Source organism: Canis lupus, chromosome 5 (genome assembly GCF_048164855.1).
Source record: "Canis lupus baileyi chromosome 5, mCanLup2.hap1, whole genome shotgun sequence".
In the NCBI taxonomy this organism is placed as follows: domain Eukaryota; kingdom Metazoa; phylum Chordata; class Mammalia; order Carnivora; family Canidae; genus Canis; species Canis lupus.
The window spans coordinates 15,355,083-15,643,440 of NC_132842.1; the positions used below are offsets into that span (position 1 = coordinate 15,355,083).

At 40.9% G+C, this 288,358-nt stretch overlaps 3 long non-coding RNA genes across 6 annotated transcripts; 1 reads left to right on the top strand and 2 right to left on the bottom strand.

Annotated features, from left to right (window-relative positions):
* The first annotated feature begins 28,966 nt into the window (after positions 1-28,966).
* Positions 28,967-46,501, top strand: LOC140633256 (uncharacterized). Of its 2 annotated transcripts, none has more exons than XR_012030894.1 (4): positions 28,967-29,100; positions 38,247-38,387; positions 44,697-44,751; positions 46,249-46,501. It is a non-coding gene; the product is annotated as an uncharacterized lncRNA (long non-coding RNA). The 2 variants fall into 2 exon arrangements; XR_012030893.1 differs by lacking the exon at positions 28,967-29,100 and adding an exon at positions 30,879-31,065.
* A 3,690-nt stretch (positions 46,502-50,191) lies between these two features.
* LOC140633257 (uncharacterized) lies at positions 50,192-109,987 on the bottom strand. Of its 3 annotated transcripts, none has more exons than XR_012030898.1 (7): positions 109,851-109,987; positions 59,319-59,817; positions 56,426-56,604; positions 55,748-55,835; positions 55,573-55,662; positions 51,298-51,379; positions 50,192-50,460 (listed from the first exon to the last, which is right to left on the bottom strand). It is a non-coding gene; the product is annotated as an uncharacterized lncRNA (long non-coding RNA). The 3 variants fall into 3 exon arrangements; XR_012030895.1 differs by having other exon boundaries at positions 55,748-55,891; XR_012030897.1 differs by having other exon boundaries at positions 51,298-54,127; positions 55,748-55,891.
* A 37,779-nt stretch (positions 109,988-147,766) lies between these two features.
* LOC140632886 (uncharacterized) lies at positions 147,767-158,417 on the bottom strand. The gene is made up of 2 exons (XR_012030542.1): positions 157,779-158,417; positions 147,767-149,219 (listed from the first exon to the last, which is right to left on the bottom strand). It is a non-coding gene; the product is annotated as an uncharacterized lncRNA (long non-coding RNA).
* Positions 158,418-288,358: the final 129,941 nt, after the last annotated feature.

Below are 288,358 nucleotides of genomic sequence, written 5' to 3' on the forward strand. Positions count from 1 at the left end.
GACGGATACACACAGAAGTCAAGTAAGAAGTCTGGACTTAGATAACATTGTAATTCAAGGAACAGTGCTGGGCAGTGGGAGACGGTGCCAGAGATCATTCTCCCCACTTCCCAGTGCACTAGAACCACAGCCCACCATTTGGGCCCCACAGAAAGAGTCCATAACAGGACGGCACCTTGTGTTTACCCAAGAAGAGTGCTATGGATTGCTTATAAAGCTTCCCTGAATATCATAAAAGGCAGGCAGACAATATCTTTCCCATTCCAGAAATTTTTCCAAGAATTCTACTGATGGAACAGCGGCTGGGGCTGTGGTGGCACGCCTGCTCCATCTCTGCCTTCATGCCTCCTGGTCACCGTATGGAGTTTCACACTCAACAAAGAAGACAACTTCACTATCAAAGAGTACTTTATGGAGCATCTGGGTAGCTCAGTGGTTGAGCATCTGCCTTTGGCTCAGGTTGTGATCCTGGGGTCCTAAGATTGAGTCCCACATCAGGCTCCTTGTGGGGAGCTTGCTTCTCCTTCTGCCTGTGTCTCTGCCTCTCACTCTGTGTTTCTCATGAATAAATAAATAAAATCTTTTTTTTTTAAATACCTTATGCTACCCGAATTGTTTACTTCTTTGGCCTTTTTGAAGCACTCCCTTGTATATAACAAGTATACAGTAAATATTTCCAAATGAGTGAATGAAAAAAATTGTTTTAATGTAGTTTTGAATGAATGAATAAATGCTGTCCTAGTTAAGAGAAAAGGTGAAATTTCAGAGACTTCTTCTGGCCTAGCTTCATGGTTCCCTGTGATCCCTCAGGCTGACTGACTGTGACTAAGTCTATGGAAAGCAGCCTCCAAGATGGCCTAATAATCTCTGTCCTCTGTGATCACAGCCATGTGAGATCCCTTCCCCTGGAGTATGGCTGGACCCAGAAATTTGCCTCTCATGAATAAAGCATGACAAAGGTAACAGGATGTCACCTTTGAGATCAGAGTGTAAATAGACAGTGGCTTTTGTCTTGCAAGCCTGCCTTACTCTCTCATTTGCCCAGCTGTCACACAGGCCCTATGAAGAAACCCACATGGCATGGAACTGAAAGTGGCCCCACCAGTCAACAGGTAGCAAAGAAGTAAGGCCCTCAATCTAATAGCCTGGAAGGAATTGAATCATGCCAGCAACCACATGAGTAAGTTTAGACATAGATTCTCTCTCAGGTGAACCTTCAGATAAAATGGCACCCCAGCAGACACTGTAGCCTTTTGAGTTACTTGGAGACAAAGTTACCAAACAAGTCATATCTGGATTCTATAGACATGTATTCATAGAAATTGCAACCTGATAAATGTTGTTGTTTTTAGCCTCTAAGTTGGGTGCAATTTGTTATGCAGCAATAGATAACTATCAAAAAAATCCATTATAAAGGTTATAAAATAATTTTATAATTGTTAAAACCAAAGCACAAAAGACTAAATGTATTTTGCATGGCCACCCAGGGAAGCAGTAACAAAATAGGAAATGGAGTTTAGACACCAGTTAAATGTAAGACTAACTTTCTCCTAGACAAAAGATAACATTTTATGTGGAATAATGGCAGTAGAATCCATGAGTTTGGTAGTTATGTGTGTCCCCTTTTACTTTGCTTTGGTTGCCTTTCTTTAATCTCTTTATGGGGAGATTAAAGGCCCATCAGTGCTGGGCCTTATCCCAGGGAATATTATTCCTTTAACAAGATAACTTTTCTTTTTCGAAAGAGATTCCAGGCATTCAGTGTGCATCCTAACAAAATGTTGAAGTATAGGGGAAAAGAGACTTTCAAATAAGCACATAATTATCAAGCAATCTTCTTTTTATCTATCATGCTGAGAGCTGTCATAAATTTTTCATTCTTGAGAATCTTGTTCCAAAATTGATGATGTCTTGAGAGGCACCTCTTAATTATACTTTCTTCTTATTTAATTAAGTGGAAGGAAAAACTATTATCAATGGAATCTCTTCAAGTGAAGTGGTTAGCCAGGATCCCCAGCATTCTTCCCACAGAGAAATAATACTATTCTGATGTATCACTCCTGTGACTGAGTACAGCACCTGGTTATAAGAATGCTTCACTTCAATCAGGCCAATTTTTAAAAAGTCATTGAAGAAACCCAACATGCACTTAAAATGAAAGAGGCATCTCATATGGTAAAATTCTAAAGTTTGAGTCTTTATGGATCAAGTGTTCTTTTCTGAAAATTTGTTAAGTATACCATGAAAAAAAAGCGCACTGAATTCTTGATGTAGTGGTGTCCTCATATTTGCTGACCGTTGCTGGCAAGTTGACCTTAGACAATCAAAACATAGTGGTTCTAGAGGGTTCCCCTTTCTCCACATCCTCTCCAACATTTGTTATTTACCGTCGTATTCATTTTCACCATTCTCAGTGGTGTGAGGTGGTATCTCATTGGGGTTTTGATTTGTATTGTTAGTGGGAATGTGAACTGATACAGCCACTCTGAAAAACTGTAGAGGTTCCTCAAAGAGTTAAAAATAGAGCTATCCTATGGCCCAGCAATTGCACTACTGGGGATTTATCCCAAAGATACAGATGCAGTGAAAAGCCAAGACACCTGCACCCCAACGTTTATAGCAGCAATGTCCACAATAGCCAAACTGTGGAAAGAGCCTCAGTGTCCATTGAAAGATGAATGGATAAAGAAGCTGTGGTCTATGTATACAATGGAATATTACTCAGCCATTAGAAATGACAAATACCCACCATTTGCTTCAATGTGGATGGAACTGGAGGGTATTAAGCTGAGTGAAGTAAGTCAATCAGAGAAGGACAATTGTTATATGATTTCACTCATACAGGGAATATAAAAAATAATGAAAGGGATTATAGGGGAAAGGAGAGAAAATTAGTGGGAAAAATCAGAGAGGTGACGAAACATAAGAGACTCCAAACTCTGGGAAATGAACAAGGGGTAGTGGAAGGGGAGGTGGTGGTGGGTTGGGGTGACTGGGTGATGGGCACTGAGGGGGGCACTTGGCAGGATGAGCACTGGGTGTTATGCTATATGTTGGCAAATTAAACTCCAATAAAAATATACATATAAAAAAATAGTGGTTCTACAATACCCATGATAATGACAAGATTTAATGTATGGAGTAGCCCATAAGTAAGTCTAGCACTGGAAGAAAAATAACCTCATCTTTTGAGAGAAAATGCCAAATCTAAGACAACACTGTCACTCATCTATTGCCTGAGGGCAATGTGGTATTTACAGTACCTCCATAGGCTAAGTGTTTTGGGTTGGAACAATGACAACCACCATTTCAACAATGGCACAGATACCATGATCCCATGTATTCATTATAACAACCTTGGCATGTAACTGTTACTTTCCCCATCATGCAGGTGGGGAACTGGAAATGAGAAGGTATGTAACTTGTCTAACACCATAATAACTAGTGGAGATTGAGGCAGGATTCAAATCCAAATCACTTTTATTTCAGAGTATGGGTGCTTCCAACTATACTATATAGACTTTAAACCCTTGACTTCAGAGAAGAGGAAGCTGCAGGCCCTTGAGTCCAGAGCTTTGACCCATGCTGGGATATACAGCTACCCTTAGGAAAAAGTAGACTCACAACTGCTGTGTCACTCCATGTGTAGAGGAGAATGGATTTCTGGGGGTAATCACTACAAAAGTAAATGCAGAGGAAAGGTCCTGAAACAATGGCTTCCAGAATGATCAAGAGTTATTCTTGGTAGTCTTTTTCCCAGAGTATTCTTAAGAGAGAAGCCCATTCCACTTTTCAATCTTCCCAGTAAGAACTCACATGAAGGCTTAGCATAACATAATATACCCTTATATTTATGAAAGGCCTTAGAATCACCCATTATCTGTTTATCATTATTAATAAGATGCTGAATATCTTAATATTTTCTGTCCTATTGGAGAATAATGTTTCTTCCCCCTATTAGAGGTATTCAATGTGATGTATCATAAAAAATATTATAAAATCTGTTATTTTATGTGTCTTTTTCTCAGTAAATAAAATATTCTGACTTGCAACCCCAGGAAATTATTAAGATAGACTTTTAGGGAAAATACTATAGTTCCCTTGACATTTAGAATCAAAGAAGAAAAAAAAAAACAATTAAAGTGTGTTTAACTAGTTTCCATTTTCTATAGCAACTCTAGCTCCACTCAATCAGGCCTCCCCAAGAGTTGTAGTACTGTTGAGTAGAAAGTCAATTTATCTACAGGTATTCTTTTAATGTTTATTAAAAATCACATTATGGACATTATCTCCTGTCAGACTGTCCCACTTACGGTGAATTTCTTAAATTTCCTGTCAGTCCCTCTGTAGCTTCTATTTTCCCCTCATTAATCCTTCAAAACCCCTGGGAGGTAGGATTGTACATATAATTTCATCCCTATTTTAAAATACTGTTTAGAGTTTTGCTTTGAAATTGCTTTTAGGGCTGAATGTTTGGCTTTCTTAAGTGAACCTGTAATAAACACTGTTGAATTCTCTCCAAATTACCTCGAAGAATTACCTACTTATCTGGAAGAACCATCAGTGTAATTTTAAGGGATTTTGTTTTTATTCAGCGGCTCTAACTCTTTGAACTTCCCTACCTCGATTTTTCAATCTTTCCACAGGAAGGGCTCTGCAGAGAATGGAGCACTTTGCAGCACTTTTCCTCATAAATGCCAAAGAGAGTGTTTTTGTTTCTACTTTGGTACTTGTGACTCTAGCTCCAAGGGAAGCAAGATTTCCAAGATTAGGACAGTTTAGTCTGGAAAGGAGACTAGTTAATGGAGGTGTGATTAAAAGGTACTTAGGGTTTTGAGAATCTTGTGAAAATGATATGATCCATTTTTGACCTCTTGCAACACTCAACAAAGAAATGCTCCATGTATCAGAGTATCGGTAGTCTTAGGTCCAGTCATAAATAGTATGGCTTTTAGAGAGAGGTATCATTGTCATCCCTAGTTTGCAGGGAAGAAAAATGAGATGCTTAAAACTAGAGAAGCTGCTTACTTGGAGTCACAGAGTTAGAAATAGTGGCATAGGAGTTGTGCACATGATTGGATTCCAGACCCCGACCTATTAATTAGAGTGTTATGTTTCTATGATATGATCATTACTCTTGCAAATTAGCTCTAATCACCACCATTATAGAAACATTGCAACACAAGCACTTAGTAATCCTTTCTGCTGATCCAGTTGTTCACATGGTTAAGCAGAGTCAAGGTGCTGCTCAGGACAGAGATTAATGGTGTACTCAGATGGTGAATGCCATTTTTCTGGAGCTAGGTTAGTGCAGTGAAGTAAGAGCACCAGCAAACAAGGTTCAGATTTGCTTCTTCTTAGCTGCATGACCCTGGGGATATTTTACAGTCTCTCCAAACCTCGATTTTATTATATGTTAAATAAAGATAATGATCTTTATTTAACTGTCTCAGAGGAGTCAATGAAGGATTAAGCAAAGACAACAATGATCCCTAAATATTAGCTATTATCACTGTTTTCTTGAAGAGAGCATAAGGGAGCATGGTGATGCTGTTAAGTGGGTAGTGGAGACATTGTATTCACTCTTGTGAATAAGGAACTGGTGAGGAGAGAACACTGATTTTCATAGGGTCCTCTGTGTAGTGGATCTGCAAACAGTAGTGACAATAGTCCTCATGCCACCTTTACAAGTTTTGTCTTAGACTGCTGGAAAGTAGTTTGGACAAAAAATGATACATAGAAACTTCAAGTAATGAGTGCAAAATTGAAGTCAGGTGATCAGACTGGAGTCACCAGCATAGGGTTCAAGTTGACATCAAGGCAAATATAGCAAAGTAGGGATGAGGTCAAGAATAAAGATTAAATTATATCTAACTAAATCTGTGCAAGGAAAGCTCATTTAAATGTCCTAATTCAAGATTCAGAGCACCAGTGGCCAAAGCCAGAAAAAACGGAAATCTTATAGTGTGAATCAGCTCACAGTCCCTGCATGAACTTGGGCACCCTTGGCATCCCTGGGCCTATGTTTCTTTAGCTACACAATGAGGATCAGATAGTATTCATTTTATAAGTTTCAGTAAATTTTATGCATAATGCCTTGTTTATAGAAGGCACTCAAAAAATACAAGATACATTATCAAGATAAGGAAGCTGCTAATGGTGAAACATAAGAGTTGCCTTGTTCACCACTGTATACCAATGCTTGACACAATATAGGAACTCATGATTATGTTTTGAATAAAAGAGGTCAAAGGATCTGATGAAAGTGAACACCGAGGACAGCCGTAAGGGGAAGAGGCATCACAAGGGGGAACCTATAAAACCATGGCAGGTTTCATGTCGAAGAGAAAACAGGTCAGCCAGTCAGCACCAGACCCCAACCACAGTTCACATTTATATGCCATTTGCAAGTGCTAAGACTCAGCCCTTTGGACAATACCAGAGTTTCTTTTCTCTAATGCACTGTCTCTCAGAAACTCCAAGACCTTAGATCCAGGAGCCACAGAGTGACCATTAAAGTCAAGAGTAGTGGATGCTGCACCTTTGTGCTTCTCCCCAGAAACTGGCAGCTGGTTTGGGTTTTTAAGAATTTGATTGCCTGCCTGAAGAATTGTCTATTCTGAATAAAATGACATTTGCCATAGCAAATGTAGTCATGATTGATCTCAGGTAGTAAGTTGAATAATGAATATAGCATGAGCAAAACCATTGCAAAGTGTCACAAATGTGTTTGTATTTCTTCAATAAGAAAATAAGCTTTCCAGTGTGTTTTCTCCTTTTAAGAAAAAATTTTGAACTGTTTTTAAAATCAGGCAGGAGTTAAAGATGCAAATTATGTTTTCTATCCTTTTGTTGTTTTTATTTTTAGGAAATAAATCATGGGATTTTAAAAAAATAATGTTTATTTGGAGATAATTGTAGATTCACGTGGTTGTAAGAAATAATAGAGAGACCCAGAGTGAATAAAGGGAAAGGAGAGAAAATGAGTGAAAATATCAGTGAGGGTGACAAGAGACACCTAACTCTGGGAAATGAACAAGGGGTAGTGGAAGGGGAGGTGGGTGGGGAGTTGGGGTGACTGGGTGATGGGCACTGAAGGGGGCACTTGACAGGATGAACACTGGGTGTTATGCTGTATGTTGGCAGATTGAACTCCAATAAAAAATTTTTTTTTTAAAGAGAGACCCAGAGTGTACTTTTTCCAGTTGCTGTTAATAGTAATATCTTGTAAATTGATGGTGCAATGTAGCAACCAGGATATTAACACTGAGGCAGTGAGGATATAGAACATTCCCAATACCACGTGGCAGGATGGTGGATCTCTCATCTTGTCTTTTATAGTCATGCCCACTTCTTTTTTACCTCCCCTCCTCTTCCACCCCTGGCAACCACCAATTTGTTTTCTGTTTTTACAATTTTGTCTTTCAAGAATGTCACAAAAAGTGGAATCATACTGAATACAGTCTTTTTGGATTAACTTTTTTCTTCACTTGGCATAATTCTTTGGGAATTCATCCAGATTATATGTATTCAGAGTTCATGTTTTTTTTTTTTCTTTTTTTTTTTTACTACTGAATAGTACTCCATGGTATGGATGTATAACAGTTAATTTAGCCATCCACCTACTAAAAAATGTCCGTGTTGTTTCCAGCCAGGGCCATTATGAGTAAAACTGCTATAAACCTGTATGTACAGGCTTTTGCGCACACGTAAGTCTTCACTTCTCTGGACTGTTATGTGAGTGAGAAATAAATTATTTTCTAAGCCATTAACTTATTGGGTTTATTTATTATAGCATGTCTGTATATTTCGCCTACTTAGCCTATGTAACACAAATGTCTCTTCTGTGTTGGCCACTGTAGTGGTGACAAGAATAGCTATAAGTTTTGATTTTTTTTTAAGATATATTTATTTATTTGAGGGGGTGGGAGAGGGTACAGGGAAAGAGAGAGAGAGAATCTCCAGCACACTCCCTGCTGAGCCCCACCACAAGGCTGGATATCCTGACCTTGAGACCACAACCTAAGCCAAAATCAAGAGTTAGCTTAACCAGCTGAGCCTCGCAGGCACCTCCGCCCGCCCCCCCCCCCCCCCCCCCGCCTCTTTTAAGATAATATCTCTTAGTTCTTAAGTGCTTACTCAAATGCAGATACTATATGTGACTACATTATAAAAGATAGCAGTGGTAGTTAACATTTGCTGAGTACTGACAATGTGCTAGACACTATCTCAAATGCTCCATATATTTATTCATATAACCTACAGAATCACCCTGTAAGGCAATTACTATTTTTTCCCACATTTAACAGGTGAGAACAGTGAGGCAAAGAGATTTAATGCCTAAGGACATCACTAGGAAGGACTAAAATTAGGATTGAAACTATAATAGACTGGTACCAAGGCCTTCGATCTTAATCACTGTACTGAATTACTTTTTTTACTTTGCAGAATCTACAAATCACTATCAGATAGGTTCTAGAGATTCCAAGGAAACCCATAATAACCAGCCTCCCTATGACCCACCAGGGATTGTATGCATTATTTTATACTATAATATATAGATTAAATAGTCTAAAATATCATTTTTATCATTGATATCACTAAATTGGAGAAGGTTGCTTAGTGTGATAACCAATGGGCCTATTCATTGACCTCCAGATTTAGGCAGAATTATCCTCCCAATAAAGAAATGTTGAACTGGTTTAGGTTCCCACCACCTACTGAGTCTTGCCTCAGTAAGACCAAGAACTGAAGGAACAGATGGGAATCCATGTTTTCTGTGGAGAAGTTTGCTCCTGAGAGGCGGAATCAAGCTATATATGCCATACTTTTGAGTTATATATTATTCCTCCAATATATATATATATTTCTCTAGTCCTACTTTTCTGTTTTCCTTGGATGAATAGTATTCTATTATAGCTACTCTACTTTTTTTTTTTTTTTAGCTTCTCTATTGACTTTTAAACTATATCTCTTTGTTTGCTCTAGAAATTTTGATATGCATGTTTAGGTTAACTGTCTATTTTTACATAATATTATATACTTCACAAACAATATGAGAACTTCACAAAAATATAATTCAATGTAGGCTCTTGTTATTTTATATTTTTATATATACTATAAATACAAAATTAATTACACACACACACACACATACACAAACATACACAGTCTTTAATATTTACCCATGTGTCCACCCTCTCTGGTGGTCTCCATTCTCTTCAGAAATTCTAAGGTTTCATTTGGTATCATTTTCCCTCAGCCTGAAAAAGTTCATTAACTTTTCTTGTACTACAGGTCTGCTAAGATGAATTCTCTCAGTTTTTTTGGTGTGAAATTGTCTTTATTTGGTCTTCCTTTCTTTGAATGATATTTTCTCTGGATATAGAATTCTAGGTAAATTATTCTATGTGCTCTTGCTTTTTTTTCCTCTGGCCAATTATCAGACTTGCTCTTTATCTTTGTGTTTTAGCAGTTTGACTACAATATTTATCCTGCACTGAACTCACTGAGCTTCTGAATGTATAGGGTATTTCTTCAATCTTTCAAACTTTTCTGCTGGATCTCTTCAAATATCTCTTCTCTTCTGTCCTCTCTTTTCTCTCGTCATGGATTCCAATTACATGTATATAAGATTGCTTGATACTGCCCCACAGATCTCAGAGACATTGAGATCTATCTCTGACTCTTTCCATCACTTCCTCTCCTTATCCCATGGGAAAATCATTCTGTCTTTCACCATTAAGCATAATGTTAGCTAGAGGCTTTTTTATAGATGCCCTTTGTCAGGCTGAGAAAATTCATTTCTATTGCCAGATAGCTAAGAATTTTTATTAGAATGAGTTTTAGATTTTTTGAAGTATTTTTTCTGTATTTATGGAGATGATCCAATGGTTTTTCTTTTACAGTTTGTTAATAAGGGAATGACATTGATTAATTGTTGAAAATTAAAGTGATTTTGAATTATAGGGATAAAGCCTACTGGGCCATTGTGGCAGACGATATAACATGGTCTCTAGAATCTCTACCTTCTGGTATTCATACTCTTATATCATCTCCTCCCCTTGGCTGTAGACATGAACTATGACTTGCAGCAAAGGTGATAGGATGTATATGATGATGTGTATATGATCATGAGATTACACTACATAAAATTGTAACACTCACCTTATAGAAATCTCTCACTCTCTTGCAGGTTTGAAGAAGTCAGCGGCCATGTTGCTCCACCACATGGCAAGAAAATGCAGCTCACCACTAGGAGCTGCCAACAGCCAAAAGGAAACAGAATTCTCCAGTATTCCAGTCACAAAGAACTAAATTCTGTTAACAAATGCAAGAGTTTGGAAGCATATACCTGCCCAGATGAGAACCTAGTCTTGGCCAACAGCTTGATTACAGAGAGGCCAGCTCAACCATTCCCAGGCTCCTGACCCACAGAAATTGAAAGATGATATACAAATGTGTTGTCTTCTAAGCTGCTAAGTTTGTGGTAATGTTGTTATGTTGTATAAGATAGCTGATACAGATATTGGTGATGGAAGCAGAGCATTAATATAACAACTGCCTGAAAATGTGGGAGTGTCTTTGGAACTGGTCAGTGGACAGAGGCTAGTGGAATTTGGAAGAGCAGTAGAAATAGTAAAGAAAGCTCAAATTGTTTGGGACGCACTGTGAATAGAAATCTGGAAATTAAGTGTGTGCCAGTGGGAACTCGAAAGGAAGTAAGAAACGTGGGAAACTAAAGGAAGGAGGATCCTAGTTAGCTAGTGACCGAGAGCTTAGCACAGCTGTCTTCAACAATTATGTGGAAAGTGGAACTTGTAAGTGATGAACTTAATTATCTAAGGATACTTCCCGGCAAAGTGTTGAAGATGCTGCTTGGTTTCTTTTTGCTACTTTGAAGAAAGTGTGTGAAGAGAGTTAGAACTTGAGGGAAAAACTGTTGAACTAAAAGGGACCAAGACTGGATGATTTTGAAAATTCTCAGCCTTTCCAACTGGTAAGCATGCTAATATTGAGAGACAGCTTCCAAGCACTCTCAGGAAAGTGCATGCCAGAGAAAAAGCTGAGGGTGTGACTGTATGATCTTGTGCTAGAATTTCAGAAAGATCAAAAGGTCATAGTATTCAGCCAAACAAAGAACCTTTTCAAAAGATTAGGGGTGTGCCTCACAGATCTTAATCAAACCACAGCTCATCTAGGAAATGTAAGGGCATTGCCCCTTAGCCATCTAGATCAACAGAAGCCCAAGGTATAATCATGCTTTTCCAAAAAGATCTGTAGGTGCAACTTTTGTCTAATGAAGTAAACCTCAGGAAAATCCATGGGAGGCCCATAAAGTCTTTGAGGATATTATTTCAGGAGGAACACCGTTAACTTGGCCTGAAAATACAGACAGCAAAATGAAAGAAGATTGTTTTATCCCCAAAATTCTACTGATAAGAAGCAGGTTGATAAAACTACTCAGCTGCATGGGGCATCTGTGTGGCTCAGTCAGACGAGCATCTGACTCTTGGATTTGGCTCAGGTCATGATCCCCCAGTCAGGAGATCATCCCCCCATGCTGAACATGGAGCCTATTGGAGATTCTTTCTTCCCTCTCTCTGCCCTCCCCCACTCTCTTCCCCACCACATTCTCAAAATCATGCACACATGTGTGCGGGTGTGTGCTCTCTCTCTAAAACAAAACAAAACTATTCAGCTGCAAACATATTTAAAATTTTCTGCACCCAATTCCAAAAGAGGGTCATGGTTTCCTCACTCAAACAAGCAAATCTCTGACACCAGCTCAGTATCCTACAATTCAACTCAATTCTAATACTATCTACCTGGATATAGTGTTAGGTGCCACAGGTTAAGGGATCAGCCCCACAAGGCTGCCCTGCTCCCCAACCCATTCAGATGCCTAACCCGTTATAGTTGGGTATTCCAATGACCCCCTCCTTGGGTTTGATTAATTTGCCAGAATGGTTCACAAGACTCAGAAAAACATTTACTTACTAGATCTCCAGTCTATTATAGACAGATATAACTCAGGAACAGCTAGATGGGAGATGCATAAGGCATTGCATGGGGAAAGAGTATGGAGCTTCCATGTTTCTCTAAGCATGCCACTCTTCCCAAATTTCCCCATATTCACCAACCCAGAAGCTGTCTAAACTCTTTCAATTTTTATGAAGACTCCATTTCATAGGTATGATTGATTAAATCATTGGTCTTTGGGTTTTTTTAACTCAGTCTCTAACCCATCTCCCCTCTCAATAGCTTGGGGGGAGGGACAGAGGTAGGACTAAAAATTCCAAAATTCTAATCACATGATTGGCTCTGCTGACAATCTGACTTTCATGCTTTGGTTACATAAGCACTTTCCAAAAGTCATCTTGTTAACATAACAAAATAAACCTTTATTGCCATCATCACTTCAGAAATTTCTAGAGTTTTATGAGTTTGAAAATGGGGATGGGGACACCTGGGTGGCTCAGTGGTTGAGCATCTGCCTTTGGTTCAGGTCATGATTCCAGGATTGAGTCCCACATCCAGCAGAGAGCCTGCTTCTCTCTCTGCCTGTGTCTCTGCCTCTCTCTCTGCATCTCTCATGAATAAATAAATAAAATATTTTTTATAAAAGAAAATGGAGATGAATAAGTAGGGATGAAGACCAAATATATATTTCTTAAAATAAATCACAATATCACAGTGTGCAACCTTTCATTTAAAAAAGGAAAAATAACTCAGAAGAACTAAGATCCTAGGAAACTGATTCTAGAGCCATGGAGAATTATTCCCAAGCATTGAAATCTAATCAAAGAACTCAGCATTTTCCCAGCTAAATTTCAGAATTACTGTGGACCAATGACTCCTTCTCCCCTTTCATTTTCTCCTTTTTTTGAACAAGAATGTTAACAGCTGTCCTGTGCCTCTCCCACAATTGTCTGTTGGGTGTGTTGGAGGAAGATAATTTGTAGCTTTAATTTTACAGGTTGAGAGAGGAAGTATGCCCAAGGGCCTCACCTACACCTACATTATCATTCAGATAATGCAACTAATAGGCTTGGAACATTTGCTATAAAAAGATTAGACTCCTGGGGAGGGGTGAATGTATTTTACATATGGGAGGGGCATGAATCATTAAAGGCCAGAGAGCAGACAGTGGCAGACAAACTTTCATGATCCCCACCACATATATTCATACTTCTGCATAATTCTCTCCCCTTGAATGTGAGTGGGACCTGTGACTATTTCCTAACCAACAAAATATGGTAGAGGTGGTGGGATGTATGTGATTCTGTGTGTATGATTACATTACATAAGATCATATCACCTGTCTATGTATGTAGTCTCTCACTCTCTTGCTTGGTTTGAGGAGGGAATGGCCTTTTGAGGAAACCTCTGATGGCCAGGAACTTTGAGTGGCTTCTCAGAACTAAGGGCAGCCTCTGGTCACAACCTATCAAGAAATAGAAGCCTCCAGTCTTACAACCACAAAGAACTGAATTCTGCCAACAAATGTCTGAGTTTGTGAACAGATACTTCCTCATTCAAGCCTCCAGATGAGAACTTTGCTGTAAGGGTCTGAATGGTGGCCCCAAAGATATGTTCACTTCTTAATCCCTGGAACCTGTTGAATGCTATCTGATTTGGGAAAAAGGTATTTGCAGATGTAATTAAATTAAGAATCCTGAGGTGAGGAGATTGTCCTGAATTATCCAAGTTGGACCTAAATATCCTCAAAAATGTCTTCTTATTTTAGTGGTTGCACTAGTTTTAGTATAAATCTCTAACTTACCATATTCTACCTTCAAGTAATATTATACCATTTCATGTGTTCTCCCTCTTATAACAGCACATTTCCTTTCCTTCCCTCCTGGCCTTTTTCCACTTGTCATGCATTTTACTTTTATATGTTAAAACTTCCTCTTGTTATTTACATTTGAACAATAAATTACTTTTAAAGGGATCTAAATCAAACAATATTTCCCATTATTTACTATTGACAGTCTTCTTTGTGTAGAACATATTTCCCTCTGGTATTTAGCCTAATGGACTCCCTTCAATATTTCTTGTATAATTCTTAGTGTTTGTAAGTCTGAAAAAAAAAAAAAGATTTATTTACCATCACTTTCAAATTATTTTTTCACTGGGTATAGAATCCTAGGTTGACAGTTTTGTTTTCTTTTGCTTTTTTTTCTTCTATAAATTAAAGATGTTGCTGCACTTTCTTCTCACTTGTGTTCTTCATTCTTCTAATAAGAAATCTGTTGTTACCTTTGTTCTCCATATGTAACTTGTCTTTTTTTTTTTCTGGCTGCTTTTCAGATTTTTGCTTTATCACTGGTTTAGTGCAATTTGATTATGATATCTTTAAGCTTTTTGTGTTTGGCGTTTGTTGAGTTTCTTAAATGTGTGTGTTTATAGTTTTCATTCAATTTGAACTTTTTATTTTGCTATTATTTTTTCAAAATGTTTTTCTTCCCCTCACTATTTCTTCCTTTTCAGGGACTGCAACTACATGTATATCAGTTGACCCACAGTTTTTCTATCATTCACTGATGCACTCTTCATTTTTGTATTCTTTTATCTCTTTGTGTTTCATTTTGAATTGTTTCTATTGGCATATCCTCAAACCTACTAATCTTTTCTTCTGATTTGTCTAATTTGTTATAAATGCCACCAGTGTATTTTCACATAAGATGTAGTTTTCATTTCTAAAAGTTTGATTTCAGTCTTTTATCTTCTGTGCCTTGATTTTTTTGAACTATGGAATACAGGTATAATAATTGCTTTAATGACCTTTTCTGTTCATTTTAACACTTACCCTCCTTCTGGGTCAGTTTTGATGGATTGATTTATCTTTTTATTATGTATCATATTTTTCCTGAGTTTTTTACATTCTTGGTAATTTTTTTATTGGCTGAATTGTGAATTTTCCCTTTCAAATTTTGGACATTTTTTTTGGTCCTGTAAATAATCCTGATCTGTATTTTGAGGTGCAGTTATATTACTTGGAAATGGTTTGAACTTTTCAGGTCTTATTTCTTTTTTTTTTCTTTTTTAAAAAGAGGTTTTATATATTTTTCATAAAAGACACATAGAAGAGCCTAATGCAGGACTCAATCCCAGGACCCCAGGAACATGCCCTGAGCTGAATGCAGATGCTCAACCACTGAGCCACCCACGTGTCCCTCAGGTCTTATTTATAAGATATTTTTATGTAGGAGCAGAACAGTGCATAATCTATGACTAATCATGTCCCACTACTGAGATAAGACTCTACCAAGTATACTATGCAATGTACTTTATAAGATTTTCCTTCTTTAGGTTGTAGGAACAAGAATAATTTTCAGTCCTATGTGGGCATTAGCTTCTTTTCTCTCTAATATTTTCAGGTGATTTCCCCACCCCCCACCCCCCACCCCACCCCCGGGCTCAGAGGAACTTACAGACATGCACTGACCAGTACACTGTTGAATACTCATGGAGGACCCTCTGTAGCCATCCAGAGATCTTTCCTTAGGTAGTTGGTCCCTCTCTGGACTCTATTCTACCAGCTGTAGTCAATTTGGTCCTCTTGAATGTTCAGCTCTGTCTCCTAAACTCAGAGTCTTTTGGGTTCTACCTGGGTTGTCCTTCCCAGTGTCACAGCCTGAAAACATTTATAAGGCAAAACCTGGGATACATAGGACTCACCTCTTATTTTCTGTGTTTGAGGAATCACTGTTTTCTGATACTGAATGTCCAGTGTCCTGAAAAACCTTTGTTTTATGTATTTTTTCTGGTTATTCTGTTTCACACAGAAAAGTAAATCTAGTCACTCTTATTCCATCTTGATTATAAGTAAAATCTCACTAGCATTTCTTCGCTCCTTTTTTTTAAGTTTTTTTTTTTTTTAATCTTAGAAAGAGGGAGAAAGAGCATGAACGGGGGAAGAGAAGAGGCAAAGGAGAGAGAATTCTCAAGCAGACTCCATGCTGAGCACAGAGCTTAATGTGGGGCTTGATCCCAACACCCTGAGATCATGACCTGATGTGAGAAACCAAGAGTCAGATGTTTAACTGACTGATTCACCCAGAAGTCCCCTTCTGCTTCTTTTTCATTGTTTCCATCCCTTTACTGGAATTCTCATCTTTTTCTCCATGTTATTTCCTTTTGCAATTCTTTAGTATACTTATCACTGTTACTTTATTTATTTTTAAAGATTTTATTTATTTATTCATGATAGACACAGGGAGAGAGGCAGACATAAGCATAGGGAGAAGCAGGCTCCCTGCAGGGAGCCCGATGCAGGACTGGATCCCAGGACCTCAGGATTATGCCCTGAGCCAAAGGCAGATGTTCAACCACTGACCCACCCAGTTCTCCCTATCACTGTTATTCTAAAATTCCTACCTGTATCATCTCTAGGTGTGTTTCTATTGGCTATTCCCTCTTGATCAGAGGTCATTTTTTTCACCTTCAAATGTCTCATAATTTTTATTGAATGGTGAATACTTTATATAACAACACTAACGAAGGAAGTAAATGATATTTCTAAGAAGTGCCGTATCTTTTCTGTAAGGCTTCAAGCTTGGAGAGCTGAGTCCATGTGATATATAGTCAGTTTAAGTCTGAACTTTGTGTCAGGTTTAGTTTGATTCAGTTCCCCACTGGCTTCAAATGTTTTGAGAGAGGCCAATTTTTCCCTTTGACAGATCTTATAATCTGAGCACCTGAGAGAGTCTAGAGATTTATGGGTTACCCAAAGGTACCAGTGTTCCAAACCATAGAAGATCTTTCTTTGCCTTTAGCCTGGCTCCCAGGGTCACTGGTAAGCTCTCTTACCCTCAAGTTTCTTCTGAAATGTGAAACCCTGTAGTGACTGTTCCCTCCTCATTTGGTCATGGAAAGCCCACAGTGCTCAGATGCTCTCTTGGCAATCCTGCCCTGCCCTCCACCTTTAGGAAGCTGCTGCTTCCTACTTGGGTGAGATCCCTTATACCTCATGGGAGAATCTCTCATTCTCTGCTCTCAGGTTTCAACACATTGCCCATTAACTTGGTAAAAACCTATATTAAAAAATTGAAAGGTGGGTGCAGATTTACTCTGTGACTGGGCCTGTTTGAAATTCTAATTTTTCACATTATTTCAAGCCCTGTCATTACAACTTCTTTTAAGTTTGGTGGGTTTTTCTCTACCATCTATAGCATCTTTCTCTTCTTCCCATTGATTCACCTTGGTTTGATTATCAGGGTAAGAATGGCAACCTCTTTTTACTTTCTACATCATAATCAGAAACAGAGGTACCCTGGGCACCTGGGTGGCTCACTTAGGTGGACAACTCTTGATTCTCACTCAGGTCATGATCTCAGGGCTATAAGATTGAGCCCCTCTTTGGGTTCTGTGCTGGGTGTAGAGTCTGCTTAAGATTTTCTGTCTCTCTCTTTCTCTGTCCCTCCCTCCCACTCCCTCTCCATCTCAAAAAAAAAAAAAAAAGAAAAAGAAAAAAGAAAAAAACTAAAAAAGAAGCAGAGATATCCTAAAGTTTTCTCTTATTACCTCACTTTATAGATAATGAAACATGCCGTTTCTCACAATTTAGTTTTCTTATCATAAATGAAATTCCATTTTTCCATTGAGTTTGCCTGATTTCCATGAGGGTTCCAGAGGGCTAGGACAGAGAATCAGGTATTTTGAGATTTGGAAGGAAATGTAGGGACCATCCTGCCTAATTCTTTGGTTAATGCTACTTACTTAGGAACTCTCCCACCAAAGTAGTTTTATATGGGTGTTTTTTAGTGTCTATGTGTTTAAGTGTGAGTCTCTGAATGCAGTTGACCCAGTAATTCAAACTGTACAGTGGCTTATTTCTTGTTTCTGAATTTTGAACATTAAACCAAATCAACATTCAGAAAACTTTCCATGTGCTCAACCAGCTTTGTCTGGTCTGGCTTATACTTTGGACTAGAACTTGGATTGTGCCTTTTTTTTTTTCCAGAATAGATGGATCCATATGAATACAGTATTTATGGTCTTATTTGGTTAGTAAGTTGCTTAATTGGGGCTTGGTTTTTTGTTTTGTTTTGTTTTGTTTTTTGTTTTTTTTTGGTTTTGTTTTGTTTTGCTTTGTTTGCTTGTTTGTTTTATTTTGTTTTTGAACACATACCCATTAGTTTTTGTTTTGTTTTGTTTTTAAGTTGGTGGTCTGTTGTGGAAATAAAATTTTAGAAAAGCCCAGCTCATGGTAACAGACAAACACTCTTTAATAATGACTTTTTGTATATTTAAAAACAGGGCCTATAAATCCTGAATGATTTGTCATTTTATTGGCCAAGTGGAAATGTACTGTGGTTAATGTAGTTATACAAAATTATGCTAGTTGTTTCCTCACAGTGGCAGTAAGTACTAATAGAAAACATGTGATTTTACTCATTTATAAGGGCACAAATTAGCACATCCTGTGACCACTATGTAATTTGTTCCATGATAAGAGAATATTAGTGTCTCTAATGTATCATTGCAAAGTGAAAGCCCCTTCTTTGATCTTCGCAGATCGGTATCCTGTTGACCATTTTGAGCTTAAATATATATATTTATAAAACTATTTACCAAAAGTTGGGATTACCTGGCAGCAATAATAAGTTACTACCATATATTAAGTACCTATCATAGTATCAGGCAGTGCATGAGGTCTTTCACATAAGTTATCTCACTTAAACCTCATTATATTCTTGATTGATAGCTTCCAAATTATTACTCCAGTTCAACCATTGAGGAAGCTGAAACATTTCAAGGACATAAAGCTAGTGATTGAGGATCCAAAGCCAGGTTCTGTCTAATCCCAGACTATTTTCTCTGAGACCATACTCCCTTTCATTCTATGGACAGACTTTTCTCATTCATCTTCTCTTCTCCTCTGCATACGTGCCTCCTTAGTCAAGCAAGATCTGCCTCCCATTCGGATCAATCAGAATCCAGCTCAGCCCCTTCTGTGGGCAGATCAGTACCATTTCTCATTCTCTTCTTTCAGTTTCCTACCCTTCCCTTTATTATTTCAGCCACCTACTGAGATATATATACCTGCCCCATGCCTGGTGTATTCTAGCAAATGCAGGCCTGACAGAGAAGGGGACAAGTTGAGGTCCCAGTCTGTGATGGGACAGGAAAGCTCTACCATTAGAGTCACTGCCTAAGTAGACAAAGGATGTCAGGAGAAGAAATCAGAACACTGATCACCTCTGAGATGCAGGAGTGACTGGGAAAATCATGTCTGGGACGGTGTAACTGTTATAAGTCTTTTTGGGTGCTGCTCACATGGGTAAATACATTAGACAAAACTATATAAATCTACACCTAAGGTGTAGCTATTTTAAGTATAAAATTACACCTCAATAAAAAATTTTAGAATACTATTCCTTTTTTTTAAAGAAGGCTAGTGCCATGGCACCAATGGCCACTTTTAAATGGCATGGCTTTGCCTTTGAGGGCCTGCTCCAGTCCTCACCTATGTGTCTAATTATGCTCTAAGTATGCCCCAAACTAGCTAATTGGCCCTTGGTCCCCATTAGAAAGTTTGACAAGTTGGGTAGTGATGGGCATCAGACTCTGCCACTCCAAATTGTGCCACATGAAATAAGGGTTATTTGGAGCTGAAGGCAAATAATAAGCACCCACAAAGAAAAGAAAACTGCTCTCCCACTGTCTGCCTAAAAGCAAAGCATGAATGTTCCCTACAAAGGTGTCCCTCATTCCTGTACCAGGAAGGGAAGAACAGCTTTGCTCACTAGAGTTGGAGGTGGCCCTGAGATGAGCATATAGACAAAACCTTCCTAACCGACCCTTAACTTCCATTAGTTTACCCCATTTGTTTACCTTCCCACAATTTACTGCCCCTAGAAGCCCAACCTCTGCTTTCCTTTGTCTTATCACCTCCCCGCAATTTATTGCCTTTTGTTATAATGGTATATAAGCCTTCCAAGTTTAACCACTTCTTTGGGACTTCATATCTTTTCTCTGAAGTCCTCTGTGCATGTACGCTTATTTATTTATTTATTTATTTATTTATTTATTTATTTATTTATTTATTTATTTTATTTATGATAGTCACACACACACACACACACACACACACAGAGGCAGAGACATAGGCAGAGGGAGAAGCAGGCTCCATGCACCGGGAGCCCAACGTGGGATTCGATCCCGGGTCTCCAGGATTGCGCCCTGGGCCAAAGGCAGGTGCCAAACAGCTGCGCCACCCAGGGATCCCCCTCACATACACTTTAAAATAAAATGTGTATGTCTTTTCTCTTCTTAATTTGTCTTGTCATTCAATGTGCAGCATCCAGCTAAGGAACCTAAGAGGCAGAAAAAAAGTTTTCCTTCCTCTAAAGCAGCTAAGCGTTGAGGACACCTGGTGAAGAAGGATCCATGTGCCCTAGCACTTGAGATTCTAGAAAGGAGAGGGAGACAGAATACAGAGACATGCATATGGCAGCAAAGCAAGTCACCCTCTGCAAAAAGTGCTCTGGTCCCTTTTGTTATCCAAGAGAAGGCAGACCATCCCTGTTTGTACTCTTCCAGAAACTCTCATGGCCAAGGGCTGGGGCTGTGGATTGGCAGACCTCCCCACATCTGGTCATTGGACACTGTCAGGAGGAAGTTAACCCCCCAACTGCTCTTGCTTCCTTCCCTCCTCGTGAAATGCTGGTTCTCAAATCTCAAAGGCCCTTGGCCTTTGGAAGAATTAGTGAGCAGCTTCCTGAGCCTCCAGACACAGCAACCTCTAGCAAGAGTGGCTCTGGGCAAGCCAGGACCTTGGCTTCTGAAGAACGGATTGCCATTATGGTGCCACAACAGGCCCAACCCTGCCATGGAGCAGTAGAAATGCCAGAACCACCCTGTCCTCTGTTTTCCTCCCCTTTTTCTTACCTTTGCCATCTTCCAACTGGCACGCCTTTGATCTCAGCACAGAAAACCCAGGCCCATTATAAACCTGTTTACACTCTAATGACAAGAATACAGACACAAGTAATTAGAGATGAACACTAAATGGCCTAGCCCAGCTCCCCAGCAGAACCAGGAAGGGCGGTCAGGATGAGTCAACCAGCTCAAGCACCCGAAGGTTGCTTCAGGCAATCTAGGATGTGGCTTTATTGTTCCCAAGATCCTTCCTTTGTAGCAAAGTACCTCAATAGGGGGCACTTCCAACAAAACTGTAAAGCCCTCTACCTTCCTCTGTCTCCCCTTTAAACAATAATTTCTAATAGCTCCACAAAGCTCTTGCCCCATTTCATGTACCTGATGACCTCCAAACTTTCTTCTCCCTCCTCTGATTTCAGGAATAAACTGCTATCAGCTATGTACAGCTCAGTGAGAATTTTTTTAAAATTTGTTTTAGAGTCCTGTGCATGACAACCACTCTGAGTATATAGAAGTGAATTAAAACAATCACTCCCAGGATCAGCCTTGAGGAGGAAGGCAGGCAGCACATACCAAATTCATTTCAAACTTTCTTGCTGGGCAATAGCTGCACAACTCCTGTTCTGGAAAGTGCAAAGCCTCAATTTCACCTACATGCTAGGCCAGGAGTAATTGGTTTCTATCTGCAGGCACGCCATTGAACAAATGTGCTCTAACAGGAAGGCTGCACCCATGTTTGAGTGCTTTTTGCACAATAACCTGTTATTTTGCGACTAGTTTAATATTCTTCTAGAAGTCCCAAAAGCAAGGAGTTTTTTTTTCTTTCTTTCTTTTTAAATGACAGAATCCAACACTGTTACCAATGATCCCAATCTGAGTCTCTTTCAGTAACCAGGAAAGAGATTAAGTAGCCTATAGCAACTTTGCAGCTCTTTGCTCTGAAGCATGAACCAATGCCAGGGTCAAGCACACAGGCAGCATCTTTCATTACTGAGAGGCAAGCCTCCAGTCAAACCATCAGAGTGGAGCCTTCTGGTCTCCAGAAAGTCATTATGTACTTAGGATTATCATTAATTTTCTCTCCCTGAAGTGCTTCTGATGAATGTGAGGGCTGTGGGCTAAAGCCGTCTATGCACTCACTGATAAAAGGTTCTGTGTTCAATTTTCTAAAAGTGCCCTTAGAGAATCCCCAATTTCCTGCGTCTTCCCAAGAAGAAACTAAATTTGCCTTGCCTTCAGAAGGGGAGAACTGAGTCCTCTTGGTGTTAAGGCTTCCTGGAGGTCTGGCAAGAGAGGCTACTGGGATATTTGGGAGGCTTGGGACCTTTGTAGGCCAGTCCCTTTTGGGGAACAGCAGTGTATTATTTATTACAAACTTAAGAACCATATAAGCCAAGTGACTTCTGTTCTTCCATTCCATTTTCTCTTAGCACAGCCTTGACCTACCTCCTGTGAATCTTATACAAGATCCCACAAGTCCTGTTGAACCCACTTTTAGCTTTCCATGCTGGAGTCCACCCTGCCCAGGGTGTCCCTGACTCAGCCTATCCTTTTGGTCACATCCTCAGGTGTCACATTTGATGGAAGACATTAGCTCCCTTAGACACCTTGAAGATGCATCTGATGCATTACAGCAAGAACACGCCCAGTCAGCTGGGCTACTTTTGGTTAGACAAGGAAAGGAAGGCCACAGAGGCTCCCAGTAGAACTGACTTTGCGCGTACAATGTGTTCACACATAAAGCCCTGTGGTATCATCTTTTACTAAGCCAGAGAGTTTGGGGGGCATTCATTGTTAAGCATTAAATTGTTAGTTATTGTCATTGACTAGAATAAGCTGTAGATGTGCCCGGGGGTGTTGAAACAATGCCTTCTGTGTGGGGCCCCTGTGAAGGAGCACTCCAGGGCTTCATGCACAATGACTTCCTGTCTCCAGGGCCTGGTGTGTCGTGTTCCTCCACCTCTGTTGGGCTACTTTTGTGGGTGTCCTGGGTCTTTGTTGTGGTCTTTCCACCATTGCTATTAACATTTACCAAAAAGGCACACACTTCCTCCTCGTAGAGCGAATAAAGGCTACCCCACGTAGGCCAGCATTATACTACATCAGCCCTGCAGCTGCAGAGTACTATGAATAACCTACCTATTCAAGCAGTGGAACTCTGCCTAAGGACAGTGAAATCCTGAATTTCCATATGTTTTGATTTAGTTCAAATGTAGCCATCATATAACATACCCAGCAAAGTCTTGGTTTTGGTTTTGTCTCATCATCTGAATGTATAATTGCAACTTGAGCACCAGACTGTACCATCTAGGTCTCAACCCAATAGTCTGAATGTAAGGGATCAAAGTCAGCTCCATAGAGAAACTTGGCTCTCAGGCCTCAGGGGATTTTCAGCAGCATTCCCAGGTACTTCCCTGAGTAAGAAGTTGCCCTAAGTGGTTCAAATGAGCAGTCCTCGTCTTGGACAGTCAGGCATTTCTACAAGGAAGCTAGGAGTCAAAGAGTTATAAATTCTGTGCCAGGTGACAGGAAGCACAGATACTTTTCAGACACTGAGAAGCTCCTGGATCTTGATAAGCTGTTCTTTCAGTTTGAGATTTCCATTATTAGAGGTTTTGAACAGCCCACTGGAGAGTTTTTGGGTGTTTTTAGAAGAGGGACATAGGAATCACCTGGTGAGACTCTACCTACCCCCTAGTTTCACTCTGAGCGTCTCTTCCTTGACTTTTCCCATAGAGTGTGATAGAGCAGGATTTGTTTTGAAGATTTTTGCTGTGTACAGAACACTGCCCTAGGACAGCTTGAAAGTATCTGGACACTCTCAAAGGCCTCATCCCACTCTAGCATTCTGAGATTTGGGGATCTAATAGCTATATTGGTGTGTGAACCTCCCCTTAGCTTAAATTCTTACCGAGGGACATGTGAACACATCCTGTGGCCATGGCTAGGTGCAGGCAGAGGGTACAGGGATACACAGGCCAGGTTTGGGCCTTAAGAAATGAAGGACTAAACCAGCCATGTTTGGGGGCCAATAATGGCAAAGCTTAAAGAAGACTATGGTTAAGGAAGTGAGAAATGTAATTAGACCCCATTGTCTTGCAGAGAAGAAAAAAGATGGAGGCTTCTGAAAATATAGATACAGAGTCCTTTCAGATCCCTGTCCCCCACCCCTGCACCCCTGCATCCCCTGCATATCCAGCTAAGGTAACTGTGAAGATATTCCATTAGGTTTGGGCTACTTTGCAGGAAATGTGTTGTTGTAGCATGTTGGCCAACGACTTTTTTTCTGGATTCTCTGACAAGTTCAGATAATCTCTCACTAATTCTTTTTCCTAACTGCCCCCACTTCCACCCCATTAAACTCCTATCCCCTTACTAACTTGGACAAAACAGCTAGTTCACAATTTTAGTGCCTAAGGAAGTACTTGACATTGTAGCAACATTTACAATACAGAAAACCATGTGTTATTTAGAAGATTAGTCAGTTTAAGGAAGGTCTTTGTCACATACAACATCAAACAACTGATTCATTGGCTTGAAATATTTTTTTCGATTCCTGCTTTTGAAGCTAGGTAGATATAGCCTATGTGTGGGAATAGCTATCAAAAATGTCATGTCATTGAGGCATTGTGTATTCAGTTGTGGGTATCACATACACAAATTTCAGACACAACAGGAAATCTGATGTGCCCTCTCAGAGAGGAATTGGCAGAATTAAGCCTTTCATCTGTGTTGTGATGTGATTTGCATATTATTTCTATACTACTGTGTATTAGCTATAAATGCTTCATGAGAGCAAAACCATCTCTCATTGTTGTAACTGTACTCAAATTCAAGACTCAGGGCCAGAAACATGTGACATTAAACTTGCTTTAAGATAGAGACATCCTAGTGTCCAGGGGAAAGATCTATGAGTCAGAACACATGGATTTTAATCCCAGATACTGCTGTGTAGCAGAGAGAATTTCTCAGCTTCTCTTGGTTGAAAGCCTTGCTCAGGCTTAGAAGCATGAACATTGAATCAAAGAAACCTGAGTTTGTGTCACTAATAAGCTGAGTGATCCTGGGCAAGTTACTTAACCACTCCAAGGTTCAGTTTTATCACCTATGAAGTGGGCATAATAATTATACCTATCTCATGAGGGTGGGGTAAAGATTAAAGAGCATACAGAAAATGTCCGGTAAGTGGTCATTATTATTTTGGGGCCTTAAGTTCCTTCATCATGATGATTTTATATGAGACTGCTTCCAAGAGTCTTTTCAATTTTTGCTATGATCCTTAGGCATGTGAAATTTGGGTTCCTCCCTCCAGAGTTGAAGATATGACATAGAATTGGTCCCAGGAGCTCTGCCATGGATAGTACTTTTCTGTTTCTTCTTGCTGGGGTGACCATGGTGAGGTGGGAATGAACCTGCTTTCAGGAACTCAGAATAGGCTGGCCCGAGGTGCTGGCAGAGACAAGGCTCCACTGGTGAGTCCTCAGTAAGACATTGAAGGTGCCAAACTGGAGGCATGTGCTATAGATTATAGACTGGGCAGGAAAGATTCAGCCCAAAATGCTGACTAGGTTAGCAGGAAGGACATTGGGTCAAGGAGGGACAAGAAGTCAAGACTGAAGTCAGGTACTCCATCAAGAGTCCCCAGTTAGGGAGAAGCTCGTGTAGGGTCGTGCATGGAGGGGGACCTGAATGACAGCATAAAATGTTGACAGTTCAGTCTGACAAGAGCCATTACTGGAGCCCTGCTACCCAAAGTATGTGGCCTATGGACCAGCAGTATCTGCATTACCTCAGACATGGTTGGAAATTGAGAATCTCAGACCCCTACCTCTGATCTACTGAACTAGAATATGCATTTTAACAGGTGTCTGAGCTGGAGGGGTAGATGAATGAATGCTGCTCAGCCTATCACTTTAATCAATTCCTTTGAGATAGAGATACCCATATTAAGATTCTTTTTAAAGGGCTAAGTAATAAACATTTTCTAAGGAATAGAGAAAACTTCAGCCAAGAAACTTAAACAGGGAAACTTGTTTTTAGTTTTTATTTTTTCAAAAATCAAACTTGAAAAGGTGTCTTATAAATATGTCTTTCTTATGTGGTACAATTAACCACCAGCAACTAGTGGTTATTGCAGAATATAGCCAATATCAAGTTGTCCGTAATCTCGTGTACAACTAAAAGGCTAGAGATGCCCCCATAGAGAAAATCCAAGTGGAATTTATCAAATGATCCCATGACTGAGTCTCTGCTTTCTTAGTATGAAGGGGTTTTCTGTAAGACATCAAGTCAGATTTTCCTCACAAGAGGCTAACAATCTTTGATGCCAGGACACATTGATGGCGCCCATCAAGACTTTGTCCCAGGCAAAACTGTGAGATATGCAAGTTTTACCATCTGTGTCTTGCCATCTCTCTCACTTTACTCTCTTGTTTTATGGTTAAGGAAACTAAGGTTGGGTAATTTACCCGATGTGACAACACTTGTGGTTTCCAGAATGCGAATTTGAATGGGGATCTCCATTTCTGCAAAGCCTTGGATTTTGCCTCTCTGTTGTACGGCACTTACATCGTTGGCCCATTTGGGGTTAGATGAGGTGGCTGTCCTCAAAAAGCTTAAAGTTCTTGATTTAATCCTTCCAATTTTAATAGAATGGACATTTGTTTCAGCCCAATTCAGCAAGATCCTGTAACCCACATGCAGAGACATGAAATAACCAACCACAAAGCCCTAAAAAAAGCCTTATTCTGCTTAACTCAGAAACAGAGTGTTCCTTTGAGGTAGAGATGCTCATATTAAGACAGAAAACCAGTCAACTGGGACATATTTTCCAAGTAAAGGGAAAGCACTCGGACAAGAATTTTAAAAACATCAACATCTAAAAAGGCCTCCCATTCAAACAGGTCAGGAAGATTTCATTTTCTTTCATTTTGCTAGTATGGCACTAATAGGAAGCACATCCTCCAGAAGATTCTGGGTTGTATCAATTTATGAAACATCAGACAGGGGCACAGTGTCTCAAGATAAATGAAACTTTTGAAAGTTTCTCCTCAAGAGCAAGACCATAATCCCTGACCAGTACCACGACTCAGGAGCTTGTGATAAATGCAGAATCATAGGTCCCACTTCAGGACTATCAAATCAGAATCTGCATTGTAACAAGATCCACAAATCACATGTATACACTTTCAAGTTTGACTGGCTGACCCAAGTGATATTTGGAGTCATTCTCCTGGCACCTGATAAACAGTATTCTTTATGCTTTACTACCTGAATGGGGGCTATGCCCACTAAAAGGGTGAGCTTAAATGGGGGTCTGGAGGGGGGGTAGTCTCAGAAAATTCAGGCTACTGTATTTGACATGTCACATATGATGCCAATTTTCAAAGACCCTATACAAAATGCTCTTACAAACAAAAGCTGTGTTGAAAGTTGAATCTTTAATGGACATGGAGATGGCCCAGATCTTGCAGGAGGTCAAAGTCCTTGTGAGCATCAGCTTTCTTTGTACAGAAATAAGAGGAGGCAACCAGTGGAATATCCCAGCTGCTAGAGCTCCCAGGCAGGGCAGCTTGGCAAAGAGCAGCAAGACAGCATGGCGGATGGAGGGCAGGACTGAGGGTACCATATATCCCAACCAGCAGGTAGACTGTAGGAAAGAATGAGCGCATTCTATACATTGACAGGACTGCCTTCTCTGCTTAGATGGATCGGGATTTATGGCCACCAGGAATTTGACATAATTAGGGCCAAGCCTCTGAATGGAAATGTCTTGACAATTGGATTCTGTCTGCAGGCTGGAGTTGGGGGTGGGATGGCCAAGGAGGGGTAGATTCCATCTATTAAACCCACTCAATCTGGTCTGAATTCTGTTGAGAACCCTTGCTGTGGTCCCTTTTGTTGTTTTTCTCCCATTCCCCTGGACTTAAAGACTTGGAAATGCCTAGACTTTCCCAGCCCACTTGGCCCAGAATCCTGAGTCCAGTTCCCTTCTGCTCCATGACCTATGGTTGTACAGAGAGACTGGAAAGCTGTAGGCCTCTTGTTCAAACTGCCCAGGATCACCCCCTTCCCCCGTTTCCACTGCTTGTTAAGCTGGAAAGGGACTCGCCCTTTCTGTGCCTGAATTTTCCCACCCGTGAATGGAGCTTATCATAGCATGCCCTTGAGAGGTGGCTCTGAAGGGCTGTCCTCAGGATTAAGGAGCTAATACATGTTAATATGCTGTCTGGCACACCATGCTCTGGCACATAGTGTGGGTAGCGATCATTTTAGGACATCCGATCTGGAAACTAAACCCAAGTGCTTTCACCCCTCACTTCCCAGGGAAAAGGAAGTGTTAAAGGATAAACTGAGGCTTATAAAATTTTTTTAAAGAGTTTATTTAGGCAAAAATCAATTGGAATTGGGCAACACCAAGCCAGAAGTGGCTAGGAGTATTCCCCCAACTGGAGCTCAGGGAGAGACTTCCCTAGAGAAAAGACAAAAATGAGGTTAGGAAATTATTGATTAACTATCACTTAAAGCCTAGTTGGCTGCTTGTGATTGGTTGTCTGTTGGTTTCAGTTCCCTGACCTTGAGGCATTTATAGGTTTAGATTTTGGTTTGCTTTTAAAGGGTGCCAGAGCATTAGAGTCACCTCTAATGGGCTCCTTGTTTAATTAATTTAACAGAAGAGTCAGACTCTCATCAGCTGTTAGTAAATTGAGGTCACTCTCCTCTCTGCCTGGGTCTCAAGAGTTTTAGAAGGCCCAGGAAGAGAAGGAGCCACTCTTGATGAGTACAGACCGGGATTTTGAAGGGTACCCAGCATAGCTCTGAGCATATACCGATACATCTTGACCACCCTCCCCTGAGCCAGAAGTCTGGGGACTGCACTACTACCTTATTTATAAACAATCAGAAAGTTCTCTTGGGAACAGGAGATAGGTTTGTTTAGGTGGCTCCTGCTTGGCTGGGAAGGCCTCTGCTGGATATAGCTGCTCAGCTTAGTTCTCTGCAGCTTGGCTAAGTGGAGTTCAGCTTGAGGTCAAGCTCTGTTGAAGTTGGCAACGTGACATAATGCGGCCACTGGGCTCGTGATAACCCCAGGGCTTCCCTTGGAATTTGCTGCTGTCCTACTCTCCCAACTGACATTGCAACTTCAGAAGGTTATCTTGGGGCTGCACGAGACCAGCACCGTCCATTCAATGAAGATAAAGCAAGCAGGTACTTTAGTGCTGGGGAGCTGCTTTAGCTGATGCGGAATATAGTTAGCCCCTCGACAGCAGAAGCTCAGGGGTATGCGATTATGCTGTCCAAATTTACACAGACCCTGCAGGCTGGTATTTTGTCTATTTGGGGGTTGCTGGTTTTTTTGGGTTTTTTTGTTTGTTTGTTTGGTTTGGTTTGGTTTGGTTTGGTTTTTTTTGGTGATACTACTATTGGTATGTATGTTGCAAAGGGAGAAAACCAAAGAAACGGAATCGGCCATCCCAGCCAGTACTTCACAGAATGACATACAATGTTTGCAAGGACTAGCAGAAGCACCATCACTCAGAATCCGAACAAACACAAAACCCTGCATTTATTTTCCAAATGGATTCTGACAACAAAGTAGCAGTAACCTTCTTTTACAATAGGAACAAAAATCAGCAGATACTATTCTTCTATCCTTAGAAAATTAAGAAAGAGCTGGCTTATACTTGTGGCAAAGTAGCAAATTAGCAACTGAGGTCTCATTGGAGTCCTGCGTGCTTAGTAATTCGGTGTGAATAGAAAACTCCTCAGACAGGTCAATATGAATATTTCAATAAAGGTTTGAAATAGATGAGGAAATGCCAATAATCAAAAAGTTCCTGGAGAGACAGCGCAGCGGTAAGGAAAACAAAGTGAAAAAGTCTTGCAGAAGAATGAAGGAGGAGACCTAATAGAAAAATATATAGGAACAAATTTATTATACCTTATGCTGGGGAGTGTGTTTGTGGGTAAATGCCATTGTCAAAACCAAGCTGGGAATACCATAAGTGTCTTCGAATGATAAACTTTGATTAATCTTGTATCAGATATCTAAATTTGGTATAATGGTATTTATTTGGGCCACTTCATAGAGATCCTGGTTGAAACTGACAAAGATCAAATAGGAAGTCAATGAAATCCAATATGTTGACAAACTGCTCTTGCTGGCACCACATAAAAATAAGCAGAATCCAGATATAAGGTTGTCTTTAATGTAGATGGATTCTAGATAAATTCTTAAAGGAAAATCTTGGGAAATGAAGAGAAATCAGAGTTTACTGAGGATGAGCCAAGCCTGACCACTATCCATGTCCACTTTGGACAAGCTTATTAGACAGGGAGTTGGGGGGGGGGGCAGGCACAGTAGACTCGAGCTTTCCCAAACATGTGACAATATATTTCATATTGTTTTGTGGACAAGATCGAGACTTATGAACTGAAAGCCAAAATAAGGAGATGTATTAGTAGCTAATGGAGAACAGAGAGCTAGTGGAGAACAGAAGATAAAACTACTGCTTTGTGGATGAAGATCAAAGTCCTCCATATGCCTGCATAACCTTGCATCTTCATTTTCCCCTCCCCCGCCCTTTGCCTTCTGTAACTTTCTCCAACACATCACACTCCCCTTATCTTTATGCTTTTGCGCATGACGTTCCCTGTCTCTGATGCTGCTCCCGTTACCTAGGCATCTTTAGAATTCAGCTCAAAGTCTATGTCCTCCAGAAAGAATTCCTAGAATTTCAAGATACAGCAGGCTCCCACTGAACACACTCAAGGTCACCTGTACTTTGTGGCACCTATCACTGTTTGCAATTATACACTTGTGTGCACACTTGCAATTATACACTTGTGTGTGTTCAGTTTATTTGCTCATCATTGTGTTCCCAGTGTGGAAATGCCTGACATAGAGATGTCACTCAGTAAATACAGGGAAAGTCAAGACTATTTGGACACATTATTTGTCCATTCCTGGAAGGATTCTAAATTCTCTCCTGAGATCAAGTCAGAGCATCCCAAGAGTGCTCTAGACTATACTCTTGGCTTTTACCATAAGAAACTTTGCAGGGAGAATGCTTCTGCCTTTGCATATGGAGGGAGCTTCACTACTGTGAGAATCATCTCTCCAGGGAAGGAGGAGGAGCTTCTTTTATTGCTGAGTTTGAGACAGTGAATTGGGTATGTGCAGCCCAGTCCTCTCTGTGCTCTTTCTCTTGGAAGTGACTATCTACAGAAAGCAGACACTCCACGCTGCTCCTGTGGATGTCTCATAGGGGCCAGTCTGCATGTGCTAGGTTGAGGGCTGACCAGCACTGCCTATGACTGGCTAGATAAACCTCTTGGGTTTTGGGATTTATTACTAGGGACTCAGCTTATTTGTGGATAAAAGTCACATTTTCCCAATATTGTATTTATCACTAACAAAAGTAATATCTGCTTTGTCTCTGCTCTCTGCTTTGCTCTTGATGCTAGGATTTATTTGGCACTCAGGATTTTTTCAGGCTATTTCTGAAACTCATGAACTGGAAAGACGGTTCACCTTTTTGGGGGGTGGGCAGGGAGAGCATGAGTGGGAGAAGGGGAGAGAGGGAGAGAGAAAAATCCTAAGCAGGCTCCTTGCTCAGTGCAGAGCTTAACACAGGACTCAAACTCACAACCCAGAGATCACAACCTGAGTTGAAACCAAGAGTCCAAGACTCAACTGACTGAGGTACCCAGGGGCCCCAAGAAGATTCAGCTTTAAAAATACTTTTCTTAATAATGTCTGTTTGGGAAGACACTATTATTACTATTTTGCACTTACCTCATCTTTATGACTTCAGATAGATTAAGTTTGAGGCAGTCATTTGGGATATGATGGCACAAAGTGTTATGTTACTAACTTGGCCTTTGTCTTTTGTTAAAAAAGATTTATTTATTTATTTTTGAAAGAGAGAGAGAGAGAGGTCAGGGGAGGGCAGAGGGAAAAGAGAAAGAGAATCTCAAGCGGACTCCCTGCTAAGCATGCAGCCCGACACTAGGCTTGATCTTAGGCTTGATCTCACAAATCTGGGATCATGACCTGAGCCAAAACCAAAAGTTGGAGGCTTAACCAACTGAACCGTCCAGGCACCCATAGATTTTGTTTTTTTTTTTTTTAGGTGTCAAAATATTCTAAAGCAATGACTCTCTCAAATGATCAGAATCTAAAATTTAGAATCGATTTGATATGAAAGGAGCAAAAAGATAAGAAAATAGACCCATCGAAGGGGCTTACTCAGAACAAAACTCGTGAGTTCTGGAGGTATGAACAGAGTCAGTTCAAGCCCGACATTTTCTCAGATTTGGAACTGGCAATATATCTGAGATGCTAAGTGCTTTGGTGCCAGACACTGAGCAGGGGACCAAACAGACTGGAACCCTGCCCTTATATTCAAGTGGTGGGATAGAATGTGGGAAGGGAAGGCAGACAGACAAAATACAAATAAACCAGTAAACATACAGTATATCAGCCTATAAGCTCCAGGAGAGAAAAGTAAACTTAAAGAGGAGATTGGGCATAGCAGGTAAGGGGTAGGGGGCACCATTTATGCAGGTTAGTTTGGCAGGATGGCATTTAACCAGGGCACTGAAGGAAGAGAATGAGAATGAGCCATGTGCTATCCTTGAAGGAACATTCTAGATAGAGGGAACAGCAAATGTAAAAAGGCTCCGAGGTGGGCTTGGTGTTTCCAAGGACCAGCAGGGAGTGACAGGAGATGTGCTGAGATAGGGAGTGAGGGGACCAGACCATGCAACAACCTAGAGTTCACTGAACCAACACTGAAAGGAAGGGGACTACTCTTTTAAATTAAATAGAAAGTAGGGCAGCCCGGGTGGCTGAGCAGTTTAGTGTCTGCCTTTGGCCCAGGGTGTGATCCTGGAGACCCGGGATCGAGTCCCACGTCGGGCTCCCTGCATGGAGCCTGCTTCTCCCTCTGCTTGTGTCTCTGCCTCTCTCTCTGTCTCTCATGAATAAATAAATAAAATTTAAAAAGAGAGAGAGAGAGAGATTTCCTCTCCCTCACCCACCCTTCCCTCTCTCTAAAAATTAATTAATTAATCAATTAATTAATGAAATAGAAAGCCATAGGAGCAGATGGGTCATGATCTGATCTCTTAAAGTGATCATCCAGTTGTAGTGTTGTGAATGGTGTTGGGGGGTGGGGGTGAGGGTGCAGAGAATCACCCTCACTCAGGAGCCACCTGCAACAAGCATGTCACAGTGGCCAGGCCAGAGCCGTCACTGCAGTGAAAGTCCTGAAGGAAGAGCAAGCAGAGGAGTCCAGCACTGTGTATATGGCCCCCCGGGGGGCTGGAGTCACCATTCAGTGATGGGCACAGGGGCAGGAGAAACAGAAATGGTGGCTGGGGATCAGGATTGAGTGCCATGCGTGTAAATCAGTCTGGAGCTCAACCAATTTAACGGGCATCTACAGCATGCACGATGGCCTGAAATCCTGAGCTTATGAAGGTGAATGTATAAAGTAATGCATGCTTATCTGTGCCAGAATGTCTTTCAATAGTAAAAACCTAAAGCTTGAATCTAAACTTTTGAGGCCACCACCCCTGTGAGCACCCTGGCAGCAAGGACATTATTTTCCACCATGACCCACACGATTCCTCCTCAAAGGATATGCTCTATAAACATCGCTGGGACTAAACTGGCCGACAAAGAATTTATGTTTAAGCCCTGATTCACAGTAGATCCAATCAACCAAAACCCTACAATTTTCTTTTTTGTAAACTTACTTAAAATTAATCTCTCACCCAGTTCAGCTCCCTTTTCCCAGCTCATTTTTCCAGATTTCTAAAACTGTATTGTAACATGGATAACAAGCTTTCACTCAGAGAGAAGGACACTTTCATGAGATTGAGAAAAACCGCAGGGCAGCGAAGTAATACACTCATTTTCTTTTCTCCCAGCAGATTTTGTTTCTAGAGTGTTTTCTGTATTTTAGACACAACCAACACAGTAAGAGACTAAAAATATAAATTAAAAAAACGGATCTCTACCCTCAGGAAGCTTGGGAACCTAGTACACCTCGTTACACCAATGTAACTAAATCACAGCGCACTCGGTGAGGCTTCCTGGCTGGTTCCCCTTCCCTGTGTCTGAGATCACCCTCATGGTCTCTGAAAGGGTGAGCCTCACACAGTAAGGAGGGAGTCCCCAGGAAGAAAGCAAAAATGAGTTGTTTTTAGGAGGAAAACAACCACCTGTTCAAAAATAGGACAGACCTTGTTTGCAAGATCTTTTCCTGTGTCTGGCTAGAGAGAGCTAGCTTTTCGATTACATGAAATTTCAGACACCAGGGGCTCTGGGGAGAATTCTCTCGTTCCTGAAGCTGCTTTTGGCCAGAAGCCTTTTGAGTCAAGCTTTGGTTGTCCATCTCCAGTTCTTGCGCTGTCTGTGCCCAGGACGTGTCCTCGGAAGGGCAGGGGGCAGATGAAGGGAGGGTCCATGGTCAGGGTCTTAACCAGGCCGTCGTTTGTAAATCATTTGCTGTTTCTCTCTAAAGGATCAGATCCTTCTTAAGAGGATGCAACCGATGGTATTCGAATGTCAAAAACTATTTACAAGCTTAACTAAATCTTCCTGTTGGTAACAGTCCTGTGGCCAGCAGCTGAGTGTGTTGCCAATGGCATCAGGCTAGCTCAAGGCAGTTATATGTCCTTCCCACGGAGGCTTCAGTGACAAGGAAGCCATCAGCAGGACAACGGGGTGCCCAGACGTTGTGCCCTCTACACACTTCACACCACAGCATCTCCTTGCTGCCTACAGGCAGGAAATAGCACTCATCCTACAGCCTGAAGAAACGGGATTCCTGAAGGAAGATAGCCTCCCTGGAGGATCTCTGGCAACTGTACCTGGAAGCATCATGAAATGGCCTCTTTTATTTTACTGCCTTGGGGACCAGACACGTTTGTGTCTTTTCAATAGTGCCTGATCTCAGGAATAGAAATTACAGCCAAGCACTTGTGGGATAAAAATGCTTTATAGCAAGCCTTGAAGATGACTCTTGCCAGGTTAGGGGGCTGAGGAGAGCCTTGGGTTAGGATCCCAGTGAGCAAGATCTTAGCTTGTGTTCCTCCAGACTTTCTGCCTGACTTTGGATAAAGTCACTTACAATTTTGGGTCAGACTAGATAGCCTCCTGGGCCCTTCAGGATTAAGTGCCTGTTATTCGAGCCAAGGGGTGCACAGAGGGCTGTCAGGTCCAGGTAGACTGCCTGGGGCCAGAGTCTAGCCACACCAGGAGAATCAGGGTTTGCTATCCAGTCATATAGCATCCTTTTGCTTGGTTTTGGTTACTTAGAAGCCTTAAAAAAAAATAAAAAAAAAAGTAGCATGTGCCCAGTGGGAAATTTGGAAAATAAGGGAGAATTTAAGGATGCAGATAAGCACCTGAAAATCCATGATCTCAAAACAACTACCAATGCTATATGGGTCCATACCCTTCCAATCTTTATGCTATACTTATGCTTTGTTCCTGAGATTATGTGACCTATGTTCTGTGTGACCTGCTTTCTTAGCTCAATCCTGCATTCCCTAAATAAAGAAGCACTGAAGATCAGCCAAGCACCTGCCCCGTGCCAGGCTCTGGGAAACACCATAAACAGGTTGAGTGCTGCTTTAGGGAGCTCATGGTCCAGCTTTTCCATATCATTAAGAAATTTCCATAGTCACAATTTCTAACATCTACATTGTATTCTTAAAACAATCTGTTGTTGCCGTCATTTTATTTTGTGTTGCACAAGTGGAGATGATCCAGTTCATGGGGAGAGCGCAAGAGGAAGGGGGTAGGAAATGGGGTCCAGTAAAAGGGTAGAAAACAAGACAATGAGATGGAAGACAGAAGGAAAACCATTAACGGGGAAACAAAGTGTAGAAGCAAAGAGGGTGAGTGGGGTTAAGAACAGCCGCTCTGAGCCCAGGAAATCACTGGGTGATTTTGCATGTGGAGTGAAAACCACAAGCTCTAGAGGCCAACAGGTGACTTAACACTTCTGTGCCCCCATTTCCTGGTATAGAAAACAGGGCTAATGGCCCTCACCTCCTAGAGTGGTAGTGAGGATCACATGAGCTACATAGAACATTGAGTACCTAGGTACTCCATACATGATATGATAGCCTTTATTAATCACCCTGCTTCAATAATGCAGAATAGATTGTATCAAGGGGAAAAAGGGAAGGGAGGAACCAGATGAATGAATGAGAAGTCTGATATACTGATTTTGTAAGTACAGTTATCCTCTCTGACCTACACAGCTACATGTGTGTGTCAGAAAAAGATGTGCCTGGAAAGGGGTAACTGCAAAGAGTTTAATAAAAAGGATGTTATCTGGGGTTCCTGAGTGGCTCAGTTGGTTAAACATCTCCCTTGGGCTCAGGTCATGATGACAGGGTTCTGGGATCAAGCCCCAGGTTGGGCTCCCTGATCAGTAGGAAGCCTGCTTCTCCCTCTGCCTCTCCCCTACTCGTGCTCTCTCACTTTCTCTCAAATAAATAAATAACATCCTTTATTTTTTTTTTTAAAGCCATGGGCAGAGAAACCAACCAGGGACAATGAAGTGCCTCTGAGGCAAGTAGCCCCGGGAAGTCAGTGCCACCTCTAAGCCTAAAAAGCAAGGATAAAAAGAGGTCTTAGAACTTAACAAAAAGCTCTAGGATCAGGAGATGTGGCTTTCGGTGGAGGATTGTAGCCACCAGCTGCTCAGCTGATATGCTGTGGCGGGGGGGAGGGGTGCCATTGGCTGAAATCATAGCAAATCAAAGGGCAGCGGATGCCCCATTGGTGCCCTCTGCAAGGGGTGGGTTTCCAGGGCATTGAGAAGAGCAGGGAAATGCAGAAGATGATCTGGAAGGGAAATGGAGAAAAAGCAGCACATCACTAGTTTCTAGCACATAAAACGGCAGTTATCCCTTGTCATTTATGAGTTTACCCATCAAATACCATTTGACAATGTGTCGCCTGTACTTCTGGAGACCATGTGTCCCTGGGTCCTGCTGCCGCAGCGTGACCACACACCTGCATCCCCCCATCCCTGGGCACACACACACAGGTTGCCAAGTTCGGGGACCCAGGACTGCCAGGTTGAGAGTTGTCAGGCCCCAGGAAAACCACACGTCCTTAAAACCCGTGGCACTTAATGTTCAACTCGAATGATAAAATATGTATTTATCAGCATTCCTCTCCTTATCATTCGAGGGGCTGTATTCTTGTCAGACACTTCTCTTGGGTCTATAGTGAGAAAGATGTTTTGTGGTTAACACCACTGGGGAAAGGCAGATGAGACCAAGAGAAAGATGTCGTATATTTAGCATTTATTAGTATTTAATTAACAGTGATACAAACTAGCACCTGATAACTTTCTCTTCTTCCCATATGCCCCCTGTTTGAGAAGGCTGCAGTGGTCTGGGTGGAGAGAGCACGGGCAGGCAGAGAAACAGCCAAATGAAATTCCCCTTAGGACACAGAAAGCAGCCATTCCTCTCCTTCCTGTGCTATGTGACATTCCTGCCAGAACTTTCCTGACAGCGGAGAGAAATCATGGCTATACATCGCAATACAAACACAGCCAAGAAGTGGAATTCCTGTTGGCATGAGTTGGTTTAATATCATAAGAACATGATGTTGTGTCTGAAAATTACATGGTTTATGTATTTAAATGTTCTTTACTATAGACTAAGTGTTCTTATTGAAAAAAAAAATTAGTATATATTTAGGCCCTTTAAAAGAAACCCAAACATCTGGCAGGTTACCTTTGAATTAATAAGTCTGTTGTCTATTTAGAAAGGGTTGAGTGGAGCCGTGTGTTTCAGGAACTTGTTTTAATGTGTTTTTCTGGTTTCTGTTTTTATTTCATTTATATATTTATTCCCAACATCAGTAGCCCCTATGGTTGGTTGGGGAGGCCTTGCTTCTTAATTTCCAGTTTGAAAAGAAGTAAAAGGTGACAGACTTGGTGGAAAGTACAAAATGTGGAAGATAAGGCACATTGATTTCTCTTCTCCCACAAGGACGGCAGATACAGTCCGGGGTTCAGTGGTTTGGGTGTTGTGTTCAGAGATAAGGCCCTGGGGCCAAGTGCCCTGCACCAATGCAGGAATGAGTGGAATTTAACTACTTTATTTATTACTGAGATTTCACATAACTTTGCTCCAGGTTTATTAAATTTCCAAAATGTTCTTTAAGTCATCCTGATTATGAACTGTTTTTATCTGAGGCTTTTCTGATTGGTTAACCAATTCCACAAATTCCTATGTGACCTTTCCTAATTTTTTCCCAGGCTCTGTTTTAAAGAATGATTTCACTGACTACATTCTTTTTTTCAAAGGAAGTGTTGGGCTTCTGCATTAGATTCTACTCACAATCCATAAAATCATTTAGAAAGCTATTATTTGCCATACAACGACAAGAAGTTGAGAGTCCCTCCTCCCCCTCAAAATGTGTCACTGGTCTGAGAACATGATTCGAGGTGGGTAAACTGGTTTAATTTAAATACTTTTGCAGATTCTTCTCTTCTTTCCCAGGCCATTACCCATAATTGAAATGCAAATGTTTATTTTTAAAGCTTTAGAGCAATTTGGTTGGCTTTCCTTGACTGTGTTTTTTAGCCGTTTGGAATTTGTAATATCAGATATTAGAGTACTAATACCATTACCAGAAAGGCAGACTGGACAACATTCTAAACCTCTCGAGGAGCCAGCTAGAATAAGCATCTCTTGGTGAGGGTACATAAATAAGCCCTTTGCCTGGTTTTTCATGCCCAGAACAATAGGCATCAAGGCAAGGGATCCATAGGAGGGATGAGTCTGGGCCAAAGAACTTTGCTGCCACTTGGGAATATTTAGGGAGAAAGAAATGAGACTCAGGTGGTGTTTTCTTCATGACAGGAACAAGTTTGGCAGAGAATCAAATCAGAAGGTAGATTTTCATCAAGAAGTCAAATTCCAAATGGCCTCTCCACTTTTGTCAATTTGGTGTTTTTACACACAAGGACAGAGGGAATAGGTGGAGACAAATCTCCTAAGTTGGTAACGATTTGTGACGAACCTGTGGATTTTCACCCAAAATAACCCATACATTCCAATGTAATTAGAATTTGGTTTAGTTTGGTTTGGTTTGGTTTAGAGAATAACTTCTAGTCTTCCTTCTCTCAGAAAACATCTTAGGCAGTTTTCAATAAAATGTGCATTGACAAATAAGGTTGTTAAAATAGAAAATCAGAAGGTATATATACAAGGGGAGATTTAAAATAGTTACTGTAACTTAACATTAAATTTAATTCTGAGCTTCTTGGAAGTTTAGGGAAAGAGGAAACACAATGGGTTACATTGTTTTCAGCATCTGATGAAAGGGAGCATTTCACTGCTTCAGAAGATACTTGCTTTTCCTGTTACTAAATTTTAAGATGGTTGTATCCAATGGGCCCTTATATGTTTCAGAGAAAATACAAAGAAAGAAAGAAAGAAAGAAAGAAAGAGAGAGAGAGAAAAAGAAGGAAGAAGAAGAAGAAGAAGAAGAAGAAGAAGAAGAAGAAGAAGAAGAAAAAAGAAAAAGAGAAAGAAAGAAAGAAAGAAAGAAAGAAAGAAAGAAAGAAAGAAAGAGAAAGAAAGAAAGAAAAAAAGAAAGAAAGAAAGAAAGAAAGAAAGAAAGAAAGAAAAAAGAGGCTTTTTACATCCCCAGACAAAATCTGGGAGCACAACACTAAAATACATCCAAGAAAGTAAAACCAGCCATTGATGGGGTGGAATTGATGAGATCAGTGAATTTTTAAAATCATCTCAAGGCACCAGGTAGCATATATTCTAGAATTAGGTGTCCTACATTATAAAACATTCTTGGGGCACCTGGGTGGGCTCAGCGATTGAGCATCTATCTGCCTTCGGTTCAGGTCATGATCCGGGGTTTCCGGGATCGAGTCCCTGATCAGAATCCCGGCAGGGAGCCTGCTTCTCCCTCTGCCTATGTCTTTGCCTCTCTCTGTGTGTCTCTCATGAATAAATAAATTAAACCTTTAAAAAAATAGATAAAACACTCTTAACATCACTTTTTAAATGTACGAGTAGTGGTTTTCCTTTGCTTTGTATAAAAAATGATGCGAAAATAATGGCATTCACTTTTTAAATTGGTATATTTTGGAAATTCCGAGGGTTCTAAGAATTCTAAAATGAAGGTAGATGAAAGTAGTTAGGATAGCATATCCTACAACATGAATTTCCCAAATGGGTTTAATTGAATATGGAAATAAGTTTTCTCCTGCAATATTGTAGTTTGTCACTGGAACTATTTTTTTGTTTGTTTGGTTCCCTTTGCTCTTAAAATGTAGCAAAATAATGAAAATCATTATCCAGGATTTGTTGACATAGAAAAGGGAAGTGCTAAATTTATGAGTGGTCAGTGGAGTTTGGTGACCTCAGCAGTGCTCCCTGTCGCAGGAGAACCATCATTTCTACTTAGCAAAGATATAGGATATCTGGGGATCGAGACGGTTTCCAGTGGGCTCACGCTAAGCCCTTGGGGGAAAAAGTGACTGAGTCCTCCAAATTTAACTTAATTGGCATTGTGGGAAAACTTCCTTTCCACATATCAGCCCACGCTGTGTACTTCGTGTAAACCGAGGATTGTTACTGAGAGAGCTAAAGACGGGGCGTGGTTTTGCACCACAGTTTCCATGATCCACCATCTTGTGTAACAAAGTCGCTCAGCAATGTTATAGCAGGACTGAGCTATAAGGAAAACACAAATTCATAAAAACAGGGTTGTGTTGGCTTTTAATTGCATGAGGATTTAAATGATTCCACTGTATTCCTCCGTGGGTGTTCTGTCTTCATTCAGAGCAGCCTTACTTTTAATGTTTCTTTGTTTAAATTCCAAGAACAGTCCTTCTTGTAGTTCTTTAGGTAATCTCTTTTTGCATTATGACTTCCTGACATTCACAACACTTTGCAAATGCTTGAAAGCTTTATTAAAGCATTTATTATTTCAAGTATTTATTAAAGAAATTTAAAAAACTAACAAACCAAAACTAATTGCTGTAGACTTTGTTACCTTTTCTTTTCTTTCACCTCATCCTATGGCCATTGATAATTCTTCCATGATCTCCCTTAGCTTGGTGTGTTTTAATGCGTTTTCATGTTTTCCCTCACTATTTGCTAGTTTACTTGCCAAACTATGAGACTAAGGACTGAAGGTTTCTCCACTACCCAACATTATGGCTCCTTATTTGTTAGCACTCACTTACTCACTGTACGCGTATTTACTAAATATCTTACTCTACACATATTTGATAAGTATCTGTTACATGTGGAGCATATTTATGTGCTAAATGAATTTTAGATTTCCAAAATATTCATTTGAACCCAAGCTAAATCCAAATGCATACTAATTACATGAACTCCAACAGCAAACCCTTGCTCCCGTGGCTTCATCATGCCACCCATGCCTTAGCTCCAATTCTCAAAGGCAGCAGGAGACAGAGATAGGATCACAAGCCAGAGAGAAATTGACTTGTATTTAATTTTGGTGTAGTAAGGAGAGGGGGGGAAAAAACCCTTGTTTTTATAAAACATAACAGTAGAATTATTGGGAAGAGAAATGTCATCATGCATGAAAATATTTTATGGCCCTTCTGGATGGGAAAGGAGGCCCCATCAGGTGAGGGGATATGACTGCAGATATCCAGGGCAAGAGATGGCGGACGTGATTACTGTGCATAAAGCCAATTGATGTAATATTCATTTCTAGCAACAGTCAATAGGGGAGTGGGATGAAAGCTATAGTCAGAGACTGAGAGGTTGGAGGACCAGGGCAGGAGCCTGCATTCATGGTGCAAGCAAATGACCAGTGAGAAATTCCTAGGGACTGAAATGGCATTAAGTACTTTTAAAAACAGTGTTTCCTAGTTGTCACTTAAAAGACATTTCTCTACCAAGTGGGATATGATCTCCCCACTACCTTCAAACCTCAGGACAGCCCAGATACCTTCAAAACAGCCTTGTAGTAACAGGAGTTGTATGGCACCAGTAGAAAGGGGTCTGGGATTCACATTAAGGGTGGGGGTAGGGTGAAAGTTGTGACTGGTAACTGGAGACAAGATCTGACTGAGAATCTGGTAGAAATGGGAAATTGGAACAAGGGAGAGACCTAAGTCTTCAAGAGTCTGCAGATGTTGGAGTCCTCTAACTCATAGGATGTGAGATAGGCCAGAGTGATCTGAATTTAAGTTTTAAAAAACAAATGACCTGAAAGTTTGCAGGATTTGAAGGTAACAAGGATGTTGATACTTAGAAACCACTTTGGGTCTCTGAGGCTTGGCTTCCTCATTTGTAAAATGGGCATAAGGCATTAAGGTAATTGAGAGGATTAAATGAACCATTCTAGGCAAACTGCTTTCCATGGTTGCTTTGGACATGGTAGCCTAGCAGTAAATACTCCTTTACTCCTCCCTGAAGATATATGCTAAGATCTTCACATGTAGGCACAAGAAAGGCCAAATGATAATTTATATCTATAGTAGTTGGCTAATATTAATATCTATTGACAAGTGTGGATAATTCCTGGAAACAAAAACAGTTCAATGTGTAGTTCAACACAATTGCATCAGTGATTCAGCTAACATTAATGTATTTGGACAATTTTTTTAAAAAAATATTTATTTATTTATTTATGATAGACATAGAGAGAGAGAGAGAGGCAGAGACACCAGAGGAGGGAGAAGCAGGCTCCATGCCAGGAGCCTGACGTGGGACTCAATCCCGGGACTCCAGGATCGTGCCCTGGGCCAAAGGCAGGCGCCAAACTGCTGAGCCACCCAGGGATCCCCCTATTTGGACAATTTTGAAGTTAACTGTGGTGGCTTAAAAAGTGACCCCAAAATTTTTGGTACTCCTTCCATTAAGAGGTAGGGTCACCTTTTCCCTTTGAATCAGAGTGGGTTCTATAGCTGCTTTCACCCACAAAATATGGTAGGATCTTGTAGAAACAGACTTTGGACTCTCCCGCATCTGGTGCTGGCCTTAAGGCCAGTAGCTTTCACTTCCTATCTCTGGGAACACTTACTCTTGAAACTCTGAGCTGCCATTTATGGAGGCCAACTAGCCTGAGACCATCATATCATGAGGAAACACAAACTTGCCATTTAGAGAGACTGTGTGTGTGTGTGTGTGTGTGTGTGTGTGTGTGAGAGAGAGAGAGAGAGAGAGAGAGAAAGAGAGAAAGAGAGAGATGCTTATTCAGTGCTTAGCCTTTCCACTCTCCAGCAATTCAGGGCTTCCCAACTGAGGGCCCAGACATCATGGAGCAGAACCAATTCAGGCAGAGTGCAGTAAACATGGCTTGGTTTTGCTCCATGATGTCTGGGGCCTCAGTTGGGAAGTCCTGAATAGCTGGAGAGTGGAAAGGCTAAGCACTGAACACTGTGCTCTGTCTCAATTTCTGACCCACAGAATTAGGATTATAAAAATAATAAATTGTTATTCTTAAGCCACTGTACTTTGGGGTGATTTGTTATGAAGCAGTGGATAGCCAGAACATTAATGTTTGAAATTTAATTCCCAATATTACTTTTAGGTAGATTCAAAAATAGGTGGTTCCTAATCTAACTTTAATAGGTATTTTAATTTTTTGTTTGTTTGCTTATTTTTGTTTTCTTATTCAGCCATCATATTTCAATGTTTTAAAATTCCCATAAAGGAAGTTGATTTCAAGGATATTAGGCAGCAAGTCCAGGTAAGAGAACATGAGTGAACTATAGAAGCAGATCCACTTAAATCCCAGCCCACCCACTTACTAATTATGTAAATCTGGACATTTGAAAATATGTTTAAAATAGCTAATATAGACCAGGTACTGAACAAATGCCAGTGGCTCTCCCCTTTCATCCCCTTATTCCTTTCTCTTTACATGTCAATGCCATTTTAAAAACAAGAAGAGAGGATTGGTGTGGATTTTGGAGTCAGAGAGACATGAAATTCGAATCTATGCATTATACATGGTCTTAGAAAAATTATTTCAAATCTGAGTCTCAATTTTTTTCAATAGGATTACTGAGAAGATTAAATGAAGTAATTTATGTCAAAGAGCCAGAATAAATGCTCAACAAGAAGTTACTACTGTCATCATTATGATTCATGTCAAACACAAATATTTATAAGATAATATTATGAGATTAATCTTATGTTTAATCATACTTTGGGGGAGCAGCAAAGGACATTTCAATCACTTCATATCTCTTCTGTCATGAGTTTCTCTTCCTCCCCAAATAAAAAGGAAATTAATGTATGCTCCAGTAGATTCAGCTAAATGGAAACCACCATTTCTTAGGAAGCAACGTTCTACAAAGTCTATAATATAAACATGGCTACAGGGTTTATCTCTTGTATGAGTCAACTGTTTAAAAAAAAAAAAAAAGCATTCCCATTTTCATGAGCTCTTTTATTCTTATTTTTATCAGTTGTAACCACACTGTCCATTCTTATCTAAGCACCTTAGCTCAATCCTGCAAAAACATGTTCCTTTTTAAAATCAGGGTAGTCAAAGGACCTTTACACATATCTATAGAGAGCTATATTTCCTCTCCATCAGAATAAAGGAAATTGAACCGAGATGGCCTAATACAGACTATATGGGATTCTGGAATCTTTGGGGTGACAGAGCACCCACTCACTATCAGCACTTTTGAATAGACCAATTGTTGATCTGTTTTGGAAAAGCTTTAGAAACCTTGTCATTGGCACAAATAAAACATTGAACAGAAAAATTTTCCTCCTTCTGCATTTTTCAGACCTGCAATAGTACCACACAGAGGCATAGTTAAATCCCTTTGGGAAGAATGTAGGGTCAGTATGAAGTATCTTTTGCTCCACTTATTTCAAGGACTGGTTGGGTCCTTGCTGCCTTCCTGACTTACCATTCTATATGTATCCTTCTCAATGCCATGTACTTGGTGGATGAAGACAAGCTTCCCCAGGGAAATTGTAGGATTTTTTTTTTTTTTTTTTTGGACCTTCCTTCAGATCTTTTGCTAGAACTCTCAAATTCTACAAAACTCTGCGCACACAAAATCACAGCCTTGGAAAATGGAGTATGTATAAGGTATGACACATAGTTGATCTGTTCTTAGTAAATATTGGTTTTCTTCCCTACCTACTAGGAGATCTCCCTCTACATCTTTGACTTCAAAACCTCATGCTGAATCTGAGTTGTGTTTGGGGATCTGTTACCCTCTGAGATAACAGCAAGACCAAACTGTCTCAGTATCTACCAGTTAGAATAGAAAGTGCTTCTTACAAAGTAGCAGGAACCTGGGAATTGATATTTGGTTCTGCTTACTTCTTTTTTACTCCCTTCCCTAAGGTGACTTTCTAGAAACTCCACACTACCTTACTGCTTACTGATGGAAACCCAGTTTGCCAGCTCAGAGGAAGGATGCTCCACCCCAAAAGTAGTATGGCATAGGGTAACACCTCTTTCTCCTGGCTTCTTTGGAAATTGAGCAAGACCAGCAAGAAAGAAGTAACCAAACATAAGACAGAAGTAGTTAGACTTCACAACAACCCGTACTGAATTTTGGGAATCTAATTTATAGGAGTCTTTGACTGGATAAAGACAAAAAAGCTCAGTCTGAGTTTCTATCAAATGCTTTTTGAAAACAACAATGGGACAGGTTTAAAAATACATGAGTCAGAAGCATCCGGATTACATTTCCAGGGATTTATCCAGGGATTTAAAAATTTGGAGGAAAAGAGTCTTGGCAACCAGCATTCAGGGTTTCATGAAAAGCTTTCAAACCAATTATACCTACCTTGCCCTGAGATAGCTCGTTAAATAGGCTTGCCAGCCCCAGGTGATAGGGTCCTAATGGCTTATAGTCATGATTTGCTGTTTGGGATTTCATCCCTACTGCTGGTCAGCCTGAGAAGATGAGAAGCGAATTGTGTTGGAGCCGTATCTTTGCCCTTTCTCTGAGAGGCAGTGCAGGGTTTCATTAGACTTGAGTGTAGGACCACCAGTTCCCTGAAGGCATATTTTGTTGATCTTGCTGTTTAAAGACAAAATTATCTTGGAACAAAACTTTTCCTATTTTTAGGCACATGGTTGATTGTGAAACTGGACTGACTCTTCAGGGCTTATTTCATAAACACACCCGAGACTGTCTCAAGAGACAGACGGATTGATGCTCTTGCCATGGGCGGTTCATGATGAGCTCAAATGGATCTTGAAAAAAACCTGACATCCCAGGGGGTTGGAATTTGTAGGGGAAGAGAAGTGTGTAGAACTAACCAGGGAACCTAGGGTTTTCTGAGTGTCATTGTTCTTTTCTTTTGGCTCTCCAGGAAGCCTACAGGCTGGGGTAGGTACAGACCCTGAGCACTTTCTGGGTTCCAGATGAAGAAGCTTATAGACAAGGCTCTGGCTTCTCCCCGCACTGGCTCCAGGTCCTCCCTGCATTTCTGCCTCCAGAAGGCCCTGCAGAAGTCTGAGCTCCCTGAGCTGCCACCTGGTCCCAAGGCTGAAAGGAGAAGGCCGAAAAGATGATCCTTTGAAATAAAAGAGAGTGGGAAAGACAAAATTGGCCTCTCCAGATCACTAATTCATGTCTCTCTTAAAATGTTCTTTAATCTTCAGCTTCATTTATTCCATCCTGGCCCAGGGGTTTGTTTCCATAATTTGGGAGAAGCAGCAAAGAGCTTGTCTGTCATCCAAGCATGGGCTGAGCTGTGATGGCCCTGGGAGGGAGCCCCAGCTCGGCTCCTGCGCTGTAGGGGCCCTGGCTCGGAGCCCAAGCCAACCATGGCCACCTTGTCTCTTTGCCAAGCCCTGTGAGTTCAGACCTTGCTGCAATTTACAGGCAGAGCTCCTGCCTGCTGTCCACATCCTAAAGCTCAAACTTGACTTCCCCCACAATTCCATATAGTAGGAGAAAAAGGTTACAATCACAAGAAGTCTCCAAAGGGGAAAATTCAGTCCTTACCCTGATATCCCAACATAATGGGCATCAGAAGAGGGGCAAATGTCTACCAATCCTGAAATCTTGTCTTTAGCAATCACCCTATGTGTCAGGTACAGGCTGTCCAGTGACCAGGACTGCGTTGAGATAACACAGCAATGTATGGAAGAAAATTTTAGCCTGCTACTGGTTCTCTGCTCTGCTTACACAGCCAGTTGCCTTTGGAGATGAAACATCTAAGCTTTAAGGCAAATCTGCAAGTTCAAGCATGATTAAAACCGAGTAAAACCTGGAAATGACAACTTTAATTATGAGGATGATGCATCAATTTTACCTTCAACAGTACTCAAATACGATTACAACAAATGAGCTTGCAGTACTTCCCTTCAAAGCTATTTCCACAAGTTCACAAACAAACCATCTTGTAACCTCATCCGAAGAAAGAAGAGGCCTTCCTGCAGGTAGCTGAGTTCTGGTCATGCTCCATCCAACACCACACAGCCACTTGGGGTGCCAGAACCTGTCTTTTCTGGTGCTGAACATTGATAAAACCAGGGAGATGGTGTCTTCTAAAATCTACTAAGCACTTTCAAAAAGATAATGGTGCCTGGTGCCCCTGGCCTGGAATGGTACTGCTTAATAAATCGTCACAGGCAGGGAAGGAGAAAGAAAATAACACTTTTCTCCCTCCTGAGCACCTGGTGCAATCCTTCTTGTCTTACCCGGGGGATAAAAGGGGATAGTGCATGGACAGTTCGAAGGGGGTGGTAGTGATTCAAGCTACATTTCTTTTTTAGGATAAGGAGTAGACAAGTGAGAGTTGACTAAAGCAGGCAATAGTAAAAGGGTTGTCAGCTTCTTTGTTTTCCTTCTACTCCACTTTTGCTAATGATTATAAATAAGCAGAGCAATCTCTCGTAGACGTGTCACTATCGTATGTAACTGGTTCTCAAATTATTACTGAAGGAACATCCATGGTTTTCCCTTTTGAAAACATTTTGAACGATAGCCGAGTTAGAGAAATACTGAACTGTTGAATATGATGAGCCTGATTTTACCGCTAAGAACATCCCACCTTGGATTGAAGCAGGTCTTCCTTTTACCCCCTAGTGGTCCACTGGGGAACTCTCCCTTGAAGTGGGAGGATAATTTAGTCAAATAGCCCCTAGTGGCCGGAAGGAGTTACTGCAATTTGCTAAAATGCATCCATTATTGGCCTGAAAACTCAGTAATAGACTCTCAGTACATATTTAGTAAGGGTAATGAGCCTTTTACACCACCACCACCACCACCACAACAACAATAACAAATGTACCTGGAATTAGTACATTGCATTGATTTAGCAGTATCACTAGGAGGAACCCTTGGTTTTTAATAGCAGTTAGAAAGCCATTCCTTACTGAACTTGAGTAACTTCACGTTTAAAAAAACAGAAATTAAGTTTGAAGAGACAGTTATCAAAATAACAAATTTGCATTCTTGCTTAATCTAGAAAGATTTTAGGGCCATTTTAGAAATGTAAGTTATAGAAAGATATATGAAGGTGTAGAAAAACAGGAGGATATAAATTAAAGAATTAAAGCTCTGAATGAGGTTAATCTCTCTCTCTCTCTCTCTCTCTCTCTCTCTCTCTCTTTCTCTCATTTGAGGATGAAATGGTAAGGCAAACTGGTGTCTTGTCATTTCCATTTTCTCCCACTAACCACTCTCTTCCAAATTTTCATGTATCAGCACACAGCACGTCAGATGTGAGGCCAATAGTCTAGTGTGTTTAGGCATAAACCTTGGAGGCTGTAACAGTCTGAAGCGGGTTCTCTCTGACTGGGGGTCTGTCCTCAGAACCGTACCTTCCACCCATCTCTACCAGGAGAGGCAGAGTCATTTGGATCTCAAAGCATTTGGGAAGAGTTAGCTTTCTCTTATTAACTTGCTGTGAATAAGTAATAGTTTTTGAAACAAGCATGTTTTTTAGAAGGTGGTCAAACTAATGAACTTTGCTGCTCCTATTTCACTGAACAGAATGACAGACTGGCTAAAACAACAAACAAACAAGCAAAAATGGTACTAATATGCCAAGCTAGGTCACATGGTGTATATAAAAAACTTTGGTCCAGTATCTAAAAACATTATCTCTCTGTTAGAATTCAAACCCGGTGTCTCTCTGAGTCCATCTGAAAGGCAGACAAAATCAATTAGCAACCCTTTCACCCTCTGGCAAAAGAAGGAATTTCTACAAGAATGCCTTCCAGAAGCTCTCGATTGTTTGGCTATTGGCTGTTTGGCTGATGTGAAGGCAGAGACACAACTTTTGGGCTTCCCCAGGGGACAGGAACTGGCTCCATCCTGTCTCTCCTCTACCTTTGTCGGCTCAGCTCTCAACCCCCAAGGGGAGGACCACGGCATGTCCCAATTTGGGGTCAGCTGTCAGGAGACAGATCTGTTTAATATTTAGCTTTGAAGGGAATTGGCTGAATCAAAGATGAAAGGGATCAGCTCCAAGTGATGGAGAAAAACAAAAACAAGTCTCAATTGTTTCAATATTTCCCTAGAAAAATAAGAAGATAATGTCAATGCAGGTGAGGGGGAGGGAGAAAGAAAGGGATGGGAGGGAAGGAGAGAGAGAGACAGAGAAAGAGAGTGGCTAGGGAGGGAGGAAGGAAGGAATGAAGGAAGAAAGGCAGCAGGGAAAGGAGGAAGAAAAAGAGAGAGAGAGAAGCAGAGAGAGACAGGAAAAGAGAGGTCTCTGAACGTTCCAAATCCTCAGCACGCTATCGGCCAGCCCGGTCTAGATGCAGACATACCAGCCAGAGATACAAGTAACACTCCACTCTCAATGACAGTTGTCCGACAGAGCTTCTCAACTCTAATATGCATACCAACCACCTGGAACTCTTGTTAAAAAGGCAGATTTTGATTCAGTGGGTCTGGGATGGCACCCGCAATTCTGCATTTCTAGCGTGACCCAAGGTGCTCCTGAAGCCCTGTCCCCAGGAAACATCGTACTAAAGTACAATGAAATTGTGAATTTTGGCTTCTGACTCTTCAGAATGAACTGCATTCCTCAACTTACACCCCTTTCTTTCTTACGCTACACATCCCATAGTTCCCTGGGCCAGAAGGCCACCTCTACCAACTCCGGAAGCTTCTTGATCATGAAGCCAGGCTAGGTTTCTTCCCACTCTACATATTCTTTGGGCACACAATGTAGGTTCCTGGATCACCTAGCCTAATGTCTTCATTCAGTTTACCAATTAAAAGTTAAATGACATAAGTAACACTTTACTACATTCTTGATGTAAATACAACTTCTTTATTTTGTATTTGCTATATTTTGTCTTGTTTTATAATTATGCACAATCTGACTTCTTTGCCCCAGAAGAATGCCAGATTTCAGGGGATAGGACCTCCGGCTGTGCATGTCTGCAGCCCATGTGAGGTCCAGCTCAGAGCCATGTACATGGTGGCTCCTGGCTAGAGAGCCACTGATAGGACTTGACTGGAGTACCGTGACATGCCAGGGTGCTTCAAGCCTCCTCTAGCTCTCCGCCCACACTTTGACACAGATGAGGTATGATTAAGATAAACATTGAGAGAAGACCTGAAAGGAACACAAAGGAAAGAACTTTTCACACAGGGGTGGCTATGGTAAGTAGTCTTGAAAATGGCCCCAGTGATCCCAGCCCTCTGGTATGCATACCTTGTGTGGTTGGATAAACACAGCCCACACTGTTCCAGGGTTGTTCAGTGACACAAATACAATACTGTAGTGAGGGTGGCATGTCACATCCAAGATTAAGTTATAAAAATACTTCTGTTTCCTTCTAACTTTCTTGCTGTCTCACTCCTGAGCTGCTTGCTCTAGGAGAGCAAGCTGCCATATTGTGAGTAGCCCTATGGAGAGGTCCACTCGCTGAAAAATCAGAGCTTCTGGCTAACAACCAATGAGGCCTCAAGGCCTCCTGCCACCAACCATGTGCATGATCTTGGAAGAAGATCCTCCCAGGTCATGCTCTCAGATGACACTGTAACCCTAGCCAATGGTTTAACGGAGACCTCTTACTAGACCTTGGGCCAGCTAAGCCTATCTTTAATTCATTGACCACCCTCACCTCCCCCCCAGAAACATAGGATAATAAGTATTTGTTGTTTTAAGCTGCTAAGTTTGGGGGGCAATTTTCTATGCAGCAATAGGGAACGAGTACAATATCTTGCAGGTATTTTGAGATAGTGGGAAAAAGAGAGGACTCATGTTTACAAAGCAGTCTGTACCTATCACAGAGACATCTGCTAGGTGGTGGAAGTTTATATGACTGTGATGGGAGGAGGGTCACCTGCCCTCCTTGATCCTTCTAATTTTACCTGCTGTCTCCTTGAACAATGGCCCGTCTCCTGGCACCTCATCCCTATGACATTTTAGTGCCCAGGGAGATCTTACCATATTCGATGTGCAGTGCCAGATTTTCTGATTCTCAGCTCTGCAATTCCACGGGTCATTTGCCTGGTAAACAACCATGCAGCTAGAATAATAGGAAGAAGTACCATTTGTATGTCTGATTATTTATTTTCCACATGTTTATTTGGAAATTACTGAGTCTTTGGAGAGAACTGAGGTAATTGGCTAGGGCCATTCACTAAGGGAAAGAGAGATTTGAAAGAGAACCAGGTAACTTGCCTCTGAAATCTGACTTGGAAATGATAAAAATAAGTGATTTATGGTAAGAGCAAATATTATTCTTATGTCTTAGTTATGTATTGAAATTAGCTGAGAATACCAGGAAAATTAAAAATGAAATTCATTTTTTCATTCCAAAAAATGTTATCACTTGGGTACTTACTAATTTATTTATTTATTTTTTTAAAAAATATTTATTTATTTATGATAGACATAGAGAGAGAGAGAGGCAGAGACACAGGAGGAGGGAGAAGCAGGCTCCATGCTGGGAGCCTGACGTGGGACTCTATCCTGGGACTCCAGGATCACTCCCTGGGCCAAAGGCAGGTGCCAAACCACTGAGCCACCCAGGGATCCCCGGGTACTTACTAATTTAAATTGCCCCAGCTGGGATATGTGAAATTTGGGGCAATTTTCCTACATGTCTAAAGGAATTCTGGACTGCCTATTTCCTCCATGTTCATTCCATTCACTCTTACCTCTTTCCTCAAACCAACACTTACACAGCATCTATAGTAAGTCAGGTGATTTTCTGAATGCTTTACCTTTAATAATATTTAATGCTCATTAAAATTCTATGAGATTGATACAATCATTATTCCCCATTGTACACACACAGAAACTGCAGCTCAAAGAGGCTAATTAACTCATCTCCTTTTCAGTGATCTATTGCTAGGTAATAAACCTCCTTGATTTAGTGGCTTGCAACAATAACAATTGCTGATTTTTTTCACCAATCTACCATTTTTCAAGGATGGGCAGGAAGGACTTATCCTTGCTCTACATGCTATCGAGTAGGACAGCTCAGCTGGGGGGCTGAGGGATCCACTTTCAAGATGACTCACATGGCTGGCAAGTCACTGGGGAGATCGGCCAGGTCTGTGAGCCTAGGTGTTAGCCTTTCCATGGGTTACTCAGGGCTCTTCTGTGTCAGCCTGTCCATGGGTTACTTGGGCTTCCTCATAATATGATAGCTGGATTCCCAGAGTGAGTGACTCCAGAGGGCCGGGTAAAAACACACAAGATTGACATGAGTTTGTCTCAGAAGTCACAAAGCATTACTTTGGCTAGATTCAGTTGGCTGAATTCAAGAGGAGGAGAAACAGCCTCCATCTCTTGATGGGGAAGTGTCAGTGTTTTAATGATTCTGGCACAGCATGTGAGATGGGAGATATGGTTGTGGCCATCTTTGGAAAATACTGTCTGCCACACACTGCAAATTGGGATAGAGTGTGTCCAAACCCAAGCCGTCCAGCTTCAGAGGCCATGCTCCTGAACACACTGTCAGCCTGGCTTCCTTCTTCTCCTTTGAGCTCTCTCCCATGGAAAAAAGAGCAGATATTCACTATTTCTCTTGTCCATAGCAGAAGGCTTTTCTATATTTTGAACTCTGAGATAGCAGTTAGTGGCTTTTTCTCATTCACTTTTTTTTTTAGAAGATTTTATTTATTTATTCATGAGAGGGAGACAGAGAGGCAGAGACACAGGCAGAGGGAGAAGCAGGCTCCATGCAGGGAGCCTGACATGGGACTCAATCCCAGGTCTCCAGGATCACACCCTGGGCTGAAGGTGGCGCTAAACTGCTGAGCCACCCGGGCTGCCCTCTTATCACTTCTAAAAGTCAATCAAGTGCAATTTTTCAAAGTGCTTTTGAAAATATAAACTGAGTGTGGGCTTCTCAGTAGCATTCAACACCGTTACCCGAGGAGCCTGTGGAAAAGGTAGGTTGCTGATTCCTCTGCAAAGATTCTAATTCATTAGATTTGACCATAGGGCCCTGGAAATCTTCATTTTCATCAGTGCCCTGAGATATTAGGATGCAGATGCTAAGTATCACACATTGACAAATGACTTAGGCATTTTCATTCTTTTTGGTAGCCAGTATCTTGAAACTTCCTTCCTGTGCTTGGGAATTCCCGATGCTATGAGTCAGTGCCTCCCAGACGTGCTCCTTCAGTCTTCTGTGCAGGCAGAAACATGCTTTTCAGCCTCTTTGGCAGCTAGGGCACAGGGGATGTGAGCTAGACTCAACCAACCAGATGCTATCACTTAAGACTATATCAGAAAGAAATGCTGTCCAGAACCCAGACAGCTTCAGGTTTAGAGGCAGCATTTCTACTGTAGAGGCCAGAACCTAATAACAAAGGGACAACTTACAGGGTCCATACCTTGGACTTCTTTTAGTTTTATGCATTTAAAAATTTTTTTTGTTTTATTATGGTAAGAACACTTAATGTAAAACCTACCCTCTTAATATTTTAAGTGTGCAATACACTATCATTATCCAGAGGTACAATGTCCTCCAGACATCTAGAACTTATCATCTTGCTTACCTGAAACTCAATGCCCTTTCATGAGAGAGCCATTGCATTTTTCACTCAGTGGTTCAAGTGTAGAACACTGTTCCTGGGTTCATTGCCTCCAAGACTGTTGCTCTGGCCCTTTCAGAGAATCCGTGCACTGTTCAATATTTTACAATAAATTCTGTGTCCACTTAAACTTACTGGAGACAGTTTCTATTGTTTGCAACTGGAGAAGCCTGACATGGTATCAAGCATGTCATGCCTTGAGGTCTTTCTCAGTATCGTTATTCCTAACAGAGAGCAAATACATTTAATTGATATAATGCTCTGCTTTGGACTTGATTTATGCCAATTGCTCTATATTGGTGTATATATAGGTATGTTTAGCTGCAGAGATGTTATACTCATGCTGATTTGGGGGGGGGGGGCTATAAATTTCTAACATAGAGCTCTAATCTCTTCGGCTGGTTTGGAAAATCCCTGACCATTCCACCATATATAAGTAGGTCATTTATTACAAAACAAACATCACTGTTTTAATCAGGCCTCAGTATAACATAAGGATTTGGGAAACCCAATTAAGTAGTTGATTAACAACAAACATTACTAGATGTAACAAACTCCACAATAATAAAAATACTTGAAACACCACTGCAGAGTTCATTGTAATGAGATTTGACTTTTAACACAATGTGAGCCAGTCCTTTCATAGAGGCAAAGAAAGGAAGGAACAGAGAGATGCAGCAAGCTAAAGCAAAAGGAAGCCTATTTGTTTACAAGTAACCAGATTAATCACAGTCGTTTGAGGGAAGGCTCCCTTGGAGTCTGTCTGTATTTAGGCATAAGCTCATGTTAGAGTATATGAATCATAGAGACCCTTCACAGACTCAGAACAATGAATTGATGTTTCAAGTGTTGCTAATTTGGGGATACAGGAGCAAGAATTGTTTTCTAATGGTGTATTACATGTACAAGCTAAGGTAAGGTAATTTATTAAATAGTAAAATATAGATAGGTTGAAAACAGGAATAAAAATAAGCTTTTGCTTCTTACGGTGGCTATCTTTTCACTTATTGCTCTGAAGTCTTGTTTTTTTATATTTTTTTCTATGTATTGGTGTACCCATATTTTTTACATAGACATGCTGTGTTCAGGTAAAATAACATAAACACCTAGGGCATTAACACAGGTTATTATTTTAAAACTCCAGTAATCCACAGGGACAGCATAACAAAATAAACCAGAGCCAGCGCAAATTGCAAAGATGGTGTGCTGGTTATTAAAATATTGTCTGTCAAGTTTAAACCCATCCTTTTATAATTGCCTTTGTGATGCTGGGGCAGGATTTCTCCTTTGCCGGCAGGTTCTACGTGAGGGTCTGCCAGTTGGGGGCAGTAGAGAGAGGCTGTAAGGTGAGATGAGAGAGAAGAGCCTGGTTCGTTTCTGTCTGTGTCTTTCCCTGGACAGAAGATTTTTCTGCAGCAGCCACTGATTGCAGTTGGCAGCTTTTCCAACACCCCGAGAACTAGCCTGACTGTGTCCCCTCAGTAACACCTGACTATCCAATCCTCAAAGGCTCAGTTCCAGCCCTGGGGACTCTCCTCAAAGTTCCTGAGACACCAGCACCAGCAGCTCCCCTACTCAGAGGTCTAAATTTTGTCTTCACAGACAAATGAAGGATAAGACAGAAGCTTCATGGGGCTGGAAGAACAAAAAATAGGTGTCTGAGGCTCACCATGTGTGGGATGCTCTGGCAAACCATTAAGTCTTCTTCCAAGATTCTATGCTTTAGTAATTTCATCCTTTTTTCATTGATCCTCCAGCTCTAGGGGAGATAGCAGCAACAACGCAGTTAATACTTCAGAGCTCCTTTTCTGCCTTTAGAATTCCCCTGGCCAACAATTACTCACACTAAATTTTCTCTTCTGAAAAGCTGGAATGGTTGCTACTGTCTGAGTGGATCTTGATGACACAGATGGGCTTCAGGCTTCCTCCATCCTCAGATAAAAGAATGATGAAATCAGTCACTAGCTGAAATATCAGGAAACATTTTCCTAAAAAACATACTAGGATTAGAATAAAGCAAACATGTTTGATATTTTTCGTCAGTTTAAACTCCCACAAGTTTAAAGAACTCGGTTCTTAATGTATCATACTTTTCTCTTTGGAAAGTTCTAAGCCAAGAAATAATAAAATCTTGGACTTTGAAGGAGCACTAAAGATCACCTAACTGAATTTCCTGATGTAAAAGAGAAATAGAATCCAGAAAGCTAAGGTTATTTGCCAAAATTCATACTGTTTATTAGCAGTAAAGACATGGCTTGTGTAGACATCTTTCAGCCATACCATTTCCAGAACCCCTGAATAGTGTCTCAGTGGAAGGTGTGGCAAATAATAGTATTCTTGGGTCAATTTGAACAAATTCTCTGCTGAAGACAATCAGAAAACCTGAAAAACTATTTTTTTTAAAAAAGTATTCTTGAAGGTATCAAAAAGTTAACCAAAATAAGATTTAATCAAACCAAATGAAGGATAAGACAGAAGCTTCATGGGGCTGGAAGAACAAAAAATAGGTGTCTGAGGCTCACCATGTGTGGGATGCTCTGGCAAACCATTAAGTCTTGGAGACCCAGAAGGAAGAAATACTGAAAAACAGTAAGTCCTCAAGTGGATTGTAGCACAGATTCAAATAATCTGGGTGGTACAGAAAATCCTAGTCCTTGAAATTGAATTAAGGTGATCCAAGAGCACTAGTGTACCCAGATACCTGGAAAAAGAATAAACTTTGCTGGAAGAAAAGATCTCATATAATTTTTATGTTTTTTCAAATACAATATCAAGTACAAAAATTAAAGATATCAAGGCACAAAAAACAGATGACAAAACATAAATGAAAACTGCAAGAAACAGTGGAAAGCAGACATGAATGCAGAGGAACTCCAGATGGTACAATTACCAGAAATATTCTTTAAGGTAACTTTCTTTCTATGTTCAAGAGGGGGGAAAAGGGCTGAAACCTCAAAAACTTTAGAAAAAAATTGGAAATTATTAAAATGATAAAAAGATTTGAAAAAGAAGCAAATAGAAATTCTAGAACTGAAAAATATAAAGCCAAAATTATGAGCTCACCAAATGGGTATAGAGCAGTTTAGACATAGCTGAAGAGGATATCAGTGAAGTGGAAGGTAAACCAGAAGAAAATATTATAGAATGAAGAACAGAGAGTCAAATGGATAGAAAATATAGAAGTGAAGATTAGAAAAAAAAAAAAAAAAGTCCCAAATAGAAGATTCAAGATTCAGTAAGCAATGGAAAACAATGAGCATAATAGATATGTGGGCAAACCTAAAATACAATTGGCTGTGCAAAACAATACTATTAAGTTTGGTACTCTCTAAAATATGCATAGAAACTCCCACTTCCTTCCTCTCTAAGAGGAAGAGAAGAAGAAGGAGGAGGAGGAGGAGGAGGAGGAGGAGGGGAAACTGAAGAAGGACAGTGAGGGGGAAGAAAGGGGGAGGAGAGGAAGAAGGCAGAGGGAGGAGGAAGTATGGTTCAATCAGACATTCCATGAGGTGCTGTCTTCCATAGCGAGAGCTTATGCCTTTCCTTTTTTATCTTGCAGTCCCTCTTCAGAAGAATTTGAGATTGGATTTTGTAAAATTTGGGAAATACACAGAAAGGCAAGGAGTAGAGATGCAGATCTTCCCATATTCCTTGAGAATAATAGACTCATTTTTATGAAGTGCTTACTATGTCCCAGGAACTGCTGTGCTTCACAAATATTAGCTCATTTAGCTCTCATAACACTGTGATGAAGTAGGACCTGTTTTTGTGGTCTATACCATAAATGGAGAAGGCAAATAAAGAGTTAGGAAATCACCAAAGGGACTGTGCTAGAGTAGGGGGGTGAGGGGCTAGAATTTGAGGCACCTTATACTGGTTCTTCTCACAAATCCCTTTCCAGCCACACACCTGTGGCCCCTGCCCCCAGTCCTCTGCTACACACACACACACACACAGTTTCTCACCTCAGGCTGGAGAGTTCTATCATGTCTCCTAAAAAACAATTCTTGTGTGGGTTTTTAGCTGCCATGTATTCTGATCACATGACTTTTTACATCAGAAAATTCTGTGTGGATCGCTAACATAGGGTAGTGGGGTGTTGCCTGCATTCATTTGGTTGATGGTTGTCAGGGAAAAGGCAGAGAAATGAATTCTAAGGCCTCTGAGAGAAGCCATGGTGCTCAGAGTGTCATTCCTCTTATGTTAGGTATGTGGGACCTCAGCAACAGAATGGAGTCGTTGTGTTCAACGACTTTCTGTGTTCTCTCAGAAAGAGATCAAGTTCCATATGTTTTTGTAGTAGAGGATGAAGTGTGCTCATTTTTACTAAGTACATAGGTTACTCCCTGGAGTTAATTCTGGGGGCCCCTCCTTAGAGACAAGACCTGGGTTGGTCATGTGTTCTTTCCTCTGTTTTGCATGCAAATGTCTAGAGAACAAGATGCATGACTTGGTATAATATTAGGAGCTGTTTATTCACACATTTGATAAGTTTATATCTGAATTGAATTGAGCATTATTGAAAATTGGATGAAAGGAGGAAGGAATAGTATATAAAAGGTGACCATTTGGTGGAAGCCCCTTTCTTGTTTCCATCATTTAATTTGGTTGCTTGATATGTATGTGGTTTTGCTTGAAGTTATACAGTTGCTCCATTTTGCTCCTCACCACTCAGAAACTTCCTGATGCCTCCCTGAGGAAGGTTCTGTTTTACTTGGAGAGGGACTCATGCTGTCCAGGGTGTAGCTGGCCCCTGTCTCTCAGTGTTCTTGCGAAATCTAAGGCCTCAAAGAGATAGGTGAAGCTTTTAGAGTGAGGGCTGCTGATGAAAAATTTTTATTTGTTGGAAATTTTAAGGTGCATTTTATTATGAATGAACATCTAGAAAGCCCTTTCTCCAGAGAGCTGCATGGTTGTTCCTCTGTATTACGTCTTTATCAAATGCCACCTTCTCTGTGAGGCCTGCCCCAACTATCATATTTAATAAAATTGTAAGCCTTCTTCTGCTTCTAGAATTCTCTACATCTCACTATGTTTCTGTTTTCTTCACCAACCTATTACTGCATGTCATAGGAAGTATCATAACTGACTTTTTTTTTTTTTTTATTCTTCCCTCCTGCCTCCATGAGGGAAAAACTTTTGTCTTGTTCACTGTTGCATCCTCATGATACAGAACAGTGCCTGGAGCTTAGTAGACATTCAATAACTATTTTTTGAATGAATTATTGTATACTGTTCAGAACTGACCCAATATTATTCTAGTGATACCCACATATACATATACATTTTGAAGTACAAGAGTTTTTATACCTTAGCATAATCTGCTTTCTACATAGTTGTTTTTGGTCCTCTGACAACACTGAAATACTAAGGGTTATATTTGTAGCTACTGAGCATCATCTAGGGTCATCTTACCTTCTTGAAGCAAGTTGACCCCTCATGGCCATGAGCGCTAAGTGAAATGTATTCACTGTCCCTTGATCTTTCATCCAACAACCTGTTTTTGCCTCCTTGACACGTGAAGTCCTTGACTTCTTACCTTCTTCACCACGACAACATTTTAGAGAGAGGCAGAGAAGCTAGGTGTGGTGGTGGTGGTAGGCGGGGAGGGGGGCATAGCCAGCTCTCAGTGCAGAACATGTGACCAGAGTTGAACCTGAAAGCAGCTCAGGAAGCAGGAACGACTGGGATGATGCCAGAAACTCTGTGTGAGACTGGACTTCAGTCCAAATGCCCTCCAGACTAGTCTGACCACAATTTGAGCAGAGGCTTTGAGGATCCACTTCTGTATTCACAGATCAGTCTTGTTTATAAGGCTGTTCACAGTTGAACAAAAGTCGTTCTGCCCCTAGAGAGGAGCGCTGGGCATGAACAACCAAGTTTGGCAGTGGGTGCCTCCCAGAGCGATAAATGTCTGAAACACAAACAAATGACAGCAATAAAACATGCAGCTCTCTTTTGGGAAAGAGCCAAGAGAGCCAAAGAACAATTTTAGACCTGGTCAGTTATCTGCAGGGCTCAATTTTGACCCGAAAGAGGCATCAGTCCTTCAGCTGTTACCCTACCTTTCTCTGCAAAACGTCACCTCGTGAGCACAGAAATGGACCCTCCAGTTTCAAACAAAGCTCCTGAGGAGACATCATCCCAATCCCCTCTACATATTTTCCCACTGATCCTAGAAACCGCACATCAAGTCCAATTGTGGCAAATATATTTACTCCCACTGCTGTGGGTTCCCTGCATATCTGGGGGGCTCATTGTCAAAACATCCTCACAGGCCATCAGCACAGGGCTATCTGGAGACTCAGGGGCATGCACTTGGTCTGGAGTTCATGGTTCAGGAGGCAGAACTGATTCACTGCCATAAGAAAGTGGCTCAAATCCAACAGGGATGCAATAAGTATGGATATTTTCAGCCCTTCTTCATGCTTGAGCAAATGCTCTGGTTGCCCGTTATCTTCCTCTTTGTTCGCCCTCATTGTCCTGACAACCCCACAATAGAAACTACATGCCCTTCAGATCTGATCAGGGTTTAATAAGCCCACCCTCCTCTGCTGGACCCTAGGAAAGTATATACACTGAGACTGAGAACCTGCCTGTGAAGCTCTGTGATAGAAGGGAGTTAAAAAAAAAAAAAAAAAAAAAGCCATTTTGCTTATTATCTGCTTTTGCTCCTGTTTCTCCAGCCACCCTCAGGGCAATCTCAGCCCAAATCTGGCTTTAGAGATACTTGAACCAGGCTCCATTTCCTCCTGGTGACACATTCCTGAGGGCCCTGCCCTCTTGGCCTACAAATCCTGGAGGGGCTGTGGCATCTCTCATCTAGGCCAGATGATTTCAGGGGCCAAAGATTTACTCCGAATCAGATCTTCATGGGTGTTCCTTCCCTCTTTCTCCCTCTTTCCTTTATGGCTGTCTTTTTCCAGGCACACACAGAGAGAGAGAAAAAAAATAGTTTAAGAATATTGTAAAATATCATAGTCAACATTTGTTTCTCCATGCCCCCACATTCTTTTCCACTGTCTCTGTCCTTCCTTCTATGGGCTTGTTCCTACATGGGTCTGCATTTGCCCCAAGCACAGTGAATAGTCTGTGCTCTTGGAAGTGTCCATTCTTCATGACATAACCCTGACCCCACAGCTCTTGAATATCAGTCCGCTCTCCTCACCTATAGAGCCCTTTGAACTTCTCCTTGGTCTAGATCACATCCTTCCTCATAACTTTGTGATTCTGGACACGTGCCTTATCTCCTTTTCTAAATTATAAATTCCTTGATGGTAGGAATAGGATTTTCTTTATCTATGAGTCTCCCAAGTACCTAGTAAAATGCCTTGCTCAGTAAATGGCTTTACTGAACAACTGAATAAGGATCTGTACTGAGAAAGGATCTGCTCTCTTCTTTCTTCCTCCTTTATTTACTCTTTCTGTTGTTCCTAGCACCTCTCCCACAGGGAGGAACAGGACATGAGATATGTGGAAGTTAAATATAAATGTATCAGCACCTCTGGGTAAATATTACTGGTCCTGGATATTGTGCCTGGTAGGTTCATCAATCTGATGTCAGTGCTGACCTTGCTGAGAGTAGCACATGGAGGCCTATGGGGCATCAGAGCTGGTTCGAATCCTGGCTCTCTGACTTGCTACCTACATGGCCTACATGGTAAAGGCTCCTCTCTAACCTCAGTTTTTCCATCTGTAAAATGGGTATACCAACATTTACCTGTGGACATGAAGATCAGCCTGAGAAATGTAAAGCACATAGCATGGTTCGTGGCACTAAGTATGCTCTACAAAATTTAAATATATTTTTAATTTACTTATTTTGCTATCTCCTTCCCCATGACCATGGGCAATTTTAGTGCTACCAAATGCCAGGAAAAAAAAAAAAAAGAACAGAGATAGAGTTACAAAAAACTTGCTTGCCTCCATTTGGCCACTGACATCCAGATTCTGTTAATAGAAAGAAGATGTTGACTTATCCAAAAATTAGGCTTAACATTGCATTTCATAATTTCCAGATAGAATTTCATGATGGGGTCTTTTCAGCCACTAACAAGTGTTCAAAAATATTAAGTATTTTGAGGAGCTTCAAAGAAGAAATGGTTTTGAGGAGTTGATAGCATATTGCCAAAATGCCTTCTCACTTCCTGAGAAATTACGATCCAGTTCACAGACTTGCATTCAATGTCTCCTTTCCTTCAGCTGGTTTCATTATCACAGATCAGGGCTGGGCTCAGGGCTCTATTTCCCTTGGGTAGACTTCCTGTAGATATTCAGACCACTGGGTTTACATCATGCAAGGGAAATAAAGGCCAGACTCCTCCCCATCTCCCACCAGACAGCAAGAAGCGCCATGACACAGCAAGGGAGAATAATAAAGAAAGAGAAAAGAATAGAAGACAGGGACAAAGGGGTAATAAATGTGACTTCTTTGTTCAAACATCTATTAAATACCAGTTACTATGTGGTAGAACCTTTTCTGGGGAGCACCCAGGGAGATTTAAACAAACAAACAAACAAACAAACAAACAAACAAAAACATGAAGAGAGTTTGGTACCAAAGAAAGCCAAGGAAAGAAATCTTCCAAGCAGAAAGGACTGTTAATGATGTTGAATGCCAATGAGAAGACATGTCAGATGCAACCTGAAGTGGCCATTGGATTTGACAGTAAGACAGGCATTGCTCTCTCTGGAGAGAAGAGTTTCAGGAATCGAGACAAAACTGTTAGGACAAGGAACAGGTAGAAGATGAGGACATGGAGACACTCAGTTCAGACAACTCTAAGAATCTTGACTGAGGAGAAAATCAGGGGGAAAAAAGCCATTACTGCAAGGAAACACAGGGTCAGAGATGGGCTTGTGTGTTGCTCTTCAGGTGGGAGACATCTGAACATATATAAATGTGGATGAGAAAGCACCATGTGAATGGGAAATATTGCAAATCTAGGAAGAGGAAGGATGGGCTGAGGTTCCTACAAGTGGGGAGGGGTGGGATCTTGAGTAACTAGAGTAGGGATGGCCATGGTCAAGAGGAAGAAATTAACATCTTACGGAAACTTGAAAGAAGGAACAAGGACAGGCAGAGTGCAGGGAACTTATAGGTCAGAGACAGGGGGTGGGTTAGAGTTTGATGGAGCTCCTACCCAATGGCTTTTGTTGTCATCATGGTGAGGATCAAGTTCATTAGTTCAGAGGGTTGGGAGAGGTGGTAAATAGAGACTTAGGAAGAGAGGAAAGTTTTCCTGAGAGGAGAATGGCAGGGAGCTAGCTGGAGAAACAGAGGAAGGCTGCAAGACCAAACTGATGTCGGAGACCAAGAAAATACAGTTATGGGACTATCTCCAGCAGCATCCTCCAGTGCAGGGGCAGGATTCATCCAACAGTGGAGGCATGGGATTTGAGAAGGTGAATGGATCAATTCAGGGTTGGCATTTTATTGAGTGAATCTGACCCAAGTACAAGAGCAATAATGGACATTTTACAAAAGAATAGCAGGCCCAGAATAGCAAAGAGAGCAAGAAGAGGAAAGCCAAGGGAAGACAAAGTTTTTGCAATAGCTTGCCTCATTGTTCCATGATAATCTGACCCCCACTTTGCCTCCCAGAGGTAAAAAGTTTTCTGGAAAATCTGACCAGCAATCGAGACAGCTGCTTAGATTTCCTACCCACCTCTTCCAACCATCCCAGCAAACTGCCCACCAGGTCCATGGCACTGAGAGTAGAAGACTCTGTGCCAACTACTGGTCCAGATTCACAAACCCAGTGAGGTAAAGCTTGCATACTCTTTGGGCCTCTTCAGTACCATGTTCGAACCATAAGTCAAACAATCTCACTCTTGGGTTCAATTCACCATGACACCAAAAAACCCAGAGTGACCTGTTGCTAAGACATTTTTCTGTCAAAAACAGCTTTTCAACTTAAGGTATTCAACCTCACGGAAGCTTCATTTTTTTTTTCTTTTGCAAAATTTTTGAAGATAAGTTCTTGAGTTAGAAGAGAATGGCCATTCCAACTTTTAAGAAGACATACTGGGGACACCTGGGTGGCTCAGTGGTTGATTGTCTGCCTTTGGCTCAGGTCGAGGTCCTGGGGTTCTGGGATCCAGTCCCACATCGGGCTCCCCACAGAAAGCCTGCTTCTCCTTCTGCCTATGACTCTGCATCTGTCTGTGTCTCTCATGAATAAATAAATAAAATATTTAAAAAGAAAAGAAGAAGAAGAATACTCTTTGGATTGAGGAAAACCAGGGAGAATTAGCACAAGCTGAAAGAAAAACATGAATAAGAAAGATAAAGGCCATAGGAGGCAGGAAGAGTTATTTGGGGCCAAGCAGGTAGCACATAGAGATTGTCCCGACTTTGATAATTTAGTGTTTGTGTGGCGTGTGGATGAGGCCCCACAGGCCGGGGACAGCACTCCAGCTCTGCTGTTTGATCTTTGTCAGTAATGAGATGCCAGCAGCCCCTACTTCAAAGCCTTCCCTGATACAGATAATCTCCCGAAAGGCCCCAGAATCTCAAGTGATCTCTCAGACTAAAGTATGGAGGGCACACAGACAACGGAATAGATGATAGAAGAGGTACGGCTTGTTTGATATTTCCTCTTTGATTTCTTTTAAATGCCCCTGTTTTCAGTTTCCAAAGGGACTGTCTGTAGCTTCCACACCATTAACACCCAAGATTAGCATTGTCAGATTATGGGGAGGATCCGAGGGCACCCATAAATTTTATCTTTCTTTTTTTAAAATTTTATCCTGTCTGTGAAAATTCTGGCAGTCTAGATTCAGTGACAAATGTGGTGCAGAGTAACAGTATCCAGCCTGCTGTGGGGACAGGGTTTTCCTGACAAATCCATCTCCGCTCAGAGATTATACCCGGATTCTTTTGAGGTTTAATCTCTTCTCTGAAACAGTTGTGCACTCCAGGAGGGGGAGAGAGGTGGGAGGAAAGGCCACAGGCTATGAGAAACATGTTATAAAACAGCATGAGCATTAGTTTCTTGTATCCAATTATGCTTTGAGTTGAAAGCATATAATTTTCAAGGCATGTTGTACCAGGAAACGTATCTGGAGTATTTTATGTTGGACGACCTCACATTCTGAAAGCTAAACAGCAGGGCAAGGTCACTCCTTATGACCTGATCTTTTGTTATCCTCAGACGTGAAAAAAAAGAGTCGCATTTCAGTGCTCTAAGAAAACACCTGAGATTCAAAGGTTTAGAGGCAATCAGCTTAAATTAGCCTGCTTAAAGAAAGGAATAAATACTTGATACCCTGTTAAAATATGTAGAATTTACTGTAAAGGATTCTTCAAAAATAGAATACCAAGAAAGCTACACGCCCATGTGCTACATTGCAGTCTCTTCTGAGGATGGAATATGTCTCTATCGGGACAGGGACCACAGCCATATTCCCAGACAGCACGGAGCCTGGTCATTATGCTTGTTGACCAGTTGTCTGTTGAGACCATAATGGCAGGTGATTGAAATGCCCCCAGGCAACAAAGATGCACACTACCCAAGAGATCAGTCTTTGCTCTATCCAAAAGGTGGAAACTGTATTCAGAGCCCACAGTGTCCAGTGTTCACAACGTTTTAGTGACTTGACTGATAAGACCTCACTAGTATGGCAGACATTGCTGACACTCACCCACATCTTCCTCCTGGGCCCACAGCTGGACTACCCTTCCCAATCTCTTTGCATATAGGCAGGCCCCACGGCTTGTTCTCATCAATGGAAAGTGAACAAAAGGGATGAGGGACCCTTCTTGACTGAGGCAGCTTAAAAGCAAGTGCATCTTCTCCACTGTCTTCCCTTCCATATTGGAATACCACGGAGCTGAGGCCCTGTTGCAGGCGAAGCCATATGAGAAGCATGAATGACCGTATGGAGAAGAACCCCACTGAGGTGCACTGGACCGTGTTCTGAGCAAAAAATACAGCATTTACCACATTAGATTAGACCTTTGAGATGTGGGGAATTTGTTATAGCAGTCGGTTTACCCTGACTAATACAGATGGGAAGAGTCAGAGCTGTCATTTGAAGCCAGTTCTCTTTAAATCTGAATCTGAGTTTGCTGGAGTGGTGTGTTAAAAATACAAATGTAGAAACTCAATCAACCGGAACTCCTCCAGCAACCTCCCCCATGCTCTCTGAGCTGGGAGCCTCTTGTCCTTACCCCTGTTGCTTCCATGTATGTATTTTCTCTAGCAATTGTCACATAATAAGTCTAGAATAGATATTTTATCCATCTGTCAATCCAAAGCAGCATTGTACATCTAGCAATCCGTAGTTGCTCATTTAATATTCATTTATCCAAACAAAACAAAAAAGAATCTTTTTATTCCTTGCATTTTCAGACTCATGAGGTGACACAAAGTCAACCAAAATCAGACTGAACAAAAAACAAGACAAAAGAAAAAATAAAAAAGAAAGAAAACAAAACACTTTGTATTCAATTCCATGGTATGGAAAGTGTCAGTAAAATGCATTCATCTATAAGTGTACTGCCGTGAAGTGCAGTTAATTATTTCTGGAGGCTCAGAATATTACCAAACCCAGCTCTGTCCCAGCTATAGACTCTGGAGTTACCTGGCAGTGATGTGGAAAGTACAGGTGGGTACCCGGGCCTCACCTGAGTTAGAACCTCTCAAGAGGTACCTTAAATAAGCACCAACGTGATACAGAAGCCTGGTGCAGGCTATTGCTGTACAAGTAGAAGGAGGAAGAAATGTGTTCCATTTGCCCTGTCTCAATAGCAGAATTTGAGGACCTCGTCACAGAACCAAGAGGAGCAGTGAGCAGTGTGTCTTCTCCCCAGCAGCTGCCCATGGGAAAAGACCCAGCTTGTCAACTCAGGCCTCTGGGAGTCCCGTCTCCTTCTCTGGCATCTAGAACTAAACACTGGTCCACAACGTGCTTCCCTCCCATCCTGCGAGATGTCTTACTCACTCAGGCTTTGTTTACAGAGCTCTGGGACTGTTGGTAAAGTGACATCGTGTGTGGGCACACTCCCGACAGCAGTGTGAGTTGTGTGATAGGCACACTGTGGCTTGAATGGCCTCTCATATGCGTCACAGAGCATCACAGTTGTTCTTTCTGCTGAACACAATATAAGGCAGCACAGGCTTTTAGCAGAGCTCTGCTGCTGAGAATGTATGGCTTTGGTTTTAAATAAAGAATAAGAAAAGCTTGAGATCGATGTGCTTATTTAACAGCAATATCAGAAATGAAAAATAGGGCTTTTTTTCTATTTTCTTTGTCTGTGTTTTCCCTTGTCCCCACACTTCTCCCATAGACAAAGAGAGTTGATAGTCACTGTGCTCTGAGTATTGACAACAGATCTGCTTCTGGGTGTGATCCAGGGCATCACTAGGTTTCACGCACGACTAATGAGTTGAGGGACAGCCACATGATGGTGGTTCCCTGGAACTACTCTCCCCTGGTATCTGTCCAGTAGATGTGTTGGAGCTGGGCTCTCTCAGGGCTTTTTCATTCTTCAGACTCTGTGATTTTGTGAGAGGTGAGACATGTTTCCAAGCAGATTCTGTTTACCTGGTAGATAATCTACCTTCCCTGGATCCTGGACCTTCACACAAGGACAACACACACACAAAGGGGCAGTATCTAGAAGAAGGAACATATTTTAACCATTGATGCCAGTGTTTGGTACTCATGGGTGAAAGGAGCATGGTTAATTAAAATCTCTAGATGATTTAGTCACATACTCTTCTGCATTTCTATTTCATCTTTACTTTCACTACTCATGGGATTGTTCTAAGGATGAAATGAATTAATATATGTAAAGCAGTCTGAACAGTGCCTGGGACATGGTAAATACTAAATAAGTGTTTGCTATTAATGTTATTACTGGCTGTACACTGAATAGAGTAAAAATTGTGGAAGAGTTAATAGCTGCTTACATTTAATTTTGAAACACTTATGGTTATGTTTGTGAAGAGGTACTTCATGGGCAAACTTGCAAAGGTAGTAAAGATATTCTAGGATCTTCCCATTTCCCTTCATCTTCTGCTTTTTTGCCTCTTTATCCCTATCTGCAGTGTGCCTCTCCCTCCTCCTGAGGTCTCTTGGATGACTCTCCACTGCAGTGGCATCCATCCGGGAGACCTGTGATCCAAAATATCTCCTAATTCCAAGTAAACAGCAACAACATCTCCTCACTGAAGATGACTTCAGCTAGTTCTACAATCAATGCATAAACGCGCAAAGTTTTGCCTGCCTTATAGATTTAACATGTTGACCCTTCAGGGTGGGGCTGGGGTTGCAATGTTTTGCAACTTGCATAGTGAAAGAGGTATTCAATTTGATATCAAATCTCACTATTTTTTAATTCAAAAAATATTCACTGACTGCCTAGTATGTGTTTGCACTGTTCGGCACTAAGCGTAATGTAAAATCAGCCTTCCTGGAATTTGCATTCCGCAAGTGAGGCTGACAATACATACATACATACATACATACATACATATAATTTCAGTTAGTCATTTAGGGTTTTACATGCTGCTCTTGACCCAATCCTATTCTCTTTCCTGCAGCTTCTCAGACTGAAGGAGTTGGTCCTGAGTTGCTGTGGATAATTCAGTTGAGAATAGGCTGTGTGTTCAAAAAAATGGCTGGCCAGAGGGAGAAAAAGTGAGATGTTTTCTGCATCATAAACAGGTTGTCTAATTCTGATAGCCTTTGACCTTGCTCCTTCCTGCCGCTGGTCCTGTGGGAAGCTCCAAGCATACCAGATTCCTCACTTGCCAGTCGTACTGCAGCCTATAAAATATTTATACTGACTTTTCAAATATATACATTATTTACTTTAGATTCTATAAAATATTTACACGTCATGCTAGATATATGAAATATTTATCTTGCACCATGTTTTTCTTGCTAAAAGTCAGGAAGACTATTTGGATTGTTCTCAAAATCATGAGGAAGGATGGTGTTGAGAGAGTCAAGGGTGGGCACATTAGGGGACAGAAGCAATATCTCTCTACAGTCCAGGGAAGGTGCTCTTCAGGGAGAAGCAGGGTACTAAAGATGTGTCCAGGAGGAAAGTGCATACGTGGTGTCCTCCATAGGTTTCCTTACTGTTACGGACTGAGTTGTGTCCCCCACCAAAATTCATGTGTTGAAGCATTCACCCCCATACCTCCAAAGTGACTGTATTTGAAGATAGGGCCTTTAAAGAGGCAATTAAGTTAAAATGAGGCCATTAGGGTGGGCCCTCATCCAATCTAACTGGTGTCCTTATGAGAAGAAGAGATTAGGGCACACCGAAAAATACCAGGGGCGCCTGCATGCAGAGCAAAGACCATAGGAGGACACAGCAGGAAGGTGAGCATCTGCAAGCCAAGGAGAGAGGCCTTAGAAGAAGCCATACTTGCCAACACCTTGATCTTGGAGTTCTGACTTCTGGAATTGTGAGAAAATAAATCTCTGTTGTTTAAACCAACCATGTATTTGTTTGTTATGGCAGTGCTAGCAAACTGATAACAGCTCTTGGTTCAAAATAGGTGCCGGATCAAGGCATCTCTGAGTTCAAACTGATAGAAACTCTTGCTCACTTCTGCAGTTGGAATCACTTCCTCAGCTGAAAATCAACTGGATTCATTCAATCAAGTAGCAAGACAAGGAGCTCAGGAGCACCTCAAATAGTGCATTCATAGTCTACAAAATGTATTAGAAAATTTTGGGTATTCTTCCCAGGTGTCCAGCCAAATCAGTATGCTGTTCCTTCTAGGGAGGGCCCACCCACATCTATTGTCCACCTTGCACAACATGTGAAGTTCAACCATGGTGGCTATGAAGTCTACTTGTTTTGAATTACATCTAACACTGGGATGTGAACCCTGCACAGAACTACTGGTCCATCTGATCCTGCACCTTCTCTTCTGCTTCCTGGGGACCCTCATCTAAGCCTAAGCCTCTGTTCATTGCACTCGTACATTTAAATACTTCCCAAGTGGAACATGGACAGTTGCTCTCCAGATTGCTCTCAGTTGTCTTTCCCTCTGTGCATTGTGTCCCCTCCTCAAGCACAAGGACTTCTCCAAGCCTATTGACTTCTCAGGCTCCAGGAACAGGATCTCAGCTTCATAACTATTTCTCTACAGATGGAATGATGATAGCCAATGGTGGACACTGTTCAGTCAGTGCACAAATATGCTACTTTTTCAGAATCAGTTATACACCAGGCTTTAGAACCTTCTCCAATTATGTCTAGATGAGCATGAGGCCCTTACCTGGTGGGTACTATTGCTTTAATTGCCTTCTGTTGCATCTGAGGTTATGAGGGGAAATGCTGATGGAAGCCCATGTCAGTGAACACAGGTCAGTATCTCTATGGTTTTAATAACTTAAGTAGTAGTCATAGCCAGCTTTTTCTGTAAAGATATGTGCCCAAAGTCTTGGCATAAGCAAAGAGAGCTGTGTCAGCTTCCCTGCCCTCTGAGTTTGCTTTCTGTGTCAAGCCCACTCATAGGTCCAACCTATATTACTTGACTTTCCACCATGTGCCTGGCACTGTGCTTCTGGGAATGTGGCAGAGACCCACAGAGGTTTCCCTGACACAACAGGATAGGTACTGGGCAGGCCTACCCCAAAGTCAAGGGTAGAGCTCCTTTACTTTTCTCTCTTTTTTCTTTCTTTCTTTTTCTTTCTTTTTTCTTTTTTTCTTCTTTCTTTCTTTCTTTCTTTCTTTCTTTCTTTCTTTCTTTCTTTCTTCTTTCTTTCTTTCTTTCTTTCTTTCTTTCTTTCTTTCTTTCTTTCTTTCTTTCTTCTTTTTTTCCTGTCTTTTCCATTAGCAGTCTGTAAGTTCCTCTGTGGAAGATAAAGGCTCTGCTAGTTGTCTCACTATCTGGTAAAAACAACTCTCCTAGAAATCAAATAATCTGCCTGTTGTATTAATGACCAAATCTTTCTCATTTTCTCCACATTTAAAAGATTGGGATGGAAACTTGGGAAATTAGCAACTTTTTCCCAGAGAATTCAAGCCATCCTACACAGACAACCCATTCTTGGTGGCACTGCTAAATTGTGCTTGTCCAACCCAGGTCAGCTACAGTGTGAGACATGGAGAGGCCTGTGTGCCCTCCAGTGTCTCCTCACTGTGATGCTTAACCAGCTTTCCTTTCGTGAGCTCACAGGCCAAAGTAGAAGGATGTATCTGGGTGCAGCCAGCCTTGCCAGCCACCTTGAGCCCTGCTGGTGCTCAGATCCAGTAAAGGCCTTCATCAGTGCGTTGATTGGAAAGCAGAACTTGATTCCTCCCCTGGCTCTGGACTCCCGCCAAGACCTTCTGATCTGCTGAAGAATGGCTCCATTAATGGGTTACAGAGGCTGTCTGCCTTCAGCATGGGGGTGGGTGGGGATGGTGTCTGAGTCTTTCAGATTGGGGCTGGGATTGGAGAGAGGGAAGAACAAAAAAAAAAAAAAAAAAAAAAAAAGCAGATGCTGTCAAAATAGTTTATTGCCTTGATTCATTAGGTTCAGCAGCTGCCCCAAAGAAAACAGATTCCTAGAGAACTACTAGCCAGACAGCATTGCTCTTTCAAGGGAGCCTGATGGAGAGCAAAGATAAGGCTTTGCTTTTAAGGTATCATGCTTACCTTAACTGGATTCTTTTTAAAGACAGGCCTGTGTGTGTGTGTGTGTGTGTGTGTGTGTGTGTGTGTGTGAAAGAGAGAGAGAGAAGGAGAGAGAGAAGTGGGAAGGAGACAAGGATGTGACAATACCAGGAACACTGATGTACAATGCTTGGCTGGTGTATGCTCCTCTTTTCCCAAAGTAACACCACCAAGAACTCAGCTAGGGGTTGTGATTAAACAGAGCTTTTCTGTGTCAGTCTCATCCATGCTCAGCAATTTAATTCCAGAGATAAGGGTCAGGAGCACACAACACAAAGCTTCTGGAAACTGCCCAGACTTCACCCCTCCCCAGCTGCTCCCAGCCCAGCCTGGGGTTATTGGGGTATAGCATTCTGATTACAGGGTGAAAAGGGTTTAAATGTCCACTTAGGGGATGGGATGCCAACTAAATCAGCTGCTCTTAGAAACATTCAAGTGTTTTAACTGTTTAAAACCTTGTTATTTATTTATTTATTTTACTGAACTGAATAAAGAATGCACAAAACATAATGTATTGTTTGAAGACTAACTATAAAGCAATTCCTTTGTAAACACAGCCAGGTCAAGACAGAGAAACTGGCCAGCTTCTGAGAAGGTCTCCTGCCCCATCCTTATCTTACAACTCCTTCCACACCCCGAGGGACATTCTGCCCCAGTGTGATCTTATAGCTCCCCCATACCTTGAGGGCACCTTCTGACCATGTGGTGGCATTCTGAAGTAGTACATATTATGGTGGGGTGGTATTTCAAATGATTTTTGCTGGTGTGAGGGTCAACATTTTATATTTGAATTATATATTCATATAAATGTATATGAGGGGGGAATTTGCACCTCAAAACAGTGATTTTACAGATAATGGGCTAAAGAAGATTTTTTTAACACAGGATAATTTAAAGGAAAATATGAAGCTAACAAATCCATGGAGTATACAAATGTGGCAAAAATCACATTGGTAGCCCACAATGGCCGCCATTCAGAAGCACCACTTTAAGGTACTTGGGCAAGAGCTGTCAAGGCTAGAAGAGACTTGAAAGTCATGTAAAGCACTGCTCCCCCCAAATTTCCTGATCAGATATGCTTATTGTCTGCAGGTTGTACCCCAGCCCCCTGAACTCAAACCTCTAGAAGCAAGGACAGAGGTCTGAACAACCTGCAAGAATTTCAGGTGACTCGTGGCCAATAGAGATGAGGAGATTTAGGTTGAACCCAGTTCCCACATCCTCGGAGCAGATCCTAAAGCTTATTTACTAGGAGACAGCACCAAGTCTCTGAGCCTGGTATCTGGCCCAGGACCAACCAGGGTCTCCTGCCTCCCAACCCAGAGTCTTTCCTTTATGCCAGGTCAGGGGTGCCCCTGCCCCACTCCCTAGAAGGTTAGGGCAGGAAGAGTTGGGGAAGGTATTTGCCTCTGAGCCTGACCGAAGCAGGGACTGCAAGAAGGATGAATCAGGGATGGTGTGAAGGCCAGAGAGCACAGATCTAGAACAGAGAACAGACAAGTTTCTATTGGACCATGGCACTGGGGAGATTTGTGGGGCTTTCCAAGGGCTTCCAGCTTCCCCTCTCTCTGTCTAGCTGGAGGGACTTCTAAAGCAAGAGAATCAGGACTCAGAGAGATAAGCTTCTGCTTTTACAATAAGACAAGGTAGCAGATGCAATTAATCTATCAACAAATTTTCATTAAATTCCTACTATGTTCAGCTCAGAGTGCTAGGGATAGAAGGGTGAAAAGCAAAGAGCATGGTCCCTTTCTCAAAGGGCTCACTGTCTATCTGGGCCCAAAATGATAAATATGACACACAACAATCACCTTCCAACTTGGGTGCCTTATTCCCATGCTGTGATTGTAAAGCAAGATAAGTGCAGACCATGGTGTCTGGGAAAAATTTCAAGGGGGGGTGGGTCTGAGTAAGATTTCAATAAGAGAGGATGGCTATCATCTTTATAAGTGATTGAGAGCTCACTATAGCAGACTAGGTTTCTGTCCTTGCCCTTCTTCCCAGACAGCATTGTCTGGAAGGTTTCTGTCCTTGCCCTCCTTCCCTACAACACACGCACATGCGCGCGCGCGCGCACACACACACACACACACACGCAGAAAGTTAAGTAAATATCAAGACATGTCCTGGCAGGTAGAAGAAGGGATAAAAAGGCTGCTAGAAAAAGAAGAAGTGATAAAAATGCAATGGGGATTTGAAGACTGAAGGAGGTGTGTGTGTGTGTGTGTGTGTGTGTGTGTGTGTGTGTGTGTGTCTTCTTTAAAAGACACCAGCCATTTCTAGGTTACTTCATTGATAAAGCCACCATCATTTTGGAGCAGATCTACTCAGTCTGGGGAAGAAGAATCCAAGTGTGATGGATGTAAGGAAGGAAAGGAAGGAAGGTCTCCATTCCCCTGGAAGATGGTGGTAATTGGAACCATAGTATGGCTTAAAAGAGGCTAGGAGAAGGGTAGTAATTTCAACAAAAGCAGTTTCAATAGACTAATTAGGACAAAGACAGTCTTTCAAGAACTTTGGTTCAGAAATAAAAAAGAAAGATAAGGGAAACAGAATTAAGAAAGCTTTCTTCTTATTTGTTTAACTTGGGTTAAGATTGGACCATGTTACAAATGGCCAACAGGTTCATGAAAAAATGCTCAACATCACTTGACATCAGGGAAGTAAAAGTCAGTCAAAACCACAATGAGATACCACCTCACACCAGTCTGAATGGCTAAAATTAACAACTCAGGCAACAATAGATGTTGGTGAGGATGCAGAGAGAGGAGAACCCTCTTACACTGTTGGTGGAAATGCAAACTGGTTCAGCCACTCTGGAAAAAGTATGAAGGTTCCTCAAAAAGTTAAAATAGAGCTACTCTACAGCCCAGGAATTACACCATTAGGTATTTATCTAAAGGATATAAACATAGCAATTCAAAGGGCACATGCACTCCAATGTTCATAGCAGCAATGTCCACAATAGCCAAACTATAGAAAGACCCCAGATATCCATTGACAATTGAATGGATAAAAAGAGTGTTTATATATAAATGTTTATATATATTGTTTATATATATGTATGTATATGTGCATGTATATGTATATATACATATATAAACTGTTTATATGTGTTGAAATATTACTCAGCCATCAAAAAGAATGAAATCTTGCCGTTTGCAATGATGTGGATGAACTAGAGGGTATTATGCTAAATTAAATAAGTCAGTCAGAGAAAGACAAATACATGATTTCATATATTTGTGGAATTTAAGAAACAAAATAGATGAACATAGGGGAAGGGAAGGAAAAATAAAATAAGATGAAACCATAAGAGACTCAACTACAGGAAACAAACTGAGGGTTGCTGAAGGGGAGGTGGGTGAAGATGGGGTAACTAACTGGGTGATGGGCATTAAGGAGGGCACTTGATATAATGAGCACTGAGTGCTCTATGCAACTGATGAATCACTAAACTCTACCTCTGAAACTAATAATACACTTTATGTTTATTAATTGATTAAAAAAAGATTAGACCATGTTATATACTCAGAGGCAATAGAAAACACATAATTGAAAGGAAATATTTGCTAGAGCAAAGCCTTGAAAAATGGAAGGGGATAAGATACAGAGCATAGACTGGTACATTAGGCATGAGAAAAAAGGGGGTAGAAAGTATTGCTGAGAAACCACCACCATCATGATCAGAACAACACACTTTATTTCACACTTATTATTTTTGGTCATTCTACTAAGCCTTCTCTTTCTCTCTTTTTTAAAGATTCCATTTATTTATTCAAGAGAGACACAGAGGGAGAGGTAGAGACATAGACAGGGGGAGAAGCAGGCTTCCTGCAGGGAGCCCAATGCAGGACTTGAGGCTGGGAACCCAGGATCATGGCCTGAGCCAAAGGCAGATGCTCAACCATGGAGCCACCCAGGTGCCCTCTACTAAATTCTTGCATTTATTATGGATTTTCTTTAATCCTCAACAAATATATGAAATAGGTAATATTATTGTCCCCATCTTCAGATGAAAAAACAATAACTCAGACAGGTTAAACAACTTATTTCAAGTTATATAGCTGTAAGTAGTGTTATCTAGATTCAAATTGATATTGTCCAACTGCAGAGCCTCCACTAAGTAATGGGCAATGGATGTGCTGGATTAAAAAACAAAATGAATTTCTGTAGCAGGTATGGTGCCAGAGATTGGATATTTTGATAGGATCAAAGAAGAAAGAGGTGTGATGGTCAGAAAATGAGGAGACCAGAAGAAGAGGGGGTTGATCAGATGGCTAAAGGAAGACTGGAGTTTGAGGTGTCAATGACAGTCCCAGGTGATAAGAAGGTCCAGTGTGGCTATGAGTGTGTTGGCTGAATTAGAAGGAAGATAGCACAGGCCAAAGATCTGTGATCTGACTTGATCTTTGTTAGGTATTCCCAACATACCCAGATCTGCTGGGTAAATTACCAAGGTGTGAAGGGTACAAGAGATGACAATGCATGTGAGGAGTTAAAGAGTTTGATGAATATGAGCAAATGACTAAGAAGTCCAAAAATGAGAGCTGCAGGGGATTATGAAGAGTGGTGTGGATGGATGACAAGAGCATCAAAGGAATGGTGATTTCTACCATTGTGTAAATCCAAATGGGTGAATGAGTGATGGTTTGAGGGCAGATCTTGTGGGCAAAAATGAATTTACTAGCCTCTGGGTTATCAGAAGAATGACATCCTTTCTGCAAGTGGTTTGCTGGGCAAGTAGGTCCTTAGAAAAGAGCCAACCAAGTTTTCGGAAATACCAGAAGAGTGGTATAACAGTTTAAAATGCTTGTTTAATAGAAGAAAAGAGACACTGCTCCACCCACCGGTGCTCTCTGAGACCACTGTGTTAGATAGTCATGTAGTGATCAAAAAGAAACATATAGTTCCTGCTCCCATGGATTTGTAGTCTAAGAAATGCATTCATGAAGCTAAAAAATGACCAAAGCAGCTATTTAATTGGAGTCATGACAAGCAAAGAAAAACTCTAATGTGCAGTGTGGTTATATACCTAAACCATGAGAACCTGACCTGGCCTGACAAGTCCTAAAATGCTGCCCTGTGGCACTGATAATTAGGCTTAAAGAAGCAGGATAAATTACCCCCAGGGCGGAGGGTGGTGGTGGTGAAGAGCATTCCAGACACAACAGGTATCTGGGAAGAGGCTAAGGATACTAGTTCATCTAACATGGAACATCGATTTACAAAGAAGAGAGATCAGGGGGATGAGGTGGAGGGTGGTCGGGGCATAGGAGAGGAAGAACAGAATAGTATGAATATAAAAATACAAAGGAATGATAGCAGTGAAGGAGCTAATGCTCTGCTTGAGCAAGCATGAGAGAAATGTGAAGCTCAAAGGACATGGCTGGCTCTGTTCCAAGCAAGACCCTGGGATCATGTGGCTTCAATGGCTGTGTAGGCTGAACTTCTTGGTGGTTCTAGAAGCCAGCAGAGGCTGAGACCCTGAGTGGAGTCAGTGTTCTGGTCACACTTCACCATATCATTCTTGGCTCTGCCTATTCCTGCTACTGCAGACCAACTCCCAACTCTTGTTGCTGAGTTGGGGTTTGTACCTGCACTGTGTCTGAACAAATCCAGAGCAATTAATCAAATTATTGAGAGAAGTTTACCCACTTAGTGCAACATAATATAACATAATCATCATGTTTATGTGGTAGGCAGGCTCTAAGGTGACTCCAAATGATTCCTGGTATTCACACCCTTGATAATCCCATCTCATTGAGTAATTTCTAACCATTAAAATACAGCATCTTTGATGGGCTCTAACTTTTGTGAAGAGATTACAAAAGACTGTGATTTCCCCCTTCCTAGAAGACTCTCTTGCTGTCTTTGGTAAAGCAAGTTGACCTATTGGAGAGGCTCACGTGGCAAAGACCTGAAGATAGCCTCCAGCCAACAACCAGAAAGGACTGGGGGCTTCAGTTCTCTCAACTCTCTGGGAACTAAACCCTACAAAAGCCAGGTATGTGAACTTGGAAGCAGACCTTTTCTTAGTCAAGACTGCATAGGAGACCCCAGCTCTGACTGACACCTTGATTGCAGTCTTGTGAGAGACCCAGAGACAGAAGAAGACCCCATTAAGCCACGCCTGGATGGCTGACCCACAGAAACAGTGACATCATAAATGTGCATTACTTCTAGCCACTAAGGCTTGGGGTTATTTTTGTTCTACAGCAATTGATTACTAATACAGTCAAGTATTTAAAATGCATTCATTATTCATTCATCTGCAGGGCATTATATGGAAATTACTATATGTAAACTTCTAGTTTAACAATGTAAATGATTTGCACCCTGAAGGATTTGGACCCATAGTGTGTAACAGAAAGCATTATATTTGGCTGCCAGCATCCCCTCACTTTCCTAACAACACTGATTTTGTTGGGGATCCAGTGCTGCTTCTCACTCCCTCCTCCCATACCAGCGTGCTTCAGTGTCTAGCAATGGAGTCTCTCATGACTACATTTTGAGAGTAACAGAAGGAAAAAGAGAATCATGAGAGACCATTTATTATAGATAGTGGTGACCTCCCAACCAGACTGTTTGGGTCATGAGTTTGTTCTACTGCCTACTTCTTGTCCCTCTGGGGCTCCTTTGGTTTCTTCATGCTCCCAGTCCTGGCCCCCAGTGCCTGCTAGATTGTTTAGTCAGAAAAAAACCTGGATAATTCATCAAACAGTTTGGTAGTGGGTTCAACAGGACTCAACCAAAGGACCATCTTCCTGAATCAAAAAATTGCTGCCACAACCTCTCAGAAGAAACCACTGCTGGTACAGCCTGCTGAAAATTGAAAAACGCAATCAACCAAAGGCTTCTTTGGTCTGAAAAATCTCATACAACCACTTTGAGTAAACCTTCCACTGAGTCAATTGGTGGTTTGAGTTGCTGTAGACCCAGCTCCCACCACATCTGCAAGTATTCCAGAAGATTTCCTCTAACACCAGCAACAAGTAGACCTCAAAATGGGAAAATATAGTTTATAGTTCAACCTGTGACATGACAGGTGGCTGGTCTCCTTTAGGGATGACATTACACTGAGACAGCAACTCTTTTAGTTTTCCCTGGGATCCATGCCCCTTATTCTGATATTTGAGTGAAAAGATGTTTGCTTCTCCTGCCTGAAGTCAAACTTTTCATTACTTTTCTGCTGTTTGGACTCCTCTTCTTACTAGTACAAAGAACACTGACTGCTTTCAAGTTATGATTGACAGTCTGTATTGCTAGATGGGGAGTAAGGAAATTGATCTCCATAAAGTCAGACCTGTATTATTGATTACCTGTAAAGATTATTTTCAAAATAATTTCATCAGTCCATTTAGATTGGGATAATAAAGTTTTTGCCAATAAAAATGGCACTGGAAAATAGGCTTGCTGTAGAGGACCCAGCCAGAATCTCATATCCATACCCCAAAACAAACTCAGAAGGCAGAGAAACCCACTCCTAGATGGACATGTTTCATAAACAGACATAGGCAATTTGAATCAAATTTTCCTTGTGGAATTTAAATATCCATGGACTGGGTTTATGAGCACTGAATAGAGTGTTTGAAAGAAAGATGATTCTAGAATTGCATGGAATAATTTGGAAGCCAATTTCTTGTTTCAAAAAAAAAAAAAGAAAGAAAGAAAGAAGCCTCAGGGACCATACTTTGGTTCCCCAAAATAGTCTGAATAGAAGAGTCTTGTACTTATCAATCTGAAATCTGGGAAGTTAGTGATCATGAAGGGGACTGATCATGGATTTCAAGTGAGAGAAGTCAATATGCTGGCGTTTTCCACCAGCAGTGTTTAGCTACATAGAGATAGGCCTAAAACAGGAGAAGAGCTGCATTTAATTATGGTTGTGGTTTAGCCCAGGGAGGGGAGAAAAGGAAGAACCAGCAAAAAATTTTATGTTCTCTCAAAGAGAGTGATTGATGATGGAATTTAAACTGGGTGAAAGAGGATGTGAAGGAAGAGAAGAGAAGAGTGATAAGGACAAATCAAATGATTGATCCCATCTATCTCTATAGTTCCTATTAGAGCTGAAAAGTGATTGGAGAGTGGGATGTTTGCAACTGAGATGATGGAGGGGTTGTAGAGATGGGTAGGACATGGTTGGGAGATAAGAACAGTTGGAAGAAGAGGTAGAACAGGGGCAAAATGGAGAATGGGGTCATTAGAGAAGATGAAGACATGGAACTTCAGAGAGGTTCAGAGGGTTGGAAGAAATCAACCATGGTAAATATTCAAACACATAATCAAAAACTTGTAAATAAAGCAAATGAGGGCAAAGTGTCTCTTCAGTATCATCCTAGAGCATGTTTTACTAGCCTATCTGTGGATCATTTCATTATCTAGGAGAATGTATCTGTGTGTGACTTCCCTATTTATTATTTGATTAGAACCCATTCACTGTAAAGTTACCATTAACTTGTAGATCTCTGTGCAGAAAAGGATTAACCCCAAAGATCGTGTTTTTTATGGCCCTATAGGACATTAACCAGTTTTGTATCTAACCTCATAATCCTATTCTATGTTTTTCCAGAATACAAATGGATATATCCTCAAACTGCCCTTGGAATCGGTTTTATCATCTTATTGATTTCATTAATAAGTTAACATTTTTTAACATGGGTTCACTCAGCATTTTTGTGAGAGTTGTGTTTTTAACTCTTTGAAAAATTGTAATTGGAGGAATATGAAAATTGACAATTTTAATGGGAGTGGTGATGGAAGCAGTAACCCGTGTTTGGAGAAAGGGTCTTTAAAGAGATAATCTAGTTAAAATGAGGTCATTAGGATGGATCCCAATCCAATATGATTGGAGTTCTTATAGGAAGAGGACATTTAGATGCAGAAACATATACATACACACAGGGAGGACCATGTGAAGACACAGGGAGAAGATGGTCATCTACAAGCCAAGGAGAGAGGCCTCAGAAGAAACCAACCCAACCTTAATCTGAGACTTGTAACCTCCAGACCTGTGAGGAAATAAATTTTTGTTGTTTAAGCTGCCTGCCTGTGGCACTTGGTTATGGCCACCCTGGCATACTAACCGCTCCTTTTTTCCTTCCTTGGTTAGGATGATCACTGTGAGGATTTGATGAGAGTATTTCTTTCCACCATGTAACTATTTCATTGAATGAGCTGAATCTACTAGGTACAGAAAAAATGGGGGAGGGAGGAAACATTCTTTTCCATATTTCTCCATTAAAGTCATCATGAGGGCCAGTTCTTCAATGTCCCTAGATGAAACCTCAAGCAGATCTCATAGCTTTTCCAGGCCCTTTCAGTCTCACAAGCAATCTCATTTCAGCAATTAAAACATTAGACTTGTATAATCATCAAAACTCCAAACTTCATTTCAAGGTAAAGTGCTTCCCCTTGTAAAGCCTGCAGTGAAGGAGATAGGGGTGGTTGGCTTTCTTGTAGTCTCTTCCATTCCTTCTCCATCTCTCAGCCCGTGTCTGATCCTTTCTGCAGCTGGATCAATATATGTCTAGACCAGCCTCACATGCAGTCATCCTCTGGCATGAGGACCCCTGAGGAGCAGATGTGTGGAGTCTTCCCTTTTTCTGGCTGGGAGCCTCCACCTCTGGTTCCCTGATTCTGGCTGGACTTGTCAGATTTCAACTCCTCTCCTTTAGTAGAATTCCCTTCCAGGGAAGATTCTTTTCCCATGCCCCCAAGTCACTCCTTGCCATGGATTCAGTGGCCTCAAAGGAAAAACACAGGTGTCTTTGCCATGTTATTGATGGATTGAAACCCATATCCCAGTGAAACCATTTTTCTTGGTTTATTTGATAGAAGCAAACTCCAGAGTTTGTCTATCAAACTCAAGAGGACATCCTCTGAAGAGTCCCCTCAATTTTTTGAGAGTCTCTAGGAGGTTTGTGTTTGTGAACAAAAGCATGCCTGGTCCTGGGGGAACGCAACTGCTCTTCTGTCTCATGGGGTACATTTACCCAATGGGATGTTTTATACCTGACATGTGCCATGCCTGAGGCACCTCCAGGGTAACAAGGAAAGACAAGCACCTCTCTTCCCTATGGGACAGACATCATGCTCTAATATGTGAATCTAAGCAGTGTAGTAGCCATGTTTCCTGTTTTCATGAAACTTTTTACATTCATATCCCACCACACTCACTTGTCATAGAACTCAGAAATGAGTTCAAAATTTCCTTCAACCAAGGATTGTAAGATGTGATAGAACCCCAACTTCTTCTCACCACTCTTGGCTCAGGCTCCTGACAACCCTAATCAAGCCAGGCCTGGTCCCTGCAGAGAAATGGTCCCTGAATGAGAGGGATCTGGGGCAGAAAGCCTCAGAGGGGCACACAAGACTACTGTGGGTGCAGAACCAGCACAGGACATCATGTAAGCCCATGATGCTCTGTCCCACTGGCTCACACCTCACCCACCCTGGCCTCAACCCTGCTCCAGGACATTTGAATGTGCAGCAGGAACCATCCTGCAAAGATGAGCTCAAAGAGATGGGAGCTGCCAGCACAGCGGCTGGCCTGGTGAGGCTGGCTGCCAGGCCAGGGCTGGGGCCTGGTGGTGGATTCTGAATACTGCTCTGTGCTGGGCGGTCAGCTTTACTCTCTTCAAACATCAAATCTCAGTGTTCTACAGTCAGAGACATCCTGAACCTGTCACAGCATGTAGGCGCAAAGGAAGCCACATGAAAAGAAACTCCCTTTGCCCAGGCTGGGCTGGGCTGACTTGTTTGTTTGTTTTGAGTGTTGTTTTCTTTTAATGCTTTTCAGGATCAAAGCCCTTTGCTGGATTTTTTGGTGCAGTGGTGAGAAATGTAGTCTCCAAGCAAAGGTCATTGGACCAGACTTTTGGATTTAGTGACGGGGGAGGCTATAATTTTTCCTGCTGGCAGCATTGGGCCACTGGAGAAAATTATAAAAGAGACATTGTGCCTCACTGGTGCATAGGCTGACACCAAGGAGATAGAATGAATGGAAAGTGACGTTTATCCTACTTAGAGTTAGAGTTGTTTGCCCAAATGAGGGCAAAACAACTTTCCAGGCCAAGGAGGCTCATCAGGGCAATGAATCAATGGTGCCAGAATTTTGAACCATATTCATAGAATGTTTTCTTGTGTCTTAATGTTAAAATCACCCTATGTTAATGTTTGACATAGAAATGTGCCTCAACCAGTTGAGCAGGGTCACTCTGCAATCTTCTGGGCCCTTAAATGATGACCAAAGCCCTGCCATGATGATCCTGGCATGCAGACCATCTACATTCCGGGGCCCCTGAGCCGGCCTGGACACAGCTGGATGGGGCTGGGCTGAGCCTGGAGGCCACAGCCAGGAGGCACTGAACAAAGAGGGATGAGAGTGGCTGCTCCCTGACGAGGAGTCAGGAGCCCAACAGAGTGAACCCAATAAATATTGGGGACAATGGCAGCAGGCCCTCCAGGGGTGGGACCCAGCTGTGGGCAGCAGTACAGAGCCCAGCTTGGCCCACTGCCTGCTACCAGTTGCCTCCTGACATGGCCACTGGTGTAGGCTCACATGTGGACAGGCAAAGACGAAGCCCCAGACAGCAGGGCCCAAAAAACAAGGTATGGTTATTGTGCATCTCCAAAGGAAGGAGCTTGGGGCTGAGCCAGTCCCCCAGCCCCCTGAGATCTCCATGGCAGCTCCCACCAGGACAGGACAATGCAGAGGATTCACTACTACCTGATTTATAAGCTCAAGACAGATCTGGTGCTTTCTGAACTGTTACAACTGCTCTCACAATTGCTCCACAGCCCCCTAGGATCAAATGACTTCCATGTAGCCCAGGCAAATTCTTGTGCCAGCAGCTGGGAAGGATTTTCAAAGGCTGCCAGCCATCACTGGAGGCCTCTTCCAGGTGCCAAGGAATAGAAAATTGCCGTCTTTCCTGATGGAACACTGCTTTTCCTCCCATTACCAATTGAATGTTAATCCTAGCTCCTCAGTGATGAAATTGAGGCCATGGGGACTTCACACTCTCACCAAAGTGGCTCAGGTGATACTATATATTCGGCCAGAAAGAACAGAAGCCTGGGCGGCAGGAGACCCAGGTCCCGATCTTGGCCATAAAACCAGCACTTGGCTCCACAGAACCTTGGGTGTGTCCCTTCCCCTTCCTGGGCCTGTAGGGTGATCCTGATCCTGAGCCCAGACCTGAGGAGCTGGGGGAAAGCGGCTTCATGCTTCAGCTCACTTGCAGTGCCATGCCTGGTCCCAGATATGCAAAAGGGGACTGGATTGAAAGCCTTGGAGATGTCTACGCTCACACTCTTCACCCCCAGGAATATTGGGTCCACCTGACCTGTGAGAATGGTGGAGGTTAGGTTGTTTGTTTGCTTTGGCTGGAAGACCTGGATTTGGGAGTCAGGTGAGAAACCATGTATGAGAAGCTCTAACCCTGAAGGGAAATGCCTACATATGGTTGCTATTGGTAATAGTAACCTTCCAGGGGTGACACAAGCATTGATGGATGTGCCTATGAGGCCTCCCTCTTCACAATCTGCTGATCCACCCAACAGTTGGAGTGGAATTGCCATAGCCCCCCGCCCCCCAGAGCTGGGCTCATTCAACAGGAAGGGTGATCAAAACAACAATGCATCTTGAGTATCGAAGGAAAGTACACTCCTTTATCCCGCGTTGCTGTTTCAGTGACACCACGCATCTGGGTGGAAGGCACTGATGTGATCCTGTGATCCTCATTGGACAGATGAGAAAACAAACACCCTGAGACATGTTCAAGGTCATGGGCCAAGCTCTTGGGAACCCCTGGCTCAAGGCTGACTGCCTATCATCTGGCTCACAGCACTTTCTCCTTCCCTACCTCTCCTCCCTCACACCCATCAATCACCAGAGGCTTTGCCTACAGAACACTAAATACACAGACTTTCTAAAACACCCAGGAATGGAAGAGACCTTTCACTTGCATCTTTACATGCCGGGAAGCCACAGCCAGAGAATGAGTATCAGGAAGCAGTTTCTCTTCAGAAACTGAGATATGTGTGTATGTGTGTGTGTGTATTCATATATGTATACACGTATACACATACACACACGTATACACATACCTATTTCTGCATGTGATGGGAAATTTATTTTTAAGTTCAGAATTGAGGTATCTTCTGGACTATATGAATGGTAGGTCCTAGACTCTGATATTCTGATCTTCTCAGACCTCTTTCTTCCCTAATTAAAGACTTTCTCAAGTCAAGGAGAAAAAAAAGAAGAGTCACTGAGTGATCAAGAATGGATATAATTCAGGGGGAAAAGTAGGAAAATCACGTTTGGGGGGTGTCGTCACTGCCTATAGATGTATGAGGTGACCACCATAGCAGGAGGGTGGTGACGTGGTGACCATCCATCACCTTCACATGATGATGGCTCTGGGTCTGGGGTGATCAGGCCTCAAGCATCGCAGCCTTTCCTGAACACCTCCCAGATTTTAGGAGCAGAAGCAGTCCCGGTTCCTGGACTTCTTTCTGCACTCCTTTTTTTTTTTTTTTTTTTTTTTGGCATCAAGTGGACCATTCTCCCCTAGGTGATCACTTCTCTGGCTCATTTCCATTAGATAGAGAAGGAAAGAAAGAAATTTTATGCAAAAACTGTTCTTTATAGATTCAGAGTCTTGCCTGATAGATGCCATTGGATGTGTCTCATTTTCCTGTTTATCTGCAGGTGAAATTCCTCACTGTCTCCTGAGCAGGATTGACAAAAGACATGCAAAGGTGTACCTTACCATACATGAAGAAATGAGCTCAGGACCTTTTAGGGCTTCTATTCAGCTTGTCACAATTCAATCCCATTTTCCTGAATGGCTTGTTTAACTTTCGGAGAGTATCAGATGTACTGTGGTGTAAATAATATTTGAACAAGAGGGAGATTATTAAGTTGCCAACTAGAAAGGCGTTTTGAAGATACCCCATTATGCTGTTTAAACACCCCTCGCATTAGTGCGCTTGGAAAACTCTTCATATTAAGTAATCATTCTAAAACAACATGCACAGTTCAGCAGGAGGCACCCCATTCCAGCTTGACATTTAGCACTTTAAAAACTTTAAAGACTCCAGACGGCCTTATCAACTCACAGACAGGGGCACTAAATGTCAGGTGGGTTACTTCTGCCTGGAAACCACAGGCTAGAGCTGGGGATGAGCATAGGCTCCAGTTAAGTGCTTAAAGTATTAAGAAAATCTGAAAACAAAGTGCACACCATTAGTCAAATTGGTGCTGGCTTTTGATGATCTACAGTGTGTACTTGCGGCTTGGTCTTTGTCAAAAGTGTTTTAAAAGCGAGGTGGAGTGAGGGTAGGGGCAGAGAATGACATGTTTATAATTCTTCTGCAGGATACAATAGAATAAGAAGGGCCTATTAATAAGCCTGGGCCAATGAGCTTTCCAAACATCTGATTTTCCTCTTAAACATAATTAGCCACCAGAAGGGAAAATAACAAGGGCTCCAATGTGAAGAAATTGCTGGCATGTATTCATCAGACAATCAGAAAGTGCAAATAAAAAGGATGAGAAAGTAGCTCTTTTTTTCACATTTAAAACTACAGAAGACAATCTTTGATCTCCTGAAAGAATAATGGATGAAAATGTAATTATTTTTGTCTTCAACTAACTTAGAAGTTTATTTCGATGGAAGAGAAAATAACGTTGCATCGGGTAAGGTATGGTGCTTTCCAAAGCACTATCTGCAGGTGTCTTCATAAGAGCACCAGGAACTGGGTACAACTGTGTCCATTTTACAGATTAGAAAATAGAGTTGCCAGGTCAGTGCCCTGGTGCTCTGCATGCCCTTGGAATGCATGATTTCAAGCCTGCTTCTTGGGCTTCTGCTAGTTAAGTACAAAGGAGAATTAAACGCAGGCCACCTGACTCCTGGTAGATATGCAAGAATTCAAAACCAGACCAAGACAAACACCCCAGACATTTTCTGCCGGTACTCTTTCTCTTGGTAATCGAAGAGTATGGATGCCCCGCTCATTCTGCCTACCACACGGGAAAGAGGATCGCTCTTTATGCCTTCATGCTAATCTCAAGTCAAAGTTCTGGAGTCAGAGAACATTTGCTTAATCCCTACGGGCTTGAGGTGGATGGCACTGACCCTCAGTTTCTCCTTTGAGAAAGAGGACAAGCACTGACCTGTATGCATTATCATGAAGATACATTATGCTAAAGCTGTAAAATGCCTGATACACGCTAGGAGTCTAATAAAGAATTGTTTCTCCTGAGTGTCATGTTGGGGATGGCCTCAGGACAAGCAATGATGCTCGGTTGTCTTTGGTTCACCTGTAGTCTGGGACAGAGAGACCCACAAAGGTAGTGCTTGGTTTCCTTGTGCCCTAAACACCATCATTAAGGGGAAACCCATCTCTTGTTGAGATGGAGCAATCACACAATCATGCCACATCCCCTACATTCTGACTGGATACCCCACGCATGCAGACCCTATGCAGTGTGGGTTGAGTGCCATAGGAAACAGATTCCCATGATCCCTCTGTAACGCTGTATGTCCACCCCAGTGAGATAATGTGAGGATTTCATTCCTAAGTGTATCCCTATATCCCAAATAATCAGACTTCACTGAATGTATTATACTTAAGTTTTATCCCTGATTGGCGAGCTTCACGTTTCTAACTCATTTCTAATGAGTTTGCCTGGCATCTTTCAGTTTTCCTTTCAAGACACACTGTTATAGAGGTACACACTATTATAGAAGTATTTTATTAATGGCCTAACCCAGAGTAGCCCCATTTTGACCATGAATTCAACAAATATTTATTGAGCACCTACTATGTAGGTAGCAGATATTCTGCTAGGTATTCAGAATAAAATTACGAACAAGACAGTCTGCAGCTCCTGTTTTGCTAGGACATGCTTGCATTTTAGAGTGAACAACAAAAAGACAAATAGTCTCTGATCTTCTATGAAGAAAAAAATACAGAGTCGAGAGAGGACTAGTTAAGATTCAATGAGCAGTAAATGCATCTCTGAGGGAGACATTCAAGCGGAAACCCAACAAAACTCCCCTTTCAGGGGAGGACTCAGCAGAGGATACACATCAAAACTTCCCTTTTAAACCCAACTTGAGTCTAATATCCTAAACAGATGACTTCTGACATAGTGCCCAGCAAGGACTTAACTGTTATTCAATTCTTTTACACACCGCCCCCCCCCCCCACACACACACTTTTAGGTACATGTCATTTCTCTGTTAAGTTGTGAATTGATGTATCTCTGAGATGATATTTTATAACCCGAGATAAATGTCAGTTAGGGCTCAGGACTGCTGAACATCAAATCTCTCCAAACAGCCATTTCTGGAAAACATAAATCACCCCATTTGCTGTGGTGATGGATGTTAACATGGCAAGAGTTTACTCTTTACCTCATGCTCAATAATCTACAGCAGCTTCTTCACTGCCTTTACATTTTCTGTAACTCCAGGCAGGTTTTTGAGACTCTGGAAAGTCCCTAAATCATTGAGATGTTCCTTCCTTGCTTAGGAGTGATTTGTCAAGGATTTCCCTCAAATGGCTGGGCCAGGAGAATAGGACCCTTCCAGCTCTACATGGTTCTGAAAAGGAAGCCCGGAAACCAAACTTCCCAAAGCTCTTTGTCCTCAGTTAGATTCCATCTGGCTAGACAGGCTATGTTGGGAAAAGAGTGTCTTACAGATAAGACCACTGAGCCAAATCCTACAAGCAGAGCTTTCCACCAGGAGCTGTGCTGGGGGATTAGGCGGATATTTTTCTATCAAGTCAGTGAGTGAAGGAAAGAGCCAATAAAAATTATATTACTAGGGCGTCTTCTTGTCTTCTTGCTATTAGTCCATTTATTCCATGGAAATTGTTACCTTTAGGGTGATTATGCACACACACTGACATAATGATGACCACACCTACTTATGAAACATTATCGCCTTGTATCCATGCTTTGAAAAGACCAGCCAAATTTGTGGAGGGCCCTTGTGTACAGAGAAACTGTTGTCTTTGGGAATTTTTAGATTACTTGCCTTTCCCACAGGGAAAAGAGAAGCTTGTCTTCTGTGCTTTGACATTGTATGAAAGAAAAAGATACAGCTAATTTTATTGCAATATTAGATTATCTGAGGATTGTTTATTTTCCATTGCTTCTCCAATAAGTCAAAAAAGATCTGGAATCCTGGTTTGCATTGAGTGTGTCCATTTTCAATTCCTAGACTCTCTGTAGTCTGTGACTGGTGTCTTTGCAGATGTTTGCATGGGGAACGGTTGGTGTATTTTACCCTAAATGGACTTGGGACATTCCAAAAAAGGATTGAGATCTTTCCCAGGACTGTTTGAGTATTCGGCACATGTGACGTAATCAATGGCCTGCGCATTTGATTTGTTCTTCAGCTCTCTCAGGCCCCAAAATACCAATTCCCTGTCTTGCAAAACACAGCCAAGCTTTCGTGGGCTTGTCTTGGTGCCATATCTAAGACTAGAATCAGGTTTGACATTTAATATAAAGTGTAAGTCACCATAACCACTATAGAATGACTAAGGCCATTAAAACTTGAACCAGGACTTTGGTCACCACAAAGAGCAGATAGGATTTTAGGTTTTTTTTTTTTTTTTTTTTTCAGACAACAATCTACTAGCATGGTAATTGGAACACGGTTTATTTGGCTAGAGGTGGAATAGCACTGACTCATCTCTTGCAACATAAAAACTCTGAGGTTTGGGGGGGCCAGCCACAGGGAACCCGACATTTGGTGGCTTTTCAATTCTGAGGTCACATCTGCTTAAACCTCACAGGCAGGTAAAACTCCACAGCTTCACTGATTTCAGGTTGCCACAGGCTTACATGGTAGCAAGCATTCATTGGAGGGAGGGTTGGCCTTTGAGGAGCCTGACACAGCCTGAAGTTTAGAGCCTTAGGAATCGTCCTCCTTTCTCTGGATCTCAGCAGCCTCATCTGTCAATTCTAGATGATAAAACCCTTGCCAAACAGGAAGGTTGTGATTATTAGATCAGATGCTTTTATACCTTTCCTTTCTTTCCTCCATTTGGAAAGAAGTAGCTTGGAAGGAAATTAAAAAAAAAAAAATCTTCTAGGGTTTAGAAAACAGAAACAGATGGATTCCCTAGAAGGTGTTACTAAATCACACTTCAGTATTAAACATATACATATATTTATATGTATCATATATTTATATGTATAAGTGTATATCATGTATTATAAATTACTACATGTTACATGTAACATATTTACATGTGTAGATATCTATATTGTATATTACATATTACATATATAACTTTGCTCCCAGTTTCTCCTTGACTCCCCCCAGTGCTCCCACAGTATGGATACTATAATCATCACATTTTACAGATGAAAAACTTGAGGTTCAAATAAATTCATCAACTTGCCAGAAGTCTTACCTCTGACCACGACTGGATCCATGATTAGTCTAATTTCCAAGTTTACATTCTTTCTATAGACCCAAATTCTAAGTGATGAAAGCAGATTGTATATTCTGATCAAAATCTAAGAAAGAAGCAGTCAGACAGCACAAATCGGTGGTTCTCAAGTATCACCGAATCTAAGAGAAACACGGGTTGCTTGTTAAACGAAGAGCCTCACAATGCAGCCCCAGAGATTTCTGACTCAGCAATTGGAAGGTAGGGCCAGGGAATCTGCATTTTATCAAGCGCCATTTCCCCGCTTCCCCAAGGGTGTTGAATGTAAGTGGTCCAAGGTACATAGTTTAAGTAACAGGAGTGGGGACACTGTTTATTAATGTCTCTCTTCATCCTACTTCCAGGACACAAAAACAGGATGTGCCAAAGCAACAGATTGCTCTGTGGGAATGGTGTTGGTCTAAGACAAGACAGGAGGCCTAGGGCTGGGTCATCTGTGCCTGAGAACTCATGACTCACAGGTGCTGCTGGAGGTCAGGGGTCATCTCTGCCCGCCACAGCCATTGTGCTGGGGGAGTAATTTCTACAGCAAAAATAGTACTTAGAGCTATAAATAACTAGTAACATACAATCGATACCCAGCAATGAAATGCTGGAGGAAACCAGATTCGGTCTTTCTTGAACTTCATAGATTTTAGGATTTTTCTTTTTTTCTAGAAAACTTTGGAAGAATGTTGATTCACTTGAAGTCTGGAAGCTCTGATCATGAACAACATCCTGTTCATTACAGGAAATCAGGAGCAATGCTGACTTCTTATCTGGATCAAAAATATCGTGGGACCTGCCTGAAGGTGAGCCTTCCACTGATCTACCTACACTCACCTGGGAAGCCCCAGACCATTCTCTCAGAAGGAATGGTTTAAATCACAGGTGCCAATGGCCCACTTATTCCTGGAGGAGCTAATGGCAGGCTCTTAAGATGCTGTTCCTCAAACTTTGGCTGCATTAGAATCCCCTGGAAGTTTGTTCAAACACAGACTGCTGTCCCCTCCCCAAACTTAGACCTAATAGGTCTGGAATAGGACCCAGGAATTTGCGATTCTCACAGTCTCCTCAGGGATGTTGATGCTACTGCTCTGGGAACAATACTCAGAAAACTATTGCCTTAGCATTAATTCCATACCAAAATCAAGACCTCAAAACTCCCACAGATGGGAAGAAATACCAGTCCTTGGCCTCGGTTTACCCTGGGAAGAAAAGGCTTACCCAGTTAACTTCTGTTAACTACATTTCTAGAAAAGAAGTAGAAGACTTCCTGGTAATGTTTCAAAGTATGCTCAGATGAGGATAGAAAATAAGTGTCTGGGGATCCCTGGGTGGCGCAGCGGTTTGGCGCCTGCCTTTGGCCCAGGGCGCGATCCTGGAGACCCGGGATCGAATCCCACGTCGGGCTCCCGGTGCATGGAGCCTGCTTCTCCCTCTGCCTGTGTCTCTGCCTCTCTCTCTCTCACTGTGTGCCTATCATAAATAAATAAAAATTTAAAAAATGTTTAAAAAAAAAAAAAAAAAAAAAAAAAGAAAATAAGTGTCTGAATAAATGAAAGGAATTAGCTTCCTAAAGGAGCTCATTTGTGTCACTGTCTGTCACTGTAGAGGTTCAGGAGATACATGGGAGACTTGTCTCTGTTCCATACGCAGTTGCCAGAACAAACATGAAAGACTTGCACCTCTTTAATCCAAACTCGAGGAGGTCTCAATGAGACAATGCCCATGTTGGAACCCAGTTGTGTCTTCTCCAGTCTCCAGATATATATTATTTTACATATGCCAGTGTTTTAAAAACACAACATATGCTTGATTTTGATAAGTCTTTCATATTTTCTGAGTATACAGTTAGGTTAATGGATCCATAGGCTTTAGGGACCTCTTCTTCATTTTGTGATTGAGTGGCTTCTGTGGCTATTTATAGGTTGTCAGGACTCTGGGGCTTCTTACAAAGAATGGTATGAACTTCTTCCATCACCTGGGTCAGTTCCTTAAACAACAAATAGGTAAAATAGTGTTTTTTGAATAACAAAAATTCCACCAGGTAAATTTTAAAGATGTAATTGGCTTTATTGAATGATGATTCATGAATCAGGCAGCAGCCCATCCAGCAATAGAAATGAGCTCCAAAGGGCTACAGAAAAGGATAGCTTTTCAAAGACAGGACAAGGAAGTCATAAATGAAGAGAAAAAGGATTGTTTTAGGTGAGGTCACCTTCTTTTCAGGGACAAAGGGTCAATTAAGGGGGATTACCTCATCTTTCTTTGGGGCAAGAAAAGGGCCTATTTGGCAGATTACCTCATTGGTGCTGACCAGAATATTCCAGACTGACTGGTTAAGATTATATTCCTGGGGAAGGCTGAAACTGTAATTAGGTTAGGTATTAAGTTTTAGTGGGCTTAGCACAAGTGACTCCATTATAAGCCTGCTTCTTAACAGATTTGAAGATTTTGAAATCCAGATTTAAAAGAAAACTGTTTGGTTACTGATATGTTGGAAGTAAAAATGTTTCCTACCCAAGACTGGGTGATGGACAGCTGGTTGGGGCCCTGGCATAATAAAAATTTTATTTTTATATAAAATAAATGCAAATGCTGCAAATGCTGTCCTTTCACTTGAGGAAAGTAGTGTAAAAACCAGGTTTGGAACTGTGACCAGACATTCTATAGAAAGATTGTCGGGGATCCCTGGGTGGCTCAGCAGTTTAGCGCCTGCCTTCGGCCCAGGGCCTGATCCTGGAGTCCTGGGATCGAGTCCCACGTCGGGCTCCCGGTATGGAGCCTGCTTCTCCCTGTGCCTGTGTCTCTGCCTCTCTCTCTCTCTCTCTGTCTATCATGAATAAATAAATAAGATCTCTTTAAAAAAAAAAAAAGATTGTCATGTCAATACTTCAGATTGTATTGTACTTGGGAGAAACTTAGCATGTCTGACTGCATGTTGCTTCTATTTCCCTTGCTGCTGTGACTCATACCTTAGAAACTTCTACTTAACCCTGCACATAGACATGTTACAGCTTAATTTGTAAAAACTGCTTTTTACCCCAAATCTACCTCACCCAAGATGATAAGGAATCACACATTCCTGTATGTGTATGTAGCACATACAGAAATGACTGTGCTATGTTTAAAATTTATAGGAATGACATGACCAGATTTTTATATGCAAAGATCATTTGACCAAGGACAGAGAAGTTACTTGAACTTCCTTGATGTCTACAGATGTCCATCACCTTTTGACTCCAATTCCTTCCTGTTTCCCCCACTTCTAACATAAAAGTAGCTCGAATCTCATGCTCAGGGAGATGGTTTTTTGGGACAATAATCTGCCATCTCCTTGGCTTGCTGGCTTTTAGAATATGTCCCTTTCCCAGCATCTTGCCTCTCTACCTACTGGCCTGTCATGCAGTGAGCAGAACTAACTTGGACTCAATTACAATATCTGTGAAATGTCATGCAGTGGCCATCAGCGGAGCAGATGGCCCTATTGTTTGACAACTATGTTGACATCACATTACCTATGCACTTGTAGCTATTTGGGCAAATTTCAGAAGCTGGAAAGTAAAAAAAGTTAAGGCTGCCATTCTTGATCTCATAATGTAAAGCCCTATCCCCATGGAAGACAGAGACCCATGAACATTATGCATTAGGAAAATACTGTCTTAATTTGCAAACAGATCCTATTGTTACTTAGAATTAATATTTGTGCTTAAGAGGCAAGGGTATGCAAGTATATTTGTTCCAATAGTTTAATAGTTGGGATTCCTTCATTTGCAAGTGAAGGAGAACGGAATTTGCCACCCCTAAATGTGTCTCTTTGGCATAAAGATTATTTTAGGCTGATTATTTATAAGAAAGAGCTTACGTAGGAAAACTCTGAAAACTCAAATAGCTTTCTGTAAGAGACACTTACATTTATAAGGGAAATCTCCATTTGTTAAGAATGTCTCCTTCTCTGTACAAGAAGAGAAGGAGGACCCTAACCTCCAAAAACTCTTATCAATGAAGAAGGCACTGACTTAAATCTGCATGACAACCTTACCCTTGGTTGGTTACCTACCTTGGTCTCCTCACCCCCACCCAACATCTTCATTTGTCTTTATCTGGAGATGCTATTTAAGGTGGTGGCTTGTGCCATTTTGGAGTTACTCAGTTTTCCTTGAGTCTGTCCCATGTATACAGGTGTTATGCATGTTATTAAACTTCTGTTTTTCTTCTATTGATCTGCTTTTTATTACAGGAGTCTCAGCCAAGAATCTAGAAGGGTAGAGGGAAAATTATTTCTCCTCCTTCGCACAAGTGACAGAAACCATTCTTCCCCATATTTGAGGCTGGATTAACAAAAATAAAGAGAAGGGAGAAAATGTATTATGTCATGTTACGTTATAAGTCAGAATTATTCTGGCTTCATATACAACTTGCTCCAGAGCTCAGAGAAAGTCATCACATGGTATTTCCCTCTCCATTTCTTGGCCCTACTTTCACTAGTGGGAGTGCTAAGTAATCCTCTGATTGCAGTGGTTGAATCACTTTTTTATGTTTTTTTATGTTTTTTTTAATTAGAGTTCGATTTGCCAACATATAGCATAACACCCAGTGGTCAACCCATCAAGTGCCCCTCTCAGTGCCCGTCACTCAGTCACCCCAACCCCCCACCCACCTCCCTTTCCACTACCCCTTGTTCGTTTCCCAAAGTTAGGAGTCTCTCATGTTCTGTCACCCTCACTGATATTTCCCACTCATTTTCCCCCCTTTCCCTTTTATTCCCTTTCACTATTTTTTATATTCCCCAAATGAATGAGACCATATAATGTTTGTCCTTCTCCAAATGCCTTACTTCACTCAGCATAATACCCTCCAGTTCCATCCACGTTGAAGCAAATGGTGGGTATTTGTCATTTCTAATGGCTGAGTAATATTCCATTGTATACATAAACCACATCTTCTTTATCCATTAATCTTTCGATGGACACTGAGGCTCCTTCCACAGTTTGGCTGTTGTGAGATGTCCACCTCTTAACCAACCACCAGGGCCTGGGGAGCTAAGTTACATGAGTGAGCAGAGGTGAATTACAAAGTGAAAGTAAGAGCCATCTCTGGAAAAAGAGAAATGAATAGAGAAATGAAAACAGAGTAGTTACTGTAAGTGGATAACAATAGAAGATCAGAAAGAATGAAGACATGAGGAGAGCCCAATGGGGACTGGATTTGAGGAACCAAAAATACCCTAGTACACTGAGAAAGCCTCCATTCCACTGATGTTACTATGGACTGGAATTTTCAGCCTTTGGCAAATCTGAGTTATTTTTTTCTTAAAATTGCATTGTTGTATGGAGTAGTTAAAACATGAAGGTCACATTTCATGTGGCATTACCTTTGCAAAATTAAGATCAGCTTAGTAAATTTGCTTCTGTCTTATGCAGTGAGATAACTTGCTTTGTTTCCTTAAGGAATATAAAATTTGTGTTAGGCTTCCTTGGTTACAGCTCTAGTCATGAGATGCTACACTTACTTAGCTTTGTGACCTTAATTAAGTCATTAAAACTTTTTGGGCCTCAGATTGTTTTCCTGTAAAATGAAGAAGTTGGTTAAATAATCTAAAAGCCTCCTTCTAAATAAATAAATGTAGCAGGAATCCCAGCTTCAGCCTAAATTGTGTCTTCCCTTGCGATTGAGACATGACTAGTCACATCTGGGAAACTACAGAAACCAAGCCTTGGAGAATTCTAAAAGAAGAAGTAGCTGATAGAATCAGCCAGAGTCATCATCGCTATAGCCTCGTTCCTCTCAGACCCCAACTTCCAGTGACTTATTTGAGAATCCTTCACAAACAGAGAACTGTAAATAAAACTCAGAAGAAATGTCTACTACATTGCTGTAAAACTGCATAACTTAAAGGGGAAGGGAGTCTTTCTTCATCCTTACCATATAACACCATGCACCTTGGCACATTGAAGGCTCTAGAACATCTACTCCAACTAAATGTACAAATGAACAAACAAAAATCTTTTACATTGGAAACTTGTGAGCAGCCCCTACCAACTCTCAAAAATCTTAAGATCTGAACTTCTGGTTAAATACGATGGATTAAAAATACACATTTTAATTCTGCTCCTTCTTGAAACACTGGAATGACAGAAAGGAATTTTCTAAAGACCCACGAGAGAGAGAGGGAGAGAGAGAGAGAGAGGATAACAACTGATTTTTGCAAGCTAAAAAGTAAAAGAAAGACTAGTAACTGACTTAGAAGGTCAAAGAACATTGAACCCTGAGTTCCTACTGAGGAAAGACAGAACTATAATCACACTGAAGAAGCCCCAAGGCTCAGATAATGATGGCACCAGGTATCTCTGGGAGTGATATGAAGGTGAAACTAAAATACCAATTGGTTCAAAGTATTTAAACCACAAATTCAGATCCTTTCCCTCACTCCATGCAGCTGAGTGACTATCCATTTTCCAGTCTGGTACAATACTGGAAGCTGTTCTCTGAATGGGATAAACAGTTGAGGGCGTGCCAATATGGCGGAGAGTTGGGGTACTCTACTGAACGTTGAAACTCCAGCAAGGCAGGCAACAGACTTGCCATCCACAGGAGAATGGAATCTGACTTGGCCACAGATCCTGTCCACGTTCAGACAGGTCCTCCCAGGGATGACCATGGAGGACAAGCACCCCCTCCCATGTCCATAAGGCACATCATCAGTACTTTCATCTCCAAGCTTACACATGAGCAGAAAACCCAAGATCACCAGACAACTGAGTCCAGTCCATTCAAAACACAAATTGTATATTCATTTGTGAATACATCTGTTTTTTTGTCCCCACAGCAGAGCATAAGCTCCAAGAAAACAGGAACCAGGACAATGTATACTGGAGTAGCATAGAGCTGCTTAATAATAGATACTTGATATATTTGAACAAATGAATGAATGGATACATGGATGGATAGATGGATGGATGGATGGATGGATGGATGGATGGATGGATAGGTGAATGAATGAATAAGGACTGAATTCCAAAAGAAACAATATGGCAGGAGCTGAAGGGTAAAAAGAAATGGCCAACTAATTTCCATGTGCTTGGGGGACTCCTCGAAATATTTATTGGAGAGAGCATTTCTCAAGGTAGATTGAAGGTTTAATGTGAGAAAGTGGGAGCAAGAACATAGAGTGATACTGATATTCATGAGGCTTCGTTTGCATATCATATATATACATTAGCTTTGAGTGTTAATGATAATTGGGTGACTTCAATAGCATTATTTATTGGGTATCTGGGTGCCTCAGTCAGTTAAGCATCTGACTCGATTTCAGTTCAAGTCATGATCTGAGGGTTGTGACCCCAAAGCCCAGCTCAGGCTCCATGCTGCACATGGATCCTGCTTAGGTGTCTCTCTCTCTCTTTTTCTCTCTCCCCCTGCCCTCCCCCTTCTGCTTGTGTGTGTTTGCCCTCTCTCTAAAAAACAAACAAACAAACAAACAAACAAAAAAAAACCTGATTTAAAAAAATAAATTTTTAAAAAGTAGCATTATATTTTGAAATTTTTCTATGCATCAGGTTCTTGGCAAAGCAGTTTTGCATACATTGTCCTAATAAAATCTTACAATGGCCCTGTGAAATATGTATTGTTTCCATTTTATAGACCAGGAAACTGAGGTAAAGAAATGCTAAGTAATTTTCCAAGTTAGCTCAATAATCAGTAAAAACTTTGCAATTCAAACCCCATCATCTGACTCCAGAACTCTTTCTGCCCCCTTTCTCTCTGTCCTGCCATAAAAAGTCCTTTCTACCTAATCTAATGTGCACATCTTCCCATCAAGTGGTCTCTGAACACATGATTATTGCTTAGCATTCTCTTTCATTCCCTGGATATAGCGTAATTTATTAAATTCTAATAGACCTTCAGTATTACATAGTGAGTCTTTTTTTTTTTTTAAAGATTTTACTTATTTTATTTGAGAGAGACACACGAGTGAGGGGAGGAGCAGAGGGAGAGGGAGAAGCAGGCTTCCTGCTGAGAGCCCAATGTGGTGTTCAGTCCCACGACCCTGAGATCATAACCTGAACCAAAGTCAGACACTTAACCGACTAAGCCACCCAGGCCCCCCCTAGTGAGTCCTTTAAAAAAATGCTATAAATAATACTACATGGTACAGCCTGACACAGAGAAATGCATGATTCTCTAATTATTTCCTTAGGATAAAATTCTGGAAGTGTCTTCCTTCAAAGACTAACCATGTTTAAGGCTTTGAGAGGTACTGCCAACATGCCCTGGGGAAAGTTTATACATATGTAGATTCTTCTTGGCAGCAGCGTATGGCATGCCTGTCTTACCACCCTCTTGCCAACACTAGGGATTAAAATCCTTCTCAGTCCTTCACAGTCTGATACATCAAAAATGGTGTCAACTCTGATTAGATTACAAAAATTTTTAGAAAAAACGATAAAAAATTTAATTTGTATTCCATTGATGACAATGATATTTAAAGCATTCAATATATGTGTATTGGATTTCTCTATTTTTTGAGAACTGTTTTTTTTTAAAGATTTTATTTATTTATTCATGAGAGACACACACAGAGTGAGAGAGGCAGAGACACAGGCAAAGGGAGAAGCAGACTCCATACAGGGAGCCCAACGTGGGACTCCATCCCGGGACTCCAGGATCACACCCTGGGACGAAGGCAGGTGCTAAACCACTGAGCCACCCAGGGATTTTTTTGAGAATTGTTGTACATATCCTCTGACCATTTGTTCCTTGGATGATTTATCTTATCCTTGCTAATTGGTATTAACTCTTCACATAATAAAAATGCCATTTACTTATATGTACAAAATGTTATCTCTGTTTGGTGTTTCTCTCTGAAGTTTCCTTTTTAACTCAAAGAATTTCTGTACTTTATAAGTCCTTTTTCCTGAAAGTGATAAAAAAAGAAAATTAAAGATTGTATTTGAGAAAGAGAGAGAGCATGTGGGGGAGGGGCAGAGGGGGAGAGAGGAGCAGACTCCCTGCTGAGCAGGTGTGGTGGAGGGGGGCTCAATCCCAGGACCCCAGGATCAGGGATCATGACCTGAGCTAAAGGCAGATGCTTAACCAACTGAACCACCCAGGCACCCCCCAATAAGGTGATAAATTTATTCTCCTCTGGTTCGGATACAAAGAGCAATGTTGAGCTTGAGAGAAATGTTTTGTCAATGACAGAGCGGTATGAGCTTTCTGGAATCTGGGTGGGGATGTAGGTAGAGGAGAGACATTGTAGGGTCAGGGGTTCATCTCTGTTGGAAAGACAGGAAAGACATCAGAATCTGTGTAACTGAAGGTAAGGAGGGAAACAGAGAGAGAGAGAGAGAGAGAGATAAGAGGATGTCAGACCTCATTAAAGCTTTTTATCTACCTGGCAAGAAACTGAAGCAACGACTTAAAATGCAAGGTCCCAAAGGAAAAAAAAAAAAAATTAGACATGATAGTTTTCTTAACTGTATTTTTTTTTTTTTAATTTGACCAATATAGAGGCTGTTTCTTTAAAAGAATCTTTAAAAGAACACTTCCTCTTTCTGTGGGCCCTCTGTACTGCTTGGTCTGTTTATAAATTTACATGTGACCCCATGGCAGAAACAAATGAGAGCAGGCCCTATATACATGGTCCCATTTGATGTCAGAAAGTTTAATGTCAAGAGTTAATTGCCAGCTCCAGGTGCAAAACCACAAAAATCATTTGGATCAACCCATTTCAGCAACCCTAAACAACCCATTTCAGCTTTTTTTTGTTATGTTTTCTTAAACTTAAGATTTTGCAGTGAAAACACATGCACACAAGAGGTTTAGAACTGACCCATATATAGAATGAACTATGTGCCATTTACTAAGTAACCACAGATAATATAAAGGTGTAACTATACCCTACTTATTAACTCTGGAGAATGAATAGAGAAAGGCCCAACCTAGACTGGCACCACGTTCTTTTCTTATGTCAACATCCAGTGGGTCTGCCTTGGTGTCTATCCACAGTAGTCTAGTCCCGCTCTTGACCTGAGTCCCATCTCATGGTCCCTTCCTTTAATCTCAGGTAATATGTTCATTGCAGAGTTCTTTGTTCCTGTGACTAAAATTCAGCCTTAAAATCTAAACATATGTTATTGAACTCAGTGTCCACCAACAGGGTGAATAATCTTTCTATTTGCTACTAAAATGCAGCACTTTGGGAGATTTCCATTATTTCAAGGCAAATGCACACTGCCTCCACAAAAAATGCAGCCTTCTTTGTACTAAATAATGGGAGGAGTCTTGACATTGTCCTGATTTGAGAAGGAAAGATTTCACATTTTCGTCTAATCCTCTTCCCAGTAATACTAAAGTTATTTAGTTGGTTATGTCCCAAGCTCTATTATTACAAGCCCCCTCCCTCCCCAGCTTCCCTAGCTTTGGGAGCAAGAGGCTGTTGGCCTGCTATTCGCCAGACTTTACTGTCAAATGGTAAAGCACCCCTCTGTTGTGGCCATATGCACAACTTTATGTGACAGTTACCTATTTTACTCGGTATACAGATTCCTAACTTGTCAAGGTGATAAATTAGAGCCCAAATTACTTTTATAAGACCCAAAACAGGGACACCTGAGTGGCTCAGTGGTTGAGTGTCTGCCTTTGGCTCAGGTCATGATCCCAGGGTCCTGGGATCGAATCCCGCCTCAGGCTCCCTGCAAGGAGCCTGCTTCTCCCTCTGCCTGTGTCTCTGCCTCTCTCTGTGTGTGTCTTAGATAAATAAATAAATAAATAAATAAATAAATAAATAAATAAATACCAAAGTATTCAGACAAAAGAATGTGTAGATGTGAACAATCGTCTGATCGCCTCGGCTCCTGTGAAGCCTTGAACTTTCTTATTATATTAGTTGGTGCAATAGGGAGGCTCAGTACAACATTGCAACAAGTCTATCAGACATTCTCCAGACTCAGGCACAGGAGGGGATGGGAGTTTAGGGACAGAAATGCTAAGTGTGAAGTCAGACACATGAAATATATGTGGAGTCTGGACGGAAGTGGTGAACCGAAGGAGGACAGATAGGAGGTCAGGAGGAGTGTTCACAGTTAGAAAGCATTTCCAGAAGAATGGATTGGTATATTGCACAATATTTTATGGACCTTATCAGTTTCTTAATTATGTTCTGGTAGACTGTTTCAAGTTAAGACTACAAGAAAAAGTGGGAGACTTTTTATAAAATGAATCAATGAGAAAATTAGATTAACTTCACTAGAACTCAGTTTACAGTTATGAGTAAATGTGGGGGGACATATTTGCTCCATAAAGTAAAAGCATGTAAGGACCTGGATTCCATCTGAAATTAGATTTTAATCCAGAGATGCCAGGTTATGAAAATCCAAGGCAGGGCAGATTTTAATCCACTTGTAACTTTTTTTATGATCTGTGATTCATTACTGACTTTGACATTGATGCCGACACTTGGCTCCTTCGCCTACAAGCACGCTTTTGTTTCTTCCGTGCAAACAAAACCTCTGTTTTGCTCAATGTCTTGTAAAGTGGTCAGGTCCTTCAGCAGAGGCTGAATTCTTCTTCATCCTCAAAGGTAAAGTTGACCTGTCTTAATAAGTCAAGTGACACTAAAATGCTTCCAAACAGTGACTCCTGATGGGACGTCTCCTAAAGGGTACCTGAGAACAGACTACAGCAAGACCCTGCTGGGGGTGTTTGTGATGCCTGAACTAGGGAGCCACTGCAACCATGGGCTGCCCAGCCCAAGGACCTGGACAACACATGAAAGACACAGAATTAGTGAAGGCATCTGAGTGCATGATGGCAGTGTGACTTTAACTTACATGAAAGAGAGAAATAGGCCTTATAATTTAAGATGCTTTTCATTGGACTATTACTTTCAGCTGCAAGCATTATTCTGCTATAGGTAGTGTATAGTTTAGACACTGTCAGTGTATAGACTCTTCATCCGTTTTCCATCTTCATTTGCAACAGAAAAAAATCTTCAAATTTATCCCACAACACAATGAGATTTTTCAGTGATTTAATCAATAATAATGGAATATGTAGTTCTGTGCCTATTTCTATTTGAATTCACTCAGTTTTAGAAGAGTGAAATTTATTCTCTTCTGCATCTCAAGCCTATAACTGAAATTTTAATTTCATGTGTAGCTGTTGTTAGAAGTTCATGTTTAGAAATTGTTAGCATATTGTGATCCAGTATTGCTAATTGAGCTCATTGAGCTTATTAAAAACTATTAGCAAGACATAAGCAACGTTTAATATACTCATCATAAAATTAAGAGCCATTGCATCAATGAGATTTCCTAATTGGCCAAAAGGATTCTTATTTGGAATTTATACTCTTTCCTTTCTGTGAACAACCAGTGATGGGTATCCCTGTGTGGCTAAACAGTTTAGCGCCTGCCTTCGGCCCAGGGTGTGATCCTGGAATCCTGGGATCGAGTTCCACATCAGGCTCCCTGCATGGAGCCTGCTTCTCCCTCTGCTGTGTCTCTCTGCTTCTCTCTCTCTCTCTCTCTCTCTCTCTCCCTGTGTGTGTCTCTCTCATGAATAAATAAATAAAATTAAAAAAAAAAAAACAGTGAACTTCCATACTAGGTATCAGGATGATCCAGACGAAATTACCAATTTTACAGGTTAAAAATCATTGAAAATCTTCAATTTCATAAGATTCCACCTATGAAATTTAAAACTTATCCACTGTCCACATCTTTACAAATTACTTCGAAAATTCTTAAGTATAAAGACTATGCCTATGCCTCATTAAAACTGATCATTTCTAGGCCATTAATTAACAATTTTATAAGATGGTATCAATAAATGACTAGGTAAGCTCATTTCATGAAGTTTTTCTCAAAGCCAATATTTCTGTGGATTTTTTTTTTTTTTTTTTGCTGACATTCTTTTGGATCTGTCAAAATGAAAGCTACATTTTTTAGCTTCCACTTATGTTTTAAAACCAATATGAACTTTGACAAACCTCAAAACATTTCCTGTTGCATATGCCACATGGTTTACAATGTAATAATTCCCTCATATTTGCCTCATATATGTCATAGAGTGACTAAAATATAATATCCGCACCCTTCACCCTCAAACAACTGAATTATAAAGATGTCTCATTATCTCAGCCTTTCAGTAAGCTCATCAGGGGTGTTGCTTGCTCATTCTCAGATTCTTCTCTGAACTGTATACTCAGATAAGGACTTTAGTTATCTTTTCATTAGAGACTGAACAAAGTTTAAAAATTCTTCCCGAGGTGTCAGGTTTCTCCCTCATCTGTGAAGATACAACTTCTATGTTGCTTTTAGGAGCATTTAAATCACCAGACTTCAATTTGGAGGTGTAATACTCCAGTAAATAGTAAGCTCTGTGAGGTTAGTTATTGTGAGTTATTGTTCACCATTGTGCACACAGAACCTAATACAGGATCTGCCTCAGTGTAGATATTCACTAAATATTCATTAAAAATCAAAACAGAAATGAAGCTTTTCTATGGCTCTGCTGGTCAAGGCTACTCATTTTCTTCGTATAGACCTGAACCATGTGAAATGGTCATTTCTGTAGACCAAGAACCAAACGTTGGCAACTTGATATAGTTCAACCTAACAAGGAATGGAGGCCCAGAAAGTTTAAGGTTTAAGTTTAAGTTATAAATTGGCAATGCTGAAATTAAGGTATGTGCTCTTTCCACCTAGCCTTATTTAATCAAGAAAGAAGAGTCCACACTGTTGCTATGGTAACAGCATGGTTGATCATCTGTGTCCTATTTGTAGCATATATGCTAGTGAGTAACTTGTCATCATGAGAAGCCAACAGTCCACACCCCTCTGAACAGGCTGCTTGACTTCCAGGAAGGTGCCAGTCTCACTCCCTTTCCTCCACCTGGCTGCATGCCAGGGGCACTACCCCCGACCTGAGTGTGGCAGAGACAGCAGCTGGCTGTGAAATGCTGTCTGCAGTGTCACTGCTGACATGCCTAGAATTATAGATACCTTAGGGGTCACCCTAAGGAAGAGGAAATTGAACCTGGAGAGATGAAACAATGTGCTCAGGGGCATGCAATAGGCTCAAGTTCGCACAGCTTGCTTGCCCAAGGGTAGCAACACCAGCAGATGGCACATTTTGCTGAGGAGCTCAGATTCTTCACAAATTTTCCAGGGTATGGGTTTTACACCCTACAAACCTAGAGACAGCTGACTCAGTGACCCTTCTGGTTAGCAGGATCTGCCTGTTTCAGAACCAACCTGCCTGTGGCTTTCTTCTGACTGAGGTGCTCTCTCCGGCAGACTCCCCCTTGGCTCCAGCCAACTTCGTTTAGGGAGGAGAACCCACCCTGAGGAAGTGTTGCCTCAATAATCAGAGTGCCTCACTCCAATATTTTGAGTTCTCTCTCTTTCTCTCTCACTCTCTTTTAAATTTTATTTATTTGAGAGAGAGCGAAAGCATGAGCAGGGGGAGTAACAGAGGAAGAGGGAGAAGTAGACTCCCTGCTGAGCAGGAAGCCAGACTTGGGGATGGATCCCAGGACCCTGAGATCATGACCTGAGCTGAAGGCAGAGACTTAACTGACTGAGCCTCCCCGGCACCCCTTGAGCAGTTTTGTTGGTTTGTCCTGCACCTCAAGCTCCTGTGGATCTCCTATGGGTCTCCTGGTTCCTGTGCTTCAGGTTTGGGTCTCCCACCTCATTCTGCTGTCTGAGATGCATCCACAGGCTGTTTTCCAACTTCTTTTCCTGATTCAAGTCCTTTGTCTTTGCCCCCATTCTGACTTAGTATCTTCCTCTAACCCCCACCTCCATACCTACAGAACCCTTCAAGCTTTGTTTTGAATTTCCTGTCCCTATGGACATAGGACAACCTAAACTCCAGGGAAACACAGCTTTGCCACTCACAGGAGTGCCTTTCTTTAGAATTCATCTTGATTTCTCCTCCTCATAAGGAGAGTTGTAATTTCAGCCGCACACACATGGTGAAAACATGGGGGTGTTTGAGGATTACTAATAGTGGTTGTGCTTACATTACAGTCTCCAGTTTGTGAAGCACTTATCACACCTATACAAAAGCATTCAGAATGTCCTAGAAGTCTAGAGTCAGAAGGATCTTCCAAGGTCTACTTGCTAATGCTGGCTGGAGTGTAGACCAGTAGTGGGTTTGAGATCATTTGGAAAAAATTCAATTTATGGACTCCATTCAGAAAATCTGAATCAGTGGCTCTGTATATTATAAGAACCTGTTCTTCTCATACCCCATGTGGTTTTGATGAATATCAGGTTTAGAGACCACAGATACACTCTATCTTCATCTCCGAAGGATGGTTGGGTAGCTTCCAATTAGGCATCACCTATGTAAGAAAACTTCCTGTTACAAAAGGCCATATCCACTCTGTTGAGTGCCTGTCATTGTTGGGAAGTTTGTCTGAACTTTTACCTATCAGATTATCAACACAATTCAAATAAGATTCAATAATCTGACATTCCAGAGTTCTCAGTCATACCTTGGAGAATCTCAACAAATGCCAATAATCCCTCTCTTGGTGAAAAATCATATTTTTTTCAATTTGGGAAATTTTAATATTGTAACTGATCAAAGGACAACAGGTTCCTAATTGCATTATTTGTATCCTTCAGGAAAGCTCACAATGGTTAGAAATGGGAAGGGAGGAAATGTTTTTGAGACTCATGTTTTTGTTCCTCCTTCTCTTCCTGCCTGAAGACATGGAGGTCCTGACAAGTCAGTGTTTTCCTAACAAAATAGAGTGACTACGGTTCCAGAACCAAAGCCCAGTTGGCTTCATCATAAACAAATGCTCAAGTGGATGCATTTCCCACAGTTTCTGGAGCCATCCTGGAGGAAGGCCCTCAGGTGAGTGCCATCTAAATTGGTAATCACAGTGCCAGAGGAAGTTCTCAAAAACCTGCTTTCCATAGCAGAAGGCATTGAGACTGGCCAACCTTTTTGAGTCATTGTGGGGCTTTATTTATAGAAACAAAGGGGAAAGAATTGGAAAATACACAAATAAACAAATGAATGTACAATAAACTTCTCCTATTAAGGTTTCAGTGGAATGGTTGCCATGAAATTATACTAATGAGGAACAGATATTGAAACAAACCTTCCATCTTACAGAACGTGTCAATCTGCTGTAGCAAGGCTAATCATTCCCCAGGTGCCCACAACCTCTTATCTATCTGCAGACTGCATTAACCCTCTGAGTCACCCTAGGACATTCCCATCCCCATGTCTCAGGAAGCACTGTTATCATCTTCAGAGACCCTCAACCCACCAATATAAATGACCTGGCCCAGTCCCTGAAATCTGGAATGAACCCTATAAAAGGGGGAGGGCCCACCTTACCAGAGCAAACAGGTGACTTTTAGTGAACACTTAATGTCACAAAACATAGCTAAAATCCAGCATTTCCATTATGTGTCTGATAATAGGAATCACCCAGGGTGCTTGTTAAAAACATTAATTCACACACTCTATCCCCCCAAAACTACTAAAGCAGATTTTTCGAGGGACAAGCCCTCTGCTCTGCAGACCAGAAGAACCAGCATTACCTGGAAATTTGTTAGTAACACACCCTAAGGCCCAATCTCAAAATGGCTGTGCCAGAGTCTACACCTGAATCCCAGGTGATACTCATGTGTATATAAGTTTGAGAAGTGCTACTGTCAACCAGTTCTTGAATGCTGAGGTTTGTGTCCCTGGCCTCATGTTAGAATCACTTGTTGCTTCATTTGGCTGTTTGCTGGTTTGATAGTGATACAATGACCAGGTCGGGGTAGCAACTGGACAGATTTGTTGTTGTTTTATTTAAGTTACACTAATGTGCTGCCCCTATTAGGCAACCACTCATTAGGGAAAGCTAAATAGGAAAGAACAGTACTCCAACTGGTTGCATGACAGAGGGTCCGCCAGCTTGAACAGCTCGGTTACTCCAGCTCCTACCTAAACCTTCACACTCAATTAACTCATCTCCTATGTACTGTACATGTGTTCCATAGAAGACAGACACAGGTACTATAGGGTACGCAGATGCACAACATTCAAAACTTAGAATTCATCAAGGAGCAATGCAATGCACATAGTTTATCAGACAGAAAGGGTTCTGGGCAAGTTCAAATTTGCACACATACATACACACGTACACACGCACACACTTTTTTCTACAGGGAGCAAAAGAGTTTCAGGGAGAATCTTGTTTAATCATAAATTAAATGATGTATAGGATCTAGGCAGGTGGAGATGGGGAAAAGCTTTCTCGGCACATTGACTAAATATAAAAACAATTAGCCAAGAACAGCCAAGTATTTTTCAGCTTCAAACCCCTGTGAGGCTTTCTTTATATCACTGAAGATATAGATACCGACACATACACATGCACATAAATACATATATGCATACACCATCACATGCATACTTAAAAAGCTTAAAATGTAAAAGGGATGGGGCGCCTGGATGGCTCAGTGGGTTAAGCATCTGTCTTCAGCTCAGACTACGATCTCAAGGTCCTGGGATAGAGCCCTGCATCGGGCTCAGCAGGGAGCCTGCTTCTCCTTATGCTGCTCCCTCTGCTTATACTCTCTCTCAAATAAATAAATAAAATATAAGTGAATGAATAAATATAAATAAAAGAAAAGAAAATGTAAAAGGGAAATATAGATAAGAGTGTTTACTTGTCTCTCCAGGACAATAAGAAATGGTGTTTTTTTAGGCTTTACTGTCTGAGCCTATTTTCCTCTTCTCAGTGAACTTGAATGCCACTGAGCTGTCAACCCTCTACCCTTATCACCCCAGCAGAATGGCCAGCAGTGGCCTGGCACTTACAAACTGCACTAGACAAACTTGTTCCTTCCTAGTGATTTCTAGAGAGAAGACCAGAATCTACATAGAGCTAAATGTATTTACTTAAGATACCAAGGTTTGGGCTGAACACATAAGATTTGCCTTGTCAGGTGACCTTGAGAGAAGGCGCAATTTAAACAAGTACCCTCAAGGAAAAGAAAAAAGTTCGGAGAGCCAAGAATCTCTTGAAACTCTGTGCACATTGCAACCCCAGACATGAGTGAAAACAGAGAAACCAGCTTCATTACCAGACACAGGAACTTGAGGATCACTTCTAGTCCTTCAAAGGCAGTTTCTAAAAAGTGGTCTGTACTGAAGCCCTCGGGTTTCCTGTGCCCGTTGGAATCAGCAAGGCCAAGGAGTTTCAAAAGCAGGAACTTTTTCAAAAAAAAAGTTTTAAGTAGGTCACTCCGTGTACCAGACCTTGAGTAATTTTGGCTGCTGGCCGGTGCCAGTGCTCACACCGCTGTGCATTTGATCCGAATCAGGTTACCTTTTTGTTCTGTCAGTGAAACTCTGGCAAGGGTCCATCCACAAACACAGACAGAGACACCACCCAAGTTCTCCATGAGGGCCATCTATACCCACCAACCAAGAAACTATCACAATGGTCTAAATGACCAGGTTTCCAACCCAATCCTCAGTAACTATACACATTCTCTTTAAATATTTCAGATTAGAGGGGGGCCTTGGTGGCTCAGTCAGTTAAGCATCTGACTCTTGATTTCGGCTCAGGTCATCTTCTCAAGGTTGTGAGATGGAGACCCACGTCAGTTCCATGTTCAGCACAGAGTCTACTTGGAATTCTCTCTCTCTCCCTCTCTTTTACCTCTCCTCACTTACTCTCTAAAAAAATAAATAAAATCTTTTTAAAAAGCCATTAAATATTTCAGTTTAGATTATAAAGACAGCTCAGAGTTCTTCCCTGAATCTCTCTTCCCTGTCTCCTCATACATCATTATATACCAGGTTCAGTTAAACAATGGTAATGAGGTAGGGATGATGCAGGTGAACCTGATCACTTGTCTTCCTGAAGAGGGTGATACCCATCTCTTCCCATCAAGAGTTAGCACTACCTCTAGTTAGTTCATCCTACATTTACTATAATCCAACCTTCTGATTTACTTAACTATAAGTATCGATCCATCCAAACCATTCAATATTTATTGAGTACTTCTTAAACTTCGGGCACTGTTTCTCTACAGGGAAAGCTTGAGGGAAAGCTAGCTGAAGAGCTCCAATAAAACAAAGTCTTGGTAACAGGGTGTCCTTTGCAGGTAGCAACTCAGAATCAAAATGGAGAAACAGACTGCAGATCCTGCCAGCATCCTAAATCATAATTTGGCTCCATTTTATTGGACTTATTAATGCAGAACATCAGACATAATGACATTCAAATGGTCATACCAAAATATATGCAACAGCAAGTAAACATGGGTTAGAGATTATTTGCCAGTTTGGATACTACCTGCCTCATTGCCTCTATATTAGAAAATAGAAACTTGACCATAATTCAAAGTTTAAAAGCTTCTGGACTTTGGGGTAAAAAATACCTTTATGCTATCCAAAAAGTATGTATTTCATCTTTACTACTAAACCATCTTCATCCTTTCCCTGCATGGCATCATTCATCCTCATTGTTGGCATAACAGATGTAACTGACCTGCTTGCTTTGGAGGTGCTCAGAGGACAAGCTGTGAACACCGTATAAACCACATATTTAAGTGAGAATGGGAAGGAATGAACACATTCGCTAAGACCAGGGCTTGTGTCCTGTTTAGGATTTGCAAATTCCCCATAAGAAAGAAGCGATTTTAGTGCTAAAGGTTCTTTTACATTAACCTTTATTCTCTATACCTAAAACGTACTGCCACCGTAAAGCATTATTTGTTTTCAGTGTTAAAAAAAACATAGTACTTGCCAATAAATGGTGACTACAAGGGCACAAAATCGCCTTTCAATAAAAAATTCTTACCTTGTACGTTTTCTAAACATGTTGGAGTCTTGGTTATTTGTTTTGGAGGGCATCTTGAATGCAGCTGAAGCAAAGCCAAAAAACTACAAAGCACAGGCAAAAGATGGGGAAGCTAAGGAGAGGGAGATAAACTTAAAATGAGAGATGTGCCTGACCTCCCTCCCTGCTTCAGGGAAATTTTTTTATTATCTTTCATGACGTCTCTTCTCCAGCTTCTCAGACTAACTCACGGCTGACTTTTCCTGTTTGCCAATTACCTACTGATCATTTCAGCTCCCAAGTGTCCTAAAAGAAGAGGGGGGCCAGATCCCAACTGGGCTTCTCTGGTTATGTTAGCTAGAGTCCAGCAAACCGAATGTCAAAATGTCTTAAGGTCATGGCAGAAAATTGAAAACATGGCAGCTTCTCAGTGACGCTGCCTCTCTGGGACACCCCATCTCAAATTTCAGCATCCCCTCAACATCCTCTATTCCACAATCCCCTTTTTTGTGTTATTCTTCCTCCTTAGCACATCCCATTGTCTAATCTGCCAATGATATACTTATTAACCTTGTTTATTGTTTGGTCTCCTCCACTGGGATAGAAGCTTCATAAGAGCAGGGATCTTTTTTTCTTTTCTTTTCCTTTCCTTTCCTTTCCTTTCCTTTCCTTTCCTTTCCTTTCCTTTCCTTTCCTTTCCTTTCCTTTCCTTTCCTTTCCTTTCCTTTCCTTTTTCTTTTCCTTTCTTTTCTTTTCTTTCCTTTTCTTTTAATTTCCCTTTCTTTTCTTCTTTTTTTGGTCTGTTTTATTCACTTTTGTATCCTCAGCCCTTAGAACAGTCTATCAAGAAATATTTGTTACATGAATAAATAGTTGACCTGGTCATTTCTAACAGAATTGATCCCCTGAAAGAATGTTTTTGTTTAAAAGGATGAGCCACTTCTTTAGGCAGACTCAGAGTAGGACCACCCTGCAAAATCTTCCATCTCAAGCAGCACATTTTAAATTGAATTAAGCCTGGCCTTTTAGGAAAACTGGTTTCTAAATCTGAGGGAGGAAGACACAGAGCAGAAGAAGAACGGGTCATATTCTGATGTGTCCCAAACAAGCAGCACTCTGGCCAGAAGGACTGAAAGTGTTGTTAATAGTTTGCACTTTAAGATCCCTTAACCATTTTGGAGGGCTGACAGGAAATGAAGAAATAGAACTTGCCGATGTGGGAAACTGGATTAGACCATGACAAAGCTTCCCAATGTTATTTATGTACTTAAAATTGATTTCTCTTTATCAGTAGTAAAAACAAAAGCTATTACGCAAAAGAAATTCATGTTGACTATAGAAATACAGAAATGTATGAAGAAGCAAAAAAACACCCATAGTGAGTGTCATATTAAAGAAAGGCAATCTGTCAAAATGCTAATGTATTAATGTCCAGCCAAGTGTGTGTAGGATCTAATGAGCATTATATCAAATATGTTCTGTTTTGTTTCTCATTTGCCATCATAGAATGTATGGTGAAAATTTAGTTGATATCATTTTTTGATGAGGAAACTGGGTGGGAGTAAAACTTGTTAATGCCAGAATAAGTGTACATTTACTCAGACTTTCTATAAGCCTGAAATATGTTTATGGTATTTGACTTAATTTAATTTCTAGAAATTAGTTTTAAGAAAAAAATCATACAGGTATTTAGATACATATGTACATACGTATAAGGATGTTTTATGAGGCTTTATTCACAACAGTGAATTAAGAATCAGCTAAATTGGTCAACAAATTCTGGTGGTTCAAATAATGGAATACTATGCAGCCATTAAAAGTGATGCAATAGATCCCTACTTATACTGTAACTGATCCTTGCCACCTCCACATTCCTGATACCCCCCACCTGCTCTATTCTTTTTTTCCCCACAGCACTAATCCCTCAAACATACTCTATAATTTACTTATTCATTATGTACATTATTTCTGTGTTCACTTGCTAGAATGAACAGAGAAAACAGTGATAAATGTCATTCTTGTCTGATAGCTCAAATACCCAGAGAAGTTCTTGACAGATGGGCACTCCATGAATATTTCCTTTAGGATAATCCCCTAGAATTGGAATTTTTGGATAAAGAGGTTTTAAAACTTTTAGGATATCTTATAAAACTGGTAATTCACACTTTATTTTTTTTTGTTGTTTTAAAGATTGTATTTATTTATTTATTTATTTTTAATTTTTTTTAAATTTATTTATGATAGTCACACACACACACAGAGAGAGAGAGAGAGAGAGAGAGAGAGAGGCAGAGACACAGGCAGAGGGAGAAGCAGGCTCCATGCACTGGGAGCCCGACGTGGGATTTGATCCCAGGTCTCCAGGATCACGCCCTGGGCCAAAGGCAGGCGCCAAACTGCTGCGCCACCCAGGGATCCCCTGTATTTATTTATTTAGAGAAAAAGAGAGCACACAAGTAGGGGCAGGAGCAGAGGAAGAGGAGAGAAAGCATCTCAAGTGGACTCTGGTATGCACAGAGCCCAACATGAGGCTCTATCTCATGACCTTGAGATCATGACCTCAGCTGAAATCAAGAGTCAAACACTTAACTTACTGAACCACCCAGGCACCCCTACACTTTAAAAATGATGTGCTAAGCACTGAGAAACATGCTTAGGGATGATAGAATGGTGGTCATCAGTATTACTTCCTCTTTTAGGAGTTTCAGTAAAGTATGTGTTCATTCTTTTTTTTTAAAGATTTTTATTTATTCATTTAAGAGAGAGAGCACAAGTAGGGCAAGGCTGAAGGAGAGGGAGAAGCAGACTCCCTTCTGAGTAGGGAGATTCATGCAGGACTCAATCCCAGTACCTGGGATCATGACCTGAGCCGAAGGCAGGTGCTTAACTAACTAAGCCACCCAGATACCCATAATGTTTTTGTTCTATTGAAACATACAAAGAAAATCTTTTCTTTATACCATCTCTTCTTCAACTATAATAACTTAAGACTTAAAAAAAAAAAAACGAAAGGAAGAAAGCCTTTAGGATTTTCTTTTACAATAAATAGTTCTACATTATATCTTAAATCAATAGTTATTTGAGACTGACTTTTCTGTTGTCATTCTGTATCTACTGTTTTAAGACAACTTGACACAGAAACATTGGACTAGACCAAACAAATAAACTCTACTAGCAAGATAGGTCTACTAATATTACCTAGTCATCATATGCTACTAAATCTCTTATCATTAATGAAAAAGTGTGCTATTCTTATTCAGAATGAGACGGATTTGCACCTAACAGAGGGGTTCTCTCATGGGGCACGAGTGGTGAGTCAAGGATAAGCATCATTATGAGACAAATCTACAGGCCAGAGCTAGAAGACCAGGTCAAAAGGCCGGGGCTCAGTGATCACAGTTCTAGTAGAGCCAAGACTCTAAAAGGAAAAGTTCAAAGGCTACATAGGGAGAAGGCGGCCAGTAATTTGAAGAGTTCCAATCTAAAGAACATGCAAGACCCAAATCCCAATTCCACTCAAGGGCAGGCCTGAGCTGGGCAGAGGCAAAAATCCTATTCTGAGTCAGGCTTCCTATATCCCTAATGCTGGGGGCTCCCTGAATTTGAACATTTATGTACAGAGAGCCATCAGTGGTACATGCCCCATTGTTCAGATCTGAGGTTTGGAGGCTGCAATAGTTTTTTCCCAATACTAGGATTTTCTGGAGTTTTCTTGAAGTTATTTTTCAGGAGCTTCTCATGGGAGTCTATGACAAGAGAAAAATAATACAGCTAATATTTATTGAGCTTTTTGTATTGTGATAGAATGGATCTTGTACCAGGAGCTTTACAAACATAACCTCATTTAATATTTATGACAGAGTCCTATCAGATGGCCATTATGACTCCTCCCTATTTATAGATGAGGACAAATAAAACACAGACAGCTTAATTAACTTACTCAAAGTAACACAGCTAATAGAAGGTGGAGCTGGGACTTTGAAAGTAGCTCTAACTTAGCCTTTGTGTTACTTGGGGAATTCAAGCTGATGCAGAGAACCCTGAGCTAATGATCATGTTCTAGTCCTCATTCAAAAAGAAGAATAGGAACAATGGTCCACAATCTGCCATGATATAAGGAAGCAATTTAAGTCTTATATACTTGCCTTTAAATTTCTGTCTTTCTATTTTTTTTAAGAAGGTCCTGAAATTTCAATAAAATGAAGAAATATTTAAAGTAAATTGGCTCCCATCTTTGGGACTCTGTTTCGGTTTAGGGGGGCTTTTTTTTTTTTTTTTTACTTTGACAGAGAGCACACTCAGGGGAGTAGCAGGCAGAGGGAGAGAAAGAAGTAGCTCCTGGCTGAGCAAGGAGCCCAGGGAGCTCAATTCCAGGACCCTGAGATCATGACCCAAGCCAAAGGCAGGCCCTTAACTGACTAAGCCACCCAAGTGCCCCTGGGACTCTGCTATAGATGAAACTTTGGGCCTCTGTTGTAGATACATCTTGGGGTTCTGCTATAGATGAATCTTTGGGACTCTGTTATAGATGAAATGGTTTCACATAGTCAGTTCTTAAGTCAGTTACCTTTTATGTCCTAAAAGAAAAAGTTCTTTTTCAAATGTAATCAGGCTTCTCACATTCTGCTTAGCCAAAATGTAATGTTATTCTATGAGTTGCTAGTGAACTGAAAGGGTTCTAAAAAAAACCCCAAATGTGCGTAAATGTGCTGATAAGGTTTGAGATCAAGGAAGGCTCTCAGAATCATTCACTGTGTTGCCTGAGAGCAGGGATTTTGTTTTCCCCCCCAACAGAGCTCAGTCAAAGAAACATGACTACACCGATAAAGTCCACTCCTGTGCCCCATGCTGGCTCCTGAAGTCAATGAAACTGGCGCTCTCACTCTCTGGCGCTGGTGGGAAAGAGAAAACTCAACCTAGATTATCATAAAATTATTCTTGATGCCTGCTCACATGAGCTCCAGGGCCAACTGATGTGGCTAACAAAGAGCGTTTGTTAAACTGGGATCCGTGCCATCAGTCCGGTTTTAGAATAATTTTTAACAGCAGATTGAGTGTGTTGGCGGTCGTAGGGGGAGTAACACGGAGGAGGAAAAGTTAGAAGGGGCAGAGAATGAAGAAGTGCTATGCTACTTGCAGCTATACATCATCCTTGGAATTGTTTTAATATGCACTGCACAATTTGGAACTTACTTTTATCATATGCTTACTTATCTTGGATTTTCCACTGTGCATATTATATAACACTGAAGTCCTCTGATGATAGAATATTTCAAGGCTATGTTCATGAGGATGGTTCTGTTCTTGCTGAAAACAAAATAGCCCAACCTGAACCCAGGTGATTATTCCTTTTCATTGTCCAATATCTTTTTACTTACTCTGATAACAACAGATCTTCCCCCGTGTTGCTTAAAAGAACAAAAAAATGTGTGGCTGATCTCATTGGCTGGTTCTAAATTCTTTTAGAACATCTCGGTCAGGTATATTTATATACACAACCTAAAAGCTGCTTGAGGACCCCTCTGTTAGAAGAATATTTGAACGAAGCCCACAGTTTCATCATTGTGCTCTCTCCACCTCCTTATCCAAGTAAGCTCCTAGAAAGAAATCTACTCTAGCTGCCTCAGCTTTTCCATGCCCCCATATAGCTCTTCTGCTCACAGCCAATCAAGCTTGCACTCCACTTAAGCCTACAGCAGCAGTCTGGCAGAGAGCCCCAGAGACTAGTGTGACCATCTGCCCGTGTTTGCCCAAGAACTCGTGTTGTTCTGCTGTAATTATTAACAGCAGCTCTGTTCATTCTCAAGTGTGTCCTAGTTTGAAGATAAATAATTTGGTTGTTCTATCAATGATCTCCTAATTGCCAAATTGAAAAGAGTCTTTTCTGTTTTCGTATGACTTGGCCACTCCGTTTTTAGCAGTGTAAATCACTCCCACAATAATGAAACTCTTCTCCTTCAGCTTCCACAATACTATTCTCTCCTGCATCACTGTTCTCTCAAAGCTTACCTTGTGAGCTTTTCCTCTTTTCCACAACTCTTAAATGTTGGTGCGCCCTAAGGTTTCATTATAGAGCCTTTGTCATTTTATGTGATCACTTTAAGCATTCTTCTGTTCCCATGTTCTTAGTCACGGTCTGATGACCCTGTAACTTTGTCTCTTTTTCCAGCTAAGACTATTCACCTAGGCTTCAGTCCCATGTTTTTTTCCTTCCGAACATCCCACAGGTATCACAAGATTGATGCTCTTCACCATTCCCCTGAGTACAGTCCCTCCTCTTCACAAATTATGGAGAACAGTACACGTTCTGCATCCACATCTTAGCCATGGCCTCACCATGCCATCCCATGTAGCTTGAATAGCCATAGACCAGCCAAATCTCATATCTATGAGGATAAATGATTGTTGTTATAGACCATTCAGTTTGGGATGATATTTTAGTAGCAAGAGCTAACCAGTGTCTCCTGGGTGGCTCAGTCGGTTGAGTGTCCAACTCTTGGTTTTGGCTCAGGTCATGAGTTCAGGATCCTGAGATCCCCACTCAGCAGAGAGTCTGCTTGAAAGATTCTCACCCTCTGCCCCTCCCTCAACTTGTATATGTGGATGTGTGTACTTGTGCACACACTCTCTCTCTCAAATAAATAAATAAATATTTAAAAATGACAAAAAAAATCTAACCAATGTAGAAATTGATTCCGGGAAATGAGTGCTCCCAGAAGAACTCATTATATGTACTTTTGGCTTTAGGACTGGGTGGCAGGAGATGAAGAAATTGTTATAGGAAATAATGATGATCTATTTGTATACAGTGGTAAAGCATTTGGTAAAACTATTACCTATGGTAACTTAGAAAATAAAACAAGTACTTAATGAATTAAAAAACTTGGGCAAGTTTTTTAGAATGTTAAAAGCATGAGATTAGCTGCATTTGAATAAAGACTTAGAAGAAAGAAGGGTCAGCCTGAATTAAAAGAAACTAAGACTTATCAAAATGGGCCCCTAAACTCCTACAGGAATGGTAACAGTCTTGGAAAGCTGCTCAGCCACCAAAATGGGCACATTTCTAGTGTCTTTTTTGGAAATGGCCAAAAAAATCCTAGCATGGAAAACTAAAATCCAAGAAGAAAAAACGGACTAAGAAGGCACTCTCAGGGAACAGAACCCTGGTCTATCCAAGGCTCTTTCCCTACATAGTGCAGGAGGACCTGACATCTGCCAGTTGAAATTTCAAAACTGCTATAGGGGCCAGGGCTGTGTGTCTCCCCTTCCCCTTCTTTGTCTTTCCTAATGGGAGCATTTGTCTGGTCATCATGTCCCTGTTTTCACAACTGTATGTTGAGCACATATGGGCAAATAACTTGTCTATGAGCTCATAGATCTCAGAGTTACGAAGAGCCACATCTGAGCTTGATATCGATGACAAAGTCTTAGACTTTGAGCCCGATGCCATGATCTGATGAGATTTGAGGGGTACTGGGATGCTAGTGAGTGAATTTTACATAGAAGAGGGATATGAATAATTCTGACCAGATGGCAGATTATTACAAATTGAGTTATTGGCTTGAATTCTTCACCCCTCACATATCTATACCACGGTCATAGCTTAACAATGGGAAAATTGCACTTCCATGCCCAGTGACTTGGATGCATGTGCCTTGCTTTGGCCAATAAAAATGGGTAGAACAGACAATGTGCCCTTTCCAAACTTCGTCATAAGGAGCTTTGTGTGTTTCTTCTTGCCCTCTAGCACCTCTGCCACTGCCATCAGAAGGACCTGCCATCTAGCTTGCTAGTTTGAAGAGAATGAGAAACACACAAAGCCTACTATTTCATGTGGACCACAAGACACTCAGTGAAAAGCAGTGCTCCTCCAGCCACCACAATCCGAAGCAGAGCCACTTACCTAAGCCCACCCTAGATTAGCCAAACCACAACCAATCTTCAGATCCAAGAGAATAAATAATTGTTGTTTTCAGACATTGAGTCTTGGTGTGGTTTGTTCTATAGCATAGTCATGGCTAGAGCTAATTCATTCATACTGTCATCCATTCAGCACTCCTCCAACCCAATTCCCCATTTCCTTACTTTAAAAACCAAGTACAATTGATCCCACAGCCTCTCCTCTCCATATCCACTGTTCTTATCTTGGTTTCCATCTGTATCATCTCTCACCTGGCTGTTACAAAATTCTCCTTACTCTACTCCTTTAACATACCTTCTTCATTTCCATCAGAGCAATTTTTCTGCAATGCACAACTCATATCAGCCTGTGGCTTAAAACCTTTTGGGTTCTTTCCATTACATAGCAAGACTCAAACTTCTGAAAGTTTATGGGTCTAATTTAGTCCACAGATTCTTTCTATTTGCTGCAGGCTGTATTTTAAAATATTTTAAAATAGAAATAAGTATACATTCTCTAGTTTGTCAATGTTACCTCTACTCTCTATTACGTTAGACTTGGCCACTTCACCTATTTACATAATAGTCCTTGTCCCTACAGGTACTTACATAAGTGCATTAATATCCTAGAACAGCCATAACAAAGCACCACAAAGTAAGTGGCTTAAAATGATTGAAATCTATTCCCTCACAGCCCTGGAGCTAGACATCCAAAATCAAGGTGTCAGCAGGGCCTTCTCCCTGTGAGACTCTCAGTAGTCTTTCTTTACTTCTTCTTAGCTTCTGGTAGTGACTGTCAATCCTCAGCATTCCTAGCATGCAGCTGCACCATGCCAGATTTTGCCTCTGTCTTTATATGGCATTTTCTTTCTTTCTTTCTTTTTATCTTTCTTTCTTTCTTTCTTTCTTTCTTTCTTTCTTTCTTTCTTTCTTTCTTTCTTTCTTTTCTTTCTTTCTTTCTTTCTTTCTTTCTTTCTTTCTTTCTTTCTTTCTTCTTTCTAAAATATTTTTTTTAATCTATTCATGAGAGACACAGAAAGAGAGGCAGAGAGACACAAGCAGAAGGAGAAGCAGGCTCTCCTTGGGGAGCCTGATACAGGACTTGATCCTAGGACTCTGGGATCACAATCTGATCCAAAGACAGATGATCAACCACTGAGCCACCCAGGTGCCCCTGCATTTCCTCTTTCTATATGGACACTGATCATATTAAATTAAGGCACACCCTAATGACCTCATCTTGACTTCATTATGTCTACAAAGACTCTGCTTCTAAATAGGGTCATATTTCACGTATGAGGGGTTGGAACTTCAATAAATCTTTTTTGGAGACACAATTTAATAGAACTTGTTTATAGGGTGAAGTACAAAGTCCTAGGCATAGTATATGCAGACCTTTCTCATCTGGTCCCCTGCTACATCTTCCTCTTGAATTCTATAATAGAACCATTCTTCTTGTTGACCTTGAATGGATTGTCATTCTATACCTCAGTGCCTTGCCTGTATTGGTCTTTTTGCTTTGAAAACCTTTTCCTCCTCCCCAGGTCTACCTGAGAATTTTTTTTCCCACCTTTAAGATTTATTCAAATGTTAATACATCAGGCAAACAATTAGATTTCCCTTGTTCCTTTGGAAAATTAGTTGCTAATTCTGCTTTTAATCTTACTTTAGAAGAGATCTCAATGTGCTAACATTCTAGAGGGTCCTCAGAATCCTCTCTCATTGTTACTTGTCTTTGCATTCTTCCCAGGATGCAGAGTTGAACGAAGGTGACTTTCACCAGATTTGTTTTGGAAAAAATCTGTCACTTACATGTCAAGAGTCTATTTTGACTTATGCATTTGGTCAGCTAGTCACACAATACAGAGTTCTCAGTCCCCTACTATATACTGCGGGTACTTTTTTTATTAAAAAATATATTTTCTACTTTCCGGGAGAGTAATCTAATTAAAGAAATAAAACTCAGTGTAAACCAACCAAAGCACACTTTTTATAAACAGAGATGTCCTTAACCCTAATCTCCCCAGGATCTGCCAATGAATCAAGGAACCATTTCCACTAAAATATTTTTTTCTTTCTATTAAATTGAAGTATAATTAACATAGTTCTTTTTATTAGTTTCAAGTATACAATGTAGTGATTCAACAATTCTGTACATACTCAGTGGTCACCATAAGTGTACCCTTAATCCCCTTTATCTATTTTACTCACCTCCCCTCCAGCAACTATCAGTTTATTCTCTGTATTTAAAAGTCTGGTTTTTTGTTTGTCTCTTTTTTCTTTCTTGTTTGTTTGCCTGTTTTGTTTCTTAAATTCCAATTTAAGTGAAATCATATGGTACTTGTCTTTCTCTGACTGATTTACTTCACTTAGTATTATACCCTCTAGTTCCATCTACATTGTTGCAAATGGCAAGGTTTCATTCTTTTTATGGCTGAGTAATACTCCATTATATACACCACATCTTTATCCATTCATCTATCAGTGGATACCTGGGCTGTTTCCATATCTTAGATATTGTAAGTAATGCTGCAATAAACATAAGGTGCATTAACTTTTGAAATTACTGTTTTCATTTTCTTCAGGTAAATCCATTGCAATATTTAAGAAAGACAAAACACTAGTCAAAAGTGTCTGTTTATTCCCCATGATGTAATTGTCAGGATTTCAGAAGTATATGTGACTTCTCTCAGGTCCCTATGCAGATTCATTTCTGTCAAAATGTTTAATAAGTTCCAATTTGTATCAAATGTCTGAATCATTGCTAAAATATTGTGGCCGGAAAATTTTCAGAATCATTCTTTCAGTAAGTATGTAAATATAGCCCACCTTCTCAGACTGGGAAAAGGTAAAAGAGACTTTAATGAGTGACCTCTTTACAAAAATGAGGCAGAATTAAGAGAAATCAACAAGAAGAAATCCAGAAGCACATCCCTGGACCAAAAGAGACAAATGCAGAAGCAATTCCTCAAGCTTCATCTATAGAGAAGGCCACTGACAGGATCTGTGGCCTTCAGCACTTGAACAGAAAAGTCCAACCTCTGCCTGCCCTCTCCACCCATAGCCAGAAATAGAGACCTTGACCTTTCCTTCCTCCTACCTTCTAATCTCCTGCTGGTGCCTCCCTAGTGTTGAACCTAACCAAAAGCCAGAGGGAATTGGAGCCTGGGGATGGAGCCTTCAAAGGTCAGCCTGGGGGGGTGCAGGAAGATTTGGGTGGTAAAGGTGGGAATAGGTCTGAAGTGCATGGAGAGGAATTCAGTATGTGTACCTTAATCCTAATGGATTGCTTCTCACTAGACTGCCAGGCTGCACTGCACTGTCCCTTCTCAGAAGAGGAAATGAACGAGGTTAAAGATTTATAGATTGTGAGAGCTAAGAAGGTGCTTCGGGGTCATCTAAACCAGTCTTCTCACTTTACAGATTGATGAAATGGAGTTCCTTGGGGATTAAATGACATGCTTAAAATCACCTTCGAGTTAATCACTGAACTGGGACTAAGACCCAAGTTCTGGTTTCTCTGTCCGATGCTGGTGTTGACCTATCCATGCAGCTCAAGTGCTCTCTGGCCCCTGAGTTTCTAGTAATAGGTTTCATCTGGAAGCCATGAATAAGCACACCCAGCAAAATGCAAAGTTTGGGGGAATTTTAAAAGAGATTCTCAAAGGACCTCGAAAGACTTGAACTACAAAAAGTAGTTTTTAAGTTTTAAAGACACGCATTTCCCCATCACTGGACAAACTAGTTGGACAGAAAAATACCCAATCTTTTATCTTTTCATCAATGAAATATAAAGCTAATAACTCCAGGGAGAAGAAAATAATCTTAAAATGTATTCCCACAATTTGTCTTTGAAGGAGGTGAATATTTGCATTTCTATTCTTCACCCCCAGAATATGTAATAATAACCATCTTGTATGTACTAAGAAACTTATGTACATGATAATAAAGAAGTAAACCCTTCTAGAAGATTCTACAAGATCCAGAAGACTGTAGCTTCTACAATTTCAAGGCCGTACATTCTTTCCTTTTTTAATTGAAAACCTTCCCTTTATGAGGATTCATGCTAGGTGCTAGGGGCACAGAAACAAAAGAAAACACATTTTTCATTCTCAAGGATCTTGTAGAGCAGCAAAGGAGGAAACTATACCCACAACTACTGAATTGACTGTCTGAGACTCTGTTACAGTTGCTATGATACTGCAGCACAGGGTAAGGTGTGATTTTTATCGTCAGATGACACAGATTCCCTAAAGCAGTGTTTTTTTAATAGGAGTATTCAGAGATGTACTCACTTATACAGGCAACCAAATCTTGCATTCCGTGTTAGGGGAGCTCATGAATCTCAAGTTACAAATAAATCCTTGCTTTGAGAACCTAGGAAAGGCGAAAGCTGTGAGTTCTTTGTTGGTTTGTTTTGTTTTGTTTTCCTCCCTTCCCCCTAATTAGGTGAAAGATAATGGGTAGAGCCATGTATTGACTAACTACATAATTAAAATAAAAATCTGAGAATCATTGTACATAATCTCTTGCTTTCTATTTTCAGATTACACTGATAGGAAAATGATTCAGAGTATTGTATGTGGGCATCTGACTTTCTGAAACACCCTGTTTTCCTTGATCTGGACAGATCCTCACTGGCCAATATTCACATACAGTCCAAACCAATCCCAAGTCTGGATAAGGCATTAGCTTAGAAGATTATTCTCCTTCATGCACACCTAGGAAAGGAAATAAAATGCATTCATTTATTCAGTGAATATTAATTTAGGACTTTCTGTGCACAAAGCTTTGTGCTAAGTGGTAGGGGTATAGTAAAACATGCGACACAACTCCTGTACTAAAGGGAAACAGACTAGTCTAGAAAGTTCAGAAAGGGAAACAGAACAATAAACCACATTACTAAAGTTGAATGGATAGATATAATGGAAAAACTTCATAAGGAAAGATACATAAAACAAGAAATCCATCTCAGTTGAAATTAAGACCTATTTTCCCTAAGTGTAAGAAATTTCATAATTAAATCTTGAAATGTTAATCTGAAGTTAAGCTACTCTCAGGGCCTACAGAGTCCCACAGTGGTTAAGAAAGAGTGGGCTCAGGGATCCCTGGGTGGCTCAGAGGTTTAGCGCCTGCCTTTGGCCCAGGGCATGATCCTGGAGTCCCCAGATCAAGTCCTATGCTGGGCTGCCTACATGGAGCCTGCTTCTCCCTCTGCCTGTGTCTCTGCCTCTCTCTCTCTCTCTCTTTCATGAATAAATAAATAAAATCTTAAAAAAAAAAAAAAAAAAAAGAGAGTGGGCTCTGGAATAGGACTTCCTGGGCCCAGATCCCAGCTTAACTTTGCAGAAATTATTTAACCAAAATTAATTAATTAATATAAAATAAATAAATGAATAAATAAGTTACTTAACCATTCTACTCCTCAATTTCCTCATCTAGAAAATAAGGATAATAATGAAAGTGCCTGAAATACCATTGATCTTACTTATACGTGGAATCTAAAACAAACAAATTACAACCACAGAAAAACAAGCTCACAGATACAGAAAACAGACTGATGATTGCCAGAGGCAGGAGTAGGAGATGAGCAAAATGAGAGAAGGGAATCCAAAGATACAAACTTCCAGTTATGAAATAAATCTTAGGGATGTAATGTACAGCATAGTAACCATAGTTAATAATATGGTGTTGCATATTTGAAAGTTTCTAAGAGAGTAAGTCTTCAAAGTTGTCATTGCAAGAAAAAGAATTTTTAATTGTGTGTGGTGATAGATGTTAACTAGACTTATCATGATCACTTCATAATGTATACTAACATGAAATCATTATGTTGTACACCCAAAACTAATATAATGTTATATGTCAGTTATACCTGAATGAAAAAAATAATGAATGTGTTTGGCATATCCAAATAAAAGGAGAAAGTTTAATCACATATCAAGTAACGGTTGGTTTGGTTTGTACAGACAAAATATCCAGATAGTTGGCAGACATATTAGATCCCATCCAAAAGCTGACATTTATATACATGGCCTTAATTCGATTGTACAATCAAGGACCACTTTAAAAATCTGATAGGCTAAAGATTCTTTTTCCAAAAATGTCCCAATTTCTGGAGATTTTTGACCCCTAAAGCTAGAGAGGGAACACCTATTTAAAATGGCTTTTCTTAGCATAAGATACCTAGGAATAAGCCTAACCAAAGAGATAAAGGATCTATACCCTAAAAACTATAGAACACTTCTGAAAGAAATTGAGGAAGACACAGAGAAATGGAAAAATATTCCATGCTCATGGATTGGCAGAATTAATATTGTGAAAATGTCAACGTTACCCAGGGCAATTTACACGTTTAATGCAATCCCTATCAAAATACCATGGACTTTCTTCAGAGAGTTAGAACAAATTATTTTAAGATTTGTGTGGAATCAGAAAAGAGCGCGAATAGCCAGGGGAATTTTAAAAAAGAAAACTATAGCTGGGGGCATCACAATGCCAGATTTCAGGTTGTACTACAAAGCTGTGGTCATCAAGACAGTGTGGTACTGGCACAAAAACAGACACATAGATCAATGGAACAGAATAGAGAATCCAGAAGTGGACCCTCAACTTTATGGTCACCTAATATTTGATAAAGGAGGAAAGACTATCCATTGGAAGAAAGACAGTCTCTTCAATAAATGGTGCTGGGAAAATTGGACATCCACATGCAGAAGAATGAAACTAGACCACTCTCTTGCACCAGACACAAAGATAAACTCAAAATGGATGAAAGATCTAAATGTGAGACAAGATTCCATCAAAATCCTAGAGAAGAACACAGGCTACACCCTTTTTGAACTCAGCCACAGTAACTTCTTGCAAGATACATCCCCGAAGGCAAAAGAAACAAAAGCAAAAATGAACTATTGGGACTCCATCAAGATAAGAAGCTTTTGCACAGCAAAGGATACAGTCAACAAAACTAAAAGACAACCTACAGAATGGGAGAAGATATTGGCAAATGACGTATCAGATAAAACGTAGTTTCCAAGATCTATAAAGAACTTATTAAACTCAACACCAAAGAAACAAACAATCCAATTATGAAATGGGCAAAAGACATGAAGAGAAATCTCACAGAGGAAGACCTAGACATGGCCAACATGCACATGAGAAAATGCTCTGCATCACTTGCCATCAGGGAAATACAAATCAAAACCACAATGAGATACCACCTCACACCAGGGAGAATGGGGAAAATTAACAAGGCAGGAAACCACAAATGTTGGAGAGGATGCGGAGAAAAGGGAACCCTCTAGCACTGTTGGTGGGAATGTGAACTGGTGCAGCCACTCTGGAAAACTGTGTGGAGGTTCCTCAAAGAGTTAAAATAGACCTGCCCTATGACCCAGCAATTGCACTGTTGGGGATTTACCCCAAAGATACAGATGCAATGAAACGCCGGGACACCTGCACCCCGATGTTTCTAGCAGCAATGTCCACAATAGCCAAACTGTGGAAGGAGCCTCGGTGTCCATCGAAAGATGAATGGATAAAGAAGATGTGGTTTATGTATCCAATGGAATATTACTCAGCCATTAGAAATGACAAATACCCACCATTTGCTTCGACGTGGATGGAACTGGAGGGTATTATGCTGAGTGAAGGACAAACATTATATGTTCTCATTCATTTGGGGAGTATAAATAACAGTGAAAGAGAACAGAAGGGAAGGGAAAGGAAATGGGTGGGAAATGTCAGAAAGGGAGACAGAACATAAAGACTCCTAACTCTGGGAAACGAACTAGGGGTGGTGGAAGGAGAGGAGGGTGGGGGGTGGGGGTGAGTGGGTGACTGGCACTGAGGGGAGCACTTGACGGAATGAGCACTGGGTGTTGTTCTGTATGTTGGCAAATTGAACACCAATAAAAAATAAATTTATTATTAAAAAAAGAAAGAAAGAAAGAAAAAATATTAAAGGAAAAAAAGGAAAAAAATAAATAAAATGGCTTTTCTTTATTACTGACACTAAAATTGTCTTTTGGGACAGTATTTGGTTTTGTTGTCTCGGGAACTGTAAACTATACCCATACTTACTACTTATTCTAAGTGATGTAATTCTCTACCTAACACTCAATGAATTACAAGAAACATATGACTTAAAAATGAAAAGGAATGGTTGTATGGCACCTTGGTAAAGACGGAAACGTACTTGAAATGTTATCCGCACGGAAACTTCTGAAAAATTAGACCACAGAAGAAAGTACTGAATACTTTATCCACAAGTATGTCTCAATTTTCAAAGATATTCAGGCACAATTTTTCAAATATTGTTTCTCTTAAAGAGAATTCATTCACAAAGTGTTTGATTTTTCAATGGTCTACTCAAATTACACACAGTTGAGTATTTAAAGTTTGATCATTTCAAGATGGCGGTAAGTTTTTATATCAGTTTGGCAGTCACCAGAGACTTAATCGAAGTCACCAGAGAAATCTATGAAGTCATTTCTTAGTACATAAAAAGTACCAGCAAAGTCCATATGACATTCCTGGATAACTCCCTAATTTACCATATTGAAACGCTTCACAGTTTGATAAGATACAGATGATGTTGACTCCTGAACAAATATACTAATGATAACTTTGATAAAAGAAGTTTAAAAAAACACTTCTATAATTTATATCTTGAATAAATGAATCCAAGCATTATACACATCATATGTTTTAATATATATTATCTTCTTCTTTTGAGGTCCAACTGAAAAGTATTGGAACTCATAGATCAGAGAATAATTCATTTAGAGGAGTTTATACAACTTTTATAGATACACTTCTACAAACTTTAGATCTCACTCAGGAATAGTCACACATCAAATAATGTCATTTGGCACATTAATTTTTTCTAATTCACTTGGTATAAATGTTACAGGTAGAATGCACATTTTAAGAGAGTGGCCCTTTTATGACAAATACACATGAAATCTACTTAAAAGTAGATAAAACAAAAACACCTTTTTGAAAATATTTATTGATTACTAGTGTGTTTCAGGACAGAAGGTGAACAAATCATACTTAAGAGTACCCTTCCTTTTCCCAGCTCTTCTTTAGTATTGTGAAGTCTTATTATTTGGGTTGGTTCCTCCAGCTCAGGGAGAGGGAGATGGGAGTTACTATTCAATGGTTGGGCCTCATCTAGAATTTGCCTGCAAATGGCTAGTGCTACTGAGCTGTTTACAAATGTAGATTCAGGGTCTCAACATTTTATCTTGCTGATTTTAGCAACTTTCAAAAATTGTTTTGAATGGGTTTATTCTTTAACAAAAGAAGCTACTCCTTTTCTGAAACAAATACCTGAATGTATCCTTTGCTGCAAGAGTTGTACATACAAGTTACAGTCCCACTGAACGAAGCAACCTGGTGATCTTCTCCAAGGTTTTGGGAAGCATGGAGTAGAGGCCTTGGGAGACTTTCAGAAACTGAAATGTTTGGGGATTGGTTGATCTTTGGCCACAAAGGCTTTGATGATGGACAAAGGCAGTTCCAATTAGCTAACTTGGCAAAGTAAAAGTACTGAAGTGAAGCTGTCACTGATTGATTGGAAAGAGTTTCAGATCAATTTCATAGGTCACTAATTCATAGCTTTGGACTATGACCCAAGAACACACAGTCTTTCTTTCTTGAATTTGGAGGATAGGAGCTCTTTATTCTTACTATGTAGGTTTCATCTCAAATATTACATGGTATTTACATAATGGTCCTTTGTAATACCAAGATTTTTTAATACATATTTTCTATCAAAACAAACACAGCAAAAGTGAAAAGAGAAAAATGGAGCAAATGGTATGATGAATCCCTCTGTACCTATCACCTACTTTCAGTAGGTACCTACATTCTGTCCTACTTGGTTCATTTGAATCCCTTCCCCAACTTTTTATTGGAGTACTTTAAATTAAATCCCAAATACTATGCCATTCTCATAAGTATTTCTGTATATGCCTCCACAAGGACATTAAAAACATAATTAGGACACCATTGTCATACTCCACAAAATTGACAATAGTTTATGATTGACATAATCAGCCAATGGTCAAATTTCCTGGTTGCCTATAAATGTCTTTACAGTTGGTTGGTTTAAATCAGAATCCAAATAAGAATACACATTATACTTAATTCTTAGGTCTCTTAAGTCTCTTAAAATCTGTAAGAGTCTTACTTATTTGTTGAAGAAATTGGATCCAAATTGTCCAAAAGGAAATTTTCTCATTCTCATTATTGTTCCACATGTTATTCTAACTTCCATAATTTTGCAAACTCATGGTTAGCTCTAAATATGTGGCTATATTTGAGATCAGTGTTTGAGACAAGAATACTCTATGGATGGTTCTAGGTACTTTTTTTCTTTTCTTTTTTAATTGAAGTATAGTTACCATACAGTATTATATTAGTTTCAGGTGTACAATATTTTAATTCAATGATTCTATACATTAGTCAGTGCTTACCAAGGTAAGTGTACTCTTAATCCCATTTATCTATTTTATCCACCTTCCCTCTGATAAGCACAAGTTTGTTTTTTGTATTTAAGAGTCTGGTTTTCTGTCTCTTTATTTCTTTCTTTCTTAAACTCTACATTTGAGTAAAATCATATGGTATTCATCTTTTTCTGAATGACTTATTTCACTTAGTATTATGCCCTCTAGGTCCATCCATGTTGTTGCAAATGGCAAGATCTCATTCTTTTCTATGGCTAAATAATATCCCATTATATATATTATATATTATATATATTATATATATTATATATATTATCATATATCATATATATGATATAAAATTTTATAATATATCATATCTTCTATAACGATATAATAATATATCATATATTATATATTTATAATAATAATCATAATATATGTGACATATTATAATATATAATATAATATATGACATATCATATATATTATATATTATCATATGTGATGTATTATAACATATAATATATTATATATGATATAATATATGATATATATGATATAATATATAATAAAATATATTATATATGATACATATTATATATCATATATTATATATCATAATATATGTGATATATTACATATATCATATATATATTATACCTTCTTTACCCATTTATGTATCTATAGACATTCTGGTTGCTTCCATATCTTGAGTATAGTAAGTAATGCTGCAATAAACATAGAGGTGCATATTATTTTTTTGAATTAGTGTTTTCATTTTCTTTGGGTAAATACCCAGTAGTGGAATTACTGGATCATATGATAATTCTATGTGTAGCTTTTTGAGGAAGCTCTATACTATTTTCCACAGTGGCTGTACCAGTTTGCATTCCTACAAACAGTGCAAGAGGGTTCCTTTTTCTACATATCCTTGCCAACACCTGTTGTATCTTGTATTTCTGATTTTAGCCATTCTGACAGGTGTGAAGTGATATCTCATTGTGGTTTTGATTTGTATTTCCCTTATGATGAGTGAGTGATGTTGAGCAACTCTTCATTCATATGTCTATTGGCCATCAGTATGGGGTTTTTTTGGAAAAATGTCTATTCAGGTCCTCTGCCCATATTTTAAACAGATTTTTTTGCTGTTGAGTTGTTTAAAGTCTTTATATATTTTTTATGCCAACATCTTATTGCTTGCATATATCTTCTCCCATTCAGTACATTGCCTTTTTGTTCTGTTGAAGTTTCCTTCACTGTGCAAGAGCATTTTATTTTGATGTTTTCCAAATAGTTTAATTTTGCTTTTATTTCTCCTACCTGAGAAGACATAGCTAGAAAAATATTTCTATGGCAATGCCAAAGAAATGACTGCCTATGTTTTCTTCTAGGAGTTTTAAGTCTTTCACCCACTTGAGTTGATTTTTGGGTATGGTGTAAGGAAGTGGTCCAAGTTCATTCTTTTGCATGCAGCTGCCTAGTTTTTTCAACACCATTTGTTGAAGAGACTCTTCCTCACTCCATTTTCTTGCCTCGTTTGTCATAGGTTAATTGACCATATAAGTGTGGGTTTATTACTGGACTTCCTATTCTGTTCTAATGATCTATGTGTCTATTTTTGTGCCAGGACTATACTGTTTTGAGCACTACAGCTTTGTAGCATATTTTGAAATCTGGGATTGTGATACCTCCAGCTTTGTTCTCCTTTCTCAAGATAGCTTTGGTTATTCAGGGTCTTTTGTGATTCTATCTAAAATTTAACATTATTTGTTCTATTTCTGTGAAAAACTGTTGTTGGTATTTTGGTATGGATTGCATTAAACCTGTAGATTGCTTTGGGTAGTATGGACATTTTATCAATATTGCTTCTTCCAGTCCATGAGCATGGAATATTTTCTTATTTATTTGTGTCACTTTCAATTTCTTTTATCAGTGTTTTATAGGTTTAGGTTTACAGGCTTTTTACCTGGGTTCTGGGTAATTCTTAATACATTCCATCAAAATGCACATTATATTTATCTCTTCTAATTGTAATAGTGCTAAATGGGTTGAGGTGCCAGCCACTCCATCTATTATAAAATTTGTTCATTTTTATTTCATCTAATGGTTTTAGCTGCCATTGCTGATTGTTGATTTGATCCATTCTTTCATTATGGTTACAATTTTTAAAATTCTATCTGTGATTTAATAGTGATTTTTTTTCCTAATTCTGTAAGTCCTTTTGTATTTACTGATGGTAATTCTTCTCTAAAGAAAATTTTCCTGTCAAATATTTGGTTACTTTGAAAGATGATCCTTACAAGAAAGGCAAGGTAAATATTTAATGTTTGTTTCTTATATGAATTTTCAAGATGATTTGGTGTCCTAACAACCTCCAAAGGTGACCAATGAGTTATCTTCTTAGATCATTATGACACATGGACTTTAGGATATTTCATTGTTTCAGTCCTTTGTAGTTATCCTTTTGATGCTCAGATTAGTTTTGGCCAGTAAGAGACCCTTTAAATTGGCTCATATGTCCTTTTTCCTATTTGTCCTGACGAGATCCCAGTAGATTTTGACAAATAGCTTAAGATGCACCAAGTTGTACATTTCCTGCCCAGACCCACAATCAACCATTTATCCAGGGAAGAAATGGTTTTTAGAGTTCACAGTCTGAGTTCAAGGGATGCTCATTGTTACAGAGTTGTTCTTTCTTTTGCAATCCTTTTTATTCAGTTGAAAATCTTGGCTTCTTTTTTTTTTATTTTTTATTTATTTATGATAGTCACACAGAGAGAGAGAGAGAGGGGCAGAGACACAGGCAGAGGGAGAAGCAGGCTCCGTGCACCGGGAGCCCGACGTGGGACTCGATCCCGGGTCTCCAGGATCGCGCCCTGGGCCAAAGGCAGACGCTAAACCGCTGCGCCACCCAGGGATCCCAAAATCTTGGTTTCTAATAACACTAACAGAGTAACTCATCTGCTTTATCCTATAATTTATATATTATCAGCAGTAATGCAAAAATAAGACTACTAAATGTACTGTAAAATTTCTTTGTGTTTTTTTTAAAGATATTGTTTATTTATCCATAAGAGACACAAAAAGAAATGCAGAGACATAGGCAGAGGGAGAAGCAGGCTCCCTCCAGCGAGCTTGATGCAGGACTCAATCCCAGGACCCTGGGATCATGACCTGAGCCAAAGGCAAACACTCAACCACTGAGTCACCAAGGATCCCCTTTGTGGTTGTTTTTATTCTTTGGATATATCTAACTAAGAATATATGATCAAATATTATATTTTAAAATCTTGAAATGTAGCCATACTACCAACTTGCTAGTGTTTTTTTTTTCCAGATGTATTGAGATATAATTGACAAATAAAAACTATGTATTTAAGGTGTACCACATGGTATTTTGATATACATACACATCTTTACAAGGTTACAATGATGGCTACAATCAAGTTAATTAACATATCCATCACCTCACATACGGTATTGAAGTCCCCTACAGTGTTTGTATTGCTATCTGTTTCTCTCTTCAGATCTGTTTGCTTTCTAAAGACTATATACTGTATCTATTATCTGTCTGTATTTTAAGAACTCCAAATGTTGGGTGCATATATATTCATAATTGTTCCCTCCTCTTGATGAATTGTCTGCTTTATCATTATATAGCAACTTTCTTTGTCTCTTGTTACCGTTTTTGACTTAAAGTCTATTCTGTCTGATATAAGAATAGTCACTCCTGCTCTCAGGGGATATCTTTTTCCAGACCTTTGCTTTCAGCCTATCTATGTCCTTAATGCTGAAGTGAGTCCTCTTTAACCAGTATCTAGCTGTATTTTTTTAAGCCACTAAGCTACTCTCTGTTTTTTGATTGGGGAATTTAATCCACTTATATTTAAAATAATTATTGTTAGGTGACAACTTATTATTGCCATTTTGTCAATTATTTTCTCACTGTTTTATAGTCCTTTTATTCCTTTCTTCCTCTCTTGATGTCATCCTTTGTGATGTGATGACTTTTTGGAGTGGTATGCTTTGCTTCCTTTCTCTTTATATTTTATGTATCTTTATATACCTCTTTATATTTTATGTATCCTTTTTAAAGATTTTATTTAGGTTTTTTAAATTTATGTTGGCCATGAGGCTCACATGACATATGTTATCATTATAACATTTCATTTGAAGCTGATAACAACTTCAGTCACACCCAAAAATGACACTTTCATTTCACCTCCCTCCATACTTAATGTTATTGATGTTAAAATTCACATCTTTTCATCTCATATATCCATTAATAAATTATTTTAGTTATAGTTACTTTTAGTACTTTTGTCTCTTAGCTTTTATACTAGAGTAGAAAGTATTAGATTATTCTATATTTGACTATATACTTCCTTCCCCAGTGCATAGCTTACTTTCATATGTTTTCATGCCACTAATTACACCCTTCCATTCTTGCCTTTTCCATGACTTAGTGGAAAGCCTGTAGTGTTTTCTCAGAGATTGAGATGCAAACTTTTTCAGGTGTGTATCATGTCATGTTATGAAAAGTATTCTCAATTCCTATGTCTTAACATAGATTGTTGATGAATTTTGTCAAATGTGTTTTTTGATCATTATGAGAGATGGTCATATGGCTTATTCTTAGCTCTGTTCATATAATGAATTGTATTAATTCACACCAAGAAATTTGAGTCCTCTAGAAACAGCCACTTCTGAATATAAATCTTCTTGTCTTCAATTGGCAGAAAGAGAAACTAAGAGGAGAAATTTTTGAGCTGTTCAATATCAGTAATCATGCTGAATCTTTGCTAAGTTTTTGGCTTACTTCCTAGATATGTAAGCAAAAAGAGAATTGCCTGGTTAAGTGTAACTCTATTTTAATGACTTCTTATAAAACACCATATTCCCCACAGTTGCCCCCACTCTCCGTTTGGCACATACACAATCGCACTCAACTTTTGAAAAGCAATGGCTTAAAATCCCTGTGTCTTAGGAGACCTGTAACAAGTTAAAATGTTCCTCAGCCAGTATTGCAATGCCTAGTCTAAGCCCCATTTCTCATTGAATAGCACAGACCCAGAATACATGAGCATACACAAATTAAATGCAGACATGTTTCAGCTTGGGAATGCAATCCAATTCCAGAAGTGAGGGATCAGCTTTATTAACCAAGCCACCCACTATCCCAGGAAGAAGGAGAGAATTAAAACCAGACTTTCCTAGTGTTATAAATTTGATCTCTGTCAGCAATACCAATTATCCTCTGAAAAATCGAACTTCTTATCATTTTCTCAGTCCCTAATGTTAAGTCAAGGAGCACTGAGTCCCACAAGGTGTTCCGAGTTCTCTTGTTAGAGGGAAGAGCCTCTCAGAACTCTAGAAGGAGAAAGCGTCATTACCACGTGGAGACTCCATTCCCAATCACTTAGCTTCTCAGAAAACGTATTTAGGGCAGGTCTTACACACAGCAAGTCTCTGATTTAATCCTCATCAAGACAAGAGAGGAGTAAATGGTCAGACCTGTGCTGGATAACTCTTAATTATATCATTAAATTAACTAAGATGACTTCTATGAAATGGGCAATCAGCTTTGCACATATTCTCCCTTTATAAGCACGTACACACACACACACACACACACACCCCTCTGAGTTCTGAATGAGAGGAAGTGATGTCAATCTGAAGTCAACCCTGAAATTCTCCTCAAATCCTCTGTCAGAATGAAGCTCCTCCTTTAACTGACTCTCTTTGTATCTGAGGTTTGGAAAGGTACCTAAATGTATTTTATCTATCTCATACCCCAAATTACAATCTTTTGAAGTGAGAATGAGAAAAAGAAGATAAAATGATTCAAATCTTGTAAGTTACTGTGTCTCTAACAAGCCTCAGGGGCACAGAAGCTTTCTCCACCAGCAACCCCCCCTTAGCCCCCCACCTCCACCATCTCCATCAGTGCCACCCCTGACCACCTGCACCTGCTATGTTACCTCTTCTTGCACCAGCCAGAGGCAGATGTGGGGACCTGGGCTCTAGGACTGAGAACAATAATGACCCTGAGACGTGCAGAACCATCACTGTTTGATGCACTGAAATGACATTATTGTCATTTCAAGAGACACAGAGGTATTTTCAGGATAAACTTTAAAAAAAAATAATCCTAGGGTCCATGCCTTAGCTGGCTGGGTGAACCGTCAGATTCTTACCCCTGTACACCAGCTTTGCTTTTTACTGTCTATTTATATTACGCTTAACACATATCTTTCGTCTTGCCATCTGGGTCTGCTTCCTCTTATCATGTCTTCTTTGGTGGAGATGGAGCCCAGCTGGTGACCCACATTCTTCACCGAGATCTTTCTGTTAAAGATGCTTTTCTCTGAATACAAACAGACTGCCATCAAGATTTCTAGCCTACAAACACTCTCTAAAGACAATAATGAATGTGGCTTTCCACATTATTTTAGGAATGTTTTGTTTCTCTGACTTTAGACATGGGAATCTCTATCTCTTAAAACCTTCACTGGGATGGGGACCACAGGGATTGGAAGGAAATAGCACATTAAAAAAAAAAAAAAAAAGATGTCCTCAACTGTCCTTAATAAGTGATCAAGCCAATCTGTTTCAGGGCAGGGCCCTCTGTGGTACTACGATGATTTTATAAAGAAGAGATCCAAATGAACCTGTCCCCAGTGGCCAGTGTAGATAATTTCTTTACACCACACGGCAAGCATGGAGACACCTCCTGACCTATTGAAATACTTTCCTCCTCTAACTGTCCTCTTCTTCCTACCTACCTACCTACCTACCATGATCCCCTTCCTACTTAACAGCATGATCCCCTTCCCTGCTTTGCCACTGCCCTGCCCACACCAACCTTTCCCTTATTTGGTTGTCAGGGAGGCTGTGGGCCCAGAGTGGGCTCATTTTCCAGGGAAACAGATGATGGGGTAGGTACCCAGCTTCAGTATATCCTCCGAGAAACCCCTCTGCATGGTCCTACCTCCAAGAATGTTTCCATGTCTTGTATTAATGAAATCCCTGATTTGAAATTTCACAAATGAAAAGCCCATTTTAAACACAAAACAGATGGGAATTTTTTTAAAAAATCTGGTCAGCCAGAATTTCTGGTTCACTCGTGGCTTATAAACATCACCCTCCAGAGGATGAGCCAGGGCGCTGATGAAAACAGGGGGCCTCCTGTGCCTATGTTCCCCCCCTTCCTCCCCCGACTGGCCTTTGTGCCATGTGATCACATTGTCATCCTTCTCAAGAACAGACTAGGGTCCAGCATGGGAAGGTGTGGCTTCGAGCACAAAGGAAATCAGGCCCCTTGATAGGGAGACCAGCGGCCTTAGGGAAAGATTTGAGAAAACCCAGAGGGAAAGTGGCAGAATGGGTTTGCAGATTCTCCGGAGGATTTTATTGTGGTGGAGCTGGATTTCTGGGTGTGCCTGTCTGAACCTTAGATTTGAGGACAGTGACCTTGTAGGGAGTGGAATAGGAGCAGCCACTCTACAGGTCTCTTCTCCATCTGTCACTAGCTGTGCAGCCTAGTTTGAGTTACTTAATTGTTGTGGGCTTTAGCTTCCTCATCTCTGGGGCTAATGAGAGCACTTTCTAATGCTACCAGGATAAATGTTAAGAGAGGCAGTACATACAAAGCCCTCAAGACAGTGCCTGGCACAGAATGAATGCTAAGGAAATAAATATCTCTAATTTGGATGATAGAGGAAAAGGTAACTCTGTGCAGAAGGGAACTGTCTGGATACGTTTTCAACTTTCAGCATATGATTTCTCAAATTTTTTTTTTTCTCAGAAAAGTGGAATAAAATTGATACTTAATCATTAGAAGCTGGGGTTCCTGGGTGGCTCGGTGAAGCATCTGACTCCTGGTTCTGGCTCAGGTTGTGATCTCAGGGTTGTGAGATCAAGCCCTGGTGTCAGGCTCTCTGCTCAGCACAGAGTCTGCTTAAGATTCTCTCTCTCCCTCTCCCTCTGCCCCTGCCCCCCTGTCTAAAGTAAATAAATAAATCTAAATCAATCAATCAATCAATCAATCATTAGAAGAAGAGAGGAAAAGGGAATGCTAAAGAAAGGAAATGTAGGGAAAGTTGTAAAGATTACCTTAGCATTTACTCACAGTACATAATGTGGGACTGAAATGTGTTCGAGGTTAAGGAAATCAGGAATATAGCCTTTAAGGGGCTTGCCCTTCAAGTGGATTTAATTTTTTATTCTGTTCACTGCTATACCCTCAAGTGCTATAAACAGTGCCTAACATGCATGGGGCACGATTAAACATCTGTTGATTAGACTTTTGTCTATTTCCCCCTTGCCCCCCAACCCTGTTCTCTTGTGACTGATTTCTATTTCAAAAATGGGTAGTGAGCTATATAGTGAACAAGGCTGGGGGCAGAGAGTGGAGCCATCATAGTTCCTTTTTTGTCCCTGACTTCCAGCCCTCAGGCAAGACCACCAGAATCTTTCTCCTGGATTCTGCAAGAGCCTCTCAACTACTCACTATGTGCTCATTCTTGTTGCCTCCAGTACATTCTCTATGGTCATTGTAATAATCTGTTAAAAATCCATATCTGATCACATTACATTAGCACCTAAAACCCTTAGTGGTTCCCTATTGTCATTAGCATAAAATTCCAAATCTTTAAAATATTTGGTAAGGTACTTGGTGACCTTGGTCTCCCTTTCCTGCTAACTAGCTTCCTCTCAGCTCCTGCAATGCGCCAAGCTCCATCTGACTCTAGGGCCTTCCTACTGCTGCTCCTTCTGCCTGGAACACCTTTCTTTCTCTCTACTCTAGCAAATTCCTATGGGCATCAGTGCTTCCTGTACAGTGAAGCTTACTGTGATTTATTTATCACCTTTCCAGCTTGGATCTCCTATTTTATGTTCTCATCGGACCCAGCAAATCTTCATTTTCACAGCTGCCACATGGTAATTAGCAGATTATATAGTAACGAGTCTACCGTGGCTTCCTTTCCAGGTGTATGCTCCATGCTGGCAAGGACCATGACTGTCCAGTTTCATGCTTTAGCTTCAGCACTGAGAGCCACACATATGCTCAACAGGGGCTCAATCAATATTTGCTGAATGAAAAATGAATTAATGAATAAATGTGTTCATCTGGCAATCCAAAAGGCTTCTCGTGTTCAGAAAGTTCAGGCTGGGAAAATCCAGTGTCCCTCAATTAACTAATTAACTCAATCATGTGAGAGATATAAATGATAACATGAGACTACGTATTCATTCACATTGATTGTCTGACTTCCCTACTGACAGCTGTTTGTGGGTTCAGCACAGGGAACTGCCACTGATGACTCAGCAAACAAAACAGCCATCCATTCATTTACTGTCCATTCATACAACCCGGAGCTTCATGCTTGCAGATGCTTGGAAGGCACAAGGTATTTTTTTTTCTACATAAAATATAGATCCATGAAAGAGAATTGATGTCAACATTCCATGTGCTTTGAAGCCAGTTTGCAGGTAGAAAGTAGGCTGATTAAAAATTTGAGGTTACTTATGCCAACCGTGAAGATTAAAGTCTCTAAAATTTCAGCAAAGAAAGCTAAATGCTGACCAGTCTGGCTGCCAGGAACCATCTGGGAAGTGTTTGCATATGTGAATACAGGGACACATTCGGGGAGATGGCTTGCTCAGGGCTGGCCTCCAAAGCCCCTTAAGATGCCGTGAGACTCCTCTCATACTGTGGTCAAGGCCATTAAGGAAACAGCTGGCTGCATTTCTGGACAGGGCTGGAAAGAACCAGATTCATCCCTGCGTTGACCCCAGTGATCCACTCCTACGGCATCCCGTGCTGGTTTATTAACTGGGTGATTACAACAAATGCTCAAATCAGACTTGGCTTCTGTGGCTTTGCTTCCTGGGCTCACCTGGCCCGGGAGGCTATGTCCTGCAGAAGAAAGCACTCCTGGCTCTGCCCCCATGCCTTTGCCTCTGTTTCCACTTATGAAAATGCAATGTGGTGAAGATTACACAATCCCCATGGCAGCTCCTCAATTGGGGCCAAATAGGCCATCTGAGGATGGAGACCCTGGAGAGCAGGTGCCTGGAGTCGCCGAGTAGATCTCGAGGAACCAGTCAAGGCCTGCACCTGGGGAGAAGCACAGTGGCAAAGTGGTGGGGGGGCTCACTCTCCAGCAGCCACTACACTCCTTCTGTGTGCACACTGCCCTGTACCGGTGTCCACGCGTTTGCACATGAGGTGGAGCTTCTCACTGTTCCTGCCTGGCTCCAGCTGGAATACTTCCCACCCTTGCCAAGAGCTTAGCAGAAAACATTATTTCTGTGGAATGCATACATATTTATGTACAGGGACTCCTTCATCCCATCAAATTAGGATACCAAGAAATTGCAAATAAACAGGTAGATGTTTTTACCTTCCGAGTTTTATTTTTATAAAACCAAAAGAGAAATGGTAAATGAACAGACTGCTGTGAAGGGTGGATTCTCTACAACAACAGCAGATTCCTCAGGGTCTTATGCCCACTTTATCTGCAGCGAGAGGTTCCTAAGGGTGCCCCAGAGCATGGTGGGCATGCAAGGGCCTCCTGAACCATTCGGAGAGGAAAAAGTCCTTTTCAGTGCAAATTACAAAGTATTTCGTTTCCTTGAAAGTCTTCGAAATTGGCCAATGCTGTATGGTATGGATAGGAATTCTCAATTAATAAAATATTTGAGTATTTGAATAACCAGAACATTCCATTACCGGACCATTTTAAAGAAGCAGGCATTCATCCATCTGTAGAGAGCATTCAGCACATGGAACAAAAACCTGAGTGAAATTATTGATTTATTTTAGGCAGAAGAGTAGTATCTTCAAGTATGATGTATATCAAATCAATTTGTAACTTTAGCCATCCACTACCTTTTTGTGCTTGCAGAGGTAGAGAGCTCAGTTCTTGCATTTCCTCAATAAAATTGCCCTTGATGTTCTGGAATGAGGTTTCTACAAATCTAATATATTGCTCCTGAAATAGCCTATTAAAAATGATGACTTGTTCTAATCCACTGCACTTTCTGGCAGGGAATGTGATTATAATCAGTAGAGCAAAGGTCAATAAGAATGAATGGCATCTGTTCTCAAGGCATCTATGAGAAAGTTTGCAAAACCAGATAAGAATTTAATATAAGAATTTTTTTGCCCGCCTAATCAAATTTAGATGCCCCGATTCTGCCTGGAATTTGTGCTGTAGATTGTAATCTGCAGGTGGCTATAAATGAGTCATGTGTCTTGGAAAGAAGTTCCTAAAACAGGAGAAAAAAGATTATTTTTTTGGATGGTTCACAGGTTCTTGTCAGAGAGCTGCTTCTTAACAAAAATCGTTGTATTTATCCTCGTGATCTATGGGTCAAATATTCTACAGGGCTCTGCAAGGCATGTCTCCTGTTCTATGTGGCCCTGACAGGGAACACGAGGTGAGTCTCCATGGAGGTTGGGTTGGGCTGGATGTTCCAGAATGTCTTCATACACCTTTCACATATTCCTGGCATTTTGGCAGGAAAGCCAGGAAGTCTGGGCATAGCTGTGCCCCTCTCTTCCACATGGTGTCCAAGCCTCTCTATATAGTGTCTTCTGCAATACTTGGACTTGTGATATAGCAGCCCAGGGCCCAAGGAAACAGAGTGGAAGCACCAGGCCTCTAAGACCTGGGCCTGAAACTAGGCACAGTGTCACCTCCACTGTACTTGATTTGTCAAAGTCATCACAGAGCCTGCCCAAGTCACAGAGAAGAAACCTGGACTCCACCTCTCATTAGAAATGCCAAGGAATGTTTGGCCATCTTCTTTAACCTGTTCAAGGGGATTGAAGGGAAAACACCCATAATTAGAGTTTGAGGATCTCTTGAAGCAACTAATGAATAATGTCTAAAGAACCTTATAACAGTAAAGTCCCCACATAAATAATTTTTTATTCTGCTTTTACTTGCGATATGATTACTTAAAACAGCTCTTCATCTGGCTGCAGATGTGGTGCAGAGACTGAGCCCCCAAATGGAACCTGTGAATAGGATCTTCATGTCTCATATCCTCATGCTGTTTTCCATTTGAAAAATAAAAGGACTTGGGACATCTGAGTGGCTCAGGGGTTGAGCATCTGGCTTCAGCTCAGGTCGTGATCCCAGAGTCCTGGGATTGAGTCCCACATCAGGCTCCTTGCATGGAGCCTGCTTATCCGTCTGCCTGTGTCTCTGCCTCTCTTTGTCTCTCATGAATAAATAAATAAAAATCTTTAAAAAGAAAAAGACTTACACAGATTTCTTATCTCTGAATATTGCCTCCTTAATTATGTTTAATATGCTCAGAAAATTCACTGGAATGTTTAATATGCTTCAGAAAATTCACTGGAATTTTGATATGCATTGTCCAAGCTGAATCAGTCTCTAGTTTCCATTCTGCACCAGTTGCCTTTAAACTGGGGCCAGTTTTCCATTCTGGGTACAAGGGAAAAGGAATGGACCTGTAATTTGTAGCTCTCCCCTCATGGGTTGGAAGGCTCCCCAATCTATTATTGTGGTGGTGGCCAAGGCATAAAATGGTGAATTACAGGTCAAGTTTCAACTAAACTTTACTACTTCCTGACTCCCCTCTTCCCCTTTGACACTCTTCCAACGTTTGTGACTAGAATATGGGTCGGGGGGTCGGGGGGTGCATGTCTTTGAGAAATTCCTTTTTAAAATTCCACTGTGGGTCCAGGACCAGAAAGAAAATTCTCAAATAAAGAAATCAAAGCAGAGGAGAAGTCACATTTCTACTCTTCATCATAAACTTCACTGGGCCTGAACTCAGAGGTCCTCTGGTTCAGACGCCTGTCTCCAGAACATTGTCCTCTAGACACGTGCTGGACCTCAGGGCCCCAGCAGAGCCATGAATTAATAATACTGTAAAAGGATTCTTCTCCTATGGTAACTTCCTAATGGCTTTAAGTGTTTTTAGATCATTAAATTCTTGACCAAAAAAAAAATTGGGATGGGGGAACTCGGGGAGAAAGAAGGAACAAAGAAAGTGACTTTGAGCCAAAAATGTTAAGAAAGACTATCGTTGAAAATAAATCCTCTCTAAGATGAGAATGTAGAGTATATATATATATATATTGGTTTACAAAGATCTGATGAACACATGACATTTCAGGAACACATCTATTACAAAAGCAAGGCCCCTGCCGATGGTAAGTGTGCATGTCTGTCCATGCTTCTTTGTATTTAGGTTTCCACAAAGGGACAATCAGACTTGGATTTGTTTCCTGGGTAATGGACAAATCATTATATTCTGAGCAGCCTTCCCAAAGGCATGAACTTGCAGTGACTGCCCCAGTCATTGTCCTGTGTCTCAGTGGCACACAGAGGCCATATTTCAGTTCCAGGGTGGGTTACTGACATGAGATGTAGTGGTGACGAGCTCAAGGGTGACCCGAGCATGGGGCTGTATCAATCCCTGTCCAGCAACCAATGTGCAAGGAACCCCAGATGCCCAGACTCACACCACTCTCCTGAGCATAGCAGTGAAACCTCTAGTTCACATGCCCCTCCCCTTCTCCCCACCACATGGGCAGGTCAGGAGGAAGAGACCAAGGGGGATACCAGGCTTTGCTCTATGCATGTCATACTAAGAATACCTCTGATCACTTTCAGCAGCATGGACAGCCCTCCTCTGTCGCTTTTCTCCAGGGCTTACAAGTACCTCACTCTCCTAGTTGCTTCCTGCCCCTCTGCTGCTTACCCTCTTGCTGTGTCTTCTGCCTCTGCCAGGATTTAAGTGTTGGAATTTCCCCAAAGTTCCAGGTTATGGTGACTTCTCCCTCCAGACAATCTCTCCCAGGCATCTACCAAACAAAAGATACACAAATGACTCACAAACTCGCCGGGAGTCTCGGCGTCTGTGCTGAACTCCAGATCCACATATCTAGCTGCCTACTTGATAAATCCACTTGAGTCTCTCAAAGGCACTTTCAACTCAATATGTGGAAAATCAAACTTACGTCTCCTCCCTAAACCTCGTGATCTTTCAGTGTTTCCTACCTGTATATGTGAACCCAGTAAGTAAACCAGAAACTTCAGTGGCATTTTGAAACCTCCTCTCCTTGTCTCCCAAACCCTGCCACCTCTTACTAGGTCAACTTTTCCTCCTAAATATCTCTTGAAATTTGCCACTGTCTCTCTGCCCTGGTCATTTACCACTCAAGCCCACTTATTCTCTTGTTCATGTGCAACTAGAGTGACTTTTTGGGAAACTCAATCTGATTGTTCGGATTGACTTAACACTTCTTTAGCTTCTTGTTGGTCTATATAAAACCCTAAAACTTTCACCTGACTCTGAGACTGCACCATCTGGCCCAACAACCTGGACCACCTAATTTTAGAATGGCACTTCCTCATTCCCCATGCTTCAACCTCATTGTACTTCCAGCTTCTGGAATATTCTGAGTCTGTTGTCATGATAGGGCCTTTGTATAAGTGCTGTGTTCTGTGCTTGGACTATTCTCTTTCTCCACCCGCTAGGGGTAGTTAATTCTTATTCCTGCAGATCTCAACACATTGATCACTTCTCCCAGGAAGAATTCCTCACCTTCCTGACTGGGTTGAGTTTTCCACTATTAGATAAATTTATAGTTTCTATTCCAAACCAGAACCCTTTTAAAAATGAAATTAGATGCTATGATTAATTATGCTGAGATACAGGTATAAATTAGACTATCCTGGCAAACCGAACCTTAAGTTCACCCACTAAAGAGGACTTCCACTACTCTGTACCTCTCCTTTCAGGGATTGTAATTATATATTTTTGTGTGTGTGATTCTTTGGTTGAAACTTACTCCACTGGAATAGCTGTAACTTCCATAAAGTCAGAAACCTTTATTTGTTTTGTTTTAGGAAATCCATTATGATTCCACATTTGGCATAGTATCTGAGATATGGTAAGTGCTCCAAAATTATTTCATCAATGAATGAATGTCCTTTTTACTCTCCACAGAGTCGTGGGAATATCTTTCCATTTTGACCATCTCTCTCTCTCTCTAATATGGATGCTCAGTGAGTGGCACCAATGACAGCAAGTGACATTCACCCATTTTTCTGGGAAGTCCATCCTATAGCATGTCATCTTGCTGAGGTCCATCATGCCTTGTCTCTGAGACAAACCTTCTGTAATCAACACACTGACTAGCAGGAAACTGGAGCAAAAACAAAGGAAAGTTAACCTTCAATGCTACAAAGTCCTGTTCTTACACCGAAAGATCCTTTTTAGAAAGTAGTTTTATGCTAGAAAAGCATTCACCCCACTGCTACCTTACTACCCACACAAGTTCAATGCTGAGAGAGAGGTAGGAAGGTCATAGGGGGACCCAGGCTCCTCGGGTCAGGCCCATCTGCTGCTCTGAGATTAGTTTGCACTTATTAATAATGATAGTTAATATCTGAATAGTGGTCTAAGGTGCCTTATCTGTATTAACTCATTTAATTCTTGCAACGGCTCTATAATATGATACAATACTAATAATTATCCCCATTTACAGATGAGAGAATTAGGTTTAAAGTTGTTAAGTGAATTGTCCAAGTTGACAGCTGTGAGTGGTAGATGTGGTCTTGAGCCTTCAAGATGGCCCCCACAATCCTCACCTCCTGGGGTCCATGTGTTTGTGTTGTCCCAACACACACCGTGTCAGGTTTGGTCTGTTTGGTCTAGAGCTGTGAAGAAGCCCCTATAGCAAGGAACTGAGATGTTTTACCAATAGCCAGCCCTGGGAGGGAGCCATTTTGGAAGCATGTCCTCTGGTCCCAGTCAAACCTTCTCACACCTGAAACCCTGACATCTTGACCACAGCCTCATGACAGACCCTAGAAAAGAATGCTATTTATGGGACCTTATAGCATTTAGTTTGCGGGTAACTGGTTACCCAGCAATAGATTAGTAAAACATCTATGAGAGTCAAAAATGAGCCAATGGAGGGCAAAGTCCACGTTCAAAACCACTGGGACAAACGACCTCTACTACATTAAACCTTCTCTTCAGTTTTACTCAATTTCTAATTCCCAGCCCCTTTTGATATGATCTGTCATGAGGAAGAAAATGGCACATAGCAGAGGTGGGAGACTGAAGGAAAGGGTGACAATTACTTGATCAAAGCTCAATTCTTGTGTCCGAGATTGTCACCATCCCTTAGAAACTTAAGACCTGATTGGAAGGACAAAATCTTCATCAATGTCAAAGGTAACCTAGACTCAGTCTGATCAGCATTGAAAGTATGGTTCAAGATCCTGGCACAGGAGGCAAGGAGAGCTCCCTGAGGGCTTCGGGGAGGAGCAGGGCTTCAATTGGCCATAACAGATAAGTGAAATTTCAGAGACCCCAGCAGGAGAGAGGGTAGAGAAAGCAATGGAAGATGATAGTCACCTATTAGGGAATAAGTGTAGCTCAAATCAGGAATATGTCAGCCCTGGGATATTCTGATACAGGGACCAATGGGTTCAGTAGGTTTCTGGAGAATGTGGAGGAGAAGCAAGACTGCGCTTCACAGGGGCCAAGACCTCCTGCTCTGTGGCCAACAGCCAGGTTCTGCTCTACACCAGCTCCTCCCCTTCCTAGCCACGTGACCTGGGGATAATCATTTAGCTTCTCTGGCTCCCAGTCTCCTCATCCACAAACTACCTTCCTCAGAGGGCAGTAATGAGGGATTTCTAATCATCAACGACTATTATCAACTTTGTTGAGCACCAGCTATCTGCCTGGCACTGTTCTAGGCCCATGGGATACATCTACAAAGAAACAGACCATTCACAAGTATTAGCATGACTTACCCACCAAAAACACTGAGAGCAGCACCTGGAGCAAAATGAACCCTCAAAACATTTCATAAATCTTAGCTCTTAGTAAGACTGAAAGGAGATAGGGCCTGAATGATGGAGAGCATTCCTATTCCTAACACATTTTCCAAATGAGTAAAATTATCAGTTTGCCACCCAACTCACCAGTGTAGACAATCAACCAAACCATAGCATCTTTTGTTGAGAAACTTCCCCGCTTCCTGACAAAGCAGGACAAGTGAAACCTCATAAGTGAACTACTCAGAGGGTAAGTGGAAACAGAAATGTCAGCACCGACCCCAGGAGAGCCCCGCGGGATGCTTTGCCAACCGAAGTGCACAGGGAGAAACACCATTATTTTAGCAAATTACTGCTTTGTTTTTATTTAAAGCAAGAACCTGTGCTCTTGCTTCATTCTATGAATGAGTTGCAGATATTAAGCCAAAGCAGATTTCCCAAGTCCCATTACCCTTTCATTCAATAATTTTGCCCCAAATAGAGCTCTCAGCTTTCACATGAACATCTGCCAAGTTTTTAACCTCTCCTCTCCTCTCTAAGAAATCCCATTTGAGAAGATACAACATCTCCATTCTAGCCCAGAGAGAAAGAGCATGCTTGTGAGAGGTTGAGAAAGCAGGTGGGGAGATGAAGGTTGCTCCAGGTGCAGTCTGTGTGTATTTACAGGGACGCCCGTGCAGCTGCGGGCGCTGGAAGGAATCTGACATCACATCTTCTGAACTTGAACGTTGATTTGGGAAACTTGAACCCTAATTGTTCCATGAGATATTCCTTCCTTCCTTCCTTCCTTCCTTCCTTCCTTCCTTCCTTCCTTCCTTCCTCCCTCCCTCCCTCCCTTCCTCCCTCCCTCCCTCCTTTCCTTCCTTCTCTTTTTCTTTTTTCTTCCTTAATAAAAGCAACCACTCTCCCCAAATCTCCTCAACTCTAAGGACAGAATAAGAATATAGCCAAAAGTTGAAAAGATTTGGCCAAGAACATTATCACAAAAGGTCAAAAATAATTCTAGCCTGAGTGCGTTCACTTGTGTGGGTATAAAGTCCAGGGACCCACATGAACATTTCTCTCTTGTACTGAAGTACCTCTTGGACAAAGAAATGTATCTTTGATATGGAAGTGAAACTATGAAACACAGATACGAGATTGCATTTCTCCCCATGACACTTGAAGTTACATTAATGGTAGCATAAGGAGAAAGTAGAGGAGGAGGAAGAGAAGGGAAGATGCTGCTGCAATGTCAGCGGGAGAGCAGCTCAGCTTTCTTAGTTTTTGTTGTCCTTAAGTATCTTTTGGGAGGGTTTTGCTTTGTTTTTGTTTTAAATAGGCTCCATGCCCAGCATAGGGCCCAATGTGGGACTTGAACTCACCAACCCTGAGGTCAAGACCTGAGCCGAGATCACGAGTCAGATGCTCAACCAACTGAGCCACCCAGGCGCCCCTTCATAAGTGTTCTGAATGAACACCTACTGAGTAGGATGTGATTTTGGAAGCAGGACTCTGCTGAGGGCACAGTGGCTTCTCCAAAAGAGGACACTAGACCAGTCTCGTTATCTGCCAGTGTGCCTTCCTGGAAGGGAGGATGTAGTAAAACGAACATCTGAATTCTGTACCCTGTTCCTCTTTTCCACTAAGGGCTCCCCAAGGATAGAACATGCACAGCCACCTTAAGGCAAGGGAAGGAAGTGATCCTCACTCTTGGACACCCACCAAATTTCAGACATGGCTGAGCACCCTACAGACACTCAGTCCTCCTGACAAGCCTCCAAGGGCAGTTTACTCATGAGAAGCTAAGAAGCAGAAAGAGTAAGAACATTGCCCAGGGTTACACATTTCATTGGTGTGGAATCAAGAGTGGAGGCCAAGTTGGTCTGGCCTAAAGCCTGTGGTCTTCCCATTCACTACCTGCCTGCCTCAGTCTTCACTCTGGGAATGAAAACAACACATCCTCCTGTCCAGTTCCCCTTGAGTAGAACTAAGCTAACTTTAGGTGAATGGTTGTGTATGAGTTTTTTGACAATACTCTTATGAGGCAGATACCTTTTTTATCCTCATTTTATGGATAAGGAAACTGAGGCTCAGATTGATTGAGAAACTCATTCCGAAGTGGTAGGTCCTTACCTGTTTATCCTGAATCCACATTTGTCCAGCTAGGCCTGGCAGGGAACAAGTTGGCAGTATGTGTGTGACCATCACAGACCAGGGAATCTAGAGTTGAGGTTTCACTTCACCTCCGATCATAGGGACCACGGAGGAAGATTCACTCACCCACTTGTCTTTAGGCAACTGCCCAGTCAACTTTCCCATCAATAAACAGCCCTCAAAGAAACCTTGCCCCCCACCCTAACATAAGGGAACCAAGGAAGAGATTGTAGTGGAAAACAAAAACTAAAGCCACATACAGTGGACTTTACACTTTTAAAAATTAGTGTGCTTTTCCGTTCCTTTCCCTTTGCTATCCTAAGAGACACTTTCATTTCTGTCCATTTCCAGGCTACTTCTCCAACTTTCCCTGTGATTCTGTGCATTCCCCAATATGCTTCCAATTAATTCCTTCTCTGATTAAGCCAGAGTCAGTGTCTATTGCCTGCAGACAAAGAACGATGATACTCTATATACTAAATGTGTAAATGTAAGCCATTAATTTATACTTATCTGGAATCCATTTAAGTATAAAATTAAATAATCCCAGGCCCTACTTTTTATTAGAAAAAAAGACAAAGGTTAGGAAACCAAAGAGTGTTTTTGGTTTGGCTTTTGTTGTTTATTTATTTTTATGTAACTTGGGATGTAGAACAATTGTACATGCTTGCATCTGACAACAATTCAAATACATTTGTTGTAGAACCCCTTATGCCTATCACATCACATGCCACAAATTTTTGTTCAGAAGTGAATATATGATAAGAGGGTCTATGAGGATTCACTCAATCCCCTATCCTGTCCTTATCTCCATCACTGGGCAAAGATATTTAATTTTCATAACAACTCCTCTGATTAAAATTCTGAGTGACTTAGGAATCAAAGATGACATTGTACTTAATATTTTATGGATCATCTAGTGCCACAATAATTCTGGGTAACAAACATCTGGGACTCGGTGGTATAAAATAATAAGAATTTATTTTGCTTATGATTCTATGATAAGCTGGGCTCTCTTTCTGGACTTGGCTGGGCTTGCTCTTACACTGACAGTCACTCAAAATGCCTAGGCATCCAGAGTAGGCTAGGCAGCAATGCTGACCTTAACTGGGCTGTCTCATGTGTCTGACAGTGAACTGGCTGTCAGCTGGTCTAGGATGGCCTTGGTTGGGACACCTGGGGTGAGTTGACTCATCTTCTAGCATGGGTATGTTCTCATTTTGAAGGCAGAGGACCTAGAGAGAATACAGAAATGTGAAAGGACCTTTAAAAAAAAATCTGCTTATTTCACGTCTGCTAACATCCCTTTGGCCAAAGCAAGTTAGAGATATATGTCACCTCTCGATGGGAAAAGCTGCAAACGCATTGCAAAGGGCATGGATTCAGGATGAATTGGGGCCATTGATTCAATCCATCTAACACAGAGGATAGTATTTTGAGACTTATAACTCTATACTATGTAATTTTGAAAAGCAGCAGGCAGCCATAGCCACTGTAACCAGAACAGAACTTTTCCACTTTTTAAATAGCTCAGTTTCAACAATATTAAATTTAGTATCTACTATATGCTCAACAGTATGAAAGGGACTATAGGTACTCTCAAGATGGTGTCATGCAGGTAAATAATAGTATAAGCCCCTCAAATATTACATTGTGTTCAGTTTCATCATATTAACAAAAATAAAGTTTATTTGAAGCTGTTTCTATTCATTCAGAGATGAACTCTAACGTCAGACACATATATGACAGCTCAAAAACACAGACTTGACAGTTTGGTGCTTATTAGCATCAAACCAGGATGTATCTCAGGAACATATCACTAAGCAGAGAATTCCAGGGGTGGAGGATTGTTGCTGGGCCCCATTAAGGAGACAAGAGCAAAGACTTGGATAATGTCTTCCACACTGAGACAAGCTTTCTGAGTCCTCAAACAAACAGGTACTTGTAGACATGGCTCTTCGTGAGCAAACACAGTCCTGAGTCCCTTCAGATGAGGCATGCAGATAAAGGCACAGGCAGCTCCAGATCTTTCCTATGCAACCAGTCAGGTCCTAAAGAAAGAACAATGAGATTCAGCTATAGCATCAAATGGGGCCAGGAACACGTGTGTGTGCACGTACACACGCACGCCAACACTCAGGCACATGCGTACACCCTCCTGCCATAGGAATTAGAGGAAACATTGATTTCCTTTTTAAAAAGAGAGAAATATTTAAATGATTCTAAAAAGTAAAAAGAATTGGGCCACTACGTCTGCCATCTTTATGTCCCAAGAAAATCCACCTTCCAAGTGTCTTGGTGAGTGACAGCATTTGGAGAGGGATTTGTCTTAAATACATGGCAAAACTGGCCAAGGAAACCTTTCAAGAACATTAAGGCCTCCTAAACACATTGTTTTATGACAATGATTCATTTGTAGGCCCTCCTAAAAGCAATCTAAAAGCTTTTTAAAGAGAAGCATCAATGTTATGGTAGGCTAGTATAACTGTTGAGTAGAAAATGCATTTTTACTACTAAAAAGTCAAATTAATAATAAAAACTAAGTTTACAATTTAGAAATTCCCAAAGGCCTCAGCACTTTGGCATCCTCAGATACATAACCTAAACACTATGGAGGATCCTTTTGAGTGGTTATTTGCATTTTTACTGCATGAGACAATAATGCAAGAACAAGTGGATTCAACCTCAAGTGGCTGGTGGAGGCTCTCAGATCTGCTCTGCAACGTGCTATACACACATTGTACTTATTCCACGACCTCCCTAGGCCCCAGGTTTCCCTGTACAACTCTCACATGCAAGTTTTCCTTGTTACTATCAGAGCAGTTTGCACCAGAAAGTCTTTAGAGCCAACCAAATGTAATTAAGCGTATTTTTCCAACATATAATGTTGCAACAAAGAGGCGAATAGTAGAACCATTTTCCCCAAACCATTTAACAGCCTCCAGGGAGACAGGATTTCCTTTCAAAGTAAACTATATTTCAATTCATAGAATGTTTTTATTACCCAAATTGGACAAAGTAATTGACTGTTTGGGAACCAAGTCCTTCATTGTCTCAATAACAATTAGCTAATGAAACATTGCATAGGAAAATGATAAACTGAAAAGATTCAGGTAAGATTTCCTGCAATCGTTTGCTATAAAACCAATCTTGCCTTCCCCAATTACTCTTTTGACTACTCAAGATACGATCACTACACTTAAATCAATCCTATAACTTGGCACATACACAAGTTTGCAAAAGTACAGCAGTGTTCACCCTAATGAAACAGAGTCCTGATGGTATTTTTATACTGCTTTATGGAGACATTCTAGATAGAATGCAGTCCACATGGGCAGGGTGCAAGCACCCTCTAACTGTAACACTGTTACATTTTATAAATGTATAATTTTTATAAAATTTTTATAAAAAAAAAACTGTTGCATTTTTTTTAATATTACATTTTATAAATGATGGGGTTGGGCATTTTTTCTCTTTCCTTAAATCCTCAGCTTTTTCTCCATTCATTTTTATTCTAACCATCAGTGAAAACATTCACTAGCACTTACTAGTGCAAAGTACCATGCTGGGAAGAAGTGGGAGACATTGGCCCTGATCTTAGGAAGTTATGACATAGATAAAGAAAGAAGGTGTGAACACAAAAATATAAGTATCTAACACTTATGTGCCCAAAGCAGTCTATTTTAGAGTAAGATTCACGGTCCAGAATCTGCCTCCTCTGGGTTGGGTGATCAGGTGAGAGTCATACAAGAGAGAGGCTATTGGTGTTGAAAAGTGGGTAGACATGGAATGATGTCCGTATATTTCTAGGAAGGCAATGGAATATGTCGTGATCATTTCTAATTTTCACAGAAGGTGAAAAGGTACATCTCTAGTCTTTGTATTGCCGGTTATATCTTTCTTTTCACACTTCCAGTCTATTCTCTACCTTTCCTAGGAGTCTCTCTTGAATTTTATCCTCACAAACTTTTCAGCCATACTTTTGTACACGGGCACCAACATGAACTGTGGCTACCCCAACATGCACCTCTTTCCAATACTAGAAATACCAATTGGCTTCCGTTTTTCTAGTCACAAATAATCAGACAGAAAGACAGAAATGTGCCCCCAAAGAATCTTGTTTGTGTGCACCTCCTGTAAATGCATGTTTTTTGCTGTTGGTAAAAGGAACATGGATATAATATGGACAGGCCTCATAGATGGCGGTTTGTCTGGGACTCACCCCTCCCTCTACTGTCCCAGAGGTGCAAATTCAGTCAAAAACTAACATTCTTGCTTAAATCTTTAGTCGTTGACCATTCAAAGACACTGCCAGCCCATGTGGTAGATGATTGACATTACTGTCTGGCCAGTGTGGCGCAGTGACCAGGAAATGCTATGCTACCATTGCACTGCCTTGAGCTATAAGAATGTCCCTTCTTTTAAAGTTAGACTAGTTTTAGTCTCAATTCTCTTCTAAAGCAGCAACTTACATTTTCTCCCTCTAACTCTCCAAAACTCAAACTAAGTTTCTGAAAGCTTCTTACAGGATATAGTTCATGCCAAATAATATCTGAAGATACCCATCCTGATAGGTATCCTGATAGATACCTGCTGATTGAGGCGAATCTGGTCTGAGATTGAATTTACGGCACAGTCGTAGTAGGGTCTATCACAGTGAAAGTGCCCACCCCTTGTCAAGCTTGCTCCTTAAGAAGGACTGACCATTCTCCTTACAGTTCTAGTCAGTTCCTGAGACCTAAGGTCTTTGTTATTGTATTTTAAAGACATAAATCCCTTTGAGCAATTGGGGAACTATTAGTAACCAAAGCACAAATCTAAGTGCTCCTCCCAGAGCCTGGGATACTCAAAGGGTCTGTGGGCTCAAGTGCATAAGATTGTTTTCATTCAAAATTATGTAAAATATCTTTATCAATAAAATACTGAACTACCCATAGAAATGCCTGTCAATCTTGGTATATGTTGCGTCTTATGAAATATACCAATAAAGATTAAAGTGCTTCAAGCTTCTCAGAGGAAAGACAGTAAAAATGCTAGAAGTCAATCATGAGGATTGTGCAGTTAAAGGGAGGCACAAAGGTGTTTCCAGAATGCTGTGCAGCTGTGAACTACTCTCTTCATGTGTTGATCCTGGGCAGCATTGCTACTTGCAGTTTCATCTCTCAAAGAGAAAATGCAGAAATGGAGAACAAAAGAAGACTCAGACATACAGCAGGTTATGTTAACACCAGCCAGAACACAAGAAGGGATCAGAAGTTACCAAAAAGGGTTGATCAGTGCAGATAATTCATCTGTATGATGAAAGCAAAGAAACTAAAGGAAAAGCCCACACTACCTGATGTCTATAGATCTGAACTATATATTTTGCTAGATTTTCAATTCAGTTTGTGGTTCATAATAGTTAGGCCCTGGGATTGAAGCTCATTTTTTAGAGCAAATATGTAGCACCCGGGAGCGTTAGATAATGGCAAGGCCAACTGTGTAAGCAGTAGAGGTGTGCTCAGAAACCCAAGGGCCTGGATCATCTAAGAAGGAAAATAATACTGCTGGTCTTCTTGTCCTGCAGTCTCCACTGAACAGGCTGGGTGAAAGCCGAGACCTAGAAGCAAATAAATGAGGCAGGATCAGAGGAGAACAGAGGCTTGGTCTGCAATGCCACGTAGCCACCAAGCGATTGAAGTTAGGAAGAGAAAGACCTCTGAACACCAGCTTGTTGCAGGGCTAGGAGGCATAAGACAGGGAAGAGACAGGGTCAGCAGACGGCCAAAGCCTGGCTGTCCAACCCACAGTCTCATTCTCTGCTATTTCCCAACATCTTTCCCTGTGTTATAACCAATGCCATAAAGAAGTGTTTCCTTCACTAGCCAAATTATGACCCGAGACTTATTTTCATTCTTAGTAAGTTAGCTTAAGACTGGTAGCAAACATTTTCTCCATGTAAGGAGTGTGTTCCATAACAAACCCAGGAAAGATAAAACAATAACACAACGTCCTTTCAGTGGGAAAAGATAACAAAAGTCTTTTTGTAAACTTGAAAAGAAATTTTGAAAAATACGATTTTTATCATATCGAAAAGAAAAAATTTTAAGGGGAAAGCAAACTCCTGTAGTGTTCATAAATATTGAATTGCTAAATTTGTTAATAAAAATAAATATCTTAGAAAGGAACTTCCTCTACTTGACAAAAAGACTGACTGTTTACCTCTGAGATCAGGAACAAGGCAAGGAAGCCTGCGCTTACCACTCTTACTCCACATAGTGCTTTGAAGCTCTAGCCATAAAATGAGGCAATAAAAAGAAATAAAAGGCGTATAGGTTAGAAAGGAAAAATAAAACTACCCCTATTTGCAGATGACACAATTACATGGAAAATTCCAAACAATATACAAAAAACAAGAACAAAACAAAACACTCCCTAGAACTAATAAATGGGATCAGCAGTGCACAGGATTCAAGATCAACTTTCTAAAAAATTGTATTTCTAGGAGCGCCTGGGTGGCACAATCAGTTAAGTGTCCAACTCTCTTGGTTTCAACTCAGGTCATGATCTCAGGGTCGTGATATCAGAATTGTGAGAGCAAGCTTTGCATTGGGCTCCATGCTTAGCACAAAGTCTGCTTCAGACTCTCTCTTTCTCCCCCTCTGCCCATCCTTCTCTCTAAAATAAATAAATCCTTTTAAAAAATTGTATTTCTAGGGGGATCCCTGGGTGGCTCAGCGGTTGGGCACCTGCCTTCTGCTCAGGGCATGATCCTGGAGACCCTGGATCGAGTCCCGCTTCGGGCTCCCTGCATGGAGCCTGCTTCTCCCTCCATCTGTCTCTGCCTCTCTCTCTCTCTGTCTCTCATGAATAAAAAAATAAAATCTTTAAAAAAAATGTATTTCTATATACTAGCAAGGAACATGTGGATATGGAAATCAAAAATACAATACCATTTACAATTCTCAAAAAATTAATGCTTAGGTGTAAATCTAACAAAACTTTGTATGCTGAATAATATACAATGCTGATGAAAAAAATCAGACAAGATCTAAATAAATGGACAGCTCTTCTGAGCCAATGGCTTGGAAGTTTTAATATAGTAAAGATGTCAATTCTCTCCAAAATGATATACACATTTAATGCTATTTCTATGAATATCTCACCAAGATTTTTTGTACACATAGACAAAATTATTCTAAAATTTATATGAGAATTCAAGGGAACTAGAATAGTCAAGACAGTTTTTTAAAAGAAGAAAAAAGTAGGAGGGATCAGTTTACCCAATTTCAAGACTTCCTATATAGCTACAGTAATCAAGTCTGTGTGGTACTGGCAGAGAGATAGCACATAAATCAAGGAAACAGAATAAAGAATTCAGAAATAGACCTACACAAATGAATTACTTTTGACAAAAATGCAAAAACAAATCAGAGAGGAAGAATCAATGTTTCAAGAAATAATGCTGGAGCAATTGGAGATTCATAGACAAAAAAAACAAGAATGAAAAAAATACAAACCTCAAACCTTGGTCTCACATTTTATACAAAAATTAATTCAAAATATATCACAGATTTTTAAGTAAAACTATAAAACTTTTGGAAAAAAGTCTCCAGGGTCTAAGCCTAGACAGAGTCCTGGGACTTGATAGCAAATGCATGATTCATAAAGTAGAAAGTTGATAGATGGCACTTCATCAAAACTAAAAACTTTCCCATTGCAAAAACAAATAAACAAACAAACAAAAAACTGTTAAGAAGATGAAAAGACAAGCTACAGAGTGGGGAAAAAAATTTGCAACCCGCATGTCAGACAAAGGACTAGTATCCAGAACTGAACCCTCAACAGTGAAAAAGCAAACAATCCAATTAGAACATGGCAAAACACACATAGGGACATTCCACTAAAGGTACACAAATGGCTGGGATGCCTGGGTGGCTCCGCGGTTTAGCGCTGCCTTCAGCCCAGGGTGTGATCCTGGAGTCCTGTCCTGGAATTGAGTCCCACATCGAGCTCCCTGCACTGCATGGAGCCTGCTTCTCCCTCTGTGTCTCTGCCTCTCTCTCTCTCTCTCTCTCTCTGTGTGTCTCATGAATAAATAAACAAATAAATAATCTTAAAAAAAAAAAAAAGAAGATACACAAATGGCAAATAGGCCTAAGAAAAATGTTCATTATCATCAGCCATTAGGGAAATGCAAAATAAAACCACAATGAGATATCACTAAGCCCCATCAGAATGGCTAAAATAAAAACTAGTGACAACAACTAATGCTGGCAAGGATGCAGGGAAATTGGATCACTTACACATTGCTAGTTGGAATGTAAACTGGTACAGCTACTCTGAAAAACAGGTTGGTAGTTTCTTAAAATTTAAACATGTAATTACCATACAACCTAGGAACTGTATATGTAGACATTTATCCCAGAAAAATGAAGACTTTTGTTTACACAAAAACCTGTACATGTATGTTTTTAGCAACCTAATTCCTCCAAATGGCTCCAAACTAGAAGGAAACAAGTGACCTTCAATGGGTGAATGGTTAAACAGTGGCACATCCATACTGTGGAATATTACACGATAATAAAAAGGAATGAACTATTAATTCACAAACAACCTGGATAAATCTCCAGCAAATTATGCTGAGTGAAAACATAAATTTTAAAAGGTTATATACAGAACGATTCCAACCAAATAGCATTCTTTAAATGATAAGTACTGGTTTCTAAGGATGATGGTGAGAAGGGAGCAGGAAATAAGTGAGAGTGGCTTAAAAAGGGAACCTTAGAGATGCTTATGGTGATGGAAATGTTCTGTATCTTGACCACATCAATTCCAATACCCTGGGTGTGATATTGCACTATGGCTTTATAAGATGTTACCACTGAGGGAAAGTAGGTATCCAATGTCTATGGGATCTCTCTGTATTATTCCTTATACCTGCATGTGAATCTACAACTATCTCAAAACAAAATGTTTAACTAAAAAAAGTATCTGCCTGGGTGGCTTAGTGGTTGAGCCTCTACCTTTGGCTCAGGTTGTGATCCCAGGGTCCTGGGATCAAGTCCCTCATCAGGCTCCCCACAGGGAACCTGCTTCTTTCTCTGCCTATGTCTCTGCCTCTCCCTCTGTCTCTCATGAATAAATAAATAAAATCTAAAAATAATAATAATAAAATAAAAAATTTAAAAGTATCTGTTCTGTAAGAAAAACCTCTCTGTGGCATTGATGGCACCTCCTGCTCAGCATCAAAATTAAGTTTGGATTTACAGGGAAAATGACAGAATGGGAAGTTCCTAAGCTCACCTGGCCTCACAGATGCACCTTAATAACACCCACATCCATGTAAATAACCCAGAAAACGGCCTGAAGTCTGGCAGAACAAACTCTCCACTAATTAGAGAAGAAGCCACATGGAAAACATTTGCTAACAATGCAACCATCTTGCATTCTCCTGGAGAGCCATCTTCTCCAACCTGCCCTTGGCAGGGGCCCATGCAAAGTATCACCAGCAAGCAGCTGTGACCGGACCCAACCCCATTCCAAAGTAGGAAGAGAAGATAACCTTACGTATCAGCTCCACTGTGGCCCCAGCAGTGGCCATGGGGCAGACATCTGGTCTGATTCCAGGCTCTTCCCTCCAATGAAAGCCTCTTGGGAGCAACACAGAGAGAGTGCCCGGAAATCTGATGTACCTGTAGTTCTGGTAAATGTTTGGGGAGACCCAACTCAAGTCCAAGGCAGCACCACTTTGGCCCACTGACAACACAGGGACTGAGCACAGGCAAAGAGATCCACTGCAGACAACTGGACAGCTCAGCCCCAATAGTAAAGTACACCCAGCACATATAGGAGATACCCCTGAAGCAGCAGGTTCAGGTAAACAAGGGACATTGCAGTGAGGGACACCACAGGACCTCTTGTTCATAAGGCCACCACTTTCAAGAGTAGGAGACAGAGTTGACTTTCCCAGCACATGGAAACAGAGACAAAATGAGGAGACAGAAGAATATGTCCCAAATGAAAGACCAGGACAAACGCACAGCAAGAAAGCTAAAAATAATAATAATAATAATAAATAAAAAGATAAACAATATGCTTGGTAGAAAATTTAGATTAATGGTCATAAAAATACTCCCTGGACTTGAGCAAAAAGCGGAGAATCTCACTGAGACACTCAACAAAGAGATAGAAAATATAAAAAATAACCAATTAGAGATGAAGAACACAATAACTGAAATTAAAAGTATACCAGAGGGAATAAATAGCAGACGAGAGGAGGCAGAGAAACCAGGCAGTGACCTAGAAGACAGAGCTGAACAGGAGAAAGAAAAAATAACAATAAAGAAACAAGAATAGATTAAGAGAACTCAGTGATACTATCCTATCAAGCATAGTAACATTCACATTATAGGAGTCCCAGAAGGAGAAGAGAAAGAAAATGGGGCAGAAAATGTATTTGAAGAAATAATAGCTGATAACTTCCATAATCTGGGAAATAAAACAAAAATCCAGACCCAAGAGGCACAGAGAGCCCCCAGCAAAATCGACCCAAAGAGGTTCACAAAAAATTATATGCCAACAAGGATAAACACAATTCCTTCTTCCTGCCTCAGGACCTTGGTACTTACCTATCTCCTGCCTTTGCCCACAGCTCTTGGAACGACTATTCTGTTCTCACCTTTCAGATCTCAGTTCAAACATTGTCTTCTCAGAAGGAGCACGACGACTACCTTATCTAAAGCAGCATGCCTGTCCCCCTTGGTCACCACTGAGGCCTTCATGATTTCATCTGAATCGGAAATGAAATTGTCTCTCATCTGTCTCTTCTTCGAGAATGCAGACTCCTTAATAGCTTTAAAATCTTATCCCTCTTGTTCACCGAGAAATATTTGCTGATAGAATAAATGATGTCATTCCTCAGAAGGCCTGAATACTGAAACAATCGTTTCCCTCCTCGTATGTCGGTAAATGGAGGCTTCAGATTCATCCCCTGAGTGTTCACTGAAGTCCTTGGCCCACCTGGGCCCTGGTGTTGGAGTCAGAGCCGCTCTTATCTTCCTTGTCAGCTGGTTCCCCCAGGGCCGTGTCTGAGCCGGGTCTGACCAGGAGAGGAAGGACACTCACAGCCTCAGTCACTGCACATGGATCACAAGGCACGATGCCAGTCTTGTAATTGGCCAAAGAAGGGAACTGAGTGCTGGCACCCCGGCAGCCTCCCTGAGTGCAGGCATCCCCATACCCTTGCCAGGACTTCTGCCTCAGTTTTACGGCTTTGCAGCAGCTCCTGCTGCCTCTCAACCAGGCCCGTCCTCGCTGGCAGGGCTGGTTGCCTGACAGGCCATCTGGCCAGGCTCATGACCCTGCCCCCCTTCGGTGGCCCCTGCGTCAAGAAGTGGTTGTGGTCCTGCCACGAATGAATGGATTGCATGGAAACAGAACCCTGTGGACTCGCCCTGACTGGCTCACAGGGGCCCAGAGTGCACATCTCTTCCTAGCTCCACGTGCCACAGCTTCCCAGCGCCAGCTTGCAGTTGGCCACGATGAAAGTATTCACACCAGAGACATCAGCAAATGTTTCACATCAGGACTTTGTTCCCCCAGAGACCTGGTTGTTAAACATTGCCAGCGCCCTGTTGGCAGAAGTCCACCAGAATTGGAAAAGCTCCTGCTCCCTGGACGTGTCCTGTTGCTTTGCAGTACCACCCAGAGGGACGTTTCCCACGGCGCCTTGAGCCAGCCCCCTCACGTTGGGCCCCAGGAGGCCCCGGCTGCCTTCCCAGGGTTTCAATCTCTATCTCCCCCCACCCACCACAGACACAGGCACACAATGAAGTCTCGTTGGGTTGGAGTCTTTAAAACACATTCTAGCAAACGTGCTGAGTACTTCAAGGTGCTTAGAGAGACACAGAGACAGGCTCCACTCTTACAGACAACACGATCGAATTTGAATGCTAAAAAAAAAAAAAAAAGAAAGAAAGAAAGAAAGAAAGAAAGAAAGAAAGAAAGAAAGAAAGAAAGAAAGAAAATGCAAACTAGTGTTCATTCTCATGCTCCCTAAGTTTTTTTTCTTTTTTTCTAGACACTTTTCTAAGTTTTCATAGACCAGTGATAAACACAATTTATATCGCTGATATCATCAAGGGTGCTGACACAAATATGCAGTTGGTTGCCCAGAAGAGAGAAAATAACTCAACACTGTCAGGAGGGTCAGCCTGAGTGCATTATCACATTTGTGTGCCATTAATCACACACTGCCTAGAGACACTCTGTATTCTTATCCAGCCTGATAGTTAAATCTGTGACCATCAACCAGGGAGGGGAATAGTGATGATCAAGAGCATCTAAGGCACTTTTCCAAACTCTGAGCAAGCAACAGCCCCATCTCCTAGTGGCTATGCCCCTTCCTGAAAGACCACTGTTCTGAATATTATATTGCTTATTTTACACACATTTATATCTAGCTCCACAATTAAATTATAAGTTCTTTAAAGACACAGATTTTTGCACATTTGTTGTATCTTCTGAGATTCTCAAGCTGTTCTGACAATGTTAAAGTTAAAATTTTCTGTATGTCAAAAACAGTGTAAATAACAATTTAAGGGCAAATGACAAAATGCTCAATTCATTTGCAACATACCCCATCCATAACATAATTTTAAAGCCTCATATATTTTATGAGAAAAAAATTCATTCCTTTTCCTCAAGTAGGCAAAGAATAAAAGGGGAAATTCGCAAAAATATGCAGATGGCCAATAAACATTTGAAAATATGATTCACTCTAAATGTTATCAAAAAGTGCAAATTTAAGCAAAAATGGAGTGCCTTCTATACCTGTTGGATTAATTTTAAAATTATTTTAAATTATTACACTTTTTGTAGATAGTTTTTGGGGAAATGGGTGCTAGCCTATATTTCTGGCAGAAATGTACATTGTGTATTGCTAAAAAAGGGAAATTGGAAACAGCATGAGTACACAACAATAAGAAATTCAGTGGATTAAAGCACATACTTGGAACAAAATAACAATAAAACCATGAAAATATTTGTTATAGAAAAATACCTAATGGCATGGAAAAATAGGCATGAAATATAATAATTGCGTCATTGTAGAAAAAATATAAAAATCTACAGAAATATATATTGTTTTGTTATTGCATTTGTGGAACTTTAGTGAGTTCTTTCTTTTGGAAACAGAAAATAATGGACCTCCCCTCCTTCTCCGGTGTTCTTATCCTAACTGGGAATAACTCTTCATATAACAAGCAAAGATCTCTTGAGGCAATTTGTGTCAACAGGCAGATAAAATATATCGCCTAACAGAAGATCATCATATGCATTGAACCCAGGGGTCAAGTTCTCGGTTATGGCTCTGTGGCAGTAATAAAAAGCACCCCCAAAAGACTGAAGGTTTAGGCTTGGATTTAGGTATAGAAACACCCTGTAGGGTGTTGAGTAAGGGTCCTAGGACAGAGATGGACAGATGTGAATGGCAGGGCTGGGAGCAGCTGGCCTCCAGGGCAGTGCTAGAAGAAGGCAGTGCTTCTCTCCACTCTCTACAAGAGGAGGACAAGCTCTGAAGATCTCATGAAGAACCGTAGCCTCTGGTCCCAGGACAGTCTTCTATCAGATTCTGTCTTGCTCTATAGCAGCCACATTAGAAAGACGTGTCCTCAGGCAGCCAGGCTATAACACACAAGGGGTATCCGTGCTGCCAATTCAAGAGCTCAGCTAGCACGAGTGTTTGAGCAGCAGGGTTCAGAATGTGCAGAGTCCACATGGTCTGGACTTCTAGTAGAAGCTGTTCCTGGATCTCCAAGAGCCAAGAATGTACTCTCCCTGTTAGTTTGGATATTTACCTGTCCAGAGCCTGCAAGTACAATTGCATTTAACTGCATTTCTGAGTAGCATTGACAGGTTATCCATCCCCTCCCCTACATGAGACATCTACTTTTCTCCTCCATCAGAAGCTCCATTATCCACCCTCCCATTTTGTAAATTCAGCCTACACTGTAACACTTAGGACATTCCTTCAGAGTTGACAGACATCTCCATAAGAGGATCTGCTCAGATAATTTTGTCTGACTAACCACCTACTTAACCTAGTTGATGGCTCAGTTCATCTGAATGGCTAAACTGGAGTGACCGGACACATCAGTCCCCAAAGTCCAGCTAGGTGGTGTCCTAGTCTTTGCAGGCTATGCTAACAGAATCCCATAGATCAAGGTGACTGCCATCAGAGAGAGCCCATCTCCTGATTGATAGAGGGCATCTTTTACCTATAATCTCATATAGTGGAAGGGGGAGAGGGCTCCCTGGGGTCTCTCTCATAAGGGCACTCATCCCATTCATGAGGGCTCCACCCTAGTGACTTAATCACCTCCCAAAGGCTGCACCTCTAAATACCATCACTTTGGGGGTTGGGATTTCCATGTATGTGTTTTGAGGCCAAACCTACATTCAGACCATAGCAAGCAATGCCTACCACACAGCTCAGGACCTGAAAATAAGCTGAAAAAAAAAAAAAAAAAAAAAAAAAAAAACCTCTAGGAGCAAATGCCAACATAAAAATACAGCTTCATCCTCTTGTATGATGTGGCCCGCTTCTCCTGGTGAATGAAAGCAAGTGTCCAGAAATGTAAAGTAAAAGTGCCTCCCTGGTACTACTCAGGGAAATGGAAATATAAAAAGTTCAGGCTCTGAAGGGACCTGAGAGATGATTTTTACCACTTCCTCCCTAAAGTTAGTATCCCCTTTCTGCTCTCCCTGGTGCCACAATGTCACCATGCAGCAGCTCTAATGGCTACTGAGGGCATCCTTCCATTGAACGAAATCTGCCTTTCCAAGCCTCACCCTCTACTTCAAGGGTGACCTTCACAGAAGATCAAAAGGTAGACAATCGACTTCGCATCTATGCTGTTAATTAGAACGACGTGGTTTTAGAGATGGGAAAAGCAAAGGGAACATTTTCAGAAGTGCTAAAAATGAAGGAAGGAAAAGCCACTGGAAATCCTCAGCAGACTCATGTACTATTTGGAGACAAATGCTCTCATGCCTGAGAGAAAATGAGAAGAGTCCATGAGAACTAGGCATTGACTGTAGGATTTCAAACCTCAACAGTGCTCTAAGCATGTCATGGAGCTCTTCTCAGCAGCCATTCCTCCAGATGGGAAGGCCCATAAAAAATGGATTTGTGGGACACTTGGGTGGCTTGGTGGTTGATCATCTCCCTTCAGCTTAGGTCATGACCCCGGAGCCCTGAGATCGAGTCCTGCATCAAGCTCCCTGTTGGGGAGCCTGCTTCTTCTCCTGCCTATGTCTCTGCCTCTCTGTGTGTGTGTGTCTCTCATGAATAAACAAAATCTTTTTAAAAAATGAATTTGTATAAAGACCATTCTCAGATTTTTTCCTCTCAAACAGTAGAAACATTATGGCTTATAAATGTTAACATGATTAATGAACTATTAGAGGGAGGTATGTATGTCACAGCTTCACATTGACTGCCCCCACTTATTTCTAAAAATATATGTGGATACACAGATTACCTATCCACATTACACTGCTTATAGGCGCTGAGGAAAACACAAGCCATACAGAAAGCTGTATTTCTGCTCCAAGAAGAGCCAGCCATCATCTGGTGAGAGCAAGAGGATTTGGTTCTTCTTCCTTTCTGAGCTTCCTCTCAGTGGCTTTTAATCTAAAGGTCAATGAGATTGTTTCTGTACTTCTAACTCTTCTTCAAAACAAAACTACTTAAGGGCCAAGTAAGCTCTGGCAGTGAGCTGTATCTCTGTTCTAGGGCTTCTTGCTCAGCTTCCTGAGAGGGGTCAAGGCAGGAAAGGAAGGAGGCAAACGAGGGTAAACCCTGGTTTTCCTTCATCTGTGTCTTCCAGATCCAAAAGCAGCAAAAAGAAAAATTCACTTCTTTACTCAAAGGAAAAGGCTCAAAGGTTTTCCTGAGTTGAAACTCGTAAAAGACATTCTACAGGCACTCGCATTTTTGTTAGAACCCATGTAAACCATAAATGAATTTCTTTAATCCAATATTTTGTGGTAAAATCATTTCTCCAGCCTCAGCAAGGGCACAAAAGCCTTTGGGGCTGGAAAGTTGTTTACTATTAACTTGGGGATGCCATTATTAAATTTGCCAACTTGGCCTCTGCGTTTGTATGCAAATAGCCCCTGAATTACATTCTTCTTTTCTTTTTCCCCTTTGGCAACTTTGCCAGCTCTTTAAGGACACAAGGCCTGGCTGGAAGATGTCTGTGTGCCCAGGGCAAGCACAGTGCTTCCCACAGAGTGGACCATCAATAAATATTTGTCCAGTGAACAAATTCTTGAGGAAGGGGGAATTTACACAATGCGTACTATCTAGGGGTTCGAACTACAAATGCAACTGACCCTTGGACAACACAGGATTGAACTGCATGGGTCCATTTGTATGTGGATGTGGGTTTTTTTTTTTTTTTATAAATACAGCATAGTACCATAAATGTATTTGCTCTTCCTTAATGATTTTCTGAGTAAGATTTTCTTTTATCTAGCTCACATTATTGTAAGAGCACAGGATATAATACATATAAAATACAAATATGTGTCAATCAACTGTGTATATTACATGTGGATCTTCAGCTGTGCATGAGGTTAGGATCCCTAACCCCCAGACAACAGCACAAGGTCAACTGTCCTGTCAAGTGAAACATGTGTTTGCAAACTCTTCCTGGGTGAAGAAACGCAGCATACACGGCTACACCGGTACCAAGATGCACAACTCTTGAGGATCCCATTCCCCTCGGTTATAAATTACTTGGCCTTCATTAAAAATGAAACAAGACAACAACAACAAAAAAAGACACATGGGAATTAAATGAGAGGAAAATGCAAGTTTTCCCATCCTTTTGCAGAGAAGCCACTGCAGTTCTAACATCGATACACCTGAGTTGCTCAATCCATGTTCTCATGTAATGAAATATAAAAGCAAACATATATTTAAAAAGAAAATGCCCACAGCTTCATTGGTAGAGAAAAGGAGTCCTGAAAATCCAGACATCATCGACCCTGGGAGAACAGTAACTTCACGGGGTAGCCATTGTGAATGCCTAATCATACACACAGGCAGGAAATACTTAAGTGATGAAGACCCTCATGCCATTTATCCTGGAGACATGATTTAAGCCAACCTCCTTTAGAGTCAGAACATAAAGAGGTAATGGAATCACTGCCAGAAAGAATCAATGAAGGACAGTGCCTCCAAGTAGGTACAAACAGGAGACACGTATTTGGGAAGAATTGCAAATTGCAGGAAGACTAGCATCCAGCACATGGCCTGGATGGGTTGAAAGAAAACCACAACTGATCCACTTCAAGGAAGATAAGCAGCCTGGAAAGCCTACACGGATGAATATTCACGTCTTACTTGCATGAAAGAAGCATCCCAGGGCTCGGGCATGCTTCCTAAAAACATCATGGGTATGGATGCCTCATCCAAAAAAAGGAAACAAAAGGAAATTATAACGTGGAGGGTAAGATGAAGTCAAATTAGTTTGGCTAAACTTGAAAAGCCTGAGATTCTAAATATAGCGCTGGCTTTGTCATGTGATCAGATACAAGTGGCACTGCCCCTATCGGCATTTCTTACTCTGGGTGCAAACATAAGAGATTTGTTGAAGTATAAATTTGCTGATAAATATATTTCCGTTTCTTAAAAGTATGTTTATTTCACTTCCCTTTGAACTTGTCAGCTGTACATATTTCATGTGGAGTGTTTGGTAAGGGATGTCACACAACAGCGAACGTAGCAACTCAGGGGAGTTCGTCCCTGCCATTCCATAGAGTTCTTACCAGACACTCTTTCAAGTTCCTGAAGAGAAAGAGTCAAAAGTCTTGAAGTCACTGTAAAACTTTTCTAAAGGGATTATTCTCTCTGTTCGGTGAAACTGTACCATTTCATTCAATTATAAAGTTTTTTGCATTTTCTTCTCATTTAATCTCAAAGATACTTGTTTCTCTATGAGCGACAGGCTGATTCTTAAAGATAGTCTTTGCTGTTCTCACCATCAACTAATGACTCGGTGCATGACACATGGTCTGAATGTTTGTGTTCCCCCCAAATTCATATGTTGAAGCCCTAACTCCCAAAGACAATGGTACTGGGAGGTGAGGTCTTGGAAGTGCTTAAGGCCTAAAGGTACAACCATCACGAAAGGGATTAATGCCTTATAAAAAGAGGTTCCAGAGAGCTTCAGAATGGTGAGCAACTGATTTCCACTGTTCATAAGCTACTCAGTCTGTGGTATTTTGCTATAGTGGCCCAAACAGACTAAGAGAGTAAGTGCTCATCAGTACTGTTTTATCCTGTTTGACGACTGTACCCATTCCTATCTCACAAACCATTTGGGAGGGGATGAAGAATTTGCATGCATCAGAGAGAGAGACAAGGGCAGACGAGAGAAATATCTCCTCCTAAATTAACCAAAAAGTATAAGAGGGAAGGAAGGTTAAAGGGGATGTGTACACAGAGATGAAAAAGAATAAAAAAGGTAGAATTAATCAAAAGCTGCAGGTGACAAAGACAGGAAGGTTAGAGACCTCCCAAACCTCCACCTGCCTCTCCTCTGACAAAACTCTCCTGCAGTTCTCCATTGCTTCACCTCTTAGTAGAGCAGAAGAGCAGAAGAACCTTTTCATCACCTGGCTTCTTGGGCTTCCTGAACCCATGGTCACAACACTCCAACTCTGCTGGGTGGAAATGCTCTCGGAGGCCTCTCTCCTTTGTTCTGCCTGGAGAGTCCCCTCAGCACCTGCCAGTTGGCAAGCTCATCTACTTCCTCTATCTCTCTGCTCAGATGCTGATGCTGATTGAACCCTCTCAGTCCTGTGGACAACCTTAGGATCTCTTTCTGAAGCCCAATTCAAGTTTTGTAGGGTCTGAAGTTGATATATGTAGTATGGCGGGGGGGGGGGGGGGGCGGGGGCGGGGGAGAATACAAACTGAAAAGAGAGAATTAAGGGCGCTTGGCTGGCTCAGTTGGTTAAGCATCTGCCTTCAGCTCAGGTCATGATCCCAGAGTCCCGGGCTCCTTGGCTCCTTGCTCAGTGGAGAACCTGCTTCTCCCTCTACTCCTCACCCTGCTTGTGCTCTCTCTCTCTCTCAAATAAATTAATAAAATCTAAAAACCAAAAAACCAAAAAAAGGAAAGAGAGAATTAGGTGAGTGAAAGTTCATTTAGAACGAGAAAAACAAGCATAATAAAGCATAGATCTACAACATCTGACAAATATCACAATTGTTACAAATATTACAAATTTTGTAATAGTTTTCCTATACACCTCTATAATACTTTTCCTCCCTCTACTCTTTATCTGTGTACTCTTTGATCACTTCTCCATAAGGCATTTTTAGACCTTCTGCTTTTTATACAGAGACTAGAAGCATCTATCCTCCTTCCTCTAACACAGCTGATAGTAACTTGGTGTATAGGATCGATTGTTCGAATACACTTCTCTCAGCTCACAGCACCCTGTGACTTGGAAATGTCATGAAAAATTTTAAGATTGCTGTCAAATCTAAGGAAACCTCTCTCAAGTGTTTTCACAACCAAATCCTCTGCTTATAACGTGACAGACATGTCTGATAACCTAAAGAACATTCCACAGACTGGCTGTTAGCCTCATACATTTAAATCACATTTCTCCTCCATTCCACACATAGTTCTGGTGCCAGCAGTGAGGAGACATGTTTAAATTGTGGTATAACTTCTGATCATGAAGCTGTACGTCACAGCCTGGTGAATCACGCAGTGGGTAACAAAAGTATTTCTAGAGGCTGTTCTTGCATGAAGAGGGCTAACAGCTTAACTATAAGCCACAGAAAAATATCTCAGCAAACCCAAACAAAATGTATCCCAAATTCAACCTTCCCTCAGCCAGTTACAAAACTCCCTTGGCTGCTTCCATGGCACCTAATATAACAAGAAATATGCCATGGAGAATATCAATGTAGAAGAAGAGTAATTTTAACCAGTTCCTTTAAAATAGATTACTTTTGGGGCTCCTGGATGGCACAGTCAGTTGAACATCCAACTCTTGATTTCAGCTCCGGTCTTGATTTCAGGGTCGTAAGATCAAGCTCCTCATGGGGCCCTGCACTGGACAGAGTCTGCTTGTCCCTTTCTCTCTGCTCCTTGCTCTGTTCGTGTGCTCTCTCTCTGTCTCCCTCATAAATAAATAAATTAATTAATTAATTAATTAATTAATTAAAAAATTGATTTTTTTGGTCAATTTTATAAAAATATATGACCATCTGAATATGTTGTTAAAGGCTCTGAAGGGGCCCATGCAAATAAGCATGCTTTGAAGCTCCAGCTTCTTTAGCTGCAAGATAAGTATGCTTCTGGTTCCTTCCCTGGCACTGTGTGGACACTCCAGTTGTAGTGCAATCCTTTTATAATCATAATCAGTTACTTATCCGTCTGCTTCCTCACTGAGTTGTGACTCCCACAGGAACCATATCTGTCCATGTTGGGATCTCCAGTCTGCAGTACCTGGAGCATAATAATTAACCAATAAAAAGTTGTTGACTGAACAAGTGAACGAATGAATACATTCCTGCTGAAGGATAAGGAAAAGAGTTGGTAAACGTGTGGGGTCAGAGAAGCCCCCTGCTGGCCACCAGGGGGTGATGTTGGGTGCTGCTGGGTGGCAGATAGGTTGTGTGGGGAAGAGGTGGGTAGGGAGACAAGTACGCAATTGGCAGTTTTTTGAAAGACACTTGAAATAAGGTTTTTGTAGCTCAGAAGATACAATAAAGGCAAGATGGGCCTTGTACAATCAAGCAAAGTGAGTCAAGAAATAGATGTGGAAAAAGAAAAGCCATCTCTGCTTTGGAGAATCACTGAATTGGCAAACCACTACCATTTCCAACATTTCTATGACCTGAGCCTTTGATGACAGCTAACATTGGGAGTATTCTGGAAACACCACGCCCAGGTCTGTTCCTTATATTTATAGAGCTTTTAGCACAAAGGCATTTTCATCAAAGCACTTTAAGAGCTGGGCACACCCTGTCACACACATGAGCTCCGTGAAAGGAATTGCAACTTCACAGCAGCCCTGAGGCCTGAGCTGGCAAGCAGGAATGCTTTGGAATACACTCCCTGGCCACAGGCGAGCAGCCCAGTTTGAAACTGGTGGGAAGAACGATGTCAGGTGAGGTCAGACAAATCCCTGCTGAGGGGCCCTGACCTGCATTTCTGGAAGAAAACCCAGACTTGGTGTGCATGGACCATGCATGTCAGGCACATTAGCAGGCTCTTTACATACTTTATCTCATTTAATTCCAATATTATCCCCATTATGCAAATGCAACTGAGACCAAGAGAGGCAAAATAACTGGCCTTCGCACAATAATCATACAGAGCCAAAGTCCAGATTCAAGCTTAAATCCATCTCAACAGCCATCTACTTTTTCAAGGTCGTCCTAAGACATGATCTAAATTTATGAGAAGAGATGCAAAATTTAAGGTCAAATGAGCCCACCATGCTTCTGGGTCAACTTGTATTACTCGACTTTGAGAGCACCATGACAGCCTTAGCATATCATTCAAACAGGCCCAGAAGAAGAGGACAATCAAAGCCCACATTTCACTCAGCACTTCTGAAGTCCCCATGAATCCTGTTCAAGCCGTGGTGAACAGTATGTGCCATCTTTGGTCATAGCCCCCATGGCAAGAAGGGCTATGATTGCCTTGGTGCCATTACTTGCCTCTGACTTGAGACTCCCATTGAGAAGCCAAGGCAAATCACTTCCAATAGGCCAACCCAACAGGATGAAACTTGTTTTCCTATTTACAAGTGTCTGGAGCACAGAGGCCTTATATAGAGACCTGGCAACTCTGAGAAAGTCGTTATACCTCCTTTTGTGGTCTCTTTATCTGGAAAGCAGAGCTTCCATGATACCACAAGGAGATTCTCCAGTATCATTTAGAGTTCCTCAGAAAATCCAACTTTCTTTTTTTTTCTTTTTTTTTAAATCCAGCTTTCCATGGAGACCTCAGACATCTTCCTCGAATAAAGTCAGCTGAAAATTCCTTCTCTTAGAAAGAGTACAGATTTAAGTCCCAGCTCTGCCTACTAGGTGTCTCAGCTGGGCAAGTGATTTCCTTATCTGTAAAGTGGAGGTAATATTACTTACCTCACAGATGATTTTGTGAATGAGGGAACCAAAAGATAAAGTAAAAATGTCAGCTTCATCAGATAATAATAATGACAAGAATAATAATAAAGTTATTTAACATCTGTTTTCACTACTGTGGACAACATTGTCCTCTCCTGGACTAGGTCCAGGAATCAATTGTATGTGCTATTTAGCACCGAATGCGTACCAACTCTGTCCCAAGAATTTACACTGCCACCAAGGACACATATAAACAGGTTAGAGGTAAGACCAGTCTATGGAATGAAAAGGGTTTGAAAAGAAGGAGACCAGATAAATAAAATAGAAAGTTTCATCAGTGAGGGGAGACTTTAGCTCGGCTTCTAGAGTAGTACTTACAGTATAAACTGAGCCAGCTCAGAGAAGGGCGATGTTGGGAACTGGGAGATGACAGGTCTCTTTCTTGAAGAAAAGCTCTTTGTTGAGATGGGGACTTCTAATTCAAACGGAAACATCCACAGCAGGTATTCATAAAGTGTTGACTACCACTGCTTTGCAGTGTTCACTGATTTCCATGCGTCCATACTCCCACCATTGTTGTTTCCAGCCCCTGCTAAGACTGAAGGCAGGGTTGGGAAGAGATGCTAAGATGCCATTACAGAGCATTTCCACCCTACAAATTCAGTCAGTGCCAACAACTTCAAAAGCACAGATAACAGGAAAATGGAATAAATTAGAAAGTGATGCCTTTTAAATCTTTGTTACCTTGGTTTTTATACTTTAATGATAAGTTTATATTACTTAATTTCATCCAGCTTTATTGACATGGAAGATTGAGGAAGTTTAAGATGTACCATGTGATGATTTGATACACATATACATTGCAGAATGGTTACCACAGGAAGGTTGGTGAACACCTCCACCACCTCATATGATCACCAGTTTATTGTTGTTTTGGTGAGAACATTTAAGATTTGTTCTTTCAGCAATTTTCAGCATATAATACAGTAAAGTTTGTTATAGTCAACATGCTGTACAGTAGATCCTCAGAATGTATTCCTCTTATTACTGGAAGTCTGTGACCTTTGACTAGCATCCCATCATCCCCCATACCCCAGACTACCCCACAATTCTGCTCTGTTTCTATGAGTTCAATGTTTTGGGATTCCTTATATATGTGAGATCATGCCATCTTCGTCTTTCTGTCTGACTTAACATAATACCTTCAAGGTCCATCCATGCTGTTGCAAATGGCATTTGTCATGGCTGTCTAAATATGGGCATCATTTAATTTTTAACCAGAGGGCTATACTTGACAACTGCCTTGCAAAGTTCCTGGGAATTTTAACAGTAAGCTCTGATGATTTAAGAAGTTGGCTCTGGCTCACCATGGAGGAGGCCATCACAGTAACCTAGGGGAAATACTCACCGCCTGAACCAGGATGTTAGTTGGGGGGTGGTCCACAGGGGTTGGATTTGGGAAATACTATGAAGGCAGAGCTGAACAGATTTGCTGGAAGATAGCATATGGGATGAGAGGGAAAGGGAGAAACCAAAGGTGAAGGTGACTCGTAGGGTTTTATTTGTTTTGCTTCCTGCTTCACCACGGAGCCAAGGGTGGTGAGCCATCAAACTTCTCCTGCCCTTCATCTATGCCATAGCCTCCTCCTTTCCAACTACAGCCCTAGCTCTACACACTGAGATAATTCTGAGATCCAAGGTTTTCGGTCTTTCTCTTTCATATAAAGAAGAGAATTTGACAAAATTCTTGCTTTCTGCTAAGCCAGACTTACATTTTTCTTTTGTATATTTTTTTATTGGAGTTCAATTTGCCAACATATAGTATAACACCCAGTACTCAACCCGTCAAGTGCTCTCCTCAGTTGAAGGAGCCTCGGTGTCCATGGAAAGATGAATGGATAAAGAAGATGTGGTTTATGTATACAATGGAATATTACTCAGCCATTAGAAATGACAAATACCCACATTTGCTTCCACGTGGATGGAACTGGAGGGTATTATGCTGAGTGAAGTAAGTCAATCGGAGAAGGACAAGCATTATATGGTCTCATTCATTTAGGAACGATAAAAAATAGTAAAAGGAATTATAGGGGAAAGGAGAGAAAATGAGTGGAAAAATAAGCCAGACTTTTAAAATCATTATTTTCTTTGTGGAAAATAATATCCCTGTTTTATTTAAATATACAGAGAGGGTAGGGGGAAGAGAGAGAAATGGGGGAAGAAAGAAGGAGAAACAAGAAAGAGGAGGAGGGGAAGCAGGAAGGGGAGGAGGACTGGAGGAGGGGGAGGTGGTCCGGGAGGATGGCGGGAGTGGACGTGTTCCAAGCCCTGGGTGGGCCCTTTCATGTCATGCTCTATATGCTCACACATAATTTAAATATTCTACCACAAAAGTATGTTAATATTTTAATAATAAAATCTAAAAGAAAGGAAGGAAAGCCATCAATTAAAAATATATTGATTAAATTCAGCTTTAAGAGAGAGAGAAAGCTGGAGAGCAGGAGGCTTGGCAGGGACAAGTGGGTCGACAGTGGTCTCTGAGCAACGTGGTTCAGGACAACCCTGCCTTCCATGCCAGAAATCTGTTAGGCTGCATGAACCCAGAGAAATCCTTTAGCCCTCTCTGTCTCCAGGGAGGAACCACTCATATGTAAAGTGGGAATAAAAATCATACTCCATGCCTCATATCGCCATCGTATTGTGACGTGTATCTGACAAGGGACAAAAGTCAAAAATGTGGAAGTCTTTTGAGAAGGACGAGATACACTTGCCACATGGGAACCTTTGCTGGTAAATTGCTTAAGATGGTACATGAAAAGCAAAGTCACCTTTTTTTTTAAGAGTTTATTTATTTATTTATTCATGAGAGACACAGAGAGAGAGAGGCAGAGACACAGGCAGAGGGAGAAGCAGGTTTCCTACGGGGAGCCTGATGCAGGACTCCATCCCAGGACCCCAGGATGATGACCTGAGCAGAAGGCAGATGCTCAACCACTGAGCCACCCAGATGTCCCACCTTTTTTTTTTTTTTTTTTTTTAAGGAAAATATCAATTATGCTTGTCCACATGGGATAAGATGTATCTTAGGAGGGGACTGAATTGTCTGAAGGTGTCCGCTGTCTTCACGGAAGTCTGTAGCCAGTGTGATCCTTAGTCACTCTGACTCAGCTGCCTTTTTGGTACCTGGTGGCCAGCACTGGACTCAACCAGGGAGACTTGCCCATGGTGCACTGGGGAAGGAGGAGCCCCACTGGCTCAGCCAGAGTCTGCACCGCACGGATCTGCTCCCTCTGTTTGTAAAGAGAAAAGAAGATGCTCAGAGAGATGGAAGACAGAGTGGAGATGGCGGATGGGGCCTCGGCCCTCTGGACGGAGCCCTTAAAAGGTCAAGGCACGTGGGACACTTTGCTGGAGTCAGTGGAGTGTCCTTTGGGCTGGGTGCTCAGACGCTGCCCAACTGAGCAGCCACCAGCCCTCAGACGAGACATCACATATTGACAAGCTCGAGGGCTCCTGAGTTGATCAATAAGAGCATTCCTCCTCTGCCTCTGGCTAAAAGCTAAAGAGACGAGCTGGTGCATATGTGATCACTAGAATTTAATTATATATCACATTGATTTTTAATTAGAACTCTGGTGAAGGCCTCATCTATTAAAAAAAAAAAAATTCCAGCTGGTAAATGGGTCTTACCTACGCCATCGGATAGTTTGAAATGCACTTCTCCTTCTGACCTTTAACCCTTTTAATAAGGAGGAAACACACCCCGCAAACCTCACCATGAGGGCGGAGACTTTGAAGCCAGCTAGCGTTTCTCCAAAATTTGTGTTCAAGTTCTCCACTTTGGCATGTCAGACAGACACCAGGAGAGATAGTAGTGAGGGGCTTCTGTGTTGTTCTGTGTAATTAATCCCAATTAACACTGGGAAATGTCCTACTGGCTCTGATCTCTGGTCTAAACTCTTTGAGAGATAAGTCCAAGGACATGGTCTGGCTCTAAAATCAGATCTGGTGTTAAAATTTGCCTCATTTGACCCTTGTTCTCAAGCAGAGTGAAGCAGCTTCAAAGCTCCCATGCCCCTTCACTCAGCTTCTCGAGCTTGTCAAACTATAAGACAAGTGTTTTGCAAGCTGGAGACAAACCATGGATCCAGGGCCAAAACTTAGTCCTTGGAAAAAGCCTGATTCCTGGTTTTACTTGCACAGAGGGCATTACATAGGGCAAACCCTACATTTCTCATCAGGGTTTTGCTGGGTCCTAACACACAAGCCACCAGTCACCCACGGCAACCAGGAAGGAAGGGAAAGCTGGGATGCCAGGCCAGGCAGGACTGTGGGGCAAGGTACACCCAGCCACATGGTATGCCCAGAGGCCCCCAGCGAGAAGCCTGGCACATCACTGTTATTACGATAATAATAGCTCTACCCACATCCCAGACACTGTGCAACACCCTCTTCGTGGCCTGTCTCATTTGTCCACAGGGCAGAGCTGTTGCAGCTACCTTCATTTTGTAGCCAAGGAAACCACAGCTGGGGGAGGGTATGTGACATGCCCAAGGTCACATAGGCCTTGAGATGCAAGGCCCATGCTCTCACGGGCTCCACCACACAGCCTGTGGCCTCAGCAGGGTGTGCTCGGCCCGGGGAGGCCCGCCACCTCCCACACAGCTGCCAAGAGCAGCCATTCCCTCGCTGCCCTTGTGCTAAGTCATCCCATGAGCCAAACTCCAACACACTGCTCTACTTCCTACTCCTCCCTGTGACATTCACCACTTCAATGGCACAGAATTGCCAGCCCCCCACCCAGAATTTCCTGCTCTCTCTTCCCCACTCATCTATTCAATCCCCCAGGTGTTTATTGAGCTCCTATGCTATGCCAGGCACTGTGCCAGAGACTGGGGATCTCCAAGTGGACAAACAGGACAGACCTTCATCCTTAGCATGATTAGGGAGACAGGTAGACAGACTATCATGGAAGGGCTAAGACAGAGAAAGGAAAAGCCAGATACTGAAGAATATGAAAGGGGTCCGTCCCTTTTTTGTTTTTGTTTTTGTTTTTGTTTTGCTTTGTTTTGTTTTTGCTTTTTTAGAGCAAGAGAGAGAGAACTTTAGCAGGCTCCACACCCTGCATGGAGCCTGACATGGGACTCCATCCCATGCCCTGAGATCATGACCTGATCTGAAATCAAGAGCCAGACACTCGGGTGACTAAGCCACCCAGGTGCCCCAAGAGGGATCTTTTGAACCAACCTTGGAACAAAAGCCATCCATCCCCGTGACTGTCTCCCATTAATCACTTCCCATTCCCTCTCACTTCCCCTCCCAGTGCCAGGCTGGAATCCTATCTCATGAAAGTGTCTTAGCACCATAGACAGACCCAGTTCCAGATGATAGGAAACACCCTACAATTCCAAATCCTTCAAAGCACACAGGGTCCTGCTGTATACATAGGAGATGAAAGAGAGACTTCAAGTGGGTATAATGGACACACCTTCTCCAGACCAAATCCTAGTTTTAAACTCCTACTATAGATCATCACGTAAGGCAATCCCCCATCTGGCCTGAGAACCACAACTTCTAAAAACGGGTTCTTCAGGGTTTGGAATGAACCATTCTTCAGGGAGATGATAAATGAATCGACTTCCCTGAAATCTGAGTGCCAGTCAACAATGGGTGTTGCTGGTCGGCTGGATAATGGCCACCCAGAAAGTCAGCATCCTGGAATACATGAGTGTTGGCCTATGTGGCACAGATTTTGCCAATGTGATCAAGATATGGATGTATAAAACAGAGAACATATTCTAAATGAGCTGGTAGGCCCTGTGAGCACGAGTGTTAAAGAGAGAGTCAGAGAGAGATTTCAGACAGAAGCGGAGAAGATGGTACACCTGGGTGTCTCAGTGGTTGAGCATCTGCCTTTGGCTCCAGCCGAGATCCCGGGGTCCTGGGATCGAGTTCTGCATTGGGCTCCCCACAGGGAGCCTGCTTCTCCCTCTGTCTAGGTCTCTGTCTCTCTCTCTCTGTGTCTCTCATGAATGAATAAATGAAATCTTCAAAGAAGAAGAAGAAGGAGAAGGAGAAGATGATGTGACATGGAGCAGAAATGGGAGTGGGGTGACCACAAATCAAGGAATGCCAGTGGCCACAAGAAGCTGAGGTGACAAGATACAGATTCTCCCCTGGGCCTTCTGGAGGGAACACAGCTCTGCCAACACCTTGATTTAGGCCAATCTAAGCTGATTTTGGGCTCTTGGCATCCAGAGTTAGGAGAGAATACAGTTGTGTTGTTTTGAGCCACCATTATGGCAGTGTGGTATAGCAAGCCTATCACGTGAACACAGAAGGCATAATGGCTGCGACGTGAGCTCAGGCCAGAGGATGAGCACACCCCAACAGCTTCCCTCATACCCTCCAGGGAGAAGTGGGTTCCCTCTTACACTGCCGATCTGGCCTGCAGCTGCTTCAAGGCCCAGCTCACAGCTCTTCATGAGGCTACGGGTTGTGGCTCATGCTTTTCTTCCTTCCTTTCTTCCCATATTTCCTGAGGTCTTTGAAACAGAGCTTCTGAATTATTTCACTGCATTTAGAAATGCGAACTCAGAAAAAGAAGCCTAAATCCCCTTCCATGGACTAAAGGAAGGGGCTGTCCGAGAAGGAGCTCTCCACTTCCATGTTAGGCTTCTTTGTAGGTTGTTGCCCATTTGCTGGCTTGTTGCTACAGGCTGATGAAGCAGGAGATGGGAGAGAAAGCAATATTGATGAAAATTTGGCAGGGCCTATGCAACTGGTTGCAAAGATTAGAATACGGTAGGATGGGGATCCCTGGGTGGTGCAGCGGTTTGGCACCTGCCTTTGGCCTAGGGCGCGATCCTGGAGACCCGGGATCGAATCCCACGTCGGGCTCCCAGTGCATGGAACCTGCTTCTCCATCTGCCTATGTCTCTGCCTCTCTCTCTCTCTCTGTGACTATCATAAATAAATTTTTTAAAAAATTTAAAAAATTTTAAAAAAAAGAATACGGTAGGATGCAGGGATTTTTACATGTTTAAAATGAAGATGATCTTAGCACAATTTCTCCTGAAGTTGGTTCCTCATTCTTTGGGGGAGGTGATTGGGTGCTCACCTTGGGGATGCTGAAGAAACATTTAAAGCAAATGAGCCACAAACTGAAATAGGACACATTGCTCCTATCTGGGACGCGGGACTGCCATACCACTGTGCTCAGCCAGGTTCCTAATGAGACAAAAACCCTTAAGTGTTATAAAAATAAGGAATAAGAGGGCAGTGAATGTAGCTAATCCTATTGATTTCCTAATCCTTTGCCCTTATTCCCGAAGTATACATTTAAAAATGAGATGTGAGAACGTTTCTCAAAATCCTCGTGAGGGTGGGTCACTGGTGTGTTTTCTCTCCATCTCTGCAACCTACTGCTGTAAAATGTGGACATTAGTGAATGTGGCTCTGGGGGAAACTTTGCAGGCACATACTTAATAAAGGAAAGTATTATGCTGTGGGAGGTGGGGACCCAGAGGCACTGAAGTGGGAGGGTGTTGGGCAAAACACTCAGGCCACCGTTCTTCAAGTCTTGCCTCCTGTCTCGCTCCCTGGGCAAGGGGTTAGCCACAGAGATACCTGGTTGTTCAGCTGCACCAGGGATTGGCAGCACAAGGCCATTGGTTTGCACACCAGCCCCCTCCAGTGTTCTCGAAAACATTAAAAATAAAAGGAAGTTCAAATCTGGTGTCACAGTAAAGTGAGGGAGATCCATTTAGATTAAAAAAATGCCGTAACATTCACATTAGGAGCTTTCGGTGTACACATTATTGTCGAGGCCGAGTAAGGGTCACTTTAGTAATCCTATGTGACTTTCTTCTACAAGACATGTGAATTTTCTGTGTCCACTCTTCACACCAAACCCCTGAAATGTAGTCTGCTTTCAAACACTGTAGATCTGCTTTCAGATATCACCACTGTCCCCCTCTCTTGGCCTATGAGCCGTTCTCCTGGCTTTCCCTCTGTTCTGGCGTCTTTGAAACCTGATTTCCACAACTAGCACCTTCTCTGACTTCTGGTGCCCCTCTGAGAAGTCATTTCTTTTCTGAATACTTCAGCTTCTTTATATAAGTGCAAAGGAATTGCTGCCAAGGTCAAAAACGTTTGCCTGGATGTATAAAGTTATGCACAGAAAACACCAAATAGTCTTAAAAGATTGTTATTCAATGTATTCCAAGGCATTTTTTTCTCTCTCTCAAGGCTTATGAGTATTTAACTGCCTTTTATTTAACGTTTGTCTTCAACTAAGACAAAAAGGAGAAAATGCCAACATCCTGTAAAAAGTGGTATATTTCTGGGTGTTTATCCTAAATATTCCCAGGCAAGAATCTGGAAAGAAAAGCAGCACCTGTGTAGATTTTCACCGATGTAGAAAAAGCTGGTAATATCAAAACCGGTTCAGGCTTAGTGACTAATGTGGCTTAGCGTTCAACCCCAGTGACTAAGGATCTAGGCAATTGTCAGTATCAGCAGAGACTCCTTTCTGGTCTGGGCCCAACTTGAATTCTTTTTTTAAGATCTTATTTATGTATTAGAGACACACAGAGAGAGGCAGAGACATAGGCAGAGGGAGAAGCAGACTCCCTATGGGGAGCCCGATGTGAGGCTCGATCCCAGGACCCTGGGATCATGACCTGAGCCAAAGGCAGATGCTCAACCACTGAGCCACCCAGGCATCCCCCAATCTGAATATTTAAAAAAAAAAAAAAAAAAGACTATTGTCCATTTATTCTCTATCTTGAGGTGCAGAAAGAATCAAAATTTAGATATCACTGATGATGTTATCCTCTGCTTAACGATTTCCTTCTTTTCTCAAATGTCTAAGCAGACCTCTGCCACACACATCTTTCTTCAAGAAGATCTAGAGAGGAGAATGAGAATTTGATTAACAGATTTCCAAAAAGAAAAGAGAAGATCTAGAGAGTTGTACCTGCAACCAGCTCATTACCTCAGGGGGTCGGGGGTGTTATGAGCCCTCTCCTGACCTCTCCCAGGACATACATGATTAGCGGTGTCGCCTCTTATGACCCCAATACATCATTTGAAGCAGGTTTAATAGACAACACTAAACCATAAATAATTTTAATTTTGAAACAAGAGCTTGTTCGCTTAGGAACTTTGAAAGCCGGAAAGTACTGCACGCACTGTTTTGCTTGCTTGCAACTTTTGCAATTTGTCTTCTGCAAAGGTGCACATAGGTTTTATTGTGATTCCCTCCAGTGTATCTAACATGATCACAAATTAGTAATTTCATTAGTTTCAAAAAATGGGGACAAGTCACTCATTGTAAGGTAAGTACTAAAGTCTTTGGGTCTATAAAGGGAATCTGGCCAAGGTTCTTTCTTTTTCTTCCCCAGAACAACTACTTTAAACCACAAGTTCCATCTAAGAAACTTCTTGGCATCATTAGCACATTAATTAATAACCAAGAAGACATAGGAAGATTTATATATGATATTTGCTCCTAAACATAACACGATTCCCTGACTTCAAAACCAAAACTTTTCAAACATGAGTATTGAAAGTAAAGAAAATCTGATCCCTTTCCCCATTTACAAAAAAAAGGAAGAAAGAAATGCTTACCTTTCCCTTTAACTCTTTATACTACTGACTTCTGGCATTGGCAACAATATAAAAATGATTTTGAGGCAATATGAAGAAATGTTTTGTAAAAAAATTTAACAAAGGGACATGAATTTCACAATGGATACAGTTTGTATGTTTATAAATGTGACCAATTCTCAAATAAAAGCAAAATCCACCATTATAATTGCCATCAGCCCACAGAGGAATTTCAAGTAACTGGAATGTCTGGCTAGGCTCTACTTTGATCAGAAAGAAGTAAATCATAAGAAAACAGTTTACTTTGAGATTTTTAAAGAAACTCTATAAAATATGCCCAGTTATTGCCTATTCATTTCATCTCTACTTCCTACATCTAGAAACTTAACTGAACAAGAAAGACTCTTCTAGATCTTGTAGCTGCTTGAGTCATAAACACAAATTCAGATATGTTTACTCTACTTATAGTGACTTTTCCAGTCAGGATTTCGGTGGGATTATTATGGTTCATGCAATTTTATTATTTTCAACAAATTGTTAAATGTGGTCTGTTTGTATACTTCCATAAGACTTTTCATTTAAATAAATCGACAACTTGGAATAATTTAGTATTCTTCTAAAATTTTCTAAAAGTAAATTTCTAAAATTTGGCATGGGAGGCATTCCTGCACATTGGGAACAGAAGAGAGGGGGTTTAGTATATACTCAATCCATAATCTTGATTAGTAAATTTTATCCTTTCCTGAATTATTGTGTCTAGTATTGTTGCAATGACATATGTTCCAAAAGAATACCAGGTTTCCTGGCCTGACAAAAGGATTGTTTTATAAGTTGTCGAAAAGAGAATACAGAAAGTTGTACTCAAAAGCAAGAAATAAACATTGCTATATAAGAAAAATACAGGCATGTTAATTTATGAACTAAACACAGCTAAAGTAAAAATTAGTGAATTCAAATTCAGAACTGAAAACAATGCCCCAGAACACAGCACAGAGATGAAGATGGGGAAATAATAAACAAATCATTTAAAAACACAGAGAGGAGAATGAGAATTTGATTAACAGATTTCCAAAAAGAAAAGAGAATACAGAAAGAATAAAGGAGAAAAAATACACACATTGTTAAAACTTGGAACATTTCTGGAAAAAAGGTAAAGTTATGAATCAAAATAAAAATACCCAGTAGCGATTAATAAACTTTAAATATTTGTATCTATCACATTAAAACTGCGGAACATTTAAGGAGAAAGAAAAAAGCAATAGAAAAGTATGAAAGAAAAAATTAGATTGCCCACAAAAGAACTACTGATAACAGATTTCTTATGAACAATTTAAAAAAAAATGCCAGAAGAAAACTGAATAATATCTTAAGAGGTCTGAGGCAAAATTACTATGTACTTAGAATTCTATGCCCACAGTAATAATTCTGTAAGGACAGGGCGAAATAAAAGCATTGTCAGAGACAAAGGACATATAAAATAGGAGTATATTTGCTGAAAGAACCACAAAAGAGCATATCTCCTCAAGAAGGAAAGCAACCCCATAATGAAGGAAGCAATCATGAGAAAAAGATTAAGAACATGGGAGAGAACCTAATTAAATGTCTTATAATAAATCAACACAAGAGAAGTGACAAGAAGAAAAAGAAAGGGAAAAAAGGAAGGGAAGAAAGGAAAGTTAGTGAGTTGAAAGTATTGTGAAGTAGGTAAGATGTGGGAGAGAGCATGGAGTTGAGAAGACTGACTGTGAAGGTAGCCACAGGATGTGCCACGTCCATGCCTTGTGACAGAGGATAGAGATACTGACAGATCTTAAGCTTTGAGAGAAAAATGTAAGTATGCATATTAAAGCCGTATTGCCACTCCAAAGATAAAATAAACACCATACTGGTAGGAGAAAATAAAATAAATTAATGGGTTGCAGGGATACCCACCACCTCCTGGCAATGGTGGCCTCTGGGGAGGGGACCAGGAATGAGCATGGGCCCCATGCTCATGGGTTAGAAGCAAAAGAGGATTTCAATTTCATCTCTATGTTTTATTTCAGAAAGAAAGAAGAAAGGAAAGAAAGAAAGAAAGAAAGAAAGAAAGAAAGAAAGAAAGAAAGAAAGAAAGAAAGAAAGAAAAAAGAAAGAAAGAAAGAAAGAAAGAAAGAAAGAAAGAAAGAAAGAAAGAAAGAAAGAAAGAAAGAAAGAAAGAAAGAAAGAAAAGCATTAAGGACACATGGGTGGCTCAGTCGGGTAAATGTCCAATTCTTGATTTTGGCTCAAGTCATGATCTCAGGATCATGAGATCAAGCCCCACTACAGGCTCCAAGCTCAGCACAGAGTCTGCTTGGGATTCCCTCTCTCTTTCTCCCTCTGCTCCTTCCTCTGTTCTTTCTCTTTCTCTCTCTCTCTTAAATAAATAAATAAATAAACAAACAAACAAATAAATAAAATCTTAAAGGGCGGAAAAAACATGGCCAGCAAATAAGACAAAATTTGAAAAGTTAGTATTTCTAGGTGATAGAAATGTAGATCTTTGTTACATCATCCTTTATATTTTCCGTATTTTAAATTTCACTCCCCCCCACCCTGCAAAAAAAGAAAACTCTTGCACTTATTTTGAATTATCCTCCAAGTGTATATAGAGTGTGAATGAATTCTAAAGTAATCCAGATCCAAGCCCCCAAAGTCTGACAGATCAATTCAGTACACACCCAGAGCAGACAGGGGGCTGTAACACATACCCCATCTGTTATATGCAGGTGAGAAAAATTCTTAATGGAAGGTAACTCTAGTGAACTTAAGGGGTCATTGCCTTTTAAATACTGGTAGGTTATAGAGGCCCATTATCTCATGCTCTGCACTGGTTTGAATTACTTGCTCTGGCTTCGGTGAGCAAGGAGTGGAACAAAGATGTCAACAGAGAAACTACCATAGCCTGGGGTCAGCAGGGGGTTACCCAATTAGAGAACCCTTAAGAAACCACAGAAAAGAAAATAACTTTTCTGTCATAAGGACCCTTCCTACGGGAGACAGAACAATCACTTCTGTGTGTTAGTTTTCTCTTGCAGTGAGTTAATCACAGAGCACAATGAGAAACACAGTAAGATTGTCTTCTGTGAATGACGGGCACTGGCGGTAGGTTGCCCATGGGATTCCCTGCTCCCTAGAACAGCTATTCGACAACACAACACCCTTGAATAAGGAAAAAGTCATTCCGACTGGATAGAAGACAAGACAAAAAGCACATCAATGAACGGTCTATATTTGTATTTCCCTCAATGGATGCTTACATGAAAAACCTTCTCAAATTAGCTAATGAGCTTCATACTCTTAGAATATAGCAAAATCATGATTATTGGCCAAAGGAAGGCCTATAAATAACCTACCATTTTTCAAGGGGAAATCCAAGTCTCATTTCTGTAAAGGCTTCCTCTTTATTGCAGAGTCAGAATTGGCTCAGGGGAGACACTAAGCCTGATGTCAATGCCCTGATCCCTGCCCAAGGTGACAAAAGCCCAAACCCAGGCAGTGGCAATGGGGATAGAGAATAAGTTATAAATCCAAGTGAGATTTTGGAGGTAGAATTGTAGCAACTGGTGGCTGGTTAACGATGCAGGAGCTAAGATTACAGAACACTCTAGGATAATTGCAATCTTTCTTAAAACTCCATCAATTTACACAGGAAGCAAGAAATAGAAGAGGTGAAAGGGGTGGTGGGTGTAGCAGGGAGGATAACTAGGTGCCATTCCAGACGTGTTGGAAAACCTACGGACCTCCGTAGAGTAAATTCTAGTAAGAAAGTGGAAATGTATTACCAAAAGACAGGGTATGGATCAGGAGATGGTGATTTACATTAACCAGTGTGAGAGGCTGGCTGATACACAGGGGTGGGTGGGATTGGGCAAGGAGAGTGTGAATGTGATACAAGAGCTGAGAGTCCTCTGGTTCAAGGGTTTCAAAGCCATGTTTCTCATAGCCATGGAGAGAGGAGCAACAGTGAGAGGGGTAAGCAGAGAAGAATCCAGACTCCCATTTTCAGTATGGCAGATCAGCATTTTCTGGTTTACAAATGAACCTTCCTCCTGACTTCATTTGAAGAGAGGATCCTAGGGCTCAAAAAATTTTCTGAAAACCACTGCTCTAGTCCATAAATTAACTGAGATTTATGAAATTGTTCCTGTGAAACAGGCTGGGACATACCTGTTCCTCTGCAGTCTGAGCATTGCCCCTGGTGTCAGGGTGGCTGCTGGAACCCTGCCCACAGGGTAGAGGCCAGGCAGTAGGAAGCCCCTGGAGTCCAAGTAGGCAGGGAAGGAACATTGTCACAGGCTAGTTAGAAGTCCCTGCTGGGATAGGAAGAGGACGAGGCTTAGAGGAAGTCAAAGTCCTGGCCAGGAAGACCTCAAGGTGAGGTTGGACAGCCAGAACAAGGACAGAGTCAAATACAAGTAGCCAAGTCAATGCTGGGAAAGTTGGAAGAAGCCCAGGTGAGTGAGGCTTCACACCACACCACAAAGAGTGAGGTTGAGTAGGTGAGTGATTGGGACTTTGTCTTCAAATAGCGTGTGCCAGGGCAGCTGGCACAGTTGCAGGAGGCAGGTACAGCACCTTTAAACAACTGAGCTTTGTCAGAGTCCTTCTTACTCCAGGTGGAATAGATCATCACCTGGCTTGCATCCTTTAAGGGACTCTGGGACAATCCAAGAGACAAAGCTTTTACCCACTGTCTCTGTGAAATGAATGTGCAAATACCCACTGGGTGAGGGAGCTCCTTCTCCTACATTTAAAATTTAAATGGCTAATAATGAATCAGATGGGAAAACTGGAGAGGGTTCAATTCAAATCTTGTAATGAAATGTAGAACTCATAGGATCATCTTCAACCTAAGAGAGTTCACGGGCCCTAGAAGTTTGAAGGGAGCAGGGCAAAGGTTATTGAAAAGTCAGAGTAGAGTAGGGATGTACTTATTACAAATGGCTTCTGCCATAGTTTTGTCCTGAACCAAGCCAATACCACAGACTGTCACTGGATAATAAATCTCTAGGTCCTAGAGTCTGGAGTGAAATCTCCTACAAGCTTCCCTGACTTCTTCCCTTCCTTGTTGGAAAGCTCTGAGGTTAGCAAACATGCCTTTGAGTCTGTTTGGTATAATTACCCCCTGCATGCCTCTATCTGTCTCCACCTCTGCACTTTGCCATCCACCCTGGGCTCTCAGTAAAGCCCTGCACCACCACCACTGACATAGCCCGAGGCAACAAGAACTCAATTCTCTCCGGATTAGGCTTTGAACTTATCTTTTTTAATCCCCCTCTACCCAGGATGATTTATAATCCCTCCTCTTTGTCTTTTATGGGTTTCTTTTATTAAATATCCTTGTAAGCTAGGTCTTGTCATTTTTAAATCCTTTTTCCAGAAAAATAGAAGGGGAAATAAGCCTCAAATGCAGTGACTACCTCCTCATAAAAACCACCAGACCATTACACATTTCAAAGCTTCTAGAAAGAAATGCATAGGCAAAAAAAGAAAGAAAAAAATAAAGAAAGAAACAAAAAAGAAACAAAGAAAGAGAGGGAAATGCCTGGGCAACCTTAGTCACTATCTCCAATGCTCATCAATGTTCATCCTATTCTCTCTCTTTCCATTATTCCTGTATTTTAATTTTTCTGATATTGTCTGGACCCAATTCCTGTGGCCCCAAAACCATTACCTCTTCAGTTTGATATTTAAAGACTTTTGTCTCAATACTTTGTATTAAAGATGCAATATAAAAATTAATTGCCTTGTATCATGGGAAGCCAACTATTTAAAGTGTTGTCAACCAGCGTTATTACAATGAACATGATAATAAAGCTTAAGATGAGTCATGTAAAGTAAAATTGCAAATGGGCTCAGATGAAAGAGTCAACAAGAGTTCCAACCAAGCCTTGTAATGAGGGGATGGAACAGATGACGACATTCTGAAAAACCCATTTCTGTTTGGCTAGATGCAATTTGAAATAATGATAGGTCTATCTAAATGCAACCAAGTTCTCCTTTTATTTCAGCTCACGTGACGAAGACCTGAAGAGGTATATATATTTTGCCTCTGTAAATACTTAAGAAGTGAAAGAAGACATTCAAAAGTGGCCTTTGCACCCCCGTGATATATCTCTCTTCAGCACCTGTCAGCAAAAGTGATGCTTGCCAGCTCCTTTTCCTATCATCATCAGAAAGGAGCATTTTGCTAACGAGAATATAATGATACATGACTCCCTGAAGGAAACATGCTCTTCATGGCTGTTGTAAGGAATTCTAGAATGGGAGTCAAGAAATCTGGGTCTTAGTTCTGGCTTGTTATAAGGAGACCTTGATCAAATCATATAAACCCACCTCTACCTCACTTTCTTCAGCTGACAAAGGTAATTAAGAAAAAAAAAAAGCCACCACTTGTCCCATCTATCTTCTGCATTTACTATGAGCATGCCTTGAAAAGTGTAAGGTGTCCTAGTTGGTGCTTGTTCTCATTATTATTTACAGCTTTCTGGACTTCTTCACCTGGACAGGTTACCTGAAGCATCCCCACCTCCTCTAAAAAGGGGGCAGTGCCATAAATTTCATGTATATAAAAACAATCTGGCCTGACGTGACTGAACAGGAATTAGACGTTGAGCTGATTTAGGATTCAGTGTTCTCTCCTACTCGGAACCCTATAATTACAGTGCACTATAAACTATGGTATAGCATATTTGCTACAAGCACTCTAGTAAATAACATAGAATTATAGGGCTGGAGGAGCCCTCGGAGATCATCAAGTCCAACCCTTTCATTTTACAGATGAAGAAACTGAGGCCCAGGAAGGTTAAGAAGCTTGTCTGTCTGTGGTTTATACAAGCATCTAATGGCACTGGATTAGGATCCAGATGCCTGATTTCCTTGTCTTGTGGTCTTTCTGGTTGTGAAGCTGCCTTTGCATAATTCCATTGAACTGATCTAGTGAGACAAACACTCATTCAGAGATTCCTATCACTGTTGCTGCCCTCTTCTGTTATCTGACACACATCCGTCACTCAATAGTGGCAGGAATTCCTGCTTTCTTGTTGGCTTTCATCACAACATTGGGGAAATGTTTTCCTGGAAGTGTTTCCGTAGTAGACTAGATTGCTGATGTCTCACCAGTGATAGGATCTATTCCTTAGAGGCAGACACAGTGGTGCATCGATAAAGACCACAGGATTGGATGTAGAAAATCCTGGATATGAGTCTTGCTTCCAATTCTCTGGAGCTGGGATCTGGGGGGAGCCTTAGTCTCTTTCTAAGTAAATTTCCTCATCTGAACAATGACATAATATTTCTGAAAACAGGGATCCCTGGGTGGCTCAGTGGTTGAGCATCTGCCTTTGGCCCAGGGCATGATCCTGGAGTCCCGGGATCAAGTCCACATCAGGCACCCTGCATGGAGCCTGCTACTCCCTCTGCCTATGTCTCTGCCTCTCTCTCTCTCTCTCTCTGTCCCTCATGAATAAATCAATAAAATCTTAAATATATATACTTATTTCTGAAAATACGGTACGTTACAAAGTGTGATGTAACTATTGGTGCTTTTTGCCTTGAAAGCCTGATAAAACCCAGCACGTGGCAAGCTGTACCAGTGACACTTGTTTAATAATTCTGATCTTACATTGTGCAACCTGATGGCTATGATAGGCATCATGGAAAACCCACAGACTTACTTCTCCCCATTGATATCCACACAACAGGGTTTTTTTTTTTTTTCGCCTTTCTCACATTCTGAGAGTCTCTCTTTTGCTTCACTTGCTCCTTTTCCATCTCTAATGGAAAGAAAAAAAAAATCCTGTGCCCTGCAATGACCTGGAAGATCATATTTTTAGTCATCAAGACTTATCATTTGTTAAAGGCTAACTTTAAAAAGTTGATGCCTCCTCCTGCACATGTAAAGCAAGCAATATTCTAAGGGAATGGTGCCATATTGGACTGGCCATCACTTTTTGGTTTATAAGTGACAGACATCTTACTCAAACACTCTTAAACAAAAAAAAGTAATTTATTGAAATGGTAGCAGAATGGCTCACAGAACTGAAGACAGAATATAAGCAGGTGTCTGCAAGGACCTCAGGGATGGGAGGTAGGGTGTCCCCCTTCCCAGACTCATCTGGCTTCTCTCATTGGGTTGTCCTAATTCTCTCCCACTGCAGGCAGATTCCCTCCACAGCATAGAGATGCCCATGGCGTGTCACTTTACAATGAGAGAGAAACCAGCTCTGGTTTGAGAAATCCTATAAAAGGACTTTCAGTGTCTTGGCCAAGATCTGGTTGAGGAATGAGTGCAGGTCCTATGACACAAGGCTGAACATATGACATTTGAACTCCCACACAAAATTATTGGTTCAAAAGAGGGAATGTTTTTCTAGAGGAAGTACACAAGGTCTGCTGGACAGTCAGAAACAATAGATGTGGGCAGTCCAGGTGGCTCAGCAGTTTAGTGCCACCTTCAGCCCAGGGTGTGATCCTGGAGACCCGGGATGGAGTCCCACGTTAGGCTTCCTCCATGGAATGGAGCCTGCTTCTCCCTCTGCCGGTGTCTCTGCCTCTGTCTCTGCCTCTCTCTGTGTGTGTGTGTGTGTGTGTGTCTCTCATGAATAAATAAATAAAATCTTAAAAAAAAGAAACAATGGATGTATACCAGTTTTTATGTGCTTGTTTTTCTCCTCTGAACACAGAAATCTGAAACAAATACATGTAGCCACAGAACATTATTACTTTCCAGTATGACAATGGAACAGGTAACCCATAAATGGATTATAGCACCTACATACACTCAGATACTTTCTGTACTAATCTTCTAACACATCAATAATTCCTAGAATCCAACCACTATGCCATGCAAGCACATTGGAGTAAGTCTCTTTGGAAGAGTTAGAGCACATGTCCAATTTCCCTACCTTGTGTCATCTACTGCTTACCTGCACGTCTTGCACCCAGTGAATCAAACACATGTTTTGTAGCCATGCTTTTCTTTTTTAAGATTTTATTTATTTATGAGAGAGAGAGAGAGAGAGAGGCACAGACACAGGCAGAGGGAGAAGCAGGTTCCATTCCATGGAGGAAGTGGGACTGGATCCCGGGTCTTCAGGCCCTTATCCTGGGCCGAAGGCAGCGCTAAACCACTGAGCCACCCAGGCTGCCCACATCTATTGTTCCTGACTGCCCAGCAGACCTTGTGTACTTCTAAAACAGCTCATAGAATTGTAACTGGAGTCCTTGCAGGCAAATTTCCCCTTCTGCTAACAAAAGAGTTGTCTATGACTTTCCTTCCAGAGCAGAGGCTCTCAAGCTTTCACATCCATCCAACTGCCTGGATGATGCGCTCAACTATGGACACATTAACCCAGCACTTCCCAGGCTTGTCTGCACATTGGAATCACACGGGAAACTTTTCAAGCACCTAGGCCCACACCCAAGACCCACAAAACCCCATTCTCTGAGGGTGGCACACAGATACTAGGAGTTGTTTTTTAAATTTTTTTCCAGTTGTTTCTAATGTTCAGGATAATTGGGGGGAACCACTGCCCTAACCTGGGGTTCTCAGCTCTGATTGCACACTAGAATCACCTGAGTATCTTAATGAACTTAAAAGTGCCTCCGTCCCATCATAAACCAATGAAGTCACAATCTGGGAAGAGGCAAAATGGGATGATTGGACATGAGCAGGAGCATTAAAAAAGGGGGGAAGAGGAGGGGCTTGAGGGGCTCAGTCAGTTAAGAGGCTGACTTTGCTAGGGTCATGATCCCAGAGTCCTTGGGATTGGGACCCACATTGGGGCTCCCTGTGCAGTGGGGAGTCTGCTTCTACTTCTCTCTCTCCCCTTCCTTCCTCCCTACTCTGCACACATGTGCTCTCTCTCTCTCATATAAATAAGATCTTTAAAAAGAAAATGTCCCCAGATGATTAGTCTTAGCCTGCTCCCAGAGAACCTAATCAAGTAGGTCTGGGATGGGACCTCCCAGGAGGAGTCTGCTTTTTAGCAAGCATCTCCACCCCACTGATGCTGACTCGGGGTCTGCTCTCATTGGTAGAAATGCCTCACCTCTGCCCTGGGTACTCAAGGTGTGGCCCACGAACCAGCCTCTGCGTTTTCTCCGTGGAGTTCAATAGACATGCAGAATCCTAGGCCTCATCCCGCCCCCAAGTGCTGAATCAGGATCTGCATTTTAGCAATATCCTGGGGATTCATGGGCAGATTAGAACTTCTTGTTTTGTTTTGTTTTGTTTAGAATTTTGCAGAATTCCCTTTTCTTAGGCATGCACAGTAAGGCAAGTAGTAAAGAAAATGTTTTGCTTTTGAACTTTGATTAAGAGAAGATAGATGCATACATAGATTTAGAACAAAGAAAAATTAGTTAAGGGAATGATAAGCCCAGGGCCCATGGGCTCCTCTTGGCAGAAGCTGCTGGATAGGAGAGAGGAGAGCCCCCAGCAAGATGCAAGTCACAGGTATTTCTCAGGCTTTGGGTCCGGCCAGTGGCTTCACAACCGTTTGCCACATTACTAAAAATAATGACAAAAACAAGCAAGAACCAAAACCACATTTTCTCTTGTTCCACTTCTGCCTTGCATGCAGTCGGGGTGGTAAATCTACTCTAGAAGCTATTGGGTTTCCTACTTCTCTGTTGGTCATCTTCTGTGGGTCTGAGTTAGCACATGGACTTGAGACCCTTGCAGCCCTGGGTGTCCCCATCCAGGCCTGGGTGTGCTGGTTCCTGGGCTCTGGAGGCTTGCCAGGCAGTGGGGGGAACCTAAAACTTGGCTCTGACACCAGCAACCCTTCACCAGCGAGTCATGGTGCTAGTAAGACGTGGGGGCCCTCTTTCTAAGGTTCATCTCCCTCAAAACCCCTTGAACAGGTGCATGCAGCATTCCTGGGGCTGGCTGTGATACCAGCAAACACTGGAAGCTTCCTCAACCAGCTTGTTTGATCCATTCCATGACAAATCTGGGGTTCCCCATTCCCTTGGCACCCAGAGCTGGGGGTGATGCCTGGCCACTTCTCTTTCCAACTGGGGAGTTGTTTGCTTATTCTGCTAGCTAATACCTTTTATAACACTTGTATTAGTATAATTATGTGATTTAATTTTGTATGCGGTAAACTGATTAAGAATAAATATCAAAAGAGGATTTCTTCTATAAAAAAAGTTGAGTGTTTTAGAAAACTACATTAAAGTGAATTGCTTAAAACACTCACTGTCATCACATTAGGTGAGAAGTAAACAACTAAAAATGGCCAGGTAGAAAATTGTGGAAAATTCATGAGGAGTCTGCACCCTGATGGTTTTTGCAAGTATCTTCAGTTTTGTTCAAGTTTAAAGAAAGCAAAGGTGGGGATGAAGCATGATGGTTTACTGAAGTTGGTTTGGCAAGAGAAAGGATTTGGAACCCAACCTCCTTTCTGTTTCCAGGAAATCGGCGCTTTTTTTCTTTTTTTTTTTTTAAGATTCCACATTTTGGTGATACCATGCAGTATCTGTCTTCCTCTGTCGGGCTTATTTCACCTAACATACTGCCCTCAAGTTTCATCCACGATGTCACAAATGACAAGATCTTCTTCCTTTTTAGTACTGAATAATATTTCTGTGTGTGTATGTGTGTGTGCGTGTGTGTGCGACATATTTTCTTTATCCATTCATCTACCGATGGACACTTAGATTGTTGGTCTTGGCTATTGTGAGTATCATGCAATAAACATGGGACTGCAGGTATATCTTTGAGATCCTGATTTTGTTTCCTTCAGATAAATACCCAAAGGTGGAATTGCTGGATCATAGGATAGATCAAGTTGTGATTTTTCAAAGAACAACCACACTGTTTTCCATAGTGACTGCACCACTTTTACATTCCCACCAACAGTATATGAAGGTCCCCTTTCTCCACATCCCTGCCTACATTTGTTATCTCTTGTCTTTTAATAATAGCCCTCCTACTGGGTATGAGGTGATGCCTCATAGGGGGTTTGGATTTGCATCACCCTGATGACTAGTGACATTAAGCACTTTTTCTTGCACCTGTCGACCATGTGTAGGTCTTCTTTGGAAAAATGTCTACTCAGATCATCTGCCGATTTTTTAACTAGATTATTTGGGGTTTCATTGCTGTTGAGTCAAATGAGTTCCTTATATATTTTCAATGTTAACCCCTTATCAGATAATATGGTTTGCAAATATCTTCTCCCATTCTATAGACTGCCTTTTCCACTTATTGATGGTTTCCTTTGCTGGGCAGAAGTTCCTTAATTGGATGTAGTCCCATCTGTTTATTGTTGCCCTTACTGCCTGTGCTTTTGGTGTCTTATCCAAAATTGTTACTGCTAAGACCAGTGTCAGGAGCTCACCGCCTGTGTTTTCTTCTAGGAATTTCATTGTTTCTGGTCCTATGTTTAAGTCTTTAACCTATTTTGAGTCAATTTCTGTGAATGGTGTTAGAAGCCCAGTGAATATCCAATTTTCCTAGCACCATTTATAGAAAGATTCCCTTTCCCCCAGTGTATATTCTTGACTCCCTAGTCCTCAATTAATTGGATATATATGTGTGGGTTTATTTCTGGGCTTTTCTATTCGGTTCCTTTCTATTCGGTTCCAGTCTATGTGCCTATTTCTAATGCTAGTACCATAGTGTTTTGATTACTATAGCTTTTTAGTACTGTTTGATATCAAAAAGTATGATGACTCCGGCTTTGTTCTTTCTCAATATTCTTTTTGCCTTTTGGAGTCTTTGTGCTTCTATCCAAACTTTAGGATGACTCTTTTCTATTTCTGTGAAAAATGCCATTGGAATTTTGGTAGAGATTGCACTGAATCTGTAAATCCCTTAGGGTAGCATGGACTTTTTAACAATATTAATTCTTCCAATCCATGAACATAAGCTATCTCTCCATTGATTTGTGTTTTGTTTAATCTCTTTTATCAGTCTTATAGTTTTCAGTGTATAGATCTTTCACCTCCTTAGATTTATTCCTAAGTATCTTATTATTTTTGATGCTATTGAAATGGAATTACTTTCCTAATTTCTCTTTCAGAGAATTGTTGTTAGTGTATAGAAATGCAATTGATTTCTGTGTTGATTTTTTATTCTGCAACTTTACTGGATTCATTTATTAGTTATATCAGTTTTTGTTTGAGTCTTTGGGGTTTTCTATATTTAAGATAATGTCATCTGCAAATGGAGCCCATTTTACTTCTTCCTTTCTGATTTGGATGCTTTTTTTTTTTTTTTTTTTTTTTTGCTTTTTTTTTCGAGTTATTGTCCTGGCTAGACCTTCCAGTACTATATTGAATAGAAGTGTTGAGAATGGACATCCTCATTCTGCTCCTGATCTTAGAGGAAAAGCTTTTAGTTTTTCACCATTGAGTATGTTAGCTGTAAGCTTGTAATATACAGCCTTTATTATGTTGAGGTACATTTCTTTTATACCTAATTTGTAAAAATTTTATCATGAAAGGATATTGAATTCTGTCAAATGCTTTTGCTGCATCTATTGAGATAATCATAGGATTTTTATCTTTCATTCTGTCCATGTGGTGTATCATATTTATTAATCGGCATATGTTGAAACGTCCTTGCAACTCAGGGGCGAATCTCACTTGATTATGGTATATGATCCCTTTAATGTGCTCTTAAATTCCATTCTGCCAATATTTCATTGAGGATTTTTGCATTTATGTTCATGAGGGATCCTAGCCTATAGTTTCCTTTTCTTATAATGTCTAAGTCTGGCTTCAGTATCAGGGTAAAATTGGCCCATAACATGAGTCTAGAAGTGTTCCTTCTTCTTTAGTTTTTTGGAAGAATTTGAAAGGAATGATATTAAATCTTTCAATGTTTGAAACAACTCACCAGTGAAGCCATCTGGGCTTGGGCTTCATGATTCAGTCTTAGTAAGTTGTATGCTTCTAGGAACATATCCATTTATTCTAAGTTATCTAATGTTGGCTTACAATTTTCATAGTAGTCTCATGATTTTTTGTATATCTGTGATATAAGTTCTAATGTCTCCTTTTTTTGTTTATAATTTTACTTATTTGAATCATCTCTTTTTTCTTAGTCTAGCTAGAGGTTTGTCGATTTTATTTATCTTTAAAGGAAGCTGCTCTTAGTTTCCTTGGTCTTTTCTATTGATTTTTTTAGTCTCTCTTTCATTTATTTCTGCTCATATCTTTATTATTCCCTCTTCTCTGCTAACTTTGGATTTAGCGTGTTCTTTTTCTGTTCTTTGGGATGTAAGTTTATGTTGCTTACTTGAGATCTTTGTTTTTTCTTTTTTTTTAAGATTTTATTTATTCATGAGAGGGAGAGAGAGAGAGAGAGAGAGAGAGAGAGAGAGGCAGAGTCACAGGCAGAGGGAGAAGCAAGCTCCATGCAGGGAGCCTGATGTGGAACTTGATCCCGGGATTCCAGGATCATGCCCTGGGCCAAAGACAGGTGCTAAACTGCTGAGCCACCCAGGGATCCCCTCTTTTTTCTTAATACAGACTTTTATCACTATAAATTTCTCTCTTAAAATTATTTTAAACATCCCATAAGTTTTAAGATGTTGTGTTTACATTTCATTTTCCTCAAGATATTTTTTTATTTCTCTCTCTTTTTTAAAAAAAGATTTTATTTATTTATTGATGAGAGACATAGAGGGAGAGAAAGAGAGAGAGAGAGAGAGAGAGAGAGAGAGGCAGAGACATAGGCAGAGGGAGAAGCAGGCTCCATGCAGGGAGCCTGCCTGATGAGGGATTCATTCCCGAATCTCCAGGATCAGGCCCTGGGCTGAAGGCAGCGCTATACCACTGATCCACGTGGGCTGCCCTTATTTCTCTTTTGATTTCTTTTTTGACTCATTGGTCGTTCAGGCGTGTGTTGTTTAATTTCCATATATTTCAAATGTTCCAGCTTTCTTCTTGTTGTTGATTTCTACTTTAGTACTATTGTAGTCAGAGATATATTTGATATGATTTCAGTCTTCTTAAATTTGTTGAGATTTGTTTTGTGGCTTCACATATGATCTATTCTGGAGAATGTTCTGTAAGTTCTTGAGAAGAATGTGTATCTGCTGCTATTGGAATGTTCCATATACGTCTGTTAGGTTCATTTGGCCTCAAAGTGTAGTTCAAGCCCATGATTTCATTATTGACTTTCTGTCTGTATGATCTATCCATTCATTGTTGAAAGTGAGGTATCAAGGTTCCTTACTATTGTGACATTGTTGTCTACTTCTGTTCTCAGATATATTAATAATTGTTTAATCTATTTAGGAGCTTCAATATTGGGTACATATGTATTTATAATTATTCCATCCTTTTGATGAATTGACCCCTTTATTATTATATAATGACTTTCTTGTCTCTTATTACATTTTTTGACTTAGGGCTATTTTGTCTGATTTAAGTATAGCTATCTCTGTCTCTTGGTTTCTGTTTGCATGGAATACTTTTCTCCATAGCTTCACTTAAGCCTTAAAGCTTAAGTAGTATTTGGGGTACCTGGGTGGCTCACTTGGTTAAGTTCTGACTCTTGGTTTCCACTCAGGTCTTGATCAGGGTCGTGATATGGAGCCCTGCATCAGGTTCCATGCTCAGCATGGAGTCTGATGAAGATTCTTTCCCCTCCCTTTCTCTCCCCCTCTGTTCTCCCCTGTGCACTCTCTCTCTCAAATAAATAAATAAAATCCAAAATAGCTTAAATGAGTGTTTTGTTGGCAGCTTGCAGGTCTTCCTTTTTTTTATTCATCCACTCTATAACTTTCAATTGGAGAATTTAAATAATTCGCATTTAGAGTAATTATTGATAGGTAAAGACCTATTGATGGCATTTTGTTCATTGTTTTCTGATTGTTTTGTAGTTTGTTTATTAACTTTCTCCCTCTCTTTCTTTGTGAATTGATGATCTTTTCATAGTGGTATTCCTTGATTCTTTTCTCTTTATCATCTGTGTATTTGTTATAAGTTTTTGCATTTTGATTACAATGAGGCTTTCATAATACATAACAGTCTATTAACCTGATAACAGCTTAACTTCAATTTCATAGATAAGTTCTGCACATTTACTGTGTAGCCCACATTTTATGTTGTTGTCACAATTTACATGTTTTTGTATTGTAGGTCCACAAATCAAATACTGTAACTACTGTTAGTTTTAACACTTTTGTCTTTTAACATATATGCTAGGGTCCAAAGCACTTTATACACCACCACTGCATATTAGAGTATGTTGAATCTTACTACATATTTACCTTTGCCAGCAGATTTTATATTTTAATGTTTTCATGGTACTGATTAGTGTCCTTTGTTTTAAGCTTGAAGATGCCTTTTAGCATTTCCTGTAAGGCAAGTCTAATGGTGATAAATTCTCTTAGCTGTGTTTGCCTGAGAAAGTCTTCATTCGTCCATTTCTGGAGGACAATGTTGCCAGAGAAAGTATTCTGCTTGGCATTCTTTTTTCTTTTGAAGATTTATTTATTTATTTATTATTTTAGACAGAGAGCCAGCACAAGCATGGGGGGAAGGGCAGGGGGAAATGGAGAGAGAGAATCTCAGATTCCACACTGAGCATGGAGCCCTGACGTGGGGCTTGATCCCACAACCCTGAGATTACAACCTGAGCCAAAATCAAGAGTCAGATGCTTAAGTACTGAGCCACCCAGGCACCCCTCTTTTTTGCTTCTGACATTTTCACTAAAGCATCCCATTCTTCGAGACAGAAAGATCTCTGATGAGAAACCTATTGATCAAATTATCAGGATTCCCTTATATGTAACTACCCTTTTTTTCTCTTGCTGCTTTCAGAATACTCTCTTCTTTGATTTTTGAGAGTTTCATTATAATGAGCCTCAGTGAAGATCTTTTTTGAATCAAGTCTGTTTGGGGATCTTTGAGCTTCATGTTCCTAGATGGTCATATCTCTCCCTAGATTTGAGAAGTTTTCAGTTATGGTTTCTTTAAATGAGACTTCTGATCTTTTCTCTCATCTCTTCCCATAATGCCAATATATATCTGTGGATGGTATCCCATAATTCACATAGGCTTTCTTCACTCTTTTTCATTCTTTTTTTTTTTTTAATTTTTATTTATTTATGATAGTCACACGGGGGGGGGCGGGCAGAGACACAGGCAGAGGGAGAAGCAGGCTCCATGCACCGGGAGCCAAGCGTGGGATTCGATTCCCGGTCTCCAGGATCGCGCCCTGGGCCAAAGGCAGGCCCCAAATCGCTGCGCCACCCAGGGATCCCCTTTTTTCATTCTTATATCTTTATTTCTCCTCTATATTGAAAAATCAAGCGCTCTGACTTAAAGTTTACAGATTCTTTCTTCTGCTTGGTAGAGCTGATGTTGAAGCTCTCTATTGCATTCATGTTCTTCACTCTAGAATCTCTGATTCTTTTTTATGATTCCAATCTCTGTTGGATTTCTCATTTGGTAATCCATTGTCTTCCTGAGTTGTCCATCTGTATTCTCTCGAATTTCCCAAGGTTTCTTAAAATGATTATTTTGAATTCTTTTTCAGGTAACTCATAGATCTCCATTTCTTTGGGGTTAATTACTGAGAAATTATTGTGTTCCTCTGCTGTCATGTTTCTTTGCTTTCTTGTGTTTCTAGTGACTGCATTGATGCCTGCACATTTGAGAGACCAGCCTCTTGAAACTGGAATCAGTGAGTTAAAACTTTCACCTACAAGTGATTGCAAGGGTTCCAGATGAATGGGATACAGCATCTCTAGTGCTGGGAACAGCACAATGACACCATCTCTAGTTTCTGTAAAGCTCTGTCAGCTGAGGTTAATGTTGGTGAAAACTCCGGAAGTCTTCAGGACCAAGAATGCAGAGGTCCTGTGGGTGGCAGTGATGGTTAGGGCTACTGGGATCCTCAGTGACAAAGGATGCTGAGGTCCTTCTGTTCTTTTCGTTCATTGGGGAAGCTCTAGCCAATGATATCCGTCATGGTACCAGGTCTGGTATGCCGACTCTCATCAAAACCCCCACATCCTCTCTAGTTTTGCATATGAGTCACTTTGCAACATACCAAATTGTATGAAAAAATAGTATTCCATTAGTATAATCATTTCTCATTTGTATACTTGTTTTCAGATTTCAAGATCTTCCTTGAATGACGTTCTTTCCTTTGTTCATTTTTATATTCATTTTGTTCTTTTCTTATGGATATGTAAAAGTTCTTTGAAGTAATAATTCAGCTTATACCTATGTTGCAAATATATTTGGCAGTGCTCTTGTTTGTCTTTTTAACTTCATTAATAATGTCTTTTATATCACGGAGGATTTTTTTAAGTATTACTGTTTTCTTTGTTTGATACAGAATTCTCATGCTTTTCCTTTATGGTTTTATGAATCTTACTAAGAATGCTTTCCTTGTTCTAAAAAATCAGATATACTTGTCTATATTTTCTTCTAATAGTTTTATATTTCTATTCTCTTTACATTTAGATGTTATACATAATCTAGATGGAATTTATTTTTACAATTAGCTTCAGTTCAGATTTTGTTTTGTTTCGTTTTATTTTTGACAAATTGTTAGGTAACCTTTGTAACATAAAAATTGCTTTTGGGGGCACCTTGGCATCTCAGTCAGTTAAGTGTCTACCTTTGGCTTAGGTCATGATTCTGGGGTCCTAGGATCAAGTTCCATATCAGGCTCCCCGCTCAGTGAGTAGCCTGCTTCTCCCTCTCCTACTGCTCATTCTCTCTCTCTCTCTCTCTCTCTCTCTAATAAATAAAATATTTTTAAAAAGGAAAAAAAAATTTTTAATTGCTTTTGGAATTTCATTGGGATTGCATTGAGTAGATATATTTGATGAGTTAAATCTTCATAACAATGAATCATCCATAAACAAGACAAATTTATCAATTATGCAGATATTCTTTAAGGTGGTTTGGTATAATTTCAAATTATTTTTTTTAAAGATCTAAGACTGTGAGCATTAATTGTAAGATTACTAAGGATTTAATCATTTTTATCTCTCTTTCTCTTTTCTGTCTCTCTCTCTGTCTCTTCCACCTTCCCTTCTTCCACACAAGCACATTTACAGTTTTAAACAGCTAGTGGTGGGGTATACAATATTAATAGGTATTTTTAATGATGATATCATATTCTTCCATGGGGCTAAACTCTGATATTAGCTCTAACCTCTTGTCTTTTGATTTTCTTTTTTTTAATTTAAATTTAATTAGCCAATATATAGCACATCTTTAGTTTCAGATGTAAAATTCAGTAATTTATCAGTTGCATATAACACCCAGTGCTCATCACATCCTGTGCCCTCCCCAGTTACCCCATCCTCCCACCCACCTCCCCTCCAGCAACCCTCAGTTTGTTTCCTATAGTTTATAGTCTCTCATGGTTTGTCTCCCTCTCTGATTTCTTCCCATGCAGTTTTCCCTCCCTTCCCCATGATCCTCTGTGCTACTTCTTATATTCCACATATGGAGTGAAACCTTATGATGATTGTTTTTCTCTGATTGACTTATTTCACTCAACATAATATCCTCCAATTCTCCAGTTCCATCCACGTCATTGCAAATGGTGAGATTTCATCCTTTCAGATGGCTGAGTCATATTCCATTGTATGTGTGTGTGTGTATATATATATATATATATATATATATATACACACACACACTCATACAATTAAGTTAAGGAATTATGTAAGAGTAAAGTACAAAAATCACAATAATGATAAAAACAGTTATATAAATTGATGCTTAAAATGTAAAAATATTGTTCCATTGTCTTCTTGCATGAGTGTCACCTGTGTCCACGCAGAGGCCAGTCTTATAGATATCTGATATTTTTCTCTAGATACTTAAAGGGCTTGTCTTCTCATGAGTATTCTGGGATTCTCTATAATGTGTCTTTTCATTTATTCTACTTGGAATGCAGTGAACACTTTCAATGTCCATATCATTGTCTTTTTTCAGATATGGGACACTTTCTCCTGCAATTGCTTTGAGAATTACTCCCCTGTCCCACTTCATCCTTTCTCTTTTCTCTTCCTGGAACTTAAATTTGATGTATTTCCAAACTTCTGAAATTATCCTCCTTATCTCTTCATTTTTCTTTCACTCTTTGTGATTTTTGTACTTTACTCTTACATAATTCCTTGACTTAATTTTCCAGTTCTTTAAAGAGCAGTTCTCCTGCTCTTTATTCAATATTCAGTAAATATTTATTGAGAACCTAGCATGCATTAGGTACTGTCCTAGGTGTGCAACTGTAGCAGTGAACAAATAGCTACTGTCTTCAAGAAACCTACTTTCTATTGATAGGAGCTGAAAAATTAAACATATATTAAGTAGTATAAAGTGCTAAAAAGAAAAATAGTACAGGAAAAGAGAAAGGGTATGAAGAATGAAATAGAAAAGATGATCAAGGAAGGTCTCTCAGGTGAGGTACCCTCTGAGAATATATCTAAAATTTCCTAAAATTCTGCACAGTTATCTTTAAAAAGATTTCCCAAGGGCACCTGGGTGGCTCAGTTTGTTGAGCATCTGACTCCTGATTTCAATGCAGGTCATGGTCTTAGAGTCCCAGAATTGAGCCCAGCATTAGGCTCCTCCCTGATCAGGGAGTCTGCTTGAGATTCTCTTTCTCTCTCCCTCTGCCCCTCCCCCACTGTTTACTTGCTCTCTTTCTCCATCTCTCAAATAAATAAATAAATCTTGAAGGAAAAAAAAGACTTTCCCAGGACAGGATGGCCTCTGTCAATCCTCCTTTTTTTTTTTTTTTTTAAGATTTTATTTATTTATTCATGAGAGACACACAGAAAGAGAGAGGCAGAGACACAGGCGGAGGGAGAAGCAGGCTCCATGCAGGGAGCCCAGTGTGGGACTCAATCCCTGTACTCCAGGATCATGCCCTGGGCCGACACAGGCGCTAAACCACTGAGCCACTACCCAGGGATCCCCAGCCTCCTCCAATCCTTAATGTTAAAGCCTGATGGATCTCTTGTCATGTATCTTACTAGACTTGACTCTTGCCTATTGTGTAGAATGAGTTGCCTCTTCTAATCCTAAATTGTTCCAGCTTCTGGTCAGGTCAGCTGAGAAAGGCAGGGCTGGATGGGTCTGGCCAGGGCACTACAGAGAAGCCAGGACAGAATCATGGTGAGATTCTGTCAAGCTGGGAATTAAGGTAGGATCCTCTCCTGAGGCAACAGAAGATGCTGCCATCAGAGGAAACAAAGAAAACAATGCCAGACCACTAGAGTCCAAAATGGTGAGCAGAAATAGAATCAGGTGAAGCAGAGGGCAGACGCTTTAATATCTGTAAAGTTTGGGAGCACTGATGAAGAGAACAAGCCCAAACATGATGATATTAACTTAGGAATACTGTCCAAATGCTTGTAATATCCTTTAGCACTTGTGGCTTTCTTCTGTGGGCTAGTTGAGATGTGGTTAGTTGGGGGGGGGAGGGATGAGGGGGTGTTGATTGGAAGCCTAGTATGATGGTCATATAGCAGACACCATTCCATCTATAGCTCAATGTAGAGAATATTTAAAGGCCAATGGTGTTCTAAATGGTGGTTAGAGGAAGACATGAAAGTCCCTTGACTAGGATCTGGCAGAGGAGAGTCACGCCTCAGATGGATGTTTGTGCTTAAGACTTTTAGCTCTGGATGAAAAGCCAAGATTCTGTGAGACTTCAGGGGAAGTACAGAGTATAGCACATATGAAGAGGAGACTGCATTATTCACTACAGGCTGAGCTATCCCACGGCATCAATAAATCCATAGATCTCAGTGGCTTAACACCAGACAAGGTCTGATTCTCATTTACATAAAGTCTGCCAGGGAAGCTGACTCTGCAGGGCCTCTCTCCTCCATCAGGTGACTCAGGAATTCAGGCTGCCTTCATCTTTTAATGAGATAAATTCAACATTTGGCTTCTCTGGTTACTGAGTCAGGGGAAGAGCAGTCTGAATATTCAGATGTAAAATTTTCTAAGATCAGATCTCGGAATGATTATAGATCTGCTGCCTATACCCCACTGGTGAGAACTAGTAACATGGTCCACTCTAACTGGAAAGGAGGTTAAGAATTGTAGTCATCCTACATACTCAGGAAGAGAAAAATTAAATGGAATTCAGTGATCATGCAGCACTGTCTTTACCACAGAGAGACTGAATAACATCCTATAATAAGGAAAGCCTATAAGAACAGGTTTTCAATTACTCCATGCATTAAAAGATTAATAATGGGTTCTCTATGTCCCAAGTGAAAGTTTTGTTACACCAACTTTTCAAAAAAAGAAAAGCTTGACCACCTGGACAGTTACACTCCATTAGCACCTGGACTACAGATACCTTGGGAGCAATTAAAGCAGAGAAATCTGTCTCAAATGGATTTTTGTCAGTTCATTTGCAAAACACTTTGGGTCCCTTGGGAGACAGCAGAGATAAAAATCTATTCCTGACATTCCTCCTCCTAGGCACATTCTATGGCCTTTCCAGGGTCAGGAAAATGCATGGCCTGTCTAAAGTCATCAGCCAGGTCACTGTGTCAGAAACAGGATGAGAATCAGTATGTGGCTGCCTGTGCTTTTCCTATGCACACATGAGGTCAAGAGATCTTTCCATTAGACAATGGGACCCTTGCAGGTATGCTTTGGATTGGGGCTAGGGGTGGCTAAATAGGGTCAAGCAATTTGACTAAATCTCCTAACCCAGAATTCTTCTGTAAGCCAAATCAACAAAACAGATGTGGTTCTCCCATTAGCGTTTATTTGTTGTAATTACCCTCTAATGTGCCTTTAAGGGATTTAGAGGCACATTAGCCTTGAGCCTTGCAACAAACCCAACAAGTCCCAGGTTGCTATGCTCTCACGACACGGAAGACTCAAATTTCTGACCTGCATGTGTTTTAAAGGGGGACTGATTAGACTTCAACTGAACAGAACCCTATGGAAGATTCATGCTCTATGAATTTAAAGAGATAGCCTATACTTCCAGAATCCAATATGTCTTGGGACCTGAAGGTCCTAGGACCTACAGGATGTAGTTTTATGTTGTGGAAAGAAAGTTTCAAGTCCCAGAGATCCACAAACCTTGATTTTACTTCTCTTCCTATGACTTTTTAGCTAAGGGCCTTTCAAGAAACACCAAACCTTTCAAAATCTCAAGTTTTCTCATCTGTACAATGGATGGATAAGGAAACAATGGAGTCAAAGAGTTGTTTTAAGGATTGAGAGAGGTGACAATTTAAAGTAACTGGCACATACTAGTTGCTCAAAAATATTAGGTTCTCCTCACCCATCCCTTAGCCTGTCTCTCACAAACTTTCTTTTAATGATTTAGTGTACCCAACTGGGATTGCTACTTCTCACTTTCTTCTAACCAGTAGATGAACTCTGGCATACCAAACCTTTCCATGAAAGTAAAAATTTCACCAAAAAAACAGCTTCAGCTCTCAGAATTGAATTGGGGCTAACTTATTTGACACTCATGAACACATGCTCATGAAGAAAGTTTTTCTTTCTCTCTTTATTTCAAGATTTCTACCTCAAACACAATGTAATATGTTGAAATATTCATTTGTTAAGCTTCTATACCTAAAGCACCAGAGATTCCCAAAAAGTAGATACTTTGGGATAATCATCATGAGCTCCCTTGGGGATCCTGGCTATATATGACCAGAGGAGTTAATGATGCAGCAAATGGAGAATCCTACAGCTTCCGGGGGAATTCAAGCAGCTGTGACTCATAGACTTATACACGAGAGGCACCAGAGAAATTTCATATTTAGAGGAAATCTTCAATTTGCCAGAATATTTAGGAAATAATTTTCTCATTAATTTCATTCTTATTTAATCAAGAGTCAGCCAGAAAAACTCTTTTTTTGTTTGTTTGTTTTATGTTTATTGTTGAAACTCTTCCTAAAACATAAATAATCCAAAGGATTTTTAAAGAGTGCTATTGCCTGGCTTTCTGGAGGACTCTTTTTTCTTTTTTCCTTTTTTATTTAAATTCAATGTAGTTAACTACATTAGTGTAGTTATAGTGTATTATTAGCTTCAGGTGTAGAGTTTAGTGATTCATCAGTTGCATATATCACCCCGGAGGGCTCTTTTTTCTAAGAGGAGAAAGTCAGCATGCTATAGACCAGAAGCTGCCAGACTTGGAATCTACCCATAGAATTTTCACTAATCTAGTCATGTACCATTAGATACCGCTATGATCCTTAGTTTCCTCTGAAATATGTTCAATTATTTATAATGTGATGTTTAGGCATAAAAATTCAGCAAAAATATAGCAAAAGGAGTAAATTTCTTTTAAACTGACAGATTGACGTCTAGATGTCACATTCGCAATTATGATTTGTATTGTTATTATTATGACCTGTGAAAGTCACTCATGTTAATGAGGATATAAAAGACCAGTGCAGAGATTAGCCACAGGGCTGTTTGCTGCAGTATAATTCAAAAACATAAAAAATTGCAATCAACCCAAATGTTCTATGTATTTGGAATACACAGGCCTGGGATCTTTTCTGTGTGTTGTTCCTCCCACAACTCATTATGGAAAAATTGACCACCAGGTAGTTTGGGGTTTTTTTTCATGTAAATCATATATTGTGTTATACGAACCCCACTACATGGGTCACAATATATCAGGCTTGGGGCTGAGCCATGAGAGATCAAGATGAACTTATGTAAGTGTATTATTACATAAGTTTCTATCATGTGGCTTGGCTCAAGACTGTCCAGTACACATGCTCCATATTAAATGATTAAAACAAAACAAAACAAACAAACAAAACAACACTGACCCAAACAGATTATTTCCTTTAGGAACTGAGAGCAGAAAGTAGCAGAGAACAATGGATCTCTGCAGAAAGAAAAAAAAAAAGACCCAATCACTAGAGGTGGAGGTCCATTGAGCTGGCCTTATATCCTAAAGATGAACCATAGTTCCAATTTTTCTTGAAGTTTCATCCCCAGAATGTCTGAACAGCTACAAAAACAACTTTCTTCATTCCTCCATATCCTAATCTTAGCTTTCATTCCTTAAGTAGCCTAGCTGTGTGTCTTCTTTGCAAACTAAAAGTGGTTGGTATAAATAAAAGATTACATATGGACTTGTAAATATACTTAAGATATGTTAGTGTAAAAGTAAGTCCAGAACTCGATAACTCTTCAAAAATTATATATGCACAAAAGATCAAGAAAGGCATACATTAAAGGGTTAATAATGTATATATCTGTGAAAACACTCATATTTACTTTTATTTTGTTCTTTTTGCTTGTCTTTTTAGTTTTTCAACAAATAAAATGTATTATTCTTATTGAAGGAAGAAAGGGTTTTTTTCCTCTTCACTTTAAAAAATAGCAAGTTCTGTCTAGTTCAGGGACAAGATGTCATAGACTCACTTTTCCCTGCTCCTCCCCTGAATATAACTAAATACCCTGGAACTGATTCATCAGAAAATCAAAAAACAATTCTGAGACTTGAAATAAGAAGATGCACTGGCTAGGGACCTCAAGCCTTCGAGATCAACATCACAATGAGTCTTTTACAGTTTTTTTCTATGGTCCATATATCACAGACTGGGCATCAGTGATCTGCAACCTGGACTCACCCTCAGGCATAGACAAATAGAAAAAGTTGCTCTCTCTTGGACAAAGAATCAGGAAAAGGTACCTCAGCAAGACCTACCCTAATCCATACCTGATGCAGTAGCAGGCTCAATCATCAGCAACAACCAAAACCCAATGTTTCCAGAACCACCCATCCATTTACACTGGACAGCCCTACAGGAATTAAGTAAGAGCTGAGCAGAGCCAGAAGAATGAAGTCAACGAGAATTACATTGTAAGACTGTGAAAACTAGATTTTCATTGAAACTATACCTCACCAAAATAGCCCAGAACCAAGTCTAACTAGGATGGCTGCTTATTAGAAGCTGAAATAAGATAAAAAATCTCCAAACATAACATTCAAGATGTCCAGAAGATCTTATATACTGTTATATACCAATCTTACCTCCAAAAAATAAATAAATAATAAAAATGATGAATGGTAATTAAACTTATGGTGGTGACCACTTTGTAGTGTATACAAATATCAAATAACTGTGCTATATACCAGAAACTTAGATTTTTTAAAAAAGATTTTTATTTATTTATTCATGAGAAACACACAGAGAGCATGGCAAAGACATAGGCAGAAGGAGAAGCAGGCTCCTGGCAGGGAGCCCGATGTGGGACTCGATCCTGGTACTCCAGGATCACGTCCTGGGCCAAAGGCAGGCGCTCAACCACTGAGCCACCCAGGCTTCCCAGAAACTTATATGTTATATACCATTTTACCCAAACTTTTAAAAACATCCAGACATAATCAAAATCACTCATCAAATGAAGAACCATGAAAACCACAACTTGAATGAGAAACTGACACCAACACTGAGATGAATCAGATAATGAGATTAGCTGGTAACGATTTATAAGTAGCCATTGTAAACATGATTTGATAAATAATTATAAATTATCTTTAAAATTCTGAAAAATAGAAAAGCTTAGCAAATAAATTGTAGGACTGTAAAATAAAATAACTGAAAAAAATTCACTGATGGGCTCAGTGGTAAAGTGGAGATAATAGAATTAGTGAAGCTAAAGACAGATCAATAGAATTTATTCAAAAAAAATTAATTAAAAAAATTTTTTTACTGAGTATATCCTTAGAACTTATAAGACAAAAATAAAAGCAAAAGAATGTATATCATTTTGAGATGCCTAGGTGGCTCAGTAGTTGAGTAGCCCTTTGGCTCAGGGCATGATCCTGAGTTCAGGGATCCAGTCCCACATTGGGCTCCCTGTGAGATGCCTGCTTCTCTCTCTGTCTATGTCTCTGCCTCCCTCTCTCCGTGTCTCTCATGAACAAATAAAATAATAAAAAAAATCTATTTTTAAAAAAATGTGTATCACTGAAGTGCCAGAACAAAAGGAAATCGCATAAAACTAGGAAGATATTTGAAGAAATAGTGGCTGAAAACTTCTTCAATTTGGTGAAAGATGTAAAGTAATAGATCCAATAGACTAAGAAAACCCAAAGAGAACTTCAAAGAGATTGCCACAAAAGGCATGACAATTAAACTTCTGAAGACAAAAAATAAAGAAAAAAATTCTTAGTAATATTCAGAGAGAAAGGTTATTTTACCCATAGAGGGACACCAATTTGAGCAAAAGCAGATTTCTCATTTGAAACCATGGAGGTCAGAAGGAAGTAATACAGTATTTTTCAAGTGCTAAAAGATACGTATTATCAACTGTGATTTCTTTACCTGGCAACATTTTTTTAGGAAGGAGGGGAAAATAAAGACATTCACAAATGAAGGAAACTAATTGAACTAGTCACTAGCATTTAAAGAATGGCTAAAAAGAGCACTCAAAATATAAAGAAATAATAACAGAGGAAGTCTGGGAGGCCCAGACCTTCATAAGGGAAAAAAGAACATTCAAATGAGTAAAATTTAGAAGTAAAGATAATAGACTAATCTTTCCCTGTGATATTCTTAAGTTACACTTTTAGGTAAAGCAAACATTGTAACACATCACCATCTTATGTGGTGTTTAATGTATGTAGAGCAAATGCTGAAGACAATTGTGGGGTTTTTTAAAAATAATTTTTAACATGGAGAGAGTAAAGGGACTTAAATGGCTTCAAAACTTTAAGCAGTAAATCATCAATACCAGTAGGCTGTAGTAAGATATATACATACACCTCTAAGGTAACTATACAAACAAGATACTCAAAAACACTCTAAGTAAATCACAATAGAATTCTAAAAAATGTTCAAGTAGTCTACAATAAGACAAGAAAAAAGAAATAGAGAAATGAGAAACAGAGAAAAAACAGAAAATAAAAAAAGGGCAGACTTAAGTCCTAATATCAATAATTACTTTAAATGTAAATCATCAAAACCCACCAATTAAAAAACAGATTGGCAGAATATGAACAACTAAATGTTGTCTCTAAGTTATGTTTATTAAAAACTAAGTCTATGCATCAAACAACAGAGCTTCAAATACATAAAACAAAACTAATAGATCTGAAAGGAGAAACAGAGTATTATAGTTGGAGACTTCAACAACCCACTCTCACCAATTGATAGAACTACTAGACAGAAAACCAACAAGGATATAGGGTTCAATAATATTGTCAACTAATAGGGTCTAATTGACATTTATAGAACATTCCACACGGCAGCAGAATACAGATTTTTCTTTTTTTTATTTTAAGTTTTCATTTATTTATTTGAGAGAGAGCATGAGCAGGGGGAGGGGCAGAGAGAGAGAGAGAGAGAAGCAGACTCCCCATTGAGCAGGCAGTGTGATATGGGACTCAATCCCAGAACCCTGAGATCATGAACTGAGCCAAAGGCAGACACTTCACTGACTGAGCCACCCACATGCCCAGAATACAGATTATTTTCAAGAGTCTCTGGAACGATCACTAAGATAGACCATATCATAATTTGTAAAACAAATTTTAAAGTGTAAAAGAATTAAAATCATACAGAGTATATTTCTGACTATAATAGGAGTTAAACTAGAAATCAATAACAGAAGTACAACAGAAAAACCTTAACACATGTAAATTAAACAATACACTTCTAAATAATCCATGACTCAAAAAAAATTTCACAAAGAAAATTCTTAAAAGCACATAGAACTGAATGAAAATGAAAATACACATATTAAAATCTTGGAAACACATCAAAAACAATGCTGAGAGGGAAATTTATAATACTAAATACTTATACTAGAAAAAAGGAAAGTCCCTAACTCAAGAAACTAGAAAAAGAAGAGCAAGCAGAAGGAAGGAAATAGTAAAAATAGAGCAGAAATAAATGAAATTTTGGAAAGGAAACTAATAAAAAAAATAATGAAGCAAAAAGTTGGTCCTTTGGGAGAAACCCAATTTCGAACAAGACAAAGATAAAAAGAGAGAAGACACAAATCACCAATATCAGTAAGAAGCAGAGAAAACCACAATAGATCCTTTAACCATTAAAAGAATAATAAAGGAATACCATGAGCAACTTTATGATAATAAATTCAACAATTTAGAAGAAATAAATAAACCAATTCCTCAAAAACCACAAACTATCATAATTCAGCCCAGATTAAGTAGATCATTTGAATAGTCCTATAACAAAAAGGAATTGAATTTATAATTGCAAAGCTCCTGAGAAATAGTTTTATTGGAGACTTTTACCAAACATTAAAAGAATTCATACCAATTTATAGAAAATTGAAGAGGAAGAAACACTTTGCAACTCATTTTACGAGGTCAGTATTACCCTGGTACCAAAATCAGGAAAGACAAACAAAACAAAAACCTACAGATCAATATACCTCACAAATAAAATATCACTTTTTGTGATATCAGGGTCTTAAATGATATAATAATCAAGATAATATGGTACTAGTAGACTACTACATAGATCAGAACAGAGAAGAGGACCTAGAAATAGACCCACACAAATATGCCCATTTAATTTTTGATGAAAAAGTCATTGAATAAAAGAAAAGTAGACTTTCCAAAAATAAATAAGTAAATTAAAGACTGGGATTGGAAATCCATATAGGAAAAAAAAAAAATAAACTTCAACCTAAATCTCATTCCTTATACAAAAATGAATTGAAGGGACATCTGGCTGGCTTAGTCAGTGAAGCATATTACTCTTGATCTTGGGGTTGTGAGTTCAAGTCCCATGCTGGGTATAGAGATTACTTAAAATCTTTTTTAAAAAATGAATTCAAAATGCACAATGGACTTAAATATCAATTGTAAAAATACAAAATTTGGGGGGAAAAATAGGAAAACATCTTTAGTACTTAGTACTACAAAAAGATTTCTTAAATATATTACCAAAAACAGAATCCAGAAAAAAGAAAAATTTATAAATTGGACCACATCAAAATTTTAAACTTTGCTCTGCAAGTGACTTTGTTAAGATTAATAGACAAATTACAGAACTGCAGAAAATATTTGCAAATCACACATCCTATTGAGGACTCATATCTAAAATTATATATATAAAAGAATTCTCAAAACTCAACATTTTAAAAAATTCAATTAGAAAATAGGCAAAAGATTGCATAGATTTTTTTTTTCACTGAAGAGGGTATATAGACTGCAAATAGGCCTATAAAAAGATGTTCAACATCATTAACCATTAGGAAAACTCAAATTAAACTCACAATGATATGTCACTATGTACCTATTAAAATGGGTGAAATTAAAAAGCAGTTGCAACACTAAATGCTGGCAAGGATGAGGAAAAACTCAATTACTCATACATTACTGGTGGGCACAACCACTCTAGAAAATTGTTTGCAGTTTCTTTTAAAACTAAAAATGGACTTACCATACAACCTGGCAGATGCACTCTTGAGCATTATTCCCAGGTTGGGGAGGATTTATTTTTAGGTAGAAACTTCTATAAAATTTAAAGCAGCTTTATTCATAAGAACCAAAAAGTGGAAATAACCTAAATGTCCTTCAATGGGTGAATGGTTGAATAAACTAGTACCTTGAGATCATGGAACACCATTCAGCAATAAAAAGGAACAGACTATTGCTACATGCAATATGCTAGATGACTTTCAAGGAAATCATGTTGAGTGAGTGAAAAAGTCCATCTCAAAAGGATATAAACTGCATGATTCCAATCATATGTTGGTGTAATAATATAATTATAGAGATAGAAAACAGATTAGTTTTCCCAGGTAAGGAGAGAAAGTAGATGTGACCATGAAAGTAGCACCATGGAGCCTTATGGTGATGTTTCAGTGATGTAATCTGTTTGTGGTGGTAGCTACACAAAGCTGCATTTAACGAAATCACACACACACACACACACACACACACACACACAAGTGCCTATATACTGATTCCATTTGAATAAACTCTGTGGATTGTACCAATGTCAATTTCCTAGATTTGATATTATATTTGATATTTGATAGTCACATGAGATGTTAGCTTTGAAGGAGATTAGGTGAAGGGGCATCAAATCTCCCTACACATTTCTTTGGAACTTCTTGTGAATTTATATAATTATTGCCAAATGAAAAGTTAAAAATAATAAGTGCTATTTGACATATCTGCTTCAGGAAAAACCACATATTCTTTAGCGCTTATGTTCGCTCTTTTTCTCCAGAATTTCCCAGAAAGAACTGGCTGTATCCAAGATCCAAATGGGAAATGATAACATAATAAAAAGGATGTCATCTCAAAATTATGTGGTTAATAATGACGTTGCTACATCTAACAATCACTCTATCTAAAACAATTTATCTAGGCCACAAGCAATAAAATATATATATTAAATATATAAAATATATATATTAAATATATAAAAAATATATATATTTACATGTGTGTGTGTGTATATATATATATATGTATATATGCAGTCTCCCAACCTATTTCATTGGCCTCCCTCTCCCAGGTGGACATAAAGACAGAACAAAGTGCTATCAATAGAGGATGGTAAGACTGAGTTTAAAGAAAAGTGGCCAGTGTCTTTGAAGATAAGATCTTGGATTTGAGGAGCAAACAGGTGAAAAGGACAGGAAACATGCATTGAGGAATGAGCTTGAAGGATCTGTGTAAGAAGACAACAACCAGCTCTTTAGCACCTTTGTCATATAAAACACCAAACTAGATCCACCTGGGGGAAAAAAGAGAGAAAGAAGTGGAAGGAGGAAGAAATTCAAAAAGAAAACCCTCAGGAGTCCGAACTCAAGTCTGAGAAAGTCACAGAAGAAGAAGGAAAAGCTGGTCAGGCAGCCAGGTATGAGTCATAACAACTGTTACTATCTTACTCTGTGAGATACTTTTCTTTCCAGTCAGAGACAGAAATAAACATAAACTACTCTGGCCACCTGGATTATGTTACCATCTAATTGTTTGCCTAGAATTAAATGGTTTGAGGGACTAGGAGATCCCAGAACCTTGCTCCTTTGTACTCACTGTCTGAAATAAATTGTCCTGTTTGCCAATTTGCTTTTCCACAAAGAGAGGCTCCAGCCTGTCTCTGAATTTTTTTTCAAAAGCTTATTTCTGCATTTTAAAATTCATTTGCAATATTCTATTTAGCTGAGATGAGAGTAAAACCATTTAATGACTGAAGTTTGGAACCTAAGTAGATGAAATTATTTATGTAGATTATTAGAAATACATGAGTGGCTTCCCTGCTTTCCTGTCCAGAGAAAGCTTATCGTCAAATATGTTTGCTAGCCGTTACCAAAACTGATGCAACACCCAGTTCAAATCTTCTACAGACCTTCATTTATATTTCCCAAAGCAACAGCCCTTTCCTGCAAACAATGAACATGCTTGTTATGGGTTTAAATTAGAATTCTACATTTGGAATTTGTGAATATGGGGATACTCTGGGAAATGTCAAAAAAAAAAAAAAATCCTGCCAAGGGTTCAGCAAACAGTTGCATAACCCTCTTTTTATCTGGGGTGTTGACCCAGCCATTCACTGCATGTTTGCTGTGGTGAGTTCAGCAAAGCCAGTTCCCATGGCAACCGTAATCCCCAAACAGAGCCAGCTCCACTGGTGGTCAGTTACAACACGCTTTGTCCTGTCAGTGTCCTGCAACCCATTGAATGGAGAGACAGAAAACAAGCACCTTCAGTAAACATGACCTAATGAGGGTGGTGGCCTCCAACTAACTGCCGTGAGCTGCCTGGAAGTTTCCGGAAGAACCCTATGAGGAGCCAGGACTCTCGTGTGGACAGAAGCACCCTCTCAAAGGAGTTCCTCTCATCAAGAGTCTTAATTTGGGGCTTTAATGGCATAAAATCATCCCATTCATGTCCAGGGCCAAGGAATGATCTTTTGATTGACTAAACTTTTCTAGTAACTATGTGCATCGATGAATCTGGGATTCCCGAAGGGAAAGGAGGTGAGTGAGAGCCGTGGAGCAGACCTGCTGGACTCTGCAACTGGGCAAGGGCAGGCATCTGTTGAGCAGGGACGGTGAGCATGTGACCGATTCCTGCAGGGCCAGCAAGTCCCCTTCATCAGGGGCAGCCCTCACCCTGCAGCATGCTGGCAGGCCCCTGCAGCAGTGCAGTGTGGGAGGCCTTGGTACCCGGTGGGAAAGTGTCTCTGTGTTCTGAACTCACTTCAGTGGCACTCTGTTCAGGTCTGTGTAAGCCAGGGAAGACTGTGTACAGCCTTGTTAAATTTAGGGTTGCATATAGCAGTGGTTCTCACTTGGTTGTGCTTCAGAATCATCTGGAGAACTTGGCCGGACAGGTGCCAGGTCACATCACAGACACATTCTGGGGCAGTGTCCAGATACGGGTATTTTTGTTAAGTTTTCCTGCTGTTTCTGATGCGAAGCTATATGAAAGAGCTAAGAGTGTGTTTGATAAATCAGAATCCCTCTTGTCTTTTCCATCTCACTAGACAAATGTGGAGATCTACATGTTTTCCCAATTAACTTTATTACTCTGACATGGAATGGGAACTGTATGTCCCGGAGGAAGAAGACTTCTACAGGGTTCCTCATTCAACATTTGTTTGTCTGCCTCTTTGTTAGTTTTTTTATGAAGGGCATGAGGGTTTGTATTTTTTTTTTTTTTTTTTTTTTTTTTTTTTTTTTAGTAAACCCAGTAAATGCAACTCCTCAGGAAGAATATTAGGGCCCACTACACATTTGTCTGTGTTGTAGTTGAGTTCAACCAGCAGAGGAAAGAGGGAAGGAAGGAGGTATACCTATTTGGGTTCTGGGTTAAGGTGGAATACTAGTGGCATTTATCCAGTACTTACACATGCCAGGCACTGTGTGAGTGTGTTTTACCTATTACACTCATTTTTCTTTCCTTAAAGATTCTATTCATTTATTCATGAGGGACACAGAGAGAGGCAGAGACACAGGCAGAGGGAGAAGCAGGCTCCATGCAGGGAGCCAAATGCGGGACTCAATCCCAGGATTCCAGGATCATGCTCTGGGCCGAAGACATGCGCTAAACCGCTGAGCAACCCAGGTGTCCTAACCAATTACACTCATTTAATCCTTACAATAACCTGGCCCTCACTTACCTTTGGTGGGTTCTAATGCTAGGCCCATTTTACAGATGCAGAAGTGGAGGCTTGAAGGAGTCCAGCACTTTGTTTAAGGCCACACACCTAGTTAATGGCAGAGCTGGGGTTAGAACCTGGATGAACATTTCTGGAATTCTCTCTCAAGCTCTACCTTCTACCACACCCAGTTACCCCAGGTTTGCCATGAAACTCAGCCTTTGATGACCCTACAGAGAACTTCCTCGTTAAACAATCTTGTCTTCTATTTAACACAGGTGAACACATCATACACTATTGCTATAGAAGAATCTACAAAAACCAGGATTATAGAGAGGAAGAACCATTCTTCTTCTTCCATTTAATTGGAATCGTAGAGGACAATCTCAAAGTGTATTCTTAAGCATAAAAATGGGAGAGTGGATGGCAGTTGGAGGATGAAAGGAAGTTAGGTCTTCCTGACCCTAACTCTTTGTTCTGCATTAGATACTGGGCATGAATAAGCCAAACAAAGCACCAGCCTTGAGGTAAGGTGGCAGCCTGGGTAAGAGCCAGGTTGTCTGCATGACAGCAATCTCTATAAAGCTATTCCAGGAGATCAATGGCATCTCTGGTTCCATCCCTAACATGCACTGGCCACATCTGCTTTCATACCCATAAGTTCCAACTCATTTCCACCATCAACAAGGAACCATTGCTCATTATTCTGCAATTGCTCTGTGATAAGTTGTATATTATTACTTATGATAAGCATATCACTGGCTAAGGCTTAGAATATCTTTTTGTTGTGTTGGAATTTTCTTAAAAGATGAACGGGATGTAGAAACATAGCATGCATGTCAACAACCAGGGGAACAGCCATGATCAACCATGTGGGTGAGCTACCACCATTGGGTGTCCATCGTCATCCCTTCCGAGGAGTATTTGCATGTTGGCCATGGCCAGCCCTCCCCGCTGTTAAAAGTCACACCCCTTGTTCGCAAAGGAACCCTAAATAGTGATGTTTGGTTATACTTTCTCTCTAATCCAGATATGCCAAAGAATAAAGAAGAATGGAGGCTTGCCACATCTGATATGTTGCCAACCTCTGATCCCACAGAAATCATCACTGCAATGGTCTTTGAGATCAGCTATGTGGGCCCCTATGACCTCACACAGAGCAGCACCACTCCTGCAGATGAATGACCATTGACCTTCCCATCCGTAGCCTGGTGTCATGCCACCCTCAGTCTCCCTTAGGGGCACTCCCCACTGCAACACAGCATTCCTAGAGCATTGCTGTTGTTTATCACAACACAGGAGTAGCTGGGAGACTGTCAAGCTCCTCACTCCTCAGTGTGGGTGCCCAGGCTCAGCCCTACTCTGGCCTGCCTAGCACCTTCCCTGGAGCCCAAGGCCCACAGTAATTGGCTGTATAAATTTACATGTGATTTTAATCAAAAATAGATGCATGTAACGCAACTCCTTGCCTGGGCTTGCTTTGTGTAACACCCAGAACAGTGTCTGACTCATGTGGGCGCTTAACAAGCACCATTCGATAACAATCTTCCTTGTCAAGCCTAAGAGCTTCAATTGTCATCTTCAACAATGAAAACCCTTGGCTGTTCAGCTTCCTTCTTACCCAGAAACACACAGCCAGCTGAAGATGACATTCCAGAACTTCGTGTGCCCACTACCCCCCACCCCAGACCTCCCTTTCAGCATCCCCAGTGTAATGACAGGCTCACATTTGACTTCTTTGGAAAGTATTTTTAAAGTAAGAGTCCAGAATCATTCGGAAAATCATCCCCCTCCCCCACCCCCAGCCCATCGTCATCCTGTGCAGGGTGAACCCATGGTGTCCACAGAGCCACCAGCACTTCACTGTATTTTCTGCAGAGCGCTTGATCCGATCACTTACTGAGGAAGAACTCCCGGGGAGATGAATGCCATTGCACATCTTGCCCTCAACATGAAACGCCAGTGATTGTTTATTAAATTGCTCTTCAAAGAGAAAACACTGGCAGGCAAATATCATTAAAATGGAAGCAAAGGGAAATGCTATAACCTTCAACATGGTGCTTTCCTCCATTAACCTCAGACCAATAGGACTAGAGCGGCCAGTAGGAACTCCTGGCCCTGAGCCCCATCAATTACCTTCATCTCGGCCCAGGGGGGGGATAACACAAACCATCCAATGTAAGTACTTCCAAATATTGCCAGCAGGAAAAAAAAAAAAAAAAGACCCCAGAAGCCCTTAACCTAACTCCACTGTCTCAACTGCAGTTGAGGACAAATTGTATTATACATGAGTAATATTAAAAACATAAAAGACATACCCTCCAGTGAAAACCTTGCACAACTTTACCGAGTAAGCAGAATTAATCACAGGGAACAATTACCATTCCTGGTCTGAATATTTATGACATAACAGAAAGCTCATTTAAAATACTCAGTAGCTCATAATTTTAAAAAGAGCCACAAGAAGAAGGAAAGGCATGCTAAGTTTATGATGGAAAGGAAAAAAAAAAAAGTACAGCTTCTTTCTTAATCCTCCCCTCCATTTGGTGCCCCCAGCATATCTGTCTTCCTCCTCCCCTCCTGTACCCTCGTATCTTTTGTCACCACCTTTGCTAATGGCCTAGGAAGATGGGACATGCTACAAGCTTCTGTTCCTAACATTTCCCTTATCCATTCCAGATGTTTCCACCATCCTCCCGCCTACCCACCCTCCAGCAGCTATGTAGTAGGTATTTGCATGTTGAAATGGAAATAACACTGGACTATGAGTCTTGGATCTGGCTCTACCACACACCTATGTGGTCCTAGACATGACCCACAAGTGCTGACCTATAAGGCTTTGAACTGAAAAAAGTCTAAGTTTCCTTTCACTTCTATCAACATGTGAATTCTGTGATTCAAGAAATTCATGGATAGATGGATTCATTCATTCATTCATTCATTCATTTGTTTGTTCATTGTACAAGTCTTGTGTGGAGTGGTGAGTGTGTGCCAGAGTTAAAGCAGTGAACAGAAGAAATGATCCTCCTGCCCTCCTGCAGCTTATGCTCTAAGGAAAAGAAGTAGACAGCCCAGTAAATGAGTGTAATGGATAACATAATTTGGGGTCAGAAGAATCAAAGAGTATGTTCAAGAGGTGAGGGTATGGCAGGTAGCACCACCGGGGGCCGGAATGAAGTGAGGGAGTGAGCCACAGCAATTTCTAGGCTATTATTCATTCAAAGGGAGTACCGGAGAGCCTTGAAGTCATTGTCAGTATTTCAGAAAGTGCAATAGAAACTGCATTCTGGCTGTGTAAGTCAATTAAAGTGATTCTCAACTTTGAGCTAGAAATATAACCATTCAAAACGGTATTACTTGTTCTCTCACTCTTCCAACCAACCAAACTAGGGAGCCTGATGGACTCCATCTTATCCAAATTTGGAAAAAAGGAATTATTAATTAAGAAGTTATTGGGTGTCTATGAATGGTAAACATTTTAGGTGGAATATCTGAGGTCCAGAAAACTAGACCACTACCATCTCCAGAATGGATTTTGAAAGTGCTCCAATTGTCTAAGAGAGAAATATGCCTTTGTTGTTTTGTTTTGTTTTAAATTTATTTATTAATGAGAGACACAGAGAGAGAGAGCGGCAGAGAGATAAGCAGGCTCCATGCAGGGAGCCCAACGTGGGACTTGATCCCAGGTCTCCAGGATCAGGCCTTGGGCTGAAGGTGGCGCTAAACCGCTGAGCCACCCGGGCTGCCCACCTTTGTTTTAAACATAGCTCATTTTCAACCATGCAGCTATCTGTTCCTCTCTCTCCCAACTCACCTTCCTCACTCTCCCCATCCTCCATCTCCTTTCCCTTCTCCCCTCCTCCTCCTTTCTGTTCTCCTCTTCCTTCTTCTCCCCCCACCCCCCCAACCAAAGCTTATTTTACTGTGACTTACTATGATTCCACTAGAGACTGCAGAGATGAAGGGACAAAAGAAATAGACTTGGTGAGATTTTAGGTCTCAAAAGCTATTCTTCTGAAGGGCCATGATAAGAATAGAACTGAAACTGTTAGCTTAATTTAAATTTAGGAGAAATGGTTGATTTCAGTTATTCATTCTCTTCACATTTCCCATCTTCTCAGGTATCCAAACATTCATACAATAACTTTCACCAAGAAACATTGTGTGGGGTGCCTGGGGGCTCAGTCAGTTAGGCTATCAACTCTTGGTTTCAGATCAGGTCAGGATCTTGGGGTTGTAGTATCAAGCCCCACATTGGGCTCCACATTCAGCATGGCATCTCCTTGAGATTCTCTCTCTCCCTCTCTTTCTGGCCCTCCCACTCATACTGTCTCTCTCCCTCTCTCAAATAAATAAATAAAATATTAAAAAAAGAAAAAGAAACATTGTGTATCTCTGCTAGATGACAGAAATACAAAATGGACATCATGCCATGTCTACCCTCAAGGTGGTTATAGTCTAGTGGCCCTAAGAGTATATTAGATAACACAGATGTAATATACACTTGAATTATAGGTTAGATCTTACATTGTACTCATAGGGATTTACACTACAGTAGTGAACAATTTCAAATTTGGGGTGGCTTAAAAGCACCAAAGTTTATTTCTCATTCATACTACGTTTCTTTTGGAAGTTACCAGGAGGCTTGGGGTGGAGAGCCTATCCTTCATAAACATGCAGGTACCCAAGTGGGTAAAATAGTCTTGAATATTACTGATCACCATGCCAGAGAGAAAAGAAAGCTCTGCAGAATCTCAAATGGGAAACCCAATCATTTCATATAATTCTCATATAATTTTTAATTTTATTATTAAGGTATAACTGACATGTAACATTATATTCATTTCAGATGTACAACATCATTGTAATTGGCTCATTCAATCATAGGAAACTAAAGCTCCCCTAAACAATAGGAGACTAAAATCTGCCATCTGTTTTTCCTATCTTATCTCGTGGGCCAGTCTAGTATCATGGCCCCACCCACCTACAAGGCAGCAGGAAGCAGAATCCTACCATGTGCCCAGAAGGGGAAAAACCTGGAAATAGTTCATGAATGGCAATGATTATTGTAGCTATAAAAGAGCCAAAAGACTTGGTCTCTGGCCTCAAGAAGCTTGCCTGCTACAGCAAAATTTGTTTCATCAACAAAGAAGCTAAAAGTTCTGCCTTCTTCTTAAAGGACAAGTTTAACAATGCCTTGGGGAAGTATAATTATTTGGTTATTTACATCATCATGTTGAAACCTCCTGTATAATTGGCAAGTATGCCCTCAACTTGCCCTCCACTTCTTCATGGACTGTTTCCAGATAATGGAGAAGGGGTTACAGAAGTATAGAGGTTCCTAGTAACACACAATCCAAGGAAACCAGGGAGCCAGGTCTTCGGATTCATTTAAACCCTCTGCAAACAAGCAGTTTGGTAATGACTCAGTCTCCAATCTCTCTCCTTAATCTCATCCTAAGGAGGTGGGACTCTTTCCCCATTACCAAGTGGACACATCTCCCAAGGGTCAGGAGCACAGTTGGGAATACCAGAAGGATTCTAATTCTTCAGAAGCCTCAGAAGAGAACTGGCATTTATACCAAAGCAATTCAACAGCAATTTTGGCATTTGTAATTGGCTCAGAGAACCAGCAACCCAGCCAGAATGTTTTTCTAATACACGGAGATTGGTTTAACTAGAAGGCGTTGCCAAAAACAGTCCACCCCACAAGAGAAATCTCATACACGTAAATCATTGCTGGGCTAGTGTTTGAGGGGCTCTCCATTTTGACTAAATACTATCAATTTGATTGGATAATTGTTTGGTTAACCAGAGGATGGTCATTCAACATCCATGGTAAGAGGGAGCCTGTTATTCCAAGCACTACTGACCAGCAGCTCTCCTGACTTCCCAGTCTAACCAGACTTAGAATTGTTGAATTTCTTATTTACAATTCAATAAGAAATGGAAGAACAATCTGCTTGGGGAGGGCAGGGGGTAAAAACACTTTGATTTCTAAGTGACATCAGGGTGAACTCTGGGCATGTAATTCCCAAACCACCATAATTATGACTAATAAATACAGTAGCAATTCTCATGGCACCCAATGGAAAAATATCTTTTTATGTCCTCATCTATCCTCTAGCCAAGAACATCCTATCTCCATGCATAGTATTCTTGCAAAAACCATTGTCCCCTCCCACTCTCCTTTCACATTTCGACATGAGAAGTTTCTCTCACCAGTGACTTCCTAATTGCCAAGTCCAACAGTTTTCTCTCCTGCTTGACATTCTGCATCATTGCCTATCAGGGGATTATCCCATGGCTAAACCACTAGACATCATAAGCACTTACTCTGAATCCCAGGTCCACTCTTATGAATAGTGGGATTTGAACTCTCCAGCATTTAGGCGCCCTCATCAGAAAATAGGGACACTTCAAGGGCTTATGTCATGGGGTTCTTCTGAGGATTAATAGAATAATACATGGAAACTGCCCCACAGTGTCTAGCACGTGGCAAGCCCTCACTATTCGCTAACCAATGTTATCCTTGACAGTAATGGTGGCGATTGTTGCTTCCTTCCTGACAACCTCCTCCTTTGGTTTCTGGGATATGTTATTTCCCAAGTGTTCTTTTTAAGTTTTTGATTACATTCTCGCTCAATGCACCAAGACTGCAAATCTCCTTCTGTGTTCCCACAGACATGAAACAGTTCAAGCCAACTTTGTTGTTCACTGGACTGTTACAATGGGTAATATGGGTAAAATCTTTAAAAAGAGAGAGAGAAAGAGAGAGAGAGAGAGAGAGAGATTGAGATTCTCTTCAACTGTTATAGCCTTAATGTTATGTAGGATGTACCTAAGGCATCCTGCCTGGATTTAGTCCAAATTTTACTATATTTAGCAAGGTTTTCTAAGTCGTTTGTGGATTTGGTTGCAGAAAGATCTTAAATGTCATTTCAGGTGAAGTCATTCTATTTTTGGTTGTATTAGTTAGGAAGATTTTACCTGCAAGTAGTATCAGCTTAATTAGACTAAACTAGGAAGGAATCATATGATGCCCTATCCCAAAAAGTCTGAAAGTTGAGTGGCTTCAAGGTTTGTTAATTCAGTAGCTCAACAATGTCCTCAGGGACCTGGATTCTTGGCATGTTTCAATTCCACTATCTTCAAGAGGCCAGCTTGATCCCTGCAGTTGTAACCAGACACAAACAGACATGGCACTATCCAGTAGACAGTCTCCAGTCACAACCACCCACGAGTGAGCACTATTATCTCTATATTATAGATAAGGAAATGTATAGATAAGGAAGTTTATAGATAAGTTCAGATAAATCAAGTGACTTGCCCCAAGTCATATAGCTATTAGCAGTAGAAACATAATTTGAACTCTGGTTGATCTAACTCCAAAGTCTATGCTCACAGATACCCAGTTCTGTTCCTCCCAAACACATGAGCAAATGACTTTTCCCTGGAAATTCAACAGTAGAATATACAAGGCTAATATTTTACTCACACTCCATAACTTTACTAGCCTCTAGTTAATTTCCTAAAAGGAAAGAATATTTAGAAATGTTGATCTTTAGAAACTTGGACATAGTCTCAATTTCCACAAACACGGGTAAGGTACACATAATTTTTTTTTTAAGATTTTACTTATATATTCATGAGAGAGGCAGAGACATAGGCAGAGGATAAGCAGGCTCCCTGTGGGGAGCCTGAGGAGGGACTCGATCCCAGGACCCCAGGATCACACTCTGAGCCAAAAGCAGATGCTCAACCACTGAGCCACCCAGGTGGCCCAGTACACGTAAATTTTTAGTCCTTAATTTTTTTTTAAGATTTCATTTATTTATTCATGAGAGACACAGAGAGAGAAAGAGAGGCAGAGACACAGGCACAGGCAGAGGGAGAAGCAGGCTCCATGCAGGGAGCCCGAGGTAGGACTCGATCCCGGGTCTCCAGGATCAGGCCCTGGGCTGAAGGCGGCACTAAACCACTGAGCCACTTGGGCAGCCCTAGTCCTTAATTTCTAATCAGAACACAGACTCAGTCAATGGTTCCACCCAATAATATTTGCAATTGGTTTTTATATGTGTGTGATATGAATACAGGTGTATGCGCACTTATATATACATACATATATGTGTGTGTATGTGTCTGTGTGTGTGTGTGTGTGTGTATTGATGAGCCAACTAACACCCAGAAAAGTTAAGAATCGTGTTAAAACTCACACAGCTAGGAAGACAATGAGGAAGATTTCCTGATACAGTGTCCTTACTACGTTCTTTCCTTAAGGACCTATAAACTGACAAATAGTTTAGTTACACATTCATTATTCACCTTCATTCAGAGTAAAGAAAATCAAGGTGCCGAGTGGCTCAGGCAATTAAGCATCTGACTTTCGATCTCAGGGTCCTTGGGTTCAAGCCCCATATCCGGTTCCACGCTGGGCATGGAGCCTACTTAAAAAACAAACAAACAGAACAAAGTAAAGGGAATTGTAATAGAATGTCCTCAAGGTTATTCTAAGTAGCACAATGGCATTGCCCCATCAGACAAAATTGCTCACACTCAGAAGCGCATTTCACACCAGCCTCCTCGCTCAGACTGATGTGGTGGGAGGACTTGCACATCTGTTCCTTTCATTCTTCTCCAGGCTTCTATGTGGACCACACTCACCCTCCATAGCTCTAAGTGGGCACCAAAAAATGTGATAAGTGAGCAAGCAAATCCCTCCCTAAGTACTAGAAAACAGAAGCAATTTGAGGTATTTATTTAAAAGATCTAGCTTCCCAGAGGATCACAAAATGAGTAAAATTATTGACCAATCCTCCCAACATGGACACATCTGGCCACACATATTTGCATCCTGCCAGTCTGATCACTTGCCCAAAGGCTGGTAAAGCAAACAGAAGACCATAAATCACCCAGAGCTAATTACAAGGGCAGGTGACAGAGTCCATCAGGTTCCTTCAAAAGTCCATCAGGTTCCTTCATTCCTCCAGGATGCTGGAACACCCAGGTGTCCGACTTATTGAATCCTGTGGTTCTGTCTCTGCACAAAGTGGCTCTGAGAAACCACACAGCCACCATTTCTGGCATTTCCTCTTTCTCAGCATCTCAAAACTCAAGGCAGCCGGTGCTGACCACATTACCCCATCACAGCCTGAGCCATAGCCGAGCACCTAGCTCGTGGGCTGCTGAGCGGCCCTGATGTATGCATCGAAGCCATCCGGATAGTTTTGCTGTGCTAACTTTGGAGTTGGGCGGCATTTCCCAAAATGAAATGGTGGTTGGGCCAAGGCCTTCCAACGACCTCTCTGTGACATGAGCTTATGAATACGGGGGTCTGTTGTTACTTCTCCCCTTAATTCTCTCCGGGTTAAGGACTGTGGCTCCCACTCAGTGGTGCAGCCCAGCCTCACTGCATTATTTCCTTTGGCCAGCCCAACACATTAGTGCTGTGTGTCCTCTGCTCTGCAGGTCCTGTCACAGATACCGGGGGCATCACCACGGGACAGCACTGGCACGTCCCTCAGACACCCAGGTGAGGGGAGCAAAGGAGTTGATGGGAAGCAGAGGGGGACCCCTGCACTCCACCTCTGCCCTGAATGAAGCAAACCCTACGGACCCTTAGAGGGCTCCCCCAGAATGTCCACAATACTTTGCTCAGAATCCACAGTCAGCAGGCATGGCTTAGTAGCAGGGGCCAATCATCTGTCTTCACCCAAATCTGTTTTACTTCTTTCCTGTCTAGCTTGAGGGGGCCAATGGAGCCGGCCTGACCAGCATCAGGTGTCACTGAAGGGAACCTGGGCTGCCCAGAGCCCAAGAGCTGAAGACAGCACAGCTTTCTTTGGGGGTCCTGGGATGCATCCTTCATGAGGGGCCAGAGAGTATTCTCTTTTGCTGTCATCCTGCCACTTCCCCACCTCTCTCTCCACAAGTTCCTCTGCTTTGACCTGGGACACCAGCCTCAAATGCCACCCAAAAGGAATCATACCTTAAAATATGGGAGAGGGCACCTATGTGTCTCACTTGATTGAGTGTCTGACTCTTGATTTTGGCCAGGGTCTTGATCTCAGGGTCATGCAATCGAGCCCCGAGCTGACTTAGAACTCAGTGGGGAGTTGACTGGAGATTCTCTTTCCCTCTCCCTCAGCTTCTCCCTCCCTGCCCAAATAAATGAATAAATCTTAAAAAAAAAAAATATATATATATATATATGAGAAAAGAAGTAGCTTCTGCTTCCTGGCTCATTAACACAATGGAGTCATTCCTCTACATCCAAAACAGGATGGCTCATGGCAAGAACAGTTAATAAGTTTCATCTCCCTAGGAGGGTTAAAGTGTCAAGCATTAGAAGCCTAGTTTTACTACTTGCTGGCTGTGTGATCTTGGGCAAGCTACTTAACCTCTCTGAGTCTCAGAAAACATTATGATCAACTAAGAAACATACTTGAAATGATCGTGAAGGAGAACAATCTCACATCCATAAAGCCTCAAGACCCCTGCAAGGCAGAGGCCAATCTGCAGGCCTGAAGCCAGATGGCCATGCGACTATTGCTGTGTCATGATTGTGGTGTGAGGGGATGGCAGGGCAAGTACCAGAGCCACATCCTTATAGATAGCGGGCTGCAGTGAGCTGGGCTGGATGCAGGAAGCAGGCAAGAGGGCTGGGGGCAAAGGCACCCAGTGCAGTTCCATGTGGCTGGTGGGGGGCTGAGTGCAGGTGCTTCCCACCTGGAGCCCACTGCTGCCGCTGTGGGATTTTCAAAAGGCTCCAGGCAATGCCAAGAGCACTTAGAAGACTCGATGGCACCGACCTAAGGATCTGGCACCAGTAAGCAGAGGAAGCAGACCTTAAGTATTTCCTTTCCCCCATCTTCCCTGCCCCTTCACACAGCCAGTTCCTCCACAGTTGCATGCTAGCTAGGCCTCTGTGACCCAGACACAGCCCTGGCATCGTGGAGAAGGAAGTACGAGGGGTCACGCCTTTACTGTGCTGCCTTTGAACTTCCCTGATGGTCACGACATTCTGGTCCCCTCCCTCTGGTTCTTCCAGGCACTCTCCCTGCTGAGGGGCTCTGTTCAGAGGGGCAGAGGCAAGCCTAACACAGAAGGTTCTGGGCACAGCTGCGGCAGCTGCAAGGGGGACGGCCAGGGAGATATTGGCAGAGCCTGGAGTGGGGCTTCAGGGAAACAGAGCCCACCCCTGCCTTTGCCTCAGAAAACACTCAGAGCAGGGACACCAGGGTGGCTCAGTCAGTTAAGTGTCTTCCTTTGGCTCAGGTTGTGATCTCAGGGTCTGTTTCTCCCTCCCCCTATGCCCCTCTCCCTGCTCATGCTCTTTCTCTTGCTCACTCATCCTTAAATAAATGAATAAAGAACTTTTTAAAAGAAAGAAAGAAATTTTTTAAAAAGGATATAATTTTGCTATGAACCTAAAAAAAATTAAATAGAAAGAAAGAAAGAAAGAAAGAAAGAAAGAAAGAAAGAAAGAATAATAAACAGCCAGAGCAGGCACAGGAGCAAAACCTAGCACAGCAAGGATTTGCTGCCCCTCTTGGGTGCTACCCTCTTGACTCAGAAATAAACTTCTCGTTTATCATTTGGGGACTTAGAAGAAGACACATAACACATGATGTCAAAAATCACCACTTTGGGCTTTTCTGAAATACCATAAAACCGGGAGAGGTGCCTGTGTGATCAGCAAAAAAAGTAGGACTTGCGGAATATTCTTAAACAAACATAGTTGTACCACTTGCAGGAAAGTACCGAAACTTATATGGTGTCCATAAATGTCGGATTTGCTGGTGCTTGTTGTGACGCAAACACTGTGTGAATCAGGTGAGAAAAAGGGAGAGAGGAAGAGGGGCGGGAGAGAGGGAGGGAGGAGGGAGGGCGGGAGGGAGGTACAACAGCAAGGCTTTACATTAGTCGAGGAGTTGGTAAATCGACACGTGGAACTATTAGTAAAATCCACCCAAACTCTTCTAACATAGCAAAGGGGCCACCTGTGAATTGCAGAGCACAAAGGGGAGGTGAGAGGGCTGGGGCAGGCTCGCCCGTCCGAGGCTCTGAAGGCACATGCCAATCTGAGAATAGCTGACCCCTGCAGGGTCGGGGGCACAGATCTGTGGGGTGTCCACCAGCCTCCAGAACCACATGCAGCTCCTTAATGCGGTCTTTTTCTGGGGAGAAGAGCCTCTACCTTTTATTCAATGACAACTGGATGAATTAAGGAGGAATTAAATTATAAAAATAAAGGGAAATATGGGGGACTGGGGAGAAGGAGGAGGAATTGCTGGAAGGACAAAGCATGTTGTTACAAAGAATATCATGAGTAGCGTGGATTTTAGGTGGGACGGGAGGCGGGGACAGGGAATAAAAGTGTGCAGTAAGAGTGGACTATCAGCTATTCTATAGAATAGACTTGAGGGTTGTAAGTGATGGGAAGTGACATGATGAACCCTGTGGTTAGGGATGCTTGGCTAATTAGAGTGAGCAAGAGGTGAGATGAATGGATGGGCAAGAGGCGAAGGAAGTAGAGAAACGCAACCAAATAGAGCATCTAAATTGTAAGAGTTTGTTTCTCTCAGATTATGGTGTGGTGGCATCTTGTCGCTGCTGTTCCTGAGACCCACAGGTGCTTGCTAGGAAAGGGGACTGGCCCATGGCCTGAGGGAGCCCCGTGCCTCCACTGAGTGCCCTAATGGTGTTGGGTACGCGCCCCAGTTGCTAAATCGTTGCCTCTCAGCTCCTAATCTTCCTGTGGTGCAGGGCCAGCTGCTCAGGGTTAGGTCTCACCAAGAGGGGACGAGGGCAGGAAACTGCAGGGCTGGGGGCAGGAAGGGACTCATTCCTCCCTGCCCATCTCCTGCTCTTGGGAGCCTTTCCCGGGCAACACCTCACCCCTGCAGAGGCAGTTCCCACCCGCCCCCCCAGCAGCCACTGAACCCAGATTTTCCAATACGTATAGAACCAGATCCATCATACCTCCAGCCTCAGAGACACCAGCATCGTCTGGATGGTGCCCCCTCCCCAGGACTCGGTCTCAGCCCCTCCAAGAGATGCCACCTCCACAAGGCTCACTTTGAAGCTGCTGCGCTTTCATAATTTTAAGTCCTTCCTTTCAGTCCTCTCATCCTAGAGGTGGTAGCCGCTCCCTGCATCACTGCCTCTGGGCCCTGGACTCCAAGGCACCTGAGAGTCCCAATAGAAAAGCACCCAAGGGCTTTGTATGGCAGAGGGAGAAGAAGGGGATGCTCCCAGAACAATCCAGGAGAAAGGGCTGCTGCAGCAGACACGCAGCCCAGAGGGGACAGAGGGGCAAAGGCACAGGAAAGGGCTTTAAGCACTGTTCTGTCTGCTTTGGGCTCCTCCTCCTTTCCTTCCAAGTCTCCAGCAAAGTCTCCTGACTCCACACATAGTGTGACGAGAGCGGGGAGCAGGGCTAGACTTAGATCTTTCGGAAGCTTCGAGACCGACACGATGCCAAGTATTGTTAATGTTTATGCTTCTAGGAACTGCTCGTCATCCTCATGCTAGCGGGGGAGAAAAAGCTAAGTGAGTCTTTGAGGAGCAAAATGAGTTTCCAGTCTTGCCAAGTCTGCAAAATGACAGCAACCCCAAATTCCTAGAAGTCGTATCACTTCTCTACTAATGAAAAACAATTGTTCTCTTATTCTTAAATGTATTATTGCCTTCACTCGGAGGCAGAGAAGACGGCTTTGCTAATGAGTTCCTCATCTGTAATGGGTCACATTGAAAGAAAATTTTTATTTCTTTCAGCCAGAGATGAAAGATTGTTTTAAAAAAAAAAAAAAAAAGTTAAAAAAATTTCTCCTAAGGATATTACAGCTCACAAAATCTCTTCCAACTTCTTATAGCAGCTATTTTACTATGCAAGGAGACCGTTTATTAGCTTGATTTCTTCTTATGTTCTGTTTCAGCTTTAATGAGCAATGTCTTTGGGGTTCGTTTATACTCTCCCTACCTTATTATCATCTAGCTGTGTGTCAGGAAGTCCAGGATAGTGGCTTTTGATGAACTGTGCTTTAAGGCAAAACCACAGAGGAGGGGGAGATGGACCTCGGATGTTTTGGAGCTTTGAAGGGGAGCAGCCTGCCTGGGGGGGGGCTAAGCTTATTAGTGTGTTAGCTCCTGCTCCCCATCCCAACACTTGTCTTTATGAAGTCATTACTGGCCCCAGTACACTACTCCTGGGCAAGGCAGGAGATTTTTATGGGGATCAAAGCCCACAGTCACAGCAACAACAACTTTAAGAGGCAGTTTGTTCAACCAAATTAAAAATGAAGCTTTTTTTTTTGTTTCGTTTTTTAACTTCTGCGCCCCTGGAAGTGCATTTCCATTTCCACCAAGTTAGTAAAGAAATCTGATGCAAACAGACCATCTGAGGCTCTGGGAGGCTGACGTTCCTATCAGGCTCCTAATTGTTGTGTGTAACAGTGTGTGGATGTTATTATTCTATGCCAGGCATTATTATCCACATTACACAAATGAGGAAACTGTGGTCGAGGGTGGAAGAGATTCAACTTCCCAAGGTTTCTTAGCTACTGAATAGTAGAGCCAGCATTTAAACCACATCTATTAGATTCTGTGGCTCAGGCCCTCACCCAAGATGGTGTAAAGCAGATCTGGTGCCAGTTATATAATCATGTCACCAGTTACACGCTGGGCACACTTGGGTCTTCTGTCTCACTTGGGAAGCAGAAATCCTGGGAAGACGAACTCTGATCTGGGGTGTTGGAAATCACTGCAGAAATCGAGTTCACAGAGTGGTGTGCTGGGCCATGGGGAGGGCACTGCTAAAGTGAAGGTTTGGTGGAAGCCCCAGGGACGTCACAGACTCTGGGTTCTGCTTTCTGCTCCACCTGGGCTAGAGGTGGCACCATCTTGACACCAGACTGACAAAGTAGATTTTTTTTTAATGATAAAATCTAGCTGGTGAAAATGAGAAATGAAGTCATTCATTTGACAAATACATACTGTGAATGGGGTATATGCCAGGGAGTGTGTGAAGGATACAGGAATGCACAAGACCAGCCTCTGCCTTCATGGAGCTTCCCCTCAGTCACCTGAGCCCTCACACTCAGGTGGTGGAAGCAAGAATTGGTAAAGCCTTTGTGAGAGAAATTTCTCAACTTATCACCAAAATCATAAATACACCTAAGCTCTTCTTCTTGGCTTCCTTTCTCTTCTTTCTCTGTGGTGGTCCCAGGGGGGCTGTGGGAGCCCAAGAGAGGTGAGGAAGCTGCCCAAATGGGGAGTGCTGGCTCCTCCTCAGGTAGGAGCCTGAGTTTGGTAAGAACACACACATGGCTGCAGGGTGAGGAAGGTGTCCATACATGATGAAAAAAACAATTCTTTCGATGTAGCAAAATCACATCTAGATATTCATTTTAAGGAAATAAACAGCAGAGGTTATCAAATACATCCATGCAAAATTGTGAGTCGCACACAATCATTATAACAGAAAAAACTTGGAAACAACTCAAAGGACCAACTGGAAGACAAATGATTAGAGAGCCCAAACAGTTTTACACGTGTGAAGTACAAATGTACTTGTTAAAATGACAGGGGCGACACTGAAAAGCACAGGGAAAGGGAAAGCGTGTAATGTATATAAAGGTAACTGGTCAGCCCTAGAGGGGAAAAAAATGTAATTGGATCCCGATTTCACACTTTCCACAAAAATCACTTCCTAGTGGCCTGCAGACTTCAATGTGAAAGACAGGCTTTAACATTTCAGGAGAAAATAGAGGAAAAGATCTTTATGGCTTCAAAGTAGAGGGAGGGGGCTCTTAAGATCAAAAATCCCCAACCTTAAAGGAAAGGACTGCTAAGGTTCACTATGTTAAAATTAAGAACTTCTTTTCATCAACGATCCCACTGAGTAAAAAACAAAGCCCCAAATTGGAAGAAAATGTTCCCAAACTAATGTAACTGGGAAAAGAGTTCCTCCCAAAGGTTAGGGATAAAACAAACCACCCAACAAGCAAATTGGCAAAAGATATGAATAGATAGTTTACAGAGGAGAAAACAAATGAGGGCATGAATCAGGTAAATTAAGCCATACCTATGTACAGCTTTACAAACACTGGTTCAGTGACACTTCTTTTAGCTCTGACAGCAATGGGAGCTCCCACTGCTTGCGGGAGAGTGATTTGGCAAAACTAAATGGAAAAGCAATCTGGTTTAATCTGGTGAAGGTGAAGGTGAAGATGCACAGACTTTAAGACCCAGTGATCTCGGGATCCCTGGGTGGCGCAGCGGTTTAGCGCCTGCCTTTGGCCCAGGGCGCGATCCTGGAGACCCGGGATTGAATCCCACGTCAGGCTCCCGGTGCATGGAGCCTGCTTCTCCATCTGCCTATGTCTCTGCCTCTCTCTCTCTCTCTGTGACTATCATAAATAAATAAAAATTAAAAAAAAAAAAAAGAAAAGAAAAAGAAGACCCAGTGATCTCAGTGGAAGAACATCTACACATAGGGGTGGCTCAAAGCACCAGGTACAGGTGCACCACGAGGCAGGTGCAAGAATGTTCATGGCCATATGGACTGGGTCCAGTAGTGTCCCCTGAAAATTCATGTCTTCCCTAGAGCTTCAGAATGTGACCTTATTTGGAGGCACCTGAGTGACTCAGTCAATTAAGCATCCAACTCTTAATTTTGGCTCAGGTCATGATTTCAGGGTCCTGAGAACAAGCCCCACATCAAGCTCTGACCTGGGCGTGGAGCCTGCTTTAAGATTCTCTCTCTTCTCCTTCTGCCCCTCCATTCCCCCTGGTCATGCTCCCCCCGCCATGCTAACCCCGCCCCCGCCAAAGAAAAGGAATGTGACCTTATTTGGAAATAGGGTAGTTGCAAATACCGTTATTTAAATTAAGATGTGGTCATGCTGAAATAGGATGGGCCCTGAATCCAATATCAATGAAAAGAGAAGAAAAGCTACAGATGTGTTTGCACAGGGGTATCCCATGTGACAGTGGAGGCAGAGACAAAGAAGGATGATTCTGTAAACTGGGGCCCACTGGGGACTGCTGATAATACCAGAAGCTATGAAAAAGGTGTGAAATAGGTTCTCCCCTTGAACCTTCAGAGAGAGCATGATCCTGCCCACACCTTGATTGTGGTCTTGCCTCTAGAACTGTACAAGAATACATTTCTGTTGTTCACAGCCATCCAATTTGCATAATTTCCTGCAGCTGCCCTAGGAAATGTGTACATCATATTGCTCATGGCAGCCAGAAAGTGAGAATAACTTAAATAAACAGGCTGTAGAATATTCACATGATGCAAAATTATGCAGCTGTGATGATAAATGAGTAAGAACTCTACACATCAGCATGGAAGATGCTTTGACCCAATCTCGCCACTTATGAAGTTCTGATCCATCTCTGAGACCCATTTCAAGCTCTACAAAGATAAGATCGGAAAGGCTACCATGTGTTGACCCCTGCTTTGTGGCAGGCATCACACAGGGTTTTGCTTACCTTTTTGCGAATCTCTACAACAATCCCCAAAGGCAGGTATGGTTAGCCTTCCTGCGGGAGAGAAGAAAAGCTGAACTGTTGAACTGTTAAACTATTTCCTGCAGGTCACCTAGACTCCACTGTCCACACCCTTTCTGCTCTGGAGCTCAGCTCTATGAAATATGTGCCCCCCAAAATGTAGTCAACTGGACAGACGTTACCATTTTGGGGTCTGCATTCACTAACTTGGCTGTCGATTATCTTAGTTCACTCTATTTTAACCTTACTAGTTTTGCTTTCCAAATGCCTCATGTCTTATTCTTTCCATTATGCCCATCATCTCCAGAAAAACAGCGTAAATACTTACAGTTCTTCTGGATAATATAAGGATAGAAACTCAGCAAGTGTTTGTCACTTAAATGTTCACTGAATTCCTACCAGGCCAAACCCTCTACTCAGTGACTGAATTGAATTGAATCTACTGGAACCTGTCCCAGCTAGTCACCTAAGGAGCAAATGGCTAAAACTATGCTGTGAACGCTACATTATATATGTTTGTTTTCCCTTTTTGGAAGAAATTCTGTGCCAGCAGCTGACTCAAGCCTGAACAGAATGAAGAGATAAGCCACGTGAGCAATAACAGATCCGCTTACCATCCACAGACAACCTAAGCTTCCATGCTTTCTCATTGGCATTTCTCTATTTTGTGTGTCCAGCAACCGGGTGGAATTAGCAGCTTCTAGGTTGCTGGGGTTTATAGGCTGTGACAGGTGCAGAATAAGTAAGTAAACAGATTAATATGTATTAAATTACCACATTAGTCTTCATTATTTCCAAGTTCAGTACTTGTGCGTACATGTGAGAGTGGTATTTATCCATGACCCTGACCATGGGCGCTGATTAAAACAGAATCACTCTGAGAATCAGCACAACAGTAAAAGCCAGCATCAAAACTATTTATTCCCTCTCTCCCGTCCTCCTCTCAAGTGCTTGGCATAATTGTTACTTGCTTTAGTAGCTCATCAACCTATAGCAATCACATGACCCAAAAACAACTTGGTGGTTTAAGGTTCCAACACTATTCCATTTTGTCTTGTGCAAAAGTGATTCAGAAATCCCTCTTATCCTGGATTTCTGACAAGAAAATGCAGCCTACACAGCCATCGGAGACACCACTGAAAAAATATACTTCATTTACTCTGAGTTCTAAGCTTTCCTGGGAGTAGCAGCCTCTAAAGTCAGGACGCCTGGAGCAGTAGGGCCAGGAGAGCAAAATGTTAATGCAGCACCAAAACATGGGGCTTTTTACTGGAGGAGGCCTTCTTAAATCCCTGTTGAGAGGACCAGTGAGGTAGGGTAGTGCTGGCAGTATGCATAGTCCCAACTGGGGACACTTCTCAGTATGCTGGAACCAAACCCAGAGCAGCCTAGAACCAGGTCATCCAGTCACTCTGGGGTAAGGAAACAGTGAGGCTTTGAATAAGACCCACCTCAGTGGGGCAGCCCAGGTGGCTCAGGGGTTTAGTGCCGCCTTCTGCCCAGGTTGTGATCCTGGGGTCCCGGGATCGAGTCCCATGTCGGGCTCCCTGCGTGGAGCCTGCTTCTCCCTCTGCCTGTGTCTCTGCCTCTCTCTCTCTCTCTCTCTCTCTCTCTCTGTATCTCTCATGAATAAATAAAATCTTAAAAAAAAAAAAAAAAAGATTGACCTCAGTGTAAATTCTGGCTCTGCGACATCTAGTCATATGGATCTTGACACTCTTTTATTTAAAAATAAAAAATAAAAAGATTGATTTATTTGAGAGAGAGAGAGAGAGAGCAGAGGCAGGGGCAGAGGGAAAGAATCTCCAGCAGGTTCCCTGCTGAGTGCAAAGCCTATCACAGGCTGGATCTCATGTCCCCCAGACCATGACCTGAACTGAAATCAAGAGTTCCGATGTTCAACTGACTGAGCCACCCAGGTGCCCCTGGATCTTGACACTTTTTAAACACTGCTCAGAGCATTTGTCACTTATGGTGGTAACAATGCCTGTCCCACTGGATCTTTATGGGAATGGAAAGAAAAAAATACATGGAAAGATGAGTCACAGGGTAAGTAAGCAATGCTAATTCTTCCTTTCTCATTTCCCTTATCCATCACTAAACAGCAGGACAGGTAGTTGACGTCTGCTGTCTCGAAGTACACCTGCTACTAATTCAAACAAGTCTTCCTGATTGCAGTCATCCTTCATTATTTGCAGGGTCACACATGACCTCTAAGACTGCAACCATTTCTTTTGTAAACACAACCCTCCTATCACTCATAACTTGATGAAAATACCATGGAAACTATTTTTAGGCGCTATCATGACATGAAACTTTATGAACTCATTACCTTAAATGTCTCAAACCAAAGAAGTTGAAACTGTTCAAAAGCCACGTGCATATAACATTAGTGCAAAAGTGTGCAAAAACCACATAGTCTTTGCCAGAGCAATTTATGATCTAAAATGTACTACCCTCAGAACACCTGGGTGGCTCAGTAGTTGAGCGTCTGAGTTTGGCTCAGGTCGTGATCCCAGAGTCCTGAGATGGAGTCTTGTATCAGGCTCCCAAGAGGGAGCCTGCTTCTCCCTCTGCCTGTGTCTCTGCCTCTCTCTGTGTGTCTCTCATGAATAAATAAATTGAATCGTTAAAAATAAAATAAAATTAAATTAAATTAAAATAAAATAAAATAAAATAAAATAAATAAAATGTACTACCCTTAACTCTGAGGTTTCTCTCACTTGCATTTTATTCTCCTCACTTGCTATCTTTGACCTGTGACTTATAATCTAGATGAATTGAGAACAAAACATATTGGTCTGAACCTTACGAGGTTGCTGATATATGGTTATTTTTGACCTGTGGCAATGGCAATATCAGAAAAGTTTAACCTGATAGAAAGAAGCCAAGGCTAAAAAGGAATCAGAACAGACTGAGAAACTGCGAACTTTGGTTCTCAAACACAAGGCCGCCACGTTATTTGTGATGACCACCTCGTGCAGGTCTGATAAACTTGACATTGCTGTTTGGGTTCTCTCTCCCTACTGGTAGGGCAGGTGCTAACCGAACAGATGCATAATTATGGCTGCAATAAAAGGCACTGATGGAGGGGTAAAACCATTATCTCCCCACACATCTAGAGTTCTTATAGCCGCCCCCTTTGTGGATGCCATACCCTCTTGGGGAGTTGTCATCCCATCCTGAAGCTAATGACATTAATCATTAGCCAACTTAGAAAGGTTAATGGGTAGTTTAAGGGAGAAGAATATTTTTATGAAGTTGGCGTTCCTGGGAATCAGGACATAAGAACATAAGAAGGCCATGAGTGTAACATCACCATTAACAAGGCCCTCCGCCCACCTCATCGTATATGGAGGACACTCGGGCACCATAAAGTGCTTCTTTCAGCATTTCAGTGGCAGGCTGGCCAACCGGAACCAGGCACGATTCCAGACCTACTTCCTAATCCTTTCCTAGGACATCATGTTCTCAAAGGGTTTCTTGCAAAGTAAAAATGTTTTTGAATTGTCTTTTATTTTTAAACAATCTGTATAAGTAAGCCAGACAATCTTCTGATTTGGTAATGCAATCTAACTAATAAGATGACACACAAACCACTCCCTGTTTGGGATTCTATATGCTCGAAAATTGCTGATGACACTTCCTCAGTTCTACCGAAAATGCAACCTAATTGTGTTGAGTTGGTTTCCAGGGCCTAAGGTGGAGAGGGAGACTGCCTTGCCAGCACTTCCTCACCTCTGCCAGGTACCCTGGAGATCCAGAGATGTGGAGCGTGTTAGATCATAGTTATGAAGCACCTCATGAGTTCTCAATGTTTGTGCAGATTTTTAAAAAATCAAGCAGTTAGCATCTTTGAGGGATTTCTGTGTTCCTATCAGTGCAGTGGGATGCATTTTTCCTTCTTGATGGTCACACCGGGGGTCTTTTGTAATACAACTTAACGTGGACAAAAGAGACTCTGAGTATATTCAGATAGGAGCAGTTGTCCTTAGCAGGTGGAAAATTTGGGGGCCATCTATATGGCCCAGACTCGGGACTTGCTATCCTTCACTCCCATGCTCCCAACAGCAAATGGAACTGAACTTTCAGCTCCATCCAGGACAATGGGTAGAGGAACAGACAAAATGGAATGGGTGAGACTTTAACAGGAAGGCCAAAGACAGAAGGAGATAGAACAGTGAGTGGCAGTGGGCAGAGCTCCAAGTGCAGACCAGCAGGGATAAGGACACTGAGGGAGGCTGGAAGGCCCTTGGGAGAGGCTCCCTAATAGATCCAGAGAAAGCAGAGCGCCAGAGTTGAGGAATGAAGAATAAGGATCCACGTTGCCTATTGTGGAGCAGGTTGGGAGTGCTGATCGAGGTAGAGTTCACCTCCAAATGCGAACCAAAGTGGACTCTGAATGGATTTCAGGGACATCTTGGGCCTGAAATGAAGAGATGTGTGTGTGTATGTGTGTGAGTGAATCCTCCTAGAGTCCACCCTTCTAACCTATATATTTTGTTCACCCTTCTAGACCTCATGTATACTCTTGTTCTGCTAAGCAATAAGACTTTTTATCTTGTAACAGACTCTACTGTTGTGCCTTTCCAGTGTTTGTGTGTACATTCATTTTTAAAATTTATTTAGCAGTTATGTAATGAAACCAACCTTGTGCTAGGTGTTAGGGACACCGCAGTGAACAGGACAGAAAAGCACTGGGACACATGGAGCTAATAAACATGAAACAGATAAACAAAAGGTAATTGAGTCATCGCAGTTATGCTAACATCACTAACAGAGTAATGTGATAGAAGGAACTAGGGTAGAAGGAGGATATTGGACGGGGGGTCAAGGAGGACCTCTCTGAGGAGGTGACAAGTGATTAAAGAGAAAGAACTGTCATGTCAAATGCCCAAGAAAGGACCATTCCAGCAAGTGTCTGAAGGGAAACCCAACAGCAGCAAAGGCCATAAGGTGGGAACAAAGGAAAGGTGCGGGGATCCCATGGAGGAGGGTGTTCTGAAAAGAGAACAAAGCTTGCTTGGGGTTCTTTCTCCTAAGTCCACGGGGATCCCTGGAGTATTCTCAGCAGGAAATGGCAAATTCTGGCTCACACTTTTTAAAAAATCTCTCTGCTGTCTTCCAAGGACTATGTTGTCAGGAGCCATTTACCAGGAGTCATTTACCAGAGGTCGAGAGAGGACAGTGATGGGGACTAGTGTGATGACCACAGAGATGGAGAAAGGGACAGATGTGGCACATCCCTGACCCCCAGAAGACTAGATGTGGGGCAATGGGAAATTTTAAGGGCAGAGACAGAAGGATTGTAGTGTAGAGTGTCCAATAGCTCAGTGAGAACTGACCTCTCAGTTAAATTGTGACTACTTCACCTGCATGATGAGAAGCTCTAAATACAGGTAAAATAGGAAATTTAACTGTTTTCATCTTTACCTTTTTGATTGGACAGCAGGTATCAAAGACAGAACAGTGCCATCTCCTTCAAAGCAGTTACCTTGGATGGTGTTACACTTACTCCAATTAGAATCAATATGTCCCAGGGCACCTGGGTGGCTTAGCGGTTGAATGTCCGCCTCCGGCTCAGGTCATGATCCTGGGGATCAAGTCCCACAGCGGGCTCCCATGTGGGGAGAAGCCTGCTTCTCTCTCTGTCAGTGTCTCTGCCTCTCTCTCTCTCTGTGTCTCTCATGAATAAATAAGTAAAATTTTTTAAGATTTTAAAAATTTTAAAGAGAGAGAGAGAAAGAAGCAGGCTGCATGCAGGGAGCCTGATGTGGAACTCCATCCCAGGACTCCAGGATCATGCCCTGGGCGGAAGGCAGGTGCTAAACTGCTGAGCCACCAGGGATCACCAATAAGTAAAATTTTTAAAAAGAGGAATCAATATGTCCAAAACCTCACCTGCCTGGAATTATGAAAAAGGCCAGCACTCTGGGGCCCGATCCCACAATTCAAGAAATATCTTCTCCCTGGTTCTTATCCAGGGACAGTTTGGAGAATTCCTGAGATGCTGGATGTGCCATCCATCTATCCCAGGAGCCATCTATCATCCATCCAGCTATCCTGACTGTAAATGCTACAAGTCATTGTGGGCAGGCCAGAAGCTGGCTTCCTCCAGGCTTCTCTGCCTTCCCCAGAGCAAGTCAAGTGCAGACACCAACTCTGCCTTTAATTCCCCCAAAGCACAGTGAGGAACAGTCAGATTGTTTAATAAAACTTTACTGAAGAGTTAATTTGAGTCAAGGTCGAGACAACTGCACTCAGAGAAACATTTGCATGCTTATTAAAAGTAGCTCTTCCCTGGGGTGTGATCCTGGAGACCCGGGATCGAGTCCCATGTCAGGCTCCCTGCATGGAGCCTGCTTCTCCCTCTGCCTGTGTCTCTGCCTCTCTCTCTGTGTCTATGAACAAATAAATAAAATCTTTAAAAAATAAAATAAAATAAAATAAAATAATAAAATAAAATAAAATAAAAGTAGCTCTTCTAGGGGTTCACAGCTCCAAAAGCCAACCTCAGACCTTCCCTTCCCCTCTTGGCTAACTTTCACGAGCAAGCGGGCTCAACCTCTTCTCAAAAAATCCCCAGGTCTCTTTCACACCCTTGAATCCAGTTCTGGCCTCAATGCCCCAGACCTCAGTGCCAGGCCTGCTTCTTTCACCCCAAGATGACTGGCAAGGGGAGGTTCAGGTTCTCCCTCTTACGAGAGGAAGCAGCTGCAACAGAGTTTCCGAGCTCAAACACCAACCACAATAATCAATTGTTTATTTCCATCTACTGGTCTTAATAACACCATGCCTGGGGCTCTGACCCACCAAACACTGGGCTAAAATAAACCTGGTTCAGTTTCTCTTCCCAGTCTTCCTCAATGTGAAGTGAGGAGAGGGTCAGGCTACCTTCTGGGTTTTGCAATGTCCTTAAGCAAATAACTTGACAAAATGTACAAGTGTCCAAATGCACACAAGCTCACACATACACATACATTTTCCTCAAACAATTTTAGAGACAATCACTAACCTCTAAATCCATATTCAAAGAAGCCAAGTGGACGATGCCTTATTAAAGCTAAACTTGGTTTATATTAAATAGAACACATCACATTTCATCTTACCATACCTTGAGTTAGATTGACGTTGACTCTCATTAAACAAATGACTGTTCGCAGACAAACTGAAATTCTGCTGATTTTTCCCAAACAAAGGAAATCTGCCACAACAGCAACCTTATTTCTCAGCTTCTAGCAACTCTAAGTAACTTTTACAGAATGGCTCTATTGCTTTAAAAAATATTTTTCCACTGGGCATCACTACACAATGATGCAGTCATGGCTCAAAATATTTTGGAAATTCCTCCTTTGGGATTGCCTCCAGAGCCAACAGCACATTCCTTTAAAATAGTCTCAATGGTTATAAATCTTTACACCAAGAAGGTGCATTTGATTCTTAAAGTCAACCAAACGTCATTTGAAAACAGAGCTGGTGAATATAGGTGATCAAATCGGGTGACACTGCTTTGGTGTAAGACAAATGTAAGTCTCAAACATTAGGCAAATTTTCTTTGTGGGTCATAAAGTACCTGTTAAGGTCATTCACTCGACACACTCTTCTGTACACTTTTACTCTGTGCCAGGATGCATTCCTGTATGGGGCATAAACCCAGAAAATAACTAATTACAGAGTTAAATATATTTTCAAGAGTAATACACACAAAACCTCAAGAGTCTCAGAGGAGTGGTGAGTCTCACCATCCAGGGGGAAAATGGTTTTTAGAAATCTGGGGAGAAAGAGAGGTTGAGCAAAGTTTCAGAAAAATGGTTTAAACAACCACAAAAAGAAGTTTAAGCAAACATATGTCATGGTAATTAGCATCTTTACAGTGGGCTAATTTGAAGGCCACGTTTATTCAGATGCATTCATTCACACATATTTGTCGAGGCACCTACTTCATTACTTTATAAGCATACTTTTGCATAAAGGGACATGAACTTAATTTCACCCCTAGAGTTATGGTAGCAGGACCAAACAAGACATTATTTTTGCCCGTGGTTCTTGACCTTTTCTTGCCTCATAACACACTTTCAGTTATGATCTTGGGCTTTCTTTGAGCAAAAACCTCTTGGCTGCCATGCACCATAGTTATTTAGGAAATCCCTTATGACTTCCAAAACATTCATATGTTTTTCCTGGAATAATATTGCACATATTTATGTGTGATAGCATTTTCCTGCCTCGCGCATGTTTATGAACCCCGTAATACTTTACTTAAAACCAATCCCCACTGTTTAGGGGTGTTGCAGCAGCTGGCAAACAGCAACCTATCATTAGAGGGCCTGCACCCTGGCCAGGAAAGGAAGGACCCTAAGCATTGGCCGGGGAAGTGAAGGCACAAAGGCTCCAGGTGGAGTTCCACCAGGGCACTGTGACAGCTCAAATAAAGAGTGTCTTGGGCTTTGGGGTGGCAGATTTTACTACTCAGGCCTCCATTTTATATCTGCCCTAAAAACCTGAAACAGCAATTGCTACTCTAGGGTTTCTCCTGCCCAGTGGAAAAGTGGCTCTGACGCCCCTTCCTTGGAAATTCAGAAGGGGTAATGACCTGAGAGATTTCTGCTGTGGCACCGTGAATTTGGACTGTCATTTCTCATCAAAATCGTCTCTTGGATTTCTAATGTAAACACTAGAAAGAAGAAAAGTGAAATAACATAGCGGCTGTGGGAATCACCCAGCTCCGGGTCTAGGGGGTGAAGGGAGTTGAAATTTCAGCAGGCTGGGTACCTATACCCTCACGAATCAAGAAGAGAGGTAGAAAGGAATTTTAGTCATGTCAAAATGTCACCTAGACTACTGTTTTATACTTTTGTTTGACTTGCTCTATAAATATTTTACTACAACTTTCAAAGTTTATAGGATCCTTAAGACTTGTAAAAAGGTTGAGTAACTGGAAACCAATGACCGATACCTACCACAGGGATCTTGACTTTTTTTTATTATTATTATTTTTAAGATTTCATTGAACCAAATACATTCTACCCAGGATTCCTTGAAAGGAAGAACTCCTCTCTTAGTTGCAGTTGTGAGTTTGGTAGTGAGCAAAGTTAAATTGCTTCCACTTATCAACTCTGGTTGATTTGGAGCTTCTTTCCATAGCAGAACTTGCTGGTCTTTGGCCCCAGACCTGGAGTTCCTGTGGCTCACACACTTCAGAGGCTAAGAGTGGTGGCTTTCTGCTTCATTCTAAAGAGACCCCAGCAGCCTGGGTCCCTCTCGCTGGCATCAGGCTCAGATTCCCCATAGCAGAGAAGGCCCTATTCCTTGTCCTCCTCAATGTTATCCTAGCACATTTTGGGAATGACAGACTGGCCACTGATTTTATAAGGAAATGTTTCCAAAAGATCCTTCACCAAGCTGCAAGTTTTAATTGCAAGCTTCAGAAATATGCACAAGTGTCTTCTGGTTCCCAGTGATCTGACTTTTATTGACTTTTGAACTAATTGTCCCGATTTCTAGCTTCTGTAGAAGTACATAGCACTATGGTTATCAGTCTAGATGAGGTTAATTCATCTGTATATTAGGCTACATTTGTTCTATTGATTGAATCGTGTGTGTCTCTTTTCCTCAATATCTTGTAGATTAAAATTTGGTCTCTAAAAGTCTGTGAATCTATCACAGACAGACCTGGAAATCCATATATAAAGTAAACACAGAAGCTGAATGTGTTATGGTTCTTTTGGTTTGTAAGCAACTTCAAGGCATAGCCTCCACTGACTCCCATCTCCCTAAGTGTAGACGTGCCTTAAACATAATCAAAAGTGAAACCAGCATTAAACTGAATTAAATGGAAGGAGTTAATAGAAAGCAATCAGTTACCCACTTAGAAATGCTTTGGTACGGAGGGTACAGAAGAGTCTCCTTTTGAACATAAAAAAAACCAAGACTCACATATTTTAGAGGTGATTTTGCCTATTACAAAATAATCCTCCTATGTAGAAAGGATTCCTCATAGACTTCCTTTTAAAAAGTAAAGACATTAAAATGTGATTGCAGTTACAAACTCTTGATTCATACACAACTCTCTGTGAATTTCTTTGTTCCGTTAGGAAAAGTGTTTCTGGACAAGGGGGGAAGAAAGCCTTAGCCTTGTTTTGATAGGGAAACTTGACCCATTTACATATATTGGGTCTGATAGTTATCTGACTTTTGCAAATGCTTCAGTTCTCTTCCCTCTCTGCTATTTTGGGATGTGAGCTTCCTAAACCTTTGAAATCAAGGCCTATGTAATATATTTTCTTTGGCTTTGCTTTAACATGCAGCACTAAATAGAAGACATACAATGATGGAGGGGAAAAAATCCAGTGCTATTCTTGCCAAATCCAGGATGACTTCTTGGTGGAAATGGTCTCTCCATTTTCAAATCCTTATTCTTACTATAACATGCCTTCTTTTGTATATTTTAATGAAAGGACCCTTTTTATATTAAAAAAAAAAAAAACTCGGTCCCTATGTTTGACTTCCTTGTTTTATGGGGGTGTGTGGGCGGGGGTTGGAGAGGGAAGACATTTCTTCAAGTAAGCCGTGTCTGATCACAGAAATTCTACTTGCTTAGTGGGACATGATATTCATGTCTTCCTAAGATGATTTTTCTTTCTTTTGAATGCAGGCAATTATTTTTGGCTCAATATGCATTTTGACTAGGTAAGTAGAACGTGAATATTTTCATTTGTTTTTCTGTTTCAAGAACGAAACCGTACACCATATTCTGATGACAGGCACAGCGTGCCACCAAACTGAATGTAAGGAGGAAGATCTGGGGAATGTCAGAAAAGCATCACCAGACTAGAGCCTGATGGTCTTTTGGAAAACAGTCTATTTCATCCACTGTCACCCGCTTTCACCTGTACTCCTTCTGAAGGCTGTACCTCTTTCCAAGGCTGAGTGAATTAGAGCTGTGGATTTAGTGCGACAAGATCTCACAAGATTCAGTCATGAAAATGAGATCTGGCCTGGGGTCAAGAGGGGGAAATGCTCCCCGCCCAGAGCAGAGCCCAAGCTTTGCTCAGTGCTGGTTAACAAGGTAACTTTGCCATTTATGAAAGGGCAGGACCACTCTGGTGAGCCAAAACCAGAGCAGAATAGACCTTTCTTCTGAAGTTCAAATGTAAAATATTTTCCATGTTTCCAAGAATTTTTTTCAAAGCCTCAACTTTTCTCCATACCATAGCTGGACCGGAGCTCTCCTAGTTAGAAACCAATGGGTACAGATTGCGTCTTTTCATCGGGAAGCCGGGCACTTAGGGTATATATATCTCACAATTTTAACAAAAAAGATCACCCAACATTAACATGCCTTTGAGTAGGTAGTCATTTATTATTTTTAGTTGTTTCTCAATAATCACACAACTGGCCTAATGACATAGCGAGTGAATGGGCTTTATAGTAATGAATTTTCAAAAGAAAGTGAATATTTCCTTTGAGGTGATATTCTCCAATGAATTTGGCATGTCATAGTTTGAGGACTTTCATCTCCAAATAGGCCAGAGTTTCTTTTTCATCTAGCTGCTTGTCTTGTTGGAAATTTCCCTGACATACAATGGAAAGCCTACAAAACGTCCAGTCTTACCCAAGACTTCAAAAGTGCTCCATGCACCAGACAAAATCTGTCCTATGATTGTCTCTCTCTTACTTACAAATATTTAGGAAAACCTGAGCTCAGGCTCCTTGATTACAACTGAAAATCTTCATGAAAAAGTGTTCCACTTAGAAACTTTGAATGAGTCAAAACCAGAGAGGGCTCTTTCCTCAAAGGCCCATGGTTTTATACACAAGGTTACACACTTCTCCAAGACCAGTAAAGCCATTCAAACACCGTATTAAAAGATGGGATATAAGGTCTTGACAGACCTGACTGCTGGGGCATATCACCTACTTCAAACATCCTCTTAAAAGCTCCTGTAAAAGGTGTATAGAAGGCCCGTAGGCTCTCAACACACAGCTGTGGTAGGGTGAGGGCCTATAACCAAAGGTCACTGGAAACACACTCTCTAGACTAAAGTAATTCTAGCAGTTATCTTTCTGATGGAAATTTGCATTATGGGTTTGTGCCCTCCTCCCCACAGCATGATCATTATTGAAATAGGTAAGTATTGGATTTCTGGATTGTGAAGCTAGACGATCTAATTCTGCCTCATCTTAACCTCACTAGCTGCCCATGACCTAAACTCAGACAACTCCTCCTGGTGTATACACTGTACATCTTCATTTATTGGCTTACAGTACACTTGCTGGAAGACAGAGATGAGAGCAGATCACCTTTTAAGCTCTCTTCCAACACGGATTCTACTCTTTTTGTTGCTCTGTAACAAGAAAACCCAATCTGAGATCGGAGGTGACACAAAGATATCAATGTGAGCCTATATAAAAAAAGTCTGAACGTGAGATCTCCCAGAATTGAAAAATTTAATAAATCAATTAACAAAATTTACTGAGCATTGGATGCCTTCAAAAGAGAAAGATCAGGTTACATTTTTTATAAGGCAAAAAAAAAAATAAAAAGCCCTAATTAGTATCATGCTCTGAGATATACTTTTTATTGAAAGCTATGCTTTTATTTTTAATTAGTTCAATAAATGGCAGTAGTCAGGTTTTTCCTCAGGTAATTCCCCAGGCCATAGAATCATTGTAGGAAATCAGCTCCATTTCAGTCTTTGATCCTTTAAAACCAAGGACTACAACTTTGCTGGACGTGTATCAATCATTTTAAGACCCCAGACAAAGTAAAAACTTCAATGTCTCCAAAAATGTAAAGATGCTCAAAGTCAGGAAAGCGGGATCCCATCTACAAGACGCGAGGAACAAAACTGGTCACTCCCCATAAAAGGGGAGATTTACATTAACTTTCCTCTAGCAGAAAAGGGAGGGGGGAACGGTTAGAATGGGTTCTCTAAGAAAATCCTTGAATCTCCTTTTGCGCCAAATAATCTTCATTTGAAGACAGTCTCTTCCTAATATTTAACCAAATATATATCCCAAGTTGCCTACGTTGGTTCTTTAAAGTAAAATAATATCACAATATTAAAAAGTTTTACCATAACAATTTTTCCAATCCCAGGCAAAGACTTATTCTGAGCTATGCAATAATACAATTCTCATAGTTTGTTTTATTGTCTTCCATAGTTTCCATTTTCCTACCCTATACTTATTTTTTTCTGATGCTATTAAAAGGTAAACTTATCAATGCATCTCTTAAATTATACACTTTGCAAGGTAAAAATCACAGTATGGCGAGGTTTAAGGAAAGAAAAAATACCACACCATCCTTAATTCTTTCATTTAGTGGAGTTTCATTGTTTTACTTAAAATAAGTAGCCCGCTGTTTCACTTTGCATTTCCTTTCCATGAGAAGATCCTTTTAAATATATATGTATGCTTTAATCAAATTTAACCTGGCAGTCTCATTCTGACTGGTGCTAAATAAAATTTGAGAATTGCCTCATGTCCACAAATGCCACATCCCTTCATGCAGCTACAATAGTTTGCTGAACATTTGTGCTACATTAAAGATTTATGATCTGCTTTTGTTCCTCTGTGTTCCTTAGTTTTCTGCCACATTTCTACATCATCACTTACGCCTCCCTATACAGGTTCAAAGTTCCATTTTCCCAGAATTCTTCTGAAGGCTCAATAAGTATATCAGATTTCCACTTCAGCATGGGGGGCAGGGAACTATCTTGTATAATCTATAACTCCCAATGCCATATACGATGATTTTTTAATTGGGTGTCTTATTTGCAAGATATCTGATCATGTGGCATTAACCAAGTTCCTATATTTACTTTGGAGCAACATTTCTTTCCTGGGGCTCATTTGGCTGGTTTCACATTCTGGTGTAATAATATATCATACACAAATCTAGGGAAGAAATTAGAAAAACAGTGTATTCATAAGAACAATTTAAGAAATCTACTGGGTTGGAAGCCTTTCTCCTGCAGTTGAGATCGTTTTATTTATTTATTTTTTTAAAAGATTAATTTATAAATTATATCCTAGGGGAAAACTTCATGCTGGGGATAGTGGGCACCAAATCTCTATATACTCTTTATTTGTGAAGCAGGGTAGCTCAATGACCTGTGGGAAACGCGTTGCCCATCGAGATGCGAGGTTCTGGAGCACAAGTGCCTCCCTGTCAATAGCTGGGCCCAGCTCTGGGTTGGGATGATAGCCCCTCTCTCTGCTTAGGTTCTGTGGACCGAACTTGGCCCGGACAGATGATCCCTGATTTTATTTCACCTGTGCCGCTCCTCTCCACTGTCAGACACTCGAGAGAACAGCTATTCCCATAGTCCATATAGAAACATGCCTTTCGAAAAATCTGGACCAGGAAATTGATGAATATCTCTGAGTCTGCAAAAATAGAATCGCCATTCCTGAAACTTTGGTTCATATAAAGGAACTTTTGTAGAGGCACCCACCGATTTGTTTACGTTGGATTTGTGTTGGATTGCCTAAAATGGCTGCCTGGAGCTGTTGGCCACAAGAACTTCCTCTCTATCTCCTTCTTCCCCCTTGAAATTGATGCTAAGGCCTCTTCGGGACCCTTACCCCAATTTTCTTTTTTCTGCCCAAGTGTTTATTCAGGGCAAAACCATCCGTGGCAGAATATGTGGTGCCAAAGGAAAAGGGAGAGTAATGCGTCATGCCAGCTGTCACTCCCTCCCTTTCCACATCCCTATTCCCATGCCCCATTGCTCCATAACAAATTACCCCCAAACTTAACAGCTTGCTTAAAACAACCATTTCTTTATGCTCACAAATTCTGTGGGTCAGGAATTTGGTCAGAGTACAATGAAAATTGTTTATGTCTGCTCAGCAATATCTAGAATCTCAACTGGGAAAACTCTACAGCTAGGGTGGACTCCACAGCTGGGGGTGGAATCTTCTGGAGGCACCTTCATTCACATATCTGGAGGCTGATGCTGACTGTCCACTGAGACCTCAACCAGAGCAATTACATGTGCCCTCTGCAGGTGGCCTGGGCTTCTGGCCAGCTCAGAGCTCCAACAGCTCCAACAGCTCCAACAGACAGTGTCCCAGTCAACAAAGTGAAAGCTACATGGCACTTTCCACCTAGGTGTGAAAGTCATGAAGTATTCTACTGGCTATAAGCAAGTCACAAGTCCGCCCGAAATTCAGGATAGAGGACATAGACCCCATCTGTCAATGAGAGTAGTGTCAAAAAATCTAGTTTTTTTTTTTAATTACCACATTTATCAACCTCATTACTCAAAGACAACTTTCTTAGTGTTTTCATACCCATTCCCTCATAAGTCCTTCTCCTTCACTCTCTCTTTCTAACAGTCTTCACCCCAGGACACCTACCTCATGTCTTATTTTTCTCCGCAATATACCCGATGTGTTTTCCTTTGTACAAAATAGCAAAAACCACAAGAAAAATTGTGGTTTTGAAAAACTGGACCTGTAGGAGAAGACCACATAAAGAAACAACAATTTTGGGTTGCTGTAACCCAACATTTAGAAACACACATGTGCACACACAAGCCCTCCTTCACTTTTGTTTCAGCAACTATGGAAAGAATCTTAGAAATTTCTTTTTCTTTTTTTTTTATAATAAATTTATTTTTTATTGGTGTTCAATTTGCCAACTTACAGAATAACACCCATTGCTCATCCCGTCAAGCGCCCCCCTCAGTGCCCGTCACCCATTCACCCCCACCCCCGCCCTCCTCCCCTTCCACCACCCCTAGTTCGTTTCCCAGAGTTAGGAGTCTTCATGTTCTGTCTCCCTTTCTGATATTTCCCACACACTTCTTCTCCCTTCCCTTATATTCCCTCTCACTATTATTTATATTCCCCAAATGAATGAGAACATATAATGTTTGTCCTTCTCCGATTGACTTACTTCACTCAGCATAATACCCTCCAGTTCCATCCACGTTGAAGCAAATGGTGGGTATTTGTCATTTCTAATGGCTGAGTAATATTCCATTGGATACATAGACCACATCTTCTTTATCCATTCATCTTTCGATGGACACCGAGGCTCCTTCCACAGTTTGGCTTTTGTGGACATTGCTGCTAGAAACATCGGGGTGCAGGTGTCCCGGTGTTTCATTGCATCTGTATCTTTGGGGTAAATCCCCAGCAATGCAATTGCTGGGTCCTAGGGCAGGTCTATTTTAACTCTTTGAGGAACCTCCACACAGTTTTCCAGAGTGGCTGCACCAGTTCACATTCCCACCAACAGTGCTAGAGGGTTCCCTTTTCTCCGCATCCTCTCCAACATTTGTGGTTTCCTGCCTTGTTAATTTTCCCCATTCTCACTGCTGTGAGGTGGTATCTCATTGTGGTTTTGATTTGTATTTCCCTGATGGCAAGTGATGCCGAGCATTTTCTCATGTGTGTGTTGGCCATGTCTAGGTCTTCCTCTGTGAGATTTCTCTTCATGTCTTTTGCCCATTTCATGATTGGATTGTTTGTTTCTTTGGTGTTGAGTTTAAGAAGTTCTTTATAGATCTTGGAAACTAGCCCTTTATCCGATACGTCATTTGCAAATATCTTCTCCCATTCTGTAGGTTGTCTTTTAGTTTTGTTGACTGTATCCTTTGCTGTGCAAAAGCTTCTTATCTTGATGAAGTCCCAATAGTTCATTTTTGCTTTTGTTTCTTTTGCCTTCGTGGATGTATCTTGCAAGAAGTTACTGTGGCCGAGTTCAAAAAGGGTGTTGCCTGTGTTCTCCTCTAGGATTTTGATGGACTCTTGTCTCACATTTAGATCTTTCATCCATTTTGAGTTTATCTTTGTGTCTGGTGCAAGAGAGTGGTCTAGTTTCATTCTTCTGCATGTGGATGTCCAATTTTCCCAGCACCATTTATTGAAGAGACTGTCTTTCTTCCAGTGGATAGTCTTTCCTCCTTTATCGAATTTTAGTTGACCATAAAGTTCAGGGTCCACTTCTGGATTCTCTATTCTGTTCCATTGATCTATGTGTCTGTTTTTGTGCCAGTACCACACTGTCCTGATGACCACAGCTTTGTAGTACAACCTGAACTCTGGCATTGTGATGGCCCCAGCTATGGTTTTCTTTTTTAAAATTCCCCTGGCTATTTGGGGTCTTTTCTGACTCCACACAAATCTTAAAATAATTTGCTCTAACTCTCTGAAGAAAGTCCATGGTATTTTGATAGGGATTGCATTAAATGTGTAAATTGCCCTGGGTAACATTGACGTTTTCACAATATTAATTCTGCCAATCCATGAGCATGGAATATTTTTCCATCTCTTTGTGTCTTCCTCAGTTTCTTTCAGAAGTGTTCTATAGTTTTTAGGGTACAGATCCTTTACCTCTCTGGTTAGGTTTATTCCTAGGTATCTTATGCTTTTGGGTGCAATTGTAAATGGGATTGACTCCTTAATTTCTCTTTCTTCAGTCTCATTGTTAGTGTATAGAAATGCCACTGATTTCTGGGCATTGATATTGTATCCTGCCACGCTGCTGAATTGCTGTATGAGTTCTAGCAATCTTGGGGTGGAGGCTTTTGGGTTTTCTATGTAGAGTATCATGTCATTGGTGAAGAGGGAGAGTTTGACTTCTTCTTTGCCAATTCGAATGCCTTTAATGTCTTTTTGTTGTCTGATTGCTGAGGCTAGGACTTCCAGTACTATGTTGAATAGCAGTGGTGAGAATGGACATCCCTGTCTTGTTCCTGATCTTAGGGGAAAGGCTCCCAGTGCTTCCCCATTGAGAATTATATTTGCTGTGGGCTTTTCATAGATGGCTTTTAAGGTGTTGAGGAATGTTCCCTCTATCCCTACACTCTGAAGAGTTTTGATCAGGAATGGATGCTGTATTTTGTCAAATGCTTTCTCTGCATCTAATGAGAGGATCATATGGTTCTTGGTTTTTCTCTTGCTGATATAATGAATCACATTGATTGTTTTACGAGTGTTGAACCAGCCTTGTGTCCCGGGGATAAATCCTACTTGGTCATTGTGAATAATTTTCTTAATGTATTGTTGGATCCTATTGGCTAGTATCTTGTTGAGAATTTTTGCATCCATGTTCATCAGGGATATTGGTCTGTAATTCTCCTTTTTGGTGGGGTCTTTGTCTGGTTTTGGAATTAAGGTGATGCTGGCCTCATAGAATGAATTTGGAAGTACTCCATCTCTTTCTATCTTTCCAAACACCTTTAGTAGAATAGGTTTGGTTTCTTCTTTAAACGTTTGATAGAATTCCCCTGGGAAGCCATCTGGCCCTGGACTTTTGTGTCTTGGGAGGTTTTTGATGACTGCTTCAGTTTCCTCCCTGGTTATTGGCCTGTTCAGGTTTTCTATTTCTTCCTGTTCCAGTTTTGGTAGTTGGTGGCTTTCCAGGAATGCGTCCATTTCTTCTAGATTGCCTAGTTTATTGGCGTATAGCTGCTCATAATATGTTTTTAAAATCGTTTGTATTTCCTTGGTGTTGGTAGTGATCTCTCCTTTCTCATTCATGATTTTATTAATTTGAGTCTTCTCTCTCTTCTTTTTAATAAGGCTGGCTAATGGTTTATCTATCTTATTAATTCTTTCAAAGAACCAACTCCTGGTTTTGTTGATCTGTCCACAGTTCTTCTGGTCTCGATTTCGTTGAGTTCTGCTCGAATCTTTATTAATTCTCTTCTTCTGCTGGGTATAGGATCTACTGGCTGTTTTTTCTCTAGCTCCTTTAGGTGTAAGGTTAGCTTTTGTATTTGAGTTCTTTCCAGTTTTTGAATGGATGCTTGTATTGCGATGTATTTCCCCCTTAGGACTGCTTTTGCTACATCCCAAAGATTCTGAACGGTTGTATCTTCATTCTCATTAGTTTCCATGAATCTTTTTCATTCTTCCTTAATTTCCTGGTTGACCCTTTCATCTTTTAGCAGGATGGTCCTTAACCTCCACGTGTTTGAGGTCCTTCCAAACTTCTTGTTGTGATTTAGTTCTAATTTCAAGGCATTATGGTCTGAGAATACACAAGGGACGATCCCAATCTTTTGGTATCGGTTCAGACCCGATTTGTGACCCAGTATGTGGTCTATTCTGGAGAAAGTTCCGTGTGCACTTGAGAAGAATGTGTATTCAGTTGAGTTTGGATGTAAAGTTCTGTAGATATCTGTGCAATCCATCTGGTCCAGTGTATCATTTAAAGCTCTCGTTTCTTTGGAGATGTTGTGTTTAGAAGACCTATCAAGTATAGGAAGCGCTAGATTGAAGTCACCAAGTATAAGTGTATTATTTTCTAAGTATTTCTTCAATTTGGTTATTAATTGATTGATATATTTGGCAGATCCCACATTCGGGGCATATATATTGAGGACTGTTAAGTCCTCTTGTTGGATAGATCCTTTAAGTATGATATAGTGTCCCTCTTCATCTCTCACTACAGCCTTCGGGGTAAATTTTAGTTTATCTGATATAAGGATGGCTACCCCTGCTTTCTTTTGAGAATCTTAGAAATTTCAAACAAGCTGCAAATTCGCTTCAGGAGGCTAGAAAAGTAGTACCAAGACGGTGATCTGTTTTCACAGTGGAAGGAGAAAGAGAAAAAGAGAGAAACCCCAGTGTATAGCAACAAGAAGCAGAAACCCATAAATGAGCAGAAAAACCAGCCTGGAGTCCTTTGGGCACAGGAGGTGATGGGGAGCCCATCTCAATCAAGAAGGGACCCAAACATGGTGGTAAAAGATAATTCCATCACAGCCTACTTTAAACACCTATACAGAATAGAGGGGTTGCCTGGCTGGCTCAGTCAGTTAAATATCTGCCTTGTCTCAGATCATGATCTTGGAGGCCTGGGGTCAAGCCCCACATCAGGCTCCCCTCTCAGTGGGGAGTCTGTTTCTCCCTCTGTCCCTCCCCTGCTCATGATCTCTCTTTCTCAAATAAATAAACTAAACCTTTAAAATAATAAAAATAATAATAAACTGCTGTTCCCAATAAAAAGGATACAGCAGACTTGGGATTCTAAGAGATCAGAGTTCAAATATGCCATTTACTAGCAATACACGTGTACGCCACCGCCCACTTTGTTCATGAAGAAACAGAAGCAACGTTTAGTGTCAACCACGTAGCTAGAAAAGGCCAGGGCCAGGTTCCAAATCTTCTGCTCATGACTGAGTCTCTTTATGTGTTTCTTTCTCGTGGCAAACTGAGAACTCCCCAGTGGAAGCACAGGACCTATGTCGTTCATTTCTGAATCTCTAGAACTTAGCACCGTGCCCAACACATGGTGGGTATTCAGCAAACTGTTTGAAATAATTGACAAAAAAACAAATGTTGTTCAGTCCCAATAGGGATATTGAATTCCATGGTTCAGAGAAAAGCAGAATTGATATGCAGATTCCAGCACAATCTTGCTGACCCTCTCTACAGAGTCCGCATAAGTGAATCTGAGTCTCCTCCATGACTGACAATCTTGTGGGCTGTTTAGATGACAAGAAAACATTCCATTCCCTTAGTCCCCACGTAGATTAGAAGTTCTTCATCTTTTTGGTCTTGGGCAGCTTTATAAAAATGTAACTCTGAGGTTCACAAAGACTTGATAGGCAACTCTTCACAAATTCATTCATTTGTTCTTTAATTATTCACCGAACAAATATTTACTGAATTCCCTCTTATGGGCCATGTACAAGTGATATAAGCTGGGAATATAACAGGAAAAATAAAGACAAAAAAAATAATAGAAGGATTTATTTCCTAAATATTTACATTAAGTTATCCCAACTCTAGCATTACAATTCTTAATAGTCTAGATTATTATTGCACTAATTGAAAAATAAAACTTTAGGGGCACCTGGGTGGCTCAATTGGTTGAGTGTCTGACTCTTGATTTCAGCTCAGGTCCGTTCAAAGGGTCATGAGATCAAGACCCATGTGGGTATCTGGGCTGAGTGTGGAGTCTGCTTGAGAGTCTCTCTCTGTCTCACCCCCCCCAACTCATGTGCAGGCATTCACTTTATCTCAAAAAAAAAAAAAAAAGGAAAAGAAAAACTTAATTCCTTTAACCTGCAAATTGGCTATTTTCTTTTTTTTTTTTAATTGGCTATTTTCTAAGTTAAATAAGATATATAAATAAGATATTTTTTTCTTTACTACATTATCCCAGAGGCCATGCAGCAGCTGTTCTTTTGTGCCACTAGATAATCTGAAACAGAGAGAAATATAAACAAAATTCCCAAATACATATTCATAATCAATTCATTTCAGAGGTGCCCATGTGCTATTGATGCCAGCAGTTTGATTCCACTTCACCTGGTTGTAATTTAAAGCCTACAAGAGATGGCACGATTTGGAAAGTATAATAAACAATGCACAATTATGCACTGCATGTTTTCTCCCACTTCTGTAACAACAGAAGGCTGAAGGCTTTTTAAGAACTAAATTTTCAGTGAGAGTTAAAGTGGAAATTTTCCTATTTTGAAAGAGTTCCCATCATAATTCCTTTAGCATGCAGAAAGTATCAACAGAATTTCTACTTTTTTAGGGAACTCATTTATAGTATTATAGTTATCATTGGTATAACCAAGACAATATTAATATCAATGACTATGTGGATGTCAGTTTATGTAATGCTAAGTAACTCATTCCCATTCTCATTCAACTTAGAGACATGAGAGTCATATTGTGAACATGTGTATTTTTTAGGGGGAGGGGCAGAGGGAGAGATGGAATCTCCTTTTTTTAAAAAAATCTTATATATTTATTCATGAGAGGCAGAGAGAGAGGCAGAGACACAGGCAGAGGGAGAAGCAGGCTCCACACTGGGAGCCCGATGCAGGTCTTGATTTCAGGACACCAGGATCATGACCTGAGCCAAAAGCAGATGTTCAACCACTGAGCCACCCAGGTACTTGAGAGATGGAATCTTAAGCAGGCTGCATGCCCAGTATGGAGCCCAATCTCAGGGCCCTGAGATCATGACCTGAGCTGAAATCAAGAATCAGACACTTAACTAACTGAGCCACCCAGGCGCCCTGGATTCATGTATTTCTAACTGGTATTGATACATGGGGAAAAAGTCTAATGCATCAGTGTGTCCATAAAGTTTTATCATATCCATATGTACAAACATATACATTTTTTTAAAGATTTATTTATTTATTCATGAGAGACACACAGAGAAAGAGACAGAGACATAGGCAGAGGGAGAAGCAGGCTCCCCAACAGGAGCCCAATGTGGGACTCGATTCCGGGACTTCAGGACCACGCCCTGATCCAAAGGCAGACACTCAACCACTGAGCCACCAGGCATCTCCAAACATATAAATATTAATACGGCTTTAAAAGAGAGAGAGATTTTGTATGAAACCATGTCAAGAGTATAACTATGTATGTTACAATATTTGGTAAAGGACACCATCCATCTATTCACATATTTTTGGAGTTGGATAAGATTCTAATTATTTAATGAATATTCCCAGTTGCAGGTGAGACAGCCAAGGCTCACAGAAATTGGACAATTTCCATCAAGTTTCTCCTCATCTGCTGCTCTGCCCCTCTCTTTACAAGGGTATGTTTTCATTAAATGCAGAGAAAAATCTACATTTATATGAATCACAGTCATCCAGTGAATGGTACTCCTCTAGCACCAACGTTTCTTTCACCCAACACCATTTCACATTTCCCCAATATAAAAAGTCAACATCAAGGTTAAAACGATCACATATCAAACTTCCTTTTAGCATCAAGGGAGTGCAAAACATTCTCTATTTTGAGAATTCCCAGAGGTTTTTGAGGGCTATTCAAGTGTAGAGCAGATGGGGCTTACAACCCACAGCCTTTCTTGCTTTCCCTGAGCTTCATTAAGGCTTTGCTGCCCCACCAGCTGAGTCCAGGGCAGCCGGGCTTGAGAGATGAGCCTCATAGATTCGATAGCAGTCTGGAAAGCACAAGTGTGAAATAGAAGCCAAATTCACTTAGTTTCCTTTACAGAAGTGTCAGCTCCACTCAAAAACCGACTGTCTTCCTTGCCAGAGAAGAAGAAGAAACTGCTTTATCTCATTCACTTCATCACCTAAAACCATTTGATGGGCTTGACAGCTGCTGCTTGCTAATTATGGACCAAACTTCTCAGCATGAGGCTTGTTGCATCAACAGGTCCCAGAACAATTCTGTGATTGTTTTGGGAAAGCTTGGGCACTTGGGGTTGAGTGTTTTCACGTCAATTATCCTCACTGGTTGTCATGACTTGGAGCTGCTCTAGTGGAATGAAGGGAACAAAGTAATGAGGAGCTTCTGAGACCTGCATACAGCTGATTGGCTCTGAAGAACATTCCAGTTGAATCTATGTTTCTAGCTGTTGAAGATATGATGAGAGGGGTTGGTGTCCCACACTACCCCTGCTCCAGAAGAACACCAAGTGGCTCTCATGTCAGGGAGTTTAGCAGTCATGCAGGAAGGATTCATTCCATAGAAATGTAATACATTTTCAGCTCAGTATCTGTCTTTGGAGATTTGTCATTTTTTTAAAACAAAAATAGAAAGGTAGAGGGGATCCCTGGGTTACTCAGAGGTTTAGCATCTGCCTTGGGCTCAGAGCGTGATCCTGGGTCCCAGGATTGAGTCCTGCATCGGGCTCCCTGCATGGGGCCTGCTTCTCCCTCTGCCTGTGTCTCTGCCCTTCTCTCTCTCTCTCTCTCTCTCTCTGTCTCTCATGAATAAATAAATAAAATCTTTAAAAAAAAAAAATAGAAAGGTGGAAAAACTAATCCTCTTTCATTCTTGGATTTGTTGTTGTTGTTGTTGTTTTGAAGGTAGAGTAGAAGGTTAAAAAGGGAAAGGAAGAGTCACAGTCCCTCAAGTGTCCAGCTCTTGGTTTTGGTTCAGGTCATGATCTCAGGGTGGTGGGATCAAGCCCTGTGTAGAAACTTACCACCAGGATTTGTGCTCAGTGGAGATTCTGCTTGAAGATCCTCTCCCTCTGCCCCTTCCCTGACTTGTGTGTATGCGCAATCTCTCTCTGAAATAAATAAATAAATAAATAAATAAATAAATCTTTGAAAGAAAGAAGAAAGAAAGAAGAAAGAAAGAAAGAAAGAAAGAAAGAAAGAAAGAAAGAAAGAAAGAAAGAAAGAAAGAAAGAAAGAAAGAAGAAAGAAAGAAAGAAAGAGGGGACACGTGGGTGGCTCAGCGGTTAATACGTACATGGTTCTCAGATCCCACTCCTTTCTTTGCCGGTTCTCAATACATCACATATCGTCTCACAGAAAGCCAAAGCATCGCCCAGACTGAAGGCAATGATTTTTCCAGCCTCGAAAATCTTGCCTGAGGAAAACAGCTCACTTCTCATGGCAGCGATGTCTCCAGCACTGCCTATGGCAGAGTGTGGGCTCTCATGTATGGCACGGTCACAGGTTCTCAGCTGAAGGTCCGGAGCGACCTCCTTGCCCAATGAGTGAAGTCTGGTTCGTGGTCCAGGGAGTCTGTTTCTCTCACCAGAAGGCCAGCAAGGAACTGTGAAATGCAGGAGCTGGGGGAAATATGTGGGAACTACTAGAATGCCTATAGCTTTTAGAGTCACATATGAAAAAGGAGATAATCACTTTTACACATTCGATCATGAATATATTGGAGGGAATTCTGCATGGACAATTACTACGGAAACAAGGCAACACCATGCTGCCCAGAGACAGGAAATGAGTTTAACTATCACTCCCTGAGATGACTTCTTTCTTGAATCAAAGAAAGTGATGGGGATCAAAGAACTTCATATGTTTGGGTTGTTAGTGGATTAATATAAAGAACTAATATATGTTAGGATATAACTTGTTACATTTAATTTAAGGCACTTACCATTGAACAGGCACATGTTACTGGGGGCTACTTTATTGGCGATCACAACTTCGGACAAAGGGTCAACATAGTTTTTCTGTAAAGGGTCAGATAATAAATATTTCGGGCTTCAAGAGCCATGTGGTCTCTCTCACAACTACTCAGGCCTGTCTGCAGGGCAAAAGCAGCCACAGACAATATATAAACTAATGGACATGGCTGTGTTCCAAGGATATGTGATTTGCAAAAACAAGGGGCTGCTTTAGCTTCATTGATAAATTTCTAAGTACTTTCCATGATGTTTTCAGCTACTAAGGCTGAGAAATAAATTCACACCAAAGTGTTAGTGACAATATATCTCAATATCTGCATGTTCCCTCTTTTGGGAAGAACACGGGGGCAAAAGTACTTAACCATCTCAAATTTCAGCATTTCAGGTGCTGTGGGACTTGGCAGGAGAAAATGTAGGGGCAGAATGGCTTTCCTCCCTTGTGCCACACCCACAAACCACATTCCAGAACTGAGCAGCCTCTTGCTCTGCCTCCTTGCCTGGGTCCAGCTGTCATTTCCATTCGTTGTCATGACACTTGGAGGTTGTCTGTTCCCATCAGACCTTTACCCCTACACTGCCCAGAAGGGTATGTAAACCGCCGCCCCCCGGCAGTTTGTCTTACAGTACCAAAACTCTCCTTTCAGAGCTCATTTGTCTGTCACCTCTATTTGGTGCCAAAATCAGAAGATTAAAAAGGTAGATGAAGCAGAGCCCTTTTACCACACGGTAAAGGCAAATCAATATATTCAACTTCCCAGAGTCTCAGAGAAGCCATGTGTCATTTTTAAATTTTACCTCAAAAGCCATAACTGGTGAATACAGGATATGCTATATCCTGTACATGAGACTCAGTGGGAAGGAGAAGTGGAGAAAAGTGGATTCTGGGACCAAAGAGCCACAGAGAATAGACCCAATAATGAAGAATCTGGAGGGGCCCCAAAGGCCGTGCTTTGCACAATTGGATTTTTGATTGCACACTAATTAAAGAAACATTTACATTTAGCCCACACTTTCACCCTGACACAGTGCTGTATGCTTTCTGGAAAGGCCTTCTTCCCCTGTCCAAAAGTGGTGGAAGTCATTGTGGCCTGGAGAGCAAACGCTCATCATTAGAAGATGCTGAGAATGTAGAATTGCCGCAAAGTCATATCATTAATAGTTTCCTTTTGTGGTCAAGCTGGAGGGAAATGGATCTTTCGATGCAATTATAACATTGTTGATATTGAAGAGAGAACACTCACCTCCATATGAGCTCCCACAGACTCAGAAACAAAGTTATTGGAAGCAGCTATTATATGTTTTTCCCTTTGCTCTAGGATGTTGTGTCGCCTCCTAAATTTAGCATTAACAGTAGTGTCTGATTCCATGATCTTTTCCTACTGCCTGGCCTCCTTTTCTCTGTGCCTCTAGCCCTCCAATACTTCCCACCAGTAGAAAAGTGCCTGCTAGCACCAGCCCCCCAGGGCGGCTCTAGGGAAGCCCAATACCCAAGCCACTACATCTATAGGAGCCCTATACTTCTGTTTAGGGCTTGCTGTGTGTTATAATCTCCATAGACTCTTTCCTTCCCTTCACCGCCATTCTCCCCCCTCTAAAAACCCTAGCCACTGGCCAAAAGAACTTGGATGTCCTTCTAGGGTGACTGTTGACCAAGTTCCAGCTCAGTAACTCAGCTCACTGGAAGTGGGGTGGAAGAGTGCTGACCTAGAGTGAGCTGAGCTGAGCTCTAATCCATTGTTAGGGGACTCACATACCAGTTTCTTAAGGCAAGTAAATGATGCTATACCGATGCCTGGCTTGCAAATCCTATGACTCTCTAAGAAATGACCAAATCTAGGATACCAGAATGTTCTACATAGATTAAAACCCTTAGGAGTGGCATAAAAGCAAATAAAACTGTCCTTCTTAAGAGAAGTGGCCAAATTAACCAGTTTTTAGAGACTTATTAGTACTAACATAAGTGAGAATTAAAGAAGTGACAATACCTAAGAAAGTCAAGAGTCCTCATAAGCTGTTTTAGATAAATTTAAAGAGTAGGATGCAAAGCTCTGCAGTTAGCACAGATCTATAGTATAAAGGAGTCCTGCTTATTCTCTACAATAACAGTTGGGGAAAAAATGCTTTAGTAAGTGGTCCAGCCAGTGTAAAGAATTGTTCATTGGATGAAAAAAAATTTTAGTGAAGCTTGAAAATTTTCTAGGTGTAAAGATAAGGATTGGAAATGTGTGATTCTCCATGAAAATGTGACTTCAAAAGAAGCCAAGGATCTGCTCGCACATTTCAGTGAAATCACAGGGAGCAAACCCACTGATGCTGCTTCTGAATCACCCACAAATTAGATAGAGAAGGTCAGGAGCCAGTATTCTTTGCATAATATAGAATATTCACAAGATGAATATACATGAGGGGTTTCCTCCCGAGCTAAAGTGGTCCATACAGGAGAAAGGTCACTGGCCAGTGTTCAGGGGAGACCAAAGCTGGATGGTGGAGGAAATCCCTTGGCAAGTCATTTTGTCCTCCAGGCAGAAGAACCAGTGAGCTTTTGGCCAAGGGCAAGGGACTCACCTCATTGTGGCCATGCGGTAAGTCTCATGTTGGGTCAGATGCACTCTGCCACTCTATGGCAGTAAGGGGCAAGAATTTAAAAATCAATCACCTGTATAGACTTTCCTGAGACTCTCACTGAATTTCTTTTTTTGGAAAGGCAAGAAACAGTGAAGTCAGTGTTTTCAGGATCATGCTACAGAATGTTAGCATATTATCCTCTTAAAGATAATGAGGAGTCTGCATAGAGAACCCAACCAAGGATGCTTATTGTAGCACTTTGGTTTTATTTTTTTTTTAAGTCTAATCATCATCTGTCAGTAGAAAAGGGATTGACTATTCTAATGTATATCCATAACATAGGATACTGTGCAACCATTTAAAAAATAATAAAGCCCAACCTTTGAATTGAACTAAAAAAATCTCTAAAATGTGTTTTCGCCTTTAAAAGCCAAGTTATAGATGAAAACATACAGTGTGATATGGCTTGTATTTTTTAAATCCCACAACAAAATGAATATTTTGAAAACTCTTTTTTTTTAAAGATTTTATTTATTTATTTATTTATTTATTCATGAGAGACACAGAGACACAGGCAAAGGGAGAAGCAGGCTCCATGCAGGAAGCCTGAGGCGGGACTTGATCCTGCGTCTTCCGGATCACACCCTGGGCTGAAGGCGGTGCTAAACTGCTGAGCCACCTGAGCTGCCCAAGATTTTGAAAACTCTTAAGAGCAGGTGCTTCTAGTCTTGATATAAGATGAAGATCTAGGGGGAAATTCAATTCAAATATATTGTGTGTCACCTGTGGCAAAATGATTACAATCAGAGATTTGAGGCAAGATTCACTTTTTTAGAAATTTCAGCTTCCTGGGCAGCCCGGGTGGCTCAGGGGTTTAGCGCCACCTTCAGCCCAGGGTGTGATCCTGGAGATCCAGGATCGAGTCCCACGTCAGGCTCCCTGCGTGGAGCCTGCCTATGTCTGTGCCTCTCTCTCTCTGTGTGTGTCTCTCTTGAATAAATAAATAAAATCTTAAAAAAAAAAAAGAAATTTCAACTTCAATATTTAGTATCGAAATTATTGAACCTGAGTCTCAATTTTCTCATCTATAAAATGGGGGAAATGATAGTTCTTAATCACAGAGTTGGTTGTAAGAAATAAATGACCATATAACTCAACCCTGAAAATTTTTCTCAGAAGACCAAAAGATTCCAAACCATGGGTGCTCAGGACAAGCAAGTCTTGACCCAAAAGGCATGGACTTTCAAAGCCCTGAGCCTGCTCCCTTCTGGGGAAGAATGCTCAAGTCATGAGAACAGAGAGGGATGGGAGATGAGAGTGAGCCAGGATCTTTCCTTCTTTTACCTTATAAAGACGGCTCACTTCTTTTTTTAGGAATCTAGAGTTAAGCATGATTAAAGTTCATAACTCAGGGGAGCCTGGGTGGCTTAGTCTGTTAAACATCTGCCTTCAGCTCAGGTCCCAGGTCATGATCTCAGGGTCCTGGGATCGAGCCCCATGCCAGGCTCCCTGCTTATTGGGGAATCTGCTTCTCCCTCTCCCTCTGCCCCTCCCCTCTGCTTGTGCTAGGTCGCATGCTCTCTGTCTCAAACAAAGTCTTTTTTTTCTTAAGTGCATAATTTAACCCTTAATATCTCCAACTAGCCCAAAATATTTTATTTCAATATCTGGTACACACACACACAATGAACCAAAATCTTTTCAAGCTATCAGTTATAGCCACGAGAAGCCAAGGAGTTCAAAATCAGTCCTTGACACAAGCTAGGTGACTTCAAAGCAATTTAGAGATGTGATCTACATGTTGATTATTTCTCCAACAAACTTCTAGTTATTCTTTTAAAAAGAAAGGAAAAAAAGGTTCATATGTGACAATTCTCTTCATAGGTGTTCCTAAACTTTAGTTTTTGGGGTTTTTTTGGTTTTGGTTTTGGTGGGGGTTTTTTGTTTTTTTTTGTTTTTTGTTTTTTGTTTTTTTTTGAAAGTCTCCAGATAAATCTTCAAGACTCCCAAGAGCCAAGAGCCTACTTAAATCAAGTGTTAAGTGCTAGGAGAGGTTTAAACTAACTACTTATTAACTAAATTGTTAACAGGGGATAAGATCTCGTTTAAGGAGGTAGTACTTTTATGATTTGAGTACAAGCAAGGAAATGCTGTAATACCATCGTCCTATTTGCTGTCTATGAAAACAATATGCGAGTATGTGTTTGCTGATAGAATTGTTTTCTGCGCAATGGCCAAGTGTCATTTTTTAAATATTTATCTCATTCAACCCCAGGGAGAATTTCTAATAACAAAAGATGTGCTGTTTGTTTTGTATTTAGTATGTACTATAATGAGTTTTCAAAGAGTAAGAGACTCGAGGCCCACTTAACTAAACTTCTTCTGAAGAGTTCAATGTACACAAACTGTTCATTAACAAGAGCAGAAATATCCCTTGAGGTAAAATCTGGATTCCTGAAATGTGATTTTTATTATATTCGGAGCCAAAGCACAGTAGGAATATATCAGATTATAATAGAGAGATAAGATTTGAAATTCAATTATGGCAAGCACTTGAATTTCAACAGCTCTTGGGTACACTCTTCACAAATATATCAGATGAATAAAATGACGACCTCTTGGAATCATGTTATTATCAGAACGGGATATCTGAGGAACATTTCACTCTAAATGAAAGTCTCTATGGAAGATTAATTATTGTGAATATAAGGAATGCTAGAGTTGATGTATAAAGAAAACATGACCCTATGGTGAAGAATGGTTCATAGTTAAAATCCATACTTGAGGTTTATCAAATACCTCTTCAGACAAGCATAGCAGGCATTAAAAGGATAGGGCCAGGAAATTATCTCAAAGAATCTGTGCTTCATGATGGAACATAAGACAAATGGACACAATGTATATATAATGACACATATGTGAATGATATCCACTGGATATACAGAGAGCCCTCCACTGCCTTGACCATCGTGAGGGATGCCAAAATGGTAACGACTCTCAAGACACTTATAATATTCCTGGAAAAATAAAACAGACACATAAGATACCTATTTTTATAATCATCAAATAACAATATGTCAGAATCTCAGCCTCGTGGAGACAGAGGAGAAATTAGAAATGATAGACTAACCCTTTAATAAATGAGGAAATATATAGAAAAAAGGAAAAAACTAAACTTTAAAGACTGACTACTATAAAGCAGATAGCATATGGTGTGTGATCTTATATATCTTGTCTCCCTTGAGTCTCAGGACTTCTCTCTGAGGTAAGCATATTACCCTCCATTTGCAATGGACAGGGGATTAGAGCCGAAGCATGGTCACATAGCCAAGGTGTGGGATCGGGGAGCAGACCCAGGTCCCTTTGGGCATCCCTGGTCTTTCCCCCAAATCCTACAGGGTGGATTAAGTACCAGGTCCACATGCCCCATCACAATACGAACACATGCATGTTTGAGCCCAGAGGAGAGGTGAATCTGGGAAGTCTTCCCAAGAAAGCTGGAATCTGAAATAAGATGGAAGAAAGACATAAACCACAAATCAAATGAAGAATAAAGTTAGTAGTGGCAGACATAGCCTCTAACTTTAAAGTTTATCTGTCTCACCAATAAAAAGGCAAATTCCTCAAGGGTCCCCTGGCAGGTCTTCTCCATGCATTTTCAGTGTAGAATATCTGGATCACAGCACACTCAAGAAATACATGTTGAGCTAACAAATGAGAGAGACCTAACCATGACTGAGAGAGCCTGATGTGACGTAGCTGAGGAGGAAAAGAAAAGACTTTACCTAAACGAACAGCTAGGAAATTGGAAGTACAGAAATTTGACAGATTTATCCAATTAACACGTCCCTTCTCCTGCTGCCCTCTTGTCCCTCTGGCCTTCACCGGGAGAGTGTCCTCTGTTTTACTGAGTGTCTGTTGAGCAAAGGTCATGCCATCAGTCCAAAGGCTGAGGGTGGTTCCTCCCTCTTACATCCTAAGAAAACTGAAGGAAGACGTAGGAGCTCGAGTCCACACCAGGAAGAAAACCACCAACCCAGTCATTACCAACAAACCTGTCAGTTGCAAACCCTTGGCTGGCAACATTCTCCAGGGGAGCAGGAGCAGACAGAAAGATCCCGGTCAACAGCTTATAATCAATTTTAGTTTTGGCAAATGCAGGATGGAGTCACCTTAGTAACTGTGGGATGGGAGGGTAGTTGAGAAAAAATTAAAACCAAAAAGACCATCTGTTCTGTGCAGGGCAGTCTAGATCACAGCAGTAGGAATGAATGCAAAATGCCCCTTCATTAGACATAAAAAGAAAGGCATAAAACAACTGCCCTTCCCACACTCCTGAAGTGTCTGGACTTTGTGTCTTAGTCGGATCCTACCACCCGGCTCTTTTTCTCTCACAAGTTGGGGGAAATTGGCCTTCAAGAGCATTTATTTATTTATTTATTTATTTATTTATTTATTTATCAGCAAGAAAGGAGAGAGAGAGCACAAGCAGGGGGAGCAGCAGAGGCAGAGGTCAAAGCAGGTTCCCTACTGAGCAGGGAGCCCAATGTGAAACTCGATCTCAGGACCCTGGGGTCATGACCTGAGCTGTAGGCAGATGCTCAACCAACTGAGTCACCCAGGCGCCCCAAGAGTCCATCATCTTGTCACTGATTGGGATTGAATTCAAATGATCCTACTTCAAGAGGAGAGATTTTCTTAAAACTCCAGAGTTAAAGGCAAAACCCTCTTCCTAGACCCTCTTCAGTGTTTTCTCCACACTTTCACCTTCAGAGAGCTCTTTCATCATTCCTTTGCTACTATACTTAAAATATTATCTCCTGTCACAAATAAGGAAAGCACTGTTACAACCGTGCTGAGACTGGGGGCAGTGATGGGTGACTTTACTGTCCCTGACTGTGAGTGTTGACTATGTGGCCACTTCTTTCCAGTTTGGGACATCAATGTTTTAGGAATTGGCCAAAAGCAAACAAAAGTGAACTTAAATGGACCAAATATTTTCATTAGTGAAAATGAGCTCACATTCAGAACCCAGAACCTGGCACTTAGAAGCCAGACAGATGGAGCACCTCCTTAAGCCTCAGTTTACTTCTCTGTAAAATGGGAGTGATATCTCCCAAGATTGGTCTGAATACTCAACGACAGGGTATAGGAGGAGGAAGCGTCTAGCCCAGTGTCTGCTCCCTGCAGGGTTTTAAGCTGTTGGCTAACTCACTGCCCTATGTGAATCCCCCAAACCCCCCAAGATATTAGTGGGCACCATCAAAGCTGCCCCCTGGGAACAGAGAAGGTGGATAGCAAAAAGCTTCAAAAGTTGCAGGAGAAAGCAGAAGCCTAGTGGAGCTTCCCCTCCACAGTGCAGTTGGGAGTCCGAGACTAGAACAGGATCCATGAGAACACTGGGGTCTTTATTTAGCTTTTGTCTCTTCTCACCTTGGATCTTTACATTTTTTTAATTTTTCTGTTAATCTCTGTAGCAAATCAGACAGCAGTTTTCAGAGGCAATTTTCTTGAACCCTAAGTCTAGAGAGCTTTTAAGTTCTCAGCTCAAAAGATATTTACTTAACTACCACTTAGAGAGGGGAAAGTCAGAAACAGACAATTCCAAAGCACAAAGGAAAGGATCATCAGGTCAACGGGTAACGGGATGCAGAAGAAATGCAAATATATGCAAATAAGAGGGCAAAAAACTAGTCTTGAAAGGCAGAAAAATGGATGTACTATAACAAAATGAAATATGAGGACCAGGAATATAAGGTCTTTTAGTCAAAAGCTAAAAGGAGAGAAGGAAAGAAGAAAGGGAGGGAGGAAGGAAAAAACTTTTACATTCACAGTAAAATGGATCCATCAGGCATGGCGCTCAGCTGGCAAGTATGTGTACTGCACAAAGTTCCAGAGCGAGGGAACAAGCAGGAGCCCAAACCCAGCACTGTTTAGCTTGTGACAGTGGCCATCGCCTACATCAGCCCACAGGGATGCCTTTTTCCTAAGAGTCCACCCAGACAGGGTCACTCTTTCTAATTCACATGCCAACGTTACATAAACTACTGACAACCCAGCACACACATCACATGGAAATAAATCAATGAAAAGAGACATATCTGCCTTTATTGACAGTGAACTCTCAGTTACCAGGGAAATGTCGCTGATCTAAAAGCTAAGACGATGTCAGTCTGTGATTACAGATACTTAAAATCTAGGCGGATGGAGGTGGGCATATCCCCTTCTACATCACTCCAGTACCTGCCGTACCTTGTCCTTCCTGGGGTGTTAGGTGTTCAAAGATGCATGCAGTGAAGGGAAACTGCAAACCAGAAACCATCCAGAAGAGATGAGAAAACAAAGAGTTGAGGCTACAGGGATGTTTGGCCTGAGCGAAAAACGTTGGTGCGTGTGCGGAGTGCCAGATCATGACAGCTGTCTTCACATGTCTCCAGCAGAAGGAACTTGCTCTTTGTGATCTCCAAGGCTAGGTCCGGGAAGCTTCAGGAAATAGCTCTGGGCTTAATAGATGGAATTGTTTGGCGCAAACACAGAGATAGCACGGGTTTCCTGGGAGGAGACTGGGGTCTCCCAGTTGGAGGGATTCAAACCAAATCATTCTTTTGCATTGCCATTTTGTTTTCTTGGCCTGGTCCTTGCAATCCTCACTGTCACCCCTGACAGGCATACTTCTACCCTGCCCCTCTGCCTGCCCAAATTTATCCATTCTTCAGCCCAAATGTCTTTTCTTTCATGTTACCTTCCTTCATTTTTGCAGGCAAAAGAGATGGATGCTCTTGTCTCCGTGCATCCCATACATTTATCATTTTTATACCGTCCTATTCCTTGCCACGTTCCCCCAATGCTAATCTCTCTCTCTTTTTTCTTTTTTTAGAAATTTTATTTTCCATCAACTTTATTTCCATTTTCTGTTTAAAAGTCTAGGGAAGATAGCTTAAACCCACCCTCAGCAGCTGTTCTGAGCTGTTCAGCGGCCAGAGCAGTGGGAGCCGCCGACCAATCATCCTCCCGGGCACCTGCCGCCCGAGACCTCTGGCGGAATAGCAGGGAACTCAGGAGATGAGCAGCCCATTCGCCCTGAAATTCTCCTCGGTCGCAGCCTCTTCAGCAGGGGCCTGCTCTCCTTTGCAGTCCCTGGAGGATCTCACCACTGCTGGTGCTCAGCTCCATGACTGGCAGGCCCTGCACCCGCAGGTGGTGGAGCCCCTGACCAACAGCTGGCCGCGCAGATGCAGGTATTGAGGGACCCCTTCTTTTTACATAGTATCTGTACATATAGTTGGGTTTGAACCTGAAGTACATGGGTTTGAACCACGTGGGTCCACTTACATGCAGATTTCTTTTAATACAAACAGGACAGTACGGTAAATATATTCTCTTCCTTATGATTTTCTTAATAGTATTTTCTTTTCCAGCTTATTTTAAGAATACAGGACATAAGACATATACAAAATATGTGCTAATCCCCTGCTTATGTTATCAGTAAGGTTTCCCATCAATAGTTGGCTACCAGTCGTTAAGCTTTAGGAGAGTCAAGAGTTCTGTGTAAGGGTACCTGGGTGGCTAAGTGGTTGAGCATCTGCTCAGGGCATGACCCCAAGGTGCTGGAATCAAGTCCCGCATCGGGCTACCCGCAGGGAGCCTGCGTCTCCCTCTGCCTGTGTCTCTGCTTCTCTCTATGGGTCTCTCATGAATAAATAAATAAGATCTAAAAAAAAAAAAGTTCTTTGCAGATCTCCCAATGGGGGAGGGGTTGGGGAGTCTCTAACCCTCCCCCCCTTCTTCAAAGGTCAACTGTGTACAAATACTACTGACTACAAATGTACTTGCCTACAGCTTCACCTCAACGATTAGGTAACACATTCTAATATATGTGACCAGTGAGTCCTCCCTGTTGGGAGATAATTGTGAAAGGAGAGATGATAGGATTAAAAAAAAAGAGAGAGACAACAAAGATGAAATTTTAAGAGTTTAGAAAGCACAGAGAAATAAACTCAACCTCAGAAGCACTTTGATGACCATGGGCGGATGAGTGGAAGTAAAAAGGTACAGAGAGAGAGCAGAAGGTTTGTGTCTGGTGCAGCCATGGCAGCTACTGATGAGAAGATTGGTTTCTATTGCATATATCTATGCCACGTTTTGTTCTTAGGTGGAAAACAAGAAGTCAAAAATGCCAGTCACAAAAGTGACTACACATTTTATGGAACACCAAAGGCCAGAAAACATTCTCTTCAGTTTCTTAGTCTTACAAGCAAATTAAATTATAAACTAAACACTTTCTAGTGCATAAGCAAACAAAAACAGAAAACATGCATAGAACAGTGTGGGTCCATCACACTTTGGATTTTGTCCTTTTTTTCTGAAATTAAAAATGCTTAGTTATGTTATAGTCACACAATGCAGAAGAAAATAGAAAAAAAAATGGCAATTAGCAATGGGCTCATCCCCTGGTTCTAGGAAATGTTACCCTTAACTAAATCTTTGTTCCAGTGATCTTTTTCTATTTTAAGAAATATGACATTTTAGTGACAGTTGAAGCACCTCTATTATATTCATCCCCAGAGACAGAAAAGAACTTGACTGCATTTCATATTTTACATAGACATAAAACTTGAAGCAATTCATAGAAACATTCGTATACCTTTAAATGCACAAATGAGGCCAATTACAAGATTTCGTGACATAAACCATCCTCCAACACTAGAGATAAACCTCAATTGGGCAAAAATGCCTTTTTAAAATATTTTGATTGATTTGGTTTCCTAATATTCTATTTCAGATCATTGCATTCATGTTCACAATCATCCATAGCCTCTGATTTTGCTTTGTTTTATCTTTCTTGTTCGGTTTTATTGTCGGGGTTCCACATATAAAATGATGTGGGGAGTTGTCCCTGTTCCATTCTTCAGAAACGTTTATACCAAGTAATGCTTATCTGTTCTTTGAAGATTTTGTAATCTTGGCTGTGTCTGGCTTGTTTTCTAAAGAGGGGAAGGGGCTAGGGGTAAGCCATAGATTATTAACTTGATTCCCTTCTTTTGTGGCATATTCAATCTTTTTTGTTTCATTAATTTTTGTCATTGCTATTTTCCTAGGATATTATCCAATTTTTAAGTTTCCAAACATATTGTCAGGAACTCATCCATAATATTCTCTGACAGGTTTTTAAATCTCCATCTGCAGCCACGTCATGTCTCTTTCATGCCTTCCCTCTGCCTGTCTTTGGTCATTTTCCCCAGAAGTCTTTATCACCCTTTTCAAGGAACTAGTTTTTACTTTAGTTGATTTTCTGTGTTATTACTTTGTTTTCTAGCTCATTAATTGCTAACCTTATCTTTATGATTTCCTTCCTTCTGCATTCTTTCTGCTTGCTCTGTGGTGGGTGTGTGTTTTGTTTTTTGGTTTTTGGTTTTTTTTTTTTTTTCTGTATTGTGTTCAGCACTTAGCTCATGAGTTTTCAATCTTTCTCATTTTCTAGTGGATGTAACTAAGGTTATAAATATTCATTTAAAATATGACTTTGGCTGCACTCTACAGGGTTTTTTTTTTCCTGTTCAACTTTAATTATTTCAAAATAGATATTATTCTTTCTTTTGCTCTCATAGTTTTTAATTTTTATATGGGAGACCTTCAAACATATACAAAAGGAAATATTGTTTCACGTTAGGTCATTCTGTAAAGTTCTTAGTTCAACATGCGAATGGCCTTTCTAATGCACGTCCTTGGGTAATTGTGTTCCCTGGTTATTTTTATTATAGAAATCCATGTGCATATCTTAGTTCTCCTTGAAGACAGAAACCATACCTTAAATAACCTTGTGTCATACATAGTAAGTGCACCACAAAAATCTGGCTGGATGACCTTTTAATTCCATACGAACATATTAAAAGCAGCTTATTTCACCAAAACACAGCCTTAGCTTCAGAGGCAGTTAAAAATAATTTTAAAAATACAATTTTTATCACTCTAGCATTTTGATCACAGTGCCCACATTTGAACTTCCACAAAAGTTCAGGAGACTTGAGCAAACACCATTTTAGGAGTTATAAATAAAGCAGCTGCCTGCAGGAGCCAGTCCCGCTCTTTCCTCCTCGCCTGCCCCATCCCTGTCCCGCTTCATTTCCAAAGAGTCGTGTGTGTGTGTGTGTGTGTGTGTGTGTGTGTGTGTGTGTGTGTGCACGCGCGCTCCCAGCGCCTATGCAATCCAGGCCGCATCAGCCTCACTGCTGAGCCCAAGAAAAGCACCACTGAAACTCCACAGGAAAAATAAGTTGTTGCCACACGAAGGAAAAGATTCCAGAGCCTTGAGACTCCACCACCGACTCAACTGTTTCTAAGAATAGCATGAACTGTGGAAAAAAAAAAAAAAAAATACTGGCACCAGACACTGGTCTTTAATTGTCTCCAGGCTTTAAAATAGAAACAAGCTGAAACGGAAGTGCCCCTGGAAACGCTCTGCAGGCCTCCCTCGGTGCGGGCCGGGGATGCAGAATGTTGAGCCTGGTCCTGGCGACACGGGCTTCAGGGGCAAACCCTGGGGGGTGACGTCACCAGGACAGGATGGGCACTCCCGAGGCTGGAGGCCTGGAGCCCAGGAGGGGGTGGGGGCGCAGGGGGCCCCCCCAGGGCACAGGCCTCGCCCTCCCGCTCCTCTTCTGAGAAGGAAGGTCCATGCCACGGGAGGGTTTCCCTTCCCACGGTTAAACTTGCTCGCCAAATGCTTTTCTTTCCATCTATTTTCATACTCTTAAATTTAGCTTATTGGTCCTAAATCAGATTTTGCAAATAATTCCCCATCTTCAAGAAACAATGTCAGCCTTACTACCGGAGAGGCCTCTCAGCCTAGAGGCGAGTGTGCAGTTGGACGCTCGTTCGTAGACTGGTTATCACCCCACCCCACCCCAACCCCCCTCAGGTGACTAGGAGGTGGAGCACCACTCCTTAGGGTTCCAGCAGACACGCAATGAAGGGGAATTTTATAATAAGGATGCAGCACTAGTCTGAATAGTAGGCTTTTACCAGGGACAAATTCCCAAACGCTGGCACTTGCTTCTGAATAAAAAGTTCTACATGCATGGGGCACCTGGGTGGCTCAGGGATTGAGAGTCTGTCTTTAGCTCAGGTCATGATCCTGACTTCTGGGAGGGGTACCTGTCAGGCTCCCTGCAGGGAGCTTGCTTCTCCCTCTGCCTATGTCTCTGCCCACTCTCTGTGTTTCTCAAGAATAAATAAAGTCTTAAAAAAAAATTCTGTATGCAAAAAGTTCAAAGAATCTGAAGTCTCCACGCATCCAAACATCTCTTAGAGATCAATCATTTAGTGATAAAAGGGCTTTTCTCCCTGCAAAATTTTGAGTATTTATAAATTACTCCTAGTTGGAAACATAAAATAAACCAACACTCAAGCTTCTCTCGCCCCAATTCCTAGACAAACACACTATATTAAAAAAAAAAAAAAAAAAAGGTTGTTGGCCCTGGGGCTCCAAGAAACCCAATGCTGATTCCCCCATGGGATTATTCCAGTTCTACTCCTTCCTAAGTGGTTAGTTTTTTATGCCGCGAGAAGTAAGAAGAGAGAAAGAAAAAGAAAGAAAGAAGAAAGAAAGAAAGAAAGAAAGAAAGAAAGAAAGAAAGAAAGAAGAAAGAAAGAAAGAAAGAAAGAAAGAAAGAAAGAAAGAAAGAAAGAAAAGAAAAAATAAAATAGAACTATTTTCTTCCATGTGCATACTATTCTGTAATGTCTTAAAGTCAATGGCTGCTTCATAGTGGGGAGAAGTAGAGTATACAAATCAAATAATGAAACTTGATACTATGATTGTCAAATGCCAAACTAAAATAGCATGTGCCTTCCAACCTAAACTCTAGTTTTAGAGACATATAGAACCAAGAAAAACAAAAAACAAAAAAACCTAGCACCAGAGGGAGGCAGCCACAAATAGGCATAGGCCACTGAGATGGAGCATTTAAACTGCGGCTCTCTCAAGGGCCTGTCTTTGGGTACAACCATCAGCACATGCAGAAATTTATCATTCCCATCCCACCTCCAACACAGTTCTCACTGTAAGACTTATCTGCCCAAGCAGGTTACTAAAGCCAGAGCAGAGACTTGTCCTTGCTCAAGGTCACCAACCAAACATCAGTTATACTTGCCACATGCTAGGCTGTTCCCAACTCAGAAATCTTAGAGCACTTAGTCACACACAGGGGCAATTCTATAAATGTTTGTTCATATGAATGGAACTACTGTTTCAGCTGATATGCATTGCTTGCCTGTTTCCTGATACCATGCTGGTCCCTAATATCAACTACCACCCATCACTTGAACCTTCTCTTGACCACATTTGCCTAGGAGACCAGCTCAACTCTCTTTCCAGATCTTGAACTTGCCTACTATCTCCACTCTGACACCTCAGAAAGACTTCTGCCTTATCTCAAGCCTCACCTATGTTCACTATCTGGCATCTCTTGATCTAGCCACAGCTACAAATATCCAGTTATGACATTTAGAAGTGGGATCAAGGAGGGCAAGGATGATGAGGGAAGAGGAAGGGACTAACATTTGTTTCTTCCTTTGTTATGTGCCTGGCTCTGGGCCCAGCTCTTACACATACTACTGTTTTTAAACCAGTGAAGAAGGAGATGATACATCCACTGTCTGAGACTTTGGGTCAGGAAATAATTCATACACCAACATCTCAAGTGTTTTTACAAATGGAAACACTGAAAAAAGAATGGAAACACTGAACCATTCCCTTAAATAACTGATTTTTAATTGTAGTTCTAAGAATTGATGAATATCCATATGAAATTTTTACCCATCTACACCAACATGTGAAAAATAAAGGCAGTGAGATGTGTTTCCATAGGCTGTTTAAAGGACTATTCTTTGCTCTGAGATCATCAAAAGATGGAATCACATCTTTTGATGGAGTAAAGTTATTCCGTTTAGCAAAACTTGCAAATAGCCACAATTACCCTTCAAAATTCCTTAAGAAGTTACAAAATGAGGTCAAATTGACTATTAGCAAAGCTAATCACAGCCTATTTTTCCTTGGCATGGAATAGATTCTTAGCTCTATGGTAGAATATATCAGATGAAATACTTGGCTTTCCTTTAAACATCATGTTGTGTTTGGGGTTTTTTTTTAAGATTTTATTTATTTATTTGAGAGCAAGAAAGCGTGCATATGCAAGTGGGCAGAGGGGCAGGGAAGAGGGAGAAGCAGACTCCCCACTAAGCAGGGAGCCCAATGCAGGGCTGGATCCCAGGACTCTGAGATTGTGACCTGAGCTAAAGGCAGATGCTTAACCCACTCAGCCACCCAGGAGCCCTTATCATGCTGTTTTTAAAACAACCAAACCTCTTATAAAGACTGGCACTCTACTGAAGAACTTGGAGCTGCAGATGAACATGAACAGTAAAGTCACTGCTTTATTTTTGCTTACATTAATTACCACCTTTGAGTATGATATATATTGTATGTTTATTTTTGTTTAGTTTGTCTTTATACAGTGTAATGTAAGCTCCAAGAGGGTAGCTAGTTTTATGAGCTTTGTTTACTGCTATATACTAGCATATAGTAGATACTCAATACTGAGTATCTGAATATAATCTGAATATAATCCAAAACACTAAAAATGTACTGAATTTAATACCCACTTATGATATTTTTTAAAAGCCTTAGCAAACTGGAACTATAAGGGAACTCTCTTAATCTGATAAAGGGTATCTGCAAAAAATATTCTATAGCTAAGAACACCAAATAGTAAAATATTGAACTCCTTCCCCCTACAGTTATGAATGCAAGGATGTCCAGTCTCACCATTTCTGTTCAACATTACACTGGAGGTCCTAACTAGTGAAATAAGGGATAAAATTAAAAAGCATACACGTTAACAAACACAAAGCTAAATTGTTTTTATTCAAAGATGATATGAGGGGTATCTAGATGGGTCAGTCAGTTAGGCAGCTGCCTTCATCTCAGGATCCTGGGATCAAGTCCCACGTCAGACTCTGCTCAGTGGGCAGTCTGCTTTGCCTCTCCCTCTCTCTCTCACCCTCATTATCTCTCAAGTAAATAAATAAAATCTTAAAAAAAAAAAAAAAAAAAAAAGAGGACACAATTGTCCATGTAGAAAATCCAAAGTAATCTACAACATGTTAGAACTAGTGAGTGAACTTGGCAAGGTCGTGGGATATAAAGTCAACATCAAAAATCCGTTTTACTTCTAAATACTAACAAAAACAATTGAAAAACTAAAATTTAAAAATATCATTTACATCCTCAAAATATTAAACATAGAATGACCATATGGTCCAGTAATTCCACCTCTGATCTATAAACAAAAGAACTGAACACAAACTTGAACAGATATTTGACACCAATGTTCATGCAGCAATATTCACAATCAACAAAAGATGGAAATACACTAAATTTCCATTGATAGATGAGTGCATAAACAAGATGTGATATATATGTACAATGGAAGGCTATTTTGCCTAGGACAAGGAGTGAAATTCTAACACTTGCTACAGAATGGATGACACTGAAGACACTGCACTAAGTGAAATACAACAGACACAGGATAAATACTGTAGGATTCTACTTATATGAGGCATCTACAGTGGTCAAATTCATAGAGATGCAAGGTAGAACTATGGTTGTCAGAGCCTGGGGAAAAGAATGGATAAATAGTTATTGTTTAAAGGGGCCAGAGTTAATATTCAATAAAAGTTCTACAGACGGAGAGTGGTGACAGTTGCACAATTCTGTGAATGTATTTAATGCCACTGAATGGTACATTTTATCTTTTTTAAGGTTCTTAATTTATTTATTCATGAGAGACACAGAGAGGCAGAGACATAGACAGAGGGAGAAGCAGGCTCCCTGCAGGAAGCCTGACACAGGACTCAGTCCCAAGACTCTGAGATCACAACCTGAACCAAAGGTAGATCCTCAACCACTGAGCCACCCAGGTCCCCTGAATGGTACACTTTAAAATGGCCAAAATGGTAAAATTTGCATTATGTCTTTCTTATCACAATAAAAAAATTTACATTATCATCACATACCTAAAAATATGATTAATGACAGATGTGCAAGTCCTCTACCCTGAATACTATAAACATTGCTAAGGGAATTTTTAAAGGGTCTAAGTAAATGGAAAGAATTACCACACCTGTGAATAGACAGAGTCGATATTATTAAGATGTCAAGTCTACCTAACCTGATCTATAGATCCAATGCAATGTCTGTTACAACCCCTGCAGGGTTTTTTTTTCAGGATTTTTTTTAATAAGCAGGCAGATCATAAAATTTACATGAAATAAAAACAATCTAAATAGCCAAAAAGATCTTGAAGAAGAGGAGGATGAGGAGGATTTTGTACTACCATATTTCAAGACATGCTATAAAATTATAGAAATTAAAACTGTGTGGTATTGGCATAAGAACAGACAACTAGATCAATGGAAGAGAATACAAAGCCCCAAAATAGACCCATACACATATGCTCACTTGATTTTCAACAAAGGCACTAGTGAAATTCAGTAGGGTAAAGAAAACTCCTCCATCTAGTTTGGGAGCAACTATGGATATCAACTGAAAGTCTTCTTAACTTCACACTGTGAGCACACACACACAAATAATTCTCAATGGATATGGACCTAATACCTAATGAAGGCTAAGCTATAAAACTGTCAGAAGAAATAGAATGATGCCTTTGGGAACTGTGGCAAGAATTGCTAGGCTCAGACACAGAAAGTACCGATTATAAATGGAAAATAGGATAAAATGGACTTCATCAAAATTTAAAGTGTTTGCTCATCAAAAGACATCATTAAGAGGATGAAAAGTCAATGTCCACAGTGAGGGAAAAAAATTCACGATGCATATATTTAACATAAAATTTGTATGATAAATACATAAAAAATTCTTGTGCGTCAACAATAAAAACATTGTTTTTATGTTGATAAAGTTTGTAAAGTCATAAAAAAATATAAGAATGGCTAATACATACATGAAAAGATACTCAACATAATTAGTCATTAGAGAAAATAAACCACAGTTAGATTTCAAAAGACACCCACCAGAATAATAAAATTAAAGAGACTGGTAATACCAAGTGTTGGTGAGGATGTAGGGGAGTTGGATATTTTGAACATTGCTGATGAGAGTTTGGAAACGTGGTTAATGGTTGCTAATAAAGTCAAACTTACATTTAGTTATAATTTAGCAATTCCATCTTAGATACATACTGAAAAGCCATTCATTTGTGTATCCACAAAAAACTTGAACAGAAATGTTCCCAGAAGCTTTATTCATAAAGACAAAAGACAGTTAAGGACACAAATGGTCAGCAGCAGCAGAATGGATAATCGTGATATAGTCATGCAGTGCAATACACTGAGCAATAAAAAGTAACCAACTATTGCTACACATGGAAGAATCTCAAATGCATTAAGTGACAAAAAAAACAGTAACAAATTTTACATAGGCATAATTCCTATGACATTTTGGGGAACGGCAAAATTACAGAGCTAGAGAACAGATCATTGGTTACCAGGGATTGAGAAGGAGGAGCATTTGATTCTCAAGGGAGATTTGGGACTGCATCCTGACTCGGCGGTAATCTATGTGTGTGGCAGCTCATAGAACTGTATACATAGAAAAAGTAAGGGGGGGGCGTCTGGGGGCCCAGTCCAGAAGTTCCAACTCTTGGTTTCAGCTCAGATCATGATCTCAGGATCCTGGGATCTCAGTGCAGAGTCTGCTTGAAGATTCTTTCCCTCTGCCCTTCCCTCCACCCACATGCCCACACACATGGACTTTTTTTTCTCTCTCTCAAAGAAATAAATAAAGCTTTTAAAAAACAAAAAATGAAAAAAAATAAAATAAAATAAAAAATAAAAAACAAAAAATGAACACAACTGCATGTAAAGTTAAAACCCTTTACACTGAGTGAAAGAAGCCAGACACACAAAAGAAAGCACCATATACCATTCCTTTTATCTAAAGTCAAAAAACAGACCAAACTAATCTATTCAAAGAAATCAAAATAGTAAAAATGGAGCAGTGACATTAAATGAAAAAGGGAATTGTCTGTGATAGAAAAGGTCTAAATCTTGATCTGTTGTGGTGGTCATGTGGCTGTATACATACGTATAATGTCATAGACTTGAGATTCATTCACTTTACTGTATTTGAAATTTACCTCAGTAAAGGGTTATAAAAAAAAATATTTGATATGTGATTATAAAGAGAATTCTCAAATGTCCTTCTTTGGTTTCCCACAACTGCTTTTAAATAAATAGATACACTAAAGAGGGCACTTGATGGCATGAGCACTGAGCATTGTACTATATGTTGACAAATTAAATTTAAATAAAATATTTTAAAAAAGAAAGAAAGAGCAAAATAAAATAAGTCAATAGAGACACTTAAATGCCTAAAGTTTTGAGTTTTAAGCTCCATTTCCTAGAGGAAATTAGGCACCTAAAGAAGTTTCTTAAGTCTGTCAAATATTAGGGGCAGAAGCCAGATCTGTAAGCTTTTCACTTATTACTAAAAACAGCCATGGGGGCCAGGGAACCCGGGCTTTCACAGACCTCTTTACAGAGCTTTTCTTCACCTTCGCTGGAATAGTACCTATCAAAATCAGTCAAAGTGTAGGTAATCTAATAGGAATATGTTTCCTTCAGGATTACAGGCACAAGAAGCATGCTTAGCTAAATGCTGAATGTTAAGCTGAGAGACAAAAAAAAAAAAAAAAAACTCAGATCTCCAGTAAAAGATATATGAATTACTTTTTTCATTTTAAGAAACAAAAAAAATGTGTTAAATCTTGATTAAAAAAGAAATGAAAGCCATGCTTCATTATGAGTACTCACAATCTAGAAAATGGTATAGTAAGAAAGCATTAGTCATCAACTTAGCGATTAGATAGCTTCCTTTCACCATCTCAACACCTAGTGCCATACAAGAGTATATTCACTTTAGGGCCTAAGTTCACATCAATTAAGCTTAACTGTCCTTGGCCAATTGAACAGCAAATCTATGACATGCACCTGCTTTTGGATATATTGATATATCAATAGATGATAGATGATAGATAGATAGATAATTATCTACCTGTAGATAATATCTATATGTATATACATCATTATTAACAGTTTTTTTTCCTTAATGCTTCTATTACTTCAACCAGACTGCTTCGCCAGCACGCGTCATCAGTGATGATACCTGATGATCAAGCATTGCCATTTACGGGGGCAGTGTTTCCTATATTGAAGAACATTGCGATCGAACTGGAGCATCAGCATTGTAAATGTAAGCACCCCCGTTGAGCAGTGGATCTCTTCCACACCCCTCAAGCTGCCATCCCTAACTTTAAACTAAGTGTTCAGTCAGCTCATGTCAAGAGTCCCCGCCAACTAAGAGAGAGTCTGACAAAGAAATATTAAGTGTTCTATCCCTGTTTTGTGTCCACTTGGGCCTCCCTCCCGTTTTGTTTCATGATTCCACCTTCAGCCACCTCAAGCCAAACACTGGGATGGGATCACTCCAGCAACTGGAGAATGCCTTCTGCTCATGTAAGATGACTGTTTCTCCCCATGTTCTCTTTACGGGGCCACTTAACAATCAGGAGGGTGGCTGGGAATGTGTAATAGTCCCCTGGTTTGTGTGACAAGGACAGATACAGAGGTGCTGACCCTTCAAGCAAAGGCTGGATCCTTCCTCACTGTCTGCTTTGCCTGGAAGGATGACACTTATTGGGGGATGTTCCACGTTCACTTGAACCATAACTTGTCCTCTCCAGGCCTTGGGACCTTTGTGCTGGTCCCTCCCTGAAACTTACAGTCACCTCCCTGGGGGAGCAGAGAAAAGGGATTTGGGTGCAGAGTCTAGAGCAGCACACACCACAGCCAAAAATAATCTACCCAGAATGTCCAGGGACACATCTGTTCTCAATCAAATATATATCTGGAAGTCAGAGATCTTGATTTCAAACAGACGCAATGGTACAAAAAAGAACTTTTAGCACATAAGATCTAGTACATAATATATAAAACATGAGGTTTTGTTCCAACATGTGTTAACTATGTATATTATATATTACATACATATTTTATATATAATATATATACTATGTACATATATACTGGAAAACTATTTTGTGTCATGCAAAGGCATTGAAGCATGTAATAAGTACTGTCATTTTGTGTCAATCATAAAATTCTACATTTACCTGTAAACAAAAAAAAATCATAATATTAAACTCTAAATATTTGAGACTTAATGTAACTCAAGCTTTATATTTATCCAATTTAACAACAAAAAAAATACAAATTTGGGGATACCTGGGTGGCTCAGTCGGTTGGACATCTCACTTTTGGTTTTGGTTCAGGTCATGATCTCAGGGTCAGGAGACTAAGCCCCGCATTGGGCTCTAAGCTCAGCGGGGATCTGGTTGAGATTATCACTCCCTCTCCCTCTGCCCTTCCCCATGCTCACACCTGTGTTCTCTCGTTCAAATAAATAAATAAATCTTTAAAAAAAAACAAATTGCATTACACATTCATTTCTTTAAAAGATCTTCAAAACCATCATTATAAAAATGATAGTAAATCGGGCAGCCTGGGTGGCTCAGCGGTTTAGCACTGCCTTTAGCCCAGCGCATGATCCTGGGGACCCTGAATCGAGTCCCACATTGGGCTTCCTGTATGGAGCCTGCTTCTCCCTGTGTCTCTGCCTCTCTCTCTCTCTCTCTCTCTCTCTCTCGATCTCTCTCTCTCTGTCTTTCATGAATAAATAAATAAAATCTTTAAAAAAATGATAGTAAATCAAAATTCCCGTTGATAAACAGGGAGCAGTATGGCAAAGTCAGGAAGGAGGATTTGCTGTGAAATCATCTAACAAAACCAGAGGAAAGAGCAATAGAAGAATTTGGAAAGATCCCACAGCATTATCTATTCTTTCTGCAGGTTTTCCTTTAAATTCTTTCAAATACACCTCAAGCTTATCCACCTGGACTACCTTTCGCTGAACAGTAAATACGCATTGTTCCATAACACTTACGAAATACAACATGATATAGGGATATTTTTTATCCATTTTTAATCCATTTTCTCCTGTCTGTGTTATATACATTGTTTCCATGACAACACTAGCTGCTCAGTCACAGTGCCACCCCCAAAAATGTTGGAACCCACAGCAAGTCATCATTCAATTTTTTAAAAAAAGATTTTATTTATTTATTCATGAGAGACACAGAAAGAGGCAGAGACATAGGCAGAAGGAGAAGTAGGCACCCTGATGTGGGATTCAATCCCAGGAACTTGGGATCATGACCTGAACCAAAGGCAGACACTCAACCACTGAGCCATCCAGGTGCCCCCATCATTCAATTTTTAAATAGATGACCATTTATAAAGAAATCTACTGGGGACTACTCTACTGTTCAGGTGTGTGCCTAATACTTATATTTCTAGAGAATGAGTTTTTTCTAGATTTTGTAGTTTGGTGCCAGAGGGCCATCAGGGGACTCTGGGCCCTGGAAGTCATTGCTAGGATGTCAGAGATCTGGCTTCCTAGGGGTCGTTCCAACCACAGTGTGACTCTCCCAGCCCCCAGCATCCTCAAGCCCACATGGACTTAGACACATTCATCACAGGGAAACATTCTGGAGGCTGTGTGGCAACTAAAGCTTCATTTGTTAAAGGTTAATCCAAGGCTGCAGCAAAAATACACAATAAGGGGGTTATTAAATTTTCTTATTAAATGTAATCAGGGAGCTTTGTTGTCTGAATGTCAGGTTAAAGTCATGACTAGGAAATTTTCTTCTGAGGACAAAAAAGCACAGTGTTATGACTATAATCATATATCAACACACTCTGTCATTTGCACTTGAGAGTTCTTTCATCTTAATGAAAAGTATCAAGTGTTGAGTGTGCATTTTACAGCTTATAGAGAGCCGTAAGCCAAGGGAGCTTGTCCAGTATTTCAGAAATGCCCTTTACCACTAAGTCATGGACTCAGCATTAGCGTTTGACAGGAGGCTGACCAGCCAGGGTCCCCTTCCGGCCAGTTCTGGATCTTTTAGCTAGACGACATATTACATTCAGAGACATTTCATAATAAATTCACAATAATCACAGACAATCAATACCTTACAGGTCATTTGTCCAGACCATTTAGTTATAAAAACAAGAAGCCTAACACCCAGAAAAATAAGATGAATTCTCAAAATAAGGCTGAACTCAAATCAGAAACCAGGTTCCCAAATATTGATCTATTGTAGGAAACAGGGCACGCAAGGCCAGGCCTTTGCTCCCCCAACTGGGACAGTGATGTCTTCAGACACATTCCCCATATGGAGGCTTCATGAATTCATCAGTGTGGAGAGCTGGAATATTCCTTGACTGGAAGATGAACACACTGAGCAGATATCAGAAAGATACCTGAGGAAATGAGGGTGAGGAAAGAATTAAACTACCCACCACCAAAAAGAGGGAGCCACGTGGACCCCAACCGGCTCTGCTCTTTGAGAACAGACCCAGGGATGCCAAGAGAAGCCAGAAATCTGTATTATTTAATGTAAAATCTCCTGGTTTCTCAATACTGTCACCCCTATTCAAAATATTTTTAAGAAAGCATGTCTACAGGTATGATTCAGCTCCCAGGTAACTTTTAACTTCTATTCTAAAGCACTTAATAATGGGTTTTTGTTTTTGTTTTTGTTTTGTCAGACAACTACATATATGCTGCCGCTACTCTACTGATTCCGTCACCAGGTAGTATTAACTGTCTACTGTGTCCATTCAACTCTAGTTCAATTCAGCTCTCGGCCTCCTCCACACCTAGTTCCCAAGAATGGGACGTGTAGGGAAAAAATAGTCAACCATGACCACCAATGAGTGTCACTTAATTCCATGAAATGAGCATGACAGCTCAAATGAGTCCTTCACGCTCCTTGTCAATCTTTCAGGGAGGCCCTATTTCAAATGTCTTCTCTTTTCAGACCTCCAGTGTCTCCTGCCCTCTGCTCACTTGCAAGCGATGTCCTTGCTGCTGAGAACTTTGGGGTGCTCTCACCAGCAACTCATCTGCTTTGATTCTTACCTACGCTGCCTATCTTCCTGGTTTCATGGGTGAGCTGCCCTCTCCCCTCCCTAAGGCCCCATCCCCTGTGCTCAGGATTCCTCTGCATCATTTCCCCTTCCCTACTGGGTCGTTCCCCCTCAGACACACAAATTTGCTGCCATTTCTTCCATCTTTAAAATGACAAAAACAAACGAGTGAACAAAACTCCCTTACTTTCCAACCTTTCCAACTACATTCTCAAATTTCCATTCCCCTTTATAACCAAACTTCTCTGAAGACTTGCCTATGTTCTCTTCTCTCATGCTATCCTGAATCAGGCCCATTTAGATTCCAACTTCACTATTCCACAGAAACTGCCCTTGTCAGAGTTGACAGTGACCTCCACACTGACAACACAGATGGCCAACGTCCTCCTCTTCCTTCTTGTATCCATAGCGTGCAGAACACGCATTTTCAGAACACTTTCTGCATTTGGCTCACAAGGTGCTGTTCTTCTTTATTTCTCCTGGTATCTCTCAGTCCTCCCTTCTCCCTTCTTTTTTTTTTATAGATTTTATTTTAAAGATTTTTTTATTTATTTATTCATGACAGACACACAGAGAGAGAAGAGGCAGAGACACAGGCAGAGGGAGAAGCAGGCTCCATGTAGGAAGCCCCACGTGGGACTCGATCCCGGGTCTCCAGGATCACACCGTAGGCTAAAGGTGGCGCTAAACCACTGTGCCACCGGGTCCGCCCTCCCTTCTCCCTTCTTGACTTCATCAGAGTGGTTCTCAGCCTCACTTGCACATTAGAACCACTTGAGAAGTGTCTACAAACTTCCCATCCACCAGTCCTATGTTAGGTATTTGAGCTGGGAGCCCCAAGGAGGAGGCCCCCATGTCACTATATGTTTTTTTAAAAAATCCCTGAAGATGATTGTGCTGTGCAGCCAGGGGAGAAACACTGCTCCACACGTGGGCATGCGCTAGTCGAAGGTGCACAGGCTCCTCTGACCTTTTCCGTCTGTCCTCACCCCCTCGAGGATGGACCCTATGCTGGTGCCTCTCAGGTGTACATCTCCACCTTACCTTTCCATACTCTATCTACCTCACTGCCTATTAGGCAAAACCTCTTTAAATGAAAAAACAATTCCCAAAAAGTCCTTTTGACAATAAGAATCCCCATTGCTCTAAAAGCTCTTTAATATATGGAGTTTATTCTCAATTCTTTGCCGACTTCACCTGTTTTCAGCATATGCTCAATCAGTGATGCAGGCCTAAACTATTCATTGTTCATAGAAGCAACATGTGAATTCTCTCAGATTGAAATCTAATGCAAATGAAATGAACCAAACAGTTCCAAAGATAGAATACAAAATAGGGCCTAGAATTTATAAATTAAAATAAATTATAGATTAAAATGAAGAATTACATTCCCTTGATTCACCAGAAAATGCCAGGGAACAATGATGTCATATTTTGTAAGCTGGAACACCAAAGAATATTTTTAATGTTTTAGGTCTCATTCAGGAGAAAACTAAAACCCAAAATGTCTTCTTCAATCATTGAAACATAGTAAGCACTGATCCAGGGCTCAGAACTGGTCCTGGTCCGAGCAATTCCCAGCTTTTTAGGCAAGTCCAAAACTTGCATTTCTTATATCTTTTGTAAAAAGAGAATATGTGTGCACTGCCAACCTTCAAGGGTTTTGTGTCGTTTAACTAAGCATTTTTGGTAATAGTCCTCTGAAGATTATAAAAAATGATGTTACATTTATTATTATTGTACAATTTAATGCTCTATTTAATAACCAAGTATTTTAAATAGCGCTACGTTAGCAATTTATTATAGAAACCTAGAAAAAGAAATCTTAAAATTTAGACTGATATTTGACGTTCCAATTTTCCCCACAGTAATCGCAAGAATGATTTTGCAGTAAGTCCCTGTCCAAGGTCATAAGACTACCAAGAAATTCCTTAAAGTTAGTCATTCTAAGTTCATTTTAAAGTATTTTTCTTCTAATTATTATTATTATTATTATTATTATTATTATTATTATTTTAATTCTGTAGATTTCTTTAGAGAGAAGTCCAATTAGGGAAAGTTTGTCCTGCCTTATGCCTACCAACTCATTACAAAAACTACTCACTTGTCAAAGCTTTTAATAAATTCGGGTTTTCGGGGCAGCCCAGGTGGCTCAGGAGTTTAGCACTGCCTTCAGCCCAGGGATCCCGGAAACCCAGGGTTGAGTCCCTCGTCAGGCTCCCTGCATGGAGCCTGCTTCTCCCTCTGCCTGTGTCTCTCCCTCTCTCTCTGTCTCTCATGAATAAATAAATAAAATCTTAAAAAGAAAAAAAAAAAAAGGTTTTTTTTGGTCAGCCCAGGTAGCTCAGCAGTTTAGCGCCACTTTCAGTCCCGGGAGTGGTCCTGGGGACCCCAGATCAAGTCCCACATGAGGCTCCCTGCATTGGGCCTGCTTCTCCCTCTGCCTGTGTCTCTGCCTCTGTCTCTCTCTCTCTCTTTCATGAATAAATTTTTTAAAATTTTTTTAAATAAATTCAGGTTTTCATTAATTTTTTCAATAATCTTTCGGACACTTTGTTTTCAAAATGTAATGAACACTTCATGATACGTACCTGTGGACCACATGTGGACCCAGAAATACCCAATTCCAAGCAGACTCCTTGACAATTCCCACTTTTAGGATATATCCTGTAGCTCACTTTCTGCTCTATTTCTGGGCCATATCATTCATTCTTCAAATCAATTGTTGGATGCTGCTTTCAATCATCAGCTGTTTCTATAGGAAACCCAGTGGAGATGAACCACTTAAGAAATATCAGAATTTTTTAACAAAGGAGCATGTCCCTCACAATTTCTTCGAAACTCAGTATCTGTTAATTCATGCCTCCAAATAATCCTAACATTTTAACATTGTTTGACAATTCAAAGTGACAATTAGCAAGAATAATGAACCTATTACCCAACTCTCCTCACAAACTGGAGTTTGGGTTTTACCATAGGGACATGGAGAATGCCTCTGTCTGGTCTCTCTTCACTGTGGTTCCACAAAGTGTTCCCATATTTCAGACATGTCTGGCCTAATGCATTTTTTTCTTACTATGGCCACAATCTGTTTTGGTGTCAGATTCACACCAACTTTGAGGGCTGTGTTGTTCTCTTTTCAGCTTCAGACCCTTGCAGTTTCTGGATTGTTAACTGAAGGTACAAAACAACTGGTCTGGGCAGATCTGCAATCTACCATGGTATAAACCAGATTATGCCTTCAAAACAACTCCTTTCTCCTTTTGACCACCAAAGCAATGGAAGCTTAATATTATGAAGTATATTTGTACCGTCTTTAGGCCAACTTAAAACAAAAGCACACCATCTTGAGAACAGACTTGCCCAGAACTTCCCAGGTCAAAGGTAGCCAGGGCCTCATCATTTTGTTTTAGTGTTGAGGTCATTGCTTGGTGCCATATTTTCCTAATTTCTCAAGAGGTTAATCCGCTAGGACATAGCTTCATGAGAGAAGATCTCAATGGTCTGCTCAGAGTTTGAAAACTTCAATAATCCTTCAAGGTAACATCATCTATATGATTTTATTACAAGAAAAGGATAAATTAACTTCTAGGTAACGAAGAGTCACAAATGCACAGCAATTTCTCCATTTCCAGATTTCTGTTTAAAAAAATCTATACCCAACATTCTGGAAAGGAGGGAAGGGTCATATACTATACAACACTTCCTCTTTTGAGGGGGTTGTGCACCTTCTCTGTGGCGATTAGACTTCTTCTGCTGGAGTCTGATGCTCGTCCTGCTGGGGACACAGGGTACAAGCCTGGGATACAAGTGAGCTGTTGCTCCCTGTGGGGAGGGGACATTCCAGGATCAGTGAGAATAAAACAGAACCCCAAAGAGGAACACCTTTCTTTTTTTTTTTTTTTTTTTTTTAGGAACACCTCTTATGTTCTGGATGTTACTCTTGGTTCTCTACTTTGAGCAATCTTTCAACATGTGAGTCCTTCTGGAAGTAGAAGCAATAATGCCCACTGTCCTGAGAAAGCAGGAGAACAGCTCTGTGTGAGGGCAATCAGGTAGAGACATAAATCTGAAAATAAAATAATTTTATGAACCAGATAATTTAATTTCATGTTCATCTTTAAATCTATAGCCTTTCTCTTGCCCCATAGCATTTGTTTGAACTCCAGTTTGTATAACCTGGCTTCAATGGTACCAAAGTCTCAAAAAGTAAGCCTACATGTCCTGCCACTTTTGCCCTCAGGAAAAATCTCCCTCTTTAGAAACCCTGGAATATTTCAGTTTTGTTACTCACAGGGTTTAGTGGGCAGTGCCATCAATTCTGACAAGGTCGAGGTGGGGAGAAATACCCGTTAGGAACACACCACTTAGGGGGTGCCTGAGTGCCTCAGTTGGTTAAGTGTCTGACTCTTGCTTTTGACTCAGGTCACAATATCAGGGTCCAGGGATGGAGCCCCATGTTGGACTCTGTGTTGGGGGTGGAGCCTGCTTAAGATTCTCTCCTTCTCCCTCTATCTCTATCCCCTTTAAAAAAAAAATAGAACACACTATTTGGATTCAATTCCATTTCTCCAGATGAGAAATGGTTGTAAAGCTTCGAGATTTGCAAGGAATCTCCTTAAGCAGAAAGGCAGAATCTCCTTCTCTTCTCCGTACAGAAGGTGGGGCTTATACTTAGACTGTCAGGCAGCAGCTCTCAGGGGAGCCTGGCAACTGGCAAAAGGCAAAAGAAAAAGTCCTGGTGTGGAGGATGCACCAAGTGAGAAGCAAACTACAAAAAGGTTCTCGGGCCTAATAGAGTCAGAGTCACAAACACAGAAACAACACAAAGGCAAAGTTTCACTGTTGAGGCTGACCACAGCTCTGGAATCAAGCAAGTTCAGTCTTCTAGAGAGCTAGACAGATAATATACATTCACATCTAGTGCTACAGAATAAAAGGCAGTTCCTCTGGAGAAGGTGATTCTTCCTTGTTCCGAGAGTTTTAGCCTTTCTGTAGACAAAGCATACAATACTTTTGAAATTAAAAAAAAAAAAAAAAAAAAAACCCACACCAAAAAGAGGAAAAATGGAAGGCAGGAAGGAAGAAAGAAGGAAGAGATGGCGGATGGGAAGGAGGGAGGGAAGAACTCTAACAAGCTCTCTTCAGTTCCCCAAAAAGGCATGAGAGCTCTCTGTACATTTTCCTTTGCATTTTACCAGTGTCCCAGACATATCAGGGATGGTGTCCTCATGGGGCAGTAATGGTGCCAAGTGAGCAGTTACGGAGAGCATTTGGAGAAGATGGAACACATCCCCTACTTCCATGGATTTCCTAAGGATAGTGAAGGCTAATGATTGGCTCGATGGACACATACTTGCCCAATCTCTTCCCAGAAGGCAGGACAGATATTTGCATTTTGACCTGAGAAGATACCACCAGCCTTTCTCTCCTACCCATTGCCAGAGGAAAATAATTTTATCGAAATCAGCAAAGAAAAGATAAACACACTGCATTGCCATGTAATGTATCTAAGGGAGAATTCAAAATAAAAATAAAACATGCATGGCAAATGCTTGTATCTTAGTCCACAATGGAGCTGAAAGAGAAGGCGAGAATATTCCATCTTCCTTGAACAATCCCCATACTCCTGGCTTTGCATTTATTCATTCATTTTTCAATCTATTAAGTACCCACTATGTACTGGGCACGATGCTTGAGGCTGGAAATACCAGGATGAAAAGACATGTCTCTCGTCACCAGGAGTTTGTATGCACATACATAGACTGGAATGTTTATGTTTGCTGATGTGGAATAAGGTACAAAATGCAGACACACAAGGGAAAAAAGGGTCTAAGTCTGCTGAAATTTCAGGAAGATTCTCTACACTGAGTTTCACTTTTCATCCCATTATTCTTTAGCAGAAATTGCTTTCTTTAGCTTAGGCTTGACCTCTGTTGCTCTCACTTCTCACTCATTATGTAAATTTGGTCACTATTAGAAATAGCTGCCTTGAAAGCGCAGTCTCAGTGCAAAAAAAAAAAATTTATCTCTAGTCTCTTTCTCTAGCTCTTCTTCTCCTTGCCTTCTCCACCCACTTGCCCACTGATGAAGCAATCATGAGCAGGGTCCATCCCAATCACAACAGGAAAGCAAAAACCAGGTATCTAATGTGTGTCCCCAGGTGTCTAGCAGTCGGATTCATTCAAACTTTAATTCCAAGTAGGTGACCAAATATACCTAATTTTCTCAGGACTGAAGGGTTTGCCAGGACTCGAGACTTTCACTGTTGAGACCAGGAAGGGTCTCGGACAAACTAGGCCTACTGGTTACCCTAAATCTGTTGGGCAACAGTGGGTTCTTGCAATCTCGAGGCTCATACCAGCTTTCTGTAAGGACACTTACCTGAGTTCATGATTTCAAAAGCAATCATCTCAAATCACTGCCTTATCAGATCAGATTCTTGGCAACAAGAGGACAAAATAACAATCTGGTCTGCACTCCCTTGACCCTTTTCTACCATTTTAAATTATAGCCAAACTAAAAAACAAACAAACAAACAAACAAACAAACCCTCCTCCAAGCCAGGTTCTAACCATATCTGACTAAACCTCTCAAAAGACAACAATTAAAACTAAGAAACAGACAAGCTTGTGTGCTGGGAGTTAAAAAGGAGTGAACATTCCTATCATTACCTGCACAGTCTCCACCAAACAAGATCATGGGGACATCCAGAAAGTGGCTTAACATTGGACCCATGACCACCTCCTTTATGCTAACTAAATCCTTGGGATTGTCTGCTGTTCTAGATTAAATATGAAATTATTGCTGTAGATTTTATTGTTTGTGTTCTTCAGAGTCACCCATTCGAACTTACTGATTGCCAGTGTGGGAGTAAAACTTCCCTTTGACTGGAAGAGAAAGACCTCTATGCTCAAAATGGCACAGCTCCAGATATGGGATGTGACTCTTGGTTTCATCCATTGGCCACTCTTGTTGAAACAAGATCATATCATCCAGTGAGCCCATCTCAGGAAGGAAGTTAGGGGGTCTCATATTTTTCTTAGGTATTTAAGGAAGTCCAAGCCCTTAGCAATTCTCCAGAATATTTTGTCTCTTCAGATTCCCTTACTGTGAAGCCCCTAAGGAGAGAAGGAAGCTAAGTGAGCAATGGGGCCAAGGAGAAGGCTCCAGATCCCCCTTTCTAACAGGGTGTAGCTCATTACATGCAGCACCACCCATTCCCCTTCAGCTTCCCAGAGCTGGGTGGTTATTGGCAACTGCAATTAGGGCAACTGGAAATACTAAAGCTTGCCATGAGGAACATGGAAAATGCTGAACTTCAGAAGAGCCCTAAATGGGGATCTTCTCAGCATGGAGAAAAAAACAGAAGACGACGTAAGTCTTAGTAATGTCTGTGTGCCCTTTGTAGTTATCACAAGAGAACTGACTAGGGGAGAAGAAGAAGCTGAATGGGGAGGGATCAGAAATTGAATGCAGCCCCTCCTCTAACCAGCAGTACCTACATTCTGAATGCTCCCTTTGGGAACATCTACAAGACCATTATAGAAAAATATACTTGCATTGTTGAGTAAGGGGAAAAGTCACAGCGTGGTGGTCTTGGTTTCTTATCCTTTCCAATTCTTCTGTTCCCCCAAAACAATAGCCACTGGCAGGGCATGTAGAGTAAATGCATGCCCCCCCAGGCTGTCCCTACACAGGACGGGGGGCACTGGCCCAAGGAGAGGCTTCTGCCTGACGCAGGGGCCAATCTGGACACATGGTCCTCAGCACTTCTGTGGTGTGGGTTGGCCTGTGGATGGATTTTCCATTCGATCTTTAATTTTTTTCTCTTCACATTTTCCACACTGCACTAAAATTACTCTCCAGAAAAGCATTTATCTTTCCTATTGCCACTTCACAGCCTGTCCCCATTAGAGGATTTTCAGGAAGGACTAGCTGGTACCTGTAAAAATATCCACTGACTTTTACAAGTGGAACATCACAAGAAAATCCTATTTTCTTTCTCCTCCTATCCCATGCCTGCTACCCACTCAACTCATAAACTCAGTAAAAGATTTCTCTTCGGATTCCTTATTTTTCTCCTCTACTTTTTTTCTTGTTTTTGAGAAAATTTATTTCAAGAAAAAATTTTTATTTCCAGGACCTGTAGCTGACTTCCAAAAACAGACAAGAAAACTCACAGTGAGATGCTCCAGTCTGTCTTGGGTTACGATAAAATATGTACGTGTGCATATGTGGTTATGTGTGTGTGTGTGTGCCTGTGCATGTGTGTGT